General features: G+C 29.0%; 4 protein-coding genes and 4 long non-coding RNA genes across 9 annotated transcripts; 3 read left to right on the forward strand and 5 right to left on the reverse strand.

Moving 5' to 3' along the window:
* Positions 1–66,072: 66,072 nt before the first annotated feature.
* LOC121118759 (potassium voltage-gated channel subfamily B member 1) lies at positions 66,073–212,638 on the forward strand. Its single transcript, XM_040713349.2, has 5 exons — positions 66,073–66,640; positions 152,231–152,488; positions 177,704–177,861; positions 201,978–202,109; positions 210,162–212,638. Exons 1-5 carry the CDS (start codon positions 66,313–66,315, stop codon positions 211,083–211,085), a joined length of 1,800 nt encoding a protein of 599 aa, XP_040569283.1. The 5' UTR covers positions 66,073–66,312; the 3' UTR covers positions 211,086–212,638.
* Positions 212,639–242,236: 29,598 nt separating this feature from the next.
* On the reverse strand, positions 242,237–246,832 carry LOC121118711 (uncharacterized). The gene is made up of 3 exons (XR_011780251.1): positions 246,478–246,832; positions 243,737–244,236; positions 242,237–243,671 (listed from the first exon to the last, which is right to left on the reverse strand). It is a non-coding gene; the product is annotated as an uncharacterized lncRNA (long non-coding RNA).
* Positions 246,833–252,445: 5,613 nt separating this feature from the next.
* Positions 252,446–253,855, forward strand: LOC121117987 (uncharacterized). Its single transcript, XR_005864292.2, has 2 exons — positions 252,446–253,573; positions 253,625–253,855. It is a non-coding gene; the product is annotated as an uncharacterized lncRNA (long non-coding RNA).
* A 1,551-nt stretch (positions 253,856–255,406) lies between these two features.
* Positions 255,407–258,774, reverse strand: LOC121117281 (RCC1-like G exchanging factor-like protein). Its single transcript, XM_040711658.2, has 5 exons — positions 256,941–258,774; positions 256,629–256,870; positions 256,054–256,561; positions 255,808–255,969; positions 255,407–255,752 (listed from the first exon to the last, which is right to left on the reverse strand). The coding sequence occupies exons 1-5, from the start codon at positions 257,104–257,106 to the stop codon at positions 255,427–255,429; spliced, it is 1,404 nt and encodes a 467-aa protein (XP_040567592.1). The 5' UTR covers positions 257,107–258,774; the 3' UTR covers positions 255,407–255,426.
* Positions 257,106–258,771, reverse strand: Pyroxd1 (pyridine nucleotide-disulfide oxidoreductase domain 1). Its single transcript, XM_040711657.1, has one exon. It carries the CDS (start codon positions 258,769–258,771, stop codon positions 257,296–257,298), a length of 1,476 nt encoding a protein of 491 aa, XP_040567591.1. The 3' UTR covers positions 257,106–257,295.
* On the reverse strand, positions 257,106–259,877 carry Fancl (E3 ubiquitin-protein ligase Fancl). Its single transcript, XM_040711659.2, has 2 exons — positions 259,509–259,877; positions 257,106–259,446 (listed from the first exon to the last, which is right to left on the reverse strand). The coding sequence occupies exons 1-2, from the start codon at positions 259,784–259,786 to the stop codon at positions 258,798–258,800; spliced, it is 927 nt and encodes a 308-aa protein (XP_040567593.1). The 5' UTR covers positions 259,787–259,877; the 3' UTR covers positions 257,106–258,797.
* A 763-nt stretch (positions 259,878–260,640) lies between these two features.
* Positions 260,641–262,440, reverse strand: LOC121117284 (uncharacterized). Of its 2 annotated transcripts, none has more exons than XR_005864145.2 (2): positions 261,958–262,440; positions 260,641–261,778 (listed from the first exon to the last, which is right to left on the reverse strand). It is a non-coding gene; the product is annotated as an uncharacterized lncRNA (long non-coding RNA). The 2 variants fall into 2 exon arrangements; XR_005864146.2 differs by having other exon boundaries at positions 261,933–262,440.
* Positions 262,441–272,910: 10,470 nt separating this feature from the next.
* LOC139905474 (uncharacterized) lies at positions 272,911–274,885 on the forward strand. The gene is made up of 3 exons (XR_011780252.1): positions 272,911–273,926; positions 273,981–274,120; positions 274,183–274,885. It is a non-coding gene; the product is annotated as an uncharacterized lncRNA (long non-coding RNA).
* The last annotated feature ends 7,300 nt before the right edge of the window (positions 274,886–282,185 follow it).

Genomic DNA, 282,185 nt, shown 5'->3' on the forward strand with positions numbered 1-282,185 from the left:
CCAATACAAATTTCATTCCAAAAAACACAGAGTTACAGCTGACCAAAGATTATAGGCCATAATACTCAACACACAAATGTATCATTTGTAGTTTCATTATTGTTTTTTTATGTCATTTTACTCTTATTATGGGTAATTAGCAGAGTTATATAAAATATGTTTTGGAAAGTGGGGGCAACTTTTTTTAGCTGCAACTTAAACATGATTTTTTTATTTTCTAAAACTATTAACATTGTTATTAAATTCTTGAGAAGATAATACCTTAGTATAAAGTAGTCATAAGTAGGTATTTTAATGAAAGATAGAGAGTAACAATGATAGTTTAATCATGTGTTATAAGTATGAGTCTTTGTTAGAATCAGAGTAGAATTGAGGATCGACATTTGTGTTGTTCCTGCCTATATGTCCTTGCTATATGAAGAAGTGGAATTTGTTTATTTCCTTCCTTTCCCGACAGATAAATCGTCATGAAAGCTAAGAAACTATCCTATCAATCAATGTTTACGTAGTAAAGATTACTTTGTTCATTTAGGATTATTTTATTTTACATACCAGCAGGGCATATTTTATACACCGCTGTAAATTTTCGTTTTGGGTGTTTATGTGTTGGATTCGAACTGGTTATTTGAGTCAATGAACTATTTTCTATTAGTATTAAATTTACAGTTAGGAAGAATTGGCTAACAACCAAATTATTTCCGATCTTTTTCATTTTACTTTTTAAAGGAAAGGTTGAGAGATGCTATTTTTAAGTTTCTAACTTTTTTAAGAGCTCAGTCTAATACAACACCTACAGAAATCTAATATATATATTCCTACTGTGTACAAGTATTGATTTTGTGTCGGTTATAACTTTTATAAGAATAGCGAACAAATTGGGATTTGTACGTCCCAAAATATGACATTTAGTCATAGTGGGTCAATAATTTTCAATTAATAGCCATCACATGATGCTATCATATCTATTTAAACTAATTAATTTTATCTTCAATGCCCCGAAGCTCCCAGTATTGCTCAGAGTTATTAAACGTCGACAAACATAAATAAATAATTTGCTTTGGTGAAACATATAGATATGTACTCTCATTTTCTTTAAATTTTTAATGTGATGCGCTAAGCTTAGCTACAATGCTCGATACTAACTTGTTATTTCTTGGATTAAGTAGTCAAACAGTTTATTTATTAAATGTATTATCAAAAGCAAGGCGTTAGCCGACTGACAAACAGATAAATTTGCTAACTAATATAAATTACTTATTTAAGTGTTATGGAACTGATGATGAGTTCTTTAATGAAATTGTAATAATTACATCAAGATTATATTAAGAACTCATTTCTTTATTGAAAATGTTTTTTTTAGTTTTTCTTAGTATAGTCAACTTATAAACCCTATAAATACATATATGTAGAAATAGCAAAGAGGTATTTTAACAGATAAATATGGACTAGAAGTTGATCGATGTATTTTTATTCTTTACTTTTTAACAATATATGAATAATGCATAACTCAAATACTCTTAAAGTTATCATGTGTGATAAAAGCTGATAATAAAAAAATATTGAATATAGTTTCTTTCAAGTTACCAATTTGATTTAATTTAATATGCACACGATGAATCATCATCAATTCACTAATGTCTTAACCTCAACACGACTTTTAAATCAAAGTATAACTTTTCTTAATTTTAAATAAAATAATGAAGTAAAAATAAGGGATTAATTGATGAAAAAATCAATAATTTTATTGTCAATGTATAGCTTCTTATCCGTATTGTATCTTGCAAACTTTGTTCTAAAATAAACATAATTGTTTTTTCTCTTTTCGAAAGATGAAAAGTTTACAGATAAGCGAAATTAACTGGCATTTAGGCAATTAGGTATATCACTTTTTCTAATGGTCGGTTAAGAATCTTAAAAAGGAAGGACATGATAAAATGAAATGGGTGAAATGATATCATTATAATATTATGCATATATATTTTTCAAAACAAATTGAAAGAAAAAACCATATCCTAACATGTAATTTGCCAATTATATATGTAATTGTTTGACTATTCCTTATTTTGTATTATGGATACTGAGGAAATAACAACTTTTATTGCATCTATTAAACTTTGCTAAAAATGAAATAGAAAGAGTGCCAAAAATAAGTGTTAGTGCTCCCTAAATATTAGAATATTAATTATTTATTAGTATAGATATCTTTCAAAAATATAATTTGAAATCAATAGATAAACATTCAAAGTACTAGTAAGAATCAAAAACAAAGAGATTAACATACAGGATACCAAGGAATTTTCTTTGTTGTAAGTACAACAAAACATTAAGTCCCTGTCCATACAAAAAACATTTTTGGAGGCAAACACAAAATATTTATCCTTTATGGTCTTGCTTCAACATGAGACCAGATTTCTTCTTCGTGTCGACACGAAACGTTTTGAATCTGACTAAAATAAATATATCATCGTTTTGAAGACGTTGTTGCATTGTGTACCTAAGTTACCTAAAAAAGCTCAAAACTAAGAAGTATCCCAAAAATATAATATTAACATAAAAAGACAATTACACTTAAAAAAATACAATTAATGTATTAACTCCTTTGAGAGCCATTTTTCGAATATTCATTTGAAAAGTAATTGTGTTTTAACAATAATTTCAACTTATGTATGTAGTTCTAACTTTAACATATATAATGTAAAACTTTTAATTATTTTTCTTATTATTATATCAGTATTATTTTACAACATACTTAGCTATAGTATTTAAATCTGCAAATGTATATTTATATATTTAGGTATGTTAATATAGAGGACACATTCTTTATTTAAGAAGCTGCGGAGCCATAGGTACTACTGTTATTAATAGACATTACTAGAATTTCTATTAGGATAAAAACCATGCTAATAAAAAAAATATGCGTAATATAGTAGACAATATATTTGCAGGGAATGCTCACTATTGTGCTCTTAACCTGCTGTTAGTAATGGTTTTAGAGAGAAGCATAGAAGGCATATGTCCAGTGCCTGATACAGGGTAGATTCTTTTCATTTATAAATATTATAACTGGCCATTGAAAAAAAATATATATAGAATCCTACATACATTTTTTTAACGAAGTATAATAAAAATAAAAATACAGGGTTGATTTTATGTAGTGGTATACATTTTATTGTTTTAAATCCATAATTATATTAGTAAAAAATTACAGAGAAAAACAACAAAATATCTTGTTTCTGAGCAGAGTAAGCTGAGTGTGTTAGAAAGTGTAAAGAAAATTCTAAATTTTCTCAAAGGCAACAAAAATTCTATCTTTATTATTTTTTTGAAAAAAACGATAACTTTATATAATAATAAAGATAAAAAAGAGCCATTGCAATGTGTGGTAGAGCTGGTGCCTCGCCCCCTGGAGTATCAGAGTCGATAAAAATATGAAGCCGCTCTGAATTTCTATAAATAATATTACAAAAATGATATGGAGGCCTTTTATAAAAATTAATATACCTCTTTCTAGAAAAAACTTTTGTTTTGGAATCTATAAAAATATTTCTTTATAATTAACATGATTTGACTATTGAAAAAAATGACCTCATCTTAAAGTCGGGAAAAAATAAATATCCGTCGGAAAATTGATTTGGGAATTATTCAATCCCAAAAGAAAAAATCTAACGACGGCCTTAATGTCCCTTTCTATCTCTTTTGCCTTTCAGATTAAAATAAATATATCCAAATTTTTCAACTACTGATTGAATTGCAGTAATTTCTTTTGATACCCGTGTGAATGAATAGGAAAATACTCCTCAATATTCAAATACATCACTAGTATACATTTGTATGTAGATTCAAAGATCATGTATTGTATTTTTAAAATACAGGAAATATATTTTTGTAATGCCATTGAATTATTCATAGATATCCTTCTAAGAGTAGATTTAGCCTGTATGTAGGAAGTATGTAAATATATTCATATAGTGTTTGTAAAATATTTATAAGAGTTGTATACAAGTTATATAAATATTTACCTATCAATCTTAATTCAAAATGTCAATATGTTATTACACATTATAAAATATACTAGAGCCAACTGAGATGAGTCAAATCAATGTTATTGTAAGGAATAAACAGTCACCCATTCTCTTAATTTCTTCCTCTTTTTTTGTGAAAAATTCTTCATCAATACAATTATATTGATTTGATATATATTTTTTTGAGTAAGGGGTCTTTAAAACCTAGAAAAATGTTTATTTTAGAATTTGAAAGGATATTAATGCATTGTTAATATTACAAAAGTTGAAATTCAACTTCGAAAATTAAAAAAATCATAACACTTAACAAAAAAGATACAACTAACTAGTAAGCATATATTAATCATTGATTTAGACCTATGTACCGAGTGGTCCATTAAAATCTGAACACTTTGAATTTTAAAATTCAACAGGATATAATTTATTAATTAATAATAGAATTTCAAAATAATTAAAACTATAAATAGATGTGTGTCTAAACTCTCTTAATGATTAATGAAGCCACTCTTAGTGGTAATAATGACTTCCAGGCGGTGGGGGAAGGCCTAACGCCAACTGTGGAAGACAGTGGCAGTGTGTACCTTGGTGTTTGGATGACAAATACTGCAGGCCTTCCCCTCCTCATCCACTGAAAAGTTGTAGTTGTTAGCATCAGTGCTGTAGGGGGAGGAATGGTCAAAAAAGAGTTGAAAATAACTCAAAAGACTCATTCAAAAGAGTCTTGCTACAAAGTAGATGGGTTTCTTTCATTACTGGTGTCAAAAGCGGTCTCTTCCCTCTCACAAGGCTCTTTTCAAACACTTTTATGATAGTTCTCTGAACAGTCAGGTGTGAGACACTGAGATCTATTTCGCAGGCCATTATAAGATTTAGGGGATTGGCCTGGGATGTTTTCCTTAACTCCTCCAGGTTCAGTTTAACCTTGTTGACAAAGCCCTTCTTCTACTTCGTTTTTCTGGAGACGCCAGCTTAGAGTATGCGAAGGGAAATTCGTCGATAACGTTCAAGTGTCATTTTCTCGACTTTTACTTATGCTACAGAGTTAAGTTTTATTTTTTAGTTAATCGCTTATACTTTAGTAAATTGAAAAATGAATTAATTTCAGTCACTCAAGCTTCATTAATTATTGAATTACTAAGTGTTCAGATTTCAATGGACCACTCGGTAGGCATTCAACGTTTTATATATGAAGTTTTGACCACAAAAATCGATATATTGGGTTTTTTATGTTATAACTTTTTTTTTGAGAGGGAGAGGAAAAATGTTTATAATTATAGATGACACAATATTGATATAAAGTATTTAACTTTGTGCAAAAGGAAGATTGTTATTAAATAGAAAGAGCAATACACAATTCCTATGTTAGAGTTCTTTAAAAGGAAAATAGTCAAATAGTGTTTAAATAAAAAGTATCGAAGCAATGCTTTACATTGCTAATGATAAATTATAAGATACATTGAGCCAAAAATTAAACCTGGAAAAACAGTAAAGCGGAGAGGACCTGTTAGGCTGCAAAGTCAATAAATAAAATGTCCAACTCGAATATGACACACAGCTTTACAATATTATATTTTATATAGTACGTATGCACTATTGAGTCATTTGAGTGTATTGCCCTTAAATAAGGATTTAATTGATAGCTATAGGTAGTTCATAATTATAGGCATGTAGTAAATAGTTGTGGGAGGTATAAATAAAATATTTGACATGATGAATAACATATGAAATGAATCATAAATTATTGGACTTACATTTATTACCAGTTCATTCCTAAGTTTCTGAAAATAATTTATGATCTCGTAACCGAGGAACAGCAATACACACAACCTTTCACTGCAACGTTACACTTTACACTGATGATATGAACTATTTACAAGGGTAAGTAATGAGCTAGCATGTCCAGTGGTGCCCATGTTCTACACAACATATTAATTTCGACTTTAGAGATGTTCGGAAAGTGTGATTCTATAGTCTATAGAGCTCGTTTGAAATTTGAAATAAACTTATAAAGTAGATAACTTTCAATTTTCATTATTTAATAGTACTTAATACCTATAATTTATAACGATGTAGGAAAAAAATAAACTTTACAAAGACTCGATGAAGCCTTAAATTATAATTAAGTTTTATTTACATAAACGATAATAACTTTTGAAGCAGGAGTCGGAGTCGTTCCAAATATTCCGACTCCTCCTCCAAAAAAAAAAGCTTTGACTCCAACTCTACAGCCTTGGCCACAACACTTTAGCAAAATGAACATTGTGTTACAACACTCTACATTTCATATGCTAAATACATAGTTTAGATACAAATAAAAATCTAATAAAGCAAATATTGTCTTTCTATCTCTTTTTATGTGGAACACTCATTTTTTTTAACAATGAGCATGTGTATATAAAGCTAGGTCCACCATATGGAAAAAAAAAATAAAGAATGAAAAGTGGAGTAAATATATATATAAAAAAAATGTTTGCCTTTAATTAGGTTTAGCAATGAGATTTGGAGCTAAACCTCAGTGCAACATATTAAAAAAGAAAAGAAAAGGTAGTAGATACATAAAGTAAGAATATGATATGAATATCCATAATGTTTAGGTGATAAATAGTGATTGGCCCACAACAAACGGCGGTATGTCCCTCTAATTCGTAATGGGGTTATATTTATATCGAAATGTATCTTTTGAACATCACGGATACCAAACAAATGTTACTATTTTTCTTCCTAGAGACTAGTTTAGGCATATTTCCAGAGGAGGGCCCAGTGGGATATGACACTAGGAAAAATATTTGATTCTCCCGAGAAAATCTCAAATCTTCATTTGTACTAAATACATTTCATCTCCTATGATACGTTCCTTTTTGGGAGGACATTTGTGAGGAAATATACAAGGCTAGAGATGAGAGATAGAGTTGGGGAAATTCTAAAGCTTATATTGCTAGAAATAGATTGACTCTTTTGGTTAAGAGTTGGGGTCTTAGCTAACTAAATATGATGTTCATGTGGAAGTCCATGAACTTTTCAAGGATAAAGAAAATACTAAACTGCAGGAATATCTGGGGTATGAAAATTAATAAGCCCAGGAATCTCAACTGAAGACTCAGTAGCAAAAATTAGTTCCTTGAAGGCTGCCACATGACTGTGGTAAGACATTTCTAGGTTCTCTGAAGTGTTCGTATAAGGAACTTTATCCCAAGTTCATGGGCTCGAGGCCTTACTCTGCTTACAATACATGCCTCATTGATCCATAGTCCTCCAACATTTATGAAAATCACTCTGGCCAATGACGAAATCAGGATGTCCGTCAGTTTTTGATGGAAAGCAATACTGAGGAAGGATCAATTAAAATAGTTAAAAGTTTAATAAAACTCCAGACTGGCGTGGGCACTCATTATGTAGACACCAGAGTTTTTCTGAAAACCCCGCTAACTGGCTTCCCCCAATAATAGTTTTACTTTCGACTTCCCACATTATCATTCTTTACAAGTCATCTGCTCAAGTCCGGAAAAGCCTCCTCCCATTGGCTTCGAAGTTTTTATCTGCTAACATATTATCATCTTCGATAGCTATAATCACGAAGGATCTATATAGTTATAAAAAATATGACCTCCCTGTATGTTAAAAAAAGAAACCGAAAATTAATGTGATCACTTTATTATTCTTCAAACTGTCAGAGAGGAAAATAACTTAGTTTTCATGAGGTTTCATCAGATTAGTTCCTACAATCTAAAACATGAAGAAAATAAACAACAATCTCACTTAGTATCGAGATCCGTATATGAGATAATATCTAAACTTTATGTACCTACATGTTTTTCCTTTCAAATTGAATGTAATATTATGCAATTATCTGTATCAATAAAGCAAAGTTTGTTTTGCCATAAAGTCAAATTGAACAACATGGTTTCTGAAGCTATTTATAAAATATTTTATATATTATCGTATTTTATAATATACACCATTTGTAACAAAACATTTTGAGGAATGGGATCGAAGTTTTTCATTTGAAAACATTAGCAATGGAAAAACAATGGAGGCATTGGCACCAAACCTTAAAAATAACTAATATGTATTGCTTTAAGATATTAAATGCTTAATATTTTAATAGATTTACTTTCTAACAAAGTTTGAAAATAAACATAAAATATATTAGATATAAATAGCATTGAAAAACATATTCAAAACAAACTTAACTATTTATGACCATATATTTACCGTTTGTGGGATATTAGGGTCATTCTACGCCAAAAAAAAAAAAAAAAAAAAAAAAAAGAATCAAAAAACATTACCAAATGTCTCTGTAGTCGTGCACAAATATAAGAAAAAGTAAATTAGAAAAAAAAATTATCCAAGAAGAGTTAAAAAATCTATTTTATAGAACTTTTAGAAAAATAAAAAAATAATAGTAACATTTGTCAAAATGATTATTATTTTCATCTATTAAAATAATTGATTATGATATTTTACAAGAATTTCAAAAAAATATATATAAAATTACTAGTATAAATAAATTATATTCCTCGTATTTTGTTATGATAGCTGTTGATTCTAGTGCGATTGTATAAAAAAATAGCTCTCGTGCGGATTGGACTTGGAAAGAAGAAGTGCCCCTGGAGCTATTTACGATTCGTTGACAGAGTTACCCATTTCATATGTAATATATTAATAAATCAATGACTCTACATCCTTCCATATTTATTCATAGTGATATGAACCTATAACTTGAAGGCTCTTCATATTAAGCGTCATAAAGCTATGTACAAATATTTGTATCCAAGAATCGACAATGTGGCAATTTTATAATATACATTTTGTATATTTGTATTCAAGAAGCGTTTTTATTAATCTTTTAAACATAAGATCTGCCTTGCGCAGTTTAAATTTTTTTGACTAGTGTACCTTTTTTATATGTGTCTTGGTCGCAGTGAATGAGTTACCTCCGTCCTGTTTGTCATCAAAGGAATAAAATAGATTTCTGATATTATAAATTCAAAATTAAATTTAAAATCGAAACCCTTTCACAGCACATTCAAACGATGAATCATAAATTGTTAAATATTGAATGGAAATTTAAAGGAATCGGCTTATACCAATAAGAAGAGGAACTCTTGAAGCAGCTAAAACACTTAGCTCGAAAAAAGGATGATCGAAAAAATAGGGCGAAAAAGGAGGATATTTGTTTAAGTCTCAAGTAGAAAAAATAATAAAATTCTTATTGTCAACAAAGAAAAGACTCAATATCATCCTGCAAGTCTTCTGAAAAAAACTTTTATGTTAAATTTATTTCTATCCAAAATAATACATTCTATACTTTATAAAGATAAATATTTGTTATTCATTTTTTTTTCATTGATAATGCACAATCATAACCTTACGTTGTAATAGAAGGTCTCAATTTAAGATAATATATAAAAATACTGTTCAAATATCTACAAGGTGTAAACTTGAAATTTACACTTTCAAATGATTATAACTGACAAAATATATTTTTATACTTTTAAATATTTATTTTTTCTATGAAATATCAGCAATATAAAACTGTAAATTTATATTTATCAATGCTGCAATCCCAACCGAAAATTCAAAGCATATTTGAATCTCCACGCAGAATGCTATTGACTAAATTGAAGTCTTTCAAGGCAAATTGCTTTTTTTGGGGTACATAAAATTTCCATAAAGAAAATGTAGTCTTCCAGTAGAATGGAGCTTCTACACACACGTCATTCATTCTTGGGTAAAAAAATAATTAAATTTCTCCGAGAAAACAAAGTTGTCGCCCGATGCAAAAAAAAACCTGGACTATTTATTATGCCTACATATTGAGATAAAGACATGAGATTGTGGTGCCATTTAAGATAGCTGTAAATAAGGCCCAGATTAGAATAAATCCAGATAACAGATGTAAGACTTGCATCGTTTTCCACAAGAGGATTACTCCCATTGTTATGGAAGTTTTCATTTTTTCCCATTTTTTTCAAAAATGAAAACTAGTAGAGTTTTATAATGTGTTTTTTTCGCGTAAATTTAAAAAAAAATTATTTTGCAAAAAGATAGAATAAATTTAGGCTACATTTATTTGAATATAAAAATTATAGAAAATGTGTGTTTTTACTATATTTTCTAGAACAAGTTTTTTTAATGTAATTTATAGATATAAATATTAAAGTAAAGTACATTTATCGTCCTTGATGAAAAAAAATCACATTTCATTAAGTTATTAACAGCTAGTTATTTGTGCATTTAAAAATAGATAAATAAGCTTTAATTTTAATACTGTTTTTTATGAATAATACTTAAACACATATACTTTTATTTATTAACCTTATGATACATATCTGTTGATAGAATATTTTATCATTTTGTTTATTTTGATTCTTAATATGTGGTGAGTCAACAAGAATTACGCTTGAAATAATTTTCCTAAAAAAAGTGTAGGATGGATTTGTATTCTTTGAATAAATTATTTTGATTAGTCCTATAGAGGGCACCTTATTCCTACTTATAGATTGCAAAAATTTAAGGTCACAATAAAATAAAATAATCATATAGTGCCCCTGATTTAATTTTCTTTTGACATATGTGGTGCGTCAACATAAACCAATATTGAACAAAATTACGCTAAGGAGAAAATACCAAATTATTGTTTACTTTATTTGACGATAATTTTTGATAACGTAATTTGGAAATTGTTATTGAAAGAACTCATCCTTTTTAAATCATTTGAGGTTTGTAGTCGATATTAAAGATTGAGAAGCTCTTTTAACTATTGTACATATACTTCAACTGACAACTTGAAATACAAATAACAATACAAAAGTCTTGGCTGTTCTTCCCTCTTTTGCTAATGCCTTCCAATATTTCCAATGAATCCTCTGAATTCCTTCACTTCAAATTTTGCTCTAGCCTCTGACAAATATAATTGTATTATTATTCAGAGGTATATCAAATAGAATTAGGATTTAAGCCACAAATTGCTCTTTAGAGGATGAGAAGGATAGTGATTCCTTAATTCTAAGCATATAATAAGTGTTTATTGAAGCAATTAAGAGGATGTTTCTGCCTTCATAATTTCCTTGATGTCTTCAATCTGTGTTCATTATATTAGATTTTTATTATTGACTGAAGGTTTTTTTTTTTGCACTCCTGTATGATATAGATTATACATAACTATCAACATTAAAGACAAAATGAAGTAAAAATACAGGGCTGAAGAGAGGAAGAAAATGGATGGGACGTACAGAAGGAGACTTTTGAGTTACTTTATTCTTGTAATTTCAAGAATGGTATGACGATACTTTGGATCTTATTGGGTAGTACTTCTTCTTAATCATCCTTTTGATCTTATGCGTTTTTTTATTATAAACTCATTTAAATAAATATTAAAGGTGAGTCAATCATCTTTGCTTAATCAAAGAAAAAAATAAATATGAAATATAGTTCAGATTATTGAGCATTCATATTTCTTTATGTATGTAAAGTCTTGATAGTGATTCTATAAATCTGTGCAATAGGATAAATTATTCAGAGATTTCGGTTTTGTTTCATCTTAATGTTTTATACTCATTACAAAGGTTAGAATTTTTGAACATTTAATATTTTGAAATAAAAAACATCAAGATCGAGATAATAGTGATTCAACTATTTATGAATGTTTTTATAACTGAATATTTTACACAACTGTTTTCAATTTTTGTTAATGTAAAATTTTCACCACCTACATTTTTTGTCTATTTATTTAAATATCGTTAATAAATAACACCCAATACAATTTAAACACCTTTCTTTAACTCTTGATAATGATGAGGTATAAAAAGGACTTGAGGAAGGGAGCTGATTAAATATAGGAAGGGGCTCGAGGTAAGAAACGGATTCAAAGTTAACGGAAAGTATGGGGTAGAAAGAGAACTTGAGGTAGAAGGCTTGTAGAGTGCTCCATAAGTTCTTATACATATTTTTTTCCTTTTTTCTCACAATTGATCAGAGGACCTAAATTTTTTCTAGATATTATTTCCTATCTTCTGTTAAAAAAGCTTCTTACAATAAATAATCCTTAGGAATCAGAATGATTAATTTCTTAGATGAAATGCTATTCTTTAATATCCTTAACGATTTAGTGTCTTCACTGTTGGACCACTCATTCATTCTTTCAATTCCAAGATGATTAGAGGAGAACATAAATACATAATATTCTTTTATTCCTTTTATCTTACTTAAGTTTTCAAGTATAATTTTTTTTACCCATTGAACCATTTAACTCCATCTGGTTTTGCAGACAATTTTGGAGACGTATTATTTACTACTTCAATTAAGTAACTAATGCAATCTATACATTGCTTATTTTGAAAGGCTTAGAAATCATTCCAAAGCTGTGATCGCCAGAAAATTTGGAAAAAATCTCTACTAGAAAATGAATTTCGATTTTAGTCACTTTTACCAGCATAACAATATATGCTAAAAGGCCCATAAAAATGAAATTCTTGTTCTGACCTATGAAATGTAGTAAAAAAAAGATGAAAAAAAAAAAAATTATTATTGAAAAAAATCACCCACCACTGTTGTCACTTTGAAATTCAGGTGGAGAAGCAAAATTTTAATGCAGTATTTCATAGTATAAAAGTAATGCAGTACACTTAGAACCTTTCTTGTAATTTTCCTATAATAAGTATCAATAAATTAAGAATATATAAACATTTTTTTCAGTACACTATATAACTTTAATTGTTCTGCTTCATCAAACATGTTTGGTACATGTTTGATGTCCCCGCTCCTTCATGTTCAACAACAAATAAATTGATTTTAAATAAATATAACAAGTGAGTCTTTCTTTTTTGAATAAATTAATATGGAATTGACTTAGCCTCCGAAAAGTCAATTGTCAACAATTCAACATCATTCTTATTATATTTAGCATAATTGACTCATGTGTTGTAGTCTTTTGTTTCCATTTGAACTCAATCCAAATGATTTTTATGGAACTATCAATTTTTTATGTCTAATCTTCTAAAGATTTTTTTTATGATGGACTCCCTAAACAAGGAGACTAAAGTTGCCAAATGATCTTAACATAAATGGCAAACGTCACTCCACCTTCCCATAGTTCCTATTTGTGGAGATGATTTCTTCCACTACTTCATCAATGTATTTTTTTCAAACATATCTTTCATAACAAAAATCCTGACATGATTGAACATATTTCTGGTATAAGATGAATTTTCTCCAATGACTTGGACAACCCAACAGCTTTGAAGTCTGAATGAGAAGGTAATCTTCGAGGAATAAAAACGCTATACTTATCATGAGGTGTTCAAGAGATATACCTTGACACCTTCCCGTAGCTCATATTGTAAGGGTTGTTTGATGGATCCTCAATAGATCTATTTGTCCTCAAACTTTTTTATAGTTTATTTAATTTTAGAAGGCTATAGAGGTCTTGCTTAGAGTCATTCTTGGACATCTGTCTCCTGTTGGCTTTCTGAGTTCTAATCACTCCATCCCCCTTTGAATGTGTGAAATACTGTGAAGAAGCTGCTGTTACAATTTTAGCAACCCTCTCATAATTTTGTATGTGGCATGGGCATTTCAACACATCCATTGGTGTTTGGATGAAGCCCTTCAACTCAGAAGTTGTTAAGGAGCAGGAAAGAGGTAGGTCTGACAATCCTATTGACCAGTTGATCAGGTTCTCTGATGTAAGACCCCCCACTGCTTATAGTAGGCGTTTTTCCAATCCTAAAAGATAGGCTGCCCGGGTCAACGTTGGGTCTACTCTCTCTCCTGATCGCCAGGATTTGTTTATTAATAATTTATAAGTAATGTAAGCTTTTCAAGCTAAAAAATAAAGAAAAAAAAATTAGAAACAGCTTAAGTTAATAAAACTATTATTCTTCAAAACTGACAATTATTATTATAACTTATATTACAGGTCTGCGCGTCTAAAACTGAATACTCATTTAACTTTTAAACCATGCACATATTCGTGATTTTATTGAGTTGAAACCAGTTTATACTTTGAGGCAAGGGTATTGACTAGTTATAAACAATACTACAGCAAAATCTAAATAGCAACAGTGAAACAACAGCTGATACTATAGAGAGACGTCGAGTCGCAATTTTGAAGATTTTCGCGCTGGGAAAAACCCTGACTGAAATTGACCAAGGTTCTGACCTGCAGCCGCACCATCATTTACAGCGTTGTAGCTAAAGGGACTCCTGAGGCGAACACAAGATCTAAGTCAAGGCCTCGAAGGTCGGACGAAATGGTTGCTACTGTAAAAAAGTCTGTCGAGTACAAGAGAGGCAAGGTCACCGTCAGCGGCCTCTCCAGAGAGTTCAACGTCAGCAGAAGGACCATGGACCGACTAGTTAAGAAATGTTTTGGCCTTAAGGTCTACAAAAGAACCCCTCGTCAAGTCCTCAAGCCGTTAAATTTAAAGGAGTTTTCAGTTTTAGACGCACACACCTGTATACACTGAAGTTGTAGAAGAGGATATTCCTAATAATAATCTTATAAATAAAATAATAATCTTTTGAATCTTCCTCCTCATCCCCCGTTTTTTCCCCTAGGAAGTGTTTAATTCTGCATTATACAATAAAAATTAGATTGCATTAGCCAGTTAATTTGTCTAGAATGAACACTAATGAGAATTCAATCTGTTCAATAATTTTTCAGGTATAACATGAAGGGGAGATTGCATTAACCAGTTAATTGGTATTGGATATATGCAATTCAAATAAACACTTAAGAGAGCTTCATCTGTATAATAAAGCCAAATAATGACATTGTATAACTAATTTGACATATTACTTTGATAATATTTTGGAGTACCTAGGGCCATAAGCATTCTATTGAAGCTTTAGATATTACACAGGATAATAATTTTTTGGAGGTAAAGTAATTTAAAAGTGGTTATGTAGTTAGTACATGTATGAAGTACTCTTTACTTCAGGCAAGTTAGGAGTAGGTTATCTTATTGACATGGGTTGAACATAGTTTAATTTACAAAGGTTATTATAATAAACTTTTTTTTTTTGTGATAAAAAATAACATCAATAAAAAAATTATTTAACTACATATTGAGAGGATTGTTACGTAGCTATATGTTGATTGTTTACTGTTACTGATTATTTGGTATCTTTGGAATTTGTTGGGTTGTCTTCAAAGCATAAGTAACTATGGAAGTGTCGCCGCACACAATACCTGATAAGGATTATTTCTGAAGAATTTAACCTTTTTTTTATCAAACACAGGAGGCTACCACAAAAATTTGTGTTTGTTTGTTGCCATAAAATAGTACTAATATAACAACGGTTCTACATTATTAAGATATAATTTTTCTTCTGAAATTATGCTACTTTTTAAAAAAAAAAATCTAGTACAGCAATTAATGAAAATTACATTATAAAGTCCATGTTTAATCTCATTTTTCTTATGTCAACGGCCTATTTGTCTCCCTTTCTCTTAAACAAATCGATTTATATTTAAAAAAATAAAGCATGACTAAATATCAAAACTAATGTATAAATGTTTACTAAATCTTATTAGGGTTTAGATTTATGGGTGAATATTTCCATTCCAGAAATGCCTATACATAATTTTTTTCATAACTTTACTGAGTATGCAGATTTCAAACAGTCACAGGAAATTTACGGGAAATTGATAAATATGTAGTATATATATATTTACTCATTATGAGTACATTAAGATATTTTTGGTAAATTATTTGTCATCTTAATTGTTTTATGATGAAAAACCTTACCTTACAACTGGCCATTACTTTCCCTTCAAATTATAAAGTTAATACTATCCTGAGATTTTTAAACGGCACAACACAGACAATTATAGTACAACTATTTAAAAAAAAACTCCTAGTAGATATTCTTGCTATTTTGAATAAAATGTTTTCCAGATTGTAATACAAAGAAAATATAAGCTTTTGTGAACTTATAAATAACTTTTGCATTATTAAATTAATTGCAAACTAGTGGCCATTCGGTCCTTTTTATAAATTCTCCTTCTTTCCAATTTTACTAATTTAAAAAAAATGATCATCTAAAATTAACTACATTGCATATGTAACTATATTACATTAAAAAAAGTATATCACTCAAAAAGAGAAAAAACAATGAATAATTAATCAAAACTCATAGAATATCTTTCTTCAAAGCCTGGCCAAACTAGATATATAATAACAAATATAAATTAAGAATTTCCGTTATAAAACGAGTAAAAAAAGAACTTAAATAAGAAAACCCAAAAATTGAAAATAATTGGGGATTCTAAAGACCCCAAGAAAGTACATGAAGATTAATTAGAAATCAAATTTATATGTCAATCCCCACGAAATTAATATAAGGCTCCATTAAAATAATACATTTTGAGATAGGTACATAGAAGGAATAGAAAATACCAATTAAAAAAATAACCGCACGTAGGATCATTAAACTTTATGTAATTTTTCAAGTCTACAAATTAGGATCTTCACAAACTGCTGTAATATATTGTTTGATCTATATCTACCCCTTTCATACACAAAAAGAGCCTAGTTGCTCTAATACACTAATTTCCTCATAAATTCTTATTTTCTGACATTTAAGGAAATAAAATGGTCTTAATATTGTTTAACCTAATACTTTCTTTGTTGTTACTAATGTGATAGAACTAAAAGATAAAACTCATAATGTTTCTGAACACATGAAGCATTTAAAGAAAACCCTGATAATTATAGTCATTAACTATAATTTACCTGTGCTAAGTAAATATACTAAAATAATTAATTATAAAGTGTTGAGAAACTCTAAAAAGTTAAATAAATTTGAAAATATGACTTAATTGTATACACATATGTACGAAACGGTTTTTAGGTAGGGAAGAATGGGCTTAATTGCAGCACTTTTTTGTTTTTAACTTAAGTACTGTAAGTAGGTTTTATTTAAACTCATTCAATTTTAAAACAATATACACATTACACACAAATGTCTGCTATTATTTGAACTTTTAAAAAAGAATAGTAAACCAGTAAATAGAATTTTGAACACATTGCATTTGAAGAACAATAGTCAAATGTTGAAATTGTCCTTGTAGCCAAGTGAAATTTGAGTTAAAAAAATTAACATAACAACATTTTTAAGAATAATTAACTTTAGGTTTTATTATATTGAACTGTTACAGTTCTATTCACTACAACTAGTAGATTAAGATAAAAACTAATATGTGCTAATGTTCAGTATTAGTGATCGGATAAATTCACTTTCAAAAACCTTTTTAGGATCGTATTCAGGCTAAAAAACATGTTGGATATGAAGTTGTGTTTTATCTTTGTATATTAATAAAGTAAAGTTTGTTTGTCAGTAGATAACTCATTTTGAGAGTTCATTTAATATTTTAGAACTACATTATTTAAGAAATATCAGTGTAGAAACGAGCGTCATTTTTAAAAATAAACGGCAAGTATCTAATATATCTAAATCATTAAAATAAAGTTCATTGCCACTTAATAACTCCATACACTGCTAGGTACATCCTGCTTGCACAAATTTAAAGAATAAGCAATGCAAGGAAAATTTTACCACTTGTTGATCAAATTTATTGTGACTGATTGTGTTATGAGTTTTTATAAAATTGTATCAATGGATAACAAAATAATCAATAATTCAAATAATATATCTTACAGCAAAAAAGAATGAAAAACTCGCTGCAATATCATAAAAGTAATACTCTTTAAAAACAATTTTTATCTAAAATCTGGAAGAATAGTTGACATTTTTTTTTCTAACAATGATTTGTATTATATATATAGCTGTGATGCAAATTTTGAAACTGTGGCTTTTTTGATGTTGGATTAAAAGAGACGGCTGCAACCGTCCCGGTCTTCCCTACTTTTATTCTTCAAATTCTTAAAGCATAAAAAGTAACAAATTCTATTTTTTTTTCTTTCATCTTTTTAACAGAAAAGTATAGAAATGAAGAGTCTTCCTTGGAGGAAAATTCTTTTTTTCTCATTTTTATTAAATTATTGTAATAAAACGATATAAACGTATTTTGTACCTGCCTTTTGTAATCTTTATAAATATTTTAATGTGACGTCAGCATTGTTGAAGTAAGTTGTCTTCATGGGATCCTTAACAATCACATTTTATAAGAATATAACATAATGTGAAAATACAACTAACGGATAAAAAGACTAAAACATTTACCACTGTCTATCCAAACTATACATTCTAATACATAATACTCTAATATGTATTAAAAATATGTTATTACATTATTAGACATTCTTATATACATAGGGTGGATAATAAGTTATTACTATTACATTTGCCAGGATCAATGTGGTGCGACAAAATAAAAAAAGTCTTAAAACTTAAAAGAAAGAAATAGTCCAGATTTTGTTTTTTTCTGCATTTATACATACAGGCTAATATTTTATTTGTATATTTGGCTTAATTATACGTTTACTATTCATATTTATGAAATGAGTTAATATACCCAAAAATTTCGCTAATGTTTAAGACCTTTTTCTATTAAAGAAAATATATTAGCTCTAATCTGGCCTTTCAAGTATAGTCTATTCCTTTATCATTCTTTTAATTTGACAACTAACTTTTGATACATTAAGTACCCTAAAAAGGGTTAAAAAGAATAATTTGTTAATAGAAATTAATGATAATTTGTCGAAGAATACTAATGTAATTTACATTCAATTTTGAGAATTATCATTCTAAGTTTGTTTCTTTCGTTCAACGACTACTTATTCTCTTCTAATTATCCTACACTTTTTGCTTTTAAACGATCTTTTTCGCCCTTTTACAGACATTTTTAGTATATATTAATTCGATTTAACTCATTTTTGTAGAATAGTATTGAATACAGACGTGGGTTTCAAAGCTATTTGGTAAAATGTTTCTTTAAGATTGTTGGAATATGTGTATAACTTATTTCATAGAGGTATCAACAATGGGCTTCAAGATTAAACTACTCTGAAATATCATACAATCTGTGACGTCATCATATAAAAGCTTTTTTGTACAAAAAAAAAATCGTTTAAATCATTCTATTGTATATTTTTTGTTAATAATAAATAAACGTAACACACCACATTAAACATTAAAATGGATATTTTATAGATATATATATTTTTTTAGCTCTTATTAGACAATAAATATAATATTGTAAGCATTTTTGCGCAAATTGAGAGCTTTCTTACAATTTTATTTTATCCTTTAACCTAAAATAGTAATTGGAGAAAAGAATAGCACACTTTATAAACTTTTAAGAATAAATTATTATTAACGTAGAAAGCTATATATTTTTGTCAAGGCCTTAATTTTGAGTGAGTGCTTAAATTTTTAGAACTACATGACTTCTTGATAAAAGAAATGAGGACAGTGTAGCAATGAGTTGCTGCAGCTATAGTTTCGTACATTATATTAAAAAAGAAAAGGGAATCACGAATATTTATACAATTATAGCAAAGTTTTTTTGTTGGTTAATGTTTACCCTTAAATTCTTAAAACTGCATGACTACTTGATCAACAAATAAATATAATTTAACAAGGAGCACGTTTAAACAAAGCTCAGTGCGTTATATTTGACAATATATATTTAAAAAACAAAGTTTGTCTGTCTGTTTGTTGAAGCCTAATAACTCTGTGAATTGCCCGGTACTCCTACTATTTATTTATTAATCCAAAAATTATTATCTCACTAAACATGTTTTATTCATAATAATACATTTATCTACTGCACTCAATCTCCTATTTTTCTTAATCGTAGTTGTGCAGATAAATAATAAGAAAACGTAAAACACATTATTTTACACCTCAATACATACATAATTCAAGGCTCTCGTAATAACACAGAAACCTCTCAAGTACCAAAAAAATTGTTAACCAAAAGTATAATAGATTGATCGTGTACATAAAAAATGTGCAAAAAATATTTTACATTTAAAATGTTACACAGATATTTCAGTCTCTGTGGTGGATTAACAACCCATGAACATAACGATCGCGGGAAAAATATTGTACACAGATTTACTTAGTAGAATTGACAAATCAAATTTATGTTTTAATTTAAATCATAAATAAATGATGGGATTCAAGTTTTATAATAATTTATGTTATAAAATTATAATAAAAATTCATAAAAGTAGTTGATAGTAATCAAGCAAACTGGCCCTTATTGCTCACTTGTATAAAGGTAAATATTGAAAATAATCGATTTTTAAGTGAAGTGTTTCAAATTAAATTATGCTGACATGCTGTTCAAAATTCAAGTATTTATTCTGATTGGGATCAAGTAATTTATATGAACTGAAGAAAAAGTTTGGATTTAAACTTAGAAAGTCAATTTGGACTCCAGTTCGTGTATACTTGAGCTCAAAATTTAAGGCTTAAAAGCTAAGACTCGCTAAATTATTTAAATTCATTCTTCCACAGTTATTGCATTTTTTTTACTAAATATTATAAAATATTATTAAATGTACATTTAGTAGGTGAGAAAACTAATTAGATTATGAATAATTTGTAATTGAATATTAATTATGCATCTTAACTGTTGAAAGTGTCCTATGGACATTATTATTGATATATTATGGATAGCATATTTATCTAAAAAGCCTTCTAACCGCCACAATCATTATTGTTACGTTCCGTCTTTCAGGCACTAGTGATACTTAGATTTTCCTAATTCAAGAACAAAAATAATAAATTACTATATTCAGGTTACAATTAAAGAAAGTTTCACAATAGTCTAAGGTCATATTTTCTTTATAATTATATATTTCTTACTCAGAGCAAAGAAAATTATTGATTTTGTATTCTAAAGTTTTTGAAAATATATTTTTTCCCCTAAAAATATTTTTTTCAGGCTTTCCTTCAACAATACACCAAAAATAAAGTTACACCCATTAAACAAAATATATACTTAAGTCATAAACATAAAAATCCTGCAAAAACACCTTTTTTGCTTTATAAAAAGGATCCCTGGAATGTGTTAGTTTATGATGGAATATTGTTCAACCAAGGTTTCTTTTTAGACTTATGCTAAAGTAAAAAATACAGTTTTTTTCACTAAATAATTTTTTTTTTCTTGGCCTTTATTTGTGGCATTCATTTAATTACATTAAACTGAACTATAAATACATTCAAACCCAATTATATAAACAAATGATATCAGTAGCCATATATTAATAATTTCTATCATTCTAGCATTTTTATGTATTTGGAGGGGTCCCTTACACTTTTTAAAGTTTCAAGCGTGGTTTTTAATCTGTCTAGAGGGGCTGATATGGCATAAAACCCGTTTTCTTTGGTAAATATTAGGATGTTAGTAAGTTAAAAAAAAATAGATACCGTCGTATATATTTTATGATATTCTTTTTTCAGGCATTGCAAATTTACTCCACAGACATTTCCTGCCCGATACATCCCCCCCCCCTGCATAAACAAAAGTAATGGGTCCTCAATCTCCCACATTTATACCCCGAAAGTTGGAATTTTTTCATGTTTCGCCGGGTCCCAAAAAAGGATGAAACCCACCACTTTCAGATAAGTAACATTCAAAGGCAATTGCCAACACTTTAATTAAAATTTAGGAAGTTGGGACTACTTTTGGGTACCCCCGGTTCCCAAAACGAGATGAAAAACGAAACAGTCTGAAATTTTGGGGGCCTTTTCGGAGTGTAAATTGAGTGGGGTAAATTTAAATAGTGGTGTGGGTTTCATTCCATTTTAGAATCAGGTGATACGCAAAAACAGCCCAAAACATTTGTGGGTATATTTGGGTTGTGAAGAGCTCTTAGGGGTTGCTTATATAGTGACGGTCGGTTTCATCCCATTTTGGGACACACAGTGACTGAAAACCACCGCAACCTGTATAAGGAGGGTTGGGAGGGCCCCTTACTGGTAGTTTATCTAGGAATAAGCCATTGCATAAGACATTCATGGTATTTTCTTCACATTGGATAGTATTTCGGGAAGACGCTAACTTAGATTTTCATTCATAATTTTATCAGGTTTCTTATTCTCCGGTACAAACTTTGTCTATAGAGTATATCTTTATCAAGGCGTCCTCTCTCGATAGTGGGAGGAACACAGACAGAATGAGAAAAAACGTTACTTACGATCCTTTGGGAAGAATTTAGGGTTTTAAATCCACCAAATGTGACAAATTTTGGACTTTAAAATAGTTATACTATTTTAACATGATTTTGTGATCACGATAATATCAAAATTTCCGTGTAATTTGGTCTACGTTTCTGTAAAAGTAATATTTTTCATCCCTTTTAAAAGGAACACAGCCACTCTTCAAAAGAAAATACATATACATACTTACTTAATCACTATTATGTAAATACATTTTGTTACGATTTTGGACTGATTATAAATGAGTTAGCACAAAAACATTCTTAAACAAAATCAATTTCGGTGAATGATGTTATTCAATTTTTTTGGATGGGTTGGCATACCCAAGAAAATTAAATATAGTTAAAAATATTCGTTTATAATTGAACTAGTAAATCTTACCCGATGTTGCTCGGACAAGGAGGGAGGGAGACATGACATTGACAATGGTATAAATAATTGAAAAATTATTCAGAAAATAGTTCCATATATAGAATTATTCTATTATACTAATAATTATATTTTGAATGTTTTGTTGTTGTCGAAAAAGATCCTGATACTTCTCTTTCATAATAAAGATGGAGCGGGAAATTGTCTATATCTTATAATATGTATATACTATACAATATATAATACTAATCACACGATATAAATCCGGTTATCCACAAAGTATTATCACATCATCTCCCCGCCCAATAAAAAAGATACTCTTACTATTGGCTCATGGAACCCTAGGAGTAGTATTATGAATTTAAAAAAAAAAAGTGGTATAAACTTCAAATAATATACCAACATATATGCATAGAAAATTGTCTAGATAAGAAGTCCTTTTTTTTATTTTTGTCAAAAAATTGTCAAATCAAAATTCACGAGGAAAATCCTCTTGCACTTTTTTTGCCCTAATTTTGCAAAAAAATAGTTAAAAGCATTTATTGGCATTGTAAAAAGAAAACGAAAACTACAACTATTTTTTTCTGTACTTGCAAAAACAAAAAGAAATATGGAGAATAATGCTCTAAAAAAAATAACCTGAGATAACTGGTTCATTTTTTTAGATAGTGCGATAACTTTTTCCTAAATGTTCTGGAAATTGAAAATACTTTTTTGTAATAGTCTTAAAGCTTGGACATTTTTTGTGTTATTTCTTCATAAAAATTGAAAATTGACATTTGATGAAAAAAGAATAAAATGATAAAAATTGATAAAAAAAAAAAAAACACGAAAAAATATTCAGAAAATGACAGATATTTCAATTATAAATTTTTATTGGTTGTAATTTCTGTCAACGAATCTCCAGTCAAATTTCTACAAACTTTATTTTTTCCATAAGTCCAATATTTCATTGGAACTTCATTTTTTTTTTGCAGCTAAAATAATTTACAATTTTCCCATATTTCTTTTTAGCTCATAAATTTTTGATTTTGAATAAATTTAGAAAACTTAGATAGTATTATAGTTTTTTTTAAGGGCAATAAATTTTTGACATAATAACTCAACCCCCCTATCTAGTCTCCTTGAGCTCGAAAAAAACTTTTTTTGTGTTTTGGGTATAGCATAAGCCCCCTTATATGACCCCCAAAATCACCACCCCGTTTTAGCCTGGCTATGTTAAAAAGGGGAACTATTGTAAAAATTCAGCCTCCTTGGTTCAATAATATGGGTATGCATAAAGGACATAGACAAACACACATAAGTTATCTTTTATGTATATACATAAATAGTTGCTAATTTTTAAATTCTTACGATGATGTAAAAAAACTATTTTTTTGATTTCATGTAAATGAATTATTGATGACTTCTTGCGTGTTTTTAATATAAAACCATAATTTCAATGACTTCATATAAATTTAAAAGCGTTTCATATGTGTACAACTTGTTCAACTCTGATAAGAAATAAATTGATCCGCTAAGAACGACCAAAACAAAAAAATCGGTCTACAATTGGAAAACGATTATAGTTTAAGGCCTAAAAACTCAGTAGACCAAAATATCGACCATATTTGGATGTGAAAATTTCATTAACGACCAAAATATTCTTTTTCCAATTGAGTTTCAATCTAGGTACACAATAACAAAGAAATATTTATTCGAAAACAACTTTATTTAAGAAATGCCACCTGCATTAAAAGTGTCAATGAAACACATAACTTTTTTGGGATACTATAAAAAGTGCTAAATTATCTTGTCAAAAGAAAATAACCAGACAGTAGCCATATATATATCGTTCAAAAATGTTAATTTAATCCCACATAAACAGCAGAAGGCTTTCCTGTAACAATTTTTCTGGGAAGGTGGTGAAAGACAATATATGCTCTTTTGAAAGATATAAATGTAGTGAAGTAACATTGAACTGCATATCTTATTGCAAAAAATTAAATAATATAAAGTTATGAAGTTTACTCGAGCATATTTTGCTTAGATAGTCCATGAAAAGTAGAATAGGAAAGGGCATTTTTTAATAAGACACAACCTAATCTTTTTGGGTAAATGAAAACACCTCGAATATTTTTAATTCATTTGTATTGTTTTACTTGTTCTCTTTTGTAGTGTCTTTATATATTGTATGAATTGAAATCATTTACATATGAATTTGGGATAAGGAGATAAAAAAAATAAAAATATTATTAATAAAATATTTCAGTTATTGATAAGTTTTTTATTAGATTTATATTTACAATTCCATTTGAAATATCAATAAAACTATAATAAAAGTTTGAAAAGACAAAATACATAAGAATGACTTGCATAATTACTATTTGGAGACGGTGGGTATGATAAACATGCACCAAAGACAGCTCATAACTGTAAGGTATTTACGAAACAACTTATTTTTATACAAATTCATTTCAACTAAATAAAACCATGAAAAATTGATGTTTCAGTAACTGTCCTTGAGTTCCATCATCAGGGCATCAGCTATGTTGAAACTAAAAAAAAGGTCCCATTAAGTAATCTAAAGGTGCTATGGGCTTAATTTGTACAGCTGTTAATAAAAGAAGAAAATTGGCTAACAAAAATGCAACAAAATAAAAACAAAGAAAACCTTTGTGAGGAACTAATTATACTTTGTAATTAATGAAATAAATACAAGAAAATGTTAAAAATGAATATGCATTGTCCTTGCATATTTAACTTATGCAGGCAGTTGTTATTATGAGCATATTTTGTGTACCTATATAAAAGTATGTTAAATTATAGTAAGTATTAAGTGCTGACAATTATTATAAACAAACCGGTATCCAAATTGCTTGGTTTTATTTTTTAAACTATATGACACAATTTTCCTTAACCTTTGATACCCACATTCATTGTATCGTCAATTTCAAAAACTTCACTTTATTAATATTTACGGATGATTAAACTCAAGTTTAAATTTAAATATTGAAACATAAATTTCTAAAAAAATATTTCAAAATTGCAAACACAGATACTCAAATACTTCTATTGAAACAAATGTTTTAGTTCTTCCGTCTTGTGTTAAGACATATAAACCTGTCTTACTATCAACTAAGAATCCAACGTATAAGTGGTCATAATTTATTTTAGCATAATGCACTGAACGTATCATACGTTCTCTGCTAAATTTTTATTTTTTAGCTCAATCATTCACTGATTTCTAAGATAACATTGGTTAACAATTTTTTTTTCTTGAATAGACATTGACAATGGGTTCTTATGGAATTTAGGCTGTTAATTCCGAGTATATGCTTAGATTTGCCGCACCGTATCAAGTTTTATCCAATATTTAATATTATTGGATGTTTATATCAAGACTGAAGTGTGGATTTTTCTACATGACTATTTATTGATGTTGAAACTTGTAATATCTCCATGAACATTTAATTTTTTTGAACTTTTATTTTTGCTAAGGACACTCATGATGATCGAGATAATACCTTATTTTTATATCTTTTTGATATGAAGTACTTTGAATATTACTATACTATTTGTAGCTATATTCTAGGAACAACAACATACATCTTTGGAAAAAAATTAAAAGAGTCTCCTAACACATCTGTATAAGTGTATAAGCTAGCCATGTCTACATCCTCATGGATAAGATAGTGCTGTAGCGAGCCAAATAAAATTTGGCTATATCTGTGGATGTTTCAATTTATCACTTCATAGACGGAACCTAACTCCCTTCGTTAAGAGTGTATTCCATGCTTATTTTAAAGTACTGCTTGGATACTAAGACAAAAAATGGGCACCTTACATAGTATGCACGACTTGTCTTGAAACTCTGAGATCATGGTCATAAGGAGAAAATGCTAATCTCTAATTTGGTATGCCGATTATTCGAAGAGAACCAACAAACCACCTAGATGATTGCTACTTCTAACTCGTAAATGATTAAACACGAGATACATGACATACCCTAGCATCTCCTCTGCAATACGGCCAGTTCTTCATTCGGACAAAACACCTGTACCTGTTTTTACCATGTTAGTAGATATTGATGAGGAAGCACATACTTCAGTCGATGATGATGATGAAGAAGAAGATGCAGATGCAAACCATTGAATTCATAGTTTGATCAACCTTCTCTATATAGTCAACCTGAATTGAATTAACTTTTTCGAGATTTGAATTTATTTTAACAATCTGCTGAGTTGTTGGCTTCCAGACTGCAAGAGCAAAACATGCTTGCTCCAGGGGTAAAGTGTCACATTTTACCATAACAGAGATACAGAACTGAAAAAGTCCTTTGATTCCGACAATCACTTTGTATACTGCAGTGACATTGAAGGAATTCTTGTGGCTATGGGATTACCTACGTATATCTTAAGTGAGTGGATACTCTTAATTGATAGCTCAATAAGAAAAGTTTAAATTGTGTTTTAATTCACAATGGTAACATACAGTATGTCCAAAAACTGAAAATATCATGAAATAATCTAAACAAGTGATTTTTTTAGGAGAAAAACTTTATTTACTTTCCAATATGACTACCTTTAAGCTTAATACATTTTTTTATGCGTTTTGGGATCCCCTCATACAGATTATTCAAAGTATTTGGAGAAAAATTTTCCCAGGCTTTGTCAGTTTTTTTAAATTTATCCTCTGAAGTTGCTGGCACATTTTGATTGTGTTCCCTCCGGACCAAGGCTCATAAATTTTCAATGGGAGACCAATCAGGACTGTTGGCAGGCCATGTGCCTCTACCCAGAAAGAATCCAAATGGTCTGAACACCACTTATGTACCTTTTGTTGAGTGGTGAGCAGGGGCACCATCCTGATGGAAAATGGCTCTTGATGTGTCAGACAACATTTTCCTCTTCAAAGGAGGCCCATTTTCTTCAGTACGAGACAAAGCTGACATCAGAGACTTGTTGAGGATCTCCGTTACGTAGTACTCGGCCGTCACATTTTGGTTTCGTGGAATCAGGCGAATATCTGACACTCCCTGGTGGCCGATAACGGCCCAAACCTCAATTTTGAGAGGAAATTTCACAGTTGGAGTGGGTTCCACACCTCCCTTATCTCTTGCACCAACACGATCTGTTTGGAGATTTGGGGCATGAAATAGCTCAAATGGACTTTCATTACTGAAGAGGATTCGTTCCACTCATCTGCAGTCCAGTGTTTCCCTCACAACAGAATTTCAGCCGGGCCTTCCTTTGGTTTTCTGAAAGTTTGGGTGCAGACGAGGTTTGTATGGCAAAGCATTCAAAGACTGCCTTAGGTAGTTGTGGACAGATTACTTGGATATTGGATAGCCCATTCAAGTCCATCTTTCTGCAAGTTTCCTTGTTGGTCAAAGATTTTGAAATCACCAGTTTGAGAACTTTGCCAATTATTGCTTCCTTCTTCGACCCTACTGATTTGCAAGGGTTTGCCCATTTTCCTTTTCTTATACCAATTCACAATGGTCCTGAGACGAATTTGTAACTTTTGAGCAACGTCTCTCTGGCTTGATCTACCCTCTATCATACCAACAGCCTTGGCCCTTGTCTCCAAAGAGTGATCTCTCACCATTTTGGATATTGAATTTCAACTAACATCCTGTGGTGTTTATGGAGCTGTTGAGTAATTAAGTATACTTTTAAAAACCAAGGCCGCATACATTGCAAGATTCTGCAAAAGGTTCTTGTATTCTTCTTTCTCAATGATCTATTCGATAATACTTGGTACATCATTGAAAAAGGAATACCATTTTTCTATACTTAGAGACATTCTTCTTGGAGCTAAAGACAGAGTCAGTTTGCCTATTTGGTACTTGTGGATGGTGGAATGGATCTAAAGAAATCAAACAACTCTTTCAACCTAGGAAAAGATTTTGAAAACAAGTCAACTTAAATCAAAATTCAATAGCTACCCAATAAACAACTATTATACCTGGAAGCTTTCTTCGCCTATCATAGTTTTGAGATCTCAAGACTGTGTAACAATTGTTACACAGTCCAAGAGACAACAAATCTCAAGTATAGGCTGTATAGTTAGTGGCCAAATACAACTTAATAGACATCTTTTTACAATGGGTAAAACTCTGAGCCTGTCGACTGTGTGAAGAAGATAAGGAAACGCCATTTTATATTATCTATGACTGTGGCGGTACAATATAGGAAATGACTGAACTTGCTATGGAGTCTGTAGAAAAGAAAAGATCAACGGAGGTGCAACTTTTAGGATTTTTAATATGTTGTGTATTTTTGATTTATTTTATAATAATAAAGTTAGAAGCTCATAGATGAACCTCTACCGGATGATACCGGATTGAGTTCTGGTGTGGTGGGGTGGATCTAGAAGCTAAACAAACAAAAAAACAAATGTTACACAAAGCACATGGTGAGAATCCTTCATCGTCATTGAAGTCGTAGTAAACATTTTCTGCTACTAATTTCTTCAAATCATAAGGCATAATATGAATGATCCTCTTTTTAAGGCAAAGAAGTTAAGTATTAATAAAAGATTTTTATTTGTATGAATAATTAATATTAAGATATTAGCTATATTATACTACTAGTAAAAATCTGGCTAACGCAAGTGTTATAACTCTTCCAAGTTTTCCTCTACATTAATATATTTGATATTTATTTACAGTTGAACGATTATAATAATTACATTATTTTGTATAATTTTTAGCTTAGATACTCGTAAAAATGAATTAAAATCCTAAAAATAATTGAATAAATAAGAAACATAGAAAAAAATTAATCATTTTTATAAATCCCAGCATGTAAAATATCGAAGTTTAGTACCTTACAATAATACTCATCTCATTGGCATGACGTTCATCTCCCATATATTTATAAGGTGAAAAGATAATAAAAAAGGAAGGACGTAAAAGGAGATTAATTTATATTTATTCACTATACCTTGTTTAAAAGTTCATAGATATAGGAATTGGTTCTATAAACGACATTATGCTAACTTGGCGTTATTTTTGTTTATCACTCAACCTTTCATAAAAAGTACAGCAAAAAAAGACCAAAAATCATTTAACAGTTAGCAAATTCTTCCTAGCTATATAATTATTATTGTAATTTTTTTCTGTTTGTCTAGTCATGCCGTTCCATTTCTGAAAAAATTGCTTTAATTCTGATTTAAGGTTTAAAGAGTATACTAAAATGTACTGGCCATACAATGTAATTTTAATGGAAGTAAAAGTAGTATTTTACAATTTGTGTAATAATAGTTCCAGTCCATTAACGAAGTAACTTTCTATATGTTCAGACAAATAAATTATTCATTTAAACTTTCTGTATGTGTTCAATCCCTAAAGGTTCTATATAAATATAAGATACGATATATACATTTATAGGTACAAATTGTTATCATAAAAAGAAGGAAATTATATATAGATAAAAACAATTGTGACCCGTCAATACAAAAGCAAGATACAATTATTTTTCTGAATATTGAGTATGGATTAAATTTATATTTTTCAACGAATTATCATCTATTTGTACAAACAAGTTTATCATATTAACTTATTCACAAAATGCACTTAAATATTCAAAATTGATTGTTACAATAAAAATGAAAGAAATTGACAGATTTGATCAAGTATAGGTTTTGAATTATTGCTGAAATCTTAATTTATATCTTAATTCATTCTAAAAATTTGAAAACAAAGCTTGTAAGTGATTGAAATATCTCTATAAGTATAAGGCGTTACATATGCATAGATATATAATGTAAAAAATGAATTGGGATTTTATCTTTTTCTTTAATTAGATTAGTAAAAGATTGTTTTTGGGTGACGCACAGCATATGTAGATTGTAGAAACTAATATTATGATGAAATGTATTTATAAGAAAGTTTTAATATTGGGCAATATATATTAGTACTTTTCTACACTCTTCTATTTCCGTATTATTTTACTTCATATATTTGTTCTATTGCTTGATTAATGTCATAAAAGGACATATTCTATAAAAAAGTACATTTTTGAATGTGAAAAACACAATTCAAAAAATACCTGGAACATAAGTTTTATAAGACGAAGAAAAAAAAGTATTTACTATACACGGTACAACAGTTATTTATTACTCATAACCGTTCCAAGGGACAATAATTAAAACAATTTTGAAATATTGTTTATTCATTTTGCTGTTCTTTATTATTTTTTGTTCTATTTTAACTTAAATTGAATATTCTAGATATTCTATTTATAAAATTTAGAAACTCCAAGGTCAATGTGGAACCTCAAAACATTAATCAATAAACCTCAAACTTTATATTTATTCCTAAAATAAGCCATTTTGGACGACTATCCCCCACCACAAAAAAAAAAAAAAAAAAAAAAAAAAAAAAAAAAAAAACCAGAATATTGTACATTTTCCTGCCTTTTACTTTAATAAAAAAACTAGAAAAATAATAATATAGTCAAAAAGCTTATTGAAAATGTTGAACACATTTTCCAAATAGATGAGGTCTACAATAAAGCCAAAAGACGTCTCATGTAATTTGAAAAGTGCGATTATGACAAATGCAACAGTGTCAAACCGGACACACTCAGCATGTTTGTGTGTGTTGCCTTCCAAAATTTTGAGGTTGTTTCAGATAGGCCGGAGAAAATATATATTACCCCCAACCATAAAACAGGTGCGTTCCAAAGTCACCAAGGACTTCTAAACAACCTTGAGTCATCATCGCTACAAATTTTATATATTTTAGACTCTCATAGCCACCAAAAAGTTATGCCATACCATCAATCAGGTTATCCTAAATTTGGCGTCGTTAGAAAATTTTAAAGCAAATTAGGCCCAAAATTCCTACTATGCTTAATTCAGATTGTACAAGTTGGAAACTACGTCTTACAATAGGGCAGGGGCTCACACTCCCAAATTTCCCATGAAATGGCATGATGAGTATATACCTTTTTGGTCTATAAAATGAGACCTCTCTACTGTTCAGACCTTAGACCACTGGAATATACTTTGGACTTCCAATTCAGTCCAAAGCTCGTATACGACGCCACAAGAATACCAACGCCATTAAGACGGCTGTTAACCTTAGTGGCGGGCCATGAATAGATAGTACATCGTGTGAAGTGCCTGCAGACCCCTAACATAGTTAGAAACTGAGACCTGAAGGAGGATCCATTGAATAAAGGAGTTATGTTCAAAGTTTATTACTTCATTAAAAAAACACATCAAAATCGAAATAAACGTAATTTTTTTATACAACACCCAGTATTTCATACTTTCGCATAGATTTCATTTTTTAAGCTCTATCACTAGGAATAAATCCTTAATAGATAATAGGTACACACTTTGAGTTATTTATCTATATAAATTGACGACTACCATGTGTTTAAGTTTGCAAAGTACATATTTAAGTAGTTAGGTGTGAGGAAAGAACCTATAATTCTTAAAGGTAGAAATAATAACGCTTCAATATAAATACCATACATAACAAAACTATTATTAAAACATTACTTGTTTGGGTGTTTTATATACCCCAATACAAGAAATTATGGTGTGCGGATAAAATTTCAACAGACAGAACGTTAAATGGACAAAACTTCTAATGAACTTAGCGTTGACCAGACAAAACATCAACCGACAGAACGTAGACTGTAAAATATAAAATAAGGGGATCCCCCAAATGGTGTTGCGATATATCCTATTCAAACATTTCCCACCTGTAACGTACCCCCCCCCACACACCACTCCTATATAAACTACCAGAATATTCGGGTGTTTTCGGGTACTACGGTATCCCAAAATGGGGTTAAACCCACTACCACTATTTAAGGAACTACTAAGAGCACATCACAATCCCATCATTTACACACCAAAGTTGAGGATTTTTTGTGGTGCTGTCAGACCCAAAATGAGATAAAACACACCGGCATTATTTAAGCAACCACAAAGAGCCCCCTCAAACCTTCATTATCTCCCGAAAAGTTGGGGATGTTTTCGGGTAGCACCGGTGCCCAAAATAGGTTATAACCCACCAACACTACTTACATTTACCCCCTTCCCATTTATATACTTAAAGGCCCCCAAAATTTAGTCTGTTTTAGGTTTCATCTCGTTTTGGGAACCGATGGTACCCAAAAGCAGCCCCAGCTTCCTGGATGTAAATTGAGGTGCTGGGGATGGCCTTTGATAGTAACTTATCTGATAGTGGTGGGGTTCATCCCTTTTTGGGATATGATGATACATGAAAATATCCCAAATTTCGGGGTAGAAATGGTGGTGGGGGCGGGGTGAGTGCCGAGGGAGCATAACTTTTTTTTTTGTACGGGAGATGTCTCGGGCATTAAATGTCTGCGGAGTAATTGTTGCAACACGTGAAAAAAGAATACAATATAATATATGGAGCCATCCAAAAAGCATGAAAATGTTAATGGAAAAATAATTTAGATTATGTTCGTTGCATTGGTCAGAATTTATAATTTTACATTTCCTATTTTATATGAATAAGAAAGTAAATAAGAATATTTAATATCTATTAACGTTATAATTATTAATATTAGAAGAATAAATTGGAGGCGTTGAGAGGGGCTCTTAATATTAATTTAATTAACAGCCCCTCCAATTTTGAAGTATAAATGGGGAATTGTGAAGTTTCCTTACTGCTAGCTTATCTAGGGATAGTGGGGTAAATATCTTTGACGGAAATGTCTGGAGTGAAATGTTGTAGAGACTGTTTTCATATTTTTAAATGTATTTTTTTCTGGTCGACGTTCTGTCGGTCAAACGTTTTGTATGTCGACGTCATATTGTGACAATGTAAAAATAAATAGTTGAGATTTATATGTTGGCATCAAGTCAATCAAAAAATGGAATGCCCCCCCTCTTCCCCATCTCCCAGAACAAAATTTGATGGTTCTTCAGATACGGAGTCTATTGTTTTAGTCATTTTATAAAAGCTGTAATCTACATATTTTTTTATTTCAACAAAGAAAATATACAAAAAGTAAAAATGCTTTTACAAAAAGTTTAATTCCAAATATGTTTTTTTATTAGCCACGAAAAATTGGCCTCAAACTTGTCTTGGAACTCTAAAAGGGTGCAAATAGAGTTTTGAAACGTCCATTTGGGGATTTGTACAATAGAATGGTTGTTGAAAACGTCGATTATTTAAGTTTAAATGATTGTCAAAAATGTATTCGGGAAGAATTTGACTTTTTGATAGATAGATATACTTCAATTTATTCGGCTGTAGATGAAAATGGTTATTTGGAGTTATTTGAAGAACAAAAAAGTATTCAAAGGAAATTTTGGGAAGTTAATGAAGCATGTAACTTAGCATGTACTAATAATGTAATTGTGAAACGATTGTTGAAAAAAATATGTTTCATCTACAATACTTAATAAAATAAAAATTGTTTAACTTGATTCAAATCGATAATTTTCAAGAAACAACAACAAAATTTCCTTTTTTCGACATTTTACAGATTTTCATATCAAAACGCGTTCATGAAAGGCATTTTTTTTGGACGTTTGAAGGGTATTTTCTTGTTTAGTGGAATAAAATGTTGAATAAAAAATATTTGGCCTTACCAAATTCCCAACTTTTGTCATTATGGTACTTCATAATATATATAAATATTTAAAGTTTTTTAATTTTTACTTTCTGATAATTTTCAAGGCCAGTGAAGGACATATTTTCGATGCTGGATGTTTGAGGAATAAATTATATAAAAGACTTTATTATGAGTCATGAAGCGTCAATTAACTTTGGTTTTATAATAATTTAGATCGTGCTCCTCTTTTCTTTTTTAAAATGTCAAGCTCAGGTTCACCTATAGACAGACCTTAATATTATATGTCCTCAAAAGCGTGAGATGTTTTTTGCAGTTGGTAGTCCTTATAATACTTGCTGTCATCATTATTTTTTCATTCTCGAGGAAAAAAACATATCAAAATTTGTAATCATATATAAATAAGTAACCTGTAACAACGAACTCTGTATTGATTATTTTAGTATGTTTTAGAAACATGTAAAGTTGCTTCCTGATTAAGCTTGAGATAAATTATTCACTTTTATTCAGTTTTGTAAGTAAAATAATTCATTACATTTACTGTCTTCGATGATTAAATTATTTTTCGGATCGTCCTTATCTCATTAATTGGGGAAATGTTACTAAAATCGACAAAAAAATTAGTTGCTGTAAAAAGTATCAGCAACGTCCTTGGCTCAGATTTCAGAGGCGAAGGACTGAAGGTTTTCATTACCGACGGAGCTTCATATTGCGTTAAAGCAGCCAAAAATCTTAAGCAACATTTTCCAATGGTGTTGCATGTCATTTGTCTAGTTCATGGTCTGAACAGAATAGCAACGCTCTGTCCTGATTATTTCTAAAATGTGAACACTCTTTTTTCTCTTAAGTTGAGAAAATATTTTTAATTCAAGTGATACAAACGTATATTTACTGTTTCATGCCAAGTTTCCCTTCCAACAGCACCTATCCTCACGAGTTAGGGATCTTGGCTTAAAGTACTGGAACACTATACCAAGCACTTCAATTCAGTCAAAAAGTATATTAATGGTATGGATTGATATCATGATACAATAAAAAAAGTAAAAGATGCTTTGAAGAATTAGTCCTTTTTGTCAAAAATAATATTTAATCAAGCCATTAAAGCATTGGAAAAGAGATTGCCACTACTCACAAGTATAATTATCATTGGAAATTTAGGTCTAGATATTACAATTGAACCTTTCAAAACTAAATTTCTGGAGATGATAGAGAAAAATAAATGATACATCGAATTGAGAGAATTGGCTCCTGAAAACATCAATCACGATAACGATTTTTTTAAGAACAGAAACCCTCCTATTGTTAACTGTAATTCTGAGCGAGTTTTCAGTGTGATTTTCGACATAGCTGTACCGAAAAGGTCCTGTTTGACGGAGGGCCACGTCAAGGATATTACGACAATAAAATGGAACATTGATTTATAAGGATTGTTAAATGATAGTATAAATCATAAAAGTATTATTTTATTATTTTCCTAGTTTTTATTTATAAAATCTAGGAAAGAATTTTTAAGTATGCATAAAATAGGCATGCATTATTTAAAATAAACAATTTTTAATTATTCATTAATATTGTTATATTTAGAACATATGGAGTCATTCATTTATCTTCATAGTAAATTCCAATGGTCCATTTGATCATCATATTCTTGGCGTGAGCCTTCGACAAACAGTTTTTTTTTTTGTAAATTAATGTACAACATAACGCTGAAAACCGTCTTGGAATCAAATTTCATGGTGGAAGCATTTTTGTATTTTAAAAACTTGATATCGCGATTATTGGTTTCTGGTACAAATTCTTTAAATTTGATGTATCCCTATCACCTAAAGACGTTATTTTTGAAAGGTCCAAGTGTAATATCTTGGATTAGATTTTCTATAAGTGTTACACTTGCGAGTAGCAATAGTTTCTTTTTCAATTTGGTAATCTGGATTGGATTTAAACTATGCTGAATAAACATTATTTCTGACAAAAGTGGATCATTCTTCAAAACATATTTTGTTTTTTAGATTGCATCATTGTTTCCATACATAACATAAATACACTCTTTAACTGAATTGAATTACTTGGCGTAGTAGTCAATTGTTTTTAGATCACCTGAATTTAAAAAAATATATTCACTTCAGTGTTTGTATTTTAAAAGAAACTAGGACAGAGTGTTGCTATTCTGTTCACACTATGAGCAAGACAAGTGAAATTCAACATTATGGGGAAATGTTGCTTAAGGTTTTCAGCTGCTTATATTTAATTGGTAATGAAAACTTCAGTCTTTCGTCTCTGAAATCGGACATAAGAACGTTGGTGTTACTTTTTACGGCAATATTGGATATCTTCCAAATTAAATAGATAAGGACGATCCGAAATATGACCATCTAAAGCACCAACCAACACTGCAGTCATGGACTGCTATCGAGTGTAGTTGCGTCCAATCCAAGAAATATAGCCTTCCCCTCAAGTTTTTCAAAAATCTTTGTCAACACAATTTACTTTGAGACATCATTCACTTATTGATATAGAAGCGTGAGGAAATTATATTTCCAATGAAAACTTCCATGAACTTAACAAATTTTGGATGATTAACAAATTGGAGTGGAATATTGCAAGATATAAGCATTTTGGTTATATCTGTAGTAAAATTGGAATGTTCAGAATTGGAATTAATTATATGACTTATACAGTTCCAAATTCCTTTCGTGAATTTGCATTTACCGTGTTGTTCTACTTTGAATATCTTCAGGACTATAGTTCCATAATTACAAAAATGGCATTTAAAAAGTCCAACTTCATACATTTTACATAAATTATCAGCAATCAAATAATATTTAATCAATTTAAATACCGTTCAAAGGCTAATAAATAATTTTTGAAAAAAAAAAATATTAATTAATTTTTGATGTATTTTTATATTAACTAAAATGAGCCTTTCTTCAATGGAAAAATAACTAATTTTGGACATGTAAGTACAATGAAAAATGTGTTTGAATAAACAAAATTGAAAAATTTCTTTGAATATATAGTAATAAATCCATTATAAAGAAATATTTTTATTATTTCAACATGCGTAAAGGAAGATTAAAAACTATAAAATTATTATAAGATAAATATATGTTTTAACTAATACAGTAAACAATTTCGTATATGTTTATATGAAACTCGGGTAAATATGTGACTTTAATATAAATTTCAATAACGTGTTTATAATTTTGTTGGTCTCAACGATGACAATGGAAGTAATTTTTGAAGTACTTCATAATATATAATCCAATTCTTGGCGATAAAAATTTTGCAATTAAGAATTAAAATTATTATAATATTTAACAATTTTACGATATAGCAATTAATCCTTGCATTATTAATAATAAAGTAAACTTAGTTAAGAATTTATTGCTATTTACCATAGTACATACATACATTATAAAATAGTACAAACGTGCATAAATTACAAAACTATTCATACATACGGCAAAGAACACAACCATACAAAGTATATGTGCTACTTCAGCAGAAATTGATCTTAAGGCCTACTTAATTTTATAGTTATTATCAATAATTTCTTTTATTTTTTTACATTTCATAAATTTAAGAATAAGAAGATCTTCATCCTTTTCATGCATGGCTTGGTATCTCCCACATGAGAGCGATGAATATCTGTTAATAAGGTTAATTGTGGTTCTTCCATGCAAATATTCCACACTGCACTTGTATTTTTCCTTTTGTTCAGATGGAACAAAAATGGCCCATCACCTGTGTAGGCTTGAGCAAGTAAGTTCATGTTTTGACACAAAAGCTTGACACTCTTTTGTTTGTTTTCTTCAACATGTGATGTGTATGTTTCATTCTTTGACCTTTCCTGTATCTGTTGCACCAAACTTCGAAGAAGAAGTCACCCATCCCTTTCTTTATGTAGCTACAAGGCACTCCAACACACAAACAATTTTGATTTTCAGTACCACTCTTTGCTAGATTGTCTGCAAATTCGTTTCCTGAAATATTTGAATGGTCTTTGCACAAATCGAGAAATATGTTTATTTCAGATTTACCAATGTTTAATATTTCTTTGCACTTCTTAACTGAATCACTTTTTGTAAACAGATTTAGAATAGCAGCAATTGCCGATTGAGAATCAGATCAAATTATTACGTTTTTTGATGGCTTGTCTTGGTTAAGATGAGCTACTGCTGATTGTGTGATGGCGATGATTTCTGTTTGGAAGACCAATTCTTCGTCATTCAGTGATGATGATGATTGATAAAATTATATGTTACCTCGATTGATAGCCCATCCTGCATCTGCGTTGCCTTTCTCATGCTTGGATCCGTCTGTATAATAATTGTATCAAGGTGTTCAACTTGACGGTTGCCGATCCCGATCCGATTGCCGGTGATATAGTCACTTACTTTATTCAATTCAACATGATCAATTATTTTATCGCAAAGTAAACTATGCTCACGACGCCTTGGAAGATCACCGACGCTATCCTAGGTGCCCCAGAGAAAATACATTTTCTCCATCTAAACTTCGTTGATTGCGCTTGTATGTACAGGCCTTGGGGATTGATTGCCAACACTGCCTCTATTCCTGTTGTTGGTATTGAATTGAAGGGTATGAGACATGCCTAAGAGTGATTCTCTCTGAATGGTGTTTAATTTTCTTATTCCACCTTTCTTTGTAATGACAGTGTGCCCCCAAACAAGACACCCATATGTGACGATGGGCTTGATCATAACATCGTAGAGCCAGATAACTTTCTCTGAGGTTAACCCCCACTTTTGCTCTATGACTGCCTTTGCCATGTTTCATATACAGGAACACTTCGCAGCTTTTTCTTTCAGATATTCGGTCCAAGTGAGCCCTTGATCAAACACCACACCTTTTTATTCATTTGTGTTGCTTATTTCATAACCTTGCAATAAATAAAGAATGTGTTAAGAGTATTTATCAATGATCCACACTAGATAGTTTTCATCTATTTGACAATCCATTCATCCTTGATAAACATAAAGTTAGAGCATGTGTTAATTCTTAATTAATGTATAATACTAATACATACAATAGAGAAACCGTTCCTACATATCGACCATTGTTAAAAACGAAGTTGGATTGAAAATTTTGAGTCAGCTTATGGAAGAAGAAGAGTATACACAAAAGGTTTGTTTTGGAATTATAGGTGTTAGTCCTCGTAGGACTCAGATATAAATTCAGAATATTCATTGGAGTAATTTTTGTCTATGAGTATTTTCTTACATCTTCCTATGTATATACGAAGTATTATTTGTGTTTTTTTTTGTTTCCAACTCTCTCAGGGCTGCTTATAGCTAATCTAATAAAGCCTTATGACAGCTAAGCTGCCCTACTTTCAAATATTCTTCAAATTTTGGGGGTTACCACGTTAATTTTCGGTTTCTTTTTTTATTGGGGGGGGGGCATATAGTATTCACCACTGCCTATAAAGTATTAGACTTATTCAAAAATATACTTATTCCATTATATATACCATTTTTAAAGAATACTTTTATATAATTTATTATCGAAGTATGAAAATTGCCCAGAAAAAAAAGAGAAACATCTAGGTGCGCGGACCGCAGTACTAAAATTGTATAATCTCATCTTTTATTGTTTTTTTACTAATATTTTCGAAAGAATATGCAATTACCTGAATTTCTTATTTAAGAATAATTTTGTTACTAACAATAGCAACTTTACCCAAGAGTTCCTTCAGATTGAGACTCTAGCCTTCTTTGATCGCAATTCTTGGCCGCCTCACTCGCCTGATTGTTCGCCGCTTGACTTTGCTGTGTTTGGGCGGTTAAAGGGGATGCTGTCGGGAGTCCAATACAAGTCCAAGGACCAGCTGAAGTCTGCCCTTAAGAAGGCCTGAGCCAACCTCTAGCAGAGCTTCATTGCCAAGTCATGCAGCAAGTTCCGGTCCAGGCTGGAGTTGGTAGTGGAGAACATGGGCGGCCATATCGAATAGACATGTGTCTAAGACTCTCATCTTTCATGTAAAATAAATTAATTCGTCGAACACTTTAAAAATTACAGAATTATTTAATTATTTTTTTAAAATTTCAGCGTGATCAGTTTTAGAAGCGCACACATGTATCAACGATTGGGAGTTTTGATGATAATCGAATACTAATTAAATATAAATTTAATGAAAAAAAAAATGATGATGATAGGAATTATATGATAAGTTAAGAATTTTTACAGACGGTGGAACATAAATATAATGCACAAAAGATATTACAAGGATATTTCAACCTCTGTGGTGGATAAATACCTGCAAGGAAGTACCATCGAGTTAACTTCATATGGCTGAGTTAAGGATAAGTATTTATTTGGTAGATATGTGTTGAAAGTTGTTAAAGCCAGGTATTTAACAAAAATTATATTATAAATGTAAATAGTTTATTTTCAAAGGTAGACTTCCCACACGACAGGAATGGGTTAAGATGTAACTTTTTTAGAATTACTTAGTAAAAAAATAAAGGTTGATATATGTTTTGACACGTTTGTACATTGAATAGTAAGTCTGGATAAAAAAACATAAGAGAAGGACTTTCCTACATCTAACAAATGACATTACTGTCAAACTCGGTGATAAAAAAAATGAAAGGTGTATACTGTAAGAGTTAATTATTCATTCAACTGTCAATGGATATCATAATTTGTATTCTTATTTGGTACGAACAACTAAGCTTCAGAAGTAAAGTATTGCATATTATTCTCCCACCTACACAAAAGTAAAAAATAGCAATAAGACTCGAAATAGATGCAACTGTGTAATAAATTATAACCTATAATAAATATAGTAATAAAAATATTAATCTACAAAGGTACCAACAAATTTATATATAGCTTAGGAAGTAAAAAATATAATTATAATCATTTTTAATTTGAAAAAGAATGTTAATATATTAAAATTATTTTTTTTGTTGAATGTACTTTGGACGATTTTCCCGCTTATCTCATTTTTAGATATAATGACAAAGTTACGCTAAGATTCTCTTAATTGCTTAATTTAGAAAAAAAAAACTTTAGAGAAGGTCTGGTTTTAAAAATCAATGTTTTACACTTCGCTGAGTGAAATATATTTACCTTAAATGAATAAAACAGGTAAAACTCATTTTGTACAAATGAATTTAAAACAAAAAGAGACTCTTTGAGGGCAGAATTCAAATTTGATCTCAGTTTTTCTCTCAGTCATCTGTATTCTGAAATATCAGAGATTATATTATTTCGGGACTATTATCGTTCAAAGTCATATTTTACCTTTAAAACAATTTCCAAATTAAAAGGAAGATTAATAATACTTTTGTAAACGTGTTTTTTATGGTTAAATTTTTTTTTATGGACTCTGTTTCTTGATCTGAACTCAATATTTCTATTTTTATGATAAAAAACACACTCTTTTTTAGACCCTTATAACTTCTTCATAATACATAGTAAGACGAGAAATTTATAAAATATTTAAATCATCAACTCAGTGTGAATATTTAGTAATAATTGTTTCGATCCTGGTATCTCATCTCCAATAAAAAAGTCCATTCTACTCCCTTAAGAGGTTTGGTAGTTTTCCTTGGATGAATTCTCCTCCGATTGTCACTCGTGGACTTTGGAATCTGAATTGGAACATCTCTTGAGATGGATAATGAAATTAAAGGTATCTTCCTACGATTGCCTTGATCTTCCTTTTACAGTATGATATTATAAAATTTGCATATAAATGAGAACAAATATGATGACTATTTGGTAGTACAACCCCATAAAAAATGGGATCGTTTGAAAAATACAAAATACAACAAAAATGTTTCATTGGTTAGTAGTTATAATATTTAATTATTTTTAACATGATTAATTAGATTATTCAATATTATTTGTATTAGAAAGTACTCTGTCTACAAAAAGAACCCTTATTTAGTGCAATTATAATCCAATATGTAAGGATATATTTGACTAATTCGAGCCTTTCTTCATGTAGTAGTGGTATATCCTGTACGTTGTCTAGTCGATTAGGTTCTAATTATGGGTAACTAAAATACATTGATTCATTTGAGGCTATGGTCACCTAGGATAATATTTTCGATAAAACGAGCAGTAATTCATTCGAAGAGGATCAGTGTTTGGAAACCATGGCCACCGCCTCTATTCGTTCTTCATTTTATAATTATCCACCTCTTCCGTCTAGAGTGTTGAAACTTATACAGCAATTAGGTTGATATGACGTGGAAAAGCTCAAAACAGTCAAAACCATATATTTTGATGATTTGTCCGATGAAGAAGGCGAAGAGAAGTCCAACAAAGATGAATGGCTATTTCAAAATGACTGTAAATGTCTTCAGATTACAATTATGGAGATGATTATTCCATGGAAACCACGTTTCGTGTAACATCATCGTCTTCCAGTTCGAATGAAGAGGATGTGGATAATTTTGAATTCAATCAACATCTACATCCCTTTCTCGATTTATTTATTTCGTTTGGTCTTTCTTTTATATACATATATATATCCCCTTATCAACAACTATTTTTGATCCTCACCAATTTACTGTGAGATTCGGCCTTTTCTTCGAGTACTTAAAGGAACTGAGTACTTTATTTGGCTAAAAAAATATTCTCTGTTTTAGAAAAATTTCATTTGAAGACTTTATAATTCAAAGTTGAGAAACTTGATAAATAATTTTACACATATACCTATAAGATAGAATAATTCATGAAGTCAAGAAAAAATATTTGATAACTATTATAAATAAAAATGATTTCTTCGTCTAAAAATTTCATGTACATCAAATGATATTTGTAAATTTTTTTTGATCGATTGATTAACTTTAAAATGTTTCTTGAATAAAAAATATTTTGTATAGAAAAAAATAATGGTTCATCACTTAATATCACTCAAATATTACAATTTTTGGCACAGGAACATATGTTTATTATTATATTCAAATGACAAGGGGAGAATAAAAATATCAATATTCATTTTTTAAGCATATAATAAGGGCTACACTATCATATAAACGCTAGTGAATACAGATAAATTTACTAATATGAATAAAACACTACAAGATAAACATATACATAAAGGTATAAAGACACTAATTGACACAACCTTAAGTTATTGCCAAATTACTTACATAGTATAAGTTATATTTAGACTTGAATTATGTTTTTGTTTAAAACAAAAAATTATATGCAATTTTCGGGACCAATATTATATCATAAAAATAAATTGAATAGTATTTTTGTAGGAATATCAAGTTAAGTGTTGTCAATTTCTATCGCATAAGTTAAAATAACTCTGACAAACATTGAGACAAATGTGATTATCGAAAACCAATAATAGAAAATAATAGTGTTTAGCAGTATAATTGAAACTTTATTTAACAAATATGAACTATTCAATTGTTGATTATTTTATAATATTAATCAAACAATTAATTATACCAAAATAATAATAATAATAACGTTTAACCAATTTCTTTATAGATTCTATATGTGTACTTTATGATTAAAAACAACCCAAAAAATAATACGGAAAGTAAATATTAAATTGATTGACATATATGAAAAATGTTTTTGTTTTCTTTAAACATTAGTAAATATATAAAAATATAAACATATTCAATATATGTAGGGATATAAATTATTGATGCGACGGATCTTTAAATTTATTCTCCGGATAATATGTTTTCCTTTTCTCAAACAGTTAACAGCTTTTAATACATTATACTCTCAATTTTAGCAGTTCTGGTCTGCTCCTTGATAAGGATGTAGATCCAGTTATTTTCATACCTTATTTTCTTTTAGAATAGTACACACGATAAACCAGGGATAGAGATAGGGGCATGCCAATTTTTGTAGATGAGTAAGAATGTCGCCTGCGACATAATCCTGAGAGGACCGAAAACAATTTTGTCACTTTAATAAATTTAAATTTTTCTCAATTTTTTATGAGGGAAATTCTTATATTTTGCCTTATAACAATTGACTAAAAGCCACAACCACAACTTGGTAAACGTGCTTGGTTTTCTCGAATCTGAAGGAAGAAGAACCCACAAAAGATGAAAGCCAACTCTTCAATACTAATTTAAGGTTTAAAAACAGGTGCATTTTGTAAGAACAGATTCTTTTACGTATTTTGAAAAATGGTTCACGGATAATCTGCCTCTTTATTGAATTGTTCACAAATCGATGGGACCCATTGATTTGTTACATCACTAATCAATGGCACATCACTCTTAGCATAGAATCCATAGAAAATGTAAATTCACTCATTCAATAATATGTAAAATGAAAAATTACTTTTTTCTATATTCACTTGCATTAAATTCAATTAGTTGGTATGTGCCAAAAATATGTTCAGATTCGTGTTTCCAAGTATATTATATATTAAAGTGTTTCATAAAGACAGTCCATAATTTATGTTTGTTCCTCATCCATTCCCAAGTTCCTTTTACCAAAATATCACTCCTCTCCAAAATTTATTCTTCTTTAAGAAAAATTAAGAGTCCTGAGGAAAAAAAGACTTTTCATACCTTTTTCTAATGTTACTGTTATATTTTATAATTATAAAAGTGTAGTATTGGATTGCACTATTACTCCAAATAGAAAAAAACTTTACTTTAATAATGTTAACAATTTCCTGAAAATTCCTTAAGCTCGAAAAAAAAAAAAAATTACTAAAGTAAACAATTTCCTGAAAATTCCATAAACTCCCACAAAAATATTATATATAAAATTCGAGTAAACTCAAAACATTCAAGTATAGATTAATCTGATCTCCAGTTGTCTCTATATTCTTATTGAGTAATTGTTGATAAATTGTGTTGTCGTACATTTTTTCTTTAGTCTAATTTCCGCCTAGTTTTTAATACTTCGTCCATTTTATACACAAAAAAAATATAAATTTCATTCATTATCTGTATTTATAATATACTGCTGTAGATGAAGGTCCTCAAAATACAGCCTGCAGGTCAAATATGTGTTCATCTTGCTCTGAGTTACCTATATTGTTTGATTAATAATTGACTACCTAATCGAAAACACTTCAAAAAAGTGATTGTCCAGAAAAAAAAACATAGAGTTAAAAAGTGTAAATACAACTAACATCAAAAATAATTATTTTCTTTATTCTTGCTTATTATGCACAGCCATTGAGAAGTGTAAAGTTTTGGCTAGAACAATGTTATAAATACAATTCTTATATATATGTATTTACTAGTGCAGACGTGTATTTTATATGCTCCAGTGTCAAAATATATTATTTTGTTGGGCATAAAGTGTATTGAAGAAATTTATTACATCATTGGATATCTAAGATTATATAATAATAGTTAATTGCTTTAATATACGGAAAGGAACAAATTATAATCCCTACGATGCCAAAATTCAAGGAATAAGAGTAGATTATAGGGCTTTGTATTATTTTTTAAGATGGCAAGGGCTATTTTTGTTGTCTATTCTTATCTGTAATTCTTATAGTGAATGGCAGTGATGTTAATTGTTCCATTTACATATTTTTTATACTTAGTTTGAACTGTATAAAATATACCCTAGAAAGTGGGAGCTACTATTTGCAACCAGAAACGGATTTTTTGTTTTCTAAAGCTCTATTATTATTATTTAATTCTTAAGAAGGGAACGTTTGAGTATAGATAATAACTAGTGCGTGTGGAAATGAAAGATGAACAGCATCACTGAAAGTTTGAGCAGGAGTTATAATAAGTCTTTTTGGGACTCGGAGTAGAATTGAAGATCGAAATCGGAGCAATTTCAATCTATATGTACTTGCAATATACGGGGTACAATTTGTTTTGATTTCCCTTCTCTCACGACTGCTTTCAGCTGATCTAATAAATTCATGAGAGCTGAGTTCTTATCTTCCCAAACATTATATCTTATTAAGTTTATTTTCTGTTTCTTTTATTTTTACATACCGGCAGGACATATATAATACACTGCTGTCTATTTTTCTTATTGAAATGGAATTAAATGCTAGGGATGGCCCTCCTGAGAAAGATTCAAATGAAGTAATATATGAATATATTAAAATGAAAGAGAAAAGGGGAGCGTCGAAGATAGAGAAAATAAAAACGAAATGGTAGAAGAAGAAAAGAGTGGGAATACAGAAAAGAATAACAAAAAAGTTGCATCTTCTTTGAATTACTTGCAATTCAAAGAAAATATCTAGCTGACACGGCATTCTGTTAACTGTTCAAAGAATTAGAATTACGGTAAACACGTAATTATCATCAATTTAAAGATGAATATATTAGAATTTTTTTCACACATTTTTAAGATGAATTCGTAATTTGTAATTTAAGTGTCAAGACTACCCTAAAAATGATTTTCTTGATATCCTAATCATTAGGATATTTTAATAAAAAGTTAACTATTTAGGGCAATACAAATATTGTTTAAAATGTTATAAAGTTGGGAACTTTACTAAATATTGTTCCAAAAAATTTATCAAATTGAACAGTTATGTTGAAACAATTAAGATTAGAAGTCAAAAAGAAATTAATGAGAAAACTTCAGAGAATGCTGAGATACAAAGTGATTTCAAGGACCAAATTTTACTGAAAAAAAGTGCAAAAATTAAAGAAAATTAATTGTTTTAAGTATTTGACGCCCCTTTTACATCCAAATATGAAGACCCCGTTTGTACGCAGAGAAAACTCAAATAATGCAACTAATGTAAATAAAATAAAAGAGATTCATACAAAAAAAGATAAACTTACTGGATGTGAATAAAACACTAAATGATATTTTCAATGGTTGGCGAAGATAATAAAATTCAAAATCGATGCTAATTGGATATGAATAAAATAAAACGAGTAAAATCAATATAATATATTCCTGGTGAAGAACGAAGAATAAGAATACTAAAACACGTTTATTCTTAATATGATGCTGATGTGTTGGCTCTTGTAGATACAATGACTACTTGGTGTCATGGGTTTATCAAAACTGTATTTAGTAGAACATTAATTAATTAATCCCAGTTTCTCGTTAATGGTTCAAATTTTATGTAGATGCATCTCCATAAATATGGTTCATTCATGTTGATTTTTTTTCCAACATTCTTTATTTAGTTTATATATTATATAGAACATACATATATAAATAAACCAGAGCAATTGCGTAAAAAAAAACATCAATAAACATTATAGTATATACTTAATGCTCCAGACTAGAATTTCAACTGATATTCTAAAAATCAATCTTAAAACAAACATAAAAACAGTAAGCCTGCAAATTAAAAATCATGATAATTTTTTTTTAAATTTCTTAACAACCTTTTTTAAATTTATTAACAACCTTTTTAAAATACTTCTATGATTCCCTGAAGTTGATGGAATATACCGGATTTCTTCTCCTGCAAAATTCCATGAATCACATCCTTACTTAGGAATTTTCATTGTGAGAGAGATAGAGTGGGCTGAAGCTGCCAAGATGATACCTCATAACTCATCCTCCCGAATAGCCTAATAGTTAGTTAGTTGGCTGGCGATGAGGACTTTACAATTAAGAATTGCAGAGTCCAGAGCCCTTGTTACCTCAGATATTCCACCCTTCTTCTTTGGAATTCCAAAAAAAACAAGACCTTTAACATATTTTTCTTTCCCATTCGTCAGCCGTTTGTCTAGATTTGTTTTTCTGAGCCAATTGAAATAAACTTCCATACCCTTTGATATTTGGTATCTCTGTATTGAAAGACCCTAATGTAAATAGTGCCATTCCATGTCAAATCAACAAGATATGTAATTATTAATCTCAAATTTCGATGATTTTTGACACTCAAATGTAAATTTATGAATAAATTAAGTGTCAGAAGATTTCAGCAAATAATTCTTAGTCGTTCGTGAGATAGATACTCATTAGAGTGCCTGCTGTGAAACAAAACTTTAATCAAACCAAAATCTGAACTGATTTCGACATTAATTTAGGTATTAGTTAGAAGACCCTGCATTTTTTTTTGTGCGGCCGAAATTCAAATGCGTCTTTTCGGTCAAAGCTTCCGGCTAGGCATAAAACTTCACCAAAAAAAAAAAATATTTTTTTATCGAAAGAAGAAAAATAACTAATTCATAAAAATGGGTATAAAAAAAACAACTTCTTTTTTTTTTTTGATAGATTTGTAAAAAATCATGTTAATTTAGTTCATTAATTCAAGGACTCTATGCTTGGAATCAAATATAGTAACACAATGCGCGTTGTGTGCAAATTTTTATGTTTGACAAAAAGAAAAGCTTATATTTTTCTTGTACAAAAAACATAGCATAGCTTGTAAGGCAATATGAACAAAAAATAATTTTTATACATAAAATGTTCAAGAGCGAATAGAAACTTCAAAGATTTTATTACTTGTGCCTTCCAACTAAAAAATGATTAATGTATTATCTATTTAGAATAACGGACCCAAATATTAAGTTTCGTTCTTAACATTTATTTATTTGTTCATACTGTCTTCCATGTTCTAGTATGTTAAGAAAAGTACAACATTTCCACTCATTTTCTTTTTATTTTTGTCAAAAATGAGTTCCATAAATGAATAAACTAAATTAACATGTTTTTTAACTAAACAATCGAAATTTTGGTATTAAATAAGTTTTTCTTTACATACCCAATTTTAGGAATAATTTTTTATCATCTTATTTTGATCACTTTTGGAGGAGTTTTATCACTGGTCGGAGTCTTGACCGGCTGAAGCCTTTCAAATTTTGGCCGCACAAAAAATATATTGCATGGTATTCTTACTATAACTACATTATTCTTGTAATGAGTTAGTACTTTTACTTGGTTAATGTTTATTTCAGTGGACACACTTTATCATCCTAGTCGCATTTTGGAACAAAAATTTTATCGTCGCTATAGCTTTTTATTACAGGATGCTGCTACTTTTTATATATGTTTTTTATTCAAAAAAGCTTATGCTTTGAAATTTGGTATATGACTATGTTGAACTGTGAGAATTCCAAAAATGAAATGAAAAGTAAAATATTTGAATTTTTTTTCATCTCAATTTTGATTAAAAATAACTAAATAATAAATAAACTGACAAGTACCTGATAAAGACTAAGAAAAATTACCCAACTCTTCTTCTTTTCTTCGTCAATCCATAGTATAAAATAAATAATTTATCATATCTTATGATAAATAATTGATAATGGAGAAGTGATTAGCACTTTCTCCAGAACTGATATCGTGTTTGTTGATAATCTAATTTATTTAAGGTACTACTACGGTAAAAATTCGAACTACATTCGAACCATTGTGTTGTGTGTATATATTTATCATGTTAAATTGAATTAAAATATTTGTACAATCTTGTATATTAATGGATTAAGTATCATTTTTCGGTCAAATCTCCCAAATGGTAGTTTGTCAAAATGTACGTTCCGTAAAATGTCCTTCGGCGAAATATAATTCGGCAAACTGTCATACAGAAAAAAAAATTAACTAAAAGTCCGGACATGATGTAGAACATGTTGGTCAAAATTTAATTTTCATAAGAGTTTGGCAATTTTTGGTTTTTTTATCATAGCTCTAACGGTAGGATCTCAAAGTTTGGTTAGATTTCTCCGGAAATTTTGTTAATTTTACGTACGTTTTTATATCAGAAAACATATTTCATGATATAAATAGACATACAGAAGAACACTACACGTCAGTAATTCATAATATTGATTAGAAATTAACAAATTTCAAAAAATATGAGTAGATTATAGTTTATCACTTTCTTATAAAGCTAAATATGTATAATTTTAAATCATTTTGCACATTCTGTCTTTTTATTAAAAAAAAAATATACAAAAAACAGTAGCAGCCGGTAATAAAACATAAAAGTGTCGCTAAATATTTACATCCACGGGTGTCTCTAAATTCATGAACGACTAAATGTTATGTGTTGATATTTCGAACACTTGATTGACTCATAAATTCGAGCTTGTGTCATCAAAATCTGAGTGAACCAGGTTATTATTATTATTATTTTTTTCATTTGACATGGAATGAGTCTCTACGTAATGTAAATAAATATATTCAGACGCACTAATAAATAATGACAGTAATAATCATATTTCAGTACGTTCATTCCATTGCCTCATTCGATTAATGAAATAAAACGAAGAAAATAACATGAAAAGAAGCTTATATAGAGCGAGTCAAATGCTATTAGATGTAGTCTTGAATATATAATAAAACACTAATGACATTATTATGTAAGGATATCTAATGTCGAATTCATCTTCGTTTAAATTTTTTATCCTCAGTCTAAAAAAAATGAATAATTATCTCTAAAGAATCCAAATATGAAAGACTTCATTGAAATATTAATTATAACTGAAAGACGTTTACGACGAACACTATTTTTATATGACTTTGACAAATCATTGTCCTCAAAAAACCTCTTGTTTACATTTGACTCTTGAAAAATGAAAATAATGAAATGTGTACTACTAGATAAGATCAACCCTGTTTATAAAATTGATGTATGCAACTTAAGTTTAAGTTTAGGAAGGAGTATGTGAAGCTAAGGCTTAGTGCGTTGTATGAAGAAAAAAAATGAAGAAAGTACATATCTATATTATTAAAGAAAGCTTTGTCTGTCTTTTTGTATGTTCATGGAAGCTTAATAACTCGTTGCAATACTTTGATTAATGAAATTGAAACTATAATGTAGATTTATCTAATTAACTATATAAAAGATATTAGAAATTGGAATTTTGTTCGGACATAGTACTTCTATAACGAAAATATACTTTGTAATTCTTTTCAAAAATTATGGTATTTTGCTACGGCTAAGGAAAAAAAAATCTCCTAGAGATAACATGTTACATCAGAAAAGGCCTGTAGAAGGGTAATTCCTCATGAAATCAGAAATTCATTAAATTTATTGTACAACTTGATTTTTACCTGCAAACTGTAAATCTTTTTTTTATTATCGAAAATAGATTATTGGTTCCCAAAATATGGAGCTCTATATTTTAGTAGTCTATGTTATTTAACATTGAAATATCTTTATAACAAAAAAGTATCCCTTTTTTTTATTGTAGATGAAATATTAAGTTGAAAAATTAATCCAATTTCATTAAGACTTTTCCAAAAGTCAGATTTATGTTGTAGAACCAAGTATTTTTTTAAAATATTAAATCATTTTTGATGAAAAATTAAAGAAATAAATTAAATTACGATAAATTTAAATTAATAAAACAAAGTTTGTCTGTCTGAGTGTTTGTTGATAATTCTTTTTTGAGTGTTACTACTTAATCACAGAAATAAAAATGTAGCAACGAGCGTGTGTTACTAAAGCTCAGCGTGTCATATTAAAAAAAAATATATATATTCAAAAAACCAAACAAAAAGATCCATGATCAGTAAATACGTTGGATGTTAAAGTATAATTGTTAATGAAGTAACATTTGTCAATTTGTCTATTGTTGACGCATAATAACTCCGAGTAATGTCAGGTAATAGTTAATATATTTTTTCTCACAGAGTAAATTTTTCATTTAAGGCCATTACAATAAATATTTCCTCTTTACATCACTAAATTGAGAACAGTATACTACATAATCAATCTTTTTACTCCAACAAAATAGGATATACTTTTTAGTATTTTATATAATATTAGAGCGATACAAATAACTATATTTTGAATAATTATTATATGTGTCGATAATATGAGGTATTGCGCTAGCACATTAAAATTAAATAAAATATAAATCAAAATAGTAGTTATCAAGTTACAAATAAAGATATATTTATGCATATGTGAGAAAAATACCAAGAGTTTCATTCTAAAATAATAGAAGGAAAGAAGAAAACTGTTTGTTATGTTTTTCTATATAGTTTTGTATGATAAAAAGGATCAAAGGTAACTCTAAACTTTACAATTTTTTGTCTAAAATTAAAAACAAAAAATAATTACAGGACATTATTGATTAGAATCTTAAGTATAATTTATATGGACTCTTAATGAAAGTGAAGTTATCTGTGAAGCTGGTATAGCCTCTAAAAAGTGAAATTTGATTATTTTGATTTAAAAAAAATGATGTTGTTACTATTCAGCTCTTAGCTGGTTGATCAGAAATGACGTTCTTCATTTTATTATATTCGGTTAACGAATTTACAACTTTATACTACTTGTGTGTGTTGAAGGTGGGACAGTTAACTTTTAATATAATCATACTTACAGTCCACTAATTATTTGTGTTGGGATTTAGGCCTGTCCTTGCCTCCAAAAGGAAAGAAAACGTTTGATATTCATGACGGATTTTAGGGAATTGGATGGATTTGTGATTGCTAATTAAGTAATATCATCAGAAATTTTCCATCTTTGTGTAAGCGTACATGTTAGTAACAATATTTATCTACATGATTTAAGTTTATATGATGACAACGTTTAAAATAACTATAGCACTTCTTCGAGAGCATAAGGGATATTTCGAAGAGTCTCTTCAAGAGATTAATGATGAGCTTATAGATGTATCCCCTGATTAAAAGAGAGTCCAATATTTAGATGAAAGTGTTTTGTGCAGAAATAGAACAAGTACTGAAATACTACGCCGAGTTTGTCACAGATGACAATGAAAAGCTAAATAGTAAACAACTCTAAGAAATTTTGGAGATACCAAAAAACAACATTGAAAGACTGTCTAGCCTTCTCTAGCTTTTGCAAGATAATTAAATTTAAATAACTTCAAAGGGGTAATAAACATTAAAAAAAGCTTTGGGATGTTGAAAAGGGTTGTTCTCCACCAAAATATGAGCCTAAAGTAGAATCTAGTGACACCCTCTACATGTTCCGTGTACCCCAATTAGAATTATCAAAGTTTGAAGGGGAATTGACTAATTTTTCATCATGCATGGAAATGTTTCGTACAAATTTTGATGGTTATAATGTCATTACAATTACAAAGCTTACTTTTTTAAGATCTGCACTCCAAAGGGCGGCTCTTAATAAGATTTCATTTCTTCCTGTGACCAAAGAAAGTTATTATGAAGTAAAAGGAATCAAAAGGGAGAATTTTGGTTGTATTCAAATTTTGATATCCAAGCTTATCCATAGATTCGTATGTGCCAAAAAAGTGAAGAATAATACCAATGATCTTCATAATTTTCACGACGAAATCTTCACAATTCAACGGGCTCTATAAGCAAATAATATAAATTTAGAAGAATATAATATGAGAAGATTTATCATTTTTCTTCCAAAAAGTTGAGTATACGGCCTTCTTAGGGATGGATGGGGTAGAATCGTAACTGAAATACATGATCAGGATAGAGTCATAATAGAAAAATTCCTATCACATGTTCGAATTGCAGCTAAGGTTGCTGAAACTTGTAATTCGATACAGACTGATGGAACATCGAAGAAAAAGTTGTTGATAAAAGTGTTGTAAAATATATTAGAGCCCAAATAATTGTAGCAAACAAGATTCACTTGATAAATGTATGTTATTCTAGAAGAAGACTTGTATAGCTTGTCAAATACAAATCAAAGCGAATGCATATTAATTAATTCGTGTCAAAAATATCCTGGTAGGCACCACACCCTTTTTCATATAAAAGAAAATGAAAAAGGACTTGTTCTCTCAAGCTAAAGATCTAATGTTGGACATATTTTGGGATGTGAAATAAACTTTTTGATGACTGATAGAACAAAAATCATCAGCAGTGATCATAGTGAAGAAGTTTACATACTATTCGATCCTGGACTTCAGATAGGTTTAGTAACGTCTAGGGGGGTTAAGCATAATAATTTAAATGGAATCTCAACAGAAATAAAAATTAGTGGTGTTGCTGATACGTAGAGCCCGAGTAAAAATTATTTTTGACTAAATATAAGTTTACAGACTCGTCTACAAAATCAGTTCTAATCGAGGTGTTTTAGGTTAATAGTATTTCTGATTACTCGTTATCAACTCCCAATATTGCAATATATTACAAAATATTAGAAATTTGGATGAGTCATTAGGGGGAATGTCAGTCTACGATTTAATCTTCATTATGCTCGTGTATCTCATACATCTATCAAACAAGAAATTTCTAACATCTCCCAATTTTGGAAACTTTAAGAATTTGGTACCTCTAACAAGAAAATTGTATCAAAAATTAATTGAAAGCTGAAAAAAATTTTCATTCTAAGATTAGAGTGATAGACAATGGTCATATTGAGGCTCCTTTACATATGATAGATGACTTTTTTCAGGTTGGAGGAAGGTTAATAGAAAAACAAGGTTAAACAATCATGTAATCGGGCTTGCTAGAATTTTCAATTTGATGTATTGTACCGACTGCTGGGTAAGGGAGGGATATTTCAATGTCATAGTGAATAGAAAGGGTACCAAATATAAATTCACAAAAGGTCAAACTTAAAAACTGGGACTACGCTGTGGGAAAGAGAGATAAGTTTGATATCCTTGAAGTATGAAATTTTATATTATTTACATTTTTCAATATATATATATATTATTACTAATTGATTATTATTATTCCGATAATAATACTTATTCGCCATTTCGAAAAAGTATAATGTATTTGCGCAATGAAACTGTTAGTTGTGCAGTTGCCATTTGTGACTCAAAATATGACATTATGCTTATTCGTAAATACAGATACAACTTAACTTACATTTGCAAAAAACAGTGCCAGTATTTTTGATGAGCCAAAATTACGAAAACTCCTCATATATGTTTTCCAAACGTTTGGACCAAAATAAAATAAAGGGTATGGAATGAAGATACTTTTAACTTCATCATCCATCTTTAGAGAAGCTCTTATTTGTAACTCCGTATTCGCCAGTTTGTCAGACACTTCTTCTTTCCACTTGGCTGTGGCGAAATATACAGTTGAGAGACTATATACTCATTATTTGAAAAATCAATTCACAGTTAAATACAAAGGTTGATCGGAAATCCATCAAATAACCCATAAAATTGAAATACAACAGAAAAGTACTTTTTCTGAAGAGAAATACATTCCTTACTAGTCCATACAAGTGAGAAAGATAAGTTTCATTTATTTTTACAAAGTTAATATTTTTTCATTGAGAATGAACATCCAATATATGTATATATATATACTTGATGAGGGTAAATTAGTATATTTTTAATCTTGTTCTAAAATAATAATAAAAAACTAGAAATATTATCAACTTTCTATTTGTAAACTATTATTCGATAATTATTTATCTTTCGTATACTATTACAAAATGGTCCCTATCATCGTCACACAAATTAATTTTCTCTTCTTCAATTTATTATAAACCATTTAGAACTTATTTGTATTTGACCTGATTTTATAGAGGATATTCATTGATGAAAATATATTTTATGAAGATTTAATGAATAGAATTTGCACTACTTTTTTTTCACCTAAATTTAGACAGAAAAAAATTTAAAAAATTAGAATCATCTAAAATATTCTGGTGAAGATGCAATAACAAAAATATCATTAAACATTATATTTTAAAATTTCTTCACCAGATTAAGATTGTCAAACATAAAATATTCATAAATCTAAATTAAAAACATTAGCATCTAAAATCAATCAAATACAAATATAAAATATTGATGGCAAATTTACTTTTAAACCAACAACTAACTCGTCTTATTTTTGCTCTTTCTAAAAAGTTTGAGTATCTTCTGCAAATTCCGAAAGTGTCTTGATGCGTTTGATGAATGTAATCTAATAATATCAGAGGCCCAGTCCCAAGTACCCTCGATCGCCCTAGGTATCTCCAACTCGAACGTTCCATATCTTGGCACCACCGAAATTAAAATAGTAAAAATATCCTCCGCAACCACGGGTTCTCCTACAGTTATATTCTTAGCTAGCTAACTTTTTACACTTGATAAATCATTCCCTATCGAACTAGCAACTTTCTTTCTTTTTTTGCTTCGCCGTTATTATATTAACTTTATTTTCCTCCAGACCCTTCAGGTTTAAACCAATAAATGATCTCAGAATATGTAATTGTGGACATTCCGAAAAAGCATGTCTAATAGTATTGAATAATTTACCCCAGTCTTAACATGGAGTGTTGAAAAACAAAATTCCTGTGGCTATCTAAAATTGAGCTGAGAATTTTCTTCCATCAGCAATTCGGGAAGTCGAAGACATAACCCTATGCATCCAATTACGAGATAGATTTAGTTCCCTAATCTATCTATCACATCTTGACGACGCAGAGACCTCTTCTGCTTTAGAAAAATTCATTTTCAAATGCCATGGGACAGACACATTGTGTAGATTGGCAAGTCTAATGAGAGGAAATTTGAACTTCCTGAAAAAAAGCTAAAACAGAGTGAACACTCATATCATGCTTTGTTAGCTGATTTTTTGTAAGTGCCTCCATTCCAAAGACACAGGGTTACGTAAATTCTTTAAAAAAGGTTTCTTGCCAAGGATCTTATGAATTATATCCCAATCGTTCCATAATCGTAAGTGGGAGTCGCTTTCCAAACAACCCTTTGTATTGCAACAAACATAAGGGAAAAGTCGTCGATATATCCATTTATAAGATCAGTTCCACGTATAGCATATTTATATAGGAACAAAAACTTTCTAATAAATTTTTGTGATTATGTCCACAAAAGATTTGAGCCCACCACCCAATCGATTTTTGGGTTTATTTAAAGCAAAAATGTAATGCCGATGAAAAAGATTATCTAACCAAAAAATTTCCTCCAATATGGCATCCTCCACTAATATTGGTAAAGAGATGGCCTTGTACAAAACATTTGGAATATCAAAAGTGTTATAAAGGTCTATTCTGTTTTGAAAGTTAAAATTGCGCAGGCTTTGATAAAATTATTGATTTAGTTCCAGCCAATTTAATTCTGAAGTACCAAAGCCCACTCATTTAATGTCTAAAACAGTTATCTTTCTTTGGTAGAACAATTTGAAAGTTTCAAACCTTTTCTCAGATGCAATAAGCCAATCAGGAGAATTGCAGTCTTTGATTTATTGATTTTCAATCCCAACTTTTTTTTTAATGTTGTAAAATAAGATAAGATAATTTATATTCTTCTTTACAATTGAGCTTCCGAGTTCGTATCTATCATCACGGTCACATCATCGGCATAACGATCTATGTGATGTTTCATATTTCCACAATTGACACCGAATGCTCAACATTTTTTTGCTCAAGTAAATTGGTCTGCTCTGTTTACTTCCAACAGTAACTGTCGATGATCCGGTAGCTAGCAATGCCTGACAGGGTTTAAAAAAATGGCTTGGTAGTAGTTTTTTCACCGATCTCAAAATGTGAGAATGAGAAAGGGAATAGAATGCTTTTGAAAAATCTATCGCAATAATATCTCGAAAACGCTTGTTCCTATTCACTGCTTCAATTGCTATCTGAGTATTCCGGGAAATGCCAGATATTTTTCTTCTTTTTAAAAACCCTTTTTGCTCTATCTTTTTATTTATAATAGGTCCCATCTGACTTGCTATCACTCATGACAGTATTCTGTATGTTTCGTTTCGTACAGTGGTTGGTCTCCAATTGTCAAGGTTGAAGCCATCTCCCTTTTTGGGGATTATAACAATTCGTCCTTTAGTTATAGCTTCTGGCAGATATCCCTTTTTTGCATAAAGTTTTCCATTTATATAAATACATACAGGACGATCTCTTTTCTGCATGTCGTAAATATCTTTCCTCCAATCCCATCTGGACCAGAGGCCTTATTATCTTTAAAGTTTTTCCTTACATATTCAGATAATATCTCGTTAGAAAATATAGAGGTCCTTTTCCTTATAGGAAAATTACTTCTGAACACACCAAATAACTTCTGGAAGGTTTTACGAAATGCCTCCTCAATTTCTTCTTGTTTTTCTAAAGTTATACCCCCATACTCTATTCTCTTTATTACTGAGACTGAGTAATTATTTTTGTTATTAAGGTTTTTGATCCTTCGAAGGGGATTATTTTCATTTCTATTTTAGCCCTCGCTTCTAACTCGGTGATTTCCGCAATCCTGAACGAATTATCAAACTCAGAAGTTATATTTCGTTGAAAAAGTGAATCCATTTTCAAGATAAATTCCAAATTATTGTTAAAATCATCTATCACATTTCTCTTTTCACTAATGCAGCTTCTAGCAGTATTATATATTTAGCGTTTAAGGGAAAAACATAATTTTTTTACAAAAAATGAAGAATTAAACTATTTGCAATGTTAGTTTTCATTTTATTTATGCATTTTTCATCATGGATCAACCACAAAGGGTGTTCCCGAGGCTTTGAAGAAGTTTCGAGTACAAAACCTACCACTATCCCATCCCTCTCATTGGCTTCCCTTATTTGAAAGGTATCCTCTACGTGAGAAAATGCAATACTAATATCTATTTATTTTTTTTCAGTACTATAATCACCATGAGGCGAGAACTAGGACAAATCCTTGAAGAAGGAATGTGTCTATATTGAAAGTTCCAAAAATTAAGTTCTCAACTTCTGGAACAGTTGGCTGTTTAGGAATGTGACCTCCATCATTACTTGTAATATAAGTTATTATCGTTCTTCTAATTGCTTTTGACGCCAAATCTTTCTTCAATGCATTTAAATAGCACTGTTGCCTACTAAATGATTCGTTCATGATTAAAACGTAAATTTCTCGGAACTTTTTCTTATATGAAGTGATAAACAAATATATGCAATCTCTGACCACCTGATTGATGTCAATAATCAATTAAATATGATATGCGAAAATTACAAATTCACTTTTTTTTCTCACAACTATTCCACACTGTACGATATGTATCTCACTAAATATACACGCAATATTTTTAGAGTCTCACTTATACACAAATTCAATGCTAAATCACATTACAATTATATTTTGAAAAATAAAAACTCAGAGCGTCAAATAATATGAATAGTCACTCTTTTTCTCTTTTCTTCTTTATTTGATTATTACTTTATTTGTTAAATTCAAAAAAATTAAACCTAATATTGTAATTGTTACGTAAGGGGTAGAAAATATTATTTTCTTATAACTTTATTAGTCAAAAATAGTTAAGAAGATAGTTCTATTTACATTATTAATTGATGAAAAATTAACTTTGAATTTGACTAACAATTCTTAACATCCTATTTCGCTTAGTAATCACATAATGGATTAATTTTTGTTTGATTATTTTTATTAGTTAGCATGCCAAAGACAATATTAAAAATGAATATAAAAGAAAGAAATACTAAATTTATATATTTTAGTATATTGACTAGTAATTTTTTTAAACGGATTGAGATGTTAGTTTATTCAGAACATTATAAGATATTGTTCGAAGAATAACTCTACGATTCTTTCAATCCTTATTTTTGTTGTGATGCTAATAATGTTTAAGTTTCAATATATATTAAGGCTACCTATTTTTTTTTTAAATATCTTAATTTTAATCTTTTTCAAACCAATATCAAAATTCATATTGTAAAAAATATAATATAATACAGAACAAGAAAAATAGTATTATATATAACTAAAGTCATATTTGGATCTATTAGATTAATAACTTTTATTTCAATGTATAACACCATCATCTACTCCGGATATTCCAAATCCTTCAACAATCTGATCCTCCCTTTTAAGTAATATATAATATTATTATGTGATACAAGTTTTAGTACTATTCTAGATGTTGAAAGTCAGTAAATTTGTATGTTGAAAAAGTAAGACAATAACCCAAATTAAAGATTGACTAATCATTTGTAAGATATGTTGAAAAAATAAACTTCTTCTTAATCTCTGAAAAAAATAAGCAAAATTCATAACGAATGGGGATACAATTCGTTATGTTAAAATGTAATTCGTCCAACGTTACAAAAATTTTATTTGCAATTATTAATTTAAGTGTTTATAAAAATTAATAATAGAAGACTAATAATATTGATAAATAAACTCCAGAATGTCATAATTATATTTTTGAAGTCGAAAATGGCTATACATAAAAACAACAACATGTTTAGAAAAAAATACATATCTTAAATGATAGTTTTTGTAAATCAATAGGAGTTGCTTTAAATCTTGTGTCAAAACACTATGATTAATGGGAATTTTGTTATTATTACAAACTTTATTAAAGATAAAATCAGAAATGATAGTATTTCATAATCCTGAAAATGAGAATGAATGCTAATAACTCATTCAATTATGATTTCAATTGCATTGCAAAAAATATGAAATACAAAAATGTATATATTTTTGCTCATAAAGAAGCTTAAAATCTTAATTGCATCAAATCCATTAAATTTTTATTTTTTTCACCCCAGCATGATTGCAAATTTTTGCAATCCATAAATAAAACAAACAGTTCTTGTTTTTCTTCTTGTTTAAAATGAAAAAAAAAAATCCTTCCTTCTTCTTCTTGATATATTGTCCTAATATCAATTCGATTAGACGTAGAATTTAAAAGCTCGAACTCGACCTAACTCCAAACTTTTTGACTCGAATCTAACATTATTTATTGTTATATCCAGAATGTCTAAGCAATGGACTGCAATATATAGATGCATAGAGTTTTTGAAGACTATAATTTTTTTTTTTATATATAAAGAAAATAAATTTGCATAATAATTTACATTTTTTCGATTTACATTGAGAGTTTACAAAACAAAATAACGTCATTGTCTATTTTCTAGTGATGTCAAACTTAAATATTTCATTATCTTTATGTGATATAATTATTTTCTTTTATTTAAGTTGATGCATCCAATGTAAAATACATAAATTCATTTTAAATTTATTGTGAACAGTGTTAAAAGGTGAGCAACCCAACAACTATGAAGAAGTGGTCACTTTAGAAAATTAAAAAAAAAAAATTGTTCAAATCTTTTAAATGTTTAAGAAACATTTGATATTTGTCATATTGCACAAATAATGTAACACTTAAAATAGCTTATTTCCACAAATATTGACGTAACAAACATAGCTAATTAGATAGCCTTTCTCAATTTCAGTTAATTCCTCAATTATTTGTCCTTTGAGATCACTCAAATTTGGTGCACATTTAGCACAAACCATGACCTCAATAGGAATCCAAATGCTGTAATCAAGGATTATTAACCTCTATTAAGTGGTCAAACATGGGTACACTTAGTACATTTGATCTCTTAAAACAGGTTTTCATTTTATATAATAATTTCAAATTGGAAAACTGATTACTGATAAGAACTGATAGTGTGTGGATACATCAATAGACTAGGTTTAACAGATATTTTTCAGGAAAACAACTATAACAATGTTTCTATTAAGTAAATATTTAATACTAGATATTTATATTGACAACCTCAGAATGTACTTGATTTGTTGCTATGTTGTCGTGGGAATATTCATTTTGACTGTTCCCTCAAAATGTTCTTCTTTCACCTTTTTTTTCTCTCTACTGTTGAAAAATGTACGAAAGACAGTGAACGATTGAACGACAATCGAAAACTTTTCAGAAAATTAACAACCAGAAACATGATGCACGGGTCTAAGCATGCTGAAATTTGACACGATAAATTATGAATCGTTGGATATAGATATAGTAAAGGTCTGAACCTTTTTCGTCCGTTGGATAAAATAATTATGGTTGTAAGATATTTTGAACCGAATTTAATGCGGTGTTTTAATTTTTTTTTCATGTAAGACCTTATAGGTCCTTATGATAAAATCGATTTAAATCTATAAGGAATATTTGTCTATTATCTTAAAACAAATATTCTTTTATTCATTTTCTTTATTTGTACATATTATTTTTTATATGTTTTTGTAAGTTACGAACAAAACAACCTCAGTTTGAGCTTTCTAATCTTTCCTTTGCAAATACAAATAATTTACTTGCTAAAATATATATTAAAAAAGTAAAAAAAAAAGGATCTTTAATTAAATATAAAGTTCTACATAAATTAAAAAATAGTTTCAAAACTACCAAGCAAACAGATTTGTTCTTACATAAAAAACTGTCCTAAAGAAAATATACTGACAAAACTTTTCTTGTAGATATGAAATATCATATTTTTTAGCCTTTTTAATATTCTTTAAGCTTATACCAATTTGATGTTATTCAAAGTTATATACAAGACTTGTTTACTTACTTCCTGTACTTTTTTAAATAAATAAATTGTAAGAAAAAGCACTTAGTGTTCTTAATGTATTTAAGATTTTTGTAATTGAAAATTATAAATTTGTTATGTTATATTTAACAAAAAATAAGTAATATTAAAATGAAAAAATCCTTTATGTTACACTTAGCTTTTATTATCAAATTGTTAATTCCAGGCAACAAACATAAATCGAATGCACTTTCATCAATTGCATTTTTGGGCCAATGAGGCCAAGTACGTTAGTACTTGTACTAAAGTCTTTAAGTCCATAATTTAGTACTTTTACTTAAGTGTTCATGAACCACACGTGCATTATACTTGGTTTCAAACGCAGTACTTAGGGTACTAAATACTTATCCCTCCATTAGTAAAGGATAAAAATTCTTATTGTTACAGATTTTTTTTAATGTAAAATCTAAGCGAGTTTTTGTTTGATGAAGTTGTGTATATTATTTAAAATAATTGCAAAAAAATTATTGTTTTGTAGCCATTGTACGTCTAAGTCCCCGCTTTGAAAAAAAAAAGACTCAAGGAAATAAAGAAACATCTTCTATCAAAAACAGTCAATTAAATCAACTAAACTTTGTTTCAAAATTACAAAATATACGAATTATTTTAGACGAGGCATTACCTAGATATATAAATAGTTTCATATAACATGATTTATTTTTTATAATGAAGAGAATTGGCGATGAACTGCAGATTCAAAGGTATGAAATACATTTTTACTTATTAAATCTCGCTTATATAATATCGTAGTTCACTAAGAAAATGTCAAATACCTTAGAAAGAAAATTGTTTGAACAAAATCACTTATTTTGTTAAAAAATGTTTTAAAAACAATAAATATTTTCATCAATTGTATTATGTCCCAGTATTTAATCAATGTTGATATTGGAAGACTTTGTCTCTTCACGTTTTTTTTTTTTTTCGTTATTAGACAATTTTATTCGATTTATTCGGACAAATACCACTTTGGAGGATCTTAAAAATAGATTTAAAATCTGATTATGTCAAAAAGTTGTTCATCTGTTTGTATTGAGTATCAAAAGGGTGGTGCCCGTAATTGGAGTAGATTGCTTCTCATTGGCTTTTACTTATTAAGTAATATATCACAGCTCTTATATATTTATTATGAAAAATGACATTATAATTACTTTCAGGAATACCTTATACTCTCTCATTTAATTTCTAAATTTTGACTTTCTTTTTCGGACATAGATTAATTGTATTAGTACTGAATTATCGTTATAATATACATAATTTACTCTTGTGTTTTTGTTGTTAAAATGTTACATTTAAACAACAAACAACGACAACCAGGCTTGTTTTTAAGAATGAAGTTTTTTATTTATGTATATAGTTTACAATGTATATATTAAAAAATCACTTTTTATATAAAAAAAATAATAATAATTTATTTCTAATAGAAACATCGCTAAAATATTTTTGTTCTATTTTGACAAAAATTGGACAAATCCGTCCATGTTCGATTAATCCTATGAGCTATTTGTTCATGTAGTCATTATTTTAAATATTATCGACTAATAAATACATATTATGATATTTTGCATTTGTATCCCCAATGTGACATATTTAACCGTATAATTATACATGTCTGTGTGCTCGATGTGCCAAATTTGGAACATATCAATTAAATACACGTGAATATAAAAATATTTCATTTTTATGCTAAATATGTGTTAGTTATACAGAATATACATCATATATGCAAGAAAAATTTAAAAATCTAGTTCTAACATAATTTGGGTCATATGGGGTTAAGACATTCTTAACTTTCAATAAATACTTTTAGTTCTCTTTAATCCAGCATTCTCAGTAGTCTCTTTAATTAAGATCAACTGGAAGAACTTATTATAAAAATCAATGTTATCCTAATAGAATGGATTTTTTTCTTAGCATGATTTATTTGTAGCTTTGAAATGTAAATTTTTCATTTATGTAAAAGAAAAATTCATTTTAATTAAAATGTTCTATATTTCCTATCATACAAAAATAATTTAATATAATATAAATATTCCGTTATGCATACTTTACTCTTAGCTGTTTTCCTCCTATATTTATGCACTTTTATTTAAGTTTCTCCAAATCCCGATAATAATTGGATTTAGAAAGTGATAGATTATAAGTTTTCAAAGACATTGTGAGATCGTTCTTATAAATAACCTTGATTATTTAAATATTATCTCCATTCTATTTATAACCCTTAGCTATACAAATGTTTATGTTGATTAAATACCGAAATATAAATTAACCCTCTGTTACTTCCCTGAGATGTTTATCCCCCAGTAACTGAAATATCCCGTAACATCTTTTACATAATATTTTTGCTCTATTTTCTATTTAAATTATTGATAATTTTTTTATTAATTTCTGAGTCAGAAATAAACTCTGGAATTTATGATCGAGGTTTCAAAGAATATTTTTGATGGGTACTTGTTATTTGTCTACGCCAAGAATGAATATTAAAAGTTTAGATGGAAGAAGAGAGGATGTTATATTATTCTTGGTAACACAAGGGAACAAGAAATTTATTCCAATGATTTCAACCCAAAGATGAAATTCATCATTGAGTGCATAATCCAAAACTGATCTCAGTTTTTCTCTGACGCATTAGGTTTAAGAAAAATATGCAATTATATGTTCAAGGCTTTTGTCAGAATAAAAATAATACCCAAATTCAAAGTTCGATGAATCAAACTTTTGTAAAAATCTTTATTTTTCATTTAAGGGTATAAAAGTATTTTTATTGATTCTGTATCTAATTCTTGAAGACGAAAATCTTAAGTCGACACTTATAACTTATTCATAATCATAAGGTATATCATAGGTTATATTATTAAAAAATATCCTATGTTTGATGTAAAAAAGACTTATCAAAAAATGTGCATCTTACATTTAATTTAATGTCTAATCATAACGTCACATACCATAATAAATAATAATTAATATCATTATATACGCTTAGTAAAATTCAAATAAAATAACAAATAATTATTGTTGAAATATTTAAATTCCCTACTCTCTATGAATAGATTTCTTCATTGTTTCAATCCTGGAATCTCCTTCCCAAAGAAGGAGTCAACTTTACGCTCTTAAGAGGCCTGTAGATCCCCAAGAATTCATCAGAGTTACTCTTTGTCATTCCTGATCCCATGTTATTGTGGTTACTGTATGCTATACTGAAAAATAATGATGACAGCTATGGAAAATATAATATAAACCCTGTTCAGATTACTAAATTAAAACAATCTAATACGCGTTTTAGATCATATTCTTACAACTCTATCTAATTTATTTCACTCAATACAAAAATTATATGATCTACAATTTATCTTCCAACTCTATGATGTTTCAAATATTTCAAGACACTTTCTTAATGGCTTTCATTTTCGTATTCTTTTGATAAGTTGAATATTTATTTATTCTCTCTCTTTTTTTTCGATTTATATACATATGTATAAGGGTGATAAGATTTATCTATCATTTTCAATCTTTACTTTAGGCACGTAAACAACATTTTCTAAACAACGACACCCTCCCATTCCTATTCTGCTCTACCATTATTTATTTTCACCTTTTCTTGCGAATAAAAAGCAAGAACAAGGTTCGACTCCATGTTTTTCCTTACTTTTATATTTTCTCTCCTCCTTCTCCTCAACGCATGTTTTTTTTTTTTTTTTTTTACCTACGACCACTATTACTAGTACTATGTATGGTTGTACCAATAGTACTACATACAAAATATTGTACTATGACGTCTACAATAAACGACGCTCTCCTTTCTCCATTATTATTATGTAATAAGTCTATACACATTTTTTTCCCAAAAATAATTTGGAATATTAAATATACATAATAGAAAAGAAAAAAAAGAACCTTTTACAGAAGAAGAAGGAACAACATTAGTCAGTCATCAATGTCAAGTTGAGGAGTGAATATGTTGGATCACAATCACGATCGCCATCACCATAATCATGTATTTTGATTTGTATCATGACCTCTTACGTATTGTAGTTGTAGGTTGCAGATGTGAATAAAAAAATATTTCAAAAAGATCAAACAAATAATTAAACATCAAAATTCATTTTTCATTCTCCATAAGCATCATTGTCATGGCCTCCTCATCACCACAAAGTCCAAATAAAAAGCCCAAAATATCTGTGAATAAATATATTATGAAAGAGGATCTGGAGTCTGCGGATCAGATATCCCATATCTCCTGTCCGGACGCACCACCATCAACAATAACAACAGTAGAGACAACTGTAACAACTACACAGGAGGCTAGTGAGAACAAAAATGAAGTCCGTGTTATCCCCTCATCCTCACCCAAAATGTACGAATCTCTTCCTTCGAGTTCCAGTGTTATCAAGGATATTGAATCTCTTGTGTGTAGTCAAATGGGATATTCTCAAGGGGATCACGGATTTGTTGACTATGGTAGGAAAAATATGGTTTTTTTAAGGTTTATCTTTTAAAGAAGTTTGTAGTTCTGTTTTGAGTGTGATGATTATTTATTTATTTGTAAACAAACAAATGAAAGTTTTTATGAGACTATGATTTTCATTAATATATTATATTCAAATTGAATAATGGAGGGAAAAAATCAGAACAAATTGTTGAAATTAAACACAATATATTATCACGCCCCTAAAATTAAATCAAAATAGTAGGGCATTGTACAAATGTCCTAGTATTGTTAATGAACCATCAATTTAAAAAATGAAGAACTTGGATCATATTTTACTTTATAATATTCATTATATATTTTAATCTTTCTATGAATAAAAGAGGAAACAAAGCAAAATTCATTCGGTGGAGAGGTTCGTGACTAGGATTTTTATTTTGAGTTATGGTGTTTCTGTAATTATTTTTAAAAAATTCGACAATTTTTGGACAAAATATTTTTTAAATAACCTTTTTTTTATACAAGAAATAATTTTTTTTTACAAACATCATTATATTTTTTAAATGAATCATTTCTTAGCTATATGTAATAATAGGTTTACTTTTTACTGTTTGTATGAACGTATAATGTGTCTGCATTTATATATCTGTATTCTAAAAGATTAATGAATAAACTTTTAATGTTTAAAAAAATGATAATTATAATCTATTTCAAATTTTAATAGACAAAAAACAAAATTATAACATACATAATTAATTTTTTTGCTAACAAACGCTGATATTGCAACAAAATATTTCAAATTTGATAATAAAATTAAATCAAGGGGACTGTAATACCCCCGAACTCCTTGGTATTCACATGTGTGTTGGTTGTAGTGCTACACTTAGTCTAATTGTATGAAATTTTTCAACCAATCAACATTCTTAGAAATCGAACCGAGAGAAAGAGTAGTAAAATCATCGAAAACTGACACGAAATAAAGGGTAAATATTTCATATCTGACGAATAACGTTGTGCTCCGCTAAAAGTTTTTTTACTTTATCCTTTATTCGTCATTTTTTTAACAGAACTGATGATAAATGTAGATATATAGAGTAACAAAAAAACATTCTATCTAAGTAATCTATATTTTTCTTATTTTTCAAAAAATACATTTGTGATAAAAATATATTGAACAACTTACTGAACAAGCTTTCAAGTGGAAAGGATAAAAAGGAATCAAAGCAGGTTATTGAATGTCAAATCAAATTATTTACTTCGATTGATTTATATAAATTTCTTGAAAGAGAAGTTTCAAAAATGATTTTTTGATTTTTTATTATTAGCTTACATTAATAGTCCGTCAATATAAAAACAATCTAGAATTTAAATATAAAAAATTAGAAAGTCCCAATATATATTTTTTACTTTAAAAATATTTATAATATACTTAATTACAAAATATTTGATAGAAAAATTAAATATCAATTATGGAATATATCTTCAAATTCCTGAAATGGATTAATAATCTCAAGAGTAAAAATTTTGAGCCTTTCTCACTATAGGTAAAACTATAAGTTAGAGTTACATATATCAAAATTATACTTATACATATGTATTTGAACCAAAGAAATTATCTAAACATATATTGTAAGTATTTGTTAAAACATTTATTACTAAAATAATATTCTAATTAGTTTTGATTCAATGAGTTTGGACTTTGCTATGGTTTTCCATTCTGGTAATAGGTTTCAATATGTACACGAGGAAAGAATAAAAACGTTAGTTTGAAGTAGCATTGTCATTCTCAAATAATCTGGTATATCTATAGAATGAATTGCCTAATTTGTTTTAGGTATTGCTTTACAAACATAAGGCAATATTTATTATAGTAAATTGAAATATGATTTTTTCCACGAGACATCATATATCTGTTATAGAATTATAATTCGAGTAGAACATATCATACCAGTTTTGAGTTTTTATGTACTTAAATACTTTATCTGGCCTAAATATACCTTTTCAAATATGAACTGTCAAATTTGTTCATCTAGTTTTACCTGGAGACCTTTCGGTCTGTGCAATTTACAATCTATGAAGGATTAACAAGAAAAGAATGGAGTAGCTCAGTGACAATGCGCAGCAAAGAAATTATTCTCTTGAAATCAATGTGCGTGGTCCAGTCGCTCCCAAAGGAAGAAACATTTGCATAATATGAATATTGACTTAAATTTCCTTAATTAGTTGGATTAATTGTTGTACTTAAATGTTCACTTCTAATTATTCTGTACAACTCTTTCGAACTAGTTATTTGAGGATTTATGTGATAATTTGACAATGACTAAGTTACCATTTTACATATTCTTATTATTTTGCAAAGGGAATTTTGGAAATCATATCTAAAATCAATTCATTGTCGTAACCTGATACTACAATTACCCAAAAGATTTAAAATGGTCCTGGCTGGTGTAGGAAATACTTAAACTTTTTTTTTTGGTTCATAGAGTTGCCCCATTCATAAATACTTTTAATGGGCTCCTTCATAATAGTGATCACTCTAAAGGACCATTGAAATTGGTCCCCAATAAATTGTTAGAAGGTATCCTATAAATATAGTTTTAATTTTAACATAAGATAAAAAATTAGTTTCATTCTTTACATTACAGAATCGAAGTAAAAATGAATAATTTTTTAATATATTACAAAGTACAAGCCAATATAGTATAAATTTACTAACATTTTTGAAATTATTATCAGTTTTTTTATAAAAAATAATTTAATTTAAAATCGGTACATATATTTAATATTTTGATATTTTTTGAGTATATTTTGATATTTTTTTAATCTATTTTAATATTTTTTTGAATAAAATTTAATAATTTAGTAAATAAAAACATACATCAAATCACAAGCCATTTATGCAACGAATATATTTTATCTTGCAAAATACACATATTTTGTGCGGATTTATTGTTAAGTTTTGGTCATTTTGTTGGAAGTAAATGCTAGTTTAGTTTTCCATTACGTTTATCAATTCATCTATTCCAGTAACCATTACAAAGACTTCAATAGGAGATGCATTTTTATTGATATGCTCTTGAATAGTAGGATCAAGTGAGGTGTGCTGTTATTGCTTCATTAGTGTAGTTTATTTTAGCGTTTCTTAAAGTGGCTAAAGCGGCAAAAAAGTCTGCCGTTTTATACATAAATATATTTGAATATATAAATAAATTCATTTAAATGTTATGAAACTATAACAGTATATAAAGTGAAATGTAAAATATGCCTCAAGTACACATAGCAGATAATGTCCATCACCCACCAGGGTCAGCATGACTGCAAAGGCCGCAAGAATGGGGCATTATTGACTGTGAAATGGAGTCTTTACGTAGTTCATAGTAGTCCTTTGAGTTTTATATTCGCATGGGTGGTCAAGGAAGATTGTATAACACTTTGTAAGCCAGTAATATTAAAGGTTAAAGTTATTAATATTATTATTAACATTTCAAGTTATACTCAGTTTGTTACTGCCTCATTTAAATAAACAGGACATTTGTATTTCGGTTATCCAGTGTCATTTTTAGTCATATTTTAAACTGAGGTGTCTTGAGATTGAAAGGAAATTGGTAATCAGTATTTTTTGCTTTGGGAAATCTCTCCATCAGCAATAAATTCCGTATCTGAATCAAAAAGGAACATATTCAGTCGGTTACAAAATGATAAATCACTATAACAGATGTCGAATATAATTTGATCTTAGGTGCTATCAAACAATAAGAGAAAATAAAATTTGGTTTAAAAATAAGCTTGTTAGTCTGGCGTTCCCAGGGAGCGAAAGGGTTAATCACTTCGAGCATTGCCAGGTACTCCAGCTAACTCTATTAATACCTATAATTAATTAGTATGGGAGCTGAAGTTTACTCGGCCTTCCTTTTTTCTAACACAGGAATCTTTGGTTTTGTTAAAAAAAAAAATAATCCATCCTGTATTTGTTCCATCTGATGTTTGGAACACATACAAACAATATATGTATTTGAGGTATATGTATGTAATTAAGTTACAGCATTAATAAAATTATATGAATCTTTCTGGAATAGGTTAATCTACTTTCCTTCCTGTCTATGTCTTACACATAAAGCTTTCTCTTTCTTTATACAAGTTGCAGTAATACTAAGGACACTCAACTCATATTTACAAATTTATATAAATAAACGCCTGATGAAACAATATAAATCACTTATTGCTTGCAAATGAGAGTTTAGAAGGATATGAAATAGTAGGGAAAGGGCTATTAACAAAAAGCTATTATGAGGACAGCCAATAAACGCTCTAAGCACTGATAATGGAGAAGTGTAATAGAAAAGTGTATATTGTAAGTTTTTCATGTTAGCAAAAAACCGCCCTGTTTAAGGCAATATAAAACGATGTGATTTTTGTGTGTATCTTTCAACATTTCATTCAGAAAAAGTTAGCCTATTATTTCTTACTGTTACACTATTTTCTATTCTGTGGTAAGGTAAGGAGTTTTTTACTGCATAACAACCAGATTTATTTTAAATTGAACTAATCAACGTTTATAACAGTACTCATTCAAGGCAAAAATAATACTCAAGACTGGGAGAAATAGATTTAAGTTCAAGTAAAGGAAATTGGAATAATTACTTTATTCAATTGCATCAATATCATTTGTTATTGATTGTCAATTACATGTACCATACAAAACTAAGAAACCAGATAGCTATTGTGGGATATGGGTATGCAGTTGTCAATTTAAGCAGAGTTTTCTTATTTATAATAGCTGTTATCACTATTATGAAATTCTTGAAAATCGTAAAAAAAAAGTAACGACAAGTTCGTGTTCTTCTGTAAAACATAGAGTAACACTGATTATTTGTAAGGAAGTTATATATGTTTAAGTTCTTGTTAGATACGGAGTGAAATTTGTGTTTATTTCCTTCTTCACATAGATTTTTGAAATTGTTATATTGTTCAAATATATGTAATATGTGTATTTTCAGTATTTTTTAAAGCATGACCACAGGGCCTATCATTTACAACTCTACAGTTAGCCAATTATTCGCAATTTTCGTATGATTTTTTATTCAGTAGAATGCATTGTTTGTATTTAAACCATCATTTAGAACAAATAGTAGACTGTCAATTTTTTATCAAAATTTAATCGTTTTTAATTCTTGGACCAATTATTTGATGTCCGAAACTTTCACCTTATTCTATTTTGCCTCACGATATTTTGTCTTAAAGCATTTCGCCATAGGACATTTCGCCTAACAGTCTTTAGGGATGGTAGATAACACTTCCTTAAATTGACTTATCCTCTCTCTTAAATAACATCGAAGCAATTAAGATGATTAATGTTTGATGTTGAACTTATACAACAAACTTTTTTCCATACTTTATTTTTCTCTTTCTCAAACATTTGTTTTTGCTTTTGTCCTATATATCAATGTAAGTTAAACATTCTTGATAAAGTAATAATTTTTTCGTTCTATAATATTACATATGTTGAAAATGAATAACCATTATGTTAAAATAGGATAAATGACGACAAATAAGATGTCAAAATGAGACACACACTCTTTCTCTCTAATGTATCTATATTCATATACGTATATATGAATATTATGAAATAGAAATCCAGTAGTCAAAATAATCTTTGGAGGTGTAGCTTCTAGTTGCACTTAAATTTCATTAGAAATTCATTGTCACAATGAAAAGATTAAAAATTGACAGATATTTGAAAGACCATATCGTGGCAAAATTAAGTATTATTAATCAAAAGATAGTTCTAAACTATAGTTGTAATTCTTAAGTATTTCAACTCACCCCAAATATTTGAGTAGAAAACCTTCATTGACCTAAATGTTTCCTCAAAATATTGAAGTCTATGTAATGTACAATGTACGTACATTTATTCATTATTTAAAAATATAGCTTGGATATATCTCCATTTTTTATTTTTGTTTAAGATTATCTTTTTCTTAACTCAAAACATATATTTATATATAATCAATATAATGAGCTATATGAGGCTATTATATACGGGTGTCAAAACCATTCTCTTATATTTGGGGTTATAAGAATATTTTGTCAAGATTTTTCTTTTAAATTACGTTTCATTAGAACTCCCGCATCTTTTCGACTGAATCCCAGATCTATCCTGTTGAATGGAGCTTTCTAGTAACAAGAATATCAGTTTAGGGTTTGAGTAAAAAATATGCTTTAATGATGTACATATAATCAGCCGAACTTTAAAAGAAGGATAACCCTTGCTTCTATGTATACAACAGTATATTTTTTCATTTTGTTAACCATTTGTAAATGAAGATTGTTTTTGACAATTTTTCCTTTTCTTAAAAAACCACATCTATCTTACCGAACTTGAGTCTCTCATGATTATGAAATATGTAACTTCATTGAATGTACTTTATAGTTTACAATGATTTTGACCATCTTAAATATAAGATCATTAATCAAAATGGGTATATATTTTTTTTTAATTAACCTTTGAATGATTATATATTATTTCAAGTTAACTTTGAACGATTATATATTTTTTCAAAATTAATTTTGTAATATACGAGTTAAACAAACATTTTATTAAATCTTATTTTCATCATTTCCTACATTGAACTACGTTTCCATGGAAAAACACTTTGTATTTTTAATTGAAAAAAAATTAAATGACACATACAAGTACATAGTATACTTACATAGTGGATATCCCTTATCGGTATCATATATGCCTAGATATGAAAAGTATAATATGTAAATATAAAATAGCACGAATCATAAATTTCTTCTTCAGTTTTAAATACATGCAATCAACGTAGTAATTAGTTGAAGTCACTTAATGCATGTGACTATATAATGAAAACATTTATAATTTATGTGTAGAGTAAAAAAATTTATCGAACTTATTGTTGATTGAATATAAACATTGCTCATTATACAAATAAGTTAATTTGAAGTGTAAAATTTATGAGCTTTATTTACAAAAGAATATTTTGTTTTAAAAGGTCCATTTTTGCTTTAATGTTTATGTAATGACAGATTCGTGATCCACACGTAAAATACTATTAAAATTAAATGTGATATTAAAAATTTTATTTGGAATAATAAAATTCTGTTTACTTGTGTTATTTATTTGGCAATTTTTTTTTCATTTAACAGACCTTAAAGTATATTTGAAATAGTTTAGAAAAAAGTTATAAACTCAATTTCCGAGGGATTTTCACAACCAAAAGTCTGATTTTTGTTCTAATAACGCTGTTTTTCAAAGGTACCGATATTTTCCCTATAACATACATTGTGTCCCTGGGAATCGTTAACTAACATTCCCATCATTGATTTTATCTAGATTCTCAAAAAGTAGAGGTAGTACGAAATGAGACTTTATGCTTCTATATTTTATTACTTCATATAAACAAATAAATCTCAAAATGGTCACCCTTAACCTCCACTATGGATTTGATTCTAAATCTAAAGGCCTTGCAGATCTTCTTCACGTAGTCCTCCGACATGTCATCCAACTCCTTCTCCACGGTAGCCTTAGAGGTATCCATATTCACTTGGGAGGTGGAACAATCCTTCCACTTGATGCCCCTGTAGATCCAATAGTCGAGAGATTTGCAGTCTGGTGAACCTTTTATCCCTTTCCTTTTTTAGACCATCTAAAAATAATATATTATTTTTATAGAATAGTTCTGAAATAAAAAAGATAATTGAATTAAAATAAATCTTGTGTTTATTTTCTTGAAGAATAAAAATAACTTTATTTTATAACAATTCTTCTGATAACATACAATAAATATACCCCAAAAAAAAGAAAAAAGAATATATATATATATATTACACAATTCTTGATTGAATCCCTTTTAAAATTTAATACTATTCTACTTTAAAAAAAAACATAATTTGACCATCGATGAGCGAATAAAAGCGAAAAAAGTTTGTATATTCCATTGTATTATATCTTTTAAATTTAATTCAATTTGTGACGTCTGTAAAAACGCTTTATACTTTACTAGCGGTCCAATTAATTCAGAAAATTAAAAAAATATTCAGAAAATACTTCTATATACGAATAATTATAGTATGCATGTTTCGTTGTTGTCGAAAAAGGCCATGATAATCTAATGGTTAAGTTAGGTAATCCACAAAGTCTCATTATCGCAACTCCCCCCTAAAAAAATTCTTATTATTGCTTCTTGTAACCTCATTAGTAGTATTATGAATGTAAAAAAATAATATTTTATCAACTTGAATTAACATACCAACATATATGCATCTAAAAAATTGTAGAGATGATAAGTATATTTTTATTTCCTTTAAAAAATTACGAAATCGAAATTCACGAAGAAATTTAAAAAAAATAGTTAATAGCATTTATGGGAATTGTAAAAGAAACACAAACCTAGCAATATTTTTTGTACATGTAAAAAACAAAAAAGTTATACTGTTACTGTTGTTGAAAAAATAACTCTCGATAACTGGTTCATTTTTGCAAATATCGCAAAGATTATAAAAAAATGTTCCAGAAATTTAAAATACCCGGTTTTAGTTATCACGTCTGAATTTGTTGTGCAAAAAGCATCGTTTTGTGACATTTTTTCTTAACAAACTCAAATTTGACTTTTTTTTCCATGGAAAAATGGAAAAAAAAAGAGAGAAACAATTGAAAAATTATTCAAACAATGACAGATATTTCACTTAAACATTAATTTTTATTTCACAAATTTATATGCAAACGAATCGCCAGACAAATTTTCTACAAACATTATTCCATTTACTAATCCCATATTCTATTGGAAGTTTATTATTTGCACCTGAAATAAACGAAATTTCAATTTTCACCGATTTAATTTTTACCCCATAACTTATTTGATTTTGAATAAATTTAGAAAACGTAGTTATTCGTATAGTTGTTGTTTGAAACGCCAATAATTTATTCATAACCAACTCAACCACCTATCTATTTTCCTTGATCTGCTAAAAAACGGTTTTTGGGGTTTGGGTATAGAATAAGCCCCCTTAACCTCCCCAAAAATCGACAACCCCACGTAGCCTGTTCCAGCTCATAAGAGCGACCCATGCAAAATTTATGTCTCCCACGCTCAATGGTTAGGGAATGTATAAAGGACATCTACACACACACACACACAATCTCTATTTTATAAAAATACAAATACAGAAGATTTGCTATTTTTGAGTAAGAAATGACTATTAACATCAATTTTTTACCTGTTTATAGGTATATAATTTTTGTGTATTTGTGTAGATGTCCTTTATACATTCCCACACAATTGAACCCAGAAGGTTGAAATTTTGCATGGTCCCTCTTTTGAGCTGGGACAGTCTAAGATGGTAGTGTTGATTTTAAGGGATGTCATATTAGGGGGGCTTACGTTCTACCAAAAAACCAAAACCCGTTTTTGGAAGCTCAAAGGGACTAAATAGGGGGTTCAGTTATTTATCAATAAGTGATTTGGGTTTCAAAAGCAACTATACCAATTACTAAGTCTTTCTAAATTTATTCAAAATCAACAAAGTTATTGGTTAAAAAATTTAATATTTGAAAAGTGAAATTTCGTTTATTTCAGGTGCAAAAAAATGAACTTCCAATAGAATAGGGATCAGTAAATGGAATAAAGCTTGTAAAAATTCGTCTGGAGATTCGTTTGCATATAAATTTGTTAAATAAAATTGATGTTTAACTGAAATATCTGTAATTTTCTGAATAATTTTTCAATTTTTTATTTTTTTCCATTTTTCCATCAAACACCAATTTTCAGTTTGTTAAGAAAAAATGCCACAATACGATGCTTTTTTCTCATTAAATCCTAAAACAAAAACTTGATCAGAGTATTTTTTATTCCCGGAAGGTTTTATTGCATAATTTTTGCAATATTTGCAAAAATGAACCAGATATCTAGTGTTATTTTCCCAACTTTTTTGTTTTTGCACGTACGAAAAAAATATTGGGAGGTTTATGTTTCTTTTACAATTCCAAAAAATACTTTTAACTATTTATTTTTGCAAAGTTAGCGCAAAAAAGTTTTTTGCAATTTCTTCGCGAACTTCGATTTGAGAATTTTCTGAAGTGAATAAAAAATGTAGTTTTCATTTAAATAATTTTTTTGATGCATATATGTTTGTATATTATTTAAAATTGATAAAACATTATTTTTTTTTGATATTCATAATAATACTATTAAGGTTAAAAGAGGCAATAATAATAGTAATTTTTGTTATTATTATTTTTAATGAGGGGGGAGGGAGGGAGAGAGTTGCTATTTACCTTACTTAATCGGATTGATATAGTGTGAAGAATCTATGAGAATTGGAACTATCACTTTCTTCTTCGACAACAAGGAAACATTTATGTTATAATTATTAGTATATAGAAGTATCTTCGGAATATTTTTTAATTTTCGTAAATAATTTGACCATTATCTATGTAATATCCCTCTTCCTCCTTAGTTTGAGCAACACCAGGTAATCATTGGCTTTTGTTGACATATATTTTACTTGAAGTGGTTTCTCCTTCCACAAATATTATGTCTGATGTGTTTGTAATGTGTGGAGCTACCCCAACTTCAAATTATTCAAAGAAAATATTAATATTCCATGAAGGACCATCCTGGAAGACTCTAAGGTCAGATAAGTCTACAGAAAAGTCAAGAATTTAATAAATTTAATTGTTGCAAAAGAAAACAATCATTCCATGTAATAAAAAAAAAGATAATAAATTGAAAAAGGGACCAATTTAAAACATTTTTCAATAGCGGAATCTGTTCTTTCTAACTATATCAAATTTTCTAAGAATTGAAAACTCATAACGGAGCTATTTTAGGTGGTCTTTTTATATTGTAATTTAAATATCAAATTATTTCAATAGAGTGGTTTTATGGGACATCAGCAACATTGATGTCCACTGTTTTTGGGGCCTCAACAACCAATTTTTATAACAATACACACCCTTTATTGATTAATATTAAGAAAATAGTAAATTTAGATACAAAATGGAACCATAAAAAAAAAGAACCCGAACCATAATGCCTATAAAAGGATATCTCTCAATTAAGATTTTATTATACAAGTATATCCCCCCCTAAAATGTTTTAAAATTATGTGATCACATCATTATAAAATCTCCGTTCCATATTATTGACAATAAATTAACAATTAAAATGGAAATAATAAGATTTATCGTTCCTAATGGATAATTTATTTTTTATAGGAATTTTTTGTAGGTATTACTATGATTTAATTTAAAAAATTAGTGATTATCATTGCTATCAAGTATTATTAAATGCAGTCCCTTTCATTCTTAAAGCCATTTGATGAAGCTTCATCAATATTTTTTAAAAGTATAATTTTGTACCGTAAAAAACTAACTATGAGCCCCCAAGAATGCATTGCCTTCAATTATGATGCAATTTATGACGTTAGTGAAAATATTTCGTATAAAATACTTGGATAATTGGATCTTTACAGGAAAAATTGTACTTTAGGTTAGTTCTTTTTATAGTTAATAACCTATTGTGAAAAAAGAAATGATTATATAATATTTTTATACAAAAGACTTTTTCAACATTTTTTTCATACAAATATATTAATATAAATATGTTACTCACAAAAACAAGTAAAATAATAAACTATAAAGACTTAACGAGAGAAATATGGCACCCCTCTTATTCAGGCATGGGTGTCTCTACATAGAAATTCTTCAAATTTACAAAATAAAAAGCACATTTGGAGCCCAAAATATTAACTATGTACTTTTTTGTTGGCTGTGAATAGTTTACTTTTGTCTCGATGGCTATTATTACTGATTTAAACATTGATCTACTGAACTTTAATTTCATTATGGTAACATTCTGTAACTTCGCTAGAGTTTTTATTAAACCTAGAAACTAAAATATTCTTGTAACATCTACTAAATGTTTCTCCACTTTCTTTCTAAGTTCTTAATTTATACTATAATCCTTACAAAAGAGTCTGGTATTGCTGAGGTATATGCGTTTTTAATATATATCCACCCTAACGTTGAACATGAAGAAAGAAAATTGAATTGGAGAAAAAAAATGTATTCTAAACAGAATAAACTTATTTTATATTAATTTATCATTTATATTCCAAAAAATGTAATATTTTTTGTCCAGCTACTATTTTAGACTATGTATTCATGGGTATCAAATAGCGTAATGAAAAAAAAAAGTATTTAATTTGATCATTAATGCCTAAAGTATCATGCAACAACTTCAAAGAACAAATAGAATTTAATGCTCATCATATATCCATGTTAATGTTGGGGTCGTAAGACATCGCAGGGAAGTAGGCCTAGATTTAAATGATTTTTTCTGGACTATTCTCAAACCTAGGACCAAAATTCATTTTTGAGAAGTAAGGAATTGCAAAAAGATATGTTTTTTATACACAAGCCGAACACTAATACCTACAAATTATTAATAATAGTGTATCCGCTGGGGATCATAATGGAGCATAACAGGCTAACTAGTGGTTAATTTATAGTTGTTTTTCTGTTTTGAAAGAAAGACTGAGAGTCGACAAAGTACGTGTCTTGGAACTGGATTCGAATTACCCCGGTACTCTATTAGAAACTAGGATTATCCAAAAATATTTAATACCCAAATTGGCTTCAGATACATGAACTTTACGAATCACATGATATGAGGGATTTTCCTGATCTTAAAAAGCTTATATTATTGCTTATTACTTAATCTTAGATATAAAAAAATATATTTCTATATCGAACGTAGTATCTTTATTTATTGTGATTAGTGTTTTGAATCACATTTACTTAAACAGTTGCATCGCGTAGTTATTCTAGATTCCACACGTGATTACCTCACTAACACAAAAATATATGTTGTGTTTGGCTGTCAACTGTGGATGTTTCTTCTTCTTTTCTTTTAATAATTGTTCTTAACATTAATTGTTAAAAAATGAATAAATTCTTATAAAGCTGTGAACAATTATCAATTATAATTTTATAAGTGGTTGAAAGAATTGGCAAACTGCCATCTGATTTTGATAGGTTACAAATAAAGATAACGGTATTTCCTGTGTTAGTATATCAATGGTTTTAACAATTGGTTATTCATTGTTTTGGCATCAGTAAAAAAATTACACTTTAGTCCGGATTCTATTTTATTAAGGTCTGAAATTTGGGTAAAATGCTCATAAAATTTGGAAACAAGTGTCCTGCTAATTTTTGGTTCGGATTTGGATCCAAAATTTCTAGTGAGTACCCAAAATTTAATCGAGTATATATTAAAAATTTGAACCGACCTGGATCCAAGGAAATGTAGATCCGTCCTATCATTCATTGAGATATATAATTTGGATTGTTATTTCTGAAAGTACTGGACGTTTAGTGCTGCTAATTGTTTTTTTAACAAAATATATGGATAATGCATCTTACAGCCATTATTTTATGAGATAATAGTATATCGAAAGATAAATAAATTTTCTTATACAGATTTTCATTATGAAAAATTACTTTATTTATATGATTTTCTTTCTTCTTTTATACGGGTCAAAGAGCTTTAAGATCCTTTTTACAAGTACATCCTAAGTTCTTATATTAATCATTCATACTACATATGTACATACAAATATGTATAACCACGCAAAGATGATTCTTTACAAATTCTTAAGTGCCTCAATGAGTTATATTTTTTGTTTATTAGTTTCAATAGAACCTAAAATTAAAATGAATCAATTTGAGGAAATTTACAACCAGAGCTATAGTACTTAAGTCCAACCCAAATCATTTTTCCATGGACTTTGCTCATCAGCAAGAAGACTGGCACTTGACTTGGAATTGCATGTATAAAAACACATCATTCCATCTTTGAGCTTTTAAACAGAGAGCTGCTTTTGAATAAAACTTCAAACTAAAACATTTTCTAAGGAAAATGCAAAATATTTATCTGTTTTGAGCTTGCATTCACAAGAAACAGTTGTTCTGTTTCGCATATTACATGTATATTTTTGAAAATGGCTTGCAGAGTGAAATAATTTGACAATGATGTTCTGGCATAAAACAACTATTACAATCTTGAATAAGCAAGTTGTACTAATTAAGAGAGGAATTAGTTTTTACTCCCTTCTCTAATAATAAGATCATAATTAGATACCTCATTGATTAACATTCTTAAATGGCTTGGATTATTTATTCCTTGTGTGGACGTTAAACTTTATGAATCTGAATAAAATAAATCCATCTTCTTTTTAAAAACGTTGCCGTTTCAAATTGACAGTGATATGCTATTAGCGTGCGCGGAAAACTGCCATGGAGGACAATTGCCAGTTAGGAAAATTGCTTGTGAGAAAATTTCTTGTATTTTGTTCAAACTTCATAATGAATGATAACACTTTATAAATTCACTTAATATTATTTGTGACAAATATCTAAACATATTTGTTTGTTCCATTCTCCAATGGAGAAACTTCAAATGTGAGTAATATTATTGCAATATAGGAGAAGGAGGGGAGAGGGACTAAATAGCTTAGGGCCTCTTAAAATATGGGTGAATACTCTCTACCCTAGTAAATAGCAAAGTTGGATCTTGCACATAGTTTTGTTAAAAATACTCTAATCCACGCAAGCATAATTTCTAATAACAGTACTAGTAATACTGTCCTGGAGAAAATTTCAAGAATTATAGTATTTTTCACAAAACTATGAACAAGATCCAATTTTTTTATTCTAAAGAAATAATCATGCATCTAAATCGTTTAATCGTTTTTATAATTAATTAGTTAATTAGTTTTTATAATACCCGTGGTTTTTTCTAAAATTCCGTTGTTTTCCAAATTCAAACATCAAATATATTTTTAATAAATTTGTACTCGTTTATCTAATCTGAGCTCTGGTACTCAATCTTGAAACTTAACTTGACTTAATTCAAATCTGGTGCACTCGGCTTTGACTCAATACTTTCAACAAAATGGGCTCAGGCTTGACTTGGACTTGAAAAAGTTGAACTTAAATAAAGGACTGACTATTACAGAATAGGACTCAACAATATATTTGAAAAGTTGTCTATATTCATAAAGCAAAGTTTATATATTAGTGTGTATTTTTCCGTTAAGTCAATTTTAAATGTATCTTAGGACTTTGTAAATACTTCATCCCAGAAATAACATTGCAATCAAGAGTGTGTGTCATATTAAAAAGAAAGAAAAAAAGGAATATAGAGCTGTTTAAAAGTTGTATTTAAAAATGAATGAAATATCTCAAACGTTGAGGTAAACTCTATACTGTAAAGTCTTTATAGTATAGAGTTGTATAAATATAATTTAAGGACTCGTTTTTTTAAAAAAAAGAGGACGTGTAGCTAAAGCTCATGTTAAAAAAGAAAACACATGGAAAGAGTATTATATAAAAAAAAAAATAATGAATGTGACTTCGTATGAGGTTTAGCAACAAGCTTGTGTAGCTAAAGCTTAGCCTGGGAGCGCTCTATAGACTAAAGTACTCCTTAACATATTACGGGAAATTATTATTATTATATTTTTTTAATAATGTCGATATTATTCTTTCTTTTTGGAATAGAGTACATCTAAGTATTGAGTAACTATATATGAGTGAGCTCATGAAAAATGGATAGTAAAACCGACCTCTTTTTGGGAAAATTTACCAGTTCCTCAACGGTCAATTACTTCTGGGAATGCCAGGAGCTATTTCTAGTATTTTATCATTCTATACTAAGGAGTAGAAAAGGAATTTCAGCACACTCAGCCGTAAAATTTAAAATCTATGGTTTGAAGTTTTTCTTAAAATTGCACTCAAAAGTATATATCAAAATATTTCCTTAGAGTATGTGTCTACAATCAATATAATTTTTTTTAATATTTTTTATTCAAATTTACCACAGACCCTTGTTGAATCATATTGAAAAGGATTCATAGATGTGTATTTATTGAAGTATTATCTCTTTTGAAATGTTCCTCGTGGGAAATTTTTCTATATCCTCAAAAATCTATTTTGTTAGAACATTATAAATAACTCCATATAAAAAGAGGCTGTTTTTTTATATGAAAAATTATATTTACAATATAGATAGAACCTACTGCTTTTGTACATCATCTTCTAAAAGAATTCCACATTAAATATGCATGACCAAAAATTGATTTTTACTTTACTTTTTAACAAAAAAAAAGCTTTATAATTTCATATTAAGCTTTCATATATATATTTATAGTCTAATAACTACCTTGATATGCTTTGTTTTATAGTGGAGGATTTATCTTTGTTTAAAGATGAAGAAGCCATAAATAAACAGCATTATTAATAAGGTATTATTTACTTTTCATCTAACCAAATCTTTGAGTGTATTTACTGACGTCACATATCGTCATATTTACTACGTAAACCAATAGTAGAGGCGCACATAGTTCCTTATGCTGCAACACAAGTCACTGAACAACTTTATCGAGTCCAGTTTTATTCTTTAATTTTTAATTTATTTCATTTCAAGTCCATATCTCTGTATAATATTAGATCCATAGTGTTAAGGCTTTTTGAGTCCAAGTCCCGAAATTTAGCTATTGTGTCCTTTATTATCAGATCAAGTAGAATCAGAAGTCTTCCAAATATGGACTCAAGTCAAACTCCTTACTTTGAACCAATTGGGCATCAACTTTGTTTATTTTGTTGTTGTTTTTTCCTCATTTACTTAATCATACTATTATAAAAACACACACACAGCATGCTTAAAATTATGTAATAGACATTAAATAAAATTATAACATTTAAAGTTTGAGGAAATAAAAAAAAGACACAAAAATACATATTATTATATAGATTGTACAACCACAATTACGAAATAGGGAAATAAAACAAAAAAAAATAGTAAAAGAAACGTATACAAAATAGGGGAGTATAAACCGGACTCTTAATCGTTAATACATCAAACAAAGCATTTATAGCTAAAGATTTTTTTAAATTATAAATTTTTCTATCTATAAAATATATTTATTTCAACTAATCAACATTCAAAAACTTGGATTGGTTGTAAACAATCCAATACATCGACAGCTGACAACAAAATAAATTGTATAAATCTGTGTTAGCGATATAAAGCCTTGATGAACCATTATAAATGATCAAGTATAATTTTCAAATTATAAATTATTCATAAGTTCCTCAAATTTTGCTAGTTAATTTATTAATAAAATTTAAAATCCATGTTTTTTGTTTAAATAATATATATTTATGTATAACATTCGAAGGACAAGAAAACATTTTATTCAAGGTAACCTTTCATCAACGAATTGGGATATTATAGACTCCAAGATTGATAAAAACGCTTCTTATTGCTTCGAATTAACATTTATTGCTAATTTTATCAGTATGCTCCTAAAAAATTAAATCAAATAATATGCAATTCATTAATTAACTTGATAATGTTATATAATTTTTCTTATTTAAAAATATATTTAATGTAGGCATTGTAATATTTTTTTTGTTCCCCCCAAGAAGACAATTTGATTTTATTGAGGGGGGAGATATATTTTTTATATGGACGAATGTACTTGTTTTTATTTTGGAATTTAAAACCTTATTTTTATTATTTGTCAAAAATGGTGTTGTCTATAAATCTTCCGAGACTGTTTTTCAAAATTATGATATAATAGCCAACACATAAAATAATTACCCCGATTTTTTAAATTTAAAAAATGCGTCAAACCACAAGATTGGAATTACTCACCACTCTCAAAAAGCCGTAACTAATACAACACTAACATTTGATTATCCCACAAAAGTGCTGGACGATTTTTATAAAAATTGAAATATATCAACTTACCTGTCCTTCAATTAGCCTTTCTCTCTACCAAATTTGGGATCAAGGTGTAGATTCTTTGAAATTTTTGCTTGTTTATTTTTCCTCTAAGATAGTGTTGGATAGATCTAAAAGACTACAAAGGCTACATTCCTCTCTGTGCAGTTTTGATTAATTTTATACGTTTTAGGACCAATCATCATCGGTATTTTAATACTACGTCATTTTATCTGTTAAAGTTTCGTCAAAAGCTTTATTTAGTTATTATTCATTTTGTTCATAAGTCTTAGCTAGAACCGAAGGACCAATTCTAGGACTATTGAATAAAAGAAAAAGATTGGAACAATTAGAAAAAAAGATTAGAGGGGGCAAGAAAATACTGATTAGGGATTCAGTCTTAGGACCGATCCAACACTACTCCAACTTAAGCTATAACTTTCAATAGTAATCGGAGCCCCTACACACTTATACGTTCTAAAAATGAAACGAAATAGTTTTTTAGTGTTACCTAATGTATTATGCATGTTGATATACATAGAGATATATGTACAAGGAGTCCAAGATACTTGGCATATGTTTGTCAATAAAAAAAAGCATTAGGAAGAAATAAAATCATCTTATTGCCAAATGGAGTGAAAATTTATTAACTATGAGAAAACATTTCCTTTGTGATCTTTATAGACTAATTGAGTTACATACATATAGTATAATGATGGTCAGCAATAGTAACATAGGTTACTAAAATTTGGATATTAAGACCAAAAAAAAAAAATTCTTTTGAATTGAAACACCTTTTTCTATTAAAATAAAAAATATTTAAATGAAAAATAACACTATAAGTCTCAAAATTTGTACATAGATTCCTTGGCTATTACTACAAATTAAGTATTACTATAAAAAAAGGTATACTTGAAAACAAAAATTACAAAGGAGACTTTGAATTGTTGTCCAAACAAGATAAAATTATATCAAAAGGATTTTTTTAATGAATCTAGAGTCTCAAAATTTGTACATAGATCCCCTTGTTATATTTCTCATATATTGTAATACATAAAAAAAGTAACCAATGTTGTTGCACTATGTTACAAATATTAGCCGCCCCATTTTGAACATTTTGATATTGTTACAAATATTTATTGTTAAAGAACTTTATATATATATATAGAAAAGAACTTTTCAGAAACTTATTTATTTAAAAAATAAATTACGATACATATATATTATGTAGATGTAAATAACTTTTACTAAAAGACTTTTTTTACAAAAGATGTTGAGCTATCAGCAAAACTCAATGTGATGAAGGTTCTATTACAATTCTTAAATTTGGTATTGAAGGTAATTTTCCTAGTAGACCAATCATTTTTAAGATTTTAAGTCTACACGTAAGCCAATATATCAGGTAAAATATCCAGTATCTGCATCGTATTGGTATTCATAGAATACCAATTTTTGTTCTAATAATTAATATGATGTAATCAGAAAAATGGAGAGAATGGAAAAAAGTTATAATTGAATTTTGTGATCAGGGAATGCTTAATACTCAGAGTACTCAAAGTTTGATGCATGAAGGTATAATTTATTCATTATTTAGGTTTTCCAAGTTTGTCTTCCAGAAAGACTCTTCTTTTTTTAACCGGTCGTCTTGCTACCATTACTAAGCAAGGTTCAAAAAGATGAATCAATTCTTTTTAATTCAAATAGATTGATCCTCTCGAGTCACCTAGAAATAACTTGTCACTAAAAAGCTACTAATAAATATTTTAAATCTCCGCCATTGTGATGATTTTCTTGTCCAAGAAAAATTTCATGGTCAAAAAGATCAACCAAACATTTCTTTTTCTGACTACAAAAAAAATCAATTTAAATTTAAAAGCGGAAGGAAAAGCTAAATCTTTTCTACATTTTATGCTTTTTTTAGTAATCCTAAGATAATAATCGAATTGAAATAATATAGTTTGGTGGAAAGAGCTCCCTTCTGCACTCTGTAATTTCTACGAATGAAGCAATAAGTATAAGAAAATAATGGAATTCCATTATTTTTCTAGCTAACAGAGTTTATTAAATTATTTAATCGGAAACTTTTACTTCAATAACTTATCAAACTGAAAAGTCAATAAGTTAACGGTGATTTTTTTTCCATTTAAAAGTTTTTAATAATTAATTTATATCTCTCAATTTTTTTTCTTTTTGTGTCCTCTCCAAAAGTAAAAAGTATATTTTTAAAGAAGCAAACAAAAAAAACAACAATAGCAAACATAAATGTTCTATGTGAGAAACAAACATGAACTATTTTTAAACGGAAGAGTAGAAAAATTGATTTTTTAATTCTGTCTATTTTAATTTCATCAAAAAAATAAGTAAGTGAGTGTTTACTAACCAAATTAAGAAAAAGTGTATTTTTTTAATAGATAAAAATAAATGTATGGAATAAATCCGTGTCTATACTTTATTTGAAATCCCTTATTTGCTTAATAGACGTACTGCCTAGTGTATAAATTGGCTGACTAACAATTTAAACATCCATTTGGTTAGTGCATGGTCAGAGTTTTCTAATTGTTTAAAACTCCAATCCTTGTTCCTTTTTAAAAATGATGTGTTTGAAAATGGGTCAATTATTTTTTGTCGAAGATTTTTAATATTTTTTAATGTTCTTTTTTTAATTTTTGTTTTATAATTGATTAGTTTTTATTTATGAAGAGTAACTGACCAACTGTTTTTGCTTGTGATTTCACTTGGAGGAGATTTTATTTGATTTAGGAAAAAATTATATTATTAAAGAAATATATTTATTTACACTTACCCCGTTTCTGGCTGATGTTTATGCAATTTAAATAATTTTGTTGATATAATACCTTTAATTATGTTTTGTAATTTTTCAACAAAAAGATGGTAAAATAATTTTATGATGAGGAAGTAAGTATGCAAGGAAAATAATTAGTAAGAAATTGACATTATTTTCTTTTGAATTATCCATTGACAATATAATATATTTGCAATTGCATCTATAAAGCTTTGGGGCCAAAAAATTGTCAAACTGCTGAAATTAAGGATCCCAAGAACTCAAACATCAAATATGACACGTATAATTTTAGATGATTAATTGTAGTCCATTGAAATAATTGTATGATAAAAAATTACATAAATATACATAATTTAGAAAATTCATTTTACAGATCACCAATTCAAAAAAAGCGGCAGCTAAAAATTTCAAACATTTTATATCACTACCTATCCGTATTCATTGTTATGATTTTCTTCCCCATTTATATGTTTATTGCCTCTTTCCTTAGAGATTCTTTAGATATAACCATGCATATAAAGCAAATAAGTACTAATTTAACAAAACTGTGTCAATAATTGTGTATCAATATACAATAAAATCAGCAAAGGTACTAAACAATTGTCGACTAGAAAATATATTATGAACAAAAACAGACGGTAACATGGCTGTTCGACTATTAGCTCTCAATCTGTTTTTGAGTATTTTTAAAATGACACAATATTCATCTACAATCAAAACCTGTATTCAGTAGTCAGACAAGATAAACTGTATAAGCGAGTGCTTAGCGCATGAGACATCTTATACCAAAATGAAATTGTTAATTTTTTTTTGAAAAATTTATTAAAAAAGTTTAAATTAATATTATTTTCCAGAGTTTTAATAATTATGAGTAAATTGTTGTTGGTTTTTTACATATGTTACACAAGGGTTATCAAATATTGACTAAACTACACAGCTCCCACTCAAATTTTAATCTAAAAACTATAATCTGAAAAATGAAAATATAAAGTAACTTTTTTAACTAGTTTATGCATATTTATGAATATGAAATATTTACTTTATCTCTCTCTCCCTACACTTTCAATTCCTTTGTACTTTTAACTAATTAATATAAAAATATAAAATAAATAAGTTATTATTGAACTTTTTTGGGCAGATTTGTTCTTGAAAACTTTTCATATTTGAATGTTTATGTTCACATTATTATTTAGTTGCATATATTTATATTCTGTTTATACACATTAGCATATTCATTTTAATAAAATCACAATATCGTATTGTACTAGAATATTCAATTACTTAAATTGAGATAATTAAAAATATCATTTGATATGAGTAGGGGAGACGGAAGTAGTTACAACACGGAATTATTCCAACAGTAATTTTTCTCGACTATCAAAAGATAAATACACATAATAAGTATTAAAATGGGGCGTGAGCGTAGTTTACTTATTTAACGTTGGTTACAAAACGATGGAGAGTATCGGCGCCTTCTTATGGCAAAAGAATACAACTACCTGATGATTATATTTTTAAAATACATGGTCATATCTAAAGAGACTCTAAGGAAAGAAGAAATGAAGATATCAATGAAAAAAAACCCCGTAACTGTGAATACAGTTAGGTAGTGATATAAGTCGTGTTTATTTTTTAGTTGTCCCACTTTTTTGGAGTTGGTAATCTGAATAATGAATTTTCTTTTCCTTAGCTGTTATGAGTACTAATTAATTCCTTAGTAGAGAACTTCCATTCCTACTATATTCAATTCCATTCAAAACCTGATTCGTGTGAGCTCATAAAAGACGGAGAGTAACCTTGAGGATAAATGTAATTCCTTGTTAGACGCAGAGTAGGATTGAGGATCGACAACAGAGTAATTCTTGCTAATGTCCTTATTTATTTCCTTCTCCCTCTCCTTCCTTGTCGCAGCTGATGTTAGCTGCTCTGCTCCAAAATATTCTTCAAGTATTCTACCATGTTGATTTTCGGTTATTTCTTTTTTCAACATTCACAAATAAATAGAATTTTCATCCCAACTGTCACACCATCTTGCAGATAATATATATATATATATATATATTTACAAATGCTCATTGGATAATATAATAGAGATTATTAAAAAAAAAGATCAATGACGTTTGTAGACTTTTCTTCCGGATATTTACAAAATTTATATTAAAGGGAAAAGTATTATTTTTAAAATAAAGTACATGGCCAGTTTTCCAATGTTTCTCCTGTAACTTATTTATATTATTTAACAAATTATTAATTATTTTGCAAACATTTGAGGTAAGTCTGTCAAAATTCAAAACTCACACATTGGAGATAAATATAATATATTTAAAAACAAGTTATAAGTGTTATTGAACGAGACTCTACCCCATCAATCCCCTTTCTGGTACCAGAGATACAATGAGAAATTAACTTCAGCTGACTGTACGGATGAATTGTGGAAATGTGAAAGTTTCAACTCAACTGTGAGTAAACTTGAAGAGTTTTGTAATCTGTTTAATAAATGCTCAGCAGGATACAAAAACTCTTATTTAACTATACATTTATTTAATGGTGTTTTTTGACATATCAATTTACAAAAAATGAAATAGTTTGTCTTTGGGAAAGTTTCTATTAAATTTTTTTATACAAATTCTTGAATAATCATTCCTATTATGTTTTCAATTTTTGAGCAGTTAAGATTAGGATTTTATATTGATTTATTAAGCTTAATATAATTTTTATGAAGCTTTTTGAAACTAAAATATCTTTGGTTGTTTAGGTAAATATCTGAATAAAGAGATAGATGAAGTAGAAAAACCTTTAAAGAGAATAGAAAGCCTTTCTAATAACTTCATCAAAATTATTGATTAAATATAGATGTAGCTAAATTGAAGTAAAATTAATTATAAATCATTTATATGAATCTAGAGTTATTTAAAATGGTAACTGCTGAATAATGATTGATTAGAATTAAAAAATTAATAAAGAATACAAAAATTTTACAAAAATAGAAGATAACTTTTTTTATCATTAATGGGGAAATCCCGATGATAACTTTTGTATTAAATTAAGACATATCAACACAAAAGCAATTTAGAAGTATTTTACCAAAAATGGTGTGTGATTTGCTTTTTGGGACGAATTATTTTTAATTTCTAAACTTAAGGTATTCTTATTAAATCTCTGGAAGTGCTAAAAATTCCAGTTGAAGTATTTAAAATTGATTGTTATAACAAACAAATAAAAATTACATTTTATTTGAAATGCAAAATCAAGTCCAATATGAATCCTTTTAATGAATAAATAGTTTTAAGCCATAGTTAAAAATTTTAAGTATCTTAACTAGGGATGTATATATTGATACCAAATTTTCAGCCGGTTCCCATTCTCATACCATCTTAATGGACGATTCCAATCCTTATTATTTGTAAAGGAATATCATAAACATATATCAAAATTGATTACTTTTTTAATTTTTAAATTTTCAGTTATTACGGATAAAAACAAAATAAATAAATGTATTTATCATAATTAGTTGTTGATTAATTTAAATTTAAAAAAGTTAATTACTCTCCTTACTCTGGAGTCGATTATTTGATAGTTGGTTCATATTAAGAAGTTTGTTGGATATTTAAAGTCAACCTCTTTTCACCTCAACCTCTGATCTAATTTCAACTGCCTACCTGCTAAAAAAAATTCTTGCAACACTGACTAAGGCTATTTTGTATTGGTTTACTGGTTCGGCCAAATGGTCTTGAACTATCTCCAGATCCTAACTGAGTGTTATATCCTTGTCCTAGGAATTGAAATAGGTAAAAACCAGTGCTCGAGTCCGGACTCATGTCTTTTTAATGGACTTGGAACAGATACTGATGACTCGAACTGGACTCAGAAAATATGGAATCAACTAGAGTAGATTATAAACAATATTATTCAACAAACATGCAAAAAAGAAACATTTAGTGAAAAAGTTACTTCATAGTTTCAGAGTAAACTGCTAAACACAAATCTTGGCGGTACGGACTTTCTGAAAAACTCATGATACAATTCAAATGTAAATATTGTATTAGGTACTATAAAAGTGTTTATTTTTAAATTGTTACTTTCATGTTAATATCTTGTACAAACCAGCAGATTTGTATAATCTTTCTATGTACTTCCCCCCCCCCCTTTTTTTTCTATTTTTATTTTCATTTTCTCTAAACAACGTTGTCAATCATTCTATTTTATTGATTTGTAACTGTAATTTTGTCTGCAAAAAAATGAGCTTAAATACATCATATTATACATAGGTATTGGTGGAATCGGCAGTATTGTGCTGATTTGGATACTTCAAAAAAGGTCAATTCTTGCCAATTTCGATACTGATTTTGATGATTATCTTAATCTTATCCTGATTATCTTATCTTTTTATATTAAATCATCCTACCAATTTAAATTAAAAGTTTATAATTGAATCAAATATGAATTGACATATATCTTAGATACAAGGCCCTTTTTTTTAAATTGATTGTGGACAAGATTTGTATTCTTCAATGATTTCTCATCAATTTCTATGAGCAAATTATTCTTTTTAACTATTTTGAGGATTATTAAATTGTACTCTTTAAGTAGCCCAAATTACCTGTCCATACCAAAGAATGAAAAAGAGACATATTTTATTTAAAATACTTAATATTGGGCAAGTATATGTATTTTTAATCCCATAGAGGTTTCAAACCCATTCTTAGGTATCTGTACTAATACCACAAATTTGAATGCAAAGCCTACAATTGATTAAATATGTTACTGAATTATTGACCTTTATGTATTTTCGAAGTAAAGAAAAATTAGTATTTTATCCTATTCTTGATTTAGTTCAAGATTGCTCTTATGTTTACATATTACATAAAAAGTTTGACTAATGCAGGATTATTTCGACTAAACTTAAAGAATTCTTCAGAAAACATCAGAAACTTAGTTCAATATATAAAGTAGAAGAAAAGAAATTATATTATTAATTAATTTGTTTATCCTGTTTTTCTTGTTGTTGTTTTAAGAAAGATAAAAAAATTATTTTCCTTTTTTATTTTTTCTAAGTTGTATAAATATTTTTCATAAAGTGAAAGATAACATATAAATTATAAAAGTGTAGATATAAATATATAATTTTTAACCTTAGCTCATGAACTAAAAATAAAAGAAATTTTAAATTAATTTATAAATAATTTAGACTGAGGAAACAGAGTCCATTAATGGCCTTTAGCTATCTCAGCTTTACTTATATACATACAGAAAATAATATAATATTTTAAACTTCCATCTTGATATTAATGTAATTTCTTCAAAAATAGGGGAAAAAAATTATTTAGACAGGGTGGTCCAGCATTAGAGTTCTATTACCTTTAAGAGTATTTTAGTTAGATATTTCGTTATGCGAGCAAAAACATTGTCAAAGTATAATAAGGACCCAATGAGTAAATGCAATTTTGAGCTCTTTTGGGGCAAACCTTTTCACTTCCCTCTTCACCTGATCTGAACCCTCTTGATTTTTCGATGTAGGGTATTGTTGATAAGGGATCAGTGCCGTTTTCAAGCTCAGGAACAACCCCTTGATTGCAAAAAGCTCATTTTTTATTGAAAGATGGATTGATTGATTAAAAAGAAAACCTACATTGCATATTATGTGGAAATTCTCAAAAAATTTGAACTTCAGAGAACTCAAAACTTTCTTTGTCGAACTCATTATTAGCAAAATCATTTTTCCTATTTGTATAAGATTTTTTTAAGTCCATTAAACAAAGTTTTTTTTTTATAGCTAATACATCGATATGTATACCTTCAACGTGGCGTTCCTTTTCATGTATTATAGTTTACATTAGTCTTATATCATAACAAATATCATGGTTTTCATTTTTAATGGCATTAGCTAAAGTTTCGTTCCAAGTTTTTTTTTGTTCAAAAATTTAATGTCAATTGATAACTATTATACCAACAACTACATATGTATGGCTCCAACATAGCGTCACTCTTGGTTCTAGACCACCACAGTTAACTTTTTTCTTCCATTTTTGAAGACGTTGTAAGAAGTTTTCTTACAATTTCTTTTTTTAAGATGGAAATTAATTAATTTGGTTTAATTACTACTGTATTGATAATTATGTTTCTAAAATGGCGTTCTATAAGGCTTTATGTTGCATACTTTTGCGTCAGTAAAATGCTGTATATTTTTACTTATTTTGTAGAATATTTTTTATGTGTGTGGGAGGAGAAGTCTTATAAACTATGTGGTCACTAAATTCCAATATAAAGATATCATTTTGATAGTAAATTGAGGCAGCCAAGTTCATTCAATATACATTTGAAATTATATATTTTTAAATTTTTAACCTTAATATTTTTTTAAATAAATATATGGTGTACAAGAGCATAAAACTGACCTATGATGTCTATTCGCATAAATCAATACTTTTGAATTAACAAAAGAAAAGATTTTGAATCTATTTGTTATTTCGAAATAAATGATTTTAAGAGCTACACACCCAAAAAATAAATACATACAGTGGAGGAAATGAATATTTGATCCCTTACAGATTTTGTAAATTTGTTCTCTGATAAAGAGTTTTCCATGGGACTGAGGTCCAGAGACAGGCTAAGCTTCTCCAGGACCTTATTATGATTTTTCATGAGCCACTTCTTTGTTGTTTTGGGCGTATATTTAGAGTCATTTTGGAAGACTGTTCTTACTGTTAAAATAAACCTACAATTAAAATTATAGATTGTTCTTTTTTTTAGTCTGTGAGAAAACTTACAAAACCGACAAAAGATCAAATTATTTTTTTCTCCAAAGTTATAAATATAACTGTTAAAGCAGAAATTTGGAAAAACAAATAAACCAACTATTGTGAAAGCTAACAAAACTATGAATGAACTCAGGCTTTCCTGTCGTTTTGATAAATATTTGATCTTTTTTGGTAAAAAAAGTATATATCATTATTTTGTAACATATAAATAAATGTTTATCCTTTTTTTAAATTTTTGACATTGGTATGTTTTATGATTACCAGAAAAAAGATGTTAAAAGGAGTTTTTTTTTAATGTTCCTTTAATTGGTTCGATGGAGTTGCACTGATTAAGTATAAGTAACATTATAGTATTACATTTACTCCATCTAACTTAGGAATCTTTTGGAGAAATTCATATACATAAAGTATATTTCTTTCTCTAGGAATCGTCTGGGCGTGAATGCACATTGAACTCAAGAGAATAACTTCTCCTGAGCTACGATGATTCCATTAAGGAGTTTTTGTTTTGTGTTTGGTATGTCTTCTTGTAAGCGGGATTACGTAAAAAGTTAGAAATCATTTTTGGTGACACCCTATTGGAAAGTTATGTATACTAGTCACACAAAATGTTAAAATCGCCAAATCAACCATGACAAATTGAGTTCTATAAAGGAAAATTAAATTTAAAGGCCAAGGTAGCACATAACATTAATAACATATAATCGACCATAATTTTTGGACAAATTGAGATACATGACTAAAATAAATATTATTTTTTTAAGAAAAAAATGTTTATACAGAGATTTGCGCTTTACGGAGTGTATGTTCCAGTTTTAATTTGGTGTCTACTTGCAAATTATAAAAATACTTTAAAGTTGTAAAATAATACAAAAAAAATAGTTTTTGTTAACATGTGTTATCATTATCTTACAAGTTTGTAATACCAAAAACTAGTTAGTCATGTACAAAAAACAAAGAGTATTTACCAATTTCCTTGAGTTTGCACAATATCCGAAAAGTAATCAATTCTAAATCACTTTCCTAAGAAAATATAGCTTTGATATATTTATGTGTATATGGTGAACAAGTCTAGAGTTCCTGCAGTATATTTTGTTTCTTTATAAGGCGAGTATATAATTATCTATATGTAGAACGTACTAGGTATATCTGTAGGTATAGCTAATTGTATGATGTATCTCCCATTAATGTTGATGCAATGTATGTATGTATTATTTGTTTCTTGATACAAATATTACTGTTTCTAAACAATAACTTATTAATAAGGAGAAATATTTTTTTATGCTTATTGTTTTTGTTTAATATATAGAGATTTATACATTTTTAAAAACATTAAAAGTATAATAGTTGATAATTTTTTTGTAATAGATTCAAAAACGCTTAAAAAAATAAGTGAAATAAAAAAAATGAAACAGAAAATAAGTTCAGACTCGGTATTATTATTTTTCTTCCCTTTTGTCTTTTTGTATAGACCTATATATATAAATGAATAAAGAACTTATCCTACATTGTATTTAAATAATAAGGAAGAAATACATTGATAACGACATCGACCAAACGAAACGACAAATAAGGAAGGGGCGGGATAAAAACCAGTATATCTGGCTAGAAATATCATAAGCAAGTTTATATGTGAGTGAACATAGCCCAGAAATAAGGATCTCAACCCAGTTCTGATCAATAATTATTTGGAAGGATATAGACCAAAAAATTAGAAGCACTCTGAACTGTCTGTCCACAAATCTTCGAGTACTGATGTTTTTATTATTGTGTCCATAGTTCGACTGAAGTACAATATACACACAATTTTTAATTATTGTTGGTCTTACTTCATAAATATCACACCAATAAATATTTATTAAATTGTTTAATGAAACTTTTTAATTTACTTAAAATGAATACCAATAAGAGAAAAAATATTTTGTCATGAAGTGGAGGTCCTTTAGTTGAGAAAAAACCTGTGTTCAAATAATTACAATCGGCAGATATTCAATGCATTTTAAAGGTATTTTCTAAAATTTTCAATTTCTCAATATACAACTACATACAACGAAACATATCTTGTTTATATTAAAGTACAACAATAGAGGAGTACTCCAAATGAATAATATTTGATTTTTGAATAATTCACCCTAAAATTCAAAATAAAGCATCGTCTATTTTTGAAAAAAAAGAAAGATTGAGTTTAAAAAATCGATATTAAATACAGAAGTTATTTATACAAACCGTTGAAATGGATCAAAGATACTCTTTGAAGAATATATAATATTATAATACTTCATATTTTCAAATTAAGAGGATTAATATAATCTGGCATTAATTTAAGTATATATAGAATTGCCTTGTTCGTATGATCAATATTCGCCGGCAGTAATGGATATTTCTTTAACATTAGAATGGTTTAAGTCTCATTTTTAACGCTATTGTATTTTTTAATCCAATTTTCTTTTTTTTATAATCAAAATTAAACTCTCTGATTTCATGAACATTATTTTTTTTTTCAACACAATTTTTCAAGCTTAAAATTGATTTAAAAAAACAAAAGAATGTATTACGTTGGTTTTTTTAGTTAATATCTTACAAAATTAATCACATATTGAGATGAATAACCTATATATGAAATATAAAATACTATGGCCAGTATGTGTTACAATGACAACAAGATTAAGGAGAACTTTTGGAAGGTCATTGGAAAGGGAGAATTTTGTTTTTCTTTCTACGAATATATAATTTAAATTAGTAAAAAAATATTGGTTGCACGCAATGATGGTAATGAAAATTGAAGTAGTTGCATGACAATAATTTATAAATTTCAATTTAATTTTTCAAACATTTTATTCATCGTAAATAAATAAAATTTATCTGATTTATATAATTTCATGTATGTTTGATGCTTTACTTTGATATTATTTGAGTACAACATACAGATATAGATTCAATATAGATAATCAAAATAAGTCAAAATTTATAAATTTCCTATTCTATTTGTTTTGGTTTTTTTATTTATTTTCAAAACACTACAAAATTTGATCAAAGGTTCAAAAAAATAAAACAACTCTTTTTAAAAATATGATATTCATGCCTGGTTGCACAAAATTCAATTTATTTAAGATAATCTTAAATGCAGTGTCAAAAATGTATGTTTTTACTAATAGTATGTGTAGTGTACATTATATACTTAAAGAATAGAGATGAGAAAAGAGTTTTATAATTTTTTTCATAAGAATTATAGAAGCAATTTTTTATTGTCTCACAAATGTTTTACATATAATAAAAAAGAGGATAACAATTAATTTTTTAGTTGAAAGTAAAGCTAACTAATTAGCTATAACTATAGTCCCTTATTGTTTCTGACATAGAAACAGAGAATTTATATCAACAAATTTGCCCTTTGATACACAAAAAATATGTTTATGTTTATATAAATATAGTTAGTTAAAATGGAAACAATCTTGAACCAAAATCTGAAAATGAAATATGTCAAATTTATTTTTTACGCCATATATATTATAGAAATATTTGGATCAATTATAGGGCTTGCAGCCAAGTTTTTAGAATGAGTAGTGATACCCAAAAAGATTAATTACATATAATTTAGAATCCTCATTGAATTATGACACCTAATTTGGCCACGATATAACCTTTTACAAATAATCTATAAATTTTTCATTTAATTATTTACTACTTTAAGGCAGTTTGCGGCTCTCCTCCCAAGGATTAATCGGAGTACTTTATAGTGAGAAAATCACTATAATTAGTCGAAGCATACTGACTCCAATAGGTACTATTAGGTAACCAATAACAGGTCTGTCTATAAAGAAAGTTTCCGTCTTTTACAAACAAATAATTGGATCTTCTTTTTGACTTTAAGTACAACTTCATATATATTGGAGTAATGATATATCAAAAGACTATCATTATCTTAATTAATCTTTAGAACTTTTATTATACATGTTATCTTAGACAAAAATCCAATTAACACTATAAAAGGGAGAAAAGACGTTATAAAATGATATGTTAAGGCTTATAATATAATGTGAAGTGTTAAGATTTGACTTTGGAGTTCTAGTGCCTTGCTTATATTAATAGCATCGGGTCCCGAAGTTTTACAGTACATATTTGTAAAATAGGTATAATTTATCTAGTTCATTTTCAGAATATATATATATAAGAGACGCTTTAAAAAAAAGAACTTGAAAACATTCCTTATTTTGTTACGTAATAAATATAAATCTTACAACTATAAGAATAGGTCTGCATAAATCTGGCAATCCTTGAAGGAATTACGATAAATTAAATTAATCAACCTATTGTTAAGTTTGCCTACAGTGTTAGATAAATGATGACTTATATACCTAGTCTCTAAGTATCTTAGATTTACACTAGAAGTATGAAGGATATATGTTTCCTATCAACACAAAAGTAAGCTAGAATGATTTTTCTAGAAATTGTTTATATTATAAATTGTATTCTTCGATGAAATCATTTGTCAATTTTTATCAAGAAATTATTCTTACTTACATTATGTAGGTTCTACGTATTGCACGTCAAGTAGCCATAATTGATCGTCAGAAATTTAAAAAAATGAGAAATCTATAGATTTAATTTGAAGGCTATATCGGCACTAATAAAAAGTAGTTCTTTTAAATGTTTGCAATTTTCCCAGGCCTCGTCCCATCCCCCTAAATGCTGCTCTTCATCTTCAATCAGGGCCTGAAGGTCAACTCCTAGGTCTAAATCAGTGTTCTGTGCACCAAAGTCTTTCCCTGGATCCACAGCATAATGAAAGATCAACTTTGGATCTGGCCGCAACACTGGGCACCCTTTCATACAAGCAAAAGAACACTCGATTTTCTGGATTCTGAGAATATGATATACGTGCCACCATGTTTTTGTCCTCCTGACTCGTCGGAATTGAACCCATTTTGACTATTTTGTCCGTGCCAATGTTGAATGGATTTCCAATGAATATCCCCAGAGCGCCACAAGTTCCTTGAGAGCTGTGATTAGGAGGGTATTCTGAAATTTATTCAGTAGGAGGTCAAAAAGACAGTGGGATGTATCCGGGGACGTTGTAAACGTACGGTCCAAGCTAACGGCGATTTTATTTGATTGAATGTCAAATTTATGTTATAATGCTGATTTTTGTGTAAGTCTTAATAAAATAGGTTAAGAAATAAAGTATTTTACTTTTTTATCTCGGCTTACAAATGTTTAGATATAACCACCCTTTATAGAATCTTAAATACAATAAAGTTTCAGTACTATATTATTATTATTATTATTTTTTTTTTTTAGTATCTTAACTTATCCCTATAATTTTAATAAAAAGCCTTAAATTGGTTCAAAAATGTCTATGAATTATTGGAATGTGTATATGATGTAAAAATTTTCTCTTTTTTTTATTAGGTTAACCCACCAATTGTATAAATAGGATTAATATTATGAACTAATAGAAAGGTAATAAAAATATATGGCAAACCTGTCTAATGCCATGCTAGTTAGTTTCATCATAGAAGAAAAATGATATGTCGAGTGAGATTTGATAAATTTTTAATGCTGAAAGCAGCATTCCCTGGCCAATTGCATGCAAAATATAAGGTATACATATTTTGATATTTACCTAGAGAAACATATTTACCATTTAAGGTAATTTTCTTTTCATATAATATGTACCCCTGCTTTCCCAAAGTCATATGATAAAATATAAGGTTATATTTTTTAATAGGAACTAAGTAGGAGGTAGTAAGCACATTTATTTAATTTAAATGTATTTATAAAAAAAAACATACTTTTCGTGGTTTGAAAAAAAACTAATAGAAAATAAAAAACAGTGAGTATCATGCAAACAGAGATTGAGTAGAAGAAATAGATTTAATGTAAAAAATAATAATATTGCAAGATTTTTTTTTAAATTTCTTTTTATACAACTCCTTATAACTGGAGTTTTTATTATTTTTAGTAAATGATTTATTACTTTGATGAGAAGCTTTGAAAAAAAAAAATATACAAGATTTTATAATTTCATGCAAAACTTTGCCTTTGTCTTTCGATGTTATTTTTAACCTTTTTTTCACAATTTAATCATAAATCATTCTTCATATGAAATTTTGATAGACTTAGAGTTGTTATTGCATAATGTGGTATTAGATAAATTTTTCTTGGTAGTTCTTTATAAATCAACAAATTTAAATATATTTCTGGTAAGTAATGAGTTATTTTTAAACAAATTGTTTGTACCCGTCCTTAGAGCTTAAGTCCCAAAATTTTAGCTTTAAACACTTATAAATATTTTATTAATTGATCATTTATAGTTAATTTATTATTAGGATAAACCTCATATATTTTATTAAATTAAAAAATTATTTCTTATAAACTATTGTTCATTATTTTATATAATAAACTATTTATTAAATGTATAATTGGGTAATTGTCATAGGGGCTTCTTATTGCTACATTTTTTTTTTTCAAATATATGGAATAAAATAATATTATAGTCCCCTTTTTGCGATATATTTATTGTCAATAAGCCCCACAATAATTTTGTTCCGACATTACTTATTTGATAAACCTAATTAAGTAAATAAATTATATGCATTTTGTTACTTAATTCATAAGTAAATCATTAAAGGATACAAATTTTGTACTTGTTATGTATAATTTCAAAAATTGAGAATAATAATTATAAAAATCATTATTATAACTTGGATTGTGATACATTAGTATGCCCAATACGAACCTTGACCTTTCTTTAATGTTTACTTTTGACAATAAAAAGAAAAGAATAATATTTTTTGAAGGTAAGAACAGATTTAAATCCGTCGTTTATTGTTAAACAAACAACAGCGTATCTGATATTTTTAATTGTAAATATGCGATATAAATTGACTTAAATTATACAAAAATGTTGAAATTTGATATTGATTGTATACATGTTTCTTCAAAAATTTAATATTTGTAATTTTTTTCGAAAAATTTGATATCTGAAATTTAATTATAGGTTTCATTTTACAAAAAAAAATTAGTTAATTTTACTGACTCTGAATTTTGAAATTTTTTTCTCAAAAATTTAATTATTAGTGAATAACTATAGATTTAAAAAAAAATAATATAGGAAATTTTTTCTTAAATGGTAGAATTTGGTTATATTTGAAAGATCTGTCAAATATATTTATGTCATTAAGCTACACCCTAAAGCTAAGTTTTGTGTTTCCATGATCTTTTGTTTTTAATTCCGGACCCCCCCCAAAAAAAAAAAAAAAAGTAACAGAAAAATGTATATATATATGACCCTGCTAACACCCCTGTAAACATCACTTTTAATCAATAACACATAGATAATTAACATAATTCCCACTCTTAAATTGTTAGTGGAAGAGCTGTAGTACTTAAGTACAGACTTGGATTTGACTCATTTTTTCGTGGAATTTCATACGATAACAAAAATAATTGAACTTTACATGGATTCAGAACCGCATAAACCCAGAATTGAAGTCATTTGGGCTTTTGGCTCCAAGTTGTTCTTGAATAACTATAATTTTATAAAAATACATTTTGTGAGAAATTTACGCTGGCCTGGGTTCCAGTGTTTTTCACATACAAGGTCCAACTAGGCTTCATACCTTTTTTTTATTTCGTATCCGTAGCAACCACGTACTATTTAACATTAAAATATTCATGGTTTTTTTTAGTTCTGTTGAATTCAAAATTAATCATTGCTATTTTCCTTCAAATCCTAATACGAGTACTATTCCAGTGTGATTATCCACCCAAACATTAAAATTGACATTTAGCATTATAATGATTAATTTTATATAATAAATTTTTGTTAAATATCATAACATCAGTCAACAAATTGAATACTTTTTTTTACCATGCTATAGTTTTTACTTTTGAGTTCATAATCTAAAGTAATAGTGGGGAAAAATTAAATTTTATAGACTGTATAGAATAGATAATTACTAAACTAATAAGTTGATCAAACAATATATAGGTACACTTAAGAGAATAAAATATACTTCACTATTCTTCCATCTCCTTTTTTCATCGTTTGAATTGATAAATAATAACAACGCATAAAAAACATTATTTAAAACCTCAATATTTAGGACCAGAATTTTTAATACCTCAGATGCTAACTAATTACTATCCCCAAAAAGTTAGATGTATATTAAAAGTTTACATACCAAAAAAAAGGAGCAAAATTTAATTCAATGTATAATGGTGTGGATGAAAAACACTCCCAGCGAAGTATGAAAGGATTAAATATCTTGGAATCGAACGCAGCCCTTGCTGATTAAGCAATTTATTAAATGCATGGCTTAATAGTTTAAATTCTTAAGAAAACGCAAAACTTTAATAAATATGTCAAGGTATTTTTGTACTTGCATGGATTCAAGACATAACTGTTGTCATTGTAAAAAAAAAATTAGTATAAAGATGTAATAGGAGACGAATCAATTTGCAAATTGCATTCCAACTACATACGCATAAATATGTAGTTGGAATGCAATAAAAAATTGTAATGACTGTAATATAATATCAGCAAAATTATGTATTGAATTGTATTCATAGGATTGATTGCCTTTGCATAGATAATTAAAGGTAGTTAAATTGAATTAGTTTTTTTCAATGGTTATAGTTTTATCAAATATGACGTAAACGTTTCGGAACTGTTTTTCTAATTTTAAATATTGTTTAGAATTTTTGAAATAATTATTGTTCAATTTTAGAGATGAGAAAATCAAATAGAGATTGCCTAAACTAAATGTCTGGCATCCTAACACAAGTGAGTAGAATCAAGTTTTATTTACCATAGTTTTAAAAAAAATGGAATTAATTTGTTATGCGAATCAAGTATAAAAACATGTATACAGAAAAGTTCTGAAAAAAATGGTTTCCCCCCATTTGAATATATATTAAAAACAACCTTATTTTTCAAATTGGAGTCTAGTACTAAATATGTAGATTCTGTTCAAATAAGCAACAGGCCTGTGATGTTATCTAATTTTTCCCCCTTCTTTTTCTAATTTATCGAAACATATTAATCTTGTCAACTAAACTTAAGTTTAAAACCAATTAAAATGAATCGTGAAATATATTCAATTGATATCTTACTTTTTTTTAATTTCAATATTTTCCTAAATTTAAATTTTTTCTATATATTTTTTTGTTAAAAATAAAATATTATTATTATTGTATATGTTTCAGCGTATATTGATGATGAAACAACACGAATATAATTACTTCGTGAATTCTTAACTTATAAAACAGACCATTTAATAAATCCAAAAAACATTATTAACAAAATTATAGAATATTTTTTTCTTTTCATATACTATCATTATAATCCGATTTTTTTATTCAACCCCATTTTGAAGTACAAATCCCGAAAATTACCAATACTTAAACTACTCTAACATTTGATACAACAAATAATGAATTATTAAAATATGCTCAAGGTGAAGATTTAACTCTACTAATTATTCCAGGTCATTCTCAAAACGTTGAAAGATATGTAGTATCAACAACAAATTAATCCCAGAAAACATATGATCAAGAAAAAAAGGCACAAAAATTAAGTTGTCACAAATCAATCCTAATCAAAATTGAATAAAAACTTTCAAAAGTATGATTTCATGAAATAATTTACTGAATATTCAAAGATTTAAAAACAATATTAGTTATGCTACTTAGTATCTTGTTTTTGAAAAAAGCTTATAATATAAATTAAAGAATAAATAGAAAACCCATAATTATCTATCTGCATTTGTACTTCATGAGTTTTAACTAACTAAACCAACTACATAATAAAATCAAAAAAATTACTAACAAATTGAAAGAAATTTTTTCTTTCCATATGCCATAAATGTAATAAGATATTTTTCTTTTTTAATTTGATTCCTAAAAAAATAAAGATACAAAATTTATAAAAAAAAATTGAGGCCTCTTACACATGGGATAGAATAAGCGCATGGAACACGTGCATTGTGCCCAAAATCACCCACTTGTTACAAATATCTCCATTCTGTCCAAATATAGCTTCTGAGATTAATGTAATTGAAGATTCTTCCTTAAAATTTTAAGGAAGAAAAATATATCAACTGAAAGAATGCACAATCTAATAAAATATGGTGGCTTAAGCGTGATATCATTTGCTAAATTTTGGAAATGCCTCAACTCCAATTGGATCAGGAAATTGTGGAACGCGCAAAACTTTTGGAGTATCCTATTCAACTACATTCTAGATACAAAAGGATTAAAATACATCGACTGCCCATACTCGAGCCTCTTCAATGTCTTTGAAAAACTGGGTGTATTCCGGCTGGGCTTCAAAGGATTATTGATGTTTCTTGGGCAGTAATCAAAAAACTTGAAGTTTCCTTGGGATGGGAAATGCCTCTAAAAGATTGTATTACCTACAACCATACGGTTGATTTTACATTGGATGTAGCTGCATACTTAAAAGAGTCAAACTCTCTTGTAAATCAGATGGTTTTTTCCTTCTAAGGTCAGTCTTAGGACATTTTTTAAAAGTACAACGACCAATATTTCCTTTTAGAGTCAAGATCAGTATTTTACCACCCGGTATCTGAGAAGATGTCTAACACAAAATACATTTACGTCTTTCATTGCTTATTTAAGCTGTCGCAAAATCCCAAGAACAAAAATAAAAATCTAACCCCTCCTGAGAAACAGTTTAAGTTCAGAATACTTTCGGGTACTCTTGAAACGGCAGGAAAATACTACAAAGACGGGCGAGCGGATTGTTTTTTCTGCAGTTTAACAAGAGAAACAACCGACCACATACTCTCGGAACGCAGCAGATTAACAGAAATCTACAGCGGCGTACAAATCATCATTGAAGAGGGATTTGCCCTCAAACTTTTGAAAAATAATTTTTTATTAACAGCATACGACGGTAAAATCGACGCAATAATTACAAAGGTACAGTATATAATATACAAATTACACTCTACAAGAGACGATAACTTTGATGCCATTTTATATATATTAAGATTATATTTTAGGACTTTAAAAGGGATAATTTGGTTAATTATTATTTTATTGTCATGAAGCTATCGACTGTTTTTGATGATCGAAAGGTAAATTTGTATTGTAGTACATGATTATCAATGATGATTAAAACGAAGGCGTATTATTTTTTAAATGATATATTTTATTTGCTAAATTATTATAACATTGTAATCTAAATTAGCAAATTGTTGAATAAAACTGAATGCCCTAGTGGGCAACAAAAAAACAACAACTAACAAATAAAGGAATGTTTTTCTTTCCATCTGCTATAAATGTAATAAGATATTTTCTTTTCTTTTTTTATTTTACCTCATTTTGAAGTACTTTTGGTACACTAGAACTTTGACAAGATGGAGGGTAACGGTTTTTGATGGGACAAAAAAAAATTAGGAGCTCAATACCAACAGCTAAACACATCTCGTAATCCATGATAATTTTGAATTTGGTCAACTTTACAATAGCAAACAGTCAGGCATTTATAAATAGACACATATACTTAAGGTGCAGAAACATAATTTAGTCTTCTATACTTAGAAAAATAATTATATATTTATTCATACAACCATAATTAACCATACTTTCTTCTCATCATAACTTTTATTTAGAGATATTATATCAAATTTTTATATGATACAATATGTATGTATATATACATTTACCAACAATTAGAAGAGATAAAGGACAGTTGCAATATGTGAAAATTGTAACAGTTATTTTAGTTCTTTTTCTAAATTCTTCTTCGAGATATAGGATAATGTTATTTTTCGGAGGTAGAAGTAGTTTTTTTGAGGATCATTATTTTTGAAATAATTCAGACATTTTTTTATTTTTTTCATGTAACTGATATTATTTAAGTGTATGATTCTTTAACTACGAATTGATATAATTTCTTATCAAAATTGAAAATTCATTATGGAACAACTTATCGCAACAAACAACGTGCTCGGGAGAAATTATACTTTGAACTCATGTGAATAGGTTTGCACTTTAGAGACGGAAATATACTTAATATAAATATGGACTTCATAGAAGACTCCTATGTCAGACAAGGTAAATTTAAAACAATAATGTTTACTTATATTTAATCAATTCAACTCCATCTCACCAATTAAAAAAACAAAAACTAACTCAGCGAGAAGATATTGTGACGCACTGTACAAAGAAGACAATTGTAATAAATGCTGTACTTTTTTTACCCAGAGCAGTGTGTGAAGAGGTTTTTGAGCGTGAATATTTCTGATATAATACTGATCAATGATCTAAATATTATATTACTTCTTAATCTACTATACTACACTAAATTTAACAACTTATATAATTAAAAATCTTATTATTTAATACTCCAAGAAATTTCTTCACTCCAATGTTCTTAATTTCTTACTCACACACGTTTGTAACTCTAGCAACTGTTCCTGGCAACAAAAATTGTAAAAACTATTGACACGTCGTATTTGAATGCAGTTTGTAGGAAAAAATTACTTCACATGATATAACCTTCAAACAGATTTAAATAATTGGAAACATGTATGGGTATGGTGTGTTAAAGTTTGGTGAATCTAAATCAAACTAGCTCAGAGTAATTGAACCAAAAACAACAAGTTTTCCAACAGTCCCCAGTCTACCCTACATAATAGTTGGGTCCTAAATTATTTACTAACAAAGAGTTCCAACTCTTTATAAATTTGACAATGTATTTATTATTCGTTTGTATTTTTAATTTATAAACTTACATAGAGCATATTAAATGAAAGAAGTAAAATTATTTTATTTGTATCATTTAGACTATATGATGGAATTATACTCATATTTCTGTACACATAAAATATTTTGTTTTATTCACTAGTACAATATATGCTTAGTAACTCCAAATTTACTATAAATTTCAAAATGCAATCAACAACTACAGTGATTTTTTTTATCCCTTACAAGAAGCAGTAACAAAAAATGTACATTTTCCTGCATCATTTAAGCAAATTACATTCTTAAATATTTTAATTCTGATTAGTACTCACTGAGAATCTTGTTTTTTCGACAACTTGACAATTAATTCACTATTCAAAACATAGGAAAGGTCAAAATCTATGTGAGTGCAAATATAACATAAATGTACAAGTTGGTGTAAGAATGTTGGAAGGAAGAGTAGTTTAGCTGGCATTACGTAATATCAAATTAACTTCAAGCAGCTATTCGAAGAAAAAAATAAACACAAAATCCGCTCCGTATCTAGCAAGGACATAGTTGGGAATTATTCCGATGCCGACCTTCAATTCGTTACAATGTAAGACAAATATCAATCAAAAAAATTATTTTATTAGAAACTCAAATCTACAAAGGTCAGTAAAAATTGACACTGTAGGAAATGTTAAGATATGATGATAATATTCGTCCACTTTAGGTACCTTCATATCAATATTTATGTCTACTCTAGAAATTATCGACTTTACTAAAATTGTAAGTCCACATATATTTAAAAAATAGGTTTATTTTTTTGAGTCGGTTTTAATTGAATCAACAAATGCTTATAATAACTCAATGAAGGGTTAAATTTAAGATTTTAGCCCCAAAATTAAATCAATATTATATTTACAGATTATTTATAACTAGAATGGGTACATGGTGAGGTGTAAACTTCAGCCGAAAATATTTCCCCCTATAATTTAATATTCCTTTTGTCTGATATATTTTAATTTTGTTCTAAATTATGGTCGATTTTGCGTTTTAACATTTTGTAACCTTGACGTTTGACCTGGATTTCTCAAAATTTATGGTTTCTTTTTTAAATAAATATATCCTTCCTGCAAAGTTTTAATAAAATTGACTTGTAACATTTCTTGGTAATCTTATAATTTAATGGATTCTTATTTTTAACATCATATATTACCTTCCTAAAAAGTTTCACAAATATTTATTTGCAAATTTCAGTAATCCTGCTTATAAAAAACTGAAACCCGAACACAACTTCCGTTCATCTTTTATGGCGAAGGTAATTAAGATCACATGTTTCAAAACTATGGATTTGAAATATCTTATTCAAGGATCTCGTTCAACTCTTTAACATTTTTATAAATATATTTCTAAAAATAATATCGTTTTGTAACGACTAGATAATTTTTTCCCCTAATTTTCTGGTAGTATCTTGTAGTTGTTACAATCCCATTGAAGAATATTTATAAAGTACACATATCATAAGATTAATTGTAGATTTATAAAAAATAATACTTATAAATAGTTTTTTTTAAATTATTTTTAGATGTATTTGTATATTTCAGAGTTGTTATCATTCTTCTTTTATTCGTTATAACATCTCAGTATAAAGAAACGATCATTAAAAACGAAGAGTATAATGTCTACATCACAGTAATTCCTGTCTATATCCTTGCTAATTTCAGAGTGAAGTTTGTGTTTATACATTTTCTCATATAGCTGCTTCAGCTAATATACTGAAACGTCATGACAGCTATGCTGTTTTTCTTCAAAACATTTTTCTTATTGTTTGTATTAGTAAATATTTTTTGATTTTTTTTTTTTTTAAATACAATCATTTTGAAAAAAAAAATCTATTTATAAACTGTATTTGATTCCCTTTGAGAGAATATAAGTTATTTTGCTGCACTCTGTATTATGATGCTTCATATCTGAAACTTATTTAATTATCCTTTAATAAATTTTAATTTTTGTAAAGTCTTAAAATCTCTCAGGTATTATCTAAGGATAAAATCATGGTAAAAATGACATGAGGTATTACGAACATATATTAAATTCCTCTGATTGCTAAATCATATAATTATGTAGTTATCATATTACCTTTATTAGGTATAATGATGTACCTTAATTCTATCATCACATAAGAATAATTTCTGTAAGTGAATCTTTTTTTTAACAAAACAAGTTTATGTCATTGAACATAAGAGTAAGCTAACCAATGGAAAATATTTTATGTTTGTATTAAGACTATAACATTAATTAATGAATATAATTATAATTTAACTGAACAAATTAATTAAAATAAAACGTTAATATATATTTGACATAAGTTTTTATAACTAATAAATTCAAAAATCAGAAAGGCATTCGAAGGAAGATACTTCTAATTTAATCATCCATCTCAAGAGATGTTCGAATTTGCATTCCGAATTCCACGAGGACAACAGGAGGAGAATTCATCAAAAAAAACCTACCAGACCTCATAAGGGAGTACAGTAGAGTCCTTCCATGGCAATGAGATACCAAGATCGAAACAATAAACCAATCCATTCACGATGAGTAGATAATTTTAATATTTCAAAATGGAATCATTTTTAAAATAAAAAATGGAACAAAAATCCTTGGAGATACATATTTTTTTAAATAAATCTTTTTTATAACAATAAATAGAATATTTTTCTGTAATATATGCTTTGTTTTTCTGCATCACTATGCAACAAAATGAAGGTAATGGAGTGCCCGTAGGCTGACACACACATTTATTATTGTTATTTAAGTTGTAAACCACGAATATGACTATTAAAATTTTCTACCTCAAAAGATTTGGCCTTTAATGTCTCTTTTTTTGAATCACGTTTTTTTGGGTATAACTACAATTCAGTGCCATATTTCGACATGAAAGAACTATATAGATGAAAATCAAAGTAACTAACAAATTGATACAAACATTTCAGCAATTAAAAAATGACTTATTTATTACTTTAACTTGATTACAATTAATATATAATGTTTATGACGTCCAAAAAATTGAGTAAAAGGAAGGACCTTGTATAAAAGCTATTATCTTTTTTATTTTTTATTCAAGTACTTTTTATCCTAGTTGAAGTAATAGAATATACGTAATATTTCAATTTAAAAAAAAATTGCATTTAAAAAAGGTCAAATTCGATTTTAATTTATTTAAATTTCTTAATAAATATGAAAAAATAAATTGACCAAAAATCAATCAAAAATAACATTTTTTAAAGGCATTGTTTAAAGATTAAATTATATGGTATATTCTATAACTACAAATAGGATATGATGCCTTGAAGAAATAAAAAAATAGATATTAGCTCTTAAGTGAAGTCCTTCATTTTTCTCTTTTTAATTAATAAAAATAAGCAATTTTTTAAATGCTGAAATGTTTGCATCCATTTTTTATGTTCTTTGATTTTCATCTGTAGGTTTCTTTCATGTCGAAATATGGCACTGCATCATAGTTATACACTTCCCCCCCAAAAAAAAAAAAAAACACAACATGAATTTCAAAAGTGCTTTAAAGGCCAAATCTTTGGATATTGAAAGTTTTAATGGTCATATTCGTGTTCTATGAGTTAAATAACAATAATAAAAGTGAGTTTCAGCCTGCGGAATAAATGCTGTTAAATGGTGCTATGAACAAGTAAAAGATCTAAAGACTTTTTTATCCCTTTTCAGACAAAACAAATGGAAATATATTCAGTTCAGGACAAAATACAGAATAAATCAAACATTTTTTAATCATAAAAAACACATTTATTTGAGTTTTATTAATTCTACTTTTGAGTTTGGGATTGTTTTAAGGGTAAAATATGACTCTTAACAATAATAGCCCTTAAATTAATATAATCCCAGATATTTCAAAATTCAGATGACTGAGAGGAAGACTGAAATTAGTTTTGGATTCTGCCCTCAAAAAAAATTTCCTTTTTGAATGTGTGTTCCCCTGTGTTATTGGTTGACTATTCTTCTTTAAGAAAATTTAAAAAACAAAGATTATATTTGTTTAATAGTGTATGTGCTACTGACTATATTATAGTATGAGAAGATACATAGGAAGTAATATTTACAATATTTACATAAAAGTAAATATGGTAACACACCCTTCAAGATATATTAATAACATTTATATATATATATATGTAACCAATAATAATAGCAGAAATAAAATACATTATATCTTGGGTTTTGCAGTTGTTTTTAATTTTAAACTATTTATCATTTCTTATGTAATTTTTACATTAATAATGATTTGGTAGGAGTGCCGACTAGACGTTATGACTCCTTCCCTATCCCATTGGTTAGTTCGTATATTTGGAACGAGCACGGGATATACAATATTAAATTTCGTAGATTTGGATTTATGTATCATCGGTAAACTACCTCTCGTGTGTCTTCCGAACATTATCTCTGAAGATGAATCATCCTTTACTTTAGGTACATTTCGCCTTGCATTTAATTCCTTCCGAAAAAATGACCAACATCATGACATTTCTCGAGTAAATATTTCACATCACTGCAGCCTCGGGGAGACCGTTGATCTTGTGATGATATGGCGAAGAGGTATCGTGTACGATGGAATTATATGTACAGAAGTTGGTGAATTCTTTTCAAAATTGGGGCCCGTTATCCGTTATCTAGTAACCAAAGTCCATAAACCATTCGTTGATAATTTTGATGATGTTACTTGAAGTTGTTGAATGTAATTTTTCAAGAAAAATAAACCCGGAAAATTATCAGTCCTTATTAAGTAATTCTTTCCTCCAAAATTAACAAGGTCCATAGATACACGTTCATTAAGATAAAAAGCAATGCATTATTCTTCATTCGAGGTTGAATTTGAAGGCCGAAATTGTTGACTTTCATTACAGTTTTCCAACATCATTAGTATCTCATTAGATATACCCGGTCAAAAGTACAATTGATTGGCAAGTTTTCTTTTGCTACAACATTTGTATGTCCAACATGTAATTTTTGAAGAAAATTTTTTCAATATTTCGTAGGGATTATAAATCTGTCATTGTTTACGAGTAGACCATCTACATAAGATATATTGTCCCAAATTGTTGATAATTGTCGAGCAGGATGTTCTTCTGGGATTTGATGAACACTTCTCTCTTTTAGAAATACCTCAATCATTGATTTTTAATCAACTTCGTAGTCATTTGTAATCAGATGTTTTGCTTAGAATCTGCGTAAGCGTTGATTACGTATATCAAATTTATAAAAAATCGCAGAAGTGGTTTATGATCAGTACAAACCGTTAATGTACAACCATGTAAAAAAATTTGGGATTTTGGAATAGCCGAAATTAAAATGTCGGACAATTGCATCAGAAGTAAAAATTTATGTGGTCCTGTTGAATGAATTTTCATATTCCTCAAGCCAATTAAAAACCAGATTTTAGTCATTGTCCAATTTCCATAGTGGTATGAGCTATATCAGGATGCCAAGACTCTTCATTGCTTTCAATTTATATGAAAAAACATTCGAATAGTTGAGATGGATTTTTCTTGGAGTTTTTAAATTTACAACACAACTATTACAGTATGTAGTCAAGTTATCAGTTATTTCTTTCATAAGAATTTTATCTGTAGAGGAGTGTTCAACTAACTTTTGACCAGCTTCCTTTAAAGTTCCAAATACGTTTGGGATTTTTCTATTTCATTTGTAATAAGTATGATACTGTCATGGTTAGGCCGTTGATCCACAAAATCAATTAACTTTTTAAGTATTGCAATTCCTCTAGTTACAGAGCTTTTGTGTGCATAAAAGTTGGGTTTTTTATATACACACTGTTGGCCATTATCTATATATGATTATATATAAATGTGAGGCAGCCTGAAAATTATACGCTTTTGTTTTTTCATTATCAAAAGAAAAATGATAATTTCATGATGTCACTGTTGAGGCACATAGCACTCTGTTCTATATAATTGTAAAGTAATAATTTTAAAACCCAGACTTAATTAATTGTAAGGCAACACAAATTAAGTAAATAAATATAACTAAAATGCATTTATAGAACAAAATGGTAAACTTAAGACCATGTCAAAAAGTATAAAAAGCAAAAATATTGAAGTTATATTAATATATATGGAAGTAAATTCTTTCGAATACTTATTTTGATTGTTATAAAACTTGACGATATCCTTGCCTGATACTTTAAAGAATAATAAAATCAATTTCAGAGCTAATTATTTAAAAAGACTAACATCAATTTGCATATTAGTAATAATGAACTATCTGTATTTATGCTTATATTAATATGCATTATGTATATTACCTAATTTTCCATTTTATTATATAATATAAGAGTGGTAAATAAAAGAATGGCAATGAGTAACGATTATAGCATATATTAATTTGTAAATTGACAAAACTGTCTACGTTTTTCTCAGATTAGAACTTGCGTTCTTCAGTTTGAGCTTTTTATTAAGTTTATTAATTGCAATTCTTGCTCTTGTTTTCACAAAGGATATGATGACTTCTTTAGGCCAGTTAGGATGTAATTCAATTAGATCATTATGCAGCCTTTAAAATACGTTTGGGTTTTTATCAAGTTCGTCTTCAAGGTTACAATGAAAAGCATTGAAATGTTTTTCCTGACAATTACAAAACTTTAAAAACTCACACTAGAGGACCTTAATGTATCCCTTAGAGACCATTTCAATCCAAGGACTAGACGTATTTATTTTTCCCTAGATTGAATAAAGGTCTTGAAAAAAAAAATCCCAAAAATCCTACAATATAAGCCAGCCCCTGATCTGAACAATCATTGGAAACTTGAGATGATTCTTCTGTATCTGCTGTAATTACTTTTTCGACTTCAAAAGCTTCAAGAAACTTCAAAATCTTCTAAAGTTTCCTATGATTCAATAGTATTTTCATTATGCACATTTTCTTGCATATATGACGAAAAAAAGTAGCTCGTTATTGATTGTGTAACTATTTCGCCAGATTTAACTATTTAAATCATATTCAATAGCTACATTTCTTAAGACAAGTTCATGGTTTTTTCAAATTATATTTACTTTTAGTCTTCTGAGGGCTTCCACTGGAAATGGATGATCATTGTTTCCTGTGATGGCACAAATCGGTGAGAATACATCGTCTAAACAATCTTGATTTAGATGACTGGTTAAAATGAATTCTGACAAGGACTTCTATTTTCGGGGGTAACTGCATCAATCCTACTGTACATAAATTGATCACGTGGTCATTGTTTCATCACTTTGGAATACATACGTCATACACTATTGTATAACGAAACGAATCGTTTAAAAGGGAAGGGGCAACTTCAAATCTTTTTTATAAACATAAATATTTAAGTTTCTTATATTTTGTATTTCAATTTACTCATAACTTATTTATAAAATTTTGAATAAATTATAATATAAAACAAAACAATGTTATTGTATATTTGTGAAAAAGATGTTTTTTTCATATATGTTTATTCTCACAACATTATAATTTTTGATATGTAGAATGTAAATTAGGGTGAGCTTAATAGTTTTTAAATAGATATTGAAATAAAAATATTACCAAAATTTAAAATTCATCCCTAAAATAGTATTCCTATAAAGTAAAGAATAAGTTCAGCCCTATGAAATAAATATTTATTCCCTTTTCAAAAACTTCTTTCATTTTTTCCTAATAAATAATAATTTGTAAACAAATTATCCCCCCCACACACACAAAAAAATAACAAGCTTTAACTGTCAAAATTTAAAAATGTTTTGGACTTCAGACTCACACTAACAATATACATAGGTATAGTAAATAAACAGCTCCATTCAAAAACAAAAATGGTTAAAGAAATAAACACTGAAAAATGAAAAGTTTAGTTGTAAGTTATATAGATTGAAGTAGAATTGTAAAACAAAAAATTGTACGCTTTTTATACCAATTTAGAAAAAAACAACAACATATATAAAGTTTCCGGAAATATTCATATATAAATGTAGACATTCATAAGACACTAAATATAAGATAAAACATTCGTGCATCAATAAAATTCCTTAAAAATATTTATATTGGTACATAAAAAAACTTTGAATGGATGTCAATAAAGGACAAACAGCGTATAAATAAAAAAAATATAAACTAGAATACAATAGAAAAAAAATAATCTAAAAGTTGTTCGATCATATATAGGTATAACATATACGTTTATTAGATGAGCTTTTTATCTTTAATATCCATTAAAATATCTAATTAAATCAAATTGTAAACTTTTTAGCAGTTAAAAGTTTGATTCAAAAATCAGTTTCATGAATGATTTGTGTTTTAATAATTATCATACACAAATTATCAACGTAGGTGGGTAACTTACCTTAATACAATTGGTTCGACTGGGAGTCCTTAAGATTTTTTTCTAAGCTCCATTCATCTGCTCCATCTAATTATAGATATTTTTGGAATGTAAATTGTAAGGATTTTCAACATGGAAATTTGACAATTTTTAGAATTTTTTTTGAGGAGAGCAGCTTAGCTGTCATGATGTTTCATTTGATTAGCTACACGCAATACTTCGTTTCAGATCCTCAATTATACTCTGAGTTGATCAGGTTTACAATTATAACTCCCAAAATAATCTTCAGCGTTACTTTTCTTCATTTATAAGAACACACACTCGTTGTTGCGCATTATACTTTTGATCTCCTCTCCTCAAGAATTCGACAATAATAATTACAGCTTTAGAAAAATAAAGTTTGGCAACAACAACAAAAATAGCAAGCTAAAAAGATTTACAATTCTAGATATTTCATCTATGATACTACTAGAAGGTGTATCCTGTATTGCTTGAAGTTATTAAACGTCAACAAACCGACCAACTTTGCTTTAAAAATATACATGAATACTCCCTCTTTAATTAATTATTAATATGATGACTAAGATTAGCTAATGACACTCGTTATTACAATGCTATTTCTTAGTCATAGAGTTTTTAAGATATCATGCGCTCAACTCAAAAATGAGGCGTCGATATAAATTTTCTGTGGTCATAGAATAAATTTTTTCTTGAAACAGAATTGTATAGACTCTCATAGGCTTCAAATATATTTCATATAATTTTAAGAATCCCTAATACGAATTTCACTTGTTCTGACACTTATAAATTAAGAGTGTTCAATATCTTAAAAAATCCCAAAAAGTAAACAAATATTAGTTCTGAAGGAATACATATTCTGTCTCCCCATGTGAGACACTAGGACTTGCCTCTGGGAAATAATGTGGTCAAGTCGTGGTAGGTCGGGTGGTAGGCTCACACTCAGTATAGCATTCAATGTTGTTTTCAGTTTGTTTCTTCCCCCTTGATTTTGTGAAAGTAAAAAAAAAACCATGACATTCATCAATAGATGGTTGTGAAAGGCAACATAAATTGTATTTCTGTTTTAACAGACAGGGTTATTTACTAGCAGTTAGTACCGGGATTGAAGCAGGGCTACTTGTGTGAGCTGAAGCGAAGGTGAAAAACTTCTGTATGGGCCCAAAATTTCAAAGATTTTTACCTATCTGATGCTTCTTCTCCGAAGTTGTCTGTAAACATTTTTGACAACTAAGTCAAATGCTGGGTTATATATATTTCATATGTAGAGATAAGGAGTGGTTTTAAAGTTCCACCTGGTATTTTATCTCTTCACTTTCCTAAATAATGGTATACGGATATTATTAACTTGAATAACGAAAGTCAAAAAATTAAAAAAATACTTTTTATTTACTGGGCTCTCAAAACGTATTGGAATATCATGAAAGTTGAAAAATTAAATGCACCTAGTCACGAATACCATTCAAGCCACTTTTTTCCTTTTTGTTCCATTTTTTGATAATATTTATTCTAGAGAATTGGGAAATAAGGAATTTAAAAGATAACAATCAGCAGTTCCTTTTTGATTGGCGCAACTTTTGGCATAAAATTAACCAAAATCTCTCAAAACGCGACTAAAGTCATGTTCCAAAACTTTTTGATGGCCCGGTACAGGCCCTTCCGTCTAAAAAGCAACACTTTTTTAGAGGGTATGCCTTTATCAAATTTGTTATATTTCGATGTTTAACCCATGTAACATATTGTAAACGATTTTCTAAAGATAATTTCAACAAAAAATAAGCATGTCAACCGAGAAATAAGAGCATCTTAGCCAAAAACATGGAGCAACACAGAGCTGCAATTCTGGAGCCATCCGCGCATGGATAGCTAACCATCACAGACCTCTAAAGTGCTGGGCTGTAAGTACTGTACTGTGTACTGGCTGTCCACGAGAGTGACACCAAAAGCTTCCGTAAGGACCAGATTAAGGCCAAAAGAATTGGAAGAGAAATACACCAATGAAGGTAGGAGAGGCAAGGTGACTGTCAATTTTCGTGAAATTGACATCAGCCAGACCACCATACAAGTTCTGGTGAAGCAAGATTTAAACCATAATGCCTACAAAAGAACTCTTCGTCTGGGTTTGAATCCTTTGGATTGAGGGAAGCCTTTAACCTGTGAAAAAATCCTACTCAACTAACATGAAAAGCAATTTCTTTTGTCCTTCCCACAGACCTGATTGCTCCCCCTGAACTTTAATATTTTTGGACGCCTCAAGGATAATCTTTGGGATTCCGATACACAACAAATTACCAATTGAATGCCTGCATTATCAATGATTTAGCCAATCTAGAGCCGAACTTGGTAAATAAATGTTGCGCCAATTTTTGTACCAGCCTGGAAGTGGTCATTTAGGAAAAAGGCGGCTATATTGATTGATAATGTAAATAAAGTGTCTGTTGGTTATTTTTTTTAAATTTAAATTTGCCAAATTATATTGTATTTGTTTTTAATAAATCAATTTTTGTAATTTCGAAAAAGTAGACTGAGGAGACTGTAAGCTATTTCTGCCTCAAAATGGAAGTCAAACTAATATTGCTGATAAATTACAAAGAAAATTTTAAAGGAAATAATATTGTGCAAACTATGAAAAGCCAATAATTGTTCCTACTGAAAAGGAGAAAAGAAAGTATGCATAGTGTAATCAATAGCATAAAGTATGCAGTCTGTATTGTATCTTCAAACTTTGTACTCTGTGCACATTAAAGGTTTCTCACTTAAGAAAAAACTAACACATGCACAAACAGTGCAAATTTTGTCAACGTGCTAATCACTTCCAAGTGTAGCAGATTTATAATATATCGTTTCTTATCAGTGTCTTCACACATATTTACAACCATCCCGATCAATCTACCTAATTTTACAATCATTGTATTATTAAATGGTATGCTATATGTATGTAACTCTTTGTTAAGTATTTGTATTATGTGAATACCTCAGGTAATAACAATAAGCCACATTACTAAAGGCATGGTTTGGATTTTGTAATTTGCATGTTAAATGTGTTGAATAATTAATCAACATAAAGAAAAGTTTCTTTTATGAAAAAAACATACTTAAATAAGGAGAAAATGTTTCTAAAGAAGAGAAGTAGCTTGCTTTAACTAATTAATTCATGCAAAAATTATCCTTTGTTTCTCTCTTTAACAAGTATTAGTTGTATCGGAGCGTCTTTATAAGTCCATGTCAATATACAAGTATATAACTAGAGATTCAACTAAAAAAAATCGTCTGTGGTCTGTTTCGGATTGGATTTTTCACTCCTTGTTACTTCCCTGGGGTGTTTATCCTTGTAATATCTCGTAGCTATCATATTTAAAGGCTACTTTTTACATATAATAATTAATAATTTCTTATAAACTTCTTACATTCTACTTTTTACTAAAAATATTGATTAGTTTTTGATTTATTAACAAATTTTGGAGTTCATTATCGAAATTTCAAAGAGTATTTTTTTATTTGTTTACTCAGAGGATAAATATGGAAAAAGAAAAAAGGTCAAGTCCTCTTTGAAATCAATACTTAATTTATTGAAAAGTTAACCAATACTGCAATCTGCAGATCAGTAGCAAAAAAATCCAATCAATCCACGTAAAGATTTTGTAATATTAATATTGACAAAAGTACAACGTGATAGATTTGTTTGTTAGAGAGGAAGAAAGCTTTTTGTCTCACGGAATAAGTTAGTGTTGTTGTTTTTTTTGTTATGTTGTTTTTGTTTTTTTTTTCAAAATTTGTGAGGAAATGACTCATGTTAAAAACTAGCGTAAGAAGCTTAAGCTCAGTGCGTTATATTAAAAAAGTGTGGGTGATTTTGTAGGCAATATATTTTAGGTCCTAACACAGATGGACAAATAAAATTACAAATATTATTTTTTTACAATATCCATATTCGTAACAAATTCAAAATTCATTAAAATAGACTTACGGATTCCATACATGTACATTATTAGAATGACTATTGAAAAAGTTGGTAATTTTTATTAGGACATTGTAGCAGTAATATATATATTGTGATTAAATTTAGACAAATAGCTTCTTTTTTTCAAAAATATGATATTTTTTATTTAATTTCACTCATAAATGAATGTTCCATGTCCAAAGAAAGCACAAGTGCCAAAACTCATGCTGGCCTTCCAAAACATAATTATAAATATTTTCATCTATATTAATTTTGATATTTACTGAAATAGTCGTATTAACATTTGCATTTTTTTAACATGCTTAAGCTATACACGTTGTTAAAAATGATTCCTTCTCATAGAAACAAATAGACCAACAAACATTTTTTATGAATATAATTTACTCTAAATTTAGTCTTAAAAATATGCATGTATTTTTTCTCGAAATTGACTAATTATTATTAAAAAAATATGAATAAGACTTTTAGAAAATTTCAATATTTCCTTTATTGAATGTGTACATTAGATATGTACAGGTCACAAAAGCTTTATCATAAGTTGATGAAAATGCATATGTGACATTGCCTAGATATTTCAATCTCCAGGTTGGGAAACTGGGGAGTTAGAGGTGGATCGTAAACTATTTAATATATTTGTATTTCAAGGACAATTCAAAGGTCAGATAGATTAATTGAAATTCCCTAATATTTCATTATACTTAATTAGTGCAACTCCATCTAAAAATAGAGCATTAAAAAAAATTGGTTTTGTATTTATATATACGTAGTCATACCTGTAAGTTACTTATTCGAGTAATTTCGATTGTTATATAATAATATGTTGAAACGTATATATTATATATCATGTATTTATACAGTCAATAAAATTAAAATGAACTCAGTTTCCTCATTTTTGTTCAAGATATTTTTTTTTTTTATGTTGACGCACCACATCTCAAAATTATCATATTTTTTTAAAACACTCTTTAAGGCGTGGTTTTTAAACTGACCATAATTTAGCCAATATTCCCGTCCCTAGCCATTACATAATAAACAAATTTACTACAAATGATATAACCTCTAAGCCCCCCCCCCCTTAAAAAATTCTTAACTAAAAAATTATAATTACAAAAAACATGAATAGTCCAACTATAATAACGTATTCCAATTTACATATTATACATTTTTAGTCGTATAAGATTCAAAGAGTATGAAAATACCGTTGCTATCTTTGTTACACGAACCCATACAAAAATATGAATATCCTGATAAAACTAGAATGTATATTGTACATACATAATCTCCATCAATTTTCTTATAAAGGAGTTTATGAATCAATAACATTGAAAGCCATAACATACTTTATGACCGAAAAAATGTATTATATTTTGTTTTACAACTTGCATTTTTCGATCAAAATACTTATTTATGTACAGGGTGTAGTATTTAACAATTTGATTCCCAAAATGAATTCAACAATTACCAAATCTTTTGCTTTTAGATGTAGGAGTTCATAGTGAAATCAATATTTCTAATCCACCACCTTCAGCTTCAACTACAGCCTCCAATCTTGCACAGGACTTGATGAGGAACTCCTTGTTCATGTTGGCCACTGCCTCGAGAATGGCAGCCTTCAAGTTGTCAACTGTATTATGTATACCTTTTCATGTGACGTATCATCAAGTGCCATGGGTGCTGCGATATTAAAAATGTAATAAATTAACTTAAATAAACATACATGAACTTACCAGTGGGGAAGTCTCCTCCCCTCACAGACAAATTCGATACATATAGCTTAAAGGGTTATGCAAATGATAATGATTGTCCTTCCACCGAAGATTATGTTTCTGAAAGTGAGGACGATTAGGATTCCGAGAAGTTAAATGCATCTTCTAAAAATATGTCGAACTTCTTCCAATTAGAGGTGAGTAAATCCCAGAACTCTATTCCAGATGCGGACAAATTTTTAGGCTATGATGTCGTAGTATTATAGTATTTTCCATAGCAATTGACATTGCCCAAAGGTTTAATAGTAGGGAAATTCATTTTATTTATAATCAAATAACTGCAGTCAAATAATTTAGAATCAATAGCTTTGAAAGCCATAAGATACTTATGACTGAAGTAGTATATTTTATTTTGTTTTACTGCATTCATTTTTCTATCAATATACGAATTTATGTATAGTATATAAATGCAAAATTACATATAAGTAGAATAAGCTATTAAATAACAACATAGGTATACTTATGTATTGATAAATAAAGTTCAAATAGAAAACTCTTTCTAAAGTACATCGTCCAGGTTTTGGTTTCCACTGCTATATCTTTCATAAACTATACTCTTTTTTTTGTGTAACAAAAAACTACTAAAACTTAAGTATGATTACGGATTTTATATTAATTGAAAAATAACTTAGAAAAGTACAGATACATATGTAAGTGTTTGCACGGAACCATAAACATGCAGAATTCTCAGGATTTTTTTCAAAGTCCTGGAGGAGGCTATTTTTAATAAATAATTCAAACTTCGTTTTATCTTAATTTCTGTCAATACACATTTTAAAATAACTATAACTGAGTGTTTTATAAGTTATTTTTCAAAAGAACCTAATCAAATAACAAACATATATATTATACTAAATTTATTGATTTCATGTGTTTTTTGATTTTTTTTTTTTTTTAAATTAACTTTGAGTGAACTGATTGATCGTTTTAGATTTATATCATCATTCGGTTTTTTAATATAAATATTTACCATTATATGAAACACTTGAATAGAAATGTGATTTAATAAATCCTAAAATAAACTATCATTGAAACATTTATGGCATCCCTTAATAGTTTCAGAATCAAATATAGTTTAACAAATTAGAGAAAATACACTTAAAAGATTTTGACATAGAAAAAAGACAAATTGAATATTTTCAGTCTTCAACATGAGGTTGTAGACATGATATAGTTGGACTGCTAGTAAAAACGTAACGTAACTTATAGAATATAGCCCTCCTCGGTCTAATTGCTCTATTCCAAATCCATATAACTTCTTGTAATATTTATCTAACGACAAAAATCTTTTCTGGATAAATTATCTGATTAATATAGTTCATTAAGACTATATACTTGCTAATGAACCTTAGCTTTTTCCAATGATAAGTTTAAAGCTCGGATAATCCATTTTTAATAAGATTATCATTTTCATTGATAATGTGGTTAACGTTGTCTTAAGTAGAAATTGAATAAACCCTTTTCGTACCTGGAATAATATTTGAAAGGTTTCTTATAGTTTATAATTATCCTGTTTGTTGTGATGTGCTGAATTCTCTTGGAACATACTTTATCATTCTTAAGATACAGGACGAACAACAAATCCACTTTTAAATTGACAGTGAAATGTATCTTAAAAAGATCTACATATGGTTAGAAGCAAATAATACCTTTGAGAGAAATCCTAGAAAGGATTGTCGATAAAAATCCCTCCTGATGTTCAACCATCTGAGAAGATCAGCCATATTATTCATAATATACCTGAATTTCTTCTCCTTGATGGTTGGTGGCTCTTTTTTTTTTATCTACAAGAAATTGTTTTGTTACTACTTTACAGCCTTACTGACCTGTACCTCTCTAGATGTCAAAGTCCTTTGCATAAAATCTCATGGACATTATTTAGTTTCCCGTGAATACCTTCTTGATCACGTCCGATGGATTTGAGTGATGTTTATTTGATTGTCCCTCTCAATCTTTTCCGTGATTGTACTAGACAGAAATTTTATTCTGGTAAAGTGTTGCTTGTTATCATAATGTTAAATCCACAGACATTTGGATTAAAGCTTAATAATTACAACTCAAATAAGTAAAATATTTGCATCTTAATTTTCACTCTTTTTTAAGATAATAAAATTAATATGAATGATTTTGTGGAATTTTTTTCTTTGAAAGTATTTATACATTTAGCTTATGTAATTTTTAATAAATTTTGTGAGAATGATTTTATTCATTTTTAACTTTTTTGAAGGAAAATTATTGTTATAAGTAATTAATGTTAATATGTTAACTTGAGGCATAACAAGTATTTTTTTAAATTTGCAAATTTAATATCCGACATTTTTTCATCATAATCTTAAATTACAGACATTTTTTTTTGTAATTCAATGAATATGAAGAATAAAAAAGTTTAGAAATATAAATCTCCTGGAGTATTATTTATTTTTCATCCTTTATTTTGGAATGAAGTACGTATATATAACCAAAAAAATTATATATCAATCTGTATTACGTCACATTTATCATATTTGATAAATTGTATTCAAATTCTGGATTTGAGCAAATTAATTTTTTTTTGTCATAAAGGCTTGATCAATCCTAATAAATATATATATATGAATGATATCAATACATAATCATTTCAAAGAAATTTAATTTTTTTACTTATGATGCTCTAAAACCATATGCTTTTTCGAAAGATGACTGTTCTAATTTTATTTTAGTGCTACTCCAGCACTCATACATTTACCAAGGTTCACAATATTTATGTTCCAGAATATTTTTTATTAATAATTTGATAAATAAATCAAAACTATCCAATTAGTGACTCACGATCCACTTACAGCCCAAAAAAACTTTAGCTTGGTACAACTTGCACATCATTACTTTATTGTATCCAGCAACCTTTTCTCGAAAAAATAACATGAAATATGGCTAAAATCAATTGAATATTAGCCCATTCCTTCAACTTTTTTTTATTAAGATAATTATTATTAATTCATTGTTATAAATTGTTCATAGCTTAACAATAGCTCAGACAAATTTAACCAATGAATTTTCAAAGTACTGATAAAAATAAACTTAGAAGAAAAATCAACAGTCACCACAAAATACAGTTTTTATTTCAATTTTTTTAGTATTCGTTTTAAACTATGTAAATATTGCATACCTTCAAATATTTTTTTTACACAGCTGAAAGGCCCAAATATATTTCTTATTGAATAACTATAATATTAAGTTTTACTCATGGATCATACAAATATATCAAAGTTTTACTTTGTACTTCAAGGAATAACTATTTCAAGCATAAAGTATAAAAAAACTATGTCCTTAGGGAAGTATATTTAAAAAAAACGATCCAAATAATAAAATTAGAACTCCAAACACGCAACAGATAAGCAAACTGTTATTTATATTTTTTAAAGTGAGTCTGAATTACTTTTTTATTATTAATATATATTCTAAATATATAGGACATTAGTATTAATAAACTATTCGAAGACGCTGCAAATTGTACTTGAAGATCGTAAAAATTATTTATCAATCATAGATAAAAAAAGAACGGAGATTTTTGTACATAATCCCTTTAAGCCTTGGTGATATTTTCTTTAATTAATGACATTTATTTTTATTTTTGTGAGCCTAAAACTTATTGAGTTTATTTAATGTTTATACCAAGGCATCCTCCGTCACTGAAAAGTTAAAAAAAAATGAAATTTAAAAAAAAATGGACATTGGAAATTTTTCCACAAACGTTTTGCACTTTGAGGAAATGATTAAATATAACAAGTTATATATCATATTTTTTACTAAATAATACTTTTGGTTTAAGTTGCATCAAAGATATTCTTCCTGATATGGTTTTTGGGTGTTTTATTACATGTTAATAAACGTTATGACACTTAAATGGTATCAGTTTACATGTATATATCTTTAAAAATATATTAAACATAAATAAAATATATTAAAAACAAATAAAAATACATTAAAATTTTAATTTGAACCATTTTTGTATTTTTTTAACTCTCTCTTAGTGAAGTGGGATACTTATACCCTAATATTTATAAAAATACCTTAGTTTTTTCTTTTGATTTCTTGGATTTTACTATTTTCTTAATTTTCTTCTAATAATGTTTAAATTTTAAGAATAAAAAATTAGTTTTTTACACCATACTCATGTTGTTAAGATTATTTTTAAATAAAAATTTAATTTTTCTTCACATCTTATTTTCATACTATATATGTATATGTAATTTTAGGATTTGATATCTTCGAGTACAAAATGGATGTAATAGTTCAAAAAAAAGATACAAAAATTTAAATGACGTAATTATTATAATCGTACAACCAGTTATCATGTATTTGCAAATCATGCAAACTTTCCTCCGAAAAGAAGAAAAGCCCATAATCAGTTGGTAGTTATTCTACGCAACTGTGGAATGAATTTTAAAAATGGTTAGGATTGGTTCACCAATCCGAACAAACTAATTTTGAATCTACCAATCAACGTTCAGAAAAATTGTAAAAGGAGAAAAGAAGCAGAATCATCGACAGCTGACAACAAAAACAATATACAAATTTGTGTGATCGAGGTGACTTTACACCGTATTAGATGTTTTCTCTTTATGTATTTTTTTCATAAAAGAATAATGATAGCAGCTTTGGAAAATAGAAGAATAATAAAAAATTATCTATAATAGGGTAAATAATTGAAGGAAAGTTAAAGAAGATATTTTTTTACACTAAATTATACTAATTTATTTTTTATGTATTCACGACAATTCTACAATAGTTTACATAATAATCCATATAATAAGTAATACTGGACCTATTTTCTATATATATTTAAGAGTATTATATTGAAGTACAAACAGCGATTTAAAAAAAAAATTAGTACTAGAAAAAGCAACACCACTTTTGTTTTTTTCTTCCAAGGATTTAATCCAAATGTTTCACTTAGTCTGTGAGGAATAGTTCTGATGTTGAATTTTATATCTTTTCTTTGAATATTTGGTATTGAAGAAAAAAGATGAACTCTTTTAAAATGAATAAAAATTATATTCTAATGGAATTTTGTTAAGAGGGATTAATTATTTTAAATATTTAACATTTTTTAGAAAGACACAAGATGACTAGAGAATTTTGATATTTCGACATTTGATCACATAAAAAGTACAAAACAAAACAAAAATTCTTGGAAATGCATATTTTAAATCCATTCCATACTTTGACCTTCTTTTTTATGTGTGTATGGTTAGAAAAATGAAAATACACAGGATGTAAGAAAGTAAAGAAACTCCGAATTTCCAATTAAAACCCCGAAATTTTGATTTTTACAAAAAAAAATATGGTAACTTTATGCCCCTTTTTACTCTAATTTCTTTTAAAAAAGCTTAAAATGTCGTTATTACTTTGCTCAAACGCCTTTATACGTCCTCAAAGTACTACTTTTGTATAGCCCAAGCGCTACGGCGTCTTCAAACCTTCTTTAAATTCAACCATTATACAACTTTATGATATATTTTTTTAAATGTTACTATATAATTAGTTTTATACAAAAATGTTGGCCTTATAAATGATATTACACTAGAGAAAAGGAAAAATTCGTAGTGTGTTGCTCATGTTATAATCTTTATGCAAAGATGAAACATTCTCTCTTGCTCTATTTACCATGAATCTCTGCCCAGTAAGGGAAGAATAAATATAGCCATTAAGGCATAGTTAATCCATTTTTCAAACTATGTGCCTTTAACTTCCAACGATGGCCTAGGGCTATAAGACTATAATGTAAAAAAAAATTATATTTTAAATATCAAAATAGAAAAAAAATGTATCGGAAGACATCGTAAAGACACCCTGACGCATAAAAAAGAAATAAATAAAACCCATAATGAGCAGAGTGTCCCAAGGGTACAGGCTCCAAATATTAGTTAAATCCATTCAGCTATTTTGGAGTATATCCCTTTGAAGCCCATAAGGTATTCAAAATTATTTTTATTGAATAGTATTTTTTTACGTATGTACGATCCTACTAACATCATTTAATTTTTTTTTAAATGTTGTTTTTCCCGTTTACCGAAATAATTATTAAATACAAACTTCATCTTGTGAGTGAAAGTAGTTTTTTAAACCTCGAAAATATAATTTGAATCATTTATTTTTTATGTTTATTTCATCCTTACTGATGTTCTCCCTGAAAAAAAAACAATTATAGATGATACTGTTGCACAAAATTTAGTAGAAATTTGTCATACAAACAAAATATTTCAGGATTTTCTGGAAAGGTGATATTTAGTAAGCATGAAGATTCATCACAAGCCAAACATATAACAATAGTTATATTTTCTTTGTTTTCTCTTGCACAATACATAGATTTTGTCCTGGATTATTTTAATATTTTGGACATTATACATCGAAAAAAAAATCCCTTCACACCCAAAGAGAGGCCATTGTCTCAAAAAGCTCAAAAAAATATAAATCTACTTTGTATATCTTCTTCATTTTTGAAAGCCTTTTCTCATGTGCCTAGTCTTATACATACACTTACATAGATTTGTTCATGATAGAATATAATAAAATGCATTATTAATGATAGCCTCTCACGAAGTTTCCCCCTTTTTTTTTTTTTTTTGCATATTTTTTTTTTTTTTATTTCACCTTAAGAGGAAAGAAAAAGATTATGTTTTTTTTTTTTCAAATATGAGAATATAGGGACCAACAATAATAGAATATGGTTATCTATATATTTTTGCCATGTAAATAAAAGATGAAGTAAAATGTAAGGAGGAAGAGAAAACAAAATTATTCGCCAATTGTTAGTTTATATTCCTCATTATCCTATTCCTATGTTTTTACATTTTAAATCGAGTGCCCAATTTTAATTCGTTGCAACAATGACAAACTATTAATTCGCCATATACTCAAATATATAAACCAAATGGTGAAACAAAGACCCTCATCGAATTTGCACAACATAGTAGTCTAACAACTTTACACTGAAATGTGCCCTCCTCCAAAAATTAGATAACGACTAAAACATCTTTATACAATAAAAAACCCTCTTCAGGTATCAATTACAAAAAGTATTGCACTCATCAAATGTCATATTTTTTACAACTATGGTAATAATTAATTATATATTGATTGTCTAAAAGCAAATGTATTTTGTATACGAAATTTACGCTTCACTATGAGGCTTAAAAAATGTTTGTTGTTAAATTGTGTCATCATTGAAAAAAAAAATTTATAAAAGTAAGAAATAAACGTAATTGTAAATTTTGAAATATCGTTCTTTTTGTAAAAATCTGTTGATGGAAAGTTTAACTTAGCTTAATTTGTTACTATAACTAAATAGTTGTAATGTTTAATATAAGGAGGATATTAAAACTAAAGCCATTATACTAGATATTTATTACTAAATATTCATAAAAACGGATTAAACATAGTTAAACTTAATATTTTTAAACCTCCATAGTTTTATTTTTTCACGTAAAGTGAAACAATTGGTATTTTAATGTTTTATTGAAAGGTTTTGAGCTTCAATTACAAAATTTACATACAAATTGTTTAATGTAATGCAGATTATTGTGAAAAAAAAACAATATTTCTGAGAATTTTTCTTCCAGATATAGAATAAAAACTGATTATTCAATGGTAATTGTAATTTTGGGAATAACAATATTTTAAAATATTGCAATCATTTTTTTCTTTGCATCTAAGTCTTTCCAATTTAAGCTATAAGCTGATATCCAAAGTGCACCTGAGAAATTTTCCAGGTTATTTGTTTGTTTTTTTGCCCTAATTAAGGTTTCAGGTGACATCGAAATGCGCCTTTTGGCTAACAATTTCAATGTGGATGAGATCACCATCGACAAGGCAATTCATGTTGACTTTGCCCTTAAGAGCATTGTCAGGAGTCCAAGACATCTCCTCAGCGACAAGATGAATGCATTAAGGCTTGAGAGATGCAACAAACTCCTTAACTACTTGAAGAGTAATTTGTTTACTGTGAAGATCTTCTCAGACAAGGAGATCTTGACAGTCAACCAGGATTTGAAGCACAGAAAGGTGCTTGGGATTCGTGGCCTCTGATGGGAACAAAATTGATTCTTCTACAAGCACAATGAGAAAATGGGCGCTGAAACCTACTATAAAGGGCCTGAGGGCGGGAAATCTTGCCGTAGTTAAAGGCTAACTATCCCGAGCACAACTATGTTTGGACCCAAGACGGTGCCCCAGCCCTACATCCTTGAAGACACATAATTTCTACAAGGATCACATTGCTGACTTCCAGGACAAGAACTTCTAGTCCTCTTCCATTGCTGATCTCAATCTCCTTGACTTCAGTTTGTGGAGCGTCTTAGAGGGCAAGGTTGGGAAGAATTCACACATAAATATGTGAATTCTCAAGGGTGGCATCTAGGTGGAATGGGTCAACATGTCCGCCGATGATATTGTGGCAATCTGCGGCAAATTAGGACTTCGTCTTAAGGGCGTGATAGAGGATGGCAGTGACCATATTGAATCATTCTTGCCAAGATTGATTACTAAAAGTTTTTTTCAGTAACATTTATCAAAATAATTTTCTAAACAAAAGATATTGAAGATTAGGTTTTGCTTGTTGATTTCGGAAAATTGACTGTCGAGCTCTATTGTTATATCAAAATTCTAAACTCATTTTCTACTCCATTTTTGCCTAACTTTTCCATGTCAACAAATTATTCTTTGAACTCTGAAAGCGTCTTTTTTATCCAATTTACAAATTAATAGGAAAAAATTCACGTATTTGTTCATTATTTATGTCTTATAGCTTTATAATATTTTATATACCAAAAAAAACCTTAGTTTAAACGTGACCTAAGAAATTGAATTCAATATACATATTATATGTATATTTAATTCTTTTGTAGTGACAAAATATCGAATCTTCTTACTATTTTTTCAAAAAGTTTTCTGCATTTTAATTTTTTTAATATAAAACACTTTTTTTAACTTACTTGATGAATTAACTATAGATATATATATAAACGATTTATAGATATTAATCATAGCCACAATTGACAGCTCAGCTTGTTTTGACTAATAAATGTATATTAGGATTATAATAAACAAACGAATAAAAAAAAATTTCTAATGACTATATTTTTTTCGTGAAGGTAAATGTGTATTGTTAACAAAATAAATAATTTAATTAACTTCCAATTCTTAAAACTAACTTTAAATGTACGACATATATTTTGGGCAGAAATCAAATTTATTATGATTTCTTTAGATTTTTCAAAAAAGGGACATTTTTTTACATAGTTAATATTACGTATCGTCAAACATATATACTTTTCATAAAGTGAATCATTTTTACATAGCTATTGGGATTTGAGAAAAATTTTGTTAATGTCAAAAATATTTTTTTTTGATAATTAATATCTATTAAAAAAATCTTATAATAAGTATCGAAATATCCAAGCTCTACTCTATAATAATAATCTATAATAGTCATAAAATCGTGAAATTAATATTTAAATTAAAATTATTAAATGCATATACTCTATGGTTTTGACTTGTAAATATATATTTCCATTTCTCACATCTTCAAAAGAGGCATCGGTTTTTTTAAGTTTATGAGTCGATTAAATTCTTATACTAATTTTCTAATTTATCTATATATGTAGTTTTTTAGTATTTCATATATTATTTGGAACTTTACTTTTAAATTATAGGTCTTTAAAATTCCTATACCGTCGAATAGTTGAGGCTAGATGCATCTTGAATATTTTGACGATTCTAATTCATTATGCATGATTAGGTTTATTATTCAACTTAGAACTGTTGATTTTGGAAACATTTTTTTACATTTTACGGTACATTGACTGCCTTAAAATAAAAACATACCCCAAAACGATATAATAGTTATTAATTAATAAAAAAAATTTAAAATCAGTTTTTGGAAATTCGATTAACAACTCAAGGGAGAAATGGATGAAATTTCTTCTTGCAACGTTTATAATCTTCACAAACAAACCTAGACAAATGAGGTTGATATGTTATGTTCATTCTTAAAGGAACACATCAAATCCTCTTTCCGTTTTTTCCTTGAATGTTGCAGAGTTGAACATGCGAGGAAAATTGTGGATGAAAAAAATGGAAAAAAGAACATATGGTATAAAAATTCAGATGGGCTAGCACCATGATCCCCAAAACTCTGGTTCACCTAAAATCTTGATTATCTAAAAAATATATACCAATATTGGTGTGTATTTGTATACTTATATGTTAGTTTATTTTAAATAATTTAATTCAGCCCTGTATTATATAATACGTAGGTATGTGTAAAAATTATGAAGAAATAAAAATTTCTTGAATCTTTAAAAAAAAGAAAATATTTTGACAGTATCTTTATAAAACAGAAAATTAATTTCAAAAAATATATATCCAATTATAACTCGTCAAAATGCTTGTTAGATAATTCCCTGTAAATGGCATCTTTTCTTTCTATTATGTTAGCGAATTTGGGTATAAATTTATTCTAACAATAAACTAGTTTTATAACATCATACATGGTCGACATATACCCAAAAATGAACTGCTTTAATTTTAATATTTATAACTATTTCATTCATGAAAAGAAAGAGATTTTCTTTAAAAAAAAAATATAACTTTAAAAACATTAGTTTCAAGTCTCTAACATTTTTTTTATTGTCATTACTATAGTTAAATTATTATTTTAAAAAATGAAATATTCATTACTCTAAACAAATTTTGAAAATAAATAAATACTCATTCATTTTGATGAAATTACTTGTAAATATATAAAATAACAGCCGTATATTACATTAGTAGCAACGTGGAAGGTTCGCATTGAAAATACAAAAATAATATTTACTTATGAGTGAAGATGTTTAATTCTATAAACCAAACCTTTGAAGAAAATTAACATTGTACAACAATATAAAAGTTGTAATTATATAATTTGATTAAACACTTCATGAACATACTAAAACAGTATGGCAATATAAACGCATTTACAAACAATTTTAAAAATTTGGGAGACAAAAAGTCTGAGTTTACTATGTAGAGTTTAAGGAAGATTATGATTATCTAAGAATTAATAATATCAATTCAAATTAAGTTATTAGTATGTAGATTTTTGAATAACAATAATTTTTGGGAAAAATTTTTCGTGAATTTGTCTTCCAAAAAAACTAAAATACCATAGAACTTTTATTGAAATTATGGACTTGAAATGGGCTGGAAATAAATCTGAGGATTTAAAATATTCGATAACTTGGATTTCTGAGTTAAGACTTTAGACTCGATTATAAATTGCAGTGTAAGAATTTTATCCCACTTTTATTGACTGCTATTCAGCTTTCTTAAAGGACTGTCTACTCTAACATTATCCTTCAAGTATCCCAAATTATATGGACTCATTATGTTCAACCACTACTGTATCTTTCATAATCTTGGATTTGGACTTGAAATAATATCTTGTACTACAAACTGCAAAAATCTAATGTAAATTGTATTTATTTTCTCTTCCAGGATCATTGGATGTTATAATTTCTTATTTTATATCTGAGAAAGTTTGTAATAATTATGGAATTCCCATACAATCAGAATATTTTATGATATTCCTATTGAATTTACGAAAATTATTATTTAAATTTCGTACTTTTCAAAAATGATATTGTATTTTTGTATGTCCTATCTCAACTTATGCAATCTAGTTATACATTTCTGAGTTCCATTCATTACTATAATCAGTGTTGTCATTTCAAAGATTAATTAATTATCATAAATTTGTATATTGAGGGTTGTAAATAAAAATTGGAAAATTACTTAAAGCTATTTAACTTAAATAATGGGCTCTCAATCCGGTATAAATTTCGGTTAATGGCAAATTTTGAGTTTTGAGGTATTTATTTTTTTATATTTTCTTATTTAAAAAATAAAACAAAAATATTAACGAACCACATCCACTTTGTTACTAAAACTTCTATCTTATAATTAAAGTTTATAAGAATATTAATTGACTGTGGATAATTGGTTCGACTGACATGCCGTATTGTTTTAAACCATATTGTTAGAAGTATTTTGCCGGATGGCGTTAGGTCAAGTGCATATACATTGCCGAACTGTAGTAGTCAAACCTCAGAATCTTGTAACTTTCATGTCGTGAGGAGAACAGTACGACTCTGTACAGAGCTTAAACACTTTATTTTCATTTCATTATAAAAATAAAAATAAAAACTGCACTTGAGCAAAACACGAAATCATCAAACTCATAATCAACAAGGCATTGCTGTACAATACTCGAAAGTGTGGATAACATTTTGAAAGATATCAATCAAATGGGTTCGAATATAATTTTAATTTAGATAATAATATATTTCTTTGAAACACTATACTATTTTTTTTTATTGAACTTAGATGTGTTTTTTTTTTTTTAAATACGATTAAAATCAATAAGTAAATAAAGTATTCTAGAACATTAGGCTTAATTTCAATAGTAAGTAGTTGACACATATATTTAGAATTAAGAAAATTTAACCTTATGAACTATAAATGTAAAAATAAGGTTTTTTTAGTTCAAACTTTCTTCACTCTTTAGGTAATATAAATAAATAGACCTAAACTAAAATAGAAAAAAAAATTACTTATTTACATCTCAATATCAATAAATAACGTATCATAAAAACAAAAATTATTCATATACTTATAAATAAAGAAAAAAATAATTTTTTATCTATTATTATTAATAACTTAATACAATATTTTATAGAATAAGTAGCTTCAATATATTATAAAATTTTCACGTTTTTAGTATCACAATAAAAATAATAATCAGAAATTGATCGTGAGATTCTTTTTACAAACTTTAATTTAATCTTTATCTATGAGAAAGGTAATATTATTTTTGAATATTAAAGAAAATAAATACTAAATTTATCATTTTTATCTTCCTCGCGTTTGCAAATAAAAATGGTAAACAAAAATTAATATATTATGAGGTTAATGAGCAAAATAGGTTGTTAAAAGTTAATAATCAAATTTAAATTTAATATTTAATGTATTAATAATGTTATTAGAATTAACTGCCCCACTACCTAACTAATCAAGTTTTCAAAAAATCCTAATACTTACATAATAACTATATAATTAAGTTTACTTATATTTACAATTAAATATATACTACAGTCATAATCAAATAATTTTGATGCTCGTTCTATTGAATAAAGGTTTAATGTGAATATTTTCACATAATGAAATATCTTCATCAAATAAAGTAAGCTTTAAAGAAGTAAGAAATATTTTATAGTACTTATTTACTTAATAACCACATTTTGTATCTTCTTTTTCAAAGATTTACTATTCAAATAAGATATATTACATGAAAAATACTTTTTTTTATTCTTTGTGATTTAAACACAACATTTATGATTCATTTGGAAGACTTTTTTTCTGGATAAAAAGATGTAAATAAATTAGTATTTTTTCTGTCAAAATTACATGATGCACCTTATTAAAGAAAACTAGAAAGAAAAGAAACCAACAAAAACTATTGAGGTATATCTTCTAATAGATTAATCAAAGATCATGGAGAAGTATTTTCTACTTATTATTTCGTAGGTGAAGATAAAATTGATAGACTATCATCGGAGAAATTGATAAATGATGTAGGAATAGAAAGTTATTATGCTGAGAACTGGACGAAAAATACATAATTGTTAAATTCGAGTCAAAGAAAGAATGTTAATTAACTATGCGCTGGATTAGTTCATTTTTTTTAATTATTAAATTTAAGATAACATTTTTCTTCCTATCATTTTTTTATCAAAATAGATTCTTCAAAAATTTATAACAACTAATCAGAAGACGAAATAACAGATTGTAATAATTTTAAAGGAGGAGTTTTTGTTCTATCAAAACCATTTTTTTAATTGTATGTACAACTCCAGAGTAAAAATTCAAAACCTTTTATAACTTTCTTATCCACAATTATCACAAAATATAAAGATGCTGAACTGGACTTATACTCTACAGTTCATGGTATAGGAGAAATGCTACACAATTCGGGATTTTCTTGCTAGTTTACTGTCATTATTTTACAAAGACTGATGACGTTAGAACTAAAAATGTACATGTAAGGTTAAGTTTTTGTAGGATTTGGAGTAGAATTGGGGTCAAAATCGGAGGGATTTCATTTTATATGTCCATGCTATATACTGAGTGGGATTTAAGTTTATATCCTTCCTGTCACGGCTACTTGCAGTTGATCTAATAGAACCTCATAAAAGTGAAGTTGCTTTCCTTCCAAACATTCTTCAAATTGTAAGGATTAACAGCTATATTTTTGGTTTCTTTTATTTTGACGTAGTGGCAGGACATGTTTTATGCATCACTAATTATTCTTCTTATCTCTTTAGATCATGTTCTTAAAAAAATTCCAAGAACAATTATGATGCAAAACTTCCTATTTATTTTTATTCAAATTCGATCAAAAATACCCAAAACAATAAATATTTTTAAATAACTCCTACAATATTTTAAAATGAATAATGATTCAAATTTCCGTTGAGAAAGGAGCAAAAAGAACCAACAAATAAATCACTCTTTTTATAAAACTGGGGTTTTTGAAAAATACAAAGAAAGTTAATAAGGCTTAAACATTTTTAAGGTGCATTTATGCTTACAATTTCTTACGGACAATATACAACACAATATTCATCCTTTGTTTCCGGTAGAAATCTTTAAAATACCTTTAAAGTATTTACGCTCCGTTACATTGCTTCAAATACTAATACAGGGTCTTTCCTGTGATGTATAGCTACATCAATATTAAAATGGAGATTTTATCAATAATTAACTTATTTGTACTTAGTGGTGTTTTATATGATAGGTACTATATACATCGATGAACTCATTGAAATCATTTTTTTACCATTATATTCTAATCTAATGAATAATAGTTGAAGAAAATAAAATAAAATTTTGAAGACGGCAGAAGATAGATTATTTCTAAATTAATAAATTATTTTTTTTAAAAAGCAGTTTTTTATTCATATAATTACATTTTCCCATCCTTTTTTATTTACTTTTTTCCTACTCATCATTGGAAAAATAATAAAAACACATAAAACACATTCTTATAAGCCTGGATAATTAAGGTATTCAGAATTTGTTAATAACTCAGAAAATTAGGTATATTAAGTGTAAGATAAATTAAAAATTTACTTAGAAGGTGGAGAAAAATATGGAAAATACAACATATAACAAGAAATGTCAATCTGTGGGGTGGATAAACATCTCAAGGAGGTAATAGAAGGATTAGCAATCATATTGTTATAGCTGTGATTTTATATATAGGGTGTACAAATTAACTATTGCGCCCCTTTGTTACGCTTTCTTGGGCAAACGCGGAAACTTAGGCAGTTGATATTTTTTTGTTAGATAACTTGTTCAAACATGCACCAGAGAAAAAATGTAATCATTAGATGAATTCGTTGTCCCAAATATTTCAAAAGGCACGGCACCCTCGTTGGAATTTGAACCGGGAGCGACAACATAATAATTATTTGTACGTCCTAGAGACCAAGGTGAAGCCCTGCATCGACATGATGTACAATAGGAGGCCTTACATTTAGCAGCAGGACATTTGACCTCCCATCTCGTCGGATCTGAATACGATGGATTTATATTTGTGTGTGGCAAGATCAAAAGACATACCAATTGCACAGTTCCAACATAAAAGACGAATCTATACGTTGGATCCAGATGGAATTAAAGGAAATGTCAGTGTACCACTTAGCCAACACCTGCTCGCACTTTTGGTCTCGTGTAGAGGCTGGAAGCAATTTTATTGAGTAAAATAAATTAAAATCCATCAAGGTTTTAGAATCTGGTTGTATTTTTAATCTGATTACTGATGGGAGAGAAAATTGTGTTTGAAAAAAAACACATTATTGTAGCACAAATAGTTTGTGCACCTTGTATTGCCTTAAAAAGTAATGTTAAGATTCGTTTTTAAATATTCATTATTATACATAATTCATATATTGTGATGCATTAAAACAATTAACCAAGTGAAATATTGGTAGAACAAGTCAAAAATAGTTAGTATTTCTAAAATATTTTCAATTATATATTATTATTGTATTTGAATCTACGAAATTTGTGGATAATTGTTTTGTATAAAAATTTTGTTTCTGGGAATTTTCAATTTAAAATTTTTGGAGTATTTGCACTCTTTTTGTGGGTTTGAGACAAGTTTTAAAAAGAAAAAAAGTATAAAAATTATTTTTTTATCTGCAAAATTTTATGAAGATTTCAATATACCATAATCCAATTTTGAAACAATGCAACTTAAATGTTTAAAAACCTCTTATCAGTTATATTTTTAAAGAAATAACGACTAAATCTTTCATTTTTTTTACGCACAAAGAGTTAATTTGAGTTGTAAATAATACAGACTTAATTTACAATAGAGTATTTGGCTATTGAAAGTATATTTCAGCTACAATATTGATTTGTTTTCGATTTTATTGAGAAAAGATTCAACAAGAAGCGGATTAAATGTTGTTTAAAAACTGTTTTGTTTAGCAATTAATATTTGAATTTGTTTATTTCCTTCCTAATACGATAGAAATCGTTATCACGGGATTTTAAAAATTTCAGCACTTAACCTCTCACAATTTCTTTTCCAAACACGAAAAATATTAATAATATATTTCCCTTTCTTAAAATTGCAAGATTCTTTCTTAATTATCTTGTTATACAGGAAAGTGGAATATGAATTATTGATTATATGAAGCGTATGAACCATGTGAATTGTATTGTTTTCTTTCCTAAGAAAAAAACTTTTATAATACAACAAAGTTTATTAAATCATAATTCCATTGTTGTTTTTGAGACTTTATAATACATAAATATATGTATTAAAGCGGTTGTTGACTCAACTTAAAAATACCTTATTCTACTACATATGTACATTCTTCATACAACTGAGAAAAAAGGGAAAGGTAGGACAATACACATCAAAATTGGCATCGTATCTTTCCTTCAAAAAGAGAACGATAGTAATCCCAAATTAAATTGTAGCAACCAAATTATACCAATACTTCCAACTAATTATATCTTCAATATTAGGGATATTTACAGTTTTACGAGAAAAAATTTGATTTAGCCAATTGGCATTAATATACAATAGGGTGGAGCTCCGTTATATTTCAACAAAAAAAATCAAACAATGTTTTACCCACCACAATGAAAATTTATTTCAGCTACTTTGTTACAAAGATTATCATTAAATATGATCACCTAAAAAAATAATTTTAGAATCGGCCGATTGGTTAGAAATATATGGCCTTTTTAAAAACTTAACCACTCGATAGCTCAATTTGAGGATAAAAAAACTATTTCAATTCAATGTTATTATTGGGTTTTTCCGTTAAATTTCAACAAATGCAATGTACTTATAGTTGAATTATATGAAAAATATTTCAAAATGACATATATATAGTTAAAGTTACACTTCCAAAAATATAATTTAAAATTAGCCTACCGGTAAGCAAGATAGACCTTTTTAATATAATAACCACTATGTGGCGCCCAAATATTGAAAAACAATAATAACTAATTTTAGAGATCATACTTACGATCAAAGTATGATTTTGCTATCAAATTATCTGTTTTTCGGGGCAAGCAGGTTGAATAAAATATATTATTAAATATAGATATTAAAATCAGTGTAAAACTAAGTGAAGGTCGACGATTTTTAATGTTTTTATGTTAAATTAACAATAAATTTGCATGGTTGAATTAAATTTGAAGGAAGTAACTAACATAAATAATTTTTTAAATGGAATATGGAACTTTTGAAGAAATATTTTTAGAAAATCAAAATTTCACGTAATCTTTCATCCTCGAATTGGCCCCAAAAATATGCCTCTCCAAATATAAAAACATTGAAAATAAGTGTTTTCCCTTAGCCTTACTCTACCTTCAAATTCAAGCTCAACATATTAGTTTATTTATGTAGTGAATCAAATTAATAAAGAGCACATGCAGAATTTACATAGTCTCAGGAGTATTTTGTGTCTTTTGCATGTGGTTCTTGTAGTATAAGTATTATCCTAATCATTCGTATCCCACAATAAAAAGCAATTTTACTCTATGATTTTATTTTGATAAAATTGTACTTTAAATCGAAATAGGTAGTTTACTTCTATAATTGGATATGAATAGTGGAAGTCATAATGCATATGAGTTGATTAACTTTTTGAATACATAATAGATCAAAATTACTCATGCTAAAACCACATTAACAAAAATTGTTTAATGAAGCAAATTTATGATAGGAAGAAATTTGCTTCTCCACTACAGATATCGAATGATATCATTAGTTATTTTTAGCTATATATGAAATATAATACACTCACTCCTTTTTTAAATGCCCTGTTCTATAAATATTGAATAAGTTTTTAAATTTGAATTTGAAAGAAACTTTCCCTTGTTTTAAGAACTGTAATGTTATTTAGCACTACTTCTATCCAGGTAAATAATAGAGAAAAAGAAAAACTTATTGTCCCATACGATATTTGAGGGATAATGATCCCTGGACCAGCAAGATATTCAATATTTTCCATCAGAATTCCACTGATGTGTTGGTCAAATCTGGATTTTCCTGTAAATGTAGTGATATTTTATCTATCAGTCTCTGCAAGACATTTCATAACCTTATGTTTTATCATTGGGAGAAAAATTATGCCTGAGCTTATAATAGTTGTTGTAGAATGATTGTTTTTTTTTATCATTCTTATTAACAAAAGGTTTTTTTTATCACTAATTTAGTGTAGGCGTGAATATGAGAAGCTTTGTATTGATTATTTTGTTAAAATTCGATCTTTTTTTAATTTTTAGTTCTTACAAGGAAATTAATTTTTAGCTATATTGTTGAATATTGTTTTTATTCAAACGCAATTTTCAATTCATTTATTAATTTATATTTTTATAAATCCAATAATATAAATATTGACTTTGCTTTGTGAAAAAATGTATATGTTATTTAAATCTAAAGCAGTTTATGACAGGATGTGGAGACTAAAACCTGTCGAACACATCACCTCAATATCAACCTTTAACTATAGATTAAGGATATTATTAAGGATGGAATTTTTGACAATAATTGTAGGTATGAGATAAATCAAAACAAAAAATAGTAATATATATTGGGTGAATTGTTCAAACTATGGAGGTAGAGCTAAGCACTTCGGTTTCGTTACTAACTTAGAAGCCATTTTGACACATTCGAGATATATAGGAAAAGTATAGACTCTCAGCCAGTGCTAATTTCGTCATCCTATTTTCAATTATCATTTTGTGTTTTTATATATATCTGATGTGGATCGGATTTCTTAAAACTTTCAAGTATATAAGGGTCATTCCATCTCAAATCACACAAAAAAACATAAATTGTAGCCCTACCCTCTATGATTTTGATTAAACTTAGCACAATTGATTTTTCTGGGTAGAAACTAACTCTTGTGAAATTTGGATCAATAGTTTAGGAGATATAATTTATTGAATTTCTGGACAAATTTGCCATGCACCCCAAATTTTAAAATACCATATCTCCGAAACTACATGACCAATATCAATGTATGAGCTACCATTGAAAACGTAATAAGCCCAAAAAACCAATTCCAGTATCATTTTTGGACTTGGAATATAAAAGGGGGGTAATTACCTTGGAAACTATCAGTTGACCTTGAAGACATCGTGGCCTTGGCCTGCCCTTGCATGAAAATGAATGTTCATACTGTTTAATATAACATATCAAAAAACTAGAGGGTATTATTCCTTTTTATCGTGTTATTTAGAGTTGAAGTTCAAATTTTATAACTTATGTAACAATCAACTGAGATAAGACAGAGTCGTTTGAAATGGATGCACCACTACAATAGACTAATTTTTCAAGGTATGACGATTGTCATATAGGCATAATTCCAGAAATATGATTTTGGTTGACTAATCGTAATGTATATATTGCGCCTTGGTTATAATTGCATCGATTTTTTTGTTGTTCAAAGTAGATGAAAAGTCTTGTTTATGTAGTTGACAGTTAAGATTTTTTTCTATGAGTGGAAACCCATGAGAATACCTTCTAAAATAACTTTATATTACATTTTAGAAGGTTCTAAGTGATTTGATATTTATAAAAAGATTCCCCGACACTATCATTTTCATTGGATTTGTCAAGATTGTTGGGATCGATAGGTACACCGCCTACAGGGTCAAAAAGCTCGTAAAAGAGGGGAGAAGCCTTAAAATCGAGCCTAGTAGTAGAAAGCCGGTCATACTGACCCAAAAGTGGCCAAGAAGGCGTTTGAGGCTAAGCCCGCCATATCCATGGCCAAATTTGCCAAAAAGAAGACAGTAACTCCCACCACCGTGTCCAGGGCAATCAAGGCCGCCGGTGAAAAGTTCAAGAGGCACGTGGAAAGACCATTAATGACTTGACAGTAACAAGATGTCCATTTGGAGCGGGCGAAACACCTCCTAAACAATCTGAAGCATGATAGCAACCGTGTGATCTTCTTTTCGGATGAAAAAACATTCACTGTCGAACCCTTCGTCAACAAGTAGAACAATCGGGTTGTTCGCCTTGAAGACACTTCTGAATATCTCCGCAACGTATCCGAGCAGAAGACGTGGGATGGCTTGTCTGACTACTTAGAAATCTTGAAACCCAAGGTACTTTCGTAGGTCCTCAAGATCACTAAGAAGTCGGGCAAGGCGTCTTATTTCTTCCAGCAGGATGGGGAACCCACCCACATACCAATGTTGAGCAAGCCTAGATGGAAGAGAACATGGACATTTGGCACAAGAACGTCTGGCCTCCCCAGAGCCCAGATCGGAATCGAGTCCAAGGCAGATCCCGCCGAAGCAATGTCACCGAGCTGAAGTCCACTGTAGAGAAGGAGTGGAAGCTCGTGAAGGGAGTAAATTGCCATAGTGTGCTCCCTCTTCCATGGCCGCTTAAAAGTCGTCATTGAGAGCAATGGAAGTCAAATTCTTAAATGATATATGTCATTGTGTACTTAATTGTCATTGGCTTTAAGTAATCTATAACGTTTCAGTTAATCAAGACCTCAAGGAGCAAAAATTTGCTAGCGTTGATTAGTGGTACATCCATTTTGCACGAGCCGGTATGTATAAATAGAAAATAAAAATAAAATACTTACGGATTAACCAAGTATTTACACATATATGTTCTTATATTAATAGACTGAGAGTACTCGTTGCTTATCTTCTCACTTTTAACTTCTTAACATGAAGCTTATTATCTAAAATTGTGCACATCCAATCAATCATAATATTCATTGATAACTTTGAAAAATGAGTAACTGTAGCTTTTCATCACTTGGTGAATGTCAAAAGGGATCTTCTGCCAAAACCGGTAACTTATGGAGTATCAATAGCAAGGAAAAGAAGACCATCGAAATCCTTCATCTCTGAACGAAAGTTAACAAACGAATCATAAAAATGTTTATATCATGCAGAGAAACTGCTTACTAAATTTTAAACATCGAAGAAGAAGTGTTGTGATCACATACAAATCCATCATAATAAAACTAGAACAAATTCTCTGAAGAAGCTAAACCTTATCCAGTATAAACAGCTTATTAAGCCACCAGGAAACTTCCAGGAAAAAATATGTCTCTGATATTACTGATAGCGACTGTTGGTTCACTTCACCTGAGAAAGATACCATTCTAATTGAAGTTAGTTATGCACTGGCTAGCTTGGACAAGACGCCAGTTAAAGTGCATCAACTACCATTGTATTTTAAACAATCAACATGGAAGAAAAAATTAGCATCATCGTCAGAATCATTGAAAAAGAAACTTGAACTATCAAACGATGTCTCCTTAACAAATTCAGAAGAGAGCACTTCCAAGGATTTGGAGCTCATTCGAAAAATGATGGATGAGTTGAAAAAGAAATATTAGAAGTCTAAATCACATCAAGAAAGAACTCAAATTTGAACCATTTCACCGTTTAGTATAGAGAGGACGATGGAGGAATTTGAAGCCACTAATTATATAGTTCATGTTAGTTTCAACAATTTAGTTGAAACTAATATGAACTAAATTATGATTAGCTTTTTATATTAATCTAATATTATCAAGAAAAAAAAAGTTTAAGAATAACATTATTTTTTAAGTTTAAAATATCATCGCATAAAAAGTTGGGCATAAGTATTTCAAAATTATTTTTTAAAAACTACGAATATATATATCAATTATTTTTATTACAAAAAACTCATAAGCAATATTCATAATTACATTAAAATGTCAATTAATGATTTTTTAGGTTTATTCGTAAACGAATTGATAATAACCTAATCAGCTGCAAATAAGGGATTATTTCCCAATTAATTTGGTCATAATTTTTCGTTGTATCAACTTTAATGATTTATTATTATTATTTGTTTAAAGTGAAGTAACTACGTTTTAAATAGAAAAGCTTACTGATTTAGTAACCTTAATGCTTATAAATATATATTGTTATATTATCAAATTTAAAATCATTTCAGTATAAATATTTTAAATTACATTTTATTCATTTTAGAACTTTTTAATTTAACTTACTTTTTTTTCCATTCTTGAAAATGGATCAATTAAGTTCAAATTTTTTTTTCCATAGATCTATCTAAAAGAGTTTTTAACATTATATTTAATGTCAATTGGGGATATTTTGTACAGAAAGATCACTACAAAAACCAAATAAGAAGTCATTCCTTATTCAATATGTATTTTTTAGTCTTTTTCATTGGAAGTTATATGATTTATTTTATTTTTCAACTCCTTTGTTATGTCAAAAAATATACTTTAAGCCTTTAGATAACAGAATATTTTCAGAACATTAAATACCATCAGTATCCTATTGACTTTTTAATCTACATGTTGTCAGTAGTTATTATATAATAATTTTTGAATATAATTATATTAATTACATAATAACAAGTTTTTAATACTTCAGAAGAGATAAAATTTCACAAAATTTTGAGGATCTAGTAATACTAGTAGTTACATAAAAATGTATATTTATCAATTTGAATGGTTTAAATAGTAATATTTGAAGGTTAAGATGTGTTTTCTTAGGTAGTTTAGAAGTTACGATGGAAGCTTTAAAAATAAATATATAAAATGAAAAAATTACTTGAATTGCTGTACAAACAACGCGATATATAAATTTCTAAAAAATAATCATACTGATAGTTGACATATTTTTTTTAAAGAAAACCTTACTGTGCATCTAGTTTTCGGATTACATTCAAATCTTTCTAAGAGAGTAGATAAAATAAAATATATTATACGCTTTATTAACACACACATTTTGTAAAATAATTTACACTTGCCAGGATTCTGGAAATTTTTAAATCTTTTAATATATTACATTTTGTCAACTAACATAATGTTAACACTGATTGATGCTCACCAACAATGGTGTTTTTTTCTCGATTAAAGTAATAGAGACTAAAATAACTATTTTATGGAAGATTATCATTTAAAACTAACAAATATAGATTAGTTGTTGGACTATCTGTTACTACTTTGTTACAACAATATAAAGTTTACCTAGATATAAAATTAAAATATTATTTTTTTGTAAAAAAGTTAAAATATTAAATTTGAATTAAATAAAGCAAAGAATAAGTAGCTTAACATTTTGAAATATTCATTTTTTGCAAAAATGCAAAAATATGTGGATTTTAACATTGATTTTTAAATTTAATGCTGGAGTTGCATCCATTATTTTATGAAAATAAAAATTGGTCCTGCCCATCTAATCAGTTCTTGGAACATGATTTTTTTTCTTCACTAATATTATGTGAAGGTAACTCAGTTTGCCAATTGTATTAGTAAAGTAAAACTGATTGTATATTTTATGAAGGAGGATATTTTATCATTATTCTTCATGTAAGCCTAATAATAGTATTAGCTTTTTCTTATAAACGTTAGATCTTTCATGTTTGCGATAAATGTATAGCTAATATCGATGATTACGTTATTTGGCAATTTTTACGTACGATCTAGGACGAATCTCAAAATGTTGGGACCGATACATCCTAATTAAAATAATTAATTATGCAACAATTGCAAATAGATGCATACAAACATTCGCAGAAATGAATTAACCAAGCCTAGTGGGAATTCACTTGATTCGAATTAAATTATTGTTAAGTTCAATTGCTATTGAACAGCTTTAACTTAGTAAATGAAACTCGCACTTTTTCCTTTCAAATGTTAATGCAAATACTTCCAATATTGAAACGGATAATTTAGATATCTGAAAGTGCATTATTCCATATAAGTTTTTAAATATAGTACAATAATTAATGTTGTTTCGATCTTTAAAGAAAGTGTTTGTAATCCCTCGTAACGTCATTCGGGGTATTTATACTTGTTTTAATTATTTCGTTTTATAATAAATTATGTAACTAAGTAAAAAATATAATATGTTCATATTATACTGAATAATACAAACATTGATTTTTTTTTGCTTTTAATATTTACATAATAAATATATTTTATTTGGCTTCATATACCAATAATATTTTAAAGAAATATTTAAGGACGGACAAGTGTAAAGACCAGTCCCAAGAACCAACATTCCCGGCTCTAAAACTAGACTTTTAATAAATAAGGTTGGCCACAATACCAACAAACAAATGGAACAATGTTTTTTTCCAAGATATCTTATATTTGTGAGTTTTTAATATAAAATTGCAGTTATTGCATTTTGTATATTGTAGAAGATAGATTAATTATAAATTAATACATTATCAAAAAAGACATTTTCAATAAAGAATAAGACCTTTCACTCCTTCATCCTCTTTTTTATAATTAATAAGAAACCATAAAAAATATTCTTTCACACCACAATATTTAATTCCAGCATTTCATAATAACTCAAAAACTAATGAAGTACCATCCCCCCCAAAAAAATGTAAAAAGAAATACATCATAAATTAATAATTTATATAGAAATTCGTGCGAAAATATAGAGAAGATTTTACAAGTTTATTACTGTAGTAGATAAACACCCTATAGAAGTAACAGATGGTTAAGGAAGTTGAACCCTTTTTCCTTTTTTTTTTACATAGATCAGATTTATGTTCTAGTATCAAACTTGTTACATTTTTCCATTTAGAATATTTTAAGGTCTAAATAGAAACGTTCGGTAAATATATCTAAACCCTATTTTTTACTCTAATTAAAATTTATGAAGTATGGCAATGCAAAGACTTAATAATAAATTTCCAACTGATTACTATTTAATACCGAGTAAATATCTTTAAATCCTCGAAAATATCATTTAAAATTAGTTTGCATATAATTATTTATGTATCTATATATTTTATAAGGCTGCATGTTGCCTTATATCCCACGATGACTTAAGAAAACCCCGCAACTGTAAGAGGCCTACTCTATGTATTATTTTGCCTACCAGTATATATCTGGTTCTATCAGGAAAAAATTCGATTTAAGCTAATTTACATACGCATGAAATTCTTATTTTAAAATTACATTTTTATAAGCAGGGTTGGGACTTTTGACTTTCGCCATCTCTTCAAACTTAGATAAACAAGGGTAATTCATTGAAAAAATAAATATTTTCCTAATTTAAGAACTGCCAACAAAATTAGAGCATAAACAATCAATTTCATTCAATGAAGTTGCCCTTTGACTTAATTACCCTCTCGACGTATCTGAGGTGACTCTTCTAACTATTCCAATATTACTTTGAAACTTATCTAAGGGCAATGATCTTCCGTCTCGCCAAGGGACGATTTCAATTGATCTTCTTGATCCTGAGTAGGGCCAAGGCATCCATAACACTCAGTTATATTGACTCGCTTGGAATCTTCAGAGTCATAGCCTTCGCCTTCCACATATATTAATCGTCCATGGACTACCTGATTATGGCTCTAGGCTCATTTTTGTCCTCCTGCAGTAAGTAGTGGCCTCTAATACTTCTTTCAGAGGTCATTTTGCTCTTTTGAATTGAAAAAAGTCATTATCCCTCCTCACCTCCTGCTTCAAATCAATATTTCCACATTTATCGTATGTTGACTAAATGGAGATGAATTGTAAACTAAATGAATTTGTACACAATAGTTGATCCAATATAAATTTTATTTTGTCATGATTTTTTTATTCTGTAAAGCGAAAGTAAGAAGTCGCAACCTGTATGTTTCAGCAACATTGAAAAGATGATGATTTTTAAATCCTTATAATTTTTTTAATTTTTACATTATTTTGACTTTGATTTCTTTCTAGCTCTTATTTATTGTATGAGTATTTTACCTTTTTTCAATGCACATCATTTCTCAATGTTTACTTAATGATAAATATGTATGTATGCATAATATACATTGTCACCTTTTATTTAAAAACGTTAAATTGTATTATTTTATAGCGAAAAAGCTATGCAAACTTGAGAGTAACTAAGAGGTTATTATTGCTTGATGAATGAATTATGAGCATAATAGATCTTTTTTATATATTTTTCTTATATACTCTTTTTTAATGGATCTATTATTGCTATACTTTCCACTCAAAGTACTCACATAAGTTTACTCATATTATCATAAGGTTTTAACCCTTCGTTACTTTCACTTCAAAGCAAAACATGTATACTTTTCCGGGGTTTTTAATACCTCAACAAAAAAAGGATATTTATAGTATTTAATCAACTGAATCAATTATCCACTTGGAATTGAGTCGAAAAATTTTCTACTCTATTCAACCATCCAACTAACTTTTGGCCTTTTCCACTTACTTATAGAGGATAATTGCCAAATAAATTAAAGTTATCGAGATGACATTAATTTTTGATTTATATAAATGTCTTAGTGGATCAAATAATGTAAATATAATATAGAATAATTCGTCCCATTTTGACATTAATATAAAATGAATCAACATTTATCAAAAACATGAAATATCGTCTATCACACAATCAAGGTAGTTTATATTTTTTTGGGTGTGGTTTTGTATATGAATCATTATTTCTTTGTAAGCATACTTCTTGGAGGGTAAAATTTATCTAATTTTTCTATCATAGAAAAAACAAGTATTATCATGATATCGTTTAACTATAACCTTTCACATTTAAACATTGCATGTATTTTTCTCAATGAATATTTTTTATGGAATAAAATAGGTATACATTCATGCAAATAGCATGTAAACTTAGCTTTTATAAAGTAAGGTATACTCTTATATTATTGGAAACATATTAATTTGATTTATATATTTTATGGTCATAGTTGGGTAAAATTTGTCCAAAATAATTAAAACATAAGTAGATTTACCTTCTAAACATGAAAGTAATAACTGACTTGATAAGACTGTCACCAATAGCTTTACTGCTTACATTTTCGCCTTTTAATGATTTTGCAGTATGAAAAATGTTCTATCTTTTTATGAAATCTAAATTTGGTCTTGTACCTAAACAATAGATCTGGAGAAAAGGAAAAAAGAACAATTTTGCGGGGAAAAAAGAGGAATAATGTTTATATGGATTATAAGGAGTAAGGATTCAGGGATTTGGCATATTGAGTCTTTTTTAATGGACTAATTGAGCATTGGCACCTTATTCATTGTCATAATCAATCGTGTATAAAATATGTCCCACCAGAATGTAAGGATAAAAGAAACTAAAAGTTAATGTGATAGTCCTGACAACTTGAAAAAAATTAGGAAGAAAATAAACAAAAATCATATTCTGTATATAGAAAGAATTTAGATTATAAGCTGGAATTACTCCATCTTCAATTCTACTTTGAGTCTCTTAAGGACTTCTAACTCTCAAGTAAGTTGACCTTAACTGTTATTCTACGTCATTCAAGAGCACAGGCACTAATTATTATTTTATTCTTAGATGTTCTCTAATGAAGAATAAAATAATAATGATAACGGCTTTAGAAAATTCTAAAAAAATCATATTAAAGTTGCTACTTCAAAAAGACACTCCCGCTCTCTAGGACATATTTTATAGGTCTCTAGTCATTATCTTAGTTATGGCTTGAAAAAAATGTAAGAAACTCCATTGACAGGCAGAAAGGAATGCTTCAACAGTAAAGATTAAAGGTACAGTTTGAACTTAAAATAAAAAAACAATTAAATGGCGTCAAATATGTCATGAGGCAAAATCTTCAACAAACGAATTAACCTGTGTCAAAAACGTTTGGGAATTAGATAACCTACAGGGAAATAGTTCTATAAACTGCTTGATAGATTTCTAATAAACTAAGATGTTAAATTTATTAATAGTTACTGTTGCACCCCTATAATTTCCACGGGCATAATTTTGGCATTTTTTACAAGCAATTCTGCATGTCTTTTTTTTTTGTTTTTTTCCCTTTCGACAAATGTTACAGTGTTCACATGTACCTTATAGTTCCCCTAATTAAGAATGATCATAATTCAAAGATTTAACTTATTCACTTACTAAATGTCCATTTCGGTTCACACAAAAGAGGTATTAATAATAGACTTAAAATATCAAAAAATTCATAACAACTTGAAATATATTTAAGATGAATAGCTAAAAATATATTATTTCCAGAAAAACCGTTGTAATCTCACTCATAGGAGTGCATGATTATGTAATTTGAAAAAAAAAATTATATACCTTATATTAACAGGAAATTAATTTTTTTACTTGCGAGATTCAGCACTAGAATTAATTAAAAGAAAGTCCAAGACAAAAATAGTCATCTCCATATTTGTAAAGGAACTGCTAATGAACTTACATAGATAAATACTGATCTTTTGAGTCTGAAGAGTGTTGCAAGATGTCAATTCATTAACATCCTGAAAGTGTAAAACAAAAATGTCACCAAGGGCAATTAAAATTCACTAACCATTTTACAAATTGTCAAAAAATAATGCAAAATATTCTTCAATCATCAAATAACTTAATTATTATAGTTGTAGGCGGCAACGCATTGTGTTAGCAAAATATCTCGATTACACCAATGGTAATAGTAATGTAAGGGATTGAGATCCCTTAATAAGGAAATTACAACATTTTAGGGCAATAATTTTTTTAAGTAGTCAAATACTCTTACCGATAATTTTCTTTAATCCAGAGTTAAACAAGGTTCTGGATGTTGTAGTCAGAGTTCCCTTTTAGTCACATCCATGGTTTCGGCAATTGGCTAATCCAAATCATCGTCCATAAGTGATTTAACCTTCAATAAAAACGCCCACGATCCGCTTTATTTCCTCCTCTACCCTTAAGAGTTTATTCTGGATGTTTTTGATAGTTTTGATACTCACAACTACGATCTCTGCAATCTCCTTTTTCGAAATGGCCGTGCCATAAATCAACGATTCTTTGCTGTTGACGTTTTTGCTTTTTTAAATCAAAGTGGAATAATGCAAGTTGCACCCTTATTAAAACCTCTATGCTTTACCTATCAAATGAAATCATTTTCAGTAACTTGTAATCATTACATAGATTTAAAATATCAAAAACTAAAACTTCTTATAGCGTGTCCTAGTATATATAAGCAAGCCCAGTCGAGGTAATTTGTTTCAAAGATACATTGGACTGTCAGAGACTATGAGTCCTACAAACTATGATTTAAATATTTTCGTACTTAAATTTTGAATTGTATTATTTTATGGGTTTTTATGGCTTGAAATAAAAAAAAATTACTTTAGCAATCCCAAGACTGATCAAGTTTGAACTGAATGGAGAATTTCTATATTGATATAATCTATGCATTACCAATACAAATGTTTGTTCGACATATCCTAATAATAACTCTTTCACTATTTCCGAATAATAAATATCAGAACAGTTCATAAACTCTTAATTATATTTGAAAAAAGTAGTATTAACTATTCCTATTTGGAGTAAAGACATACAACAATTAATTACAAAGAAAGATATTTTGTATATAATAATTCACAAAAACAAAGAGAAAATGATATAAATCATGGGCTAAAAAATATTAATTTAAAAATAATACTATTATTGACCCTTAATTACTTTACTTTCAACCCCTGACGTTCACACTTTCCTGGGGGTCTGAATTATTTTAATATGCAAAAAAATCCATACTTACAGTTCAATTAATATTACATGAATTTTTGGTAATTTTGAACTTTAGCAAATATATCACGGTTTTATTACAAACTGTGTGGTCAAGTTTAACAATTAAATAGTAGATTAAATAAAATTTTAACATCAATGACAGACAGTAATGAATAATTTAAACAAATTTGTCTTAAATAAATTACTAATAAAAATTCATTTATGTCCTAATATAAAAATACATTTTATAGACTTAAGTAATGAGAGTCAATTATTAACATTTACTGATTTAGTTATTAAGGCTCATTAACTATATCACAGTAAAATATATAAAAGGTATGTATTTAGCTATGCATTTACTTGACAGAAACATTTTAACTCATTGTTCATCAGTATTAGGGTAAATATTGAAATTACAAAAGCCAAAAAAACGACATTAAATTTCGAGTTGATGAGATTCAGTTTTATTTACATATATACAAGAAATAAATTTTCTCGTTAGTATAATATAAATGAGTCTAATACTTTACTACTTTTTAAGGAGAAACATTCATTTTGCTTTACCATAAACAAAAATATTCACCATAACATTTAGTTTTTTTTTGCGGGTCACGAGTGCTTCAATAAATAAAGATGTATAAAAAAACGTTCATATCAGAAAATAATCAGAGTTATATTCAATTATCCTCAAAGAACTTCACGAAAGTAGACGGTGCAAATTATATATCATTGAAGTAAGAGGAGATTAATTTCTACTCGTATAAGTTATTCAAACAACTAGTATTTTGAAGGAACTTCAAAGATTTTTTAAGTTATCACTTATGTATAGGAGGTTGTGAGTTCGTTTTTTATGGAGTGTCAGGACTTGGAGTTATTTCTTGATTATTAAAAGTTTGCAATTTTTAAATTTAACCATTTTGTATACGTTTTCTAAAATTTCTAAAATGATTATTTAATAAAAAAATAATGAAGCAAAATATATTTTGAAACATTTTAATTTAATTTAGCAATTGTATGCTTCAAAAAACAAATTTATGAATAAATTTTACAGACTTATCAGGGATTTTTTTATGTAAATTTAATTATTGTTGAATCATTTTAACTTCAAAAACTCCTGGATTGATGATAAAATTCCTATATATGAAAAAGTTATTCATATATGTATGTTTTTAATATTTTTTAACATACCGAACTTATTTTTTTTTTTTTTGTTTTTTGGTAAGTAAAAGTTTTTGTATGGACATCATAACTAATGTGTGTTTTTTTATTTATATATATATATATTTCCCCAAATTGCTAAGTTTAAATGTCTGAACTTATGTTTTCCTTTTCAGATGGCCTGAAGGAAATGGTTGAACGCTTGAACGAAAGGGGTTTGAAAGAGACAGATGTATTAAGTTTGGACATTGGTGGGGATCGATATAATATTCGTAGGAGCTTTTTACTTCGTCTTCCAAATACTCGACTAGGTCGATTAGCACGCTGTTGCACTTCAGATGAGGCAGAACAGTTTTGTGACATTGTTTATATGGACTCCTTGCCCATAGAATTCTTTTTTGATCGAAGTAGCGATAATTTCTCCTCTATTTTAGGTAGGGTGTTTAAATCTTTTTTATTATTACTATTAAACATATTATTATAACATTAGGTTATACATATTTATATTTACAATTATTATAAATTAGTTCATTTTGGGTTCAATCAGAGCTTGAGACTTGGACTCAAATTATAAATTTTCGGAACTAAAGCAAATTCGAAGCCCGAGTCGTACAAAACATCCTTTATTTTAAATTATTAATATTAGATAATGGTGATTTATCTTTTTATTTGACCTCATATTTTGATTATGAGTGAATCAGGTCTAAGTAATTGGACTTTATTTGCAATGAAGTTAATTAAACAGAAACTCAGATCCATTTATGGTTCAATTTGAATAAATTTGTCTTACTCTTCAGCTAAAATATTCAAGACTTGACTCGGGGATCATAAAAAATGACTTGCTCTTGTTTCAATATTTACATAGTATATTAGAGGAAACAAAATTTATTGCACTATAGTTGTTTTTTTTCCTTCTGTTGACATTGATGAAATTATCTGCAAAATAATCAGATCTCGCATGCTATTTTTGTGCAATTTGAGCCAAATTCAAAATTACTGTTTCAATTATTATAATCTACAAAAAGCTAATATCATACATATTGACTTTAAAATCAAAGGTGTTGGAGAAACTTTCAACTTATTCAAATTATGCGTAATATATTTTTTTCAATTTTCTCCCCTATTTTTAAATCAAATTAACAGATATTTGATTTGTACGCAAGGTGGAGCCTTCCCTCATACATCCAAGAAGAGCAAAAAGCCTTGACTTAAACCCCCTGGACTTGGCAGTTTTGGGTGACACGAAGAATAATATTTTCCGCACCTCTCATCCAAATTTGGTTTTCACTCCAAGCTGCCAATATGATAGTGTGGTACGCCATGGATATGACCTCCATCGTGAAGTGGTGGCAATCTTTTCCCCAGGGTGTTGAGGCTGTTATTGTTTTATTGATTAAAATATGTAGCTAAACAGAGCATTAAATATATCACAAAATGGTTTGGAATTTTCTTTTCTTGCTTCTATCCAAATCACGTTGTTCGTAATTGAGTCATGTTACTCCAATTTTTGAGTCCACAGAATGTATGTTATGCAGATTTAAAACATTAACACAATGTTTTTTTTACTATTTCTGATTTGTTAACCATCTTATAATTATTCATTTTGAGTAGATGTTTAAATATCCCTAATTTATGTAATATATGGAGTAAGCTTTATGTAAAATCTTTATTTATTTTGAAAAATAAAACAATCGGGAATTAGTTATTCTGTTTTAACGTATTCAAACAAACAAATAACTAAAGCAAAAGGCATTCCCTCGATGATAAATTAAACATTTTGGCTCACCAGAGGGAAATATGTACATGAATATATGTATATAATACAAGTATAATAACATTAACAAGATGGACCCCCTATTCTTATGTAACTCTTAAAATATATCCTATTTTAATCCAATGGGATATTTTCTTTTTATAAATAAATTGACACGATACAGCATTAGTGTAAAACATGTATATATTTCTAAAAAAAAATATTTTCTAACTTGTTTGTTTTCTTACTGATAGATTATATTTCTACAATCTTAAACCAAGAATAGGGAAAAATTGATATACGATTTGAGATCAAATTAAAAATCGATCTACAGTCTGTGTTAGCGGTTTGATCTGAAATATCGGTACAAATCTGTCAAAAAATCATTTAAGACAAATCCTAGGAAAAAATCGGTATTGGAACGATTCTCACACTAATAACTACCTATTGCAACTTAATTGAGTTAAGTAGAAAAAATATATTTGGCAGAGGTTATAACCCTTCAGTTACTTATTTATCTCTTTATAGTGCAAGCTACGCTAATAGCATACCATCATCTCTTTAATTTGCTAAGTTTATAATTGTAAATATTGGTATATGTATAAGGCCAAATATCTATATTTGTCTGGGCAATTTTTTGTATATACCAAAATTTGGATTTAAGCCACTCATAATTTCTTTGTAAAAAGTTATATGTTATGGACCCATTTAAACCATCACACAGTCTCTTTAGTTAAAAAAAATGTTTATTTAGCATTTATAGTCGTTTTGAGGGGTTAATAATACTAGGATAACATGTGATACAGTTTATTAATTAATATTATAACAAAAACAACTGTTTCACTGTCATAATTTGTTTCACTTATGGACTTAAGATCCATTGGAATTGAAGATGTCAAAAGTTTTATTAAGGGTCAAATCTGTTACTTTCCTGATGTTAGAAAGAGGGATTTTTAAGCAGAACTTTGAATCTCCACCCACAATCTTCTTTTGCTAGGAAATTACCCGCTCTTTATATTAATTTCAATTACAAATGTAATGCCTAGGTATTGAAGTTTCGGATCTTTAAAAACAATAGTTATCCAACTTTCTAAATCTTAAATATACTAATACAATTAGAATTTAGATAAACATGGAAAAAATTCTGTAAAATATGAAGTAGACCTCGTGCAAATTTATTTTTTTAATTTTAATCTTAATTTTTAATTTATTGACCCTGTTGTCATAGTTGTTGGAGAGATAACATTTGAGTATAAATTAATCACTCGTGTGTGTGATCAAGAATGAAGGAGAGTCACACTGAAGATGTATTGGGGAGTTAAAAAAGTAAGTCCTCATTGGATTGAGAGTAGACTTGAATATTGACACCGGAGTAATACGTGCCTATGTGATTGCAAGATATAAAGTAAGACTTCTTTTTTTTCTTACTTTCACGTCTGCTTGCGTTTCTTTTTGTATCAAGCCTTATTTATGTGCTTCCTAGCGGTTTTTTTGTTGAATAATTACTTCTTGGTTAATCAAAACAGTGATTGACGGTCAAAATTGGCGATTTCCATTATTTTATCGGCATTTTCAAAAATTTACTTTCCAGAGCGTGATGCATATTTGACATCAAAATTACCGGAAGGTAACCCACGAAACCAAAATTCCGTAACAATGGATGATACAATATCAGGACTCTAAATAATATTCGCATTATCATCATGTTTGTACGCTAAACTCTAAAAAATTATTTTCTTGAACTAGGATTTATTCCAATTTCTCCAAGAGAAAGAAACACACATTATGTATTTGGACTTCAAATACCATTCCTAGGTTATATGGAGTAATTGTAATACTATAATATTTAAATAAGGTGGCTTACCCCATTTATCATATTTGTAAATTAGTCTAGATATTATAACCTTCAAATCACAAACTTCTTTGTTTTGAAAGAGAGAGTTGCTGCAGTGTAACTCTATTTGACCAATTAAAGGAGCATTTGAAAGAATTATTAAAGTTGAAAGAGTAAAAACATTATTAATCATAATGTATTCATACATTGTATTGTAATATACATAAATCTGCATATATATAAAATACAAAAAATTTCGGTAAATTGTACTAGAACCTATTATATTGCCACTAGATACTACCATTCATCACTTATTCATGTGTTAAATATATGTATGAAAAATAAGTGGCAAAATATTAGCATAATTTAAAATTAGTGATGAATTCTAATTCACCTACATCATAAACTATTTATAAAGGATCAGACATAAAATATTCATTGTATTTTGAAATAACGTCTTAAGACTTAACTTTACACCTTGGGATTGAGCCATTAAAAAAACCAAACCAATTCAAAAAATATTTCTTTAATTATATAAATGAACTACTAAAAGCAAGTGGAACTAATTGAATGATTTCTTGAGTTAGATATTTGTGTCTAAGCCTCCGTTACTTCTTTTCAAATCCAGACATGAATACTTGTATGAGATATTTAGCCACCCCAGAATAAAAATGGATATTTTATCAATATAAAAATTTATTTGCCCAAAGTAATTGTTACTTTTGATACATGAATAAGTATCTGTGAACAAATTGAATACTTCTTTAGCATTACAATATTTGATACTGCCGAATTAAAATATCTGAAATTGTAGCGGAAAGAAACAATAATAAATTGTGTAGACAGAAGAGGATAAATATTAATATTCCTAAACCATTATGAAATTGGCGTGATATATAGCGAATAAGACATCTAACGTCCTCGTTTTATATATATAGTGATGTAGATTTTGTGTATTTTATAGCTGGCTTACTTTTTTGAAATTGGTAATGAAGAATGAATTATCTTTTCCGATTAAATTCAATTATATTCATATTGATTAAATCTTTTTTTGTGATGATAAAAAAAAGGAGAGTAACTTTTGAGAATTTGTGGCTGAGATATAAGATTAAGTCCTTCTTGGACTCAGAGTAGAATTGAAGATCAACCTCGAAGTAATTTTTGTCAATGTCCTTGTTTATTTCCTTCTTCCCTTGTCACAGTGGATTTTAGCTAATCTAATGAAACGCCATGACAACAAAGCTGTTTTCCTGCAAAAAATTCTTCATATTGTCAAGGTGACAATGCTCATTTTCGGTTTCGTTTTTTAACATACGAGTTTCGCCAATATTTATTGTGTTTAGTGTTGAGCTAGAAAATAATAATAACTAATCAAATACAATTATCTGAACCTGGATAATTAATTCCGGAATTATGTTAAAAACGTAAAAAGGGGATCAGTATGCATCCCTCAAAAATTGAATACATATATGATGTATAAAAAATTTAAATGGAAGGTGCAATAAAAAAAATTAATACAAACGGTCGGATATCCGTCTTCGAATTTGAAATTATTGTAGGCATATTTCAGTTTTTGGACTGGATAAGACCACTGGGAATTAACGTAAGACTAAATAATAAGGCTTGGATTTTCAATATTTAGAATTTCATGTATTTTGACATTACTTAATACAAAATTTCGACAAATTCAATAGTTGATTTATTTATATGTGTATAATGTTTCTTTCTTATTACAAGAGCAAAATTCCTTTTTGTGGATTTTAAAAACTAAACTCGAGGAATTTTTGCTTTAAAGAAATTGACACATTTATCAATATAGTTGTAAAACCGAATTACTTAGAAGAAAATTTACTCTTTTAGAAAAGAAATATTAATTACACACTCTTAAAATATGCAGAAAGTTATGGTTTTTTTTTGTCTCATTTATTATTATGAAAGATTAAATAAAGATTCATCCAAGTTCTTTTTGTTTATACAATAATAAATATATGGGTCATTCTATGGAGAAAAAAAATATACTTTTTTATTCAATTTAAACTGGTTTGAGCAAGATATGTCTTATAAAAGATGAGATAATTATTAAACTATGATCAAACTACCCGAGAATAGGATCATAGTAAAGTTGGCTATTTCTTTTATTAATACTCAAACCCGATTTACCAATTACTAAAACATTTATATACCAAAACTTTATTAAGTGTTATATTTATCGTCATAAATCCTTTAGATTGAATTTATCGTTTACTAAAACCAATGGTTCAATTAAACCTTTTTCAATTAAAACCAAAAAAATTAACTACTAAATCATCGTAATATTTGAATGATTTTGTAGGCATAATACCATAAAAACCATTAAGTGTGAAATTTTATAGGAGTATAAACTAATTAAACTGATCATATTTCCTCGGCCCACAGACCTAGCATTCAATTTTTTTTTAAATGCAATATTTATTTGATGTTTTTTACATACCAGCGGTACATATATTATGTATCACTTATAATAAATCAAGAAAACTGCTAAGAAATCACTCTAGTTGTGGAAAAAAATATGACATAAGATTAGAGCAATAAATTTGGTAGTTGCAACCTGAACAGTGTTGCTTATTCTCAAAAGCTCTTATTATTTTTCTTCCTATTACGAGGAGGTAACATCAAAATATAAAGTGCCTGTGCTCATAAATGATGGAAATTATCACAAAGAATTAGGTACGGATTTATTATTGAAGTTCCTTTTGAACTCAGAGTAAAAATTGAGGATCGGGAGCAGAGTAATTCGTTGATATATTTTGCAAGATACGTACTGGAATTTGGGCTTATTTTCTTAATCTCATAGCTTTTCCAAGTTAATTTAATAAAACAACATGATTACTAATCTGTTTACTTCCAAAATGTCATCCAAATGTTAGTTGTTTTTGTTTTATTTTAATTTAGCACACCGACAGTTTATATTTTTCACAATAACAACCTCAAGAGGTACTCTCAAAATTACGTTTTTACTGACGTCATTGTTTGCATCATAAACGGAAGCACCTTCCTCTTAGGAGCTTAAAGTGGATATTTTAATTAAAAGAAGATGAGCAATGGATTCAAAAATATTTATAAAAATACTTAAAGTTTAATTTACAATATATAAGTCTCCTTAAATTCCATCTATCCTAGGGATTTCAAGTGAGCTGTTACAAAACCACCAAAAAGATCGTTTTCACTCAAGTTAAGGGATGCTTAAAGATTATACATTTATTCAATGAATTGGAAATCTTAAGAAAACTTCATCTATTACATTTAAAAATGAAAAAATATGAATACCAAATCCCAAAGAAAAAAAGGATATATGAATCAATCAATATAAGGTCATGAAAATCCTATTCTTATTACATATTGCCTGATATAGAGTAATTCTTCTTATTCCCATTTGTATGGGGGTACGTACATTGTAGTTTATATTATATATATTTACTTTAGAAATAGTAGTAGTCTATTCATAACTTTAACATGGCATAAAAGAACTTGCGTCTTTACTCAATTCCAATTTCAAAAAGGTAAATACGACAACATTGAATTAGTCCATGAATAATCTCACGAATAATTCAAATTACAAAGAAAGGACTTTCTTCAAACAACGAAATGGAGGAAGTCATTCCTTGACTGGAAAAAGACATGGATAAAGTTCGACCTGTCCAATGCTATCATTCTAAATTTACCATACATTATATACCCAGGAGAGAGGTTTATATTAAATACTGGATAAGATAATGTTTTTTATCGTATAAGGGGATATGCAAGGTCTCTATCTCATCATTCTTACTGCATATTGTCTTGTACATAATTATTATTCTTATTCCATTTGTATGCGTCTACATATGTTTAATATAGAATGTAGTCTACATAGAACATTACCATTTTTACAATTAATTTGCTATCATATCGATTATGTAGGAGAAAAGTAGGTTTACTATTTAAAAAAAAATAAAGGATCCTAGCAAATGAGGTACTTAATTTACTAACCAATCTATTAATATAAAAATGAACAATGTTATGTGGCTCTAATATGTAATTAGAGACGTATAAAGTACGTTTTAGAAAGTGTCGTTGTTTTCTAGTTGCAACCTGAAAATGATTTCGAATTTTCTAAAACGGTTATCTATTTTTTCATTATTAAGATGGAAACATTAATGTATGAAGTAATAACTAGTGCGCATATCGATGGAAGAGTAACAAAATAAGGTTTCCTCGCTAAGTTTCAAAGGAAAAATGCTTTGTGTTACAATTATTTTTTTAAATGGGGAAATTTAATTGGAAAATTTTAACTTTATTTAATGAATTTCTAAATAATACAGACTAATTAAATATATACTTAGATGCAATGATTCTTATAAAAGTTTTGCTGAGCTATGAACAACTTTCTATTGTACAAAAAGAATAATTCCAAATTTGGGTGACAATGACATAATTTGTTAGCTAACAATTCATTAAAACCCCTACAGAAACATGGTATAATAGCTTTAAAAGTAGAAGTAAAAAAATTAAACAAAACGGTTTAGCGAGAATTGTATAGATTTACATTCCCACAAGGTTGTAAATTATTCCTAGACACCTTATATTGTAGACTCAATATATTGATATTGTATACACGAGTCATCAAAATGTCATTTTTTCCAGCTGTTGATTTGTGCACTACTCTTGTTACTTATTAGTAAAAAAAATGAAATCAAAAATTTAAATGGCCACCTTTTCAGTTTGAAGAACTTTATGTAAAATCTTGATTAGGATTGTAAAATCCTAAGCATTTTATAGCGTGCTAGTTTTTATTTAGTTGCCAATATAAACAGTGTTTTTTGTTTTTTTAAGGTCCTTATTTTACAATTTATAATATAAAAAAATACATCATCATGATTTGGTAATAACATTTGGTAAAAAAATAAACAAACATTGTAGCTTAAAATTAGTTCCCAAAGACTTTAGTACACTAAAAATCTATAAAATAAATAAACATTCAAAAAAGAATAACAAAAAATCCCAAGAACAAAGAAAAACATAAATAAAAAAGTCATAAATCCAAAACTAAGTATCCATCTAGGACTTGCCTATTTTTATGTCTACTGAATATCTTGATAATGTGACTTAAAATTTTAATGTATTTGATTGAGTTTTCCAGAATATACCGTATTATATCCAGTGCTAAATCGAATTTCAATATATCCCCTTTTGTATTTTCAATTCAAAAGTCATGTATCCTGACGCCGACGTAATAAGTATGGCCCTTAACTACATGTCATCTGTTGGTTCCTTCAAGGTCAACTTTTTTTGTAATATAAGACATAGAGTTACGTATACCAATCCCAATTGCTTAAACCTTCTTTGAAGGAATTAACTTATTTTTGGGAAGCTCAAACAGATTTATGGCCGAGATATGGCTTGGTGAGGTGTTTATATGACCTTCTTAGTTCCATTCAACAAACTTCCTCAATAATAGCAAAAAGGACACTCAGTAAAAGCATGAACAACAGAATTAAAAACTTTGCCACAGTCTTTGCAATAATCATTAAATATTATACAATATAAAAATATTATATAGTGAATTTCCTGCCATCAGCAATTTCTGTAGTTGAATTCATTATATGGCTTGTTCAATCTTCCTTCAAACTTAGAATACAGAGATATTTCTTTACAAATTGGGATGGCTGCGGTTGATACTTTTTTAAATTAATCTATATTCAAAGGCCAAGGAGTCAGCATACAGTGCATTGCTGATGTCCTTTGCAAAGGAAATAAGAACTTCCCTTTCGAGAAAATATAATCACATTTAGCACCATGCATGGAAATAACGTTATTATCCAACACTTCACTTTTCATGCTTATTGGATTTTCATGGTTTTTAAAGAAATACATCTTTCCTTTGTTCATATGTATTATGTCTATTCTCAAGCTCTAGTCAAAAACCACATCGTTTAACCACAAAATTATATAAACTGACCCAATAAAGGAAGAAAATCGAACCACCTCCGAATTTACCATTTTCGTTCCAAACAAAAAATCAACTTCCAAATCCTACTCCAACCAACATGGGGGTTCAAAATTAAGTTAAGAAAAATTATTCTTATAAATTTTAGGAAGGATATTAGAAATCCTGGTACGCCCACCTCCAAGTTGCTCCTGGCTTTTTTTTTTAATGACAGAATATAAGATTTATAAAATAACTTTTCAAACCTACATTTTTCCTCCTTAATCGAACAGTCTTAATTATAAAAACGTGCTTCATAGAATTAAAAGCTTTTGAAAAAGCAATAGCCATAACTGCAAGTACATTAACCGATTCTAGTGCCGTCTGAATGTTCCGAGAAACATCAGTGATTTTCCTCCCTCTAAGAAAACCTTTTTGCTCTGGACCGCACTTCATGTTTAAATTTGGCTCAATTTGTTTGTCTAAAGCTCCAACAGCAATTCTATATACTTCATTAAGCACCGTTATTGGCCTCCAATGACTGAACTCCGTTCCGTTACCTTTTTTTTTGGAATAACCGCAATCCTTCCCTTATTCAACACTTTTGGAAGACGGCTGGGTTTCTCCATAGATTTACCAATACATGTTAGAGAAGGGACAATTTCCTCCTTTGCCACGACATAAATTTTTCCAATTATTCCCTTCAGGTCCACAAGCCTTATTAGATTTAAATTTCTTGTCTATAAAATTTCCAATAATGTCTTCCGAGAAAATTGTTCCCTTGTGTCTCTTTGCACGGGGGAAGTTTTTTCTATCCCTCCTACAATATTTTGAGAGCATTCATGAAAATAGTTTAAGATATCCTTTTTTTACCCTTCTTTGACCATCTACCATTATTAACTTAACCCCTGTTGTTGGAGGACTAAATTTTCTTACCAGCTTTTTAAGCCGAAGACTGAACTTAAATTCCCGTTTAATTTTCGTATTCTTCTCTTCATCAACTTTATCATGAATTTTAAAATTATTGTTTATACCTGCCGCATATGCCCTGACAAAAGGAGAACCTTGTGTCAGAATAACATCCAAGTTATCATTGAATTTTCTTCTTGCTTCTCTTCTTCGTTTGAGTAAATTTCTTATTATCACTTGGATAGTATTATGAAGTAGCAAAGCTATCCTAGAAGTAGACAATGTGCGATCAAAATTTACTACCAGCCTACTTTGATTGATTTTATTGTTGATAATCTTCCTCCTCCAAGATCCAGCGAGGTATTTTGAATTGGCTCATTTTATAGTAATGTTTGAAAACCCATTGTAAGATCTTGTGGTCAGATGAGGGCTCTTCGAGGTATTTTGCGTTCGTTGTTTTATAAATAAAACTGGATTAAGCCAAAACTAAATCAATTCTTGAAGTCTTGTTTTCTATTCTCCATAAAATATTTTCATTTGGTAAAATTTTCCTCAGTAGATCAACCATATTTATTACATACATTAACTTCTTTAAATTTTTCAAGTTTGAACTACTAATCATACTTAAATCCACATTTACAACACCGACAATAGTAAGAGGCAAGGATTTTCCTTATGGGAATTTATAATAGCTTGAAAAAAATAATCGACTCTCTCTCACTCGGACCATACGCGTTGATTAAAAAGAATTCTGATGTTGCCGAAATAATTAAGATCTGATGTCATAATTTGCTATTTATATCTTATGTTTGTATTTTATTGATTTTAGATGCTAATATTTTTAATTTAGATAAATATATGAATATTTATGTTTTTTTGGATTAATCTGGCGAAGTGATTTTACACTATAATGTTTAATGATATTTTTGTAAATGCATCGATTGTTAATGATCGATTGATAGAACGCAGAAGACTTTACGTTTGGACTGTAGACATTAATAATATTAAAACATGATGATTTGGAAGTTACCCTTAACCAGTTCCAATCACTTCTAGAAGAAGAATTCTTGATACATTGTGATTTTCCTAAAGATTTGTAAACGAATGTAAAAATACCCCGACGATGGTTGTTTCCAGTATAGTGATGAGAGTCATTTTTTGGAATATAAAACGAACAAGAAATAGTGGAAGAGGACGTGACTATTGAACGTACGTCCTGTATCAGGTTTCATGGTTAAAATTTTCTTCATAATAGCATAGGTTGAGGACTCATTTCGAGAGCATCTAGCTAAAGGTCATATTAAAAAAAGAAAGAAAGTACATAATTTCAACCAAAAATAATGAGTGTGACTTTCGATGTAGTTTAGCAACAGTTATGTGTAGCTAAAGCACAGAACAACATATTAGAAAAATAAAATAGAAAGGGCATACATAAAAAAATCTACTTTAGAATAGGTCTAGAAACAAGTATATGTTGCTAATGTCATCCATGGAATCTTAAAAGAAGTTAATAAAAGGACTAATATAGCTAACTTATTTTTTATCTTTTTCTTCTGTTTCTAGTTTATTAATTCCACTTAATCAACCTTATAGTATATCATGTAATAGTTTTTGGTATAAGTTTCAACTTCTCCTACATGAGAGGAAAAAAGCCTTTAATTTGGTAAATCAAGCTTTTCTTTTTGAGAAAATTTCATATTTATGATTTAAATCGTAGACATTTTGGTATGTAAAAAACCAAAAAGTAACATGGTAACCCTGACAGTTCAAGGAATGTTTGAGCAGAGAACAGCTGAGCTTTCATTGTGTTTCATTAGATTAGCTTGAACCAACTATGAGATGAAGGAAATGTACACAGTTTCCCCTTCGTATCAATCAAGGGAATAGGTAGTAATTATTTCGTTTTCATTCTTCAATTCTCCTCTAAGTACGTTAAGAACTTACACTCTTAAGTCCTCAATATTGCTCTTACAACACTTTATTTAATCACAACATTATTTATTGTAATTACCAGCTATTAGTTGAAGCTGTTAGTTCCTATAATTTATTTTTTTGATAAACTGGAACTATTTATTATTTTGTGTTTAAAAGAAATGTTACTGTGAGAATATGGACTTTATAATGTTACAGAACATATTTAAGAGTAGGTAATTTTTTTTCAAAATAGTCAAAATTACAACACTACTAATATATCAGCCATCCATATAATACTTAATTACAATTACTGTTAATTTTTCAACAAAAATTATTTATCTCAATTTTTGGTTACAACTTGTACAAATGGGTTATATAAGTTAAAGTTGAGTGTAATGGCTTCTTTAAAGTTTTTTAGACTTACTTTGTTTTTTTGTGCAGCGATTCACGGCAAAACATAGTACGATAAAGAGTATGATCGAATACCCTCCTTGTTACTACTTTTGACGACCAAAAACAGTTGCAAAGATACGTAAATGATTTTATTAATAAAATATTAAAGACTACATTACATATTTTTCAAGATAGATGACCATTATGTACATGGTCAATATGTGTCTATATATTAGTTTTTTACGGAATCATACAATGGAACCAAAATGTTTTTATATATGTCTGAAAGACGTAGTATGATAAAAATAAAAACTATATTTTAAGCAAATCACATGCCATATATCAGCTTTATTCATTTTGGAATATATAGTTAACAAATAGACAAACGAAAGTATATGTTGGTAGGCGTAAATATATTAAGTAAAATATTACGTAATAATTATTGCACACATCAAGTACAAACATTTACCCTTGTGAATGTAATAAGCCATACGTTATCTCAGACATTACGCTAATAAGTTACAAAATAAGAGTTATTCATCTCATGCAGATGCAACAAAACAGGATTAGGGAATATATTGCATTATGAGATGTTACTAACTACAGTTACAGAAGATATGCTCCGTCAGTAAAAAAAAAAAAAAAGTATTATGGTTACACTGACAATTAGAATAATGTTTGAGAAGAGAGCAGGCCATGACATTTTATTATATTAGCTACAAACAGCTATAAGAGGAAATAAATTAAACTAAATTTTATGGAGTGACATATCTCAGTTGCTCGGGAGAATTAATTCTATGGAGTACGTAGGTTTGATACTCGGACGCTCCTATAGAAGGAAATACTTACATTTTATGTATATAGACTTCAATGCTCAAGGTCATATGAATTAATTTTAGTTCTAAAATTAATACTTATATCTAATCAATGCAGCTCCACCTGACCAATTGGAATAAAGGTGTATATACCTTCCTAAGCCTGACTATGTATCTATATAGGAAATATGTAGGCAGGAATTACTCTAATTTAAATCTTCAATTCTATTCTCAGTCCAACATTAGCCATTTATAACTTCCTGTCTTTCAAGTGGTTACTTTATACTCAGATTACTCTATTCAAACATTAAGGAATAATGATCACTGTTTTGGAGAAAAAAACAACAGTATTTTATTGGCAACTATTGTAGCGTCCTTTTCTATTCAAGCGAATTGCAATCGTGGAAAAGGCTACTACAAAGTTATCTTCCTTTATTAACTACTACAAACCCTTTGGTACCTCCTCCGATCAGGGGTGCCACCTACCATGTATAAAGATGGTTACTACAGGTCTTTAGTGAATAACACGAAGAGAGAATTTCATGTAGTTGTGCGCATACAAACCTATTTAAATAATTATGGATTTTCTATTTATTCATCTACTTATATATTTAAATTTTGTTAAAGAACAAGATACAAATGGCCATTAACATACATAGTTTTTAAAACTTTCGATACTGGATAAATTAATTCATGAAATTAGACTTTTGAAAGTTTTGATTTGAGTCTTGAGTAATTTGTTACAATTAAATTTTTGTGTATTTTCTCTTGATCATATGTTTTCTGGGATTCGTTTGTTTTTGATGTGGTTTATTTTTTTACTTCACATGAATGAATTGACTTTAAAAAAAAAAATTGAAAACCATGAAACGAAAGCAAAAATTAATTATATAAATAGCTGAATAAATAGAAACTCCGCAATTACATGTGTGTATGTATGTTTGTACTTCATGAGTTTTAACTTACAAAACTGACTACATAATAAAGTTAAAAAAATTACTAAAAAATTCAAAAAAGTTATAAAATAAGTTTTTCTTTTCTTATGCCTTAATAATAATAAGATTTTTTTTAAATATGACTTCATTTTGAAGTACTTCCGGAACGCTGGAACTTTGACCGGATGGAGGGTAACGGTTTTTGATGGCACAGAAAAAAAATTAGGAGGTCAACAACACCTAAACACATCTCAAAATCCATGATAATTTTGAATTTGGTCAACTTTAAAAAATAGTGAACACTCTAATACTAAACATGCAGTCATTAATAATCTACAATTATAGACATTCATTCCATTATTACTGAAATTAACTAGATAGTATATGTATACAAATAAAATTAATACAAGAAAGATATAAAAAGCAATATAATTTCGATAATCCTGATCACGACAATCCTGAATGACACTACACTATTAAAATTTTATAATGCGAATAAAAGCATTATATTAAGAACTTTAGTCATTCGTGTTTCTATATTTTAATGACAACTTTTTTGGGACAGTTTTTTTTCCTTCACAATTTGATATTTACATAATCAGTATTGTAGTATAATACCACTGACTTCCTGATGATGTAGATTTAATCAAACATTTCATGAACATTGGATGGAAACCTAGACCCCAAACGCTGCATTATGGAAAAGTATATTTCTGTTTATCAAATCTTGAACTTGTAAATCATCAAAAGAATATGATTTTTAAATTTTTGATGGGTTTTGTACTTATTCTCTCAGATATGACACTTGATGATAGAACCTGTATGTACAAATCAAAGAAACCGAATGTGGTCCTAGCTGGATATATGTATTCCACTCATTACATAAAAGTCTTCAACACTGATATTTTTTTCCAACCCTTGAACGTCTAGGTGGACCATTTGGTCCTGTTTCGAAAAATACTTATAAAGATATAAATAGAAGTTATCCAGTTATGTTATTTCAATAAACATGACTTTACTAATTGACCTGGCTATAGAGGTATTATGCTCATGAGCACACTTTTATTTTTTAGTTGTAACTTCTCCTAGAGATCGTACGTGTGATTTTTTTTTTTTTTATCTATTTGTTTTTAAGGAATTATGCCACAAAAACCAGGTGAGATTACTATATAACATATCATCCATATACTACGCGTTTATATCAATGCTTTTGTTTTATATTTCTATATATAAATAAATAATTGCAGTTTTCTAAGTAGGACTGTATAGTTCAGCCAGGATTTAAATTGTTTATTTGAAACAGTCATATTGAGCTTGTAGGCAAAATCTTATATTTATTCTTTATATTTTGTGTTCTGGTTATTCAAATTCTATACTTTCCGGTATTTTTTACACAAAAATGGAAAAATATACTCGCATTGAGAGCTTGATTGTAAAAATTGCATGCAATAGTGATACTTTTTGAAAAAAGGCATATTAAATAGAATATTAAACTAAAATTTGTCAAAATACACAACTCTCATATTTATTACCTTAAAAGTAGTGATGTTTGGTATTCCTCCATATTATGTTTCTATTTATGTTATTCAAATCAAGATATTAAATTTGATTCTAAGCATGAATAAGTTGAAGGCAAAAAAAATGTAAGGGTTTTTATGTTATAGTGTTGAGTACTTATATATAAGCAATCGATAGCCTCCCAGGAGTACCTCTAATCTCGTTGATTTTTAGCATACATGTTTTTTTCTTCAAGTAAATCTGGAAATCCAAGAGCATAAGGGTGTTTGATATACTCCAATGTACCTACGAGTATGTAACTAACTAAATGATAATTTATTTCAATGATTTGGTAAATACAATGTGTGCGAAGAAAATCGACCAGTTTTGAATACTAAGATTTAAAAACACTTCATCAAGAACAACATTTACATAATATCAGGAGTATTTTTTTACATTATAATTATAATTAATAATATCAACAATTATTTCCCAAAATATCATCCTTCTGCAGCCATCATGGGCTCCATTCCAGGCCAGAAGGCCATGCAGACCTTGATGGCGTAGCCATTGTACATATCCTCCCACTTATTATCAATGGAGGCACCCAGGAAATTAACATTGCCGTGAGAGACTTTCCAAACATTGCTCTTCATTAAACTTTATATTCTATAGTCCAGTGAAAACTGGTCTAGTGGTGAGGGCCACCATTTTGGAGGCCCAAAATCGGTGAGGTTTGTTTTTGTGCCAAGCTGGATTTGTAATAGCAGTATGACCAGTTGCAGAGTCGTTTTGCCAATAGTAATCCCTTTAAGGGTTGCGGCATCCAACCAGGGCTACAGTACCTCTTTTATCACCTCCTGGTACTCCTTAGCTTCAATTTCAAAAGACGCACCAGTTAAGAAGTATTCAGTGACGATCTTGTTATTTCCTCTAATTTTGTGTCTTCCTATAGAGGCGATCGCCACTGTTAATGAGCATCTTGACCTTGCAGACAGTAAAAAATAACAATTGACAATTTATCCGACCTCCTTTGGCGCGGAGAAGCTCTGGAATTTAGTACCAATTCGAATTGAGCCATATTGGGAAATATTTTTCACTACATTTTTGGACTTGCATCTACATAAGGCCTATTTGTCTTTAATTTTTTTTATATGACTTATAGAGTAGAAGAATCTGACATTGGTGAAAGTTGTAACTTACAAAGGCAAACTGTACCAACTAAGATGAACAGTTAAGTTTAACACGCCAAATTCACTCATTTTGCCTTCATTAATAATAAGATTTCCATTCGATACATCACCATTCTTAATCAACTAGGAATAAGCATATTTTTTACTTGCATGGTTGTTGGAAAAGTTTAATCTAAATTTTAGAAAACATAGCACGTTATAAAAACGTTCCCGCGTGGACGATTAAGTTCATTATTTACAAATTTGCTATGTGTTTGCTTCTAGTGCAACTTCTGAGTAATACCTCATAGCAACTAACTTCAATTGGTAAGTATTTTTATTAGAAAAAACTAACGGAAAAAATAATCCTGTTCTATACTTCTAGTGAAAAGAATAAACTAAATTAATTATCCGTCAAATAAATAAAAAAGTAATTTAATATTTATTTTTATGCTGGTATTTATAAATAAAGAGTTTTTGTAACTTTCACATTTAAGTTTATAAGTTGAATTATTAAGGATTCCGACTAATTTATATGTGTTAACGAAGTCAATAGAACAGGGGAAAGCCTAAACTAATGTAATATAAAATATATATTATTTAAGATGTGAAAAAAAAACACTTTCAACCAAGGTCTCAAAAAGTTGATGAATTCAATAAAATTATGATATTAAATGAAAGTGTTACAAATTTAACTTGCAAACTTTTCGCCAGAGCTTAATAAGAAAAATGTTGGACAACTTCAACCAAAAAAATCCATTTGACTCGTATTTTATTTTAAAAAATATCAATTAAAAAGTTAACTATTTTGTTGGTTAATCAACCAAAAAAATTGCATTTTCAACAAAATAAGGATTCAATTATTGAAATTTGGTCATAAAATTATATATATATTTTATTTTTTTTCCGTTGAACGATACGTCATTATCAAAATTGATTTAATAATGCCATGAACTACCTAAAGTGGCAGGAGAGTCATTTTGACTGGCACTTACATTTAATATCTTTTGTTTAGATATATTTAGATCACTTTTATATAACGTTAGTGATTATTTTCTTCCTCAATAATTGACTTACACCTATAAAAAGGTATAAATCTTCGAAAATTCGAATTTAACAATCTTAAAAATCTGATTTAATTCAAGAAAAATTATTAACAGATTTATGATAAGTGCATTATTACTACACACTAGAATTAGAAATGAAACCTAAATGATTTCAACATATTAATGTCGGGTGACCTTTATTATCACATATTTGTTGGTTATTAATGTGTGCAATTTATTTCAATGAACTTAAGAAGTTATAATCTTCAAATACAACAACTTTTTTTATTTTTTATTTTCGTGCTCACGAAGTTTAATTTATTATGGTATTTTCTCTTCTACAAACAAACCACATTTTAAATCACAGAATCTCTTTATTTTTAGAAAATTGTTAAGGTTACACAAGTTAAACTCAATTTATTACAAAGTTTAATCCTTTTGAAACTAAACTAATTAATACATTGAAGTATTATCCAACCAGGAATGTTTAGTGAATGACGATACACTTTTCTACAAAGGTATTTTCTGGAAAAAAAATAGATTAAAATTATAAAAGTTCTTTGTAATTATTCCCATATACCTGGTATTACGGGGAAAAAAATATACTCGGACTTTATCAAGAACATCAAGGCAAAGAAGAAAAAATACAAATTCATTATTTTATATTATGTATTTTAAACACATGACAAAAAGTATTATTTTTCATTTAATATTGAGGACAAACAGCCTCCAATCCCTTCCAAAAGCCCTTGCAGACAACCTTGATTCAGCCCTCGGACATCATTGTTCATTGACTGTATTTTTGAAGGCATCAAGGTTTGGGTAGCGAAATATATAGATTGTCTACCGAATTTGAGGGAATAGGGTATTACATTAACTCTTTTTTAATTAGTTGATGCTCCAATAAAGCACTGCAAGTCTTATTAGGGGGACCATCCTGCTTCAAGACCTTCAATTTGCATCAAGTAATGATCTAGATGGGCTCGCAGACTCTTAAATGGGGTATTTTTAAAAGTTACCTTTACAACGTTGGGGTCACATTAAGACATCCTGTTTGAGCCAGGCTGTCTATCCATGCTTCCTCGGATTCCACATTCTTTTTTACATTGTCAACTCTCCCCATGTTTTTTTTTCTAACCTCATTGCAATATATGAATGATTATTTCACGTGTAGGAAAATGTTTCAATGTGGATTCTCTTGTCACGATCTTCAAACAACATCTTCAAATCTGACGCATTCCTTTTTTTGAACAAAATATCTCCTTGTATGTTTCAATTTTATTGGGGCATAAGCGAACTATCAAAAATATGGTGATGTGAAAGTATGTAGTTCAGGAGACATAAATCAATTCAAAAGGATATTCTTTTTCATCTATTTTTCTTGCACCCCAAATCCAATACTTTCATTTTCAAATAATCAATATATATTCAATAATATAATGATTTATGCAGTTGTATTACGCAAGACTGCGCCACTATTTATCGTTTTTAACCAAATCAATATAACTAAAAAATACTCCTGATTGATTAGTTTTACGAAAGTTTCAAGGAAAAATCTTTATAACTTTGCAAAAATTAATTTGACAAGTGTCTTTTTTTTTTTTTTTTTTTTTTCATTGGGTTAAAAAAAATATGGTAGTTCTTTTAAACGTTGCAATTTTCTCTTGCCTCATTCCATCCCCCTACAAGCTGGTTTTAATAAAAAAGACGCACTTATGGAGACAAAGTCATGTACGAATGTCAGTCTACTGTGTCAGTTGTTCGTTATGCTTCTTTACAGCAACATAGTCTCCCCTTCTTGTAAAAAGGAACATAAACGTTGTGCACTTTTGTGTATTTTTTACAATTAAAATGGTAAAATTGACAACTCATTTTTGGCTAAAGTGGTTGGATGCACATTTCCATTCATCTAAAAATTCTGAAAACGTGTCAAGCAGGATAATGAGGACCCACTGACGATGATTTCCCAGAAGAGGCCAAAATCATCAAAAGTCCTGCTTAGTTAAAGAAAATATACAAACAAATTGAGAAGAATCCCGGCCAATCAATGAATATGATCAATGACATTATCCACGTAGTGTCTTGTTCAATTGTCTAGTGTGCTATCAATGAAGTATTACGGTACACCAACTATTCACGACGCAACGGATAGCTTCTAATCCCGTCAAACAGGCAGTAAGTGGTTAACATAACCAAGGTTTTGATCCAGCTAAAACAGTGACCTTTTTCTTCTCAGATGAGAAAAAATTCCTTCTTAACCAGAACCATAAACTAGAGGAACAATAGATGATTAGCAAAAAGTCTATAAATGACTTTTTCCAAGGATCATATTGGAAAAGTTCCTCTACTAAGTTACGGTTCTTGCCGTTGTTAGCAGTGATGGTCAAGTTATGCCTCCGTTCATCTTCAAGTAAGGCCTAAAGGTCAAGATCAAAGTTTACATCATTATTCAGCAAACCAACTGCTTCCTATAAATCTGTAGGATCATGAAAGACCGATCTTGGATCGTGCAGCATTTATTGATTGGAAGTCAAATTTATATTATAAGGTTAATTTTTGTGAAAATTTTGGTAAAATCGGTTAAGAAATAATGTCGCAGCAGCATTTTACTTTTTTTATTGTCTTACGAACATTGACAAAGTCTTTAAACAATAGGAACTTGGCCCTTCTAATAATAATGGAATAAAAATTATAGTAAAAATGTGGAAGTTTGCATTTAAGTAGTCCAAGACCTTTGTTTAAAAAAGAAAATGCCAATGGGACATGATATGTTAATGTCTATCATATAATACGAATTAAAGCTTTCTAACAATATATCTCCAACAGAAAAAGCAAGACACTTTAGTGAATTTCCGAAAAAAGGAAATTTATTTATTTCTATATTATACATTTACTTGTCCTTTGGCATTGATAAAAAAATATAGCATGTAATTTTTAATAAATACATGTTCACATTTGAAGGGGAGGACAGTAAATATATTTAAAAAATAAATACACAATAATGGCGTAGGTTTTTTGATAGGTTCGAGTAAGCAATTTCTTACTTTATCAATGAGAAAACTTTATTCAATTCCCTCCAAAAAATATTATTATGAATATTTATTTTACTTTTTTTGAAATTATTATTGGATTATAATTATTACTATGAAAATAAATTCGGGCTTCCATTTTTTATGTTAATTAATTTTCAAAAAAACTTCGAAATAGAAAAAGTTATAAATAATATAAATTGAATAAAGTAAAAATAATAACTAGCACTATTTACCATCATTTATTATTTTTTTGGAATATATAATCGTGTTAGTTGAAGGCTTCTGTGAAATGTGACTCGGCTTTACCTCCACAACACAAAAATATACAGTGTATTTTGTTCTCAGCTGTTATTGTATCTGCTTCTTTTCTCATAATTAATGTTTTGAACGTTGAATAGTTGAATTAGAATGACTTCAAATTAAGCTGTAAACAATTAATCGCCAAAATTAAATATTAATTCCTTAGTTTTAAATAATTGTCTAACTACGATTGGTGCTATTTTTGTTTATTCAAGGAGAAAATACAATTAACAACATATAAGAAAATAAACTTACTTATGCATGCTAATCATAAGTGCACTATTCCCCTAAAACCTTCTTGCTGAAAGACATTTTGCCCGAGGACCATTTGGGACATCTGCTCAAAAAAAAAAATTGAATATATTATTAGTTGCGATTGCATATTTTAAAACAAATTAAAATAATATCATGATAAATAGGTATTTTCCATATGCTATATAGACATGTCAGATATAGTAGTTAAAAGGAATTTCTTTTGAACAATTTTTTGTTGTTTTTCCCCATTTGATGTCATTATAATCAAACCTGCACTCCCCTTTGACACTCTTTAAAAATTATCAAAAAATTAACCACGTGAAAATACTAATTTGATAAATAAAAAGCATTTTTTTCAAATATGTAATTTATTTATTGCCATTGGTAACTTGCCATGTTCCTTCTTCAACCAATATGAAACTGCAGATACATATTAAGATTAAATCGCTCATCTTCTTCCGAATTCCCTTTTTTAATTCGTATTTAATATACGTTCTCCCTTTTTCTGTTACCACAATAATTCATTTTTTGTAACATTAATTTTTTTGGTGCATTTTTGAATATACACCCCATACCGTAAAAACTTTGAGACACGTGGAATCGATCTTATTTAATGAAAAAAAAATCAAATTATTATCGAAAAGTCAAACTTCCCCTCCAGAGTCCAAAAATTTGGTCTTATCAGAATTAAACATAAATTTACTTACGTAACTTAAAATTCTGAACAACTTTTATTTTATGTCTAAAGTCTGTATCTGTCTCTGTTGTGAAATAAATGATTTTTTGTAACTGTTTTCTAAGCGGAACATACATCAAACAGACACTTATATTATTTTAATACTATGTAAGATTATGAAATCGCATATTTCAATAAATAAATACCATTCTTCGGCCAAATGTCGCAAATTGTCCTTTGGCTAATCGTTTTTATGCGGAATGTCATTTACCAAAAATGTCCTAGAACCAATGTTGACTAAGTTAGGTAATTTGAATCGAAATCAATCATTATGTCAGTAAACTGTCTAATTAGTGTATTTTGAAAATAAAGACCGTAATGTTCTTGACTGATCGTACTATCAATTAACACTTTTATTACAAAAAAAGAAAAAAAACTATTTTTACCTAAACTTGGAATGATTGAATAGGATATAATCTTAAAAATGTGCCATTTCAGTTACTTTTTTAGAGTATAATATTTTGTCAAAAATAAAATTTGTAATACATTTATTTACTTATTTTACTTATTTACTTCAAACTTTTACGGTATTAAATAAATCTATTTTCTTTGGGTTCTTTTACAAAATATATAGGCAGTGCATGCCTTTGCTACAAATGAAATATAATTTAATATAAATATCAAAAATGAAATTGCATCTATGCAACTATTATTATAAAAATGTCTCCAGTGAAAGATTCAAGGATGTAATTTTATAAAATCTTTACTCACGAGCTGTTTTAGTATGTTGATAATCAAATTTTATACCATCAGAGTTGCAGTCCTTGAAATTTTGTGTATCGTCTATTTCTGGGCTTTAAAGATAAATTTGATGAAAATAATTAACTGATTATGCGATTATTAGATATTTTCTCTCCCCCATACTATCCATATTTTTTAGCCCCATTGTAAAAGTATTTATGCTTATCAAAAAGATGTGAGGTCAGGAGGTCTCAACAGAGGACCCTAGGACACAATAAAACCCGTTGATGTATTTAATACAGTATGCATTGTCTAAGCTAAAAAAAAGCGACGTTCATTAAAATGGAACTTAAAACATACAAAAATTGAATAAAATATTGTTAGATGTTGAATTCATTTATCTTTTATTACGAACAGGATTATTCTAGTGAAGAAATTGCTCAATATTTTAACCCAAAAAAGTATTTCAAAAAAAAAAGGTTAATTTGATTTAACCTTAAAGTAATATCTTATAAAAACTTCGTATTTAAGCTGATTCAAATGTGAGATGGGGCCGATAAATGAATTTATTTTGACAAAACTCATAGTGAGCATTGCTTTGTATACCGGGTATAGAAAAAGTAATGAGACCTTCTAAAAATAAAGTTTTGAATAGGTTTTGTTGATTATATCTTAGAGTTTTGATTCTTTCGAATAGCTTCGATTCTATGCCTTTGATTTCTGTACTTGTTGTAAACAAAAATTATGTAAATGTTTCAATAGAGGCAAGAAGAGCCATCATAGGCAATTTAATCCACGCTGGGAGGACTCCTTCGGACATCATAAAAGTCTTAAACGTCAGCAAGGCCACTGTCCTCGGGTCAAAAAATGTATTTGTCGGATGGAGAAACCTTAAGGACAAGCCCCAGAGTGGAAGACCCACGAAAGGGAAGCCTGAAGATATCATGGAGGTCTTTAAGGTCAACCCTACGATGAAAATGTCAGAGTACGCCAAGAAGAAAAAGGTGCATCGGTCTACTGTGGGAAAGGCCATCCAAAAGGCTAGAGGAAGGTCACTTAGAAGATTTGTGAGGCCTTTCCTGTCCCAACGTCAAAAAGAACTCCGTTTTTGGCAATGTCAACGTTTCTTGAATGATCTAAAACAACTGTGTAGTTTTTTTTCTATAATGAAAAGACATTTATCGTTGACCTCGTCTACAGCAAGCAAAATGATCTGGTGTTAGGTTTTGGCAAGGCTGACATCAGCATCAGGGCAGTCACTAACACCAAACATCTGGCCTTTGTGATGATGTTGACGGCTGTGGCATCTCCAATTTAGTTTCCTGTTGGATACTTGTTACCCACAGACGACTAATAGATGGTGTTGAAGGAAAATGTGGTCCCATAGATCACCAAGACCATGAACAAGTCCAACAAGGCTATGTACGTATTTCAGAAGGATGGCACTCCACCCCATACTGCTAATATTGTACAAGAGTGAACGGGTAGCTACATGAACCTCTGGTCCAAGAACATTTGTCCCCCTTAGAACCCAGATCTGAATCCCCTGGATTAATCCGTTTGTTGGTTATTGAGAAGAAGGCCTGAATGTCTTATACTTGAGTATTATTACCCTGAAGACCTCCGTTTAATAGCAGTAGAGTATCATGGAAAATGACAACGTTGACAATATGTGCAAAGAATTCCAGAGGCGGTTGGAAGCTGTCAGAGAGGCTGATGGTGGGCAAATTCATAATTAATGTGTATTATTATAGTAAAAAATATTATAAAATAAAATTTTCTATGTACAACATCATCTTGATCAATTATGAGTATTTTAATGACTACATAGAGGTAGGTCTCAGTACTTTTTCTACACCTGGTATATCATTGTACGGATTATTGATTTGTACTTTGAGGAAAGGGAGTTGTAAACATGGGAAATTGGATGAAGAATGATTACTGACAAATTAAATAATTTTATGGATGCAGTCTCTATATCCCTCATTCACGTTTTCCTCCTACTTTTATAACTTCTTTTTTTGTATATTTTGCTACGTTCTTCACCATTTCTTTCTGACTTTTTATCAGGGGGAACGTCCCCCCTCCTACACATCGACTGTACTAAAATCGAGAGCCCCTGTGTGTTAGATGTTGTATTTAACTTTAATGTAATGATGAATACATTGAGTGAATCATGATACTGCTATCCTTCTACCCTTATAATTTGGTACATCTTAAGACAATTATTCTAAAATATTTTTACAGGTTTGCAGTAACTTGATCTTATCTATATTTAGACTCTATTGAAGGTATAAAAAAGTACTTAATGATAAGCCTATCATAAATTCTTTTTTGTAAAGAAAACTAATGTTTATAGACATCAATAGATAAATTAAAAATTCCTCTATGATTGGAAGTGCAATATACATATTAAGATATTCAACTTTTTTACAGATATTTATAGGACCAATAATTTCCATTTATCTTCCATTGGCTGTGCTTTGGTCTTGAAGAAGGACCTCGAGTACTGGGGCATCGATGAACTGCTCATGGAACCCTGTTGTGCATTAAAATACTATCCTGAAATAGAGATATGTGTCAATGAAAAAGAGGTAAGAACTTTATTGTATTTTCAAATATTTGAAAGCCAGTTGGAACTTGTAAACTTAGGAGATTTCATTCAGGCTCAAAAAAAAAAATCAAAAATCTAACGTTCCTCCTACATTTCACTTTCCAAAACGACCAATATTTACATTATAATTAATATCTATTCTACAATAATATTTTATATGAAATTGAAATCTATTCATTATAACCGAGATGAATTATATCATCAATTTGATTTGTCAAGTTATTAATATATTTTGCGCTTGTTTCATTCTATAAATTAGATTCTTTAATTCGATTAAGCAACAACGGAGCATAACATGTATATTTAATATTTAATTTCCTTCTTAGACCGGTCTCATTATTGATTTTAAAATAAACTTATGTGTTATGAAGCAATGTTGTAGTAAAATGCAGTAGGACAAATAAAACGGGCTTAATCGGTCTCATAAGAAAGATTTTTTTTTATAAATAAAATTTGTAACCTTTTTTATATGAAAGTAAACTTCAGTATATGATTTTTGTATTAACATCTCGTTACTATACAAATTGTGCTCTTTTCTGAGTAAAAACACTCCAAAAAGTTTTAGTATTAGTATTTTTGTAGTAAGGAAAACATATTTACCCGAAAACGGGACAGTCTAATATACATAATTGTATTTTGATAAATATATTATCTTATTCATTTCTTCGAGAGTTGAAAAAGTGAGAGAGAAAGAGCTCCTTATGTAACAACACCTTACTTTCTAACAAATCCATACATACATAGTTTTGTTAACTTCATTATATAAGGCATGGGTATATACGTACACATTTAATTTTCAATAGAAAAAAATGTATATTTCAAAATGTCTCTTTTCATCTTCCCCAGGATGTGAAGTGAAATATTTCTTTCCAAAAGTTATAAACTACATATCCTATTATTTACGAAAAATTACGTTGTAGCTTTTTCTTCATACGTTCCTTTAGGTTCTAGATATGAATAGATTTCGATAAAATATGACCCGCTGATATGTAAAAATTAAAGAAACTGAGATATGACATGGTAACCCTGACAATATGAAACTGTTTTGGAGGAGAATAGATTAGCTATCATGACTTTTTATTAGATTAGCTGAAGGAGAATTAATATTAAATATTAAACACAAATCCTACTCCGATTCTAGGGTATTCATTACTGCTCTGAGTCTAACAAGCGCGTATAACTTAATTTTTACAATTAGGAACCAATTCTACACATAATTTTTATCACTATGTATGCATATACATATATATCATACTTGAGTTTGTATAAAGCAGTTAAATTTTAATGAGTTTACGGGAATTAAGTTTTTTGAATAAAACCTCAATATTATAAACAGACATTTATTTTAAATTAAAAACGAAAATAACATTTTCTCATCTCGTTTTTACAACAACATTAAAATTAAATATATATATTTTTGAAATGTGGTTTTTCTCTTTTTTTTGTTTTTTGTTTTAAAAAAAAACATGCCTAAATTTAAAAATTGTTTTTTCACAAAAGAAACACATTCGAAGCATGAATAGTTAGGGTTTCATTTACATTAGAGGTTATTTGGTTCTAGAAAATCTAGTTCAGCTACAGTATTGATGCTTTATTTGTTCGGAAATTTCATAATATTAAGTCCTACAAAATTTAAATCCGTGATTGAACTATAATGTATTCAAAGAATAGAAATAAATCCAAATATATATACGTAAACAGTGGAGTTGTTTTATAGTATTATAATAGCATTGTATTGATGATTTCCTGAATAAAATAGTTGCTGAAACAAAACACTCTTTCTCTTTGTTTTAAGTCATTTTACGTCCATTTAACAGAGTTTTAAAAAAAAAATCGGATCAGTAACACATGCAAATCACATAATCAACCACATTTAAAATTCACTCTAGACCGATTTTATAGATAAATAATTGATTAGGGATTCATACGTGTTTCCAAATTGTAAACATCGGTAAATGACGACATATGAATTTTTTATAGTATTTCATATGTTTAGACCCCGTAACCTGGGATGGAAATTAAATTGGTCCATGGAGGGAAACTGAAAAATAATAATCTAAGACCAAATTTGGTATAGCAAAAAATTCCATTAGACAATATGTGTATGTTTTTAGATAAATAATTTTGTCGTTTTAAAAATATGTGGTCTTTTTAAATTTATATTTCATAATACCGAGCAAATATGAATAACATATTTTTAATAATCTTGAATTTATTATTTTTGGATCAGAAAATGTTGAAATGTCATTTAATCCCGATGTAATCAGTTAATATCATTATCTCAGAAATATTATTAATCAACATTATCTTAAATTGACCCAAATAATGAGAGAATTTCCATTTAATATTCGATTCACAGTCATTCTAAAACTGTCTAATCTTTATTATATACATAATATGTATATTAATACTTGAAATGTTTAAGTAGTATAAAAAGTAAAATAAACTTCGTAGCTGATGTTCACACCGTATGGAATCCGATGATCGAGAAGTACTATGACTTCATTTGGGTATATTGTATAAAATTGCCCGCACGTCATATTTTATCTTTCTATTTTGAAATTGGAGAACGCGTCAGTGGAAAGTTGAAATTCAATTATTGCAACCTTTAAATAATAATAAAATAACTTCCCAAGGTAAAGCGAAGCGACGCTAAGAATATATTACGAGAGTAGGAGAAGAGGTGTCTCTACTTTTGCGAGATAATTTGACAATTGGGACTTTAAAGAATCATGAAAGTAAATGGAAGGTCTCATTGTGTGGAGAAAGTTGTGATTTTGTCTCTTAATGAGTGTGTCGGAGACAGAGTTGGTCTCTGGACTATGAAATGGCCGGAGGAAATCAGTATGTAAGATAATACAACTTTTTTTTATTATTAAGATGTTACGGTATTTGAATTTTAACTTTCAGCTTACAGAGTCTCAGATTTCAATGTAGGAAGAAAATGTTTGGGCAAATTAAGACACTTCATTTCTTAATTCTGCAGCTACGACATCACTTCTTTCCCCTGTGTAAAACAAATTTTGTTTACATTGAAACAACACATCTTTGTTATAATGTCAATTGACCTGTCAATCTTTATATTCGTGGTAATTTTTACCATTAAAACTCAGAAGACCATTTAAAAAAGTCATCCAATATATACATATATTAGAAAACGATAGGACATTTGTTATTTTATTCTAACATTTTGATAAATTTATTTTAATTGTATAAACCTAATAAGTTAGAATGTTATTCAATCAAACTTTTCAAACGCATGATAACTTTACATACCATTTTGTAAAAAAGAATTGAAGTATTTTCCAATACTTTAGATTTTATAGTCTTTTTTTTTATCAAATACATTTCAAGGTAATTTAATGAAGAAAAAAGAACTTTTTTAATTGTTTTTTTAATTGTTCATAAACTGTCAGGTAAAAAAAGTTACTTTTCACGCAAATTAAAAGCATTAATAAATACGTATTAATGTTCCTTTTTTTTAAATGATTTATTTATCAAATCATTTTTTGTATTATTTAATTTATTGTGCTTGTTCAATTATTATCCAGTAGGATATTATTTTTTAAATAAATGTTAAGCATAAATTTCATTGTACACTGGTGTTGTCAAAATATCAATATTTTTGTAGCGGTTCCGGAATGAAGGATATAAAAACAAATAAAATAATGAGTTTCAGACACACACTTCTTACTTTTAATATCAGGCATATTGTTTCTCTTGTTAAAAAGCTGAAATAACTTAGTAACTACGTCATTTCAGCTGTTGTAGATACCATAAAATACTGATAAGGACCAGACTTATAGGACTATAGTCTTTTGACACCGATTCAATTCTACCTACCATCAATAATATAAAACACAAAGCCGATGTAATTTAGGATAAAGTGACAAAAACGAAACAAATTACTATTTTGGGTTTTCGAATATGTCCAATATTTTTTTTCTAGATATCTATTTAAGATTTTAAAAACTTAATCTACCCCTTAAAAGTATTTTTATAAAGTGAAATAGAAAAAAATATTATTATGTATAGATAGCGCACAGGAAAAAAAAATATTAGATACATTTATAAACACAAAATGAAATTGGAATAGTTTATATACCTAAATCAAGAAAGGACAAAGATATGTTCATTAGGTCGATAAAAAGTACTGAAAAAAGAATGAACTAAATTAAAAAACATTTTGAGGACCTGCGTCATCCTAAACTACCACTATATCATATAGCACAATAAAAAGGAAAAGTTCCAAAATTATTTGAGGAAAAGTTATCAATGTCTCGAAATTTTGGCAAAACTGAAGTGATTATTTTTGAAATTTTGAGCTAATTTTATTACTTCTTTTAAGGACTAAAATCAATCAATTAATCAGTTACGGATTTTTTTTAACCAAAAGCATAATCCATTTCAGCAAAACCCTACTTTAAAAAATATCTTTGCAGAATAAATATAAATAGAGAAAAAGGTGAATGAGATATCATCGATTTAACGAATTTGAATTTTTTGTTTGTTTAAGACCTTCATTCATGTTATATATTTTCTTTTCCTTTCTTACTACTATCAAACAACTAATATTTATTTAGTATACTCCTAAGGTTTCATATATGTATACATATTTGACTACTTCATCATTTGATAAGCTACATAGAATATCTACGAACTCAACTTTGAGAAACCTTGATGGAGAAAATAATTCTGAGTGATTAAATAGGACAAAAGTTACTCCAATATTTATTATATACACATTTGAGTCTAAATAGATGGCACAGTATGAATTAAACTTTTCCAGAACGTACATACACAACTTTTGTGTAAAAACTTGTAACTTAGAGAGAAAAATAGTAATATATACTACTTCTACCAAAAAGTTCAATTTTTATAATTTTTTTTTAGTCATTTATTTTGTTCTAAGGTGTGTTCGATATAAACATATAAATTTAGTAATTAAATTCTCATAGTATGATTATGATAAATTAATCATTCAAGAAGAAAGACACATATACATTTTAAAATGTAATTTAATTACCGATATAATAATAAAAATCATAACAATTACTTTGTTTTACAACAAATGACCAAAAATCATAAATCGATTAAATTTAGATTTTATAAACTTTAACTAGTTTATATATCAATGCTACAAACTTAATGGCTTTTAGAATAAAAGTAAAAAAAAAATTGTTTTGTTTTTTAAAAGAAAATGTACAACTTCCCCCTACCCTAGTTTTATAATTAATTAATTATACAACTTTAAACTGTGATGGTACAATTTCGTATTCTTTAATTATAGCTTTCATGCGGTTCATGTTGATAATCAAGGTGCGAGAAATGTTGAAATAGGGTTGAGTTCAAGGAAATAAATAAAAAGAATAGTTACAATTGTGCATGGATTTTTTTTGGTAATTCTCGAAGAGACAAATGCTCGTCATGCTTCATTATATAAACATTGACTAATTCGATTCAAACTGACCCCATACTTTTTTGGTGAATTAGAAAATGCAAAAATAGATTTTAAATGATTGACTTCTTTATAACCTTCAATTTGCATAAATTAAGAGTGCAATTCGAATATAATTTTCTTTTTTTCTTCAACCTATGTACATTTTAAACGTTATAATTGAATTACCTAAAGTATATTTTTATCATGATTAACATAGAATGATAAAATGTTTTTTAAGGTTAGTTTTTTTAACAATATTAGCAATCTATATAATATTGTTAAAATGAACTTATAGTTGTATAACATGAGACTAATATATCATAAATACAACGTATAAACGAGTTCAATCACTTTAAGTATATATATCAATCAAATACAATACAGTAAATTAGTATCAACACAATCTCTATTTTTGAAACAAAGAAAAACAAAAGTGTAAAATGTTATAGGTACCATTTTAAGAAAATATGAGGTTATATTCAAATTGTACTCGGATGTAATATTGAAGGGTATCTTGAATTCACCTCAAAAGCAAAGACAATATTAGATTATTTGAAACGAATTAATCGTTGTTTATAAATTGAAGTATTATCCAACGAGAAATATTTAATACATGACTGGTGATTTTTTCTCCAAGTGTAACTTTTAACAAAGTAATTTTCGTCGTGGGTATTTTTTGTAGAATTATTGGTACAAGTAATTTGATTTGTATAGTTTATTATTTATTTTCATTAAAAAGTCGCATATCTATTTATTAAAATTATTTATCGATACACATCATACAATCAGTAAGGGCACATTTAAAAGTAACTATAACTTGTTTTGCCCTAGCAATAGTTTACTGGTTAGGTATCCTACTGCAGTCCGCCCTGAAAGGGTTCTAGGGATGGTACGTTGTTCAACCAGCTTCCGACATCAGAATTCATGAAGAAATTGGAGAGGCTGCAGACAGAATAATTCGCACTTATAATGAAACAGAAGAAAAAGATAGCAACTGTGGGCGTGCACATTCACTTCAACAAAACTCCCCGTCTAGTGATACTGCAACAATAGAAAAATATTATTAGTTTTTATCTCTAAGGTATTATTATTTAAGCATCAACTAAAGCAAAGAACTTGTATAATTAACAATCAGAGTTGAATATGCTTTCTCCAAATAGAATTGCCGATTATAAACTCTCCATGAGTGAACTGAAACATTAAATCAGGTTATTTTTCAATTCTTTATTTATCTTGTTAATACCTTGCTTAGGATTTATTTCTATATATATTCAAACAATATATAATCGAGGCTTAGATAATTTAGTTAACTGTTTTGCTTCAAAGTTTCTGTATATAGCCAACGGTTCCAGCTTTTTTAACCCATAAACTTGTTCGACTATCAAAAATAGTAAGTGATGAAGCAAATTTTGGTAGAGTAGTTTTGTTATTTGCAAAATATACCATGAGCAAACTTTTTGACAAAAAAAGATATTTAATATTTTGGTTTATACGATTGCATATATTAATTCAATTTCTAATGATATTATGATAAATATGGAGGTATTGTACATGTAATAATCTATATATGTCATATAGGTAAATGAATGTTATATTGCAGAATACTATTGATTTGTTATTTACACAGGGGAACAATTAAAGAGTCAAAATTTCCACCTATGAAATAAAGCCAAGAATATAATTTATCTTTTTTAGTGGAAAATCCAAAACTGATTTTTGTTTTTCTATGGGCTGTCAAGTTTCAAAAATATTTGAGACTATTGTAATACGAGACTATTATTGTTCAGATACATTTTTATCATTAAAACAATCACCAAATTAAGGTAAAGAATAAGACTTGTGTAAAAATGTCTTTTATGATTATAAAAGTGTTATTATTGATTCTGTAACCTCCTTGAACTCGACATATTTCCATTTTTAGGCTAAAAAATTATGAAAAACGACACTTTTCTTGAGACCATTATAGCCTATTCATTATTAATAGTGATAAGGAATATTATAGGTCATATTTTAGAAAAATATTTCATCTTTTATTTAAGAAAAGACCAATTTAAAAATATACATCTCCAAGAACTTTAGTTCTATTTGGTATTTTTTGAGTGATCATATTTATTAGGGGTGAAATATCAGATAAAATACATTATCTTATTATAGTTTTCGATTTCAATGTCCACATAATAATATCATACCCCGTAATAAATAAATAATACCAATTTTTTTATATTCTAACTTTATTAGTAATACAAAAAGTTATGTACATTTTGTGTGGTAGGCTTTAAAGCCTGTTCTTATGCCACATCTTTTTACATAAATAATAAGTTCTTCTTTGAACTTGATCCGTTTCTTTAAACATTTGACATACACTTTTTGGGTCACCCTTAAAGTATATGAAATGATGCCCTTGACAGTTCTTGTTGCAACTCCAGCTAGGTTAAGAGTACCATTGCATGATTGACAATAATAGAAGATACGCAGCTCCTAATGAAGTCTATTTACTTACCTGTTCATTTTGTTGTTAAGTTTATTAAGCCTTATAAAGAGTTTCCATGCTTGAACCATGATTACATTTAGGAGTACATTGTCCATGAGTATTTGGTCCAACATCCTCTCTTTATTCTGACTGATACTATGCAATTTTGCGACATTACTGGGTAACAAGTCTAATCCTCCACAATAACTTGAATAATGGATAATAGAATTTGGGTATGGAATGCTTTATTTCTTCTTTTAGCTTTGAGTTTTTAGAAAATTATTAGAACTAAGAGATTACAAGTATTTGTCATAATATCATTTTAAATTAAGTTAAAATATGCAATTGCATATATCAATCAATTAAATATCTTTTTTTGCCGAAACGTCAAAAATTGTCTTTTGACAAATAGTTGTAGAACTGAAATACCAAAACTGATCCGAGGACTAAAATTCTAAACAAGAGTATATGTAACTCTTGTTATAAAAAAATTAGCTAGCTGAAATATTACATTTCATACTGATTCAAAAACATAAAATACATCCTAAATACGGGACTTTAGTGGAGATATGAAGTAGTATACACATCCTTTAGCTAACTCATAAATTACGTGTCCGTTTTTTGGGGTTGATTCCTAGTCCGTATTTTCTTTTTCAAGTATCAAACGTACACACATTATATTAAAAACCCTGATGCCTATAACTTATTATCCTTTTACTATATGTATGGATGGTATATAAAAATTGAAAAAAAAACATACAACACTGTTGTTGTAGTACAGTTTTATTATTTGAAACATTGTTTTTCTTCGTTAGACATAATTTAGTATCGATATCTATGTATCCTGTATCACAAGGGTAGGCAACATTTGAGACATGGAGTGCCAACTTCAACATTTTTAATTAATGGTTGTGCCACTATCAGCAATAATGGTAAAAAACTGACTCAAACTATGGGAATATGTTCTAATTTGTGCATGTCATTTAATATACCTCTACGTCCCAGCATTGGCACGTGTGCCAAAGGTTGCCTACCCCTGCTGTATCATTTCCAAAAGATAAAACAGATTAACGTTCAGCTTAATCAATTAAATATGATTTTAATAATATTACAAAATAATTAAATGACAGGTAATTCTTAGGAATTACCTGTAAGTGTAGAACACTTAAAAAATCCCAAAATTTATTTTTTTGTGCTACGCATGCTATTTATGTTAAATTTTTATTTCAAAGTAAAAAAGTCCTGCACATATAAACTCCCTAACGCATAGGAGGGAAAATAAATTACCTATGATGTATGGGATCACATTTTCAACAAATTATATTGTATAATAGACCAATATGTCGAAAAAACTAACATACCATAATTAATTATTTCAAAGACCTCATTGTTCAAATGAGGTCTTTTAAATAATGAATAATGTCTTCAAATTTGAGCTTATTACTATATCACAAAGATTTTGTAAAAAAAAAATACTTATTTTTGGAAGCTTGAAGTAATGAAGCAAAAACAGAGTTGACAAATATGTTATACAAATATTTAGTTCAACTATCAATTTCGTATTCAAAATGATGGAATGAGTTGAGATACCCAAAAGTATTGACTTTAGTTAACTTGATTTGATTTATGAGACTAAATTTAGCCCCAATATACATGTAAACAACTTTTATCCAGAAATTTTTTTGATGGTAGGCTAAAATTATTTAGTTACAAAATAAAAAAAATCATTTCTTATGTCATATGGTTTTTTTTTTTTTTTTGGGGGGGGTTCTATTTAATGATCAAATACTATATATACATAATACATAAAAATCAATGAAAAAATACTTTTGTGTCGGAAAATAAAATAAGTATAACAAAATATATATATATATATTTGTGCGTGCGTTTGTGACAGAATGAGATGAAAAATAGTGTTAGAGACAAAACATATATCTACTCCTACCAATCTATGTACATCATTGGTATATTTGAGAAATGAAAGGAATCAGAGAAAGTCCTTTCTTAAAAGTTTAGTAATAAGAGTTTCTTTTGTGTGACTTAATGAAGGGATCTTCCAACTAGGGAGGTTTAAAAATATAATTATTATTAATGTACAAATAATTAGAATTGTTTCTTACCTATTTTCAAAAATATATCAAGCCCTTTTCTTACTAACACAAAAACTTACACATTATTGTTTGTAGGGATGTATGGGTCCCAAAATTTTAACATCCCCTCTGGTCCGGCCATAAATCATGAGGACACGTCCGCCAAGCCAATCCATTCATATATACTTTGCTAAATGACGTCATCATTCCTACTCGACAGTGAAATCATAATAAATTACTCTAAACTAACAAGAATCCAATGTTTATCACTATTTTCGTCCATAAAAAATATTTCTAGTTTTACTTAACCAATGGTAAACTGATATACTTTATATATATCGGTAAAAATAATGTATTGTAGAGGACATTTTAAAATTTGAAACTTTTTCAAGGACTAAAAACAGAGACAGAACCATTTTTAAGCTCCATATTAAGGAGCAATGCAATCTAAGAATAATGTTGTTGGCTGTCTATTTTTCTCATAATAATGGTTGTTTCTTGGCTTCAAAAAATTCATCTTTTTGCTTCACCCAAAGATTTGATCAATTTTTTAGAAATGAGATCTTTTAAATTACGGCAAAGTTTCAAATTTCCACTGACAATATCAAATTTTATTATCTGTGCAAAGACTGCGGTTTTATGTTCAACTCTACCCTACACACTTTTGCTGATTGCCCAGTTTTGAGAGTAGTCAAATATTTTATCCAATTCAAAGTTTGTGTGAGAAGATATTTCTTCTAACTTAATAAAGGCAAATATATTATTTGGAGCTTATAAGAGAAATAAAAATACTTCTCTTGTTCTCAAATTTTGCTTTATTAAATATTAAATCATTGATTGCTAAAAAATTAACTATTGACTCTCCATTACATGTGGAAGAATTAAGAACTATAATGATAAGCGCAGCTGCTCGATATTTAGCATTTTCTATCAAAGTCCCTCTGTCATCATCTTCGTCGTGGGCATGGGTCGGAAATATTATCAAATTTGTTCCTTGGAGGTCCGTGAAATATTTTAATCTCCTCAAGTCAATAATAAGAAGACATCGTCATTTTTTATTAACCTTAGCTGATGTTTAGAATTCTTTTTGGAACATTATATCAGGTTATTTTACTTCAGGACATTAAATATGATGTTCATTCTTCTTTTTTTAAACGTAATTGTCCTGTTACTTTTTATTTATATGATCAACTTTTACCTTTATCTGTATTCATTATTTACACTGTCTGTATTGTAGAAAATAAATAAATAATTTAAAAAAAAAAAAAATCATCTTTTTGCTTTGCCCAAAGATTTGATCAATTTTTTAGAAATGAGATCCTTTAAAAAACTATTTTCAGTCAAGACAAATATTATTTCATTTTTTTAATATATATTTTTAAAATGAATATTTTTGGGAGTCAAATAGACTTATTTTTTTATTCTCAATTGATTTGATGCCCTTTTATAATGTTTTTAGAAACTCCTAAACCGGGTTATTAAGGTAGATAAAAGCGTGAAGCCCTATTTTCTTTTTCTTTTTTTTTTTCGCAAAATTGAGTTGATTTTTTAAAAATGCATTCAGAGTTGTTGTTTTTTTTAACTATTACACTTATTTGGTATGCATAGGTATGCATATTTCATTAAATGACCATTTACAATATCTCCATGCATGGATGACATTGTAAATTGTCTGCTCAATTGCTTGGCCTTTTGGACAATCCCATGCGTAGTAGTGCTCGTATCTAAATCCTTATTTCGTTCTATGTGCTCCTGGTGGCGACTAAGACAATGTTTTTCTTAGCAATCAAAAGCTAATTATGTGTTCACAACATTGCCCATAGGAAAATTCTAAAAAAATGACTTTTAACCTCTCAAAATTGCATAACAGAGATGAGTCAGTAATAGTAATAACGGTTGGCCTAGTATATGTAAAGGTTTCTCACTTTTTCAAATATAGATTTCTGATATGAAACAAATTGTAGACAGTAATAATCCGAAGTTTCCTTTATATTCCTACATACAAACTTAATACTTTTTGTTATGTATGTACTAAAAACTTTTTGTTAAAAACTTGCATGGAAAAATTCCAAAAAAAGTTTTTAATATCCATTAAGTGTTTTTTGATTCAATATATGCTTTAATTGAAATATGTCAATGTCTCTATTTTGTACAAATAAGTAAGTATATCATTTTTATTTATTTATAGTAGAATATATGTGGAGAGTCAACTAGAAATGACGCTAACATGGTTTTTTCTTGAACTTATTATCTTCCATTTCTTTTCATAAATTATTTTGATTAGCCCTGCATAGGTCACGTTATTTCTTCTTAAAGATTGCAAAAATTTACGATCACAATTGTATTAAAAAACCATATAGTCTCCTTGATTGAATTTTCCTTTGACGTATGTGGTGTGTCAACATACAATCAAATATTTAACATAATTTAAGATTAGGAAAAAATCCAATTTATTATTTAACTTAATGTATGACAATTTTTGATTACGTAATTATGGTATTTTTGCGAGTCGATGCTAGGATTTAATGATAAAGAGAGTGTTTGGCCCCAAATCTTCAATGAAACACTTAATTTGGAAATATTTGTTAAATGAACTCATCCTCTTTATATCATTTGAGGTTGTTAGTCGATATTAAAGACTAAGGAGCTCTTTCGACGATAGGATACTTCAACTCACAACTTGAAATACCAATAACAATACGAGAGTCTTTACCGTTTTCGTCCCTATTTTCCTGATGCCTTCCAATATTTCCAATGAATCCTCTGAATTCCTTCAATTCAACTATGAATATTAAATATTAGTTAGGATCTATGACATAAATTGATCCTTGGAGGATAAGGAGGTAGGTTATTCCTTTATGATAAGTACATATATAATAAGTTTTTATTAAAGCAGCTGATAGGGTTTTTCTACATTCATAATTTCCTTGATGTCCTCAACGTTGGATCATTCATTAAATTAGATTTATATTTTTGACATAAGGGATTTTCTTCTTTTTTTTCAATATCGTATTATATAAATAACACATTACTGTCAACGTTCAGGACAGAACGAGATAAAAATACGGAGTTAAGGGAGGAAGAAAATGGGTGGGACTTGCAAAAGTTGTTTTTTGAGTTCCTATATTTTAGTACATTATATACTTTGAACCTTATTGGTGTTACTTCTTCTTAATCATTCCTTTGATATTATGCGTTCTTTACTAAAAATTCAATTAAATATTTATTACTTGTGAGTCATCGATCTTTGCTTAATCAATGAAGAAAATTAATATGGAATATAATTAATGATTATTTAGCATTCAGATTTCCATCTGTATGTAAAGTTTCAAAGTTATTCGATAAACCTATGAAATAGAGTAAATTATTCGGAGATTTCAGTTTTGTGTCCATAATTTTCATCTCAATGTGTAATCCAGAGGTTTCAACTTTTTTATATAAGATTATACACCTGGATGGAAAAGAACAGTGATTCAACTATATATAAATATTTTTACACATGAATTTTTTACACGACAGTTAAAATGTTCTACAAGTTCGCTTTTTTTTATTCAAATATCGTCTATATAAGGAACACCGAATATAATTGAAGCAACTTTCTTTAACTCTTGATGATGATGAGGTAGAAAGGGGACTTGAGGAAGGAAGATTATTTAAAATAGAAGGGCTTGAAGTGGAAAACGAATTCAAAATGGGAGAGGGGCTTGAAGTTAAAAACGTTTTTAAGATTGGAAGAGGGATCAAGGTAAGAAATGAATTTATTGTAGGACACTGACTTACGGTAGGATGAGTGCTTGAATGAGTAAACAAAATTGAGTTAGGAGGTGAGCTTGGAGTAGGAAGAGGACTTGAGGTAGGAAACATATTAAAGGTGGGAGGAAAGTTTTGAGGTAGGAAATTGACTTAAGATAGGATTAATACTAGAGTTGAGTAACGGATTTAAGGTTGAAAGAGGGCTCGAAGTAGGAAATTGATATATGGTAGAAGGAGAGTTTGCAGCAGGAAACAGACTTATGGAGGAGGGGAACTTGAGTCAGGAAACAGACTAACGGTAGGAGGAGAGTTTGAGATAAGAAAACTTACTTAAGATAGGATTCGTGCTTGAATTAGGAAACATATTTGAGGTAGGAGCTGAGCTTAGAGTAGGAAAAGGACTTGATGTAGGAGAATAGTTTGAGGTAGAAAACATATAAGAGGTGGGAGGAGAGCTTGGAGTGAAAAGGAGCTAGATGTAATTAACAGATTTAAGCTAGGAGAGTTTGAATAAGGCAATGAACTTAAAGGGGGATTAATGCTTGAGTTAGGAACCAGATTTAAAGTTGAAGGAGTATCTGGTATAGAAAGCGTATAAAAGGTAGACGATGTTGATGTAGGTAGAAGGATTGAAGAGTGTTCCATTAACCCCTTAATAAATGTTTTCCTCTTTTTTATCACAGTTAATCAGAACAGCTATATTTCATTCTAGATATTCAATCCTATATTTTGTTAGAAGAGCTTCTTCACATAAATAATTTTTAGGAATCGATATGGTTAATTCCTTAGATTAAATGCAATTCTTTAATAGATCCTGTTCTGACCTCTGAAAAACATTGGAAAAAAAAACAGATGAAAAGTAAAAATATTATTGAAATAAATCACCCACCCACAGCTTTCATGTAAGTTTCCTGTAATAAGCATAGAAAAAGTAAGAATATATAAATTATTTTTTTAATTGCAACATTTAGCTTTATTTGGTCCACTGGATCAACCATATATATGTGAGATGTCCCTAATCCTTCATCTTCAACAGCAAATAATTTGGTTTAATTTAAAGATTGGAAATTAGTCTTTCTCTTTGAATAGATCATTATGGAATGGGCTGAGCCTCCGAATAGTCAATTGTCAACAATTGAACTTCATCCCTTTTATATATAACCAAAATCCTAGTATAAAGGAATATATTTCTTGTACATATATGATATATTTACTCCAATGGCTTGGAAAACTAGCAACCTTGAAGTCCGAATGAGAAGGTAACGTTCCAGAAATAAAATCACCATACTCAGTCATGAGGTTTTCAAGAAATATATTGATACACTCCCGTTGCTCATGAATAGATCTATTGTAAGTGCCACTTGATTTATTATCAATGGATCAATGTGTCCTTAAGTTAAGGTCATTTTCCAGATAATGTCTATGTAAACGATCTGGGGTACTTTCGGTCATTCCCATCAAAAAAGAAAAAATGATTTGATACACATGCTTTCCTTTAATATAAAGCTTCCTCTTTCGTCTTTTTTATTCAGTGAAGAAAAATGTCCATTCAAATACATTTCGATAGAATCCTTGGAAATTGTCGCCATTTCAAGAACTGATCCCTACAAAATGTAAATTCCTTTAGAAAAAAACCATTTAGAGTATGGACCTATATTTTCGCATGATTCTTGAGGCCCTTATTTACAATTACATGACATTTCGCAAAAATCACGAACCATCTCTTGCTCTTCATCATTCACAGAACGAAGTGTAATATCATGATGAAAAAGGTCAAATATCGACATAAGAGGCAAAATAAATGTTGTCAGACATAATTTATAGCGTTTGAACACTTAATAATAATTGTGTCCAATCGAATTACAGTGTATAATGCAGTTATAAAGAATATTGAAAGAGATAACATTTTCATCAGCGAGTAAAGTTCGATCAAATTAACTCGTTTAATTTTAATGACAACTCTGTCTTAACAAATATTTGAGGCTATGAATATGATCCATTATATTCCAAAGGTCATAAGGCGACAAATTAGAGTCACATTAATTAATGTAAGGGTCTAAAGTATAGCTAAAAATTTTCAATATATCATCCCTTAAATTTCAACATAAATCCCATAATGGAAAAAATATGTCTATAAACTATTTTGCCGTTAATATTTATTAATTAAATAAATAAAAAGGGAATTTCTCAATAACTTGGTTTTTACTCAAGGTTTTTACTTTTACTCAATATTAATATATATTAACACTCATCACACATATACAGTTTTTTCATATTTCCGAAGGGTGACCATCTTGACAGAGACATAAATAAACAAATGATAAAAACATTGATCCCATACCACAAGCATTTATTGTTTGTTTTTTTCATTTTTGAAGCAGCACTTAGATGTTTCTTTAAGCTTCTGTTACTTCTTGGGGGTGTTTATCCAACCAATATTCTAATATATCATTCTAAAATTATATATTTATCATATTTCTACTGCATTTTTTATGTAAATTCTTAATTTATGATATAATTAATTTTACAGTTTTTTTGGGAAGGTACTTTATAAATTTCTGAGTTATTAACTAATTCTGGACTTAAACATGAATGGTTCAAAGAATTATTTTAATGCATTCATATTATTTATTTACTACAACGACAAATATTAAAAAGGAAGATGAAAAGAGAATAAATTTTTTAATTAGTAATAATTTAGAAATATCAATATCTCTGTAGTATTCAAAATTTAATAATATTTTATATTATGAATTAAAGCCTATATAATATTTTGACTGATATTTATAGTATTATATGTTACAACTACTTTTATGGAAAAATGAAGTTTTAGATTGACAAGATATGTATTTCAATATTTGTGGGACTAAATACCCCTCCTCGGAAGTACTTGTATTAAAATTGGAAGGAAAATAAGAGAGGGTTAAGATATTTTACGTGAACTTTTCCACATATTATTTAATACTTACGTTATCAGCAATTATGGCGTCAATTTCAGTTCATTAAACAATCAATTTCTGACTTTTTTATTTTTATTTTGAAACATATATATTTCTATAAGTGGTAATTCATATCCGCGTGATTCTTTTCCATATAGCTCTACTCTGAGCGATCAAAATTTTCCCACTATTTCGGTTGATTTTCATACATAAATCCATACATTAATATTTTGATTTTATAACCTATGCAAAATCTCATTTCCCTACGATGTCATCTTTAGGTAGCACATCCTGTTCAAAGTTTGAAAAGAGAAAAATGTTATTTACTTCGTCAACAAACATTAAAATACAGCATTAATCCTCAACTTAAATAAATTAATGTTTATCGATATTATTCTAACCTACAAAAAAGATTAATAAAGTTTTTTTCTAAAGCTACCCTATAGAGGAAAAAGTGCGAATAAAATATAAAAAATTGATCTTTTCTTCCCAAAAATGTAAAACAATGATGTGCTTTATATGCAAATCATCAAACTTTTTCTCTTTTTTTGCTCAAAAAGACAATGCAATAAAAAAAACTTATTAAATATTTTTTATAGATTAGAAAAATTCCCATCAAAACTTTTTTTTACAAAATAAATAAAATGTATTTTTAGTATATTTATTCACTAAGTAAAGAGTTTTGTCTTTTTTCATAATTTGATCGATATGTACGGCCTAAAGGACAATACAATTTTACATATGAAATACCATATACCAAATTTTCCGTAAACTTCGTAATCAAAATTTGAAAATCAAACTGCTCCATTGTTTATATTTATAGTTGTTGTTGTTGGTTATTTAAAACCACTGATGTGATGATATGATCATGTCATTTATTATATATACAGTTAATTTTGATGGAAGGTTAGTCCAATCGGGATATAATATGATAAAAGTCATTAAAACTTTCATTAATGTGTCATTTATTATCAAATAACGGTAATTTTAAGTTTCTTATTTTAAATATATACATTTTTTTATATCCACAAGCGTAGATAGTTTAAAGCCTTAAATAATGGGCCATAGAAATATTATATTTAGTAAAAGTAATATTATTCCTTCATTATATCAAAGTGTATAAAGCAAACGTGAAGGCATAAGAAACAAGTCTAAAATATAACTGAAATAGATATGTGTCATAAAAAAATTGAGTAAAAATCGATTGAAGTCAGCCACATTTCTCTATAGAAAGTTCCAGGTACAAACTAAAAATATTTAAAGATTTGTTTACACGATTTTTGTAACCTAAATTTTGTTTCAATAATAGAGTCTTATTCAGTTTGGAAATTGGAGAGATTGACTAGCTCAATATTTTTTAGTGACCAGTATATATTTTATTTTGACTGATTTTTTTATCTAATACCTGCAACAATTTCTGTATTTTGCACAAAATATTAAAAATTGGTCAATAAAGTTATTTATTGAATTACCCAGACATGCCAACTTCCTTGTAGTCACAGATCTACCTTCCTTTAAGCAGTTTGAACAAAGGACAACTTTTATAACAGTATTTAGGTTCCTCGAACACTCCCTGATATCAGTTGTGGAGTGAGCATGAGTAATAATTATGGTACTAGCTGAAAGTGAGTGACGAGGTGTCTCTGACAAATTGTTCAGAACAAGGACAAGTATATTGAACGATATATAGATCAATTGTAGGAAAATATTAAACCTGTAAAAAATATTGATACATATTCTCATACAAAACATAATTTACAAGAAAGTAAACTTTTTTCACGGTAATCTAGTAGAGAAAGAAACTATATCTATATATATATTTTTTCCTTTGATAAAGAATTACCTCACTCCACCCTATTAAATAAACCATGCTTTAAACAGAGTCCATTTACATATGAATAGAAGTGTTCTAAGTAATTATTTTACAGCAGTTTATTATATGTTTGGGAAAATGTAGAAATTTAAAAATTTCAGAAAATCTTACGTGTATATATATAATTATTTTTAGTATCTGTAAATAGTGTAAATTTATTATTTATCAATACTAATATCGGAAAAGAAATTTGTGTAATTATATACATTGTACGTGGTATTAGCCAAGCCTCGTTAACAGCATATTGAAAAGAAGGAGAAAAATTAACACATATATATTTAATGTAGCGTAAAGAGATGTAAAAAACCATTTGTGATTCTTCAAGCAGGATATTGAAAAAAACAATCTACAGCAAAAATGGTACAAGAACAGCATATGCTTAACTTATTAGAATTTGATCTCCTGATTCCAAATATAGCTTTATTTTTTTCTCTGTTAGCCTCTTGGACTTCAAAAAAAGGTCATATTTGGAATCAAGGGATGAAACACTACTAAGTTGGGTATATTCTCTCCTAGTACTTTAAAAAAAAGTGTGATTTTGTTGGATACCGTCATCTGAAAAGAAATTTAATCGAAAAAATAAGAAAATAACTTGATGATAAATAACAAAACGTTATCTTTGTTCTGCCTTTCAACATTTTCCTATCCAAAAAGAAAAAAAAACCAAAATCAATTGGTAGATAAATAATTCAATTTTTTTTTTTTTTAATATATGATTTCTAAGCCTAAAACATGAATTCTTTTATGAATTACTCCACCCAATTTCGAAAAGTTTAACGTGTGACTAGAGTTTTAAAAATATCAAATGTTTTTATATTAAAAATCAACAAGGCAATCCTTGCAAATTGAAAATTCTAAGCAGAAAAGTAACTTGTCTGTTAAGAAATTTTATTTGATAAGCTGCAAGCCAGAAAATGATCTCACAAACTCCACTCCGTATCTACCAATGATATATGCAGTAATTCATTTCTTATCAATTCTACTTTGAATCCAACAAGGACTTAAATTCACAATTCTCAGTATTACTCTCTGTCTTTTGCGCACTAGCGATTACTTTAAACTTAGATTACTTCAAGAATGGAGGAATAATGTTGACAAATTTTGAAAATAAAGAGCACTATTAAGATTGCCAAATACAAAAAAACTTGCAATCTCCAAAAATGGTAAGGATTTACAGCTCTAACTATAAGCTTTGCATTTCTTCTCCTTCCACACTTATTTACTAAGAAAATGAAAAGTTATAAAGTTTAGTGGTTTTCTTGGGTTGTTTTAGTAATTATTTTTATTTCATAAAAAATTGCTGAATACTTTTATAACGTAAATAATATTTATTTCTTATCTTTGCTAAAGACTAAAAACTTATATGTGATTGATGAGAGAGAATTCAATAATAATCTGAGTAACTTGAATTTATATTTTTGGGGTTCTATCCCATAGCACGTAGATTGAACCAAGTGGCGGAAATTATTATTGGTTGATGAATAATATGGCTTCAAAATAGTTTAAAAAAAGAAGTAACTATTATTTATTTTTCGCTATATTGATTTCCTTTGGGAGATACGTGCATACAGTATTTGTAGGAGTATAGAGGACTATTTCATAATACAGTTCATATGATTAAAAAGAAATAAGATCTAGGACATGTACGATCCGTAGAGATAGAAATGCATACAGCCAACAAGTGCACAAATGACTAAGTAATTATATCTGCTAACCCAAAAGTTAAAGTATGATGCACATTTGTATATTTTTTTTAAATCAAGAGGTGAAAATGTTCATTGATAAAATATTCGCCCGTTTTAAATAGAGAAATGATCTGTGATCCCCATAGAGTCGTAACAATATGTCCTTAGAAAGCTCTAGTTTTTTTAGTTGCAACTTGAACAGTGTTTTTTATTTTATTTGTTGTATTCGTTGTTATTCCTTCATTTTTGAGGAGGGAACATCTAAGTATTAATTGTGTGTTCTTCTGAATGACGAAGAGTAAGATTGTTCATTTGGTTGAGATTTATAAGTGTAAATCCTAGTTGGAGTCAGAATAGAATTGAGTATTAAGAACTGAGTCATTCCTATATAAAGGGTGGAATTTGGGATTGTTTATTTCCTATCATAACTGTTCACCACTAGTTTAATAGACCGTCATGACTACTAAGCCTCTTTTCCACCAAACATAATTCAATTTGTCATGGCTACGATGTTAATTTTCGATTTATTTTATTCTATCATATCGGTAGGGCATATTTTCTACAACTCTAGATATTCAAACCTTAGGTTTATTATAAAAAATAACCAATCAAGGTATTTCCTCTCACTGACGGTCAAATTATAAGACACTTTTATACTCAAAGATAAAATAATATACGGCAATACCTTGTCATATGAGTTTAATTCGTTTTTAGACGAAGCTCGTCAGTGAAAACAACTCATATCACATGAAATAACTAAAAAAATTAGTTTCAAGTGACTTTCCATCTTCAAAAATTCATATGTTTTGAGACTCTAATTTATTATCCTTGGGTATTATTGTATCTTTGTTTCAACCCCTTTCCATAGCCGATGTTTATTACTGCAGACTGAATAACAATAATCTTGTACCGGTTCTGGTACCAAAATAAGTATGAGTATTTCACTACTTTTCAAAACTCATCTTTTGAACATATAAAAACAAATTTGCTAATTTTGTTAATAAGGTCAAAAATGTGAGGATTTTTTTAAAGGGAATTTCTATTCTTGATTTTTTATAAAGGATAGTTGTATTGATGGATCATAAAAGACAATATTTTATAACGTGAGGGGGGGCTAAGAAATTTGGGAGATTATTGGTTTGTCAATTTTTTATATGACAAAGTATACCTGTTCCAGTGCAAATTCCGTATTGTATTGTTTTAAATATTTCAGTACCTCAATAGGTATAGTTTTAAAAATATGAAGTGACAGTATGGTAAATAAAACCAATAATTAACTTGTTCACCTTATGAATTTGATTTTTTTTTAAGGAGAGTAGCTAAGCTATCATGACGTTTTATTAAATTCACTGCAAACAGCTATGAGATGAAGAAAATAATCACAAATCCCACTCCATATCTAACAATGACTACAAAATTGATCTTCAATTCTACTCCTAGTCTAACAAGGACTTACACTTATAACTCTTCAACAAATCATCAGTGTTACTCCTTTTCTTTATTGCACTAGTGATTACTTTATACTTTGAAGTTATCTCTTCAATAATAAAAGAATATGTTAACAGCTGTAAAAAAAGAAAAAACTCAGATCAGATTTCAACTAGAAATAGTCTTGTGCTCGTCCAATATCATATTTAGAACTTTATTGATACCACTATAGTACCGGATAGAGATAGGATCTTAGAGCCTGATCCAAAGATTTGATATCCGAACTAGCTTTGGGTACTCGAACTCGTACGGATCATAAAAATATTCATTGGAAATCCCGGATCTTAAAGAGCTTATAGTATTGCTTAATACTTCATCCACTTACAAAAAAATTTATATTATCTATATCGAACATAGAGATTGAAGCAAAATCTACAGAAACAGTTATATTGCGTGGTTATTTCACACGCCGTTAACTCACTAAAACGAAAATGTGCCATATCTAGGTATATATATTACTTTTAGTTTTTATATTCTAACACAACCTTAGGGAAGGAAATTTTTTTTTAAATGTATCTAATTTGAATTTTTTGTAGTCCCGCTATGTTTGTATTTTTTCTGAGTTGTCTATGTTTTATTCTTCTTTTCCTCAATCCATCAGTCTCAGTTCTAGACATTGATTGGATCTGAACAACTTCGTATTAAGCTGTGATCAATAATCAATTATTATTGACTAATAATATGGTAATTGGAAGAATTGGCTAACTACTGGCCAGGTTTTGAGATACAATAAAGGTAATGACGTGTCCAAGGTTATTATAAAAATAATAGTAATAAGATTGAGTTATTCAATGTTTCGTCACCAATAATCAGTAAAAATGTAACTTCAATCCAGGTCCTCTTTTATTAGAGTCCAAACTTTGTATAAGATGTCATACAATTCGAAACAAGTATCTGTCTATCTTTGGTGTAGGACCTGCACCCAAAATTTCGAGTAGTCAAAATTTACTCAAATATTTACTTCATAAGATCCGAACCGACCTATATCCGAAAAAATGTAAATCTGTCTAATCTTTAGTACCGGTATACCTGATCAACACTCCCCCCTACTATAATTTATGTACGAGTATGTATATGGATCTATGGAATGGAAGTATAATTATTTATTATGTTAACAAAATGTGAGCTTTTAATCTACTCATTTTTTATTTTTTCGTTTTCACAAACGTAAGGAAGATTAATTTAAATCAAAATTAACTCCGACATTTTGTTAGAATCATACATATGTACATAGTTGTTTTTTTGTTTTTTTTTTGATGTAATAAAACATAATTGACCTTCGGGAAAAAATAAAAAGGAGAAAAATCGGCTAAGGTTCATAGAATATTCATTATACATTTTTGAAAAAAAAAAAATATTTAAAGGAAAGGTAAAAATATCATTAAGTACACTAACAATTTTTTAATCCAATTTTTGGTCTATTTTAACCCTTTTATGAAAAATAACATGATTTTATAAAAGATGGATAATACAGGGGAATAATTATATGGTGAAAATTTATCTTTCTAAATATGGTTTAAGGATTAAATTTATCTTTGAGTCCATACTCCAAACATATTTCTATTTTTCTCTAATTTCAAATTTCTGAGATATTTAAGTTTCCAGTAATTGGGGACTAATAATTTTCACATTTTTATCACTAAGACAATCAGAGAATAATAGGCTCGAATAATAAAGCTTATGTAAAAGTGTTCAATAATCATTTAGTTTCTATAACTCGAGATACTTCTTTTTTATAGCTAAAAATGATATAAAAAACACTCTTCTTTAGACCCTTATAATTTATTCGTTGTTATAAATAAGAATCGACTCATGGTTAGATAACACTGTCATACACTGATATATATTGGATATTTCTAAAAGTATATTATAAAAATTATCATTGATTAGTGAAGTAATATATCAATTTAGTACAATAATTTAAATATCAAATAAATACAGAATGGTATAAATTTATTTTCTAAAATTACAGCTTCCTTTACTAATAGAGATGGTAAAAAACTGGAAGATTACTGCATTAATATTTTAGGAATCTGTATGTTTGTGAAATCCTTAGGCAATTGTAATATTGGGAGTAAAATAACAGACATCTAGTTTTTTACTTCGAGTAACATACAAGAATTTAATAAGTAAAAAATCTTACGAAAGGAATCAAAGGTCAGGAATCCTTAGAACAGAAAACAATGGTAAAATACGTATAAAGTACTTTTATTTTACTAAAGTAAATACGTTAATCATACTCCATACTACGAAGCCATATAATTAATGATGGAGTGAATTATTATTTTCCCAATGATACATAAATTCGTAATATTATTTTTTCAGTACACTGTTTTTCTTCTTTTTTTCTTATTACAGGGGGACCTGAAAGTGAAAGCACGAGAAAAGGAGAAAGCAGAAGAGGAAAACTTTGGAGATACGACTGTGGGACGGATTCGCTCCTGGCTTTGGAATGTTTTAGAATATCCTTGGACCTCAAGACTGGCTCAGGTTTTTAAATTCATTTATTTAATTAGTAAAGATAATCCCTCATTAAATAATCATTTTAAGTGGGTCATTTGATTACTACATAATTGAGAAACATTCAAATGTAGCAAATATGTTTATCTGTTTTATAAAATGATTAAAACTATAGGCGTAGGTAATGAAAACTTTTTGAGGGAACAACTTTTTTGGAATGTGAATAAATAGCTCAATAAAATTTGTTACAATGATTTTTTTTATAATAACCCTTCCTTTTATAACTTTTTTTCATAAAGGACATTTTTTTGTGATATTGTTTCATTAAAAGTATTAAAGTTTTATATAAAAAAAGACTAATTTTCGATTTATTCTTAATTTTTTGCCTTCTGAAATATTTAAAAAATAATAATTAATCAAAACGAGCAATATTATTTTCATGAATATGCTTTAAATGTAAGTGATTTGCCTTTATAAATGTGATAATAAATCAAGTTTACGTGTAATTAAATATCATCAATAAAACTAAAAAATTAAACATATAGTTGTACTTTTCAACTGACAAACAACAATATTTTTTTTGTTTTTTATTGATGAGTTTAATTTCTTTTTCAAATACGAAATAAAAAGTTTTTATTTTGAAATCAAAACTTTTGTTTAGAATGAACATTTATTGGCTTATTTTACAAAAAAAAAATTCTTGATTATTTTATTTATGTAGGACTACATATTGAGCATTCGTGCATTCCCTTCATTTTAGAATTCTTGAGCCCCTGAACAGATGAAAATTGTGCAATAAACTGAAAACATCTTTAAACGTTATTCATTTAACTGTAATTTCATTGCTTCTTGTTTCATGTTCACCAAAGAAATATTGCACAAGACCAAATGCAAAATCATGTAGTGAAATGGCGACCACGTGATTCATTTTTTTTTCAGATTTTGTTAAGATTAGTCTTTTTTCGCTAGAGGGCGCATATTGCATACGTAACGAGGGAAAATAAGGAAATGATGTCATAAGTGTTTTTCGTATCCAACTATATTTGTACAAGAATTTATGTTGACGTCATTTCCTTTAAAAAAATGAAAAAACAAACGCAAAGAAATGAACAAATAAAATGAATGGGCGATATTTTTTTTTTTTTTTTTTTTTTGAATAAACGGAAAAAAGATGAAGGGATCGAAGGAAAGAATATAAGATTCACAAGATTAATCAATATGTAAAAGTCACAAGAATTAAATCAGAGATTAACGTAAAATTGCACTTCAGAAACATTGAAAAGGTTTAAGACAATTGCAACCATGATTTAAGGCATTCATGATAAGGCAATTCATGGCATGGTATAAGTCAGTTCCTTGGAACAATCATGAGAATCAAATACAATTTTGTAATGTTTGTGACTCCTAATTATATGAATTTTCTACTCTATAGATTAAGATTAACAATTATTTTATCTTTAGATGGTTAAAAATTCAAAAAAATGAAATTACATAAACTTAGAAAATTTTAAGATGAAAAATTAAAGTGATGATTTACTTTTTTTCATATCAAAAGTATTAATATAAGTTTTGTTTATCTAACCAATAGTTTTTTTAATGATACATTATACTAACCTTTCATGGTTTTGTATTACAAAATATTTAATCAAATGTTAATCGAATTGATAATTTTTTCATCTCTTAGAACTCAAAATGGGATTGAAACATAGATCCAAAATTTCATTTCTGAGCTGATTTATTATCTATAATAGCACATATCCAATTTGAGTCAATTCTGTTTTCTTGAGAAAATTTATGATATTGTGACCTATATAAATATATACAATAAAAAATATATGTGTATTGTACATCTTGCAAGGCCCCATTCAAATGAATAAATAATATAAAGTTATTTTATTCCCGTCAAACATTCATAATTGTTACTACAAAATTGCACCATGATATATTTATAGGCATATGCCATAAATTAACTTTTTTTATGTTTAGAAATAAGCATAACAAAGTATTTACGAGTTCATATCCTCACATAATTTATCTATTATCATTTCGAAATAGAAAGTGAGAAAAATGGGAAAAAATGCATTAGACTATGAAAATAAAGTTATTTATTTTACCATTATAAAAAAAACATATCAACCATGGTATAAAAAAAGGATTCAATTTGAACTTGTCAAGAGCAAGCTTACAAGATTAAACGCCTCTGAATGACTCTCTCGTACTGCATATCGCAGTTGCTGGATTGCGCTGGGCTAAGTCCGTTAAGCCAATAGAGGATTGATCTTTTCAATTCATCCCAGAAATATATATAGGAGAGACCAGGAACAGTTGCAACACTTTTTGTAAGTTTTTGCGGTCTGTAAAAAAAATGTAACCGTAAATTTACATGGTAACTTTCAACATTTTAGAGGAGAGCAGCTGAACAGTCATGACGTTTTATTAGATTAACTAGAAGCATCTATAAGAGTAAGGAAATAAATACAATTCCCAAGTACGTTTCTAGAAGGTACATAAGGGGAACTTACTCCGTTTTCAAAACTCTTTCTTAAAGTAATCACAATTATAACTCTCAACTCATCCGTGTTACTCTCAGTATTTCATGGGCAGAAACACGCACTAGTAGTTATGTTAGACTAGATATTATCGTCTCAAGAATTAAAAAATAATTAAAACAGCTTAAGAACTTAAAAAACACTGTATCAGATCCCAACACAAATAAACTCTAGCTAATAAACATACATGCTTTAATGTTTATACATATAAACATAACAAATAAGAATATGCTACACTTTTAGTAAATGATGTCTTTCTTTAGAATACTTTAAATTTATCCACATGAGGGAATTTTGAATTTTAATAAGTCAAATCAACTGTAGAGAAAATTATAATGATTCAAATCGATGTTTTTTACTCTATTTCACATAGGCAAATTCTTAGATCTGTAAAAAAAGTTTATTCCGAAACGTTTTTTTTTAATCCCGTAAGTACCTTGCTATATAACGACACTTCAACAATCTCATTGGATAGAATAAAAAGCCATCCAATCATTTTAGAAAAGAGCTGTTGTCAGGGATGCCCCTCGGCTCCACTTCTTTTTATAGCTGCAATCGAAGAATTCGTTTTAGGTGTTACATAGAGGTACACAGGCTTTGGGATTAGCTTTGAGGGATCTAAGGATATTAGTGATTTGTATGCAGATGATGTAACTTTAACCGTAGAGGGGAATTCTGAGTCTCAGCTAATTCCCAGAATAAAAGTATTACTGAATTATTTTCGGAAGTTTCAAGAAAAAATAGGATTGGCTGTGAATAAAAATAAGACCTCTATTTTACCTTTAGGCTCCTGAAAGCCTGAAGAGGATATTAACGTCGGAAGTTTTAAAGTTAGAAGAATGGTGGAAATTTGGGGTATAAAATGGAGTAGCAGGAGATGTTATGAAGATAACTGGAACAAAATTCAGACCTCTGTCAACAAAAGAATTTCTTTTTGGAAAACCTTCAAAAAAGAATTGACTTTCATACCAATTTGGTAGTACCTTTAATTTTATATAAAGCTCTAGCAACTCTGAAAATAGCTAAACACCATTTTAGAAGAAGAAAAATGACTTTATGGTTTGTTTCATAAGAATTATATCAAAGCCATGAAAGGACCTAAATCCCAAATAGGTGGTGGAGTAATCCAACTATCTCGTATTGTCCCGAAAATTTACTCCAAATTGTATTAGATATTTCAAGAAATCTAGCAGTAGAATGGAGAAGAAGTATAACGAACCGATAACTGTACATTTGGGTTATGATGGGGACTAATCTGACCAACAAAATTACATCTTTGATCTTTCAGTTTGAAGCCCAGCTCAAATCATAATTTGGATGCCACCCTTGCATTTAGAAATGACTCAACCATGGATATAATTCGGCAAAAAAAAATACATAGTTATTTTTTTAGAAATTTAAAGGACCCCTTAATTTTAGAAGAATACACAATCACACGATATATTTTAACAGTTCATAATTTAAATTCGGAAGAATTGCTCAACGTTGATAGAATAAGATTTCCACTTGTTAATTCTTCAAAATATTATTCAATGTCATGCTTGTGGCACGTTAAGAATGTCCCCCTAAACTTTGATGCAGCTTTGAATTAACTCTGGGAGCTGCATAGTAAGCGTTTGGGCCTCCTTATGGGTTGGAAAAGAAAAATAGTGTCTTCTCTGATGGGAATAAAGGATGATAAATAGTTTACCGGGCAGTTACAAATCTCCACAGGTTGTATTAAATATACTAGGCCCTGCAAGGATTGTGGAAAATTATATAATAACCCACTTCATACGTTTGTGGACTGCCCTTCAATATATATCCTAAAATATTTTTTATCCATAAATCTAAAAGGGGCTACGAATAGGGAAGAATATGTTAAAGGTCTTGTTCTTTTTGGAATTTTGAAGAAGAAGGGTGGAACTTCTGAGGTAACAAGGGCTCTGGACTTGAAAATTCTTAATAATAAAGCCCTCATCGCCAGCCGGCTAACTAACTATCAGCCTATTCCGGAGAATGAATTGAGAGGTATCGTCATGTTAGCTTCAGACTGCTATGTCTCTCTCAGAATGAAAATTCCTAATCAAGATATGAGTCATGAAATTTTACAGGTGAAGAAATCCGGTGCCTTCTATTAACTTCACGGAATCATCGAAGTATTTTTAAAAGAGTGTTAAGAAATTTCAACAAATATTTATCATAATTGGTAATTTGAATGTTTACTGTTGTTATTTTAAAGATTGATGTTTATAATATTAGTTGAAATTCTACCCCGGAGCATTAATATATGCTGCAATGTTTATTTATGTACTTTTACGCAATTGCTCCGGTTTATTAATATATGTATGTTCTATATAATAAATAAACCAAATAAAGAATGTTGAAAAAAAAATTATTCATTTGTTTCTTCATAACCTATAATATAATGGAATTGTACATTGTAGTGTCAATTTGGTTATAATAGTATTTTTGATGTTCGAGGAAATTGATGTGTTGCAAATATACATTGTGTCAACTGTCTCCAATCTCCCTCAACATAGTATAATTTAGATAACTCAGAATATACTAGGGATTCTATATCAGGGTTTTACTTCAAAGAAAAATTCTTGGTAATTAAAGTATTTAACTATTTAATAATATAAGTTCTGTTATGTAATTCATTAAATCAAAAGTTGAAAAATTCACTTACCATAAAGTTTTCAACTATTCATGCTGTGCATATTATGTTCAACGTGCATCAACAAAAAATTTGCCTACTGAAGCACCTATAAAAAACCAAAAAATGAATTTTAATTATTACATCACCTAATAGTCTAGAAGGCATAAAAAATTTGGCACCTCACTCGAATGAATAATTAAAACTTAAAATATAAAAATGTATTACTTAAATTTCAGAATATGCATAATTATTTAGTACCTCATACCAGCAATTTCCTGGATTTTGCTGAAGAACAACTTTCCTCGATATAAAAACCCTAATTAGTAGTAGTCATTTAATTGTTCATCATTTTTCATTTAACAGTAACAAATTGTTCAACAATTTTTTAGCATGAGCTAATTCGAATTTAACTAACTTCGAGCTATAATAAATGATCAAAATAAAAAATTTAATTTTCAAATTATTAATTAAATTTCATTTAATTATTAACTGGTTGAGTCATAAATAGTATTTTATGAAAGATTTTAGCTTTTGATAATATGTGTACACTACTTAGAATATGACAAAAAATATTTGATTAGAGGTCTGTAGTTATAGTCAAAATATATATTTCTCATATAGTATTCAAGTGATATCCAAAAAAAAAAACAGACAAATTTGTAAGTTAATATCGTCGAAATCCTCACTTTTCGTAGAGCAAACGTCGACTCTTTTCTCTTTTCTATAAATGTTTAATGTAGATAGCGCCGTTGTAGTTTTAGTAAATAAATATAAATAATTCTACTTTCATTTGATATAAAAATAATTGCATTGAATTTTACTGCCATTGTTGCATAAAATATTACATAACAGATCATTGATAATTTGTGTAATATATTTGTAAAATTATACAACTCCCATAACATTAAGAGTTATCATTAAAAAGAAATTAAATATTATGGAAAAATAAGCACATTTATATCAAAATGCATATACCTTATTAAGTGTAGCTTTTAAATAAATATTGCAGTAATGAGTTGTTAATTAACTCAATAATTGTCATATTTTGTATTTTTTTCTTTTTGTAGGAAGTAAAAAATTTCATCCATAATAAAATGTTTAATTTTTTATAAGCTTAAATAGTTTTACTTTTTTTTTTTTTTGTAAAATGGTTCTGTTCTACTGTTTAGAAGATATGATTGAATATCTCTTAAAGGTTCCTATAGGTAACAATTAACTATACAAAAGAAAAATAAGGTTTGTAACGTAACACCGGTCAAAAAAAAAACCTTTTATTGAGATGGTGTGTTCTTTATTCATTAAATTTTATATACATAACCTTAATATTCCACCATTTCGGTTTTTTTAGATCTACAAAAGGCAACATATCAATTACTATCATTAAGCATTGACAGCTTGATAAAATTATAAAAAATATTTCTTCAAGCGACCAATATTTGATGATTTTTACATTATCAGTTTTTTCAGGTGCAGTTTTTATCTTTATGAAGTTGCGTGTCTTAAATTTAAAACAAACTGTGATTTTTATTATTGTGATTATAAATAAGGAATTTAAGAATTTCAAAATACAAGGTTTTTTAATCATTTTTTTATAGTTACAAAGCATTTTCTACAAATTCAGAAAAAGATACAGAAATAATTAAAATATTTTTTGCATTTTTAAAAATATATAAAATCAAAATATATATAAGCTTTTTGCTTTCATTTAAATCTTTTTAAGAGAAAAACAGCTCTAAATTATGTAGATATTTGATTTTTTTTTCTTTAAAAAATTTCATCTGGCCAATTAAATGAACATATTTCAAATATTCAAATCTTTTGAAGATGTACTTCAATGTTACTAAACAAAGAAGAAGTCCATAATTACAAATATGTGAGGAAAAAAATTAACTCTGAATATATTCAAAGACTAGCTTGTTTGGAAACTATGATTCTATATCTCGACCTTCATTAAATATCATTAATGATATGTAATTTATTATTAAGTATGAAATGTTCCGATCCTCCTTCCGATAGACTCAAGTCATATTTGAAGTTTAAGAACGAAACGAAATGCCAGCTGTTATAATAATATAATATTGATAAAGCTAAGATTTAATAAAAAAAGAATAGATTTGAAAGCGAAAAAGTACTTAAAATACATTCTAGATTCTAATGTAATTACAATATAAACTTATTTAAATTGTGGTAAGAAGCGTAGTTTAACAGTTTATACAATCAACACGTCAATATTTTACTTTAGTCAGACTATAGCCAATATGTTATAGGCTCGAACTTTACCTGTAGCCCTTAATATCTTTAGCCTATAATATATCAGCTATAGATTAGAAGAAGAAGGAAAAAATAATGTTTATAACTCACGGTTCAGATTGTTTTATTTTTACTTACCTTTAAGATCGATGATAAAAAATATACAGTCATTTTTTTTAAATTCCAGCATACAAATTTTGGAAATGAATTATACTAAAATAGCCCCACGTTAAATAAAAATGCCATAGGGTGCGAATTTATTGTCAACTTATAAAGTCAACTTATGTTTTAAAGATATACCATTATGTTAACTAATATATCTAAAAGTAAATCAACTATATCTACGACGCATAGTTTGGAGCGAAGCAAAACAAGTTTTGTGACCCTCTTTTTATATGTTTTTGTTTGGACAAGGTAAATTTTTGTAGTATCCAGATGGAAATCTTATCTTAATTTATTACAAATATTGTTTTCTAATATAACTTATAGTATATCAATCTTAAAATTATCTTCTTTTTGTCGTTATTGTAAATGGTCTCCTTTAGTATTTGTGTCTAATGTTTGGTTATTGTTCTATTGTATCCAATGTGTTTTCCATCTCAATTACTCTCAAATAATGAAATTATTCCTTTTCTTTTCTAGTTTATGGCATTTTTCTCTCTCGGAATGGTCGTGGTATCTACTCTCACATTCATCATATCAACAATGGACGAATTCCAAGAGGAAACTGCTACAGAGGAGTTTCTCCCTTTTATTATAATTATTGAGTACGTTGATACCTTTGTTATAGTATTTTTCACAATGGAATACTCTCTTCGATTCATGTGTGCACCTCGAAAGTGGAACTTTGTCAAAAATCCCATGAATCTAGTCGATGTTTTTGCCATTATCCCTTTTTACCTCGCCATTTTCCTTCATCAATTAGAAGATATTCAAATCATTGGAAAAGCTGGAAAAATCGTGAGACTCATTCGAGTCATGCGAATACTCCGTATATTTAAACTCGTTAGGCATTTTGCAGGCCTTCAGTCCCTATTCTTCACGCTAAAACAAGCCTACAAAGAACTAGGACTTTTAATGCTTCTTGTAGCTGTCGCCATTCTTACCTTTTCGAGCCTTGTTTATTTCGCCGAAAAGGAGAGCTATACTGAGCCCCATAATTCCACTGATCCCGCTCCTGTTAGTTCATGGACATTTGTAGAGTCATTTTGGTGGGGCCTCATGACCATTACTACTGTTGGCTACGATCTAAGTCCATCCACTTACATGGGTAAGCTTGTTGGAGGACTTTGTGCTCTTTCAGGGATCTTTATTCTGACTCTTCCTATTCCAATCGTAGTGAATAGCTTTGCATCCTACTATAAGAACAGACTCTGGAGAAATGAAGTAGCCACGAAGAAGAGGGAGCGCGCTTTAGCACAATCCGCTGAACTTAAGGCGATGCAAAAATTTAACATGTTTAAGCAAATGGCTGCAGCACCCATGCCAAGAGCCGCTAATAACCTCACTATTCCAAGGACAGTGATTAAAAATGCGGGTGCTAGGGCCACAGCGAATATGCATTAAATTTCAATAAAGGAAATCATGGAATCACATAAAGTCTTGTATGAGATAATATGTATACTATTTACTCTGAGTTACATTCAGTGTCCTCGTATTGCGATCACCGTCTCCCAAAGTCGTCCTCCTATTATTCCTCCATTTTATCTCCCTCCAACTACAAATAATAAAACATAAATACATGCATACATTAGTACATACAAACAATAGGTCATTCTATTTAACATTATGACGTTATGAGTGACTAGAGCTGTCAGTAAAAAATAGGATCTCCCGCCAAGTAAAGAAAATCCCCTCCTGATGATGTACCATGGAGTTCATCAATTCTGCTGCATATGACGTTTGAACTTTAAAAAAAGAAAGAGCAATGGGGTCTGTATTGCATTTCTCAAACTTTACCTTGTTGGTAGCAGTAAGCCAATCCTTCCAAACTGTTGGTTATAAAAGAATTATTCCTAACAAAAACTAAATAATGTTCAACCAATCCTCAACTTTCAGAAGAGTCAAAGAGAAATACAGAGTCAAATTTCATGCTAGTAAATGGATAACTCTGTTAATGATGTTTTTTATTTTCTAAAAAATTACAAATTTAGAGCAGGCTACCAACGTGAGGGATCTGTGCTCATCGGGATTATCTCTTTTTCGAAAACTCATTGGTATTAGTCTCTTTTGTAAATGAATGACTTTTTAATTGACCTTTGTATCAACCTCGCTACATTCCCTTTATCTCTCACACATTACTCCACATATATATATATATATTTTCTGTCTTTATTTATGCCCTTATTATAATTATTATCCAAAGTTTGTGATATGTTATAAACACAAGTTGCAAGTCATTTTGATTATGTCACTTTATACCTTTTATCAAAATATCATAACTAACTAAGAAAAAAGGAGAACCTTTTTTACCATTTTAAATATTTTATTATTTTTATTCTACGAGTACTTTACTCAATGTTGCTCAACTCAAAACCGAAAAAAAACCTATGATAACAACACTAGTTAACAAAGACAAGCATTTTTTATGAATGAGCAAAGATCCAAAGACCCTAAAATTAGTAGAAATAGAGTTTCAAAATTCCAAAAAAGATCACAGTCAGGCCAAAATCCTCCTGGTAATGCTCAAAGAGTTTTTAGTATATTTTTTAGCTTCACAGCTTAAATTCTATAAATATTTCTCAATGAATAAAGATTCTAAAACTATTTTTTATTTTTGTAATATTTTTTAGCAAGAAAATTGATGCTTTTCAATCTGAGCAAACCTTTAAGTAAATTGAATCCAGAAATGGGTATATACTTAATTTAATAGTTTTAAGTTAAAATCACTAAAAAAAAATCTTGAGCTTGTTCTCAATTGGAGCTGAAAGCATAAAAAAATTGTAGTATTTTTGGTGGAAAAGTATAGGAGGTCTTAAATTTATACATGACCTCCCATGTAAAGTTCATGCTACGGTCATGCTCTTATACATATTACAAGGTCATTAATACTAAAGGATAAACAATTATTGTCAATACAAAACTCCTAGGAATTGGCTTGACTAACAACATAAACTAAAGAATTGAGAATAAAGGCATAGATGACCCAAATATACATAATAATATGGACTTGGAATCTTAAAAATAGATAAAAATATACGAAAAGCTGTTTACCATTTGTCAAAAAGATCTGAATTTGAAACTTGGGACTCCAAATATACTTGGTCTATGTCTCTAATGGAACTCCTAATGTGCTTATATTCGATTTTGGACTATAGTTTAGACTCAAGTCATTTTTTTATTTACTTAGAACAAAATGGATTTGGACTTGATTCGTACTTAAAACCTAAAGTAGTTGGACTTAACTTAGACCACAAAAATGTAGAGAAATTACTTTTACATTACAAATGACAAAAATAACCTTTTTTAAACAAGAATATTTGAGATTAACCTTGTTTTTGCAAAATTTGACAAATAAATTTTTAAAGAAAAAACAAAAAATTAACAAACAACAATGAATTTTATTTATTTCAAAATTGGGACAAAAGAAATCAAAATTGAGACAAAAAAGTTTTCTTTACAACAAGATCCCCCCTTTCCCTGTAATCATAGACCTGCTTACGTATGGCTTTCAGTAAAGCCTAAGTTAATATAGTTCTGAGAACAAAATTAATCTGAGTCTATAAAAAAATTACTTGAAAAGTCATTTATAACTACAGTTTGGATCATTTGATCTCAAAATATTTTTGCTGTTAACAAGTGTAATTATTCATTAAATAGTCCCACAAAAACAGTACATATTTACATATACTTTCATATATCTTTAGTAAAATAAAAAAAAATGTTCGACAGACAGGAATATTATTTTTTACTAACAAATGATTTTTTGTTTGTTTTTTTATATAATCATCTAGTTACATGATTTTTTTTTTTTTAAATGGAATATTTTCTAAATAATATTAATAATAAATTGATCTTATATAAAAAAAAGCCTTTTGAATTGTTATTTATATTTTTGCATTATTTTTTATTTTTTGTTTGTGACAGATTAATTACCTTACAAAATGCATCCTTTTAATTTTTGAAGATTGAAGATGATATATCAATTAATTAATAAAAGTGGTCAGTGGGAGAGTTATTTTTCCATATTAAGAGTTTAAAAACTTTGATGCAATCACCATTTCCAAAATAATTTGAATTTTATCATTCAAAATATATTTAGTAAAAGTAAATAATCAAATGGTCAAACTCAGCCATTTTTACTTACTTTTATTGCATAACCGGTTAGCATAAAAATTTATTTTAGCAAATTTTAAGACCCTCAATAGATGATTCAATTTTTTAATAGCAAATTTTCATCCAAAATTTGCCTAGAAATGTCATTGGAATAATATGTTGGCCCAGGATATAAGGATTGAACTGGCGTAGAAATGCAACCGATTAAAGGTTATACTCATGGTGCTCAAATTGATTCACAAAAATAAAAAAATGGAGTTTTTATAGATTTTTGGTAATGAATGTCAAAATTGTAAATTCCAATTATTTCAAACAACTTCCTGTCAATCTACACAGAGTCCAACAAAGATATTTTTTGAAATACGTGATAAAGTAAGTTCTGCTAAGCTGGTTTACTAAGATAATCAAGGTTACAGGAATAAAATGAAGATTTTTAGATTGAAAATGTTTTTTTTTTGTTTTTTTCATGAGCTGAAAAAAATAAGATTGTTTCCTTTTTCATACGATTGGATGGAGAACACGTAGTTTGACATACGTAAATAAAACTTAATTTTATAAAAGGATATTTAAATTGTACTACAAAAAATCTATGAAATTCCATGATCGGCTTCTCATCGTTTTTACAAGAGTTCTGTATTTAATTTGAGCTCAATTGTCAAGGTTTGCTGGGAAGTATTGTATCATTAAAATAATTAGGAACTTTACCAACTTTCATTTAAAATTTCCATGTCTGACCCATAATTTATTAGTTTATAAATCAATGATACATACTCCAATGCCTAAAACTTATAGAATGGTTTGAACACTCTGTTTCTATAATGTTACATGTACTTTTGATTTGTTCCGTACACGGTATTTTATTAATGCCGGTTCTAGGATTGTTCATTGCAGGGGTATTATCTTTTGTGACTTTACCTTTTTTCTTTTTTGACTGATATTTCATTTTTCTGACTAATAATTTAAAGGTACACCCTTCTTTTATTAAAAATTATAGAGATTATTTACCCCATAATAAATTGTGGCCCAACACAACATAAGTAAAGAACAAAATTTCAGGCGTACCAGTAAGCAGGATTGTTGGAGTATCTGAGCCGTGAAAAATGGAGTATCACACGAAATTTTTGATAATTTAGATAGTGACTTTAAAAAATTGAACTAAAGCCCTTTTTGAGAAATGATACTTCATAAAAAATTGGTATTAAATATAGACAAATTCTAGGAAATATAAACCCCAAAAGTTACAAAAAAGTGCCAAATTATTTATCAAAAAGCCGTTCTTTTTTTTCAGAAAATCCAATCTTATTTCATTTTAAAACACCTCATATCAGAATTGGAAAAAACGAAAATGTCAGTCATAAAATTTTGAAAAAGTATATGATAATCCTAACTAGATTATTGATATTCCAGATGTCGAACACTTCTATATTATAATTATTTATGAATTTGAAAGAACAACGATATGTTTTTTAATTTTCTTATATGAACATAATAACGAGAAAAGCCTCTGGTTATTATTTCTTTTTATTGTTTTACTTTTCTTTGAGGTAAGCCCTTCGAAAACGGTAGTTCAAAATAAATAAAAGTTGAAATAATTCAATTTATATATAAAAAATATAATATTAATATTTTGAATAAACCAACAGGGAGTTTAATGATAAATGACGTGCTTTGTTTTTTTATATTAATTATTCATTCCTTCGACGTCTATGGATCAACTACATATATTATGGTTATATTATCGTTATTCGTTTCTGGTTTTGTTCTTTATTTTTTAACGATATCTCTTATATCCTAACTTCAGAATATGGAGACGTCATAATTTGAGATGTGGAAGAAAGACAAATAAATGAAAGGTTTTGCTTGACATGGTTTTTCTAGTTCTATAGGATCCTTGAATATATTAAAAAATAAAAGTCCCTTGTTTTAATCTATTCAAATGTATAAAAGTTTCTTATCGGCAAGATTAATGAGTATAATTGTCTTTTATTTCTCCATGGAGTGATAAATTCAATGTGTTTGGACATTTTTCCTCTATGAATGTCGAAGATCAAAGAATATTATTGAAAATTGGTTAAGCAAGATTTTATCGGACAACTTTCTCTTTCCTTATGTGTTTGGAGAAATCCACACTTCAGAGACTAAATGCTCATTATTTGGAAAATGGTTTCACACATAAACAACATAAGTTGATTGCAAATCCCCCTAATAACCGTCATAATCGAAATATTAAGGAAAGACGAGAAGGTATTTAATATTTTTAAATATGGAGAAGCTAATAAAAAATCATGATATTTTTGTACTAGGAAGAGTTGTATTTTATTATGATCTCCAAACGATTCGTTTCGCTAGTTATAGGAATAGGGAAGTTGTATATAACAACATGTTGTGATCAAAAGAACGATAACTATTAGAGTAGATCAACATTTGTTCTTTATTGGAATACTAGGTGTTGCGAATGTTTTCCGAATATTGTGACGGCAGAGCGAATTTTTTATGATCTTTCTTAAGAATTGCCCTTATTTTTAATAGAGCCCATATAAAATAATCCTTTGGTTAATTGGGATTAATTGGTAAAATATTAACGACAGTATTAAGGAGCAGATATTAGAATACGAGGCTTGAATACACCAAAAATTATCAAGAATCTATTACTTTATTAATGCAAAAACATAGTTAATAATAGCATTTATTGAAATTGTAAAGAGAAACACAAAACTACCAATATTTTTTTCCTACTTTTAAAAACAAGAAAGTGATACTAAATAATGTTCTCGAAAAATAACCTGCGACAACTGGTTCATTATTGCAAGTATTGCAAATATGTTTAATAAAATATTCCAGAGATTGAAAATATTCCATAGTCATGCTAGAGTATAAAATATTTCTTAAATTGACGTTTGATGAAAAAAAATGAAACAAATTTCAGAAAAGCGCAGAAATTTTAATTAACAATGTTCAAGTCTCAAATTTATATGCAAACTACTAAAAACTTTATTTAATTTACAAATCCAATATTCCATTGAAAGTTCATTTTTTTGTACCTGAACGAAATTGCAGTTTTCACAGACTTATTTTTTGCCCATAACTTATTTGAATAAATAAATAAAACGTAGTTATCCGTATAGTTGTTTTTTGAGACGCCAATCACTTTTTTGAATTATATTTCAATCCCTTACTTACTCTCCCTGAGCTACAAAAAAACCGTTTTTATGTTTTGGGTATAGCAAAAGCCCCCCTTTAATGACATCCCCCAAAAAAAAAAAAATAATAATAATATCAGAATCGTCGTCTTAGCTTGACCAGGTCCGAAAGAGGCGACCAAGCAAATTTTCACCCTTATACGTTTAATGGTGTGGGTTCATACATACAATCTCTATTTTATAAATATATACTAGGACTCCGAATTATATATATTTTATTTCGTGTTATTTTATACATACTAAGACAAACTTCCTAATCCTCTTCATAATTCCTTTTTTTCATTCGTATTTAATATATATACGTTCTCCCTTTTTTCATTCGTATTTAATATATATAAATTCTCCCTTTTTTTTTTTTTTTTTTTTTTTTTGATTTTGAATTTTTTGGGTGCATTTTCGAATCTACAACACATACCCTTAAAAAAGAATTTGAGACATGGGGAATCGATCTTGTTTTATAAAAAAAATCAACTTATCAGGAGGGAGAAAATTTGCCCTCCAGAGTCCAGGAATCTCGTTCGGTCATAATTAAATATGCCCTTTAATTATCAGAATTATAAACAACTTTTATGTTATACCTAAAATCTGTACCTGTCTTCGTTTGTGAAATAACTACACTGGTTATGCATTTTTATTAGTGGATATACAAACATACACGTACTATAATATTATATTATAGTAGATAGATATGTTTGATGAGGCTGAGCAGGTACGTTTTCATCCCTCTGAAGTCACGTCGGCAGTCGGCTAATTCCGACAAAGTTGCCGAGCATATGTTGATATACCTTGTCATTAACTTGCTCCTGTTATTAGTAGGCTACTATGTTTTCCACAATCTTGTTTTTGTAGAATCATATAAATCACATGCCTGTACTTGTCTGTTTTAAACCTTCTCTTCTCTCGTTTCCAAGCCCTAGTGCGACTGACGTAACAATGAGTTGTTGTGAAAGTTACGTTAATGAACAGGCTGCCTTTTTTCTTGTTAGAAACACGCGAGATTGCGCAATAGAACAAACAGATCTATAGATTATTTTGTCAATAAAACAGGCTGAGATTGCATGTTAAAAATCTACTGCTTAAAATATTCATATTGATTATAGAGAAGAATGCCTTCAGAGAGTACTGAGCACAAATGGGGATTTGCAGACATGGGTTATGATGTCAACGTTATACGGGACGTTGTAAAAACAATTTGGTGCATTCAATGTCGTGAGTTTTATAATGATCACCCTCCTTCCGTACGCAGGGTGGTGCAATCGAGAATACGAACACATCGTCAACTCGACAAACAACAATTATGTTGTATTTTAAAAACTTAAATCTGCGCAAATAAATTAATTAGTCAAAAAGTTTCAGACAGCACATTTTACCGCGGCCAGGGCGAAGTCATTCAAGTTTTACGCGGAGTTGAGTAATTTTAATAAAAATGTCCTTCATGTTGACCTAGGGAATAACTTTTTAAACGATACTTCGGGGGAAGGGATCATTTCTTAACAGAGTAAGAGCAGCAGATTAACAGAAATAACAGAGCTTATAAATAATGGAAGTATGCGATATTATAGCCTCTTAAGTGATAGAAGCTTATTTGCTAAGACAATGGAGGAGAAAGATCTTCTGCAATTAAAATCAGCCAAAGGTGGTGTTTCAAAATTCTAAATCTTGGCATTAGAAGAATCTGAAGAAACCACTGCCGTCGGACTCAAAAAATCCTTATACATTGTCATTAATAAAGTTGAGCTCACTGTTTTACGGAAGCCTAAAGAGGTATGTATATGTACCGACAGTTCGCCTGTAAACATTGCCCTACACAGAATAATGAAAGAAGAATTGGGAGATCATTACATACAAACATTGTGCCCGAATCACAAAGTAGAACTGGCAATTAGGGAGGGGTTTAAATTATCCCCTTTAAATGAAAATAATGAAGCTAACCTCTATTAAGTATTTTATCTCTTTAAACGAGCTAACGGCTTTTCAAAAGGCAGGCTATGTTCATGAGTTTACCGTATCGAATGTATAAAAGGCCGAATAGCACCAAGTGGCCCGAAAACCAAATCTCTGCTCTAGGTTCCTACACGCATATTTTGCCGATTTTGATTGGTTTTTGCAACAACCAGGTTGTATTACCACATAATAAATCTATGAAAAATATTCGCTCTAAACGCCTTGCAATAAAGAATAACCTATATAAAACTGATCGAATCTTGTATTTTGGGTGTCTTACTGCCGCTGACTAAATCTCTTCAAGAATGCTACTTAACCGCACCGCAAACAATTACGAATTGTAAAACTGCCATTGACACACTAAAGAAAATAAAACCACTGCTCGACATAAAGAAAGAAGAGTTTCTTCATGAGAGTGAATGGTTTCCCTATTTTGCTGAAATTTTTGCGCAATTTACCGAGGAAGACGATTCTGTAACATCACACAACTATGCTGTTCGGGGTAATATTCTGGATACAAAGAAAGTAGTTTTTTTGGATAAATATTTGGTTGTGCAAACATGATTTAAGAGGCTGGAACAAAGGTTGTCTCCTCTTATCAACGATCCACTATTCAAGGCTGCTGCCATATTCTTGGGCACAAAATCGTATATATTTTGGGATCTTTCATATATACATGCTGAAATTGAATTGATCATTGCACAAATTCCGCCCATTTGAGATAAAACAGATGTGAAATCAATAAATTAATTCTCGAAGTGTATACGTTAATACAGCATGTCAAACTTTTTGCTTGTTGTAAAGAAAATGTACTGGTATGGCCACCTTTATTTGTGGATCTGCGTTAGTTTGGAATTCAAAACATACTTCACATTTATGAAATATATATAGCATTTTCAATGTCAAATGGAGAGACAGAGCGTATATTTTCATTTTAATGGAAAATTTTCACAAACGAAAGACATTCATTAAACAACACCACAATATAAAATATTATCCGTCTCCGATGTGATAATGACTTTTCTCCTTCAAGATATGAACATGCCATCAATATACTGCAAGAAAAAGAAAGAATAAAGATACTAATGTCGAAGACGTGTTGAAGAATATTACTCACCCTGGTGCTTGGTCAAACATTCAAAACATTTCTTGGAGCGAAATATCTGACAGTATCTGGTTGTAATCCTCGAGCGACGAGGATTTTTTTAGGATTATGACGGAAATACTTTTATAATGGTAATTTGATTTTTAAATACAACAAATATCATATGTTATAAAATAATTATAATATATCATTATACTTATGCTACTAGTCTATAATTTACAAAGTACATTAGTCATACGTGGATTAGGTTTTTTTTCTTTTGATTTTAAGGGACTACCGTACTACAGTAATAAATACCCGTGTGATTTTGCAGTTGTTTCTGAATGATATTAGATAGATCTAGGCCTAAACTTTCACCACATTTATTTATAACCGCAGTAAATGTGTGAAATTCACCTATCTTTTAATTAATGGTAGCCAACGCACAGCTGCATGCAAATTAGGCAAATTTGACTAATTTATTACAGACTATCACTCAACGGTATTTTGCTTCAATAAGTGTATTTGTAATCCATTTTTTTTTCTATTATCAGACTCATGCAATTTTGATTGTATTAGTTATCTTATTTCCTTAAATCAATTTTAAATAAATATTTTAAGGAAATTTACTTAATTCCGGATATTTCATTATTTATAAAAGAATTAAAGAGTGGAAGAAGAATTGATTAATCTTTACATTCTTATTTTTGTTAGTATGGCAACAGTATGAAAGTTTGAGTACACATTTATGTCATTTTAGTTGTTAATAATAATTCATTTATTTAAAGTTATTATTTTTTGTTTGTTTTTAAATTTATGTAATTATATATAGATGCGTGAATAAGTCACACTTATTGAGTATTTAATCTTGATCAGTTTAGTTTTATACCTAAAGGGAGGGTAAGGTTCGAAGGTAGTATTATTATACCAAAAAAAAAAAAAACTTAAGATCCTCAGTTTATACATGTAATTTTCTATAATTCATGAGAAATAACTTTAATAATTTTGTAAATCTAAACCTAACATACCAACAATTTAATTAATCTGAAGAATAATGTTAAGATTGGATCTAATGTTCCGGAATACTTAACTAATTAATATTGTATTTTTGATAGTACAATCAATACTATATATTTAAGATATTCCCATACTTTCAAGTAAAGTATGTTTCTGACTACATAAGACATGTTTCAGTAACAATGTGCTTGTATCAAGTCAAAACTTTTATTTATAAAAATTAGGCAATATAACATATGTATGATACACTAATCATTTTTACGAGGACAAAATTCTTCTTTTGAACTTCCCAATTCTCCCTTAGGCATACCTCATAGGAAAATCTATTACAAACATTAAATATTCAATGAAAAGATACTAATAATAATGTTAATTAATATGTTAAGTCATATCACTTTGATACATTATAGAAATCCCATTATTATTAGAAATTTATCTTAAGTAAAATAAGAAATAATATATCGAAATCTTGGAGGGGAGAAGGCTCAGTTGACGATTTTGAGATCTTGGCAGCTCGGAGTACATGATATTATTTTTAGTCGTAACCATAAAATCCTAAAAAAAGATATGGTAATACTAAGAAGCAAAAGCCAATATCCTATTTAATATATTAAATACGATTTGAACGACGTGGAAATAGATTTTGAACAATATATAATAATAATAAAAGAGTGTTCGCCGTCTTTTATTTAATATAAATAAAAAGATTTTAAAAAAATATTATCGAATATTTTACTGCTATTTGATTTGAATATCTATATCTTGACTAGTTAATACTGATATAAGGGGAATTCTCAGTGTTTATTAGGATAACACATGTAAAAAAATCGTCAAATACTTTCCTGCAAACATGAAAGATGATCATGCATTGACCTCAGAGACTTTCTTAAAACCTCTATGTAGCATAGATAAAACGTTTAATAAAAACTAATGACTGTTTCAAATGTTAGCACTTTGGTTGGAATGAGGATCTCTCTTCCTGGGGTCTTAAATTCACTTGAAGGATAAGTGTTATTGAAATATAACTTGATAAATGTTATAAATTTTATATTGCTCTATCTGAGATCGATTTATAACTGAGTTTGTAAGATTCCTTCTGCCGAAGTCACAAACGAAATATTATTTGTTCAAAGGTCATTATATCTCTTTATATGTCAGTTTATATGTATTCAAATCAAATTACAGTAAAATAATCTAGAAATTATGAATAATATGTTTTTATAAATTTGTAATATAAAATAAAAGAACTTGAATTTCATGAAAAAAAGCTTCAAATTGCGATATTTCTTTGCTGAAACGCCTTTATACGTCCTCAAAGGGCTATATTTGATGATTAAAAGATGAATTTCTAATTAAATACACGAAACTTGGATTTTTTTCAGAAAATATGGTCATTTTAAGCCATTTTTTCATCGAGCAATTTTACTTATATCCCATAATAAATTATAGAATACTTAGAGAAGACAAATATAAAGTGTTCCCATGACTTACACACATTATGCTTCATCATATTTTCTAGATTTATTATTCTTTTTTTTTTTTGGCTTGCTACCTGGGTTCCTTTTTTGGTAGTTAAGTTATTATAAAATTATTCAGATCTTTTTCTTAAGTCGATCTTTTTTCACAAGCGATAGTCCTAAGTTTGTGAGATTCAGAAGGCAAATTAAAGTCACATAGGAGAGATTAAGAAAGTATTTCAGGAAATCATCTTAATATTATTTTTTCTGAGATTATTGTATGTTACACATAATAAAATATCTGAACTTAAAGAAGATGCTGAAAGTTTTTTATATTAATTTTTTTCTTCAATGAAAATCTTTATTAAAAATTTTAAATTCTGAGGTGTTTGCATTTAGATTTTTTGATGAATGGTAATTCTAGACAAATCTACAGTCAGATTCTTCATCTGAAAATTAGTTGGGATCATCCATCGGTTCACAGATCGACCCAAGTCCCTCCGACCTCTCCCCACTATATCAGTGACAAACTCAGAACCTCCTTCACATAATGAGACCTTCCATCTACTTTCAAGGTCCTCTAAAGTGCTTATTGTCCAAATATATGATAGTTCTTTCCAGATTATAAAAAGAAGTGATCATTGAATTTGGACTTTCTGTTTAGGGTGCCTGCAATTTTAGGGTAGAAAAACGAAAAATATGACGTGGACATAACAATTATTGTTCTATAAAAAGAAGAACAGCACAAAAAAAAATTATTTTTCACTTTATAAAAAAAATCAAGAATTTCGAAATGCAATATTCTGCTCTATTTGATTAAAAAAAATAAAAGTCTTCAGGCAATAACAAAAACAAGTCTATGTTTTATTTGGGATACCTTATTTACTAATAAAATAAACTACCCTTTGCTAAATTTTGCTTTAAATGGATGCAATGCAAATTAATTTCGAATACCTATTTGATGAATATATATATTGTCATCAGAGCTTAGAATAGTTTAATCAAAAATGTCTCAATATTAATTAAAGATTAAGGATCTGTAGTGTATTTAATTTCAAAAGGAAAAATTACGACTTTTTTGTTGATTAATAAAATAAATTAGGATTCTTATTTAGGTAGGTAATATATAATATAATTGAAAAGTTAGATATTTTATTAAATAACAATAAAAATAACATTATAAATAACTTATGATCAGAGGATCGAGAATAGCCGAAAAATTACTTATCAAACATACCGATATTATTGCATCTTTTGTATTCAACACTCATTATCTTTTTGCTAATTTCGTACGTGGGAAGGCTTTAAACTTAAAAATAATCATAAAGATACTTTACTCTACAAATTTGAAAACACCAAGATTGACAATGTACAATTTCAAAAATCGAAAGATATTAATAAACTTCTACAGTACTACCAATACAAGACTTTGTTGAGTGTTTCTTTGAAAAAACAGTCAAGCTAGCTAAACCCGACTTTAATGCAAAGGGCCAAAGCAATTTCTTAACAAAAAAGAAAGAACAAATTACGAAGAAAGAAGTCGTAGTATTGATGAACTTTAAGAAAATTACAGTTTTATTGTAGAGGATGCGGCTTAAGCATTTAATTGTAATAAAGCATAGGCAACGATACACCCTTGGGGGTACTATTATAAAATAATGCTATACTATCCGAATCTTGCACTATTATATCTTATAACAACCATCACGTTGTTGTAGCCATACATTTATACCAGAAATGACTTGTAAATCATTTAAAGGAAAAAATAAGTACAAAGTTCTTGTTAAGTTTAGAGAAAAATATAAAAAAAAAAATTCCACTAAGTCGATGAATCGCCTCGCAAACAACATCCTGTGGCTCCTAGGACCATCAGGAGGGATATAAAGCACCACTTGGGATTAATTTCTTTCACGAGGACCCCACGTCACTTTCTGACATAGGGCATGAAAGCCAGGAGGCTCGAGAGGTGCAAGACAATTCTCACATGGATCAAGGCCAAAGGTCAATTTTGAAAATTTTCTCGGACAAGAAGATTTTCAAAGTTGATCAATTCTAAAACCACTGGCTTGCGAAAACAAAAGAATAAGTCTTCCATAGTGGCTGCATGGGACAACTTGTCAGAGGAATTTGCCATCAACTCCTTCATGGCCTTCAGGCAATGTGTAAAGGTTGTTATTGATAACTATCGTGACCATATTAAGTGATAAAAGTTTTGTAAAAACCTTGTCTAAATGATTTTTTAACATCATTTTTTGTATTATATTGAAAATATAAAATTATTGATGTATTTCTAAATCCATCCCTCGAGTCCACGTTTTGCTGCCTTACCCTATAATATGTAGGTTAAAAGTCAAATATATATTATGTATAAATTTTTATTTTTAGGAATTGAAATTAACTTGATAACTTAATAAATTAGCATATAGAATAAAAAGAAAAATTCAACCTCGTAATTGAAACTTTTGACAAAACACTTTTTTTTTATACATTTATTTTAGAAAAAATAAATTATTAAAGAAAAAACAAAAGTCACTCTATTTTCATTATATATTTATAGACCTACATATATTTAATGGGAGTAGAAACCACAATAAATCATGGTTAGATGTGTCAAAAAAATATAAATATATAAAAATGTGTCTATATACTCGTATGCATATAAGTGCCTATATATGTATTTCCACAGTATATAGGTAAATGATATAGGCCTTACAAACCTTTTATTAACGATATCTCTTCTTTTTTTTTTTTTTTTTGTACTTTTTGAGATTATTTTAAAGTTATGTGCATGAGTTACAACCAGAGGGGTAAAAAATCCTAACAAAATAAGGATTACATTATATACTGAAAAAAAAATTGAATTTCGGGTCGAAGTTGAGTAGCGAGGCTTAGATTTTGAATTCAAGTTCAGTCTTGCTTCTTTGATTGTCTCATCAAGTCGAGTCGCAAGTCCTAAAAATATGAACTCAAGTCCAAGTTCTTACCTCTGAGTTCGGCCTATTTTAATTCTTTGAGGTCAACTTCAATTATTTAGGGAATTAAAACCGATAACAACTTTATCCAAGGACGGTTTAACCGCTATGATTAGGGCCTGAAGCAAAAATAATTGTGCAATGACACTATCATTCTTTTTCTAAATTTTAACTAGAATTTTGTATTCTAATAGTATACAAGCTTTAATTTTTGTTAAGGAAAATAATTTCGAATCCTATTTCTTGAAAAATTTCACGTAGACCAGTTTTACCGTGAGCTAAGACAAAACGTGGATATTTACCCTCCTTTTATGTAAATTTTTCTGTTGAAAACTGACATTTCTTTAACAAGATTTGTGTGACCCCTTCATTGTCAGAATGAAGTGTGAAGACTCAAAAGTGCTCCCAATTATATTAAAGACGTGGCTGAATTCCTGTTGTTTTTTTTTTTTCAAATAAACCTTGAATGTATATTAAAAATAATTATACAAAAAGCCCAACAATAGCCATTTTTTTTATCACCATAGCAAACATAAAAATATTGACGAAGGAAAATTAATCATTTAAAAATGTTTACTTCTATATTTACATCAAATTAAAAACTGCAAATTTAGAATATCAATTAATGGCTAATGCGGTGTTTTAAATTTTAAAAAATGATTTATTATATGTAGGTGAAACACACTCCCTCTCCTTGAATTTTTTTATTAGCAAAAAACTGAATGTCTTTCAGAAAATTCGGATGGTTTATTTATTGGTCTCTCCGTGGAAGATTGGTACTCTTGAGCCGGGTCTTACTTAAAATATACATTTTTTTTTTCTTAGGATTGTAGAAATTTTTAAGCTAGTAGTTTTCTTTCGTCGAGTGTCATTTGATCTTAATGTTTTTTGAGATTTGTTTTAAAAATAGAAATAAATATTACTTTTAAAAAAAGAACAATTTATTTTAAAAAATGATTGGCCTTTTCTAAAAAAAAGGTCCCTTTTCAGATAAAATAAAACATTATTTTCTACTAAAAAAAGTTATTAGAAAATAAAATGTTTGATAATATTTATTTTTGGTTGGAATAAATGGCTTTGGTTTTTTTTATTTTCTAACAAAGTCATTTCATATTAGAGTCGGAAAAAATGGGATCTCAGTGAAATATTTGAAAAACAATTCAACCGCCTCCTATAAAATATAGATCATAGTGACAACCCTAATAATATGTACCTCTGACTTCATTCATACAAAGAATATCCATTCATTATTTAAAAATCACAGAAAGTAAAGGTGGAATGATTTAGAAAGCTTCTTTGGATTTTTAAACAATGTAAATCGTAATGTTTCATTTATGAACCTTGTATCGACCCAACGAGGGAAATTATATTTTTATTTAGACATTCTGAATTATTAAGTCAATATTTGCGTAAATGAAGGGATCAGATGTCACATTTTCGTTTAAATTTATGTGATCAATCTTCTTCTTTTTTTTTTATTCATAAGTTTGATCTTTTTTATTAAGATATAAAGCATCCTTGTAAATGCAATTAAAGACCTATAATTTGAAAATTAAGTATATGTTTAACGGATAAGGAAATCAAATGAAGTTACATACAAACAAAGAAAAAAGAAAATTGGTTTTCTTTGTACTTTGTATGCTGTTATACTTTGAGCATACATCGAGATTCTAAAATGGTAGAACTACAACTAATTAATACAAAAATTAAGAACTTTCTTAATTTTATATGTATATGAGCAAACTTTTTTAATAGTTTATGTAAAGTTTCTATAGTTAACCCCATTTATTGACCAAATTAGGAAAGAGTGACTCCAAAAATTTAATTTTTGCAGGAAATATCGTTTTTGGCTTTAAATAAGATGTTAAATTAGAATACATTTTGTAGCTTTTAATTCATTATACTTTAAATTATGTTTCAACCTTCTAGAAGTATATACAGTCACAGTACTTTATCAAAGACTAGAACATATACCCATTAAATCCCAATAAGCCTGTTGATAAATGTTGGGCAATATTCCCAGTGATCAAAAAAGATTACTATTTTCAAAGATTTTGAAAAAAAAATTAAGTCTTACACTATACTATCGGTACACCTATAAAATTAATGTTATATTGAGCAGAAATAATCTTTATTTTACTAGCAATATGGTCATTCTGAGATTTGAAACGAATAACTTTTTTTTTTAGTTTTTTGTTCATTAATAATAATTAAATAATCATTTTTTTTAAATCAAAAAACAATCAGAAATGAAGTAACATCATTTAAATAACAACAATTAAAGGGCCAAAAATACTAATTATATAAGGTAAGAGAGAGAAGAGGACTTGCAAATATGGCTGCTACGGCCATGTTTGAGACTGTATGTGCTATGGAACTTCAAATTTTTTGATCTTGTTTTTGTTTTTTACCAATAAAAATTTTGATTATATTTTAGGCAGAAAATGTTGGTTGATTTAATTGGCTTATTAATATACTAATCAAGTTTTAATGTGAATACATATAATATTTACATAAGTAAAAAATGTTGGAATCCCAGAAAACGTATATTTAAAAAAAGTGCATGTTGGTAACCTGCAAAACATTTGTGCTTTTAGTAAATTTTTGTATTTGGCAATTGGAGCACTTTTTTTTTAGTTTTCTATAGCTATTACCATTGTTTTTTAAAAGAACATCCAAGTATTAAGAAATCACTACTGAGCGTATTCATTAAAGAGGGAGTATATCATTGAGAATTTGTTGTTGTATTATCAGGCTAAGTCTTTGTAGAACTCAGAGTATAATTTACGATCGACATTGTAAAAATTCCTGCCTATTTCCTTTCTAAATAACCAGAGTATGTTTTATCTTGATTTTATTTCTCTTATTGCTTCAGTCAGTAATATAACGTCATGACAGCTAAGCTGATTTTTTTACAAACATTTTTTCAAATTGTCATGGTCACTGCCTTATTATTTGGGAGTTTTTAAACATACATTCAGGTAATATGATTTACGATTCTAGGGATATCTGTCAGCAGAGAATATATTGTCACTCAGAGTTAGAAATTTTTTACAACTTCTTTCCCAGGGAAGGTTTTTACTATCACTGGAATTCCAACAATTTTAACATCTCAAATAAAATTATGCTTCGAATTTCTCTAAGAAATGAATCATAGATATATTTATATATAAATGACTTTCTCTCTCCTGTTTTTAAAGATCCTATAATGAAAGAGAAAAAATAAAGACTTCATGAAAGGAAAGAAAAACTATGTTTGAAATAGACTTTCTGAAAGAATACTATTTCCCATATTTTGTTTATATTATACCAATAATGTCTATTCATTGTTAATTGATAATAACGTATAGCCTCTGACAAATAAAATACTTTAAACTATTTTCTGTTATTTTTCAAGTTTTGAGGGTTCAACTATTTCACAAAAACGGTAAAAAGTTTGAAAAAAAGTAAAATGTTTGAGTAGGTAAAAAATAAAAAGTTAACATGCCACACATTCCAAAATAATAAACTTTATGGTCAATTATTTAAAGTATGATTAGAGTTTCATTTTGATTGATTGAAATGAAGCAAAGTAATATGTATATAGCCAGTGTTGTGTTGGTCCCCAGTAGAGCTTATTTTTTAAATTCTCGAAATTTTGAGGCTTTAATGTCTACAAATTTAGAGCCTTTTGAAGCATATTTATGCAATGCTCAATTTTTTTTTAATATACCTTTATAGAGAAAATTGTATTTTTATTTTAATATCATCTAATTATTACACATTACAGCTTTTAGATTAGAAAAAAGAAGTTAATTTAATATCGTTTTTATTAAAAATGTACTATAAACTTTATGATAATCTGGTATTTATCAGTTCCAAATCAACAATAAAGTATAAAAAATTATATCATTATTTTTATCACTTTTTATAAAATATTTGTCAACCTAGCTAAATTTATTCAAATCAATAATGTAAAAAGTCATCACTTCTACTTCTTGAAAACCAGAAAAAAAACTCTAATTATTTTTATAATGTAATAAACTTTCTTGAAAAAAAAAAAGTTTTTTAAATAATCTTAATTTAACATACGTTTTTTGAACAATTAGGTACGTACATCCAATTTTCTTTAGCTATCATTTTTATAGCTATCATTAAAAATTCAAGGTAACAAAAACACAAAAAAAGTTGTATAATTTTTTTTTTTCAAAAACTGACAAATAAAGTGACGTAATTATTATATAAGTTAAATTATATTTTAATGTTTTTCGCTACTTGAAATGGATACAGATGGTGAGCGTTTATGAATATATTTTTTCTATTATAAAAACTTGAGGATAAATTTATTTTTAATATATAAACGTGAATAGGATATAGGTTTTATGTAATGTGGTTAGTTGATAATTGTTTTGGCAATAATAGCGTACTACTTTACTTTTGCCCGTGTTCTTTTTTACTATGAAGTTGAATACCATCCCTTTACGTCATGCAGTGTAAATATCATTGTTATCAGAAATGAGGAATTTTGTAGACTTCCAAATAAAAAATCGATGTTTCTTTATTTCTTTGTACTTCCAAGGCATTTTCTCCGATTAATAAAATGATACATAAATAGTTAAAATATTTAAGATATACTGTTTTCTCCTTGATAACTCTGTATCTGGATAGAAATATAGTGGTGATGTTATAGGGTTATAAGGTATAGGTACTTAGCGATGTCAAAAAAATATTTGGACTCTATATAGTAGGAAATAATGTCTTTCCAAGCTTTTTCTTTTTAAATAGTGTTGTTATGGGGCCTATTGGTACTTTTAATGGTGAATTACTTGTATTTTATTCTTAGTTGCATGTGTTCATGTTTTTGTTGTGCGGTTGTATGTGTCTTCTGAATTCTTTATAATTTATTTAATTGTTTTTTGCCTTGTGGTATACTTATGTATAAATATTAGAGAAGTTTTTTTAAAGACGGATACTTATAAACTAAAGTGTTTATTTTTTTTTATATAAAAATCCTTCCACCTTCATTTATTTCTTATTTCATTGGTAAATTGGTTTCACCTGTATATTAATAATAAATAGAATATAAAACATGTATTTAAAAAATATTTTTATGCTTTCTTCTTTTTTGAAGATCATTAAATATGAAAAAATAACACTAAATCATGTAGATATTATATAATATATTTTGTAGTTCACAGAAATTTCTAGTTAAAAAGACATTTTCATATTTTTCTAGATTAAAGAAATGAAGTACACACCATCATAATCAAAGGGAAAAAATGTTGAAATTTGATTGACAAGTGGTATCAGTAATCTGCCAAACTTGCCAATTATTACTGATATTTTCCCTTCAAAAAAATAAATAAATAAACCATCCGTTACTTTCCCTTCAAATTATAATGTGAACACTTTCTTGACATTTTCAACACTTTAAAATGATTAACCTTACCATCTTTAAAAGGATTTTTCTCCTTCTAAAATATTTTAGATCTATATACAAGGTGTCCACGATAAATTGGAACTACTTTAAACTTCATCCAGATCCATAATGTGGATATTCGGGGTTAAATCATACTAATATAAAAGGTTGCGTGAACAATACACTATAACTTACACCACAATTGTTTTGACAAAAAACAATAGGCATGTTGGAACAAGCAAGGAGAGACGCCATCCTCGAATTGGCTCGCGCGGGACACAAGCCCTCTGCTATCTACAAGCTTCTTAACTACCCCAAGACCACGGTGTACCAGGTCTTCAATGCCTGGGAGGTTGAGGGGAAGGTCTGCTGCAAGGGCCACACCATGAGAAGTGGCCGAATCCGTACTCCCCGCTTCCTTGAAAGCCTCCAGAAGTCCATCAAGGCTTCGCCGGGGACTTCCTTGTCCATGTTGGCCAAGAACCGTGGAGTGAGCAAGCAGCTGGTCTCCAAGGCTGTGAATGAGGACCTCGGGTACATGTCATACCGAATGGCCAAACAACACATCCTCACGGCATCCAGGAAGGACACCAGGCTCACCAACGGTAAGCGTCTCCTCAATGACCTGAAGAGCCATGAAGGAAGAATCATCTTCTTCTCCGACGAGAAGAACTGGACTGTCGACAGAAGTTACAACGTCCAGAATGACAGGTGGCTTACCAAGGAGAGAGAAGAGGTCCCTGCAGTCTTCACCACAAAGTTCCCGGCCTCCGTGATGACCCTGGGTGTCATCTGCAGCACCGGTGAGGTGATGCCTCCTTTCTTCTTCAATCCCAAGGAAAGGGTTAACGCGATAAGGTACTCCGAAGTCATGGAGGAGTTCGTTATCCCCTGGATGAAGGATACGGCCGCTGGGAGGGAGTTCATATTCCAACAAGACCCAGCGCCCGCACACATCGCCATGAGGACCACTAACCTCTTCAACTCCCACGACATAACTTTCTGGGATCGCAACACCTGGCCCTCCAACTCACCCGACCTCAATCCGTGTGATTACAACTGGTAGGGGAAGATGGAGAGGGAGGTGTGTAAGGTCAGCCACAAGAGCATCGCGGCCCTGAAGGGCTCCATTACAAGGGAGTGGAGTGCTGTCGATTCCACGGAAGTCGTCGGGGCATGCAAATCCTTTAGGGGCAGGATGGAGAAGATGGTGGCTGCTGAGGGAGGACATGTTGAATAAATTTATTGTTTAATATCATAGCTAACTTTTTCATATTAACAAATACACTCCAAATTCCATTTTTATCAAGCAGGTTGAATTTTAAGATAGTTCCAATTTATCGTGGACACCCTTGTATGGGTACCAAAGGAACTTTTTGATACTTATTTTAACAGTGTATCTCATTTTTTCTTTATTGCAGTAAAATATTTTTTCAAACTGTAACATAGACCAAGTATGAACATTATATTTTCAATTGGATTTAATATCATATTTTTATTCTTTCTAATAAAATAAATTCCTAATTTTTTAAACTAGAGCCTTTAATCTTTATTTATATTTAAAACAAACAAATAGACTGTATTTATATGCAATGAAAAACTAGATATAGATTAATAAAGATAGGTCAGGAAATGTAAACATTTTTATAATTTAAAAAAAAAGGAACGTAATGGTGATTTAAATAATTATTATATACTTATATGTGATCCGATATTTTACATTATAACTTTAGATTTTGGCCAGATGTCAAATTTTTCAAAAAAAAACCCATAAATTTTCCCCTTTCTGTTGAAAAATGTTACATTTTGTAATTTATAATTTATTATTGTTTATTTTATTCTTACAAATAAAACGTTTAGTTAGTGTAAGGGAATTTTGTAGCTGTACTATCCCACGTATGCCCAATCTATGAACCTGTGCAGCGTGCTTCGTGTCAATCTTCACCCATGCCATATAATCAAGTGGCTAGACATAAATCACATAATTGATTTTTGTCCAAATTTACGACATCCCTTTTTCGTCCACTTTGGGATCCTAAGTGTAGCTTGAATTACTCTATAGATAATTATGCATTCTCTATTTAAAATTACTACTCGTGATTACTTTTTAATTTTATCCATGAAAAAGTAATTGTTGCCCTCTTTATGTAAAAGTTCATTGATCGTTTTACAGGAAATCAAATTGAAAAAATGTACAAAGTGTTGAATAAGTACCACATGCGTCATACTTAAGTTTACAGAGAAGATAGTTTATTTACACTTAATTATAACACAAGTCAGCTTTTTTTTCAATATGATCTCCCTCAGCCTCAACGACGACCTCCACCTTCTTCCTGGAGAAGCCGTACAAACCTAACGAAGGAAGTCTTCTGAAAAATCAGCCCATGCGGTCCTGATGGCAGACTCCGAAGATCTCACACACCCATGAGGTTTGTTGCAGGCAGCTCCCTCGATTGTGGTCGTCGTAATTAGATGTTTCTTCCTCCTTGCTCTCAAGGGATTTTTGATAATTTTTCGAGCGTAACCTCCTCACACTCGTCTTCTTGGCCCTACCGCAAATCGTTCTCACTGTATTTCTACCATAGTAGTTTTGACACGTATAATCAAGGCTTTTGTTCTAACTGTTTGTTTTCGACCTTGCCTATACATTCTGGAGACTTTTTCTTGGGGTTCATATCGCTTTTTAAAGACAACACACATTATATTTAGCGACTATTTAAAACGCTTAAAAATATATTTAACCGTTTTGTTTAATATTCCATCATCAAATATAGGAAATGAAATTACTGTTTCTGCAAAATGTTTTACATCTTTTTGTTTTTTTGGTGAAGGAGAGGGGAAATGAACAATTTGAAAAAAAAAAGACTAGGAGTAAGATTTATAATACTTGATTATTTTGAACTTCCTCTTTGTATCAATCAATGTCCCATTCTACAAATAATATTGCACTTACAACTGATGTTTTCTCATCAATGTAGGTATAACACATGTATTAGATTCATCAATAAAAATGTTATCTCAAGCATAGAAAAACAAGTAGTGGGCTTTTTCAATTGGTTATTTCAAATTAGCCCTACATTAAAGACAGTGCCATAGAGGGTTTGTGTTTTAAGTAAAGTAAATAGTCTTTTTTCTTTTTTTTTCAAAATTTACTATCAAGTTTATTTTATATTCCCTTAGAATAAATGTTTATATAAGGCAAGTATTATTAGGTCATTAGGAGGGTCATTTTGTATCCACTTGCAACTTTTAATTTCAAAAAGAAAAGAAAAAATAGACAAAACTTGTGTGAACTTTTGAAATGCTAAAATGAAAAAGATGTGTTAATATCCCTTTAATTTCGTGAAATAGGCTTCTCTAAATCAGAAAAAGACAACTAATTAAAAAATTTATAAGCTTTTTACATATTTTATGTTCTACTAGGACATATTTTTTAATGAATTGTATTTTGGAATATCATAATTTATATGCTATCTTTAAAGCTGAGATTGGAGCTATGTCTGGGAGCCCAAGTAGCATTAATGTAGGGAAAATAGTACAAGTATATCTAAATTTATATATATTTATTTTATTATGTATTTTTAAATCAATTTACAACAAAGATAGGCGAGAATTCTTCTTTGACAAGGAGATGTTTACACACACACATGACTTATTAAATAAGAAATAAAACAGAAGAAAAAGCACATTCATCAGCCGTTTTACCTTTCCAAATCTATTATACTCCTCTTTGCTGGTCTTACATTCTCAACGATCAATAGCTGCACAATTGGTGGCAGTGGTGGTGGTTGGTTATGACTGATTATCGGAACCCATGTAAAAATTGATTCTAAATTATTTTAAAGAGCCTAATATTGTGCTTGAGCTATGTTATTTCGAATCTTTTTTATTCTTCGTCAAAATATTATAACAAGAGTTAGTACATAGTAAAAAACATAATTTACTATTCGCATATATTGAAGAACTGATATTCAATTCAATACACATTGATAAGTATATATTTATTAAATGTAAAAATATCTATAACTATTTATGTAAGTAGAATAAAAGTCAGATAAAACTTTTCCATTCTAATTTCTTCAGTATTATATATACAAATCACATTAAATATATTATATTTTGTACGTACATGTAATTGACTACAAAAAAAACATATTTTAATCAAACTATTCGATTTCTTTTCTTTTCCAATGGTCCACATACATTTGACAGTATATCTTTTAAATACATTTACCTTTTAGAATAAACATAATATATAATGGCGTAGGCTATAAAGAAAGGACTTTAACATACAAACATGTTGTGTCTTCGAGACACTCAACCAATATTTCGGTTTTGAATATACCTTAAAAACAACTTATTCACTCTATTAAGAACAAAATACAACTCCTTTATTTTTTATATTACACGGATAAATTACTAATAAAAAAGGACAAGAAACAGACTTACACATACAACAATTAAATTTTAGAAAATAATAAAATTAGAGGAATCACAAACACGCACACACACAAGAAAGGGTTCAAAAATTTGTAACCTATTTAGATCATAAACTCTTATAGTTACAGTTGTAATTTCTTAGCAATTTCCTACATGTATTAAATAATCATAATCAACTTGTTAACCTTCACAATTTGAAGAACGTTTCGAGGAGAGCAGCTTAGCTGTCAGGATATTTTATTAGATTAAATACAAGCAACAGCTATTAGATAAAGGAGCTAAACACAAATCCTACGCTTTATATAGCAAAGACAGAGGCAGGAATTACTTTGATGGTTATCCTCAATTATACTCTGACTTTGAATCTGATAAGAAGTTACACTTTTTTTATTAATTTATTTTCAAGTGTAAAGACGTGTTACATCGCGCTCTCATTTTATTTTCTATACTTTAGCTTTTTACTAAGTTACTTCTGTGTTTTTCTTGTGACATTACTTAGTTCGTGATTTAGAGGAAGCTCCAGACAAAGGATGGAGACCGAAAATTCAATGACAGATTGAAGAATGCCTGGGGGACGGTTTCTTATGATGAAGGAGCTAATCATTTAGCTCATTTTGTTAAAGTTGAAGGAATTAAAGTAGCTCAGCATATGCCAAGTGAGGTAATGAAGCTCAGGAGTTCCTCAATTCTGAAACAACTTCCCCATCTCAAAAACAATTGAGCTCTTCCTTAAACGTCTTAGTTAATGGCTCACCTAAAAACCTTTCAACATACCTTCCTATAAATGGTAGGATCTTTCATATGGAATTCGTAAATGTATTATTAATTGAATCCAATATCTTAAATATTAATAACAATATAGCGACATCAAGCAAAGTACCATTTACTCTAATTTCGGACATGGAAAGACTAAATGTAATGAAAGGTTACAAAGATTACACGAGGTGGATTTAAAAAAGACTTAAAAAATGTTGTTGATTTTACAGAACTATCTGCTTTTGTAAATCATAAGCCAGGATAATATTGAGTTGAGTATTATTAAAGGTCAGACAAATAAAATTTTTGATCTCACCAGACCTGGTGACCAATATCACAGATCTAATGCGGAATGGTAAGATGTATTCAAATAAATATGGGGGAAAAGGACTAGTTTTGCTACTGGGTAGGGATCTGTTTGATAATGGCAACTGAACCACCATTAATCAGGTGGGGGGGGGGATCAAATGTTGTTGATTTTACAGAACTATCTGCTTTTGTAAATCATAAGCCAAAGGCGGCAATTTTCATCTCACCAGACCTGGTGACCTCACAGATTCCTAAGTTTTGCTCTAGGGATCTTGTAGTATATACTTTGAAAACCAACAACAACAAGGATAATTGTTAGAGGCCAACATAACGTTAGAGGATGTTTGTGGACAAATAAGACCTCGTGTTGAATACTATAAGAATCATAATGATAGCTGGCCAAATGCTAGAAGTTCATTATGGAGAATAAACGAAGCCTGGACTTGAAGAGTTTATGACGATCAAAATGTAAGAAACGTTTTCGGCATGGGAGTCAAATCGCTGGAGTCACCATCTATTATCACAAAAATATTCTGATCTGACTGAAATCATGGATTTGGAGAATACTTTTGATAGGCTTTTACAATGTAGTTTAAAGCTACTATTCTTCTGAATTACACTCCTTAGAAAAAAATTTGGAGAGAAGCCAAAGTAATATTCATCCTTAAAAGTTTAAAGCACTGATTACACTCCAAAAATTTGGAGAGAAGCCAAAGTAATATTCATCCTTAAAAAGGGAAAAAAGGACTACTGCGATCCAAAAGCCTTCCGACCAATCACGCTAACAAATGTGGCTCTTAACATTCTTGAACTTATGGTACATTGGAGAATCTATGAAAAATGTAACATAGTTTTACAAAAATAATATCCCTTTACAAAATGAAAATCTACTGACACTGCAATTATCGGTTTGATAGACTGCTGCGAAAGCAGTTTTCATTGTAAGGAAGAAGGTCTTAGTGGCCTTTTGACAAAGTCCACTTTGATCATATTATTGATGCCATGCACAAGCATGTTGTTGACAAAACCACAACTCGCTGGTATAGTAATCTTCTAAAAAATTGAACTATTTTTGCCAAGCTTGGTGGCGAGAGCGCATCGGCAATACCAATAAGAGGATGCCCACAAGGTAGGATCCTCTCCACACTAGCCTGTAATCTTTCTTTTCATAGTTGATGGACTAAAGTGGAATGAACCTCTAAAATATTGCAAAGGCGAAGAGAAGCTTCTTTGCCTTGAAGGTATTCATGAGCAGCTTAGTTGTTAAGACGTTTCATTAAATTAGTTCACTCTGATTCAAGCAAGGAAATAGGCAGGAATTACTCCATTTCGATCCTCAATTACAAAGAACTTAAACTACAACTTTTTGGCATGACTCTCCCTCATTTAATAACACACACTCGTGGATAGACTTGATATTTTTATGTTCTTTCCTCAAGAATGGTAGAATAGAATAACAGCTTAAAAAATGAAAAACACTGTACGTAATGGTTTTTGATTTTAATACACCTTCAAATCGGATGTAAAAGTTGTGAAACAGAATAATATAGACTAAATGACATAATTATCAATATATCTCTCGTATATTTGAAGTCCTTATATCAACTATTTTAAAAAATGATAAATAACTATAAATTAATTGCTAAGTGGGACTCAATTTTTTAAACTTTTTCAAGTGGCTATTACTATGGTGACAGTTACAACATTTAAGGGGTCGTATACGAATGTAATTTAAGGAAACCCCACACATTGGATCTATATATAGATTTAAACAATAAAATGCATATTTTTGTATGTTCTGTAAAATTTTACCGTGCTCGAGTCAACTTAGCTCCGAATAATAGATTATGAAATAATAAGTTTTGCAAATGCTCTTGATCTCAGCCTATTTTAATTAAACCTTAATTAAAAATAATGACAAGTTATTCTCTCGCCTCTTATATGCTTAAAGTTTTATTGAGCAAATTCAATTGGTAAACTGGAGTACTTAACTATTATTATATGTGTAAATTATATGACCAATGTAATCAATAAATAAAAAATCGATAATGGACGTGGGTACCCTGATAATTTAAACATTGCTTGTGAAAAGAACATTTTATTAGATTAGCTGCAAGTATCTATGAGAGGTTGAGGAAGGAAATAAACACATATCACGCTTTGTATCTACCAAGGACATAATTGTAGATCCTCAATTTTACTCTAAATCCGACCAAGTCTTACACTTATAACTTATCTAACAAATCCTCAGTGTTAGTATCCGTAATTTATGTGCACTCACAATCGTTTATATAATAGATTGTCTCATCTCAAGAATGAACAAATAATAAAAGCAACATTGGAAAATAAAAAACACTACTACAAAAAAAATCCACTTTTAAAAGTCATATTTTAAAAAACTCTTGCAATTATACCATAGTAAGGAGAGCATTAATATTTTGGATGTTTTTCAAGAACCCACTACATGGATGAGACGTGGATCGTGATCAATTTTAAGTTAATTATGATTAATCGATTGTGAATATTTTTAGACTGCTTTTCACATATTTTGTTTATCTATCTCACTCTATTTTTTCGTCTCATTCAATCTACTGGGAAATTTTGTATACAAAGATTACTGATGTAACGTTTTCCTTAGTTAATATGTAAAAATTATCTTTAAAAAAGAATATATTAATGCTTGAAATAAATAAAAATAATAAGACAAAAAACAAAAAGGGAAATAAACATTCATAATAATTTTTATGGAGCCCTTGTATACTTCTCTAAGAACTGAGGAGTTTGATTGAGGGAAACAATCCTCAAATGAAATACCAAATGAGGAACAAAAGTTATCAACCTTCATTGAAATTCTTGAAGCCTGTTCCTTCCAAATTCTACTCAAATTAAAAAAATATTTAGAAAATGTAGTAATCCACAAAGTCTCATCATAGCAACTTCCTCACCCCACCCAAAAAAAAAAAAACTCTTCTTATTACCTCCTGTCACCTTAGTACTATTATTATGAATATAAAAAAATATTGTGTAATAAACTTCAAATATCATACCAACATATATACATCAAAAAATGGTGTAGATGATAAGTCCATTTTTTATTTTCTTCAAAAAATTCCTAAATTGAAATTTGTGAAGAAAATTACAAAATACTTTTTTGTACTAATTTTGCAAAGAAAGTTTATTGTTTTATTTATTATAGCATTTATTGGAATTGTAAAGAGGAATACAAATCTACGAATATTTTTTTATACTTGCAAAAACAAAAAAGTTATAAAGAATAATGCTGTCGAAAAATAATCTTGGATAACTGGTTCATTTTTGCAAATATTACTAGAATTATGAAATAAAATGTTTTGGAAATTGAAAATACCATACTGATTAGCTTAAGTACAAAATTTTAAGTAGCAAATGTAATATTTTGTGGCATTTCTTTTTAAGAAAATAAAAATTGACGTTTGATGAAAAAATTAAGAAAAAAAATAAAAAAATTGAAAACTTTTTCAGAAAATGACAGAAACGAATCTTCAGACATATTTCCACAAGCTTTATTTTTTAATAATCCAATATTTCATTTGAAGTTAATTTTTTTGAACATGAAAAAAAATCAAGATTGAAATTTTCCCAGGATTTATATTTTTGCCCATATCTTTTTTTATTTTGAATATGTCATTATTCGAATAGTTATTTTTGAGACTCCAATCACTTTTTGATTTTTAACTCAACCCCAATCAAGTCTCTTATAGCTACAAAAAACAGTTTATATGTTTTGGGTATAGCATAAGCCCCCTTATATGAACCGCCCCCCAAAAAAAAATAATTGATACTTACTGTCTTAGCATGCCCAGGTTCAAAAAAGGGACCAATGCAAAATTTCAACCTCCTAGTTTCAACAGTGTGGGCACGCATAAGAATAGACAGACGCACAATTTCTCTTGTTAGTTTGAGTAAATTCTTTGTCTTTCTGATATATTTTTTCTCCCGCAAATATTTCGCTTTTCATTTTCTCTTATTTTTCTTAAGAACATATGCAGCTGTTTCTTTGCATTGTAGGATTAACCTTCTAAGTTTAATTAAAAGGTGAATTCATGAATTATATCTAGAAAATATATAAATTATCAAAATTTAAGCATACTCAACACCCCCTAGTGGACAGATAAAGATTATTTTGCCCTTTTTACTTTGTATTAATATTGATCACGTGGTCTTCATTTTACCCTACGTTGATAGCTTTGTTGTTTGTAGCTCTGATAACAAATTATTAATATATTTTTTTTAATTTATACACATTTTGGAGTAACAATCAGTGTTTTTAGTATTTTGTATCATAGTTTGAAATTGGAATATGTCATTTAGGTATTATTTAGTATCAATTTTTTCATTTGTACTTAGGTATTTTTTATAAATTGATAAAATTATGTGTATATCGGTCTTATGAGTTCGATGAAGGTCAAAGCAGACATCTGACCAGTGTTGTTGATGCTACAAGAGTAGCTGTAGAGACTGGAGAGGTTTATCAAATGGATTAGTAAAGTTGTTAATTTTTTTGGATTAGTAGATAAATTACTTTTTTTAAATTCAGGATTTTAGGAAACCCCTTCAAAAATATACAGTTTTTTTATGAAAATGATTCTATAGAAATTTATAAGTATATTCTTTCTAAAAAAAACTTTCATTCACAGAAAAAATATAGACAGAGATATAAAAAAAATCCTTAAAAAAATGTCTATGTATTAAGAATGTCCTTAATGTCATCTCATATTAACAATCTCAAAAATTTGAAAAAACTTCAACACCTCCCCCAACAAAAAAATCTTAAAGGGCTCAGTAAATGTTCATATTAAACTAGTGGGGTTCAATACCTCCCACAAAGTTAAGAACCACTGATATAACCTATTCCGGATAGGTGAAGATAGTTAACTAGTAATGCGATAAGAGAGCAGGCCACCGGCACCGCAATGTTGGGGAGGGGCAAATTATATATTGGGAATTATATACAGGGGAACCTGCAGTTGTTGTTTTTTAGGAGAGAGAGGGCTGAGACAATGATATTTCTTTGGAATAGGGGTGTGTTGGCCCTTTTATGACAATTTTGATAGATTTTTTTTTTTTCAATAACTTGACGAAAAATCCTCAAAAGTAGGGTCCAATGGCCCTAATGGTTCTGGCTCTACTGGAACACTTATCTTCCCCCTCCCTTAGATAATTTGAGACATAATTGATAAAAGATATATAAAAAAATATTTTGCACAGGAGCATTGCTCCTAGTTTTTCTCTATTTTATATAATGTTTCATATTGGAATATGAAGGATATTATTAAAAACCTAGATACAAAAGATTGAATAGCGGGATATTTTATGGCTTTATCATTTGATATATCGATCGATATTTTATATTGAAACCCATTATTAAAAAGGGTTATACCATTTTATAAACCATGACATTTTTAAATGGGATTTGTCATAATAACTATTATTCTGCTTTTTTTTAAATTTATTTCTCTTAGAAAATACAATTATGACTTATATAATACTCAGCTTTAGTAAAGCCTTTTATTTTGACAGTATATTTTCTTTCAGCTATTTTGATTGATTTGCATAAGTTGACTCTTGTATGTTTTAAAGGAGCTGATTCTACTTATTATGAGCTCAAAAAAGGGCATTACATAGGGTATTTATTTTTATATTAATTTATATAAATCAAGGACTTTTGTTTAGAATTCGTGTCATTTCATATCAAGTCCTTGATAAAATTATCAATTCAATGTATAAAAAAGTTAATAACTATTATTTAAATAATAATTGAGAGTTGGCAAATAGAAAAATGCAGAAGGCTAGATACCATTTGCTTATATCAAATGTTTCCTTTCCCTATCGACTAAAACTTTGGAAAACGTTGAGATAACTTGCTCAATTTGATTTTAGGCGGAGTCTATCCTGCGGACATAATATGTATTGCTATCGTATGGTATCAATCTAGCAATTCAATAAGATTACACACGAAAATATTTAATGACGATTCAACATTATTTTTATTTCTTTCTTCTCATAAATCATTGGAGGATTTCTTTCAACTTTATATCTTAAGATGAATGGAAGACCAGAAATAGTGTTCCTAATTAGACCCGTCTTCTGGAGGGAAACATTATTTTTTCGTTTCCTTTCCAGAATATCAGAAACCATATTTAATTTCACAATGAAAGTTTAGATTAGAATATATTATTTAGATTGAGAACTCAATTTAGAAATTTTATTAATTGAGGTGCTGATGAGATTAGCTAATCGTGTTTGACCAGAAAGAATATCATTTTGATTAGATAGAGTGAGACAGATGGTACTACTAAGTTAAGACCCTTGCTAATATCAGCTGCATTTTATATGATTTTGTGGGGAGGAATTGAATTACTGACATAAAGAGAAGAAACTTCTACGTTTAAAATAGCTTGAGTCCAGGGAAAATATTGTAATTATACTTAAATTCCTATAGATTTATTTTATCATTAACAACAACCTTTTTTCCTTTTCAAACTTTTAAATGTAGTTTTTTCATTACAAACATGTCAACTCTATATATATTATATATACATAAGAAGGCCTTGCTATATCAATTTATCTCATGCTTTCATTTACACATACCGGGAATTGTTTTTTCTACATCTCAACTCAATATTTCCTCCATTCTTTGACAAATATCAACCTGTGAAATTTTGCAGATAATCTTGCAAATATCAAAGAATTCTGGTTGTTTTATTCATTATTGAATGTTATTTCATCAAAAAAATAATAATTAGATCATTTGTCGGTAGCATTAGTTTTCAACAAAAAACGTATCTAGAGTTGACATCTTTGTAACGAAAAAAATACCTTTGAAAATTATTAAAGAAAAAACAGTTGTTGCGTGGGACTTTTCTTGTTCTTTTTTCCATTATGCAATAGTTCGTAACTTCTCCCTCTGAAGTAAGTATTATTGGCTACCTCTTGTGTAAAGTATTTTACAAATGGATCATTAAATTTATTTTAAATATCAAAGGTTCTCCTTTTTACAGCAGTAATTCATTTTCACCCCAAAATCATATATCAGGCAGTTAATGCTAACAAGGGTCTTAATTTAGTAGTATTATGCTTCACTCCCGCCTTCTTCTCGCGCTCTCCTTTTTTTCTTACAATAATGTAATTCTGCGTATGACAGGACAGAAAACCAAAACAAGGTAAACTTTGAAACTTTTGTAGTGAAAAGGCAATGTTCAGATAAAAGCTTAATGGTTGAGGACGAATTAGCGTTGTGTTCCAGGTTCTACTGTATAGGCTGCAAGATAATTGGAGAGAATCTGAACCTAGTAAACAAACAAATCCTTTAAACAAAATGCATACCTTATTAATTCGAATGAATAAATGTCTTATTCGATCTTCAATTTAATATATTTATAGTATTCGCAAATTTTACAGATCTGAATTTGAAGTTACATACTTTATCAATAACATGTAAAATATTATACTTCATATTAGAGTTAACCTTAAAAATAAATTTTGTTAAAATTAAATGAATTACTATGGTATCATGAATTGAATATCTCCTGAAATTTTAAAATAGCACTTAAACCCCTTTCAACAACTTGTGAAGAACCTCTGATCGCTTTACTTAGATCTGCAGCATTTGTGTCCTGTCCAAATACATCCCTTATGAACTCAGCGTTTTCACGATCCCTTCCAAATTCGTCCACCATATTTGCAATGTTTTGAGTCCTTAAAACTGTGGATCGGACTCCGACTTCAGCGTTAGCTGGACTAAATTGTTGAGAAGGAGCTTGCATGGATTGTGAAAATTGAGGTAGGCTTCTTGATTTGGCGATTCCAATCCATAGAATAAAGATCTGAAAAGATAAGTGAGAATAAAATCAATTAAAAGGTGTTGTTTATATTCAAAATACTCCAGTTATAAAAAAACGTCATCCAAATTTTTGGGATCAAATTTCAATGAAAAAGTAATTCAGTCTCCCTATTTTATTATCTGAGTTATGCAAAACTAATTTAAGACTTAGAAAAACAACTAAAATTATTTGATTCTGCATCATTTGAAACTACAAATACCTACAATACTTACAAGTATTCCAAAATATAATTAATAACAAAAATAAAATTTAAGTTAGTCATATAGAAAGTCCCTTCATGGATTTGTTAAAACAATATCTTAGCGGATTCTCATGGTATAAATTGAGGAAAGGTCCTTGTATTCAATTCTCATGTAAGTGAAAAGCGACGACATGTTGGATGCATAGTTGTTGATATGTAGTATTGGATCAAATACTAATTTCTGTTTCACTCTTATACATTTCTTTATACTCTTTATTCATCAAGCTACACGTTATTACTCACTATAAAAGATACTCCTGAAGAAGGAATACAATAAACAAAAAGAGAACAGTAATAAATGATAAGGTGGTTAATGAGCTGATCGAAGTCATCCGCTCTATACCGCACTACAGATATACTTCTGAAACAAACACAATGGTAATTCCAAAATATCAACAATTTCTACCTACTTTTTTCTTCAAATTGTTACCCAACATTGATTTGTTTAGCTCGAATTAGCTTTCGTTGTTAAGAAGTGATCAACTCCCTAACATTAGGTTAGCAATAGTTCCAAAATTGGGAATAATTGACAAAATACCATGTAGTTTCACACTTTTTCTTCTTTCATTTTGGAGTAAAGGTTGAGAGATGCAATGAAAATTGCAAACTGCTATATTTATTAGTGTCTAGAACGTTGATCGAATATGTTGAAAATGAATTAATTTTCATGAAGTTGTGAATATTTTTAGTATTAAATTAAATATAAATAGTCCACCCATAGATCTATGAGTCTAATTGAAGGAGAAAATTAGTAATTAGAAAACTATCCGCTAATTTCAACTCAATCCCCCCCAATAAATAAAAAATATCTATATATTAGGAAATTTCATTTACCAAGATATTTGGAATTTATACTAAGGCGTATGGATAGAAGGAAATTGCACTTTGGAAGATGCGTTTATAGAATAGGGTGATCACTGCCCATATTTTGACTTCCAAAAAAGAGGATATGTGGCCCGATCTGTGTTGGTTTAAGGGAGTGGGGGTTATATTTTTAAATTGGTATTATTGATAGTGAAATATAGATCTCTTTTTTTTTTTAATAAAACGTTCAATAAATTTAAGTTATAGTCCTCGAACGCTCTGGGGAGGATGTAAAAAGAGGACATTCCAGAGCAAAAGTGGGCGGTTTATCACTCTTTATTAGTAATAGAATAAAAATAGCTTTTGATCTATAAATGTGATATATTATTAACATTGTTGGAGGTGCACAATCTTCTCCTACCACAGGTGCCAATATGTATTTGATGTATTTGCAAGTGGGGTCAATTTATGATTGTGGGGAGGATCGTGACTGATAGTTGTTTTTTTGTTGTTGTTTTTTTGAGAACGAATGTTTTTGTTTTTTTATAAATGCCAAATTTTACAAATAACATTTTTTAAGAAGAGACAAAACGTTCTTGAGAATTATTACAGTTTTCTTTTATTTTTATAAGCTTTTATAATTTGAAAGGTATAAAATTTTAAAGGATAACTTATTTTTTTATAGAAGACAAATTGAACAAAAAAAATTCCTATCATTTGACATTTAAAATTTTTATTAATTACATACATTTTTATTACTATAACTATATAAAAAGGGGGGAGTAATGGCCTCTAGGCTCATATGGTTCCGGCGTAACTTTATCTTACCTTTTTTCCAGTGACCCTGTCTTTCCTTACGTATGTGCATGTAGATAGTGCATGAATATGCACTATCAATAAACGGGAATATCGTGACAAGTATTATATGTTAAGTGTATAAGCAATTTACCCACATAAAAGCCCAACAACTAGTTGTTAATGCCATACAAATGTGGGGAATTCCCAAAAAAATATATATATTATTGAGATATAATATTGTAACGGTTTCGATAAGTAATGATCATTCAATAATGATTTTAAAGATTTACTATGTAGATACTTACATAGATGAATCAAATAAAAATAATTATACAATACACAAATACTATTTAATTCATTTTCAGAATGACCATTCTTACCAGGGTATGATAATAAATCCGTAAACGCATATTTCAAACCGATATAATGATGTCACGCCACAGCAATAGTTTGATTCCAACTGCATACCATTCTCAAACGAATGTGTTGATACAAAGCAGTTATGCTTCATTTTTCTCAGACAAATGCGTCAAATACCGTGTGTCCAATTATTATCAAACAAATATTATCAATCATGCGTTTTATTAGTAAATATATGTTGATCTTGACTCAAATTGACTTCTGGTAATCGTAGTAAGAATATTTAAAGTCAATGTCTCCTATACAAGTAGTATGTATTTGACATTAAAAGAGGTGTGGGATAGTATTGGGTCCCGTTTTGTGCGTATATCTTCTAGCTTAGAATCTGATTAGTAAATATATTTAGTTGTGTTTCTTTTTTAAGACGTGAGTGAGCGGGTGGGTTTAATATTACAACAAGGAAGTTGCAATATTTGTACTACAAGATACGGGGACTCAATACAACTCATTTGAAAAGGATGAGCTTGGTTACTATCACGCAGTCTTCTTCTTTTCTTTTTTTTTTTTGTGTGTGTGAGTGTATGTGTGACCCCTCAAATAGTTATTATAATTAACCTCTTCAATACAACATGATTCCATAGAGACAATGTATGATGTGAAGTAATCTATGGACAAGATCACCTTTCTCCTCTCATCCGTAAACAACCTATAAATATTTTTATATTTTCTGATAGAGCAACTCAGTTAAATGGAATGAAGATTGAATAACGTATTGGCAAATGCTTGCAATATTGAGTGTGAACAAACGGTGAAAAACAGGAAAATAAAATATTACATTTTAATTCTGTACACTATATAGAGAATAAGGACTCTGGCTGAAATTAAGTCAACCCATATTAAAGACAAGTGGCCGGTAAAGAACACAACAGAAAGAGAGGATACTCAGAAGAAGAAAAGCTTCTTTTTCCTTCTCTTTACTGATTGCCTTAAAATTGTCAGCTGCCATAAGGTCTATTTTATAGGTATTGAATGGAATTTATGTTGAATTATTTATCATAATGAGACAATACTTATTAATTGCAATATATTTCTCACAATGGAAAATGTAGTGCAGTGTACTGTAATAATAGATAAACTTAGAGGAAAAAGTATCCGGGCTTATCGCACATGAAAATGTTTAATTTTCCAAAAGACATCAATCGAATTGATGTTGGATTTTTATTCATTTTAATTTTAAGATTTACTCGAGATACCGTAGAAAATTTATTCAGGCTCAAAATAATCTTATAATAATTGTTTCAAGTTAGTTTATGAAGGAAATTATCAAAATCGATTTCTTAGATGATTTAATAGAAGGAAGAGTTAAATTAGACTAAGCGGATAATGTATCTTTTGTTCTAAGCTAACTCCTCAGCTAAGAGGAGATACTGTGTTGTCTGACAACAAACTGATATTTGGTATTATATTGTTGGATATATTTTAGACCAAATTGAGACATATCAGCCTGTTTTTATGGACTGTCTTAGTTTTTTTACTTTGGACTCTAGTGATATTGGCCATATTAAAAACTCCTTGATCTAAAAGATTATACTGGTCAATATTTATGCCGTCGTATCAAGGAAGTGTTCAAAAATATATCCATTACAGACGAGAAGCAATTTCACGATCTTATTAAACTAAAAAATTAAATTATTTAAGAGGTATAACCAAAATCCATCAAAATCTAATTAAAAAAGAAACAACAAATATATCCCTACCCGATTGTCATAATATTAACAAAAAAAAATATTCGTTAATATTGCAAAGTTCGTGTTAAGATGCACGAAAAACTTTCTCGAAAGAACAAACAGAGCAAGGATGAATGAGGAACAATGTTCGGGCTACTAAAAGTGGAAGTATGATAAAATTGTGAAACGCATGTTTTGATTATTGGCCACATTTAATTTTAATAAATTATTTAAATTTATTATTTCCTAATAATATTATTTAAGTTTATAGTGTAAAATTCACATAAGTATTTATTATTTAAAAAGTAAATTTGGATTGATGTTTGGAAAACTTTATCACATAGATACTGAGTGTAAAATTTGCTATTGACAGTATGTTTATCGACAGACAATGCAATAACGATGAACCCAATTTCCCACAAATACTTCATGACATAGTTATATTGGCGAAACAGAAATTTAGCAGTCAAATTTGTCACCAGTACGACAGCGACAACCTCCATATACTTTCCCACTGTAGACTTGATCATGAAAGCGAGGACTATTTTAGTTGCCTGATTGTTTTCCTGTCCAAAAAAAATTCCCCTTGCAAATTTCATCCTTTAAGCCAAATAAATTTTATCAATGATGAGGGTTACGTGTTTCTCACGACTTTCAAAGCTTTTAATCCTTGCTTTGAGATACTTGACAGTAGAACTGGGAAGCCCCGTTTCAATTGTCAAAGCACTGCATATTGACTTCAGATATCTTGCTGATGGAATGAAAATAATGTTGGAGGCAATAATGTCCTCGTAAAGATCTGGACTGACATTCTGTCACATCAGGGCAATAGAGAGAAGTGAAGGAGAGTATCTTCTGGCCTTGGGAGAGTTGAAGATGAGGATAATTTGTTGAAAAAGAAATGAAAGGTTCGAATACTGTAGATAATGTCTGCAGAGTTAATGAATTGAAGGAAGTGGTTACTAATATTATCATATGTGTCCGTGTCTTTCTGAAGCTCATTGGATCCCAAAAAAGTTGCAACGTTGATGGCTTCCATTACAGTGTTGTTTCTTTCAGAAAATCTTTGACCGTGGAGTGGAGAACTGGTTTTGAGTTGTGTATGATTATGATATATTTTAAATGATAAGTCATCTTCCACTTCCAGGCTGGCAGAAATATCAAATCCTCTGTCATCTGCAGGTATTACCAGAGCAACATTTGGAACTTTCAATAAAACAAATCTTGAAGGCAATGTTTGAGAAGAAAGCTCCATATAGAGATTTCTTTTACAACTTGTGTCACTCGGAATGGCCCTTCGCTTTTGATGTTAATATGTGACAACAGTTAGGAATGCTTTATAATTTTTAGTTTCTTTTGGCTCTTTTTGATGGTATTCTTTAGCTCGTTATTTATCCATCTGACTTTATAGTGTAGCAAAGTACGGACAATATGTAGAGCTAACTTTTCACGAACGTAGTCTTGGCAAAATCTTGGAGACCATATATTTACTTAAGAATAGTGCTTTTTGTGAGCTTAAGAATCCCATTGCATGATAAGTAACGGAAGGAGCAGAAGTTGTTCTCAAGTAAAATGTTCTTAACATATTCTGCCATCTCAGGTCCTGCAAAGAAAAGTGTTTATGAGTCTGTATCGTATCTTTTCAGCCACACGAGTATTTCACTGGTTTCAATCTCAGTTGTAAACACAGTTAGCTTTGTGCCTAGGTAACTGCATGTCTCTCAAGAAGCAACATAGAAACTTGTTGAGATTTCTTAAACAATATCCAGCAAAATATTCTAATGCTTGATTCTCTGCAGCACATTAAGGATGGGGTGAAAATCTACAAATTTGCGCAATGATATATCATCTAAAATTAAGTTGAACGCTCGATCTTTTTCGTCCAAAGTGTTACATCTCAATGGCAATAGCCTAAGCAAATTAGGACAGAACCCCTCATTCATGTGGAATTTTGACATTCAGTCCTGTATTCATGAAACAGCAGGTAGTTTGAACTTTGCTGAAAGAAGTCTGTAGTACGATGAACTTTTGTAGTAGGCACTGACAGCAAAAGTTCTGTATTTATTTGTATAGGAGTACTCGATCTTTTCGACTGCATCACATAGCTCAATAGATATAAGGAAATGTTGCAGTTTAGAAAGGTATGGCTGCATTGTAGAGATTATGTGTTTCTAATTTGTCAGAGGTATGAGTTTAGCTTTTTTTCTTGCTGCAATCTTTTTTTATCGTCCCATTTTTGAGATAGATATACTGTCTGAGTTTTAGTATTAGAGAAAGTTCTTCGGATTTACCGGGTGCAGAGACTGCAGAGACATCCATGCAAATGATCTGCAATGATCTACAAAAAAATGTTTTCTAAAGATCTATATCTTATAAGTATATATCATTATCAAACAAATTGGGATCTTATCATGAATACGTCGTAGGAGGGTAAATAGAACTTAGTGGAAATTGCATTAGGTATCACTATCATTTTTTTTTAAGCAGCATTCATGATTATGCAGTACTCAAAATACTTATCACAAAGCTTAAAGTCTAAGACTAACGTTGCATGAATCACTCGACCTTCCTGTTAAATCGGCTCGACGAGAATTCTGAATCCATCTTTTGCAGAAATTTATCGTTGAAATATAAAGCAATGCAGGTGGTTGTCTTTCCAATTGTTGGAACAATTTATCTCAGCACAATAAGTTCCTCCAGCCGGTTTTTTTTTTTTTTTTTTGATTAAGGACACTGAAAAGTAAATGAGCCAAGTCTTCTTTGTTGAAGTAGAGAAATGTTTTATCTAGTCATTAAAATGTGGAAGCAATATTAAAATGTTTTTTAAGGGGCTTAAAGTTTACTATAACCATATTACCTAATTAATGTTCGTTGAAATATTTAAATTTTTGAAGATTTATTTGCTTATCTGTCTTGTTGATACACAATGAAGGTTTTTTGGGCACTATTGTCGCACATTTGTCAATAGCACTTGCCTGTAGCTAGACTTCTATATCAAGGTCCTATAACCTTCCTGTATATGTATATACTCTGTGGTAATACTCTGACTCAAGTAATAAAGATAAATTATTGGTTATACATTTCTGTCCTTATTTTAAGTATTTCTTTTCTTTTTTTTTTTTTCTCACATACTTAAATTTTTCAACTATCGTTTGACAAAATTTCATGAATATGACTTGAACCATCTATGGGATATTATTGCTGATATTGTATGTAGCAAAATGTGAAGGTGAGAAAATGAAGTATTTATTTATGTCGAAAAGTTCAGATTACTCTGTTGCTGTCGAATAAATAAAGGAAATATTGGCCTAACTTAAATCAAAAGAAAAGGCTACATTAAATAAAGGTTCTAATCGTCTTCAAATCTTTTTCTTTTGGAATCCCTTAACATACCTATAGACTAGGGATTTATTTTTTAATTTTGCACGGGTACCCTATTTTTTTTTCATTAAATTGCGGGACCTAGGGCAAATCCACCCTCTAAAACTGGCTATCGGCATTAAAACAACCATATCGATTAGGATTTTGTAATGATTTTTTTTTGTCCTATTCTCTTAGTTGTTTGAAGGAAACTACCTTAGATGGAAGTTGTAATTCTATAAAATGATAATTTAAAATGTATCATTTCATAAAAACTAATATACTTTTTCTGGTTATAGAAAAAAATAGCTTATGAAAAACTGGCAAAAAAAGGAATGAAGAAGTGGAAAAAATGGCACAATTATTTTATGTTGAACTATATAAGTGGTTAACACTATTTATCGACATCTCTGTAAAAGTATAATATGTATGTTTTAGCATATTTCCAATAATACTAAGGAAGAGTCTTTGTATTCATTGTACTTGCATATAATGTATTTTTATTTTTTTTTAACCATAAATAGAACCAAGTATTTGGGAAATTGTTTTTTATCTACATGAGTAATTCTGTAATACGGATAGCTTGACGTCAAAACATCAGTTATTAAATAAGGCTCACAAGATTTATTTTTTTTGCCGGATTCAATATATATATATGTCACAGTAGAGATTGAAATCCAGTAGAATCGTTGATTCTCCATGTAGAGATCGTAATCTGTGCTAGGACAGATTATGATCATGATCTCTACTAGGAGAATCTATAATTCTACTAGTAGAGCTTACAATCCTATTTTCTACTAGGACAAATTACAATTGTACTCAGTGAGATAGTAGTATTGAATATTTGAAGAGGTTGTGTGTTTTCGAAAATACCGTAACCGGTAATTTCATTCCCAGCAAATTCATCTATTGTCTTTTCATTCCTAGTAATTTCATTCCCAGTTAATTAATTCCCATACGTACATTTCATTCCAACTTTGAAGTGAGCTATTTAGTGACGTAATACGGCTTATGTTTCTACACGAGTTAGTAGTTTTTGTCTAGGGTTGTAGAGGGAGGGCTTAGCAGTGAGCTATCGGCACTGGAGATGAGTGATGATTAGTGGTGGATAGGAGACGGATACGAATGAATTATGGTATTTATGAATTAGAAATAACGTCATGATAAATCTCTTTAATAGTGACTAGAAATGGAATCTCAATCTGTTAATATTATGTATACCTTGGGAAATACAAGTAAATCCAGGCATTGCTCCTACTCCTTCTCATCCATTGACAATCATCAATTTCATCATCCTCTTTTCTCTTCCCTTTCGTCTTTTCACAAATCAAATCTACGTAAACAATAACTATAAGCAAATTGCTCGGGCCCCTAAATCACTTCTCCAGGTGCACTTACTCTCCCCTGATTCAAGCTCAATTCTGGATTGAATCCTACAAGTTACAACAATCCTCATCATGCTGAGATTTTTAATAAATATATCATTCATCCCCTTCACATTCAATCACAATTTTTCAAACTTCAAAAAGTAGGTTTCAAAGTATTTTGAAGGAATCACGGAATACTAATAATATGGTCCGTTGCAAAGAATCTTTGACATTCATATGCAATCAATTTCTTCATCAAGAGGTCATGAAAAGGATTGTACTAAAGTTATAGAACTAGATCAAGATGGGGACCTCGTCCATTAAAGTCTGCATGATTTTCTGAATATGATATATAATATTAAATATATCTAAATATTCTATTAACTTATCACAATCATAAATTGGGATGTGCTCACTTCGACCCTTCACTTGTGCTTCCCTCACTGTGCCTCAGGAAACAACACTTTTCTTTGTAGCAAATAACCATCTTCATATTACGGGGAGGATTTTGTATCCTAACGAATGGATATAAAAACATGGTTCCAAGACCCTTCCGAAATAAAACATGAGTTTTATGGTGGATAAATACAAGAACTCGATTGATCTGTTGAGTTGTCGAGCTTTGAAGATTGAATAGGAATAGGAGATCTTCAATGTTTGAGGTTGAAATATCATTGACTAATATAATAATAACTATAATTTTTATTTCACAGTCAAATTCAAACTCAGAAAGTTCATGACTTGAATGAAACATTGAATCATTGAATCAGTTCACTAAAAATATTCGTACCCTGAATCAGTTCTAAAATCTCCAATAAAAATACTTTGCTACCATTTTTCGGAATGATTCTAACTGATTTTTTTAAAAACCTATATCGAATCAATATAGTAACGTATTATATATAAAATTATTCAATATATACAAAATATAAATTTTAAAAATATGGTGTATCATTGATTACTACATTACGGTATTCATTTGGATCAAACTGCATTTAATCCAAATTAGTATTAAGGAATACAAGCTGATTAAATGATTCATTAGAAAAAAAACATTTTGAAATGTCATTTCAAGGGCCCTTGATGGTGATATACAAAGAGGAAATTATCATGAATGGGCAATTCTTGTTTGATATAATCTTTTTTTCTGGATATTGAGAGTTGAATAAAAAATCAACTGGAAACGATTCTGAATTATGCTCCAAGTAATATATTTAATGAAATTGTTCATATTGAACGGTTTACTTCCAAAGATTTAATACAGCTTATTTTAATAGAAGTAAAAGGTTAAAATATCACAATTTACTGCATTATGCAATAGAAGGTTGTTTCTGACAGCCTATCCATGTGTATAATGCACCTACACAAAACTTAATTGATTCGATTTGGAGGTCAGAACAGTGTTTGAATCGTTTATGTATCCTAAATAGTTCTTTGTGCAACAATTTGTTTTTCCTCAAAATGGAAATTGATGATTATATTCTTCTGTACAACTTGCCGAAGGAACTTTAATGAAATAAACGTCATTTCTAATCCATAAACACCATAATTCATTCGTATCCGTCTCCCATCTATCACTAATCATCACTCATCTCGAGTGCTAACAGCCCACTGCCAAGCCCTCCATCTACATCCCTACACAAAGACTACTAACTAGTGTAGAAACATAAGCCTTATTACGTCACTAAATATACATCTTCAAAGTGGGAATGAAATGTCCTACGACAGATCACGATATCTACAAGGAGAATCAACTATTCTACTGGATTTCAACCTCTACTGTGACATATATATATTTACGTACCATGTACAAAAAATTTCAATGATTTTTTACTATTACGTGCAATTTTTTTTCTCACATCAGTTTTCCTCTGATATTATTAAAATTAAGCCCAAAAATTAGCAATTATATGTTTCGTAATAAACTTAGCTACATGATTCGTTATCAGCGCTAAGGATTTTAGTTTCAGTTAGAACATTATAGAAAACTTCTTCAATGTTAGTAGTTTTTATAAGATTTATAAATTATGATTATACACAGTAGTGTGCTGATACGTTTTATGAATATGATAATGTATTTATGAACTATAATGGAGAATTCAAAATTATCTTTTCCTCTAAATAGTCGATATATTAAATAATTGTAAATAAGAATTCATTTTTAATTTTTTTTTCTATCGTTGTGATCACTCAAATTAACAGTTAGTTATTTTTTTATTTTGTATTAAAATGGGCGAAAAAAATGTATTGATGGGTTGAGCAATGCTTGGTATCGGTAATATCGACATCTAATGTGATATTGATAATCTTGAAATGGAAAATAAAATCGTCTCCTCTAAAAAAAAGCAACTTATTTTGAACATTACCACCTAGCTAAAATTATAATTAAAATAACAATTGTACATCTACTTTGCTCGGGAAATAAGAAATTAATATAGGCAAACCTATTTAATTTCTTCAAATTAATATGAATAAAATAAACAAAACAAAATATTAGAGAATATCAATTTATTTTTTAACATAAAGCAGCAGAATGATCAATACCTAAACTAATGCGTTTGGCTTCAACTTCCAACACCACTTTAGATGGTATATATTTATCATTTACTTTTCCGAGTCCTAAACAACCACTACGATTTTTCCCCCATAAATATAAATCCCCCTTTGAATTTATCACAGCGTTTGTGCCAACTCCGCTAAAAATCTTTGTAGGATAAACGTCAGGTTCCCATTTACTTTTTCCGAAATATGTGGAAGGAATTGCTAAAGGAACAGTAGAATATTCAACATCTTGTCCAATTCCAAGTATTCCATATCCCCACACATATAACTCATGATTTTCTGTACGAAAATATATAGATGATTGATTATTATGAAGTATAGTTAAATTGCATACCATTCAATACATAACAGACAGAGCCCCCTGAAGCAACGTCAATAATCCTCCCAAGTTCCTTATTGAGTGGTAATAAAGTAGGTCTATTAATTTGTTGCTCATCCGAAACGAAATTAAACTGTCCATACTCTGCATTTCCCCAGCCAAAGACTTCGCCCTTATCTGAACAAAAATACTGATTAATAGAAATGAAGAAAAGTGCGATATAAGTATACAAAATGATTTGTTAAAATTAATTGTTAATACCATTTAAGGCAAGACAACAGTCAGCTGCACATGCCAACTTCACAATCCTTTCGTTCTTTATATCTCCTTTCACAAGTGAAACAGATCCTTGATTGTTGTAATGTTCTAGCCCTGTCTGACCATCTGCACTCCAACCACAACTAAAGACTCTTCCTTCTTCTGACAAGAATAGACTGTGATCCTGTCCTGCAACTATATTCTGAATGCGATCACCATTAAAATGATCGAGAGTATGAACGTTTCTATTTAAAAAATAATCCTCATTTTCTATAATATGTCGACCACATTGTCCATACGCATTATTTCCCAAAGTAAAAACCCGTCCATCTTTGGACAATATCAAGGAATGGGCTCTACCACAGGATACTTTGGAAATCCTTGCCTCATCTGGGAGTTGAATTTTTGTAGGTTGAATCAGGATATCAAGTGGTTTATTTTTTTCATTTGAATGATACCCAATTTGCCCATCCTTATTTAAACCGCATCCTAGCAATTGATATTCCTTATTCTAATAGTAAAAAAGGAGAAATATTTCATAGAAATCATATTTCTATAAGCTAAAAGTACATTAATACTTTTGTAACAAATAAGGTGAATCCAAAACCACAAGAAACATCAACTACATCCTTTGTTTCTGCATGCGAACATCTGACTGGATGATGACGATGGACAATAGGTTTAAAATATCCATTCTTTTTGTAACGAACAAGAGATTTTTTGATGGGCTGTAAATATTCTGGAATTCCAAGAGCACCGTAGGAGGAGAGTCCCCAAACATAAATTCTGGATAAACTATTTCTGCTTGTTAAATCAATATCTAAAATGAAGAGTAAATATATATTGAGGTATACTAAATATCTTGCTATTTTTAGATATAGAATACTCACAGTCTGATTCCTTGATGTGATCAGGAGGCATTGGAAACAATCGATTGTTCCGTGTCATTCTGTAAAGCTTTTTAGTGTATTCTTGCCTTGGAATTTTCGTTACACTACTCATCATTTTTTTACAAATAGAGACCAATGGAAAACATTGTTTCCCCATGATTTGCATTCTAGGATGATAAATGTTATTAGGCAATAGAGTAAATGAGAAAAAACTTTTTGAATAGTTATTTTTTCAATAATATAAGGTTAACACCCAAATCCAATTGATTGGATGAGTGTCATACTCGGAAGTTAAGCCAATATATTTAAATAAATACGTATGTAAACATTAAGGGTACATATTATGAAAATGATTCTAATCAAAATAATCATCAATATCAACAATTGGATCTAATATATCGATCCCATCAATATTAAGCTGATTAAGTATCAAGTTTTCAAAGGTTTCTTCAAGGTCCGTTTCCCCAATTAAAACTGCTCCTTTTAATCGTCCATTAGACTTTATTATTTTTACAAATTCTTTTCCTTCCGTGATCCTAAGTTCAATTTCATAGTCCTCTTGGTTAAGATGTTGTGCGTTATAAAGACCCAAGAGAATTACTTTATAACCGAAAAAGGTCGTCACATGAGAAAACAATTCGAAACAAAAGTCCAAGTAACTTTGTCCCTCTTCTTCATCCGCCATCCTTATGCCCGCAAAAGCTCCCATTTGTCTCGCTTGAGTCCATAAACGCATTTGAAACCACTCCGAGGATGCACTCATCCAAATAGGATTGCAAACATCACCCGCTGCATATATAAATGGCAAATTGGTACGCATGTTTTCGTCAACGTCGATCCCATTTTCTGTAAGTTTCAAACCTATGTTCATTGTATCCCCATTTGGGATTACTCCTGTTGCTGAGACAATAAAATCAACACCAAAGACTTTTCCATTAGTAAATTCTATATATACATTCCAATCTTCATTATTATCATTATTTCCAAATTGACATTCACTTAGATGTTCTGGTTTCGCAGAAAATATTCGTTTGATCTCAGTAGATTTTTCAATATGAATGCATTTTCCTTTATTATTTGATCCTTCAATAGAAATTTTACTATGCCAATCCGGTCCCAAGGCAGCGCCTTGACTATTTGAAGAAGAAGTCGAGCTCATAGAAAATTTCATACGTTTCACAGGGACTTCATCACATGTTGATGAACCTTCTTGTCTAGGAGAATTAAGGGCATTTAACAAAAATTGTCCACTTACTTCGTCAAAAAACGCAGATATTAAATGATCATCTTTCATTGCCCATAAAACATCGACATTTTTAAGGGAGTAAACAAGCTCAGCCGCAATACCTCCGTTCCCTATGACAGCCAAGCGTTTCGAAGATGCTAATTTAGCCTGGAAATTTGAAACTGACTCAACATCTCGTATAGTAATAATATGTTTCAAAACATTATGGTCTCCTTTTTCTTCAAAAGGCATATTTGGACGTGCTCCTAAACAAAGACAAGCCTTTTCATATTCAATCTTCATACCATTGTTAGTACAAGCTATCCTTGACTGTGGATTCATTTCTATGACTTGTGTATTAATTAAAATTTTCAAATTTGGTATAGTAGACTCCATTTCAATAGCACTTTGTTCAATGACATCAAAAGAAGTTAGGATTTTTGATAAATGACGAAGATTTGAGACCCTTTTTACAACTGAACACATCGAGACTAAAATAACAGAATCACATTCTGAGATTTCACATAACTTTTCCGCACATGAAACTCCAGCAATTCCCCCTCCAATGATTAGATACTTGCAGGTGGTTTTTTTTTCTGGTTGCATAGTCTGTAATAGAAAAAATAAATGATTCAGCAGGATATTTTACAGCAAATTGGGTTATCACAGTAGGGACATTTTCCAAAAATTGTATTTATGCTACGTTTACATTCAGGATGAGTTCGTAAATATTCAAATAGGCAAGGCTCATGAAAGGACTTTGAGCAACGAGTATCATCACAAGTTTTATTTGGTAAAATAGGTTCTTCATTGACATCACAAAGACGATAACAGTAACAAATACCACAGTCTAAATTATAGTCCTCAATATTAACAGATTCTGACATTGGAAAAGGGTTTCCATCTAATAATGCAAGGCCTAGATTATTTAAAACGGATATATCTTCATTATAATTAGTCAAGACTCGACTTAGTCTAGCTCTGAGAGTTGCGGTTTTTGATTCTGGTCCAAGGAGGTTAACACGAGGAAACATGGAGTCTTTGAGATTAAGAGACACATGAGCTGATACACCTGGAGAAACAACAAACCGTCGATATAAATCTGATTTCCTGGGATTAGGAGGATCAAGAATCCAAGTGTGTGCGTCAAGTAATTCCAACTCATTCCAATAAGACGTAAATGATTGAATTTGTAGTTCCCAGTCGTCATACAAAGCTTGGAGGGAGGAATATCGTCGCATCTCTATTTCTTCTCCTCTCTTGGGCAAGTCCCAGGTCCACCTATCAAAGTTAGTACGCCGTATATTCATTCAATATCAGTATATTCATTCACAATTCATTACCGACTTATCTCCTCATTAGGGTAGGATGAAGGAATACAAACCAACAAATCATGCTTTCGTTCAGCCTCGTCAACTAATTGAAAATGTATTTCTAAATTATCCAAATTCATAACTGAAATTCGGCTCCACCCAATGGCGTCAGCATCTTTAAGTATTTGATAATAAAAGTCTGGACTGCGAACAACGGCACCATCTGAGCCACATTGTTCCACAGTTGTTGTACGCCCATCAAAGCTAATTGGAAGTTTGAAGGCTCTTTTTACGTCTGCTTTGAACATCACCGCATTAAGTTTGTTTATTATTTGATATTTATACTGCTGTGTCAAGGACAACTTTAGTAGTCCTTAGCCAATGAATTTTATGTGAAGGAATACTTTGAATAAGTTGCGTGAGTCATTCAAGTCCTGAAGTAAAAGATGTGTTTGGGTAGTTTGTAGCGGTTGTACAACAACAATTAATTGTTGAGCAATTAAACTTTCAAGTTCGAATCGGAAAGTAATTATGAGTTCTATAATTAAATATTGAATAGTAAAATATAAACATTTTTCAAATAAAATAGATACTTAGCCTGATTGTTTCACCATAAGCATGACATATTATAAGATAAAATAAATATTTCTAATAATTTCTAATCTAATTCCCTTAATCCCATGACAAAAAATTGAAAAAAAAATAAGTTTTAGTAGGTTCCCAAACGATGAATTTAGGGATCGATTATATTAAACGAGTATGTACATGAAGTTATAATAAACGTCTAATAAATTCTACTTGGTAAACTCATATGAATTTTGTACGATTATAATGTTTGTCGTTGTTGTAATTTTTTCTTAACATCACATGGTATTTTAAGCAACTATTATATTTTTTACATCTAATTCCCATGCAGTGATATTAGGCCTGATGAGTTATATACTCACGGAATTGGTTTAGAACTCAGAAAATATGCATATTTATCGATGATTTGGAGTTGCAAATTTTAAAATATTTGTAGATTTAGAGCTGGGATCTGTTAGTATTATAAATTCAACCTCAAGAATCTATTCGAATCATACTTTAGAAATCAAATTTAAATTCTCCCTAAAATAATAAATCAACATCATTTTTTTTATTATTATTAAAACCAGAAACAATCTAAGAATCAATTATTTATTATACATTATTTTATATTAAATACAATAATTTTTTGGATTTAGACACAAACAATGAATTATCGTTAGATTTGACATTTTATTCACTCTTCTAATTGCTCCAGGATCACTATGTCTCTTGTGTTTTCTATTTTCTTGTACATTAACAGAGGGACTTTTAAACTATGAAATTATACGTTTTCTAAGATATTAATTCAATCAATTTAAAAATCATCATATAATTTTACTACCCACATAGCACTTAAAAACAAGGTACATTGTTTATATTAGTCTTTCTCAACCCTTATTGACGGTGAAGAGCAAAATCCGCAAATTTTAACTTTTTGTTATACGAGACATTAGAAGAAATCAATTCCTCAATTTTAGTAATCATTTTTTTTGGTTCCACATAATAGTCTTTCTACCTTTCAAATTAGCTATGACGTTATGATTTATGAATTGCATCAACAATCTCAACTTCATTTGACGTCACAATATTCCCAAGCTTTGAAACTGGAAGCTTCTAGTGTTCTTATGAATTATGATATAGATATAAGATAATGATAAAAAGTCAGCTCTTGCTCTATATACAATCTTAATTGGATATCTGACAAATTATTGAGTAGATCGAAGGAGAGAAACGCGTCTATTTGTTCATTAATAATTCCAATGATTTCCTGCGTCTTGCTTTTCAAGATACTTTTTTTAATTCTTTTTATTAGTTATGACATGTAAAATGATAAGATTTTTTATCCGATAGGTGCTTCTTCAAAGTCTCTTCAAAAATGTAATGACTATGAGCCATACATGAATTCTAGTAGGCGTCTAATCATTACTACAAGTTCACGTAAAATATCAAGCCATATCCAAGTCCTTGAATATTTTCATCGAACCCTCAGATTTCATTCACGCTCATTTCAAGTCCATAACTAAAATATGGGGTTCATAGTGCTAAGGCTTTTTTTGAAAGCACAATATACTAGCTTTGGAGTCCAAGTCGAGTAGCAAGACCTAAGTATGGAGTCTAAGTTAAGTCTCGAGTCCTAGATTGTGAGATTGTCATCAAAATATGGACTCAACTCCAAGTGGGGTCGCATGCCTAGAGTCCAAGTTCCCACCTCTGGCAATAATTGACCATTGTATCTTAAATTATACATTTATTATTATACTATTAACTATTATAATGACAATTAATAAATCATAGATATATGTTTAGTTAATTGAAAACTCCTCTTTAACTTTGAAGAGGTGACAAGTGATAAAGTCAAGAGAAGTCCGATACACCACTAATACTTACATCATTAAGTTAAATTAATAATTACGTTTTTATGGTCGTTAATAAAGGATTCTCTCTAGAGTCCTTTAGTTGTTAAAAGATTGAATCAATGAGTTCTTATCCTATCTGGAGAAGCACAAGCTCCAATCACGTAACCTGTTGTGGTGATAAACATCAATTTTTATGACAAATTCCTGTTATGATCTTTGTCCAATTATAAAGAGTAATAGTTTGTCGTCGTTGTAGTTTTTTAACAACATCACGTGGTGTTTTATTTAACTCTTCCATTTTGGGTTAGCATTTTATATCACCAAAAATTGTTTTTGAGGCGAAAATGATAGACCCACTTCACGTTCACAGCTCAAAATCAAAGTAGACATTTTTTAAAAAGGTTTTCTAAAGTAAATCGTTAAAAAAATAATGGAACTAATTATTTAAACGGATAAATTTGTCCTTCAAAAATAAAGTATCAACTTCAGTTCGTGTTTGTACAAGATTATGTAGTATCAGTTTCATTCAAATGATATTACATTTATTTAATAGATATTAATCTTGTAATAATAAAACAATTCATTCATTATAGTAAACAAGTGTGTTTGTGTTGGGTGTCGAACTGGAGCCGATAGGAAACTTCCTTCAGGTGTTGAACTACTTATATATGCCCCAAAGTATAGGGCTCTGATATACATGACTCCTCTTTCCTTTAAAGTATCTTTACTCTGTTTACTAATTGTAAAGTAATAATTTTAAAATCCAGTTTTAATTCATTGTAAGGCAACACAAATTTAGTAAATAAATATATGTAATTAAAATTCATTTATATTACAAAATGGTAAACTTAGGACTATGCCAAAAAGTATAAAAGCAAAAATATTTAACTTATATTGATATTAATATCTATAAAAGTAAATCATTTCCAATACTTATTTCGATTGTTATGAAACTTGACGATATCCTTGCTTGATACTTTATAGCAGATTTAACATTAACATTTTTCTATAAGACAATTTTTTTTTAAATTACCAAAAGTAAAGTTTAGATTGAACATTTTATCAGTTAAAGTTAGGAGTCATTTTTTTGGCAAAGGGTGTACAATATGTGTAACTTAAATCTTAATAGAAAATTAAGAAAGAGAGAAAGGATCAAAGGGTTGAATGATGATTAATAATATTAATATTATATTAGACAGTATTGTGGCTGTACCATTTTCATTTCATCAATGAAGATTATTATTAATTTTGTTTTACCAAAATAATAGCCTAATTAGTAATGTAATTGTAAAAATACATTCTGTCTGTGATAAATCTGAAAAGGTGATTTATAATTACCTCTTCACATTCATACTAAGATGTAGCTATTTTAATGGTTTCACATTCGCTTAACTTGCTTAGGTTAATAGAAATTATTAACCTTGGTTCTTACATTATTATTTTGCTATTTTCTTATACACTTATAATTTTTAAGGTAATAATCATTGAAATGTTTGAATAGATAGTTAAATTTTAAAAAGTAAATCCTGGAAAGTATTTTTGTTAGAAGATGTCCCAATCATTTTGTTAAGCAGTAATTGAATTGCTATTATTTTACATATAAAAACTACAAACCATTTTTAAAAAACTTAATAAAATCTAATTAAATAATAGTTTGTGTAATAATACGTAATAATTAATTTCATATGTTAAATCATAGGCAAAATGGAGTTACACCTATAAAAAATCATAAATTTTCCGACATATATATGCAATAAATAATTGTAGTGTTATTATTTAGTTTATGCATATATTTATCATATATTCGAAAAATATACAAAATACTTTGATGTATACATTTCATAATTTAAAATAAAATATTAAAAATACTTGTAATGATGAGTATCATAGAGTCAGCCCTTTAAAAACACAGTAAATATTATATAAGGCAAAATTAATTCATAATATTCAGTGAAGTAATGAAAATGGCACGCACACAATATTTTTTACTATAATATTAATACTATTAATCAAGTAATCATCATTCAACACTTAGATCCTCTTTTTCTTTCTTAATTTCCTACTAAAAATATACGTGATATATATTGTACATCCTTCGGCAAAAAAAAACCTCATAACTTTAACAGATAAGATGTTCCATCTTAACTTTACTTTTGGTATTTTTTTTATTATTGACTTGTAGGAAAAAATTTCAAGGTAATATCTGTATCACTTTCTGATTGAAATACTTACTCTACGCAAGTTTTTTAATCAAAAACATTTGTATTTCAGTTCAAAAACGTTGTCCTGGTGGCAGATATATTAACTTTTACATGAGTTCACTTCGACTTTATGATACTGTTGTAATATAAATGGAGTAATATTTTACGAAGGCAATTAGGTTAAGTGATTGCCCTAATCCCTCCAGATATTAGGAGAACTCATTGGAAGTGATATCCTTAACTTATAGATATATATGAACAGTAATAGTTTGTCGCTGTTGTAGTTTTATATTAACATCCCGTGGTATTTTATTTAACTCTTCCATTTGGGATAGCATTTCAAATCCCCAAAAATTGTTTTTGTGGTAAAAGGGATAAATTTCCTTACTTTCACAGTTCAAAATTAAAGTAAATATTTGTTAAAAGGGTTTAAAAAGTAAATCGTCAAAAAATAATTGAACTAATTATCTAAACTGATGAATTTGTGATTCAAAAATAAAGTGTCAACTTAAGATCGGGTTTGTACAAGACTATATAGTATGTTTCATTCAAATAATATTAAATATTATATCCCCATTGAACGTCGAATTATAATGTAACTAATTTATAACGATGATAATGTATTTATATGTTAGTTGCCAAATAGAAAGGGATAGAAAATTTCTTACATACTATATCGGTAATTTCTATCCACCAATTCATGAGTTTAGAAAGATCACAATAAGGTTATTTTAAGTAATTAAATTTAATTGATCCGGGAGTTAGTAAAGTCTCATGTATTTGCGCACGGAGTTGAATTGATTTTTAAGTTCTTTATGCTTTAATTATACAGTATGAAATATTCCCCCATTAATGTTGCATAAATAGATGTAATTAATTTATTGGGATAAAGAAAATTTTTATATTTGCAGCCAAAATAGAACCAACTGGAAACATCAGGCAGACTGTATCAATTTCCAATATCCCCATTTATGTACTTAAAAGGATCATTAAAAAAATGCTCATGAAATAATAATTGTTACTGATGAGTGAGCAGGAAGTCAGCAGAGCCACATGTACATATTTACTCACAGAGTCGGTTTGTAACACAGAAAATATGTATATTTATCTATAATTTGGATTCGCAAATTTTAAAATAGCTGCAGTGTTGGAGCCAAGATCTCTAAATAATTTAAACCCAACCTCAAAAATATATTCGAATGATACTTTAGAAATTACATTTAAATTATCAGTCCCTAATAAATCAATCGAAGAATAATATTTCATTTTTATTAATTATGAATTAAGCCAACTACATAATGATCTTGTGCAAACATGATTAAATGATAAATTTAATAATTTTTTGAACATTTATGCTAGAAAATCCTTTAACATAAATCTACTTAGATTTTGAGTTGTATAACGTTAGTCAATCTTTAATTTTTGACTTAAAAACAATTTTTTAGGATTTCAAATATTACCCCAAAATGAGAGAGCTTCTTTATATAACACGTGATGTTAATATAGATTTATATCTACGACAAATATTATAGCCTGATATTTGTACAAAGTGCATATGAGTTTACTAATTCGAATTTTCCCAAAAAAAACTCTGTTGTTTAAAACGAACCTTATTTGGAGGAGAGAAGATGCCACAAAAAATAAATTTTGGAAGCATATATATGAGTAACTAAAGTGTTATTTTCTTTTCTCTAAACAAAGTTCCTTTTAAACCACAAAACCTCTGGATTTTGATATGAGGAATTTGAAGGTTATAACATGGAAAGTCATTAAAAGTCCAGGGTGCAGTTTTACAATTAAGATTTTTTTAAACCGGTTTTCTCGGGAACCCTTAGTCGTACAACTTCAAAAACCAATTTATCAGATTCAGCAGACAATTTGGTATAACGTCTGTTTACATAGCGTTAAAAATGTCCTCCGAGTACAACCGTCGTGCAGGCCGTGCACCCAAAGAGATCATCGACTTTCTCAAGTTGTCCTCTACCACCGAGTACAAAGTTGCAAAGAAGTTCAAGGAGTCTCAAGGGCTGGGAACACCAACAAGGAAGAAGGCTGATCGATCTGCGTCCAAAATTGGCTTTTGGAAAATTTGGGATGTTCTGGTCTAAGGAAATGTGGCCTCCTAGCTTCCTGGACTGCAATCCTTTGGGCTAGTTTGTGTGGGTGTCTTGGAGAGGGAGTCCAACAAGTGTGCTCAAAACAATTTAGCTTCTCTGAGAGCCGCCATTATTGAGGCTGTGAACAATATGAATAAAGATCACCTGATAAAGGCGTGCTGTAGGGTTCGCGCAAGGTTGTTGGCCGTGGTAGAGGCTGATGGTGGTTGGATTGAATTAAGGGTGGGTGAGAAACCGGTGAGTTTCTCACCTTCAGATAAAATTTTAGAACTCTTTCAAGAAGAGCTTCTTTCAGCGGAAGCGCGACTGAACGCTTCAGACTTTAAAGAATATATGAACCCCAATTTTGGCCTTAGTTCATTAAATTATTAAAGATTAGATATCCTGGAGGTTATTCCGGATTTTTTGCAATATGCAGTGGAGGCCAACTTAACCAGTTGGACCATCCTCCATAAAACCTGGAGGACCGCCCTTAGACCTTTCATTCCCCTATATGAGGAGCTGAACAAGGCAAGTAAAATGTTTTCTGACCTCATAAAAACCTTTAAGGATTCCGTGGCCCTAGATTTAAGAGAAGCTAAGGAATTATTAGTAATCTCACACCCTGAACTCTCTGTCAGACTTAGAAGGGTTTTTCTTCCATCTCTGACCTTGACAAGGTTGTCAGAGAAAGTAAGAAAAGAGGTTTGGAGCTCATACAGGATAAAAGAAGGATTGAGTCCCTGATTACCAGCTGCAGGAGAGGGGCATTAACCGCCAACCAAGACAAGGATATAAAACCGGCGGTTCTCTCTACGAAAGACTCCTTCGACAAGACGAGGATAATGCTTTACACCGCCTCTACCGTCAAGAGCGTAAAGGAATTTTCTAAGAGGAAGCCAGTTCTTAAGAATAAAGATTCAATCCCTATCCTCCCCGTCAACCTGCTCCATCAACCTCGGCAGGTCCAAATAAACCTTTCCAGCAAAGGGATAAAAAGTCATCAAGTTATTTGAGCTTTAATTATAATCTTCTTACATTTACAATCTGGCTCTCTCCCTGAAAGATTTGTTGATTTGCTTCATCGTAAGAGTGATCGAAATTTTTCCATTTTTTGTGACAAACTAAACGCGGTTAATATTTTTGAAGCTGTTATTTTCTTCAAAGAAATGGGTTTTACCTTGTCTGATAAAATTCTCTTTCCAATAAAGGCGGGTAAAACTAACCTTTGTATGTTCAATTGGAAATTAATAAGCAATAGTAAATTTGTATAAAGAATAATAGAAGACACTAGCCCTTTGCAGTAAGATAGTGGGAGACTGAACTATTACTTAGCGTATGATGCACATGAAAAATTTGAAAGGTAAGGTCTTTTTGGATTTCGAGGTTAGCCTTAATATCAAGGCCCCTACCTTCAGTCACATCCAGCTTAACAAGGGCCAAATTGGGGGATTTCATGAGTATAAATCCCGAAGGTAATGTTTGAAGTAATAACTTATCATAAAGCTCGTTGACGGTTAGCACCTCTTCTTCCCCAAAAATTTTGAGCACCAAGGCTTCATGATTCTTATTTTCAAGCTAGAGTCGTAGACTACTTCTAGATGCTTGGTAGGTCTAGGAAGAGGTGGTGGAGAAGAGAGGTAGAACGGAAGGTTTAGCCACACTGAAGGTAGAACATCCTTTTTAGTCTGCTGAAATTTAAGTAATTCAATTAAAAAGTACATATATCAATGCTTGAATTAGTTCTATATTTTTATTTTAAAGTAACTTAGCCTTTTACCCAAAGCTAGAACCTGTTTTTGAGCTTGTGTCCATGAGACCCCTACCTTAGTTCCAGTTGCCAATTAAGTTGACAATCACTGCTCTGTTTTTGGTCTAGGAAATGGGAAAAATAATCCGATTTCGTTAAATGGAGGCTGCACAGTCTTGAATTCTTCCTGGTTTTCTATATTTTTTTACTCACTTTGAGATCCACTTTCTGTCTTGGAACAGTCCTCCCATATTTTGATTCAAGTTCCAGATTAGAAGGCACATTGAATCAGGAAAATTATGGTATAGGATCTTACGATTCTTGGGGGCACCGTCATAACCTTGACAGCATCTGGGGGCACAGCAGTTCCATCCCATCACCTTAAACTTAACATTCACGATCAGAATCCGGAAGATTTATGTATAGTATCTTTCACTACTGAAAACAATGACTAATTAATTATAAAAACAAGCCGTATCTTGGAGCTATCGCACTTTTTTATTCATCTGGATGTAGTCCAGATAGCTCTAGATGCCCATGCCTATGCACATATATTTACAAAATCTCCATAGATATGGTCAAGGTGACTATATATATAGTCACCTTGGATATGGTTAATTCTAAAGGACTCTAGGGAAAGAGTGGTTAATGAAAAAATAAACAATTCAATCAAAAGACATGGAAGACTTTGTACCTAAAACCAGCCTATAAATATCGTGTTATTGTTGTGAAGTAGTCGTTCTTATTCTTATCTTTTCATAGGGGAGAGACAGCCTGTTCAACTGGCTGAGTGTCTGGAGGAACATGTAGTAGCTTCTAATTTAAAGCTAATCAGAATTGAAAACTACTAAATCCTACCTTCCTTGTCTTGAGTGTCTAATCCTTGCCTAGAATCCTTTAGTTAAGTCTAAAGTGACTTAAGGGAAAAAGGAGTCATTTATATCAATCAAAAATGTTTTTCTTATCTCTATTTCTGATTCTTCTAAAATTTTGTATATGCACTATGAACTGATCTTGCACAGTTTATTGTTTTTACGTCTTTTGACTAAGATTTGTTTAATATAGTATAATAGAAGTCAACTATTTTGAACGAGGTTATGTAGTTTTCTTTAGATTTAACTAAAAACATAGACTATTAATCAAAACCTAAGTTCATAATATCTTAATCATAATTATTCTCTAAAAAATATATAAGTTATTTATAAACAAAAATATATAACTCTAATAATCTACGAAGGGTATATATATTCAATATTTTTTATCGAGGTTACGTGAACCCTTATAATTCATATACATAGTTTTTGCTTACTTTTTATTTCAACCATCTCGTCTCTTCTTTCCTTTTTAGTCTCTTTAGATGTGGTAACCCGCCTTAACATTTGTTTTATGTATACACCTATATTCATATTAATATTTTAGTCTTTTTAAAGTGATATGGAGTTAACTATTTTACTTTTTCAGTATAAATTCATTAACTCAATATTTGAAGGACACGTTGTGGAGCTTACAGACTACATTATTATCATATGGCCTATGGGCTATGATTTAATCTGTAAGCTCTGCACCGTGTCCTCCAAAGGAGCAGGCGATCTTTTGGATAATGTGAAAATTCATTTTGAAGGGAACGAAAAAGCTTTGACAAACTCAATCTCTTCAATTCTCAATTTTAGAGACACTATATCAAGTTTTCTTAACTATCCAATATTCATATGTTTTTCAAGTACAATCAAGTTATACGAAGTTTAAACAGATATAGCTTGGATCAACTTTGATCTCGCCGTCTATTATATGTATGCAGTATTTGATCTAGAACTTATTGTGTACTTTAGAAAAAAATTAAGGACAGTTGATCTAGAAAAAAGAAATGGACTCTCATAATATATGAGACCAAAAAAAATCTGGCCATAAATTGAGACTAAAAAAAATTGGTGCATAAAATGAGACCGACTCAAAATCGGTCCACAAAGTGAAACCGAAAAAAATTGGTCCATGGTCTGAGACCACGGTCTAGATCGAAAAATTGGTCTAGAAAGAATCCCTCAAGACCAAACCGAAAAAAAAATCGGTGCTGGACCGAGTGTCACACTAATATTTAGTTATTCTAGACCATGGAAAATGTGACGAATAAAAGTTTGCATATGTTTAATTAAAAAAGTCAAATTTGAAGAGTCTAATGCTCTCTCCATGCATTCAACTTTTTAATAAGGTGAATTCAGCAGAGAGAAGAAAAAATTTCATGTGTCACGAAAAAATATGACAGAACATGATCTGATAAGCTATAAAGTAACGACATCCATACGTAGTTGGTATTTTATAAAAAAACCGACATCTTGTGTGGAGTAGAGCAGAGCCCTATAATATAATCTTATAGGGATCTGGAGGAGAGGATACTAATCAACAGAGGTGTATAAAATATGTTTTACAAAGCAGGAGTGGCTTTATTAGTCGACAATTTGAATATAATTTATTATTGTCTAAAGCTGTTGTCACTATTATTTAATTCTTGAAGACAGAGCATCGACGGATAAAGTAATAACTTGTGTATGTGCTCATGAAAAACGTGCAATAAGAATGAGGTTTTGAACGGGAGTTATGAGTGTAAGTTCTAGTTAGAAATGTAGAAGAATTGTGGATTAAGATCAGAGTAATTCCAGCTATGTATGTCCTTATATGGAGTGGTGTTTCTCACGAATGATTGGAGTTGATATAATAAAGCGTCATGACAGACATAAGCTGCTCTCCTCCCAAACATTCGTCAAATTGTGAGGGTGACCACATTAATTTTTTGTTTCTTTTATTTTACATACCGGCAAATAATATTATTTCCATCAATGATCATTTCACTATATGTGGAGTTGATTAGCTTGCAATGAAAAAAACAACTAAAGGACTCAAGGTCCTTTTGTACTTCCTAACCGGCTATATTTTGTCAAATATTTAGAACTATATTACAAATTATTATAGGGTTGGATTCGAGTTCGAGTTGTATGGAATTTCCACATAATTAGAGTTGAAATTTTTGTAAAAAAAAAAAGAGTACGAAGAGAAGGTGGAGCAAGACATATGGCACACCTTAATTAAGACCCTTGTTAATATCAGCTGCTTGTTATATAATTTTGTGGGGAGAAAATGAATAAATGCTATAGAGAAGAGAATCTACAACATTTTAAACAGCATTAGTGAAATGAAATATCCTAATTATTTTTAAGTTCATACACATTTATTTTATTATGTCTCTTCAAAACAATTGACACCAAAAATAGGCGAGGATTCTTACTTCAGAGGGAGAAGTTAACTCCACGACGGCCTATTCAATAATGAACAAAAAAGAAGAAAAAACTAATGTGACAACCGTTTTTCCTTTATTAATTCTAAAAAAGTAGATTTTCTAAGGGACACAAGGGAAAAAGTAAACACTCAGTAGAAGAAGTGCATTTCTTCCCGTCTCTTTACTGATTGCTTAAAATTGTCAGCTGCTATTAGGTCTATTTTGTTGGCATTGAAAGAAATTTATGTACTACTTACTGGGCTTAATTGAATAATTTATCATAACTAGACAATACTTATTAATTGTAATATATTTTTCATAATGGTAACATGTAGTGCAGTGTATTGTTATAATAGATCATCTTCGATTAAAAAGTCTCCAGGCTTATTGGCCATAAAAATGTTTTTTTTTTTTCAAAAGACATGAATCGAATTGATGAAGGATTTTCATTCATTTTAATTTTAAGATTTACTCAAGATGCTGTATAAAATTTATTCAGCTTTATTCGGTACAATAGCCCAACTCCAACATCATTAGAGACTCAAAATAATCTTATAACAATTGCTTTAAGTCATTTCATGAAGGAAAAGGGATCTTCCAATTATCAATATGAGGATGACTAATATCCAATCGATTTCTTAGATGATTTAAAAGAAGGAAGAAATAAATAAAACGACGCAGATAATGCATCTTTTCTTCAAGAACTAATTCCTCAGCTACAAGAAGACTGTCTTATTTTTGACACTAGTGGTATTGGTCAAAATTCAAAATTATTTGATCTTAAAGATTATAAAGAACAGTTTTTGAAAATATATTCATTCCAGTCGGGAAGTGATTTTGCAACATTATTAAAACTCAAAAATTAAATGATTTAATTCCTACTAGATCTAATTAAAAAGAAGCAACAAATATACCCAATTGTCATAATACTAAGACAAAAATTATTTGAAAATATTGCCAAGTTCATATTAAGATGCACGCAATCCTTTCTGGAAAGAAACGACAAGAGAAAGGAGGAATGATGAACAATGTTTGGTCTACTAAAAGTGGAAGTATGACCGAAATTGTGATACCCATGTCTTGATTATTGGCCACATTTAATAATTTAAATGTTTTATTTCCTAATAATATTATTTAAGAGTATACTGTCAAAGTGATTAATATTTCAAAGTAAATTCGGTTCTTTTTTAACCTTCTATTTCATTTTTTTTTTAAATAATGTTTAATAGAATTCTTTAATAAAAATAATAAAACAAAATATTAACAACTATTTTATAGAAATAACTATTTTAAATTATAAGAGAATAAGAAATACATATCAGTCGGTGCAATAGCTGTAGATGAACGTATTATTTATTTCCCTTATATTTTTGTTGGTGTTGTAGATGTTTTGTCTATCCGCTCTTTCACTTGAGTCCTTCAGTTGTTTTTAAAGGACTCCAGGGGAAGAGCAGATCGACAAAACTCAACAACAATGACATAAATATAAGAAGAAGAAATAAGCTTCTCATCTACGAATTCAGGGATCACTATAAATGATTATATCCATTGAGAGTGAACAATTTTCATGAATATACAATATGAACGAACAAAATGTTGTATTTAGACTTAGAAAATTATTTTGATAGTTATTTGAAGATTGATTTTATTTAAATTATCATTGTCACTCTCAATCTTATGTTAAAAAATGTTGTTATCCATTTATAATAAAATATAAGAAGAACTGTTATAATCCACATCTTCACTTTTCTTATGTACCTCCTTCTGAAGAAACGGGAAGACGTAGGGAAGGAGAAGAATATGTTAATTCCTCTTGGCAAATCAACGTTTGAATACATGTTTCCCAAGTAAAAAGCTTAAGATAAACGAGAGCTTTGGTTTTTTATATCTAATTATATTCAAATACTAAAATATAATTGCGTTGTGTACCATCTATTGGAGACTTTCTCAGAAACGTTATTCCCAAAATGAGCCTAAAGCAAATAAGTTAAGTACAAAAAAATAGAATATTTAGCCCAGTGACATCCTTTGGAAACTACCCATTAATTTAATTTTTACGTCCTTCAAATAGTAAAAATTGTTGATTATAATAGTCGAGAAACTCTTAAGCCTTTGGTTGGATTCAAATTAGCACGTTTGATAACATTGATCCACCACAACTTCCTTCTATTTATATCTCTGGGGAAGGTAAACATTTGTATAAGCGAGATGCATAGATACTTTTCATCTGTAGCTGATCAATTTTTTTAATACACTGAACTGCACATTTAAAAATTATATTGTAATTATTGGCTAATTATAACAAATAATTATATTAAGCCAACAAAATAGTAAATAAAAAAATACATCAAAGACCTTTCAAATATATATTTTGCTACTTACTAAATTAAGCCAATCACTGATTGAATTTGAATTTGACGATGAATACATCAAGTCAGACTTTAACTTTGATCTCACAACGATGCTTATTGCATGTACCTTATCCATTGATAATTATCTACGTTCAAAAAATTTATGGAGAAATACAAGGGTAAACATATCCCTTCCCGAGGAACCATCATTAAATTAATGGAGGATGTTGGTACTGATGTCATATATAGAAATACATATAAAAATGTTTTGAGTCATCCACACCAAATGATGATCAAGTTATCAGTAAAAAGTATTTACGAATATCGAAATGGAACTCTGAATTTTGTACTATCTCACAGTAAGTATTCAATTTTTTTTTTAAATCTAACCATAAAATATGATTCTATTTTAGCTAAATATATCAAGAATTATGATACACAACTCAGTAAAGGGCAAAAACAACTGCTTAAATGGTCGCAACAACGGGGGAAGTAGCTTTGGATGGTTTGCAACTAGTTTGTCTGAGACTACTTACTTCGCTTTAAGACTTGGGTATGATAATTAGGTTTTCCAATATTACATAGTCAATAAATATTACTTTTTTATCACTTAAGGCTTAGCTATGGTTGATGGGCTCCAACAAATGGTGTTCAGAAAACTCATAAAAGGCAAAAACAACTGTTTAAATGGTCACAACAACGAGGGTAGTTACATTGGGTGTTGCATTATAATTAACAATTGTGTATATCCATCATGATAATAGTATGTTGTTATATAAGCATACCTAAATAACGGGGAAAATCTTTTTGATGCTCTTAATAGGGAGTAATATCGCCGGACATTACTACATAATTAGCTTTTGCTCTAAATCTTTACGATGAATTTATTTATAACATTTTTTTATTAGTATATTTATTGTCTAATTTTATGATTTTGACATTTACTTTATTATTAATAATTAGTTAGATCTCATCGGTAGAGATATATCTATCTGTGCACAATTGTATATAGCAACTTCCACATGAAGAAGAGGGGTGATTATCTTTTGATTAAACTCCACGTCTCGCTTGTGTATTGCAACCTAAAGTTATGACATATTTAACTGAATTCCGATGTTAAAACAAGAAAAAATTATCTGGATCAATCTATTATTTCAATATTCTATATTTATAATTTATTATTATTAATAGTTATATGATTTTAATTGTTTAATTTTGTATATTTAACTTAAATGTTTAATTTTTTAGTATGTAGATTATATTTAATTAAAGCCTTCTTTTTTAAACTTTGAGCTTCAAATATATTTCAAATACTCTACTTTGTCGTTTCATTTGCTATTATTCTGAGAATAAGGTGCATAATGAATTACAATTTCATGGAGTGTGACGTTTTCAAATCTACTGTAACGGATAAAAAACGTCGAAGTCAATTATACGTAGTATATCTTCATTAAACATTTTGCTAATAAATACATTCGTTATACCCTCAAAAATCATAATAAAGCAGGCAGATGATAATCACATCAGTATTTTAAACAATGATACCATATGTATTTTTTCCCCCTCCTCCTTGCACGCGTTTTTCTCTACAATAATATCAACTATACCAATCAGTAACGAGAAGGAAAAAACATGTTCTTCTTCTACTGAGTGTCCGCTCTTTCCCCCAAGTCCTTCTGGACATACTATTATCATTATCAATATTTATATTTTGTGAAATCTGTTACAAAAACCATAAACATCCGAATTCTGAAAATTTTAAACACACTTCATAACATAAATTACACTTGTTACACGTCTCCTTGTTCATAAATAATTATTGATTAGTCTACTGTGTGTTCAATTGCAGATAGTAGGAATATAAAATAAAAAAAACCTTTTTTTTGCTATAACCTGTATTTTTTAACCTCTTTTAGGTAGATAATCATATAAGAGACAGGGTCAGCCTTACCTATTACAGGTCCTATGCAGATGAATTGCACGAGGTATAAATCACGGTAAACATGCATCCTTGTTTTACAGGGACAGTCCCCGTTTTAGGTGACCTGTCTCCGGTAAAAGATACATACTAAACCTCACCTATAGTCACATTTCATTATTTTGTTTTATAATAGTAAGAGCGGTTCATCTAAACGTTCGCAAGCCGATAAAAAAAAAAGTAAAGTGCTGCTGTGACTTTATCTGTCCGCAGATTTTATTAAAATTTTCAACAAAAATCAATATTATAATATAAATTTGGCATTCAGTCAATAAAATCGCCGTTAGCTTTGACTACACTTTCACAACGCCTTATTAAATGGATCACTGGTTTATGTCCGGAATGCCCTCCTTATACCAGATCTCATGGATCTTATGGTAATGTGGGGACCTTAATTATGAATCTGTTGAAATTGCCTAAGACAAAATAGTCTAAAGGGTTCCATTTCAGCGAGTTAGGAGGCCAAAAACTCGATTTTGGCCACTTCTGGGATATCATTGTCAGTGAGTCCTCGCTATTCTGATTGACACGTTTTCTGAATTTGTCGACGAATCAAGTATTGCATCCCACTGTTTTAGCCAAAAACACTTTGTAACATTTTACCTTTTACATTGCTCAATATACACAAAAGTGTATAACGTTTTTGTTCCTGATTGAAAGAAGACTGGGATATGTTGTCGTAAAGAAGCATAATGCCTCATTATGCTTCTTTACGACAACATATTAATGAGCAAGTGTCATGGTAGTAGGAAATTTGTAACAGACATACTCTCCATTCGAGTCTGTTTGTATTAAAACCAGTTTGTAGGGAGATGGGATGAGGCCAGAGAAAATTTAGAAAGTTTAAAAGAACCACCACCCTTTAATGTAATTCCATTTTCATTTATTTTATATCATTTGAAAAAGTGTAGAGGAGAAGATGGTTCTTCCAATGAAGCACAAATGCCATTTTACCGAAAAAAATCTAATAAGAATTTCCATTGATACGTCCTGTTGCCATATAAAGATGATAAACTTGTCTAATGCAGCCTTTGTTAGTCTTCTTTTTTCAATTGCTATCAGGGGCGTTGAAAGGGTGGAAGTCTATAGGAGCTGTAACTGCCCCCAAATCAAAGGAATTTTTGAAAATTATGGATGTGGCAGAAAAAATTATCAGGAGAAAACGTAAAAAAAGGTCATTCAATAAAATTTTGCCTTGGAATTTTTTTTATAATAAACAATCCACCTCGCCCCTAATTATATATATATATAATCCTGCGGACGCGCCTAGATTCTACATTGTATGAGAAGACAGAGCCTTCCCAAAACGAATTCGAGTTATCTGTGCAGGAAGGTATCTTAAAATACTTTGACTATGAACCACAATCATAGTTACCAATCTATGAGGTGCACATAACAACTGACAAATAAGCTTCATGAGCCAAAGTTTCTTTCCCAGGCCAAAGGTGAATCCATAGTGAATAACGTCTTTGTACTATGGGCAAACGATATGGTGAATCCTAGTCTACGTTGAATTTGTTTCCTTTCTATTTATTCAAGGTCATCTTAAGCTGCTGTTGTTAGTGCTTATGTATTCCAAAACAAATTATGGTAGCTTGTTTATAGGAACAAAAATGCTTGATTTGGTTGAATTTAAAGGAGAAAAGGCAACTTGAGTTCATGTCATTGTAGTGATTAAAAAATTCTCACTGGAAAATAGAGTAGTAGGGTTCTCTGCTGATAACACCAAAACCAACTTTGGTGGGGCTGAATAAGATGGGAATAATCAATGTCCACAACAAAATGAAAAATATATTGTTGCAAGAGGTGATTGGCCTGGGTTGTCCTACCTGTATCATCATAAATTTAATGCTGTTTTGGTTACATGCAGGCACTGTTCATAAATTTATTGCTGTTTTGGTTACATTATGGAACAGTGCCTGCTGACAAAAATATTGGGCATTTTCATATTTACACTGTTAGAATGGAAAGATTAATGAGCTTTTCTGAGTTTGTTGGCCAAGAGTATTAAACATCTTAGGACACAGTAACGTTCGCTGGCTCTCCATGCTTTAGAAAGAGTGGTTACAATTTATGTACCACTTAAAGCCTTTCGTTTTTGTGAAGAAAATGTCTTGTTCTTTTGAAGATTCACTGATTCTAGCTTGCCTTTGCCCAGAGAAAGATGGTAATATTTAGTGAAACGGTGAAGAAGCTTGAAGGCCAAGGCCGCTGTGCTGTGGATTCTGCTGCAACTGTTCGAGGAACTTGTAGAAGCAACTCCTAAAGAAAACTTTCTCAAAGCAACTAACTATTTATTTATAACGGATATGAACTACTTGCAAGCTTGGAGAAAGTACACAGAACATTTAAATGACTTGCACTGTCTCCTTTTAAAAAAGAAACCTCTGCATGAAGAGATCCAGAAGGCAACAACCACACAGCAGGAAAACTGCCTCAATGTGAAAATCAAAGAATATTATTTGTTGGATGAGGTTTCTACCCTGCAGGAGTTCCTAAAGGGGGAATCACTCATGAAATTGAGATACCACTCAGTCAGAGATGGATCACAGTATTTACCCACTTTGTCTGTTGTCATATACTTACTCAGCAGTAATGCGCCAGTAGAGAGAGTGTTCTCTCAAATGAATTATATATGGACTAACAGCAGAAATAGATTCACTGTCCTTACATCAAGGTCATTTTTATTGTTAAGACAACTATCAACATCCCTCATGAACATTTCATGGAGACTGTTAAAAATAAACTACTTCTACAATATGGAACATTTGTGTAAACATACCTGTGGTGATAATAAGAATGCCTGATCATTGCTTAAGAATCGAGTATATCTCACTGCCAAATAACCAATGATGAAAATCCAGTGTAAAATGGGTATGTTAAAAAAAACCGAAAATCAACATGGTAACCCTGACAATTTGAAGAATGTTTAGGACATAGAGAAAGAAATGATTATAGGGTTCTAACTACCCCCGTCCTTTAACGCGCGATCAATTAACTCATTTTACCCCCCAAGCCTTTCACCCCTCAGGTCATCTACCCCCAGAACCATCTATCCCTAGCAGTTCACCCCCTATTACAATAAATAGCAACTATACGACCAAACATTCAACCTTTTAACAACCATGCAAACGTAATTATTAATTTAACCAAGGAGTCAATGATTTAACGATTAATGACGTAAACATTAGTGATACGTACATACTATTATTAATTAATATATCTCATCAAATACGAGATAATAATTTTATGCATCTAAGTCAGTATTTTGAATCTTTCCATTACATATATGCCATTGATATCACCAACGAAGATTTTGGATGATTCTATTTGATTTTTGTGATGTTGAAACACATATTAAAAATTAGATATAATTAACCTATTTATTTTGGATATGCATAGCTCTATTTCACCGTATTTAAGGAGTTATCCGGAAATCATTCTCAGACATTTATTATAACATCATGTGTGTCCATGTTCAATATAATCAATGCCTAAATTCCTCGTATAAATAACCTACTAAAACTCAATGTTTATTGTATCTTATATATAATGCTTATGATTAAACAAACAAGCTAAGTATTTATTTTAATTGAAATTTTTATTTATTTTAGTATTAAAATTTTGATGATTTATAGAACTCATAATTACTCTCCGGTTCGAACTTGAAAGTTTTATAGCTCAACAACCACTCCAGATAATCATAACATACATTTATTACTTTTGCCTTCTACCATTTACTAACTGTAATAACTGTAATTATCAATAGTAAAAATAGAAATGGAGGGGGGTTAAAGGGTCCAGGGGGTATTTGGCCGGGGTTAAAGGAAGAGGGGTAGTTAGTCGGGGGTTAAAGGTCGGGAGATAGTTCGTTGGGGGGGGGGTAGGTTGTCTGTTCCCGAAAGAAATATATATAGATGAAAATGATTTTTACTTGGCTGCTTGGCTTAATTAGGCCCACAGAGAACAAACATTCTGATCTTATTTGTTCCAACTCTATTGTATTACAGTTCAAAGGTATTTGATTTTATTTCTCAACTTCTGAGTTTACCGAGTCAGCGCACAATCCAAAGATATGTAGACAGCATGTATTGCAATCCTAGATTTCATATACCAGCATTTGAGAGGCTGAAACGCCGGAGCAATTATCCTTATTTTAAAGAGGCTAGCCTCTGTATAGATGACATGTCCATTAAACAGATGATTGAATTTGATAATAAGGTAGGAACTTATTTTGGTTATGTTGACTTTGGTGGTCAAAGCAACGGTGACGCAGATATACAAGCAAATGAATGCCTTGTTGTGATACTCGTTGGCCTTAAAAGCTTTTGGAAATTACCTATCGGTTATTTCTTAATCAAGGGAATTCCAGCATCTGTTCTTGCAGGAATCATTTGTCAAGCTATGGTATTCGCATTTGAAGCCGGTGTTATGGTTAGATCCATTTGAATGGATGGAGCTAGCTAGAACATCTTGGCATTAAATTTTCTCGTCTGCAATCTTCGAACTAAGGTAATTAACTATTAAGGAGTATGAAATTGCTAATATAAGTATGGTTCCATACAAAAATACAACCGTAGTTGCAATCTGCGATCCTCGTCATATGGCCAAAAACGTCAGATGATAATGAGGGTTACAAAACCATTATATGGCCCAATAAAAGTGTTATTAGATAGTCTTATCTCGAAGAATTCCATGAAATTGAGTCCAAACATGAGCTTAGGTTTGGTAATAAGCTAACAGTACGCCATATTTCATTTAAAAATTGCAAAATGAGAGTTAAATTAGCTGTTCATCTAAAGTCAAACTAGGTCGTTAGATCATTGAAATGGGTTCATGAAAACAAAATTTCTGGGTTTGAAAGTGAAAATGTTCTTAATATGGCATAATTTTTTGAATTGCACGATAAGATTTTTGATATTATGAATAGTTGATCCAAGTAAGGCTACAAACTAAAGCAGCATTGTCTCCAACTAATATAGTTCAAGTAGATGAAATATTCAAAATATTCATTCATATGTTTGAAGTTTTCACAAGAAGTGACGAGAATAAAATAATTGCTTATAGGCGACGCACTGGGCCATTAGGCTTAATTGCCTGTTTATACTTTTTAAGGCATCTTGTGGAACTAATAAAGTCAGCGATGTCAGCAATACCATTTGTAACATATCTTTGCTGCAATCAGGCAAAGAAATGGATGGGGTTTCAATCCAAGTCTGAAACAATTTATATTTGTTTTTAGGTAATATTTGAAATGTTTAGTGGTTGAATTTTGGTTCCTTTTTATGTTTTTAATGTTAAATATTTAATTTTTATTATATCTTTTTTAGAAAAATGCTGGTAGAGGAATTATTCAAAATGTCAACTGAAACTATATTTCACAAGATGAAACTATCTTTTTAACTGTAGCCAATGTTATTGATGAACAACGTCAAATCATTGCAATAAACGATCAAAACGACTCTACTGAGACAGGTTTTAAATTAAACTGCGGCAATGTCGAAGTAAATCTTAAACATTAACATTCCAGAAAAATTGCTAATATAAGTCCTTACTAATATGAATATGTCAGCCATCTTCAAAGGATTATCAAGACATGCCTTAGAAACGCCAAAAGGAATTGATAATCATTATATCACCTTTATTCATTTGGTTTAAAAAATATATCTTTTTCTTCGCATGAAAAAAGTATTGTTGGACATTATGTCTGACAATAAAATTAAAAAAGATGGAAGTACTCTAAACAGATATATGATTTTTTTATTTAAATGTTTAGTTTCAATATGAAGAATTTTTTTTGAAATCAAAATATAATTTGAATTTATGCAAATACAAAGTTAGTATATCATATTGATTTTAATAACATTAAGTCTTATGTGCATCTTTGGGGGGGGTAATGACAGTAGATGGGAAGGTGTTTATGTTCTTTGTCGATATTTTTGTAATAAAAATGAAAAAAAATATTGACATACCTCTGGTTCTTCAAGGCTTCTCATTGTGTCCAAAACGTTTTATGGTTCTAACACATGGTATGATCTAACTGTTTAAGATACTCTTGAGAATTTGTGGAAAATGAATTATCCTTTACTTCAAACTACCTAAATTTGAATTACATCCAACCCCATAGGAGTATGAACCAGAAGAACAACCTTTTCATTCTCAGGATCCATTATGAGGACAGATACATTTAGATTTCGAACAGAGAATGGGAGGAATATTAAATTCGTAAGTTCGTTTCCATACTAAACAAATGTACCGCACCAATCAATATGGATATGTAACTATTTTGCAAGCTCTAAGGATATTTTTTGAAATTTGATATGAATTTTTGATCCAATGAGGACTAAAACAGCTGTTTTCTTTAAATCAAAAATTGTTTTCCTTGTGAGGATAAAATTATTTGACTTCTATGTCTCTAAAAATTCAGAATATGAGTTCTTTTCGATTTGTTGTATCTCTATTTCTTTTAAATCCCCGAGTTCGAATAAGATATCCAATATATTTCTATATTTATTATTATACCACAAACGTGAACAGTTGAAGGCAATGAAGCAGCCTTTCGCATGCCTTGTCACCTCTATGTAGTTCTATCTCTATGGTTTAGGAGGAGAGAAAGAATAATGTTCATCACGTTTCATTA

The sequence above is a fragment of the Lepeophtheirus salmonis genome, chromosome 5, assembly GCF_016086655.4.
Source record: "Lepeophtheirus salmonis chromosome 5, UVic_Lsal_1.4, whole genome shotgun sequence".
Lineage (NCBI taxonomy): Eukaryota > Metazoa > Arthropoda > Copepoda > Siphonostomatoida > Caligidae > Lepeophtheirus > Lepeophtheirus salmonis.

Excerpts from the sequence above, each read along its gene's own strand:
- LOC121117281 (XM_040711658.2), bottom strand. The coding sequence starts at position 257,106 with ATGCAAATCATGGGGAAACAATGTTTTCCATTGGTCTCTATTTGTAAA. Across the intron at positions 256,871-256,940 it reads TCACATCAAGGAATCAGACT|ATATTGATTTAACAAGCAGA; the intron begins GTGAGTATTCTA and ends TCTTCATTTTAG. Across the intron at positions 255,753-255,807 it reads TGTCTGTTATGTATTGAATG|AAAATCATGAGTTATATGTG; the intron begins GTATGCAATTTA and ends ATTTTCGTACAG.
- Pyroxd1 (XM_040711657.1), bottom strand. The coding sequence starts at position 258,771 with ATGCAACCAGAAAAAAAAACCACCTGCAAGTATCTAATCATTGGAGGG.
- LOC121118759 (XM_040713349.2), top strand. The coding sequence starts at position 66,313 with ATGGCCTCCTCATCACCACAAAGTCCAAATAAAAAGCCCAAAATATCT. Across the intron at positions 152,489-177,703 it reads TAATTTCTCCTCTATTTTAG|ATATTTATAGGACCAATAAT; the intron begins GTAGGGTGTTTA and ends ACTTTTTTACAG. Across the intron at positions 177,862-201,977 it reads TATGTGTCAATGAAAAAGAG|GGGGACCTGAAAGTGAAAGC; the intron begins GTAAGAACTTTA and ends TTCTTATTACAG.
- Fancl (XM_040711659.2), bottom strand. The coding sequence starts at position 259,786 with ATGTTCAAAGCAGACGTAAAAAGAGCCTTCAAACTTCCAATTAGCTTT. Across the intron at positions 259,447-259,508 it reads CCTAATGAGGAGATAAGTCG|GTGGACCTGGGACTTGCCCA; the intron begins GTAATGAATTGT and ends TAACTTTGATAG.